At 41.0% G+C, this 240,307-nt stretch overlaps 5 protein-coding genes across 5 annotated transcripts; 2 read left to right on the forward strand and 3 right to left on the reverse strand.

Moving 5' to 3' along the window:
- Positions 1-12,957: 12,957 nt before the first annotated feature.
- On the reverse strand, positions 12,958-31,002 carry SERPINI2 (serpin family I member 2). The gene is made up of 8 exons (XM_045031278.1): positions 30,703-31,002; positions 27,559-27,786; positions 25,808-26,002; positions 25,511-25,703; positions 24,490-24,587; positions 23,725-23,811; positions 20,583-20,672; positions 12,958-13,091 (listed from the first exon to the last, which is right to left on the reverse strand). The coding sequence occupies exons 1-8, from the start codon at positions 30,965-30,967 to the stop codon at positions 13,015-13,017; spliced, it is 1,233 nt and encodes a 410-aa protein (XP_044887213.1). The 5' UTR covers positions 30,968-31,002; the 3' UTR covers positions 12,958-13,014.
- A 5,110-nt stretch (positions 31,003-36,112) lies between these two features.
- On the reverse strand, positions 36,113-101,496 carry WDR49 (WD repeat domain 49). The gene is made up of 20 exons (XM_045030956.1): positions 101,348-101,496; positions 100,818-101,034; positions 87,569-88,009; positions 85,344-85,520; positions 83,846-84,020; positions 75,486-75,653; positions 74,850-74,998; positions 71,878-72,111; positions 63,756-63,920; positions 59,884-59,999; positions 53,814-53,944; positions 51,721-51,819; positions 50,058-50,216; positions 48,946-49,133; positions 48,329-48,526; positions 45,757-45,953; positions 42,620-42,729; positions 41,101-41,247; positions 36,996-37,164; positions 36,113-36,357 (listed from the first exon to the last, which is right to left on the reverse strand). Exons 2-19 carry the CDS (start codon positions 100,974-100,976, stop codon positions 37,019-37,021), a joined length of 3,159 nt encoding a protein of 1,052 aa, XP_044886891.1. The 5' UTR covers positions 100,977-101,034; positions 101,348-101,496; the 3' UTR covers positions 36,113-36,357; positions 36,996-37,018.
- A 3,344-nt stretch (positions 101,497-104,840) lies between these two features.
- Positions 104,841-130,478, reverse strand: PDCD10 (programmed cell death 10). Its single transcript, XM_045029943.1, has 8 exons — positions 130,313-130,478; positions 123,854-124,067; positions 119,315-119,368; positions 112,482-112,599; positions 111,530-111,656; positions 108,997-109,075; positions 108,410-108,492; positions 104,841-106,428 (listed from the first exon to the last, which is right to left on the reverse strand). Exons 2-8 carry the CDS (start codon positions 123,947-123,949, stop codon positions 106,347-106,349), a joined length of 639 nt encoding a protein of 212 aa, XP_044885878.1. The 5' UTR covers positions 123,950-124,067; positions 130,313-130,478; the 3' UTR covers positions 104,841-106,346.
- A 134-nt stretch (positions 130,479-130,612) lies between these two features.
- Positions 130,613-201,336, forward strand: SERPINI1 (serpin family I member 1). Its single transcript, XM_045029942.1, has 9 exons — positions 130,613-130,762; positions 170,311-170,578; positions 172,847-173,077; positions 176,541-176,735; positions 178,212-178,416; positions 189,880-189,977; positions 197,616-197,702; positions 199,108-199,197; positions 201,019-201,336. Exons 2-9 carry the CDS (start codon positions 170,329-170,331, stop codon positions 201,093-201,095), a joined length of 1,233 nt encoding a protein of 410 aa, XP_044885877.1. The 5' UTR covers positions 130,613-130,762; positions 170,311-170,328; the 3' UTR covers positions 201,096-201,336.
- A 25,062-nt stretch (positions 201,337-226,398) lies between these two features.
- Positions 226,399-239,430, forward strand: LOC123378016. The gene is made up of 7 exons (XM_045031469.1): positions 226,399-226,532; positions 232,354-232,504; positions 233,861-233,954; positions 234,786-234,904; positions 235,880-236,022; positions 237,463-237,660; positions 238,950-239,430. The coding sequence occupies exons 1-7, from the start codon at positions 226,507-226,509 to the stop codon at positions 239,059-239,061; spliced, it is 843 nt and encodes a 280-aa protein (XP_044887404.1). The 5' UTR covers positions 226,399-226,506; the 3' UTR covers positions 239,062-239,430.
- The last annotated feature ends 877 nt before the right edge of the window (positions 239,431-240,307 follow it).

The following is a 240,307-nucleotide window of genomic DNA, read 5'->3' on the forward strand; positions in this document are numbered from 1 at the left end:
GGGATCTGTTTAACCTTCTGCACAAGAGTTTAAGGGACCTCCAGATCATTCAGTCTCACTTCATCTATATCACAGGCCAGGAACACCATCACCCAGCACTTGCACGCTAAACTCAGCACCAAAATGAGACCAAAGTATCACAGCCCACAAAAGACTAGACTTTTCTGTGCCACAAGCAGACAATTAGAGGGACAGGAAAATGATTAAGTGAAATATACTCAGATAATCCTGTCAAGTGACCCACATCCACACACTGGAGATGAAGGCAAAATAAATTAATAAACCCACAAGGACACTGCTAATGTGACCTGGGGAAAAATTCCTTCCCAATCCCACATATGGCGAGCAAAGCCCAGCCAGCCAAGTCCCTGAAAGAGAGAGAATGATTGGAGCCACCTCACAGCAGGGGGTCCACCCCACCCAATGTCACAGCAGATTGGTTTTATGAAGGGATCCCCCTCCACTTCCGCGGCTGCAGAGCTATTTGCCCCACGGCATTCTAGTCCAAGCAGCAGGGCCTGGGGCAAAGCGGGGGAGCTGTGGCGCTTGTACTCACGTGGCGGCAGTCCGGGTCTTCGGCAGCATTTTGGCGGCAGGGGGCGCTTCAGTTGCTCCGTGTCTTCAGCAGCACTGAAGGGCCCCCACCACCACCAAAATGCAGACAATGACCTGGAGTGACTGAAGGGGCCCCCCGCCGCCGAAATGCTGCCAAAGACCCCGACTGCCGCCAGGCCAGGGCTCGCGGGGCCCCGGGAAAATTGCCCGACTTGTCCCCTCCCCTCTGGGTGGCCCTGCCAAGCAGCAGTGGCAGTTGTCCCCCACCACAAACCTACCAATGGTGATGGCAGCACTGGATTTATCTTTCTCCAGACTTTGTAACCGATGCAGTTCTGTGTTCTGCTTGGTTCACATTGGGAAGGTTTTCAAGTGCTATTTTATTTTAAAATGAAAGTTTAAATTCGTCAGCAGTTGATGGACTTACCTGGGTGAATTCCTACAGTCAAGGAAATGGATTTAGGCCCTGGAGAAAAGTATGTATTGAGCTGTGCTGCTCACCAGGGTGATTAAGAAATTCTCTAGCCTGGGTCAGGCAGTAGATTGGCAGTTTCCAGTTGTGTCTCTGTCAGCCCTGTTAACAATTGATGGGATGACCCAGATGGGAACTGAGAGGCATTCTGTATGTCATTCTCTCTAGTTCACGACGACTTCTGGGATATGCTTGTGTCATTTGTGTGATTCAGTTAAGTCAAAGAAGATCCTCCTTGGCTGACAAATCCTATATTGAATAATTGTGTTTCTTCCATTTGAGCCAAGGTTAGCCTAGCCCACCTCCTACTTTCCCTGACTTCCCTAAGGAGCCTGGTTGGGTCCATGGCAGCATGATGCATCCAGTAGCTGCTGTAGCCCCCAATCTGTATAGGAAAATACTGGAAATACCCTCCTTCCAACCACCCTTTCTCCCCATCCATGTTCTCTACTCTATTTGTTCTCTCACCCCCCTTGAGCCCAGACCTAACACCGGGACTCACTGCAAAGGTTTGTCTCTCTTTCTCACCCATGCCTCTTAGGTCTTTTAAAAAAAATCTATTTAGAAGAAGCATCTCTGGGTGCACTGTGTCTAGAGAAGCCGATAAATAGTTGATGGCTGAGTGACTCAATCTGCACCTGCATGCCCCTTACAAAACCTAACTCCAAACCTACCTGGCTGAGGACATAGAAGCATCGAAGTGCTTTTCAAAGTCTCAAATGAGCTGTCAGCCCCTTAACTGCTCACAGCACCATGCTTTTGGAGTGTTCAGCCCTCACTGGGCTCAGGGAACTTGATCATGCTAAGCAAGCTTTTCTGGAAATCCCCTGATGCGGTGAGCCCCATTTGGGTTGTGCAGCAAGCCACTTGTGCCAGCACAAGCTTTTAAAAACTCCAGCAATAGAATTTATATGCCTGCCAATGAATAATGACCCCCAAACCATTTCCTCAAATGATGGCTAAAATGCATGGCAACACACTCATTTTTAAATCAATCGTATTTCCCAGTTTATTTGCTTCAAGCCTAGCCCTGCCTATTTTGCTAGCAGACCATTATTTATAATTGATGTTCCTTTAGGGAAAAGCCAGTCTTTACAGAAAAACTGGCATTTCAGGAAAAAAGTGCTTCATTTATGATCCAAGCCAAACGTTAATAAGTGCAAACTACTGTCTGTTTGAGATTTATGCACTGTGAGCTGTACTTCATTTGGAAAATTTGCATTTGTCCCTTATGTATTCAAGCTGGGAGGCACAAAATAAGTTACACAGTTTTTCTTGACTTCATAATCTGTCTGGCAGTATTTTTCCTTCATCAGCTTGGTTTCAGTACAATTTTAAAAATTTTGCACCAACAGGCAATTTTGTGATGAGAGTCTATGGAAACCCATGTGATTACTTAATCTTAAGAAGGGACCCTGTTATGCATAATATGTGTGAAGTTAAAACTATTAATACTCTCTTCTCTCAAACTCATATTGGATTGTTTTCTGTTTTGCAATAAGTATGGGTGAAAAAGCACAATAGATCATTACTTTTAACTTCTTTTACACCGAAAAAATGTTTCCAAGAGTAATAGAAACACACTGACTACACCTAAGAAATTAGTGCTCTATTACTTGTATAAGAAGGTGATCAGTGTGTGTCACTGGTATTAAAAAATATTTGTTTTGGAGATGCTGTGCCCAAAACAAACATCTTTTAAAAAAGTGTAAATACATACATAGTGAAATATTAGCTGTGGAAAACAATAGCCTCCTAATCCTTCTGTTTCTATCCCCTGTAGCACTGTTTACATTATAGTTGGACAAGGGGTATATTCTGAAAACTATGCTAGCCAAATTGTATTCCAGACCATACCTCAGGCATGGCATAATTGTCTAACACAGTTATAAATAAAAAAGTCTTTGTCCATACACATTATGGAAACCATGTTACCAATAATTAGGTAAATACAATTGTTAACTCGTTTTCAGGTGTCTTGTGAAATTGATTTTCAATGACATGTATTGCTAACCTGTTTCTTATTGCTAATGCATGTGAAAGACATACTTGACATTTCAATATAATTGAGAGAATGCTCAAGAATACCTTTATTTCAAAAACTGGGAAGGCTGTGAAACCTTTCTTTCAAATTATATTCTAAGAGAGGAACCCCCACAACACTCCTCTCTGGATAAAGTTGAAATCAGTCCCCGTAAATTGTAAAGATTCCCATTGACTTCAATGGGCTTTGGATCAGGACCCATAGCTGGAAGATCATCCAGAGCACCTCACTCCTTTATATAGAGGATTCGGACCACTAGATCTGAATACATGGGGCAGTCGGTGTAGTAAATTTAGAGCTGATATTTTGAACTTCAGCAAATTTCACCATAAATATGGTTAGATCATTTATGATCCATTCACAATATTTTGCACCTTTCCTCTGCTGCTCAATTCTCATTTTTGTTTTGTTTGTTTAAATCTGATTTTTACAATCAAATGTTATTTTTCATTTTTGGCAAGTTTCAAAAATGCAGATTACATAAAATAGATAAATGCATTATTTCCTCCAGGTTTACTTTTCTTGAAAGTAAATATACAGTCCAAGTTCAGAAGGACAAAACTGAAATTCAGCTAAAATCCATCTGGTGGAGTTGTGCTATAAGTTATAAACCCTTCTTGTTTTTCTAGGCTCTTAAAATACCATTATCTACCTTTGTTTCTAATCTGTTTGTGATAGGTAAAACCAGGTTTGTTATCCTGGTGCTTTTCTATACTCAATCTATACTGAAAATATTTTGGAATAGTCTTTTTAAAAGTAACCTGTAGTTAGAAAGGACTCAGGAGAACACTGTTACAGTTTGGGGCAACTGCACCTGTATTACTCCTCCATGGTCCCTCACAAGGAGGCACTCTATGGTCCTCATGCCTCAGCTGTCACCTCTCTTGGGCAGAGACCTGCATCCTTCTCCCTCTTGACCAGGGTGATAAGGCTGCACAGTTCCCTACCTACACTATGATATTCCCAGCAAGACACACTGCCAAAACAGGCAAGCGTCTGGACTTTGCTTTCTCTTCAAAGGCTGTGAACAGCAGTAATTGCCCACACTTATGTTACCGTACAGCTCTTTGTAAGTAAGCACATTTATTCTTTAGGTGAAAGCATTACAGAGAAATTTCAAGCACGAGTAGATGTCAGTCCTTCAAAACCCACAACTGTTGTTTCCCCCTGGTTACAAGTTGATAACTGTCTCAGATTCAGAACCAGAACCCAGACCGGGCGGATCAGCTGTTTCTTTTTACAGCTTGGGTCTTTGATCTCCAACTTCTGGGAACAGGTATTCAGCAGACAAGCACTCTGTCCTCAGGACATAGCTTCAAAAGGCCGAGTTTTTGTATAACTGTAGATAGGGAATTTGTATTAACCTTTCCCTAGATATTTACCAGGAAATCCATTTCACACTTATTGTCCCAAAAATCCATTCTCATTTGGCACAATTTCAATATAATCCTTTGAACTCCCAGGCCTCCCCCTTACATACAATCCCAGCCCATAATGATACATAAAGTTTGCATTTAATACCATAAAATTTTGCAAGCATATTGCAGGAATTTGCCATATCTATCACATATAGCTCATTGATCCTTAGCAGGATTGGTTTGCAAGGGTTTGTGCCAACTTTTGTTCTAGTTCTATTCTGAAATAACTGAGTTTTTCTTAGCATTTTAGTTTCAAATTACATAAAAACCCAAATTCAGCTGTGGAATAAGTGGGTGCAGATCCCACTGGCCTATGAGGAACTCTCAAGTTCTAATCAAATTTTGAAATTGACCCCTTTTGTACCTTTGGGTAAGTTACTTAGGATTTGACCCAATATTGTACAGACAGGAAGCATTAAGAGAACCACAGGGAAGTGAGGAGATCTGTTCAGTTCAGTTAGGTGACTCACCATCCTTCACCAAGATCAGTGATGGAATGGTTTTGCCTTCTTAGTCATTTTCCTGGTTAGTGTACATTTCATAGAATAGAATATTAGGGTTGGAAGATACCTCAGGAGGTCATCTAGTCCTGCTCACAGCAGGACCAACACCATTTCCATACTATGTACGAGGTCTCAGAGCTGGGTTAATACCTCAGAGTAAGTAAATAAATATGCAAATATTATTTCAGCCATTCTCATGCCTCTTTTGTTTACTTTCTGCAAAACATTCATGCAATTGAATTCTACTGGCATAACTATTCACAGAAAGGAAATTTCAAAATCGCCTATGCAATTTGTGGGAAATGAACTTTAAATTTGCTCTGGAAAACCTTGTGTAATTATCCAGTCAGGGATCAGAAACAATACCACTCTTCTTATCTGAGTACCCACAACTAATCAACACAGTTTGAGCAGAGACACAGAGAATTTTTGCAATCAATCTCCTGTAACCCGCCAGGTACCAATATTCTGAGCACATTGCACTTTTAATCACACCACTACAGTTCAAGAAAGTCTGAGGCCTTGCAAACCCCTAAACAGAGTAAAATTAAAATTATGCAGTGTTGTTGTAGCCATGTTGGTCCCAGGATATTAAAGAGACAAGGTGGGTGAAGTAATATCTTTTATTGGACCAACTTCTGTTGGTGAGAGAGAAAGCTTGTCTCTCTCTCCAACAGAAGTTGGTCCAATAGAAGATATTACCTCACCCACCTTCTCTCTCTAAAATTAAATGTGCAATTTGATTTTGTTCCAGCCTCCTTTACGTGCTAGGAGAGGGGTGTTCAAGGACACAGGGAAAGTGTCCTGAAGCTTTATGTTTAATGAAGGTGTTCGAGGAACATTAGACAGAGGTCTCTTCTTAGCTAGGAGGAGGTGAGAACTTGCAAAGAGCCCCAGCCAGGGTTGTGATAAACCATTGTGCTTGCCTATGGGGCTGAAGTTACCATCATGGTTAATAGGCAGCTGCTCACACTCCATACCATAGGCACTAAAATACCACACAAATTTGTCACTGAAGGGAACCCCCCATCATCCATGCCCCATCTACTGGTTTAGCAGCATTGTAAAAACGGTCCTTTAAACACACCATCCAGTAGCTTCCTGCACATCTCAAAGCTAAATCCTGATATTCATAAGTTTCAATAGCCTGTACTCTGGGGAAACTCCCATTGGAAGTCCTTGGGCTCGACTTGTTCTCTGCTAAGCAATATGCATGCAGCTCAGCATGTGTGCACATCCCTTGATATCTGATGCAGCAATGAGTGCTTCACTTCTGTGACTCAGTTTCTCTGGAAAATATAGAGACAAACTTGTGTCCTGGAGGGATGTTGTGAGGACTATGTTATTAATTATTGATTGCAAATGGCTTAGAACAGGGTTTCTCAAACTGGGGTCACCACTTGTGTAGGGAAAGCCCCTGGCGTGCCGGGCCAGTGTGTTTACCTGCCCCATCCGCAGGTCCAGCCGATCGCGGCTCCCACTGGCCGCGGATCGCTGCTCCGGGCCAATGGGAGCTGCTGGAAGCGGAGGCCAGTACGTCCCTCGGCCCACGCCACTTCCAGCAGCTCCCATTGGCCTGGAGCAGCGATCCGCGGCCAGTGGGAGCCATGATCGGCCGGACCTGCAGACAAGGCAGGTAAACACACCGGCCCAGCCTGCCAGGGGCTTTCCCTACACAAGCGGTGACCCCTGTTTGAGAAACCCTGTCTTAGAAGATAAAATGTTACTATTACTCTCATTCACACCAAAGGATCACAAATCTGAGTCAAGCTTTGGCTTTGTGGTAAAACCAGGTGAGTTTCAGATTTCATTACCAAGTGTTGCTCAGCTTTCTAATCTGTGGCCTACACGGCTGCCAGTAAAGCAGGGTGATACTTACAAAGGAAAGCACTTTCCAATAACAAATGGAAGGGATTATCTTTAGTGCTTCTAGTGAATACAGCTGCTGGGATAGTGTTTAATTTGTTCATTTTGTAAGGATAAGAAAAAAAACAACTTGTCTTAATCCATTGAGGCTTGTGATGGGCTTGCATTGTCTTGGTTGGAAGACAAGGGGGTTTTTTTCCTACCACTTATTAGGACCCAATCTTAATCATATCCATTTATGAATGTCTTGAAACTGTCTGAAATATTTAAATGTGATGAAATGAAAAGACTGAAGACAACTGAAGCCTTAAGGAAAAAATACCACAAACCGAAAGCTTTATCTACAAAGATTAAGAGAGCTTTAGTGACAAGGTCTTAAGAAAATAAAAGATCTGAAGACTAAAAACAACAGTAGATTTTTTAAAAAGACAAATTAAGATATAAATATAACAAAATGACTCAAGAAATATTTGTTTTAACCACTTAATTGCTGCTTGATTGTGAAATCCAAACAGAATGCAGCTGCTGTCTTCTGCCTGTCTATCCATCAATTTGTCTAAGCCCTCATCACTGGTCAAAGAGATGAATGCTGAACACACAATAAGACCCCATAGTCATTCTTATTTCTTGCTGGAGAGACTTCCATAGTCAAGATCCAGCTCCTGTGAAAGTTCTGTCTCCTCCTCCTGGTTGACATGTTTATGGTTCTAGTGGAACATAGCTATCATTGACAGTCATGGTCGCAGAAGGAAAGGCACTCTCTCAGTCCCAAATCTTGGTAGGCCTTTGAATATGAGGAGATGCACCTTGAATTGAACTCTCTTGAGTGGAGAACCAGTGCAAAGAGCAGAGCTGCAAGACGTGTCCATGGTGACCTATACTGTTAAGCAGAGGGCCTGCTATGTTTTGTACCATTTGGAGCTTTTTTCTGGGCATATGGATTAATTCCTAGATACAATGAGATATAATAGTCACGCCTCAGGGTCACAAATGTATGCCTCACCATAGTCTGCACTGTATTCAGTAAGATGGGGCACAGTCTTCTGGCCAGTTGAATATGGTATGATTTGTTTGTTTGTTGGCTGGTTGTGTCCACACCAGACTTTTTTTTTTCCTGACACAGCTATTTAAGCATCTTGTGGCACTGAGGAGTCTAAAAATGCTATGGATCAATTCAATCTCAGGACAGATGTCTACAATAGCATGTGCCAGACTGAGAAGTATGGCAAGTTTCTTCAAGGCATTTTCTTCTTCCAATCAGCATCTCAGTGTTGCTTGTGTTCAACTTTCACTTGCTGCTCTTTACTGAGACATTGAGGAAGCTGGGAGATGTTGTTATCTATGATTGACATAAAGGAGATGTAGAGCTGGATGTCATCCATATCTTGGTGGCATCTCAGTCCTTGCTCTTTCATCAGCTTTTTCCAATAGCTTCATATCCATGTTGAATAATATAGGGGAGAGGATTGGTTCTGGTGGACTCTCAGCTGAGGGGCTTTGGAGACAGAGGGACAACTACATATAACTATCTTCTGGATTCAGCCTGAAAGAAAGAATCTGAGTCATTTTAGGACCCTGAGTTTACTGCTGCAGACTTTACCTAAATTGAGTTGAGCTCTTCTGAGGTCTGAAATGGTTAATATTTTTCTTTAATTTTCAGTGCTCTTAAACCTCAGCCTCTCCAGGTTTTAGCTTGAATCAGAAGTGCCAGATATAATAATAAAGCTAGTTTGCATGAATCCAGTTTTGGAGACCAAACAGACTTTTTGGGGCCTCGGTCATGAACTATAGGACTCCACTGTGATAGGCGTGGTACAAAGACAGAACTAAAAGACGGTCCATGTCCCAGTGATCTTACAATCTAAGTAGTGTGGACAAACTTCCTGTAAGGATCCAGACTTTCAGATGCTTATCTGTAGATTTTTTGATGTCTGGTCATCATTGAGTGCCAGAGTTATGGCTTAATTTTTGCAAATTATTTCTAAAATTAGAGTGTCTCTTTAAAATCCTTATCAGCAGATTTCTACCTCTACTGAAACAGTTCCTTCAAAAACTAGGACATGCCAACAAGTAAAATGGATAGTTCACAATTATGAACAATACTGACTTGCCTTAACAGCAGGACCAAATCAACTCCCTTAGCATAACAGAATACTATACATTATATATAGTATATATAATGTATATATAGAGAGAGAGAAGAAAGCATCTTTAAAGTATCAAAAGGAATTTAGACAACAATCAAACTTTTGTGGCTGGGAAAAACAAGTAATCTTTCAGATGAACTTTCACTGAAAGTACCTGCAGCAATCAAAAACGTTATTGCTGATTCAGCAGATCTAGAGGCAAGAGGGACAGATGAGGAACTCTGCTTCTCCAGAGTTATATATATAAAATCAACAGAAAAATACACAGTCACATATTTTTGCCAGACTCAGACTGTCCACCTACTGCTACAGCTGTGTCTTTAGCAGCTTATGTGCAAAATGCGGATAAGGATGGTTCAACTCACCTGCACAAAATCCTTTCATTGTTCAGCCACTGCCATCACCAGTGGCGGCTCCAGGCACCAGCGCAGCAAGCGCGTGCCTGGGGCAGCAAGCCGCGGGGGGCAGCTTGCTGGTCCCTGCGAGGGCAGCAGTCAGGCAGCCTTCGGCGGCAGGTACGCTGAAACCACGGGACTGGCGGACCTCCCGCAGGCAAGCCACCAAAGGCGGCCTGCCTGCCATGCTTGGGGCAGCAAAAAAGCTAGAGCCACCCCTGGCCATCACATACCTAAATGAAGAGGAGCAGGTGAAAATTGACAGAAAATAGATAACATTTGTCTGGGCTTGTATAGAGCTGAGCTACAAGGAAATCGACTTATTTCATATAATTTCCATTTCTTAACTTGCTAAATAATTTACCAGTTGCAAGGGAAGCATTGTGGAAAATGGACAAATGTTACTGAATTCATTGAGTAGCTACTGGTATCAGCTGGGTCAGGGAAGGTGATGGAATATAAACTTTTTTAGGAGAAACTGATCTGTGCATTTTCAAAGTCTTTATATTGCTATAGGCAGAGCTCGTATTGACCCCTGTTTAGGTTGCTTAACGCTTTCCATTTTAAACATCTTTTTGAGAAGCTGTCATTACCATTGCATGGTGTGCAGCAGGATTTTGAAATTCAGCAGGGAGAGAGCCCTTGGATCGAAAAGTGCCTTTTGTTTATCCCATGAAATTCCATTCAGGTTTAGTGAACTCTAAACTTTTGAAAATTGCTTTTTGCCCTTCTGCTTCTTGAGTTCCTCAGGAAACTGTTGATAATGTGGAAGCAGGGAAAGAATTAATAAGGATTTGAAGGGGATTTTAATGCATGTCAGTCAGTTAGCAAGAGTTAGCCTAGCTGTAACCCTAATGACGTGAGACTTCTAGAAGCAAGAAAGAACTGTGTAAAAAGTTATTACGACCTTGCAAATATGCAGGCTGGCGTCTTTTAGGAGTGAGACAAATAAGATAGCAGAAAGGCTTATGTATAAACAAAATGTATTTGTTGCTTTTTACTGTCTGTATTATTGCTAGAAATTGTCTGTAACAAAGGTATAAAGGCTTGCTGTAATTGTTTACCAGTTGAGAGACCTGTCCAGGACTGGGGCGACCCTGTGTCCTATGGCACTCTCTCCCTCCATTGTAATTACTGGAGAAATAATAAAGTATTTGATTTTGCTGCACCCAAACAAAAAGCGAGAACTGAGTTTTTCTCCGACAATAACATTCCAAAATAATAACTGAATATAACTATCTTAAGGTCTAGGACCATACCACTGCCAAAGCAACAGCAGCGTACACTATATTAGGAACATCTGGAAGCTGCTGTAGCATTGAAGTGGAGTAAGGAGAACCAGACCACATAACTCGATACTTGACCATTCAGACAGGACTGTTTAGAAAAGGGCTGCTCAAATCTTAATAGAAAGAGTATCTCATGGACCAACCCCTCCTTCCCTTTCATGATCTCTCAGTCTGCCTCTCCTTCCATTTTTGCTAGCAAAGGTTTCCTAGTATTACTTTTCCATATATGGAACTTGGATTGATGTAGTTTTAGTTCTCTTTAGTGGTAATTATTTTGTCCTTTTTTAAAAGAAATTCTCACACTGTCTTCTTTTGTTCTTCATTCCACCCACCCCACCCATGTGTTCTGTGTCTGTCAACCAGAAACAAAGTGAACAAGCAAACTGTGACCAGCTTACCTATCTGCAGACCACCAGCAAGTGCTCCGGACACTATGAATTGTTCACAGTTTGGGAATTATGGCTGTGTCTTAACTGCCAAAAATGGTGGATATTTTTACAGCAAGATAACTAACAAGTTAGCATTCTCACTGTAAAATCTTAGTGGAGACAAAGCACAGGTAGTTATTACCTCACTCACTGTATCTACATGAGATCAACATTCTACTATCCCTCACCTTCTTATATCTAAGTAAAAACTAGAGTCGCCACTAGCATTTTATAGCAAGATAGCTAATTCACATTAATTATCTCACAGTAAAACACACACCTTTTTGGCAGTGAAGACATAGTAGTCTAAGTAAAAACAACAAGGAGTCCGGTGTCACCTTAAAGACTTACAGATTTATTTGGGCATAAGCTTTTGTGGGTAAAAAAACCTCACTTCTTCAGATGCATGGAGTGAAAGTTACAGATGCAGGTATTATATAATGACACATGAAGAGAATGGAGTTACTTCACAAGTGGAAAACCAATGTTGACAGGGCCAATTCGATCAGGGTGGATGTAGTCCACTCCCAATAACAGACAAGGAGGTGTCAATTCCAAGAGAGGCAAAGTTGCTTTTGTAATGAGCCAGCCACGCCCAGTCCCTATACAAGCCCAAATTAATGGTGTTAAATTTGAAAATGAATTTTAGTTCTGCGGTTTCTCTTTGAAGTCTGTTTCTGAAGTTTTTTGTTCAAGAATAGTTACTTTTAAATCTGTTATAGAATGTCCAGGGACAGGGCCGGCTCCAGGCACCAGCACAGGAAGCAGGTGCTTGAGGCGGCCAATGGGAAGGGGTGGCACGTCCGGGTCTTCAGTGGCAATTCGGTGGTGGGTCCCCTCAGTCCCTCTCGGAGGGAAGGACCAGCCACCAAATTGCCGCCAAAGAATAAAACGGCTTGGTAGAGCTGCCATCAAAGTGCCAATGTTTGCGGCTTTTTTCTTTCTTTCTTTCTTTTCTTTTTTCTTTGCCGCTTGGGGTGGCAAAAAAGCTGGAGCTGGCCCTGCCAGGGAGGTTGACGTGTTCACCTACTGGCTTTTGTATGTTACCATTCCTGATGTCCGATTTGTGTCCATTTATTCTTTTACATAGGGACTGTCCGGCTTGGCCAACGTACATGGCAGAGGGGCATTGCTGGCACATGATGGCATATATCACATTAGTAGATGTGCAGGTGAATGAGCCCTTGATGGTGTGGCTGATGTGGTTGGGTCCTCCGATGGTGTTGCTAGAGTAGATATGGGGACAGAGTCTAAGTGTTATTATATCATTAGTGTAATATCATTACCTGGAAGGGACAAGATAGAGTCCCCAGCAGCAAATTGCTGACAAGAGAGCATATCAGAGATTAAAATGAGAGAAATTGTAAGATTGCCTGTAAAAAAAAAATCTATTGTATCACTAACACCACTGGAGTCCTCTTTTGTCCCATAATGCAATTAAAATGTTCTTCTCTGCTGGCATGCTAGAGTAACAATAACGCTAAAGCATTAGCTCTCAAAGTACAACAAAAGTGGACAGAGTACTGTCTGAAAATTAATGTAAGATCTTTCCATCAGCGGATAAGATCAGACTACCTCTTCGCATTCCAAGAAGCTGAGAACAGAGAGAATTAGTGACATGTTGAGAAGTGACTAGATTAAGTGTTTTGATATACACACATTACAAAGAAATCTTGTTGTTAGTCATCTTAGTATAGACTCTGCAATGAACACAAAATCATTCTGTCTTTGTGAAGACAGAAAATCAGCTACTAAGCAAATAACATTTTTATTCTGAAATTTCAAACTCCTTCATGCTCTAGCATTGAAAGAATGAAAAGGAAAAATAGCAAGTTTGGCTGTAATAATGATCAGACTTTAATTTTAGAACATTACATTTTTTCTGTCTTTGTTATGATTATAGTGACTCCATATCTCTTCTCCTTGTGTTTTGAATGTCAGGGTTTGCCAGCCTTCCCATAAACACAATTGAACCTAGAAATTGAAAGAGCATTACATATGTTTACTGGTAAACATTTCTGTGGATTTCAGTAACAATTATTAAGAATAAGAACATTTTTTCCATCTATTCCTACTTTTCCTTGTCAATAGAAAATATGTCAGAGTTAAATGTAATGACACAAACAACATTAAATTCTATTCCCCTATCTGGCCAAACTGACCCTGCCAGCCCTTATTATTTGTATGAAGAAAAAATCCTATGCTAAATATATAAAATTTCATTATATCTAAGCTACAATTGTATAGCTTGGAGTACTTAAGATACAGTATTTTGTATCATACACCATACTGTACATGCAAAGAAAATATGTGTAGTTCTGTAACAGTGATTGCTTTTTTTTCCTGTGTACCAGAGATTTGTATTATGGACGCTTGTAGTAGAGACTCCATATTTAAGGTTACATTCTAAAAGGGCCTAACATACAGCAGAAGTTCCTATTTTTTCTCTAAAAGTAGGTGACCAATCAGTATGAAATTTCACTGTTTTATTTTTTGTGCCTTTTGAGTTCTCTGCAAAGTTTTTGGTTTGTTTTTCTTCAGAAGTTTTTAATAGGAAATCTTTGTATCTGAGCTCTGACAGAAGTTTATCCACAGTAGTCTTAGCTTTTATTGTTGAACAATCTCTCTTTTAAAAAAGATCATCATTGCAAAACTCGATAGAAAGGTGGATCCTGACTAGATCTGGGGCAGCAGGTAGGTTTTGCATGAGTAGATATACTGTTTAGGGTAGTCTTAACTATTGTTCTTCTTCTAACTGAAAGTTTATGCACTGCGAACACAAATCTTAACAATACTTCAGTACATGTCAAGTTCTTGGTATCAATAAGTCACTGTAGTTTTGCATTTTGGAAAGATTCATGAGATCAACACAGTAAGTTACTTTAGGCAGTTAGAACAACTTTGATGTAAAGAGTTTCTTCTGGGCTAACCCATGGGCAAGGTTAAGATTTTGTCATGGTTATTTTTAGTAAAAGTCACGGACAGGTGGCGAGCATTAAACAAAAATTCACAGAAGCCCGTGGCCTGTCCGTGACTTTTACTAAAAATAAGGGGGCGGGGGGAGGAGCTAATTGCCAGGAGCTCCAGGCCCCTGCCCCCCACAGCAGCTCGGGGTTGGCGACTCAGAGCTTCAGGGTTCCCGCCACCTGTGACAACTCAGAGCTCTGGGGCCGACAGCTGGGAGCTGTGAGGCCCCTGCTGCCCCAGGGCATGAGGCTGAAGCCTAAAATGTCATGGAGGCCTCAGAAAGTCACGGAAGCCATGATTTTCATAACCCCTCTGATAAAATCTTATCCTTACCCATGGGTTAGACATTTTACAATGATGAGAGGGGTAGCCATGTTAGTCTGCTCCAATAGGTCTGTTAGTCTATAAGGTGCCACAGGACTCTCTGTCGCATTTTACAATGTATGCCCTATTGTGCCTCAAGTCTCTCCCTGTTACTTGCTGATAGCTCCAGTAACTCAGACTACCAACGCTAGGGAATTTTAGTCCTATCTCTCCACCGCCCGGAATAGTTTACCATTATTAAAGACTTTTTACTTTGCCTCAGGAACTAATCCCTTTACGGTATGACCTCCTTGTGACTTCCTGCTGTTGCCAAAGGCCATTTCAGTTTGACTCTAGTATTATACATAGTAAAATCCCATTTTTGTTCCCTATTGAAAGTCTCTTTTTGCAGTGAATTCACTACTCAGGAATAGTGTAAGATTTGAAATGGAAGTCTGGCTCTGGGAGAGGAAGTCTTCATTAGAATCATTTCACAGAGCTGCCTCTACATCTCCTCCTCAGAGGCTACTCAAAAGGCATTGGTTCTCATCCATGGCAGACCCTGCTTCCTTGACATTTATAGAGCATTATTAAGTTATTATGCAGTGTGCTCAGACTTTTTAAAAACCTAGATCAGGGGTCGGCAACCTTTCAGAAGCAGTGTGCCGAGTCTTCATTCATTCACTCTAATTTAAGGTTTCGCGTGCCAGTAATACGTTTTAATGTTTTTAGAAAGTCTCTTTTTATAAGTCTATAATATATAACTAAACTATTGTTGTATGTAAAGTAAATAAGGTTTTTAAAATGTTTAAAAAGCTTCATTTAAAATTAAATTAAAATGCAGAGCCCCTCCGCATGGTGGCCAGGACCCGGGCAGTGTGAGTGCCACTGAAAAATCAGCTCACGTGCCGCCTTCGGCATCTGTGCCATAGGTTGCCTAACCCCGACCTAGATAGTAGTCCATTAGTAAGAGGTCATCTTTCCCATTTAATTAGAAGAGATTTTTGCCCACCATGGTCCTGGAGGCTATCAAAAATCTCATGTAGTTTCACTGGTTCTTCTGCATGTGAATTCACTGAAGATTTCCAACTTGGATAACTTATCTTGGATGACAGCATTCATATAAGGCCAGAAAAGGACATCTCTTCACATTGCCCAGTTAGGCAGTGTGGGTATTTAGCATTTTTGTCCCCATGCTATGCAGTATTGTGACACAATGTTCCTTATCCAGAATCTTATCTCACACAGCAATTTATTCTCCTGGTCCCAATAGGTTTTTTTATCTTCATTATAGCCATGGCTCTTCCTGTTGGCCATCCATCTAGAATTACTCTCTCAAGTTGATATGAGGTTGGGTCTTTTATTTAATTAATTTATTTATTTATTTAGCATATTTGAGCTTATCTAATTTTGTTTTTAAATGGAAATATCTGAGAGAGTTATTTATATATTCAGATTCCTCTCCCAGCAGTCCCTGGTTTTCACTCTTTATTGGAGTCCTGGAAGCTTTTTTACCAGTGCAGTGTGTACTGGCAAAAGATTGAACCTAATCTGCTGACATCTGACATGGTTCAGAATTACAGAAGGTTGATACTCCTGTTACATGACTGGGACTGGTGTCCACTAACTGTGATGGCTACTGTTATACTCCTATCACTCGACGGCACTGTAACATCTGAACACCTTTCTTCAGAGCATTAAGTGACATAATTAACCTCTGTCATGTGAGATTTATTCTCGATCTCATCCTCTCTCCAGGATGAGCATTCAGACAAGTCGTATGCGGGAGGGGCAGTATAGCAGCCTCCAGGAAAGGGGGTGATTTCGTCAGAAGACCAGGAATTGATCCAAATATTCCAAAATAATCACACTGTTTTATAGAATTTGGCCCATTCATGCCTGACCTAAATAGGATGTATCAGGCCTATACTGGTCTTCAAATGCCTATCATTATGACAGATTTCCTGAAACTCCTTTCCAAAGTTGCTATAACAAAAAGTACTGATTGTGTAATTGTTAAAAATAACAGTAATTCTTCCTCTTTTATGGCAGCCATTACCATCTTCTATAAATGAGTTGTCACTCCTCTTAATCCCTAATTTAAAGGAGTATCTTAGTTTTGACATTTTAATTTCGGCACAGATCATAAAACAGTAGAGATTTTCATTAAACACTGGTTGTTAAAAGTTATAGCTTAAAAAAAAAAAGAGGAATTTTCCCCTGGTATCTCCCCCCCACACACACACATTCTTTTGTGTGCTGATTACCATCATATGGCTCTGTAATACAAAATAACCAATAACTGCTGCCATGTGTAATGAAATAAAGGAATCAAACGTGTTTATTTTGAATGGTATGATTTCCCATTGCATCAATGCCACATGCTTCTTTAGTTCCTTTGGTTTATGTAGTTTATGAAATGTATTTGTGCTAAGGAATTTGCACTACCTAAAAGTAAAAATAAAAATTGGTATCTCTCAATCAAATCCTATGTGTGGGAGGGATGGATACGTGGTCTTAGCTTTGAATATTTGTGGAAAATATGTGTTCTATTTCTGGTTTTATATTTGTTTATTTGGAAGGGGTTTAAAGGATCTCACTTTAGCAGAATAATTTATGATGAGCAAGAAAAATAATTTGAGAAGAGCTAAAGCTAAAATATTAATGCAAGAAGCTGACCTCAAATTTCTGCTGGGACCTAATGCCTATAGGATTATGGAGTCTATTACTATTTAAAAATAAAACATTCTTAAAAGAAAACTGATTTCACATAACTTCAAAACAACAGTTTAGACATAAAGCTTATCTAAAAGATTCTTATGGATTCTGTCATGCCCAACTTTTAAATAACTGTATTAGCCTCAATGAACAAACTTTCCTCCAAAATCATTAGAATAGGGGTTCCAAACTCATTCTCTGGAAATGGCTGAATTACATTTTTTTTTAATTAATTCGCTTAGGTAAGGGCTACAAAGCTAGGGCAATATACTGCTCTCAAGCCACACAGTAGGTGTCCCAATGGTATGTCACTAGAAGTTTTGCAAAATGACTGAGGGAAAAATATGGTACTTAGGTAGTAACTAATATTTTAGTTAGCAAAGTTAAATGTTGCATTCAGCACCACTTGATTTGGGGAAGAGATGGAGAATGAAAACCATGTTTAGGACTACCATAAATTCAGCTCTTTATTCTTTTCTGCGCACAGAACCCAACAGTATCCGTTCTCTGAGCCCCTTCTCTTGGAGGTACAGAGCTCAGAGGACAAGCATTAAGAGACAGGAAAAGAAATGAAAGCACTTCATGCTCTACTGCTAATAGCAGTGTACTTTTAAAAATGATGTGGATGAAGTGGAAGGCCACCCACCTTTGTCCAGTCCTCCTATATTGCTCCCTGCCTACATCCAATCACAATATCTATACATGCTAAGTGAATATTTCTGCTGAAGTGATCAGCAGTTAAATAGTTAATGTTGATATTTATTCGTCATCAGACTTGAGAGGTGATATCCTACTGAATGGGATACCTTTTGGCCATACGAGGCCAAATTCTGTTCTCAGTTATGCTGCTAATTGACATCAGCAGTATTGTCAGCTCTCATGTGATGGGATTTATAAACCCCTCACTAAGGTGGAGGCAGGGGAAAGGCTGGAGTAGTACTGGACCAGGAAAGTGCTGACCCTCATGCACTGCTGAGTATTTGTCTGGGGAAATGAGCAGTATAAAAAGAGCTCCAGCAACCCAGGCAGAGGGGAGGAGAGAAATCATTTCCAGGAGGAGGAGGGGCTCTTACTGAGGTGGTCTTGTAATGAGTCTTTCTCCCACTTCCTTGGGACATCACCCAAGAGGCAGGGAGAACCATGTACAGGGCACAAAAGGGTTGCCTGTATGCGTCAGCCCTGACACTCGGGGTTTGGAGCAAAGGACTGTAATCAAAGAGCAGCCTTGCCCCAAACTAAGACATCAGGTGGGGTAAGAAGTGGCCCACAGGAAGATGAACAGGAGGTGGGCCAAGCATAGGTCAGCCTGTGCTGTCACATGTGGCTAGAACCTGGAGGAGTGAGAGAGCCTGGGATGCCCTACCCACCTGAGATTCATCTATGCCTAGCCCTGGGACAGGCAGGACTAGGAGGTTACTGATAAGAAAGCTGAGCCATCTGAACCCTGTCCCTGACACATTGAACTGAAAGAGACTAAAGCAATAGGCCCTGACTAGTAGATCTACTCGCTGAATAGACAACCGTGCTACATCTCGCAATTTTATTGTGACATTGGATGTTTTTCTATCTATCTGTCAATGGAGCTGAAGCTAGCAAGATGGCTGCCATTTCCCTACAGCCTATCTGCATGTGGAAGGGAAGTTGGGGAAGTGTTGCTTCTGGGAAAAGGCTAAACCGATTCCATATTGTTTTTACTCTGCCATTATCACTTATATCAATGATTGCTAAAAGTTCTTTCTGTATATCTGTAACTCATCAATCCTAGGAAGTAATGTGTGTTCTATGTGTGAGTGTGAACCATGGTGCATGAATTAGGTCAGTGGTTCCCAAACTACATACCATCCTCCTCTTCCTTTATTGAAAGGAAACAAGCTGGGGGGAGAGAGTCGAGACAATTATAGAAAAGGGATGGCAGTTTCCTGTCTTACGGTTGAGGTGAGGATAAGCAAGCAGCCAGGAGAGTCATGCAGTTTTGTGTGCATTAAAAGTTGACTTTTCAACCTGAAATTATCCCACAGTGGCAGAAGATTAGAGGTGGCAGAAGATTAGAGGTGAGTTAATAAGTCAAAAGACAAACTAGAAAACATGATTTGATTTTTTTTTAATCTCATGATTTTGGGAGAACTGACATGATTTTTGATTTCTTGAGGTTGGCAATACTACATCAGTGAAATTATTCCAGATATACAGTAATGTAATTTAGGAGCGAATCTGACCTATTTCTTTTGTCTGTCAATGCAGGAAGACAGCACTGCCTTCATTCACATTAGGAAGGTTCTCTTTACAACCAAATGGTTAGAATTATTGATTCTTATGTGGGAGAGGGAGCAGGGCAGAGAACAGGACAAGAAAGCTGAAATTCTGTAGAATTTTCAACTGGAGTGGGGTCTGGATTAATAGATTAAACAAGCCACATCAGGCTGACGGGCCTGAGTTTGAAACACATATGTGAGAAGATAAAATGAAGACAGAGAATGGTCTGTATGTGAATATATGTGAAATTTACATACCTTGTTAAAGAGACACAAATTCAAACCAACAGCTTTCCTAATTTCCTTATTAATAGTACTTTAGATTGTTAAAATCAAAACAACTTTACAAAGATAGTTTTATTTTTACTGTTTATGTTTTTCTTTTTGCATTTCACTTATCTTAGCTAATGGTCAGACTATGCAGTAAGAAGAACAGGAGTACTTGTGGCACGTTAGAGACTAAGACATTTATTTCAGCATAAGCTTTTGTGGGCTACAGCTCACTTCTTCGGAGAACATGAAAAGGTGGAAGTACCCATACCAACTGTAAGAGTCCAATCAATTGGGTATGGGTACTTCCACCTTTTCATGTTCTCTGTATGTATAAATATCTCCTGTCTGTGTGTTCCATTCTATGCATCCGAAGAAGTGGGCTGTAGCCCACAAAAGCTTATGCTGAAATAAATTTGTTAGTTTCTAAGGTGCCACAAGTACTCCTGTTCTTTTTGCGGATACAGATTAACACGGCTGCTACTCTGAAAAAAGACTATGCAGTGTTGTAGCTGTGCTGGTCCTAGGATATTAGAAATACAATATAGGTGAGGTAATATCTTTTATTGAATCAACTTCTGTTGGTAAGAGAGAGAATCTTTCGAGCTTACACAAAAAGCTTGTCCCTCTCACCAGCAGAAGTTGGTCCAATAAAAGATATTACCTCACCCACCTTGTCTCTCTAATAGTCAGACTAATCAGTTTCACTCTTATTTGTAATTTGAAGTTTCATAGTCCATTTCACTTCCTTGTTCCCCTGAGTTAGTACAATGTGCTGTCCTGTTTGGGTTGCAGACACTGCACAGGAATGTTTAAATACAAACAAGAACATTTTTTTCTTAATTTTATTATCTTCCATATTTTCCCCATAAAAGCCACATTTGGGGTTAGTGCTATCTGACACGTACCCCTCTGAAAAATCTTAGGAGCAGGAGTGTAAATGCAATAACCTTACCTGTTGGGTTATGTTTCAGGATAAATAGGAATGGGCGGTTAGCCACAAACTGGTTATGTGACATACTCATGATTGCTGCCATATGTGTACCTACAAACACAAAGCAATAGACTTTCTGTTAGGGAACAATCCTTAGCCCAGCACAAAGTCTAAGCAGAAGGTTCAGGTGCTGGAGGAGTGCCTTTGGGGTAAAGAAGGCATCTTCCGTCCCCAAGCCAAGGAAGCTGTTAAGAAGCCACCCTGTGTGCGGCGGTGGGAGCGGGGGGACAGAGCTACCTGAAGCCAGTGACTGAAACAGCTCTGTTATTTTCTAATGTCCAGGAGACTGGATGATCCACTATAGAGAGCATAAGCAAAGCTAGGCTCTGCACCATATAGCCAGTCATCTCCTCCTAGGATAAAGGAAGGAACCACACCCATTCTGGTACCAGAGGACTTCAGTGGCCATGGAGGATGGGCTGGATTTCTACATCACAGATTAGAAGTATCAGTCAGTCATTCTCACAAAAGAGAATTTGCTATAACAGATCAGACTATTGTCCCATTATGTCAGGTGTCTAGTATATGGTGCAGTAAGGAGAAGTGATGCATCTATGTAAAATGCCTTTCACTCAGAGTCACTCACACTGGATGAACTGCTGTTCTTGATTACCAAATGACAAATGTATTTTAACTGGCTTTTTTCTTTAGTTACAAATCATAAAGTCAACTGCGCAATTACAAGAACAAATCACTCGTCTATTATACAGCTGCTTTGTAATATGACATTTTCTTTGAGGACTTAGCACAAACTATTAAGATAATAACCTGCTGGAGATATCTTGAGACTTTAACTTCTTCAGCTCAAGATGTGGCATTTCATTTTAAAATTCATCTGAATGGAATATTGTAACTATATTCTGTTTTAACTATAGTTATTACCTTCCTAGCATGCATCTGTCAAACTGAAAGCTTAAAATGGCCCATTTAAGCAGTGCTCAAGAACAATAGTTTACAACTGAAAATGGGCTGGTTAAGAATTAAGATATGATACTGCAAGACTCTGTCATTAAAATAAAATCAGGGTATCTTCTGTTTCATATTAACATCCTTGCTAGATACAGTAAATCATCTCCATTACAAAGGGCTTCAGGAGCAGCCCCTGGACAATATGGAATCTTGGAAAGCAGACATTATCATAAAGACAAGATGAACTTTTTCACGCAATGTAATACAAATACAGTGCCAACAGGCTGGGCCCAGCAGTCTAGGGCTTACTTGTTACTATGTGAGGGAGCAGAATTCAAATCCTTTGCTCCTGGGTCAGCAGCAGCTGGGAAAACTGAGAAGACAGAGCACTCAGCCTTTGCAGAACTGGGCCTTTTATCACTCCTTAGCCACTTTGAGAGTGACATTGATGAGCTCAAAAAGAACCATCTTCAACAGGCCTTAATAAGAGGGATGGTTGTCACAACACTGGGCATTTTGGTGGGGGTAGTTAATGGTTTTGAGGTGCTTTGATACTAAGATGCCCCATCACTGTAATATCTGACCATATCCCAGTCAATAACTTGCCATCAAAATACCTAATATTACAACAATCATCCCTCTGATACAGAAAGAAGTAAATGCAAAAACTGAGAGGGGATATTTAGGCTTTAAGAAACACTTGGGAGGAACACTATGAGGAAAGAAAATGCAGACAGGAACCAAAAAATCTAATAGATGGTATACTTGGTGTGGGAGCAACCTCTGACTTCCTGCAGATAGTGTTATAAATATCATATGCACTATGTAATTCAATTAGTGTTGTTCGATCCAGGGACGGATTATTTATTAAATACTTAATATAGAGAACACTTTCAAGTAGCGTGTCTGGGAGCTATGAATTCATTTAATAGCTACTAGCAAGCAGATTGCTTTCAATATTTTTCTTCACTATGTGCTGAGTTGAGAAACAATGCACCTAATTCGCCTCTCTCATACACTCACAAACAGCAAGAGTAATTGCATTACAGTCCATGAAGGTACACAATGCAGAATTTGCTATTACCACCTAACTTTGTTAGCCGTGTTTTTAGTATGTTAAAAATTCAAATCAAACATATATTAAATTAAAAACCCCTAAAAAGAAAGAGTCCAAGGTATGTTTTTTCTAGGACCTAAATGACACTTAGAAAACAATTCCTGCAGAGGAAACCAAATATGAAAATACAGGCTTTGACAGTGGCTTTAGCAGTAGTCACTGCTCCACCCAACACGAGGGACTAGAGGGGTGCAGCAGTGATAATGGCCAGAGGCATTGTGCCTATGAAGGAGACTCAATTAAAATGCTGCCGGGGCATTTGGTGGGGTGCAGAGCAGAGCACCATACGACACACAGAATGGAATGTATATAACTACCCAAAAGCTGGCCTTGGAAATTCTCTGCTGGTGTAGAAGGAGGGTGGGGAGATGGCAACATAGCCAGGCTCCAACCTCACATCCATTTTATGGGATCAGGGGCCCTGGCAGTGCTGTGATTCCCTAGGCCTTGCATTAAAGAAGAGCAAACATGAGATTCTGACTTCTCACTACACAAGTTGCACTGCACTAGATCCTTTTGTCCTTCCTCTATCCCCATTGCACTCATGCATAGACATGCATATTTTAAAAGTGTGCTTACTTTGAGGGGTAGGGACAAGGAAAACATACTGAAATTCGGAATAGGTACAGTGTCAAAAAGCTGTTTAAAAGCAAACAAAAACAACAATAGAAATCAGCACTGTGATTTGCATGACCTGCATTGATACCTGCTGAGCCTTTCATTTTGTAAAAGTTGCCTTAAAAATCATTTATTTTGGATCCCCGCTGAAGTAGAAGTCACCAAGGGAGAACAGGTGCCTTTGATTGTAAGCATACTGAAGAAAAAAATATCAAGTTATAGCCAAATATGTGGGTAAAGGCTGGATTTTTTTATGTCTGATTATGGGTTGAGGAATGAAGTCCAGACACACGTAAGCCTCTTGCGTGCATTTTAATAATTTAATTTGAAATGGAAGAACCATGGGTGAAAAGTGCACCCAATGATTTGCATCCAACATTTACTAAAGATCCACTTGCATCAAGTTCAGAATACATCAGAGTCATAAGTATTTATCCTGATAAGCAAAGCAAATCTTACTTGAGGATGCTGCAGCTTCACTGCCATCTTCATTGACCTCAATACAAACTTTTTGGATGGCTTTAGAAATGTGTATGTCAGATGATTCTGAAGGGGAAATATATAAGTTAACACATTTTACGTTGAGAGATGAAGGCTCATGCACAATGCTTAACTGTTGAAATCAGAAGACCCTTTACATGTTCATTTCCTAGTTCCCACCCTCAAAAAATACATCCAAGATTTCCACCACCACCCACTCTCCCATTAATGTTTGATGAGTTAAAGGGTGAAGAAAAAAGAAGCAAAGTCTAGGCTGAGGGAGAAAATATAACATATACACTTGTCTGTAGATACACACATATATTATTCATGTAATATAAGGAAAATGGTCTTGTCGGAACACTGGGATCTGAGAAATCTAGGTCTTAAACAATTTTGGGTCCATTCTGTGTGTGTGTGTAATATTTTCCATAAATTAGGAGTCCATGAACTTCAAACCTTAGATCTTCTATACATTCAAAATTACAATTCAGTTGCTCCCCATATTTTAACATCAATCTAAGAATAAGCCACCCTGGTTCTCTGATGTAGAGTGAGGAAAAAATTTGCTTCTGTGTTCGTGTGTGCACATGGATGTGTGCTCGCATGGAAATGCAGTTTTGCCTTGAGTATATATACACTGAAAAGTACATGGTTAAAGTACATTATTTTAAAAGGTGATGACAACTGAAAACAGAGATAAAAGTTTCATAATTGTAATATCAGAATTATTAATCACTGCACCTGTTATTCCAGAAAGGTCACAGCCGCCACTAAATATCTCTGTTACATTGAGGGAGCGCAGCGTTTCTTGTAAGTTCACTGTCTGTTCTATTTTAAACCTGTAGAGCATATAGAAAAGAGACTCATTATATAACTATCAATATTCTTCCAGTCCATAAATGATTATCAATGGAAATAGCAAGCCTAATGGTTAAATCAGGAGGCAGGAAGATAGAAAATCTAGGTTATATCCCCTGTTCTGCCACTGATTTGCTGTGTGCTCTTGGGCAAATCATTTAACCTCTCCATATCTCAGTTTCCCAATCTACAAAGTGAGTAAGTAGTTAAAGGCTACTTGCCCACTGATTGTAAAGTGCTCTGAGCTATATGGATGAAAAGCACTATTTAAGGCTTTGATAGTACTACTATTACGATTTTGAACAAGGGAGACAACGCTTAAAATTATGAAGAAACCAGACATAGAGGCATTACATAGTCGAAAACTCAAGATGTAAAGTGTCACTGAGTGCAGCTGAACTTACCAGTGGATATTAAGTAGTGCAAATCTTTAATTGAACTTTAATTTGTCCATGTAGTGTTACTAAATAAAGCACCTTTTTAGATCAGTGGTGGCTAAAATAACCATATGAGGGCTCACTTCCAAGCCAATGCTCACGCTCTGCTCTGCCCTCCAGGAAACCTGGGTTCTCATTTTGCCAGGGTCATTTACAAAGGGAGTGTGAAGTGCGTATAAAAAGCCACCACTTGTGCAAGTGAATGAAGAGTTTTCATCTGGTAACATTTCGCACTTACTGGGAACCGATGTAAAGGTCTACACAAGGTATAAGGTAGTGGAAAATCAAGTCCAATTTGATCCTGTGTTCACTGACACCAATGACAAAATTCCCATTGACTTAAGTGGGAGCAGAATCAGGGCCTGATGTCAGTAGGCTTTCTTGACTATTTTTGTATCTAATCCCTAATGCTTCCATAAACAGGAGATTAGAAGGGATAATGAAAAAAAAACAATATTGAGAAGTACCTAGGGAGGCTTATTTCTACGTCTTCCTCTTGTGTTTCAGCAAACCAGTCTTTTATCAGCTGAGCTGTAATTAGTTTTTCTACTTCTTCTATAGTTACACCTTCTGAAGGAAGTGTTAAAACTAAGCTGAACTCCTTCCCTTTGTAAGGTAATTCCAAAACCTGGTAGCTCACATTATTGTCAGAAAAATGACCTAGAATAAAGACAAAATCATGGGCTGCAGTAAGCAAACTGCAACCACTAAGACAATATATATGATTTTATGGTCTCCACGCAGACATGCATATTTTACATTACCAAACTTTGTTCTCAGCTCAAGATGCATCATTGGTATCTTAGTTACAGAACCATCTCTCTTAGTAAAATCCATCTCATGGGTAGCTTCTGGTCTGAACTTCTGCTTCCAGTCTCCTTTGAAGTAAATAGCATTCACCAGAATAAGCCTAGTGAGAGGACCAAATTCTTCACTTGAAATGATATTTTTTATTTTGCCTATCGGGGGGAAAAAGGACATGAGCAAAATTTTCACACACTATAAATACCAGCTAGTCTATTTTAAATGCAATAAAATGAGCGTGCATGTAATATACAGGCTGTGATTTTAAAGATTCCCTGTTACGATAACACTCAAAAAAAGGCTATTGCACGCTGACATCAGAGAATAAATAGTTTGTCATTACACTTTTGTACCAGTGAAGTGAATGGGATTTTGCCATTGATATAAATGGGAGCCAGAGCATGTTCATTATGTTAGGAGGGTTGTGTGTATAATATGGAATATAATACTTTCCTGCAGAGTTCCAGGTTATATTGATATTGTCACAGTGCCCTGCACCTGAATGGAGGGTTTATTTTTCAATGAACGTTCATCTTCCCCTTATAAAGAAACACTTGATTCATAACATGAAGGATAAGTGATGTAAGGGTGTCTATCGGAGTCTGCAGACAACATTATCTAAAAGGAGGTGTTAATGACGTGAGGACAATTTAAATGCCAACATTAACCATTTCATTGCTTGTTATTTTAGCAGAAACATCAAGCTAATGGGCTTCTCCATTGTTGTTGAATGTAGCAGCAGATATTAGGATGAGTACAGGGAGGCACATAGTTGGTGTCAATAGTTGCTTTGGTAAGGAATGAGCAATTCAAATGCCTTTTGCCTCCAAATTTAAAGTCAACTCTCCACCTGTCCGAAAGGGAAAGGGGAAGGACTCTCTCCTCTCCCTGGTACCAAACCCCTAAGTGACTCCAGAATAACAGCAGCCTCCCCATCACTTACCACTCCTGGATACCAAAATCCCCTTTTATCCCATAACCAGCTTCCAAAACCTCCAACTTTCCCCTGGCAACTTCTTTGGTTCAGTTATTCAATGTCAATACAAAATGTGCAGTACATCAGAGTTAAAATATAGGAGCAGCATGAAATAAATGGAACGTTATCAAACTGAACAACACACAAAATACCATATTAATTGGAAAAGGAAGGTCAGAGAGGGCTTAGAGGCAGAATTACATAATTCTGTGGACGCTGTTGTAAAATTAAGGCTGACTCTGTTTCACATTGGATACGGGGCTTTGGCTGCTAGCTTCTATATTTACACGGAGTATCAGAGTTTATTTAGCAGCTGTATAGTGTTCTGAAAAATACTAGATTTTACTAACATGTATTAATGATTTACAGTAAATGTGAGAAATGGAACACTTGTTATTAACAAAATAAATAATCATCTACTTGGCAAGGAGTAATGTGTAAAAATGCCGTACTAAATAATTGTATTAAGAAATGCTTCACATGGCTATGAATCAAAAGATTATTAGAGTTAGCAAACAGCCTGGTATTTTTCTCTTTTTAAGGGCTAGTTGCTGTTCTTAATAACAGGCTATAATGGAAACAAGGTAATAACTTCCAGATTCCTTCTTGCGAAGTCTCATATCTACCACAGATCAATGATACAACCACCAACCCGTTCTATATATTTTAGGGCATTAAAGGGGAGGAACTTAACTAGCAAACAGTGATTTTATGAAAGCTGTAGAGAGAGTTTACCATCTGTTTTGTTTTCTACCCAGGTACTTATGGCCTCTGTGCAAGCTTTTGTGTCTTGGAAATTCACCAGTTTTATAGCAGTCTGAAAAAATTCCTTGTTGCTATGGAGATACTGTTCTTTTACAATGAATCCTTCTTGAAGGTAGAGGGCATTTGCAAGATTAAATGTAAATTCTTTCTTTTCTGAGGTGACAGAGAATAGTGTCTGGAGCAGAGAGAATTCTTCACCTAAGGAAAATAAATGTTAATAGTAGCATCTTCATTTGAAGAACATAAAACAGCTGTGTAATAGCGTCGTTCTCCATATACAAAATGCATTCCCTAATCCCCTGAAGGCTCAGGTGCAGTACAACTAAGGCTGCTTTTGTAAATGAGCTGCAATATTCTGATTGTTTTCTTTATGCTACATGTACATTTTGAAAAAAATAGGAGATTCAGAGACCCACCACCACTACCACCACCACCACCCTGTCCCCAGAATACAGGTCCTTTCTACCCAAGCGATCTTGTAAAGGTAACTGGTAAGGTGACTAGATATTCCTGAAAACTGGCAGTGGTTTTAAGACTTCTTCCAACATCCCTGTCAATGTCATAAAAAATTATTTTTGTGGCACAAGCCACCTGCAGATGCAGGGAAGTAAGCTACAGCAAAAGGGTTCAAGACTGGAAAACTCTAAGGAGGCCAATACTACCCCCCTCCAAAGTTTGATTCTGAAAGTGATGAGCATTGCTTGTTGGGGAGGTGGGGGTAGAGAGAGAGAGAAGTAGGAACTCTTTTTGTTCTCTCCCCCACCCAAAACTCTCCTACGCATACTCCTATACCCTCCACTGAAACCATTCTCTCTCCTGCTCCTCTTGAGTGAAAGGCATAAACATATTCTATATAAGGAACAACGTGCATTAGCCTACACATACAAGGTTAATTCACGTCACCATCTTTAGTACAGAGACAAATTATGCCCCTCCTTACTCTCACTGGGTGTACCTTACTCCACAAGCAGGGCCAGTGAAATCAGTGGGATTATACCTAGAATAAGGTACTACTCAGCATGAGTAAGGATGGCAAAGTCTGGCTCTTTTAACCTACATGCTCCTTCAAAGGATAGTATTGAATGAGCAAAGCATGAACTAAATCTATTTAAAGACAGGGCGAATGAATCTCATTGGTACACTAATTAAATAGATACTATGAGTTGAGTATTCTAAGTGTTTGACTCTGCATGCTTTTCAGTATTGGTAACATGTCTGATAGAGAAGATTTTTGAAGCCACTTTCACATGCTCAGGCTAACCTTATCTTTCTTGAAAGACACTGCAGGGGGCAGATAATGAGGGCACCCCTACCGAGTGTAGTTACACTTTAAAATCCACAATGTATTGATTATATATTTGATTTTTTAAAGTTCCCAGGCCAAATGCATTCCTGAAGTAACTCCACTGAAGTCACTCATTACATCAGGGCTGAATTCTGGCCTCCAGGAGTCATTTAACTCTATAATTTAATACATGTAAAAAATGCAGCTTGCAGTGTATCTTCCCTCTTATCTTATGTCCCAGGCTCAGCTCATTCTATTCCTCTCCTGTTGTGTCACATCTTTATAACAACACGGAGATATGAAATCCATTCGTGTTGTAAACACCCACTCTAACTAGTTTCCGTTAGTGCCCTATTGCATTGCATAGGCATTTTGGAAACATCCCTTTCTGCCAGTGACTAGCAGCATGACACGTGGCAGAGGTCAGAGACTTGATTTTCTAAGTAACTTGTCTGTTTAAATATTTTCTAAAAAAATAAAAATGGTTAATATTCATCTGCTTAAATGAATGGATTTATTTCATGCACTTAAGATCTATGAATGTGCTATAAATGCCCAGCTGTCCCTTGACAAGTCATTATCCTTGGGAGTCCATGGAAAAAGACCATTGTACCAAACAAAGTGCTGCAATGTTAAAAAATGTACTTTCCACATAGGATTTGATCTGTAGCTCAATGATCTCTATTAGGACAGATTGGATTAAAACTATTCAAAGCAATTAAAACTGACTTACTACATTTCCTGGAACCTGTAATTGAACATGGGCTTCAATTATTTCTACTTCTAGCTGATAAGAATGCAGTGGTTTTTGCAGAAAATGTACAAATTTTAAAATCATTTAGCCAACAAATTTTTGAAAGTCTTTTTCATTGTAGAATTACCTACTGTAGGGTTATTTTTGAAACTTATAATGACTTTCCTATTACTCTTCATTAAGATGATATTAAATATAAATAAGGAAGTGGAGGCCAGGGGTAAGTGGCTGGAGTTGACTTCTTATACCCCCTTAGGCCAGATTCTGATACTCTTAACTCATGTTTGGGAGCACTGCACTCCATAAGTAGTCTCGAGACTTCAATGGGATGATTTATGGATCAAGGTGCTATGCAAGTTGTATATATAATGTATTAGGCCCTACCAAATTCACGGTCCATTTTGGTCAATTTCACGGTGATAGGATTTTGAAAATCACAAATTTCATGATTTCAGATATTTAAATCTGAAATTTCACGGTGTTGTAACTGTAGACGTCCTGACGCAAAAGGCAGTTGTGGGAGGGGGAGTTGCAAGGCTATTGTAGGGGGTCATGGTATTGCCTGTCTTACTTCTGTGCTACAGCTGGCGGCGGCGCTACCTTCAGAGCTGGGCAGCCAAATAGCGGTGGCTGCTGGCCGGGAGCCACGCTCTGAAGGCAGCACCGCTGCCAGCAGAAGCGCAGAAGTAAGGATGGCCTGGTATGGTATCCATGTCAGTGACTGAGCTGGCTGCTATGGAAGAACCTGTCTGAGAACAAGAAATGTCAGAAAGCAACTGTGGATCAGAGATGGTAGCTACTGGCCAATGTCCTCTATTTACCCTGTTCTGCATCTTAGATATGTCCATTTCTGTTTCATTAGTTTGAGATTGACATTTGATTTGTATTTTAAGATAAGAGAATGAGATCTAGCAAAAGGAGCTAGTGCCATGTGACAGTGATATAATCATTCAAAACCCTGACCATCATGTCATGTGACATGAGCTAGGTACTAAATGCCAGTCACTAACCAGCACTCCTGTGTGTTTCACCATCATTACACAGCATAAATTACAGTAGATCAAGTGATACTCACCATCTTTATTTCCTTGCAGTTTCAAAGCTTGTGTTATCTCATTAAGTGCTTTCCCCTTTGCCCCCAACTGCACCGTTCCAAGAAGTAAAGCAACACCAAGCGGCGAGTGTATGATGTTCTCCTCTTTAGAAGAGCAATGAAGAACTTGGTAGAGATCCACTGCAAGTTGTGTAGTGCTATCAGCCATAGGAGTAGAGATGGGGCTGCAAGTTGAGGACATTCCAGCTGTAATTAAGAGAAGGCTTTGAAATAAAGCACTTCTCATTGTAGCACAGTTTATTGCAGCGTTTTCCCCTCTGAATTATTGGAACTGAAATCACATTATAAAAACCAGAATAGTGATTTAACTTCTCATTACCACACTTGTCTGAGAAGTTATGATAAACAGCATCTAGCTCCTTCCCATAGTTCTACTGGTCAAGTTCTTTATCTCACCCATAAATTACACACCTAGTATAAAAGAAACTTAACAACACTAGGAAATGTTACCTTTGATCTCTAATAGAATCTTATGTAAATTATCCCTTAAAGTAAACTCCTATACCTGAAAAGAGGTTTAATCTTGATAAACAAATACCTATATAAGAGTAGGTTAATGTGAATATTTAAAGATTGTTTGCAAGGATCATTCTGTGCAACTTTGGCATAACGTATGAAGTGTTCCCCTGTTAAGTTCACTATTTACCAAAGTTAGAAGTTATCCTTTAACAAGTCATAGGAGGGGAAAAGGAATGTCCTTTACAGTAACTCCTCACTTAAAGTCATCTCGCTTAACATTGTTTCGTTGTTAGGTTGCTGATCAGTTAGGGAACATACCTATTTAAAGTTGTGCAATGCTCCACTCTTACATTGTGTGGCTGCCTGCTTTCTCCACAGCTGGCAGCCTCCCTATGCCCCCCGCCTCGGTGTCTCCCGCCCGCCAGCAGACCCCCAGATTAGCACCTTCCCCCTCCTCCCCCTGCCTCCTGCCCGCAGCAATCAGCTGGCTTGCAGCATTTTGGAGGCAGGAGAGAGGGGGGAGGAGCAAGGACTCGGCGCACAGGCTCCCCCTCCCTCCCCTGTCTCCTGCCGGCAGCAGTCAGCTGGCTTGCGGTGTTTAGAAGGGAGGGGAGGGAGGGGGAAGGAGCCAGGATGCACCATGCGAAGTAAAGGGGGAGGAGGTGTTGGGGAGAAGAGCCGGGTTAAGGGTGGAGGCTTGGGGGAAGGGGTGGAGTGGGCAGGCTGAGGGTTGAGCCCCCTGCCCCTTGTGCTTGCAGAGTAGAAGAAGCTGTCCTGGAACCTAACTCCCCCTCCCCCATTTACATTAATTCTTATGGGGAAATTGGATTTGCTTAACATCGTTTCACTTAAAGTCGCATTTTTCAGGAACATAACTACAACGTTAAGTGAGGAGTTACTGTATTCTGTGCTCTCAGTTAAGTAACTCATCCATTTAATTGATGTTAGCAACAATTATATACACACACAGCTATATTACCACAATTGTACATAGTAAAAAATACCAAGCTGTGCTTGATTTTATCTGGAGTGGAATATAGAATCCAAACGGAGATGGTCTGTGGCTGCAAAATATTAATCTGAATCTATACTTCTAACACCTTTAATTTTAGGGTGTTTGGATCTGGGATTTTGAATCAGTGTATTAAGATAACAGGGGGCCATTTGTACAATTCAGAACAGAGATGAACTTTCAGACTCAAAAGTATGTTTGAATCCAGGATTTTGGTGTGGGTCACTCTTGAATTCCAGGTCAAATATTGCTTTAGAAATGTAGCCTTATAATACAAATGTAAATTTGAATAGATCTGGTTTTATAAAGCACCCTTCAAGTCTATCACAAAAACCATTTTACTAAATAATGAATTAAATTCTGGCACAGTAATACAGCAGATATTATAAAACTTAAAATTAACTCACATGAAGCCCGGAATTCAATGGACTCTTTCCTGCTCAAGAGTTACATTGGAATTGTTAAATTCCAGCTGTGCAAGCACCAAGGGCAGACAAGAGGGAGGACACCTCTAACGACGTCAGCACTGAGTATAAGCCTGAATCATGTTAAGAAACTAGAGGCTGGAATTTTCAAAGGAGTCTAAGGAATCTCCCTTAGGCTGCTTTGAGCAATCTCAGCCTAAACCCCTAACTATCCATTTCAACGGGGCTACACTAAATTCATAATCCAAAGTCCACTGAAAATCACTGGATGTTTTCCATTGACTTTAATGGCTTTAAAGCCTAACACGTTAAGTTGCAGAATTATATTTTGGATTCAGTTACAATTCCCCACTCCCATTCCTGCTGAAGTCACCGAAAGCACTTCCATTGATTTCAATGGAAATAAGAATCAGGCCCATACTTACTGCTCTGTCCTACCTTAAGAAAGCTATAGCTAAAAGGAATTTGGATTAGGCAATAATAAAAAAACACACATAATTAAAAATATTTAGTTGTTTTATGCTAACAGCAACCAGTAACGTGTTTCCTGTTTGCAAAAGCAATTTAAAGAATTAATGCATATGCTTACCTGGAAAAACAGTTTCACCTCTCTCTCCACCCTTCACAGCAACACTATACTTAAAAACTGGTTTGCCTTGAAACGAAAAATAAAGGGCAACAAAGACAAGGACACGATTCTATGTTTATCATGAAAAGCAGCATGATTAATGTACCAAAACCCGTAACAGGTGGCCACAAAGTTTATGATGAAAATTTGTCTTTCTAAAATGTGTCAATATTAATTGGGATGTCTTGCCTTGCGTAAGAAATTAATGGAGAGAACTGTGTTTCAGCTGAATGGGATGACAGCATAACTCTGGGATGACAGAAACGTGACCACCGTTCTAATGTGCCCTTCTGATCCTTTTAGTTTACCTTGAGAGAGTCTGCATTTGAAGCAGAACTATGGACTATGCTCCTAACTTGACCCATAGAAATAATGGTTATTTTTTCCACCTGGTTTCACCTGCAAATTGCAAATACATCAGACATTGTGGGTGTATGTATTTTAAGCATAGCTGGGAGGGGAAAGGGGACAAAGGATTACATGTGTTTAGCCGCAGTCTGTGGTAGAATAGTGCAGAGCATTGGGAGGCTCTTGCCTCCACAAGGCGCAGTTCTGCGTGGAGCTCCCCATTGTGCTGGGGCAATGATTGGGGGTAGGCTCCTTATTCCATCCTCACACACACAGTTCATAAGGGCTGGTACAATTTTAGCCTAGACAGTTTAGTGCAACAAGCAGTGATAAAATACTGTGACATTATATAATAGATATAAGGACTACGTGACAGTGTGGTGTAGAGGTTTTAGGGTGTGTCTACATTGCAATTAAAAGCCCACAGCTGGCCCATGCCAACTGACGTAAGCTCCTGGGGTTCAGACTAAGGGGCTGTTTAATTGCAGTGTAGACATTCAGGCTCGGGCTGGCGCCCAGGCTCTAGGACTTTGCAAGTGTGGAGGGTCCCAGACCTAGGGCTGCAGCCTGAGCCCAAATGTCTACAATTAAACAGCCCCTTAGCCCAAGTCTGCTGGTGTGGGCTAGCCACGGGTGTCTAATTGCAGTGTAGATGTACCCTTAGTCATCCTGAGTATGGAATGGGCTCATCACAAGTTACGCAAGTCATCCAAAACAAATGCCAATAAAAAAATGATAAAATACTACCCCAATCAGACATTTGACATAGCCTGTATGTATTACAGAAATAGTATTTTAAGACGTTTGAGAAACCATTTAGCGACAATATTTATTATTTCTATAAAGCCAGGCTTCCTTAGTACAGAACCACAACTGCACAAGCTTTAGAGGAAGAATTTTATATATAAATATTGCCCAGCTTGCACCTCAGAGCCGCATGACTTTGAGACAAGGGTGGGAGGGGGTTGCCTTCCATTTCTAGAAGGCAAGAAGGATCATTTCTATGGCAGATTGCTTTTTTTTTTAAATGGCTTCTGCTTGAAGCTAGTCAGTTCTGAAATTTAAGTGGAACTGAGATCAGAATAAAGTTAATTCATGTTACTCAGCACCACACAGTTGACAGGGACAGTATCCTCTGCTCTACCAATGCTCTCAGCCTTGTTCGCTTTTCCTTCAGCTTTTCATGAAACCACCTCCATGCCTTCATCCACATGGACCTCCATGCATGGTACAGCTCAAGCTCTTCTGCAGTGCCCTTGCCCTGCCACAACCAAATTCCTCTTGAAGACGCCTGCCATGGTGCTGACAGTGAATTAAGATGACCTGTATGTGAGGAGCATGTTGTGCCTGTTGCCTATATTCCTCCTCCATGGTCCACTAAGGGCGCTCACTCAAGGGTCCTCAGAGACCCATGTCCCTCTCCCTCCTGATTGTGGTTTTCCAAGGCTGCACAGTTCCCTACCTAAACTGTGCTATTCTCAGCAAGCCAGACTGCCTAAACAAACTAGCGTCTGCACTTTGCTTTCTCCCCAGAGGCTAAAAACAGTATAATTGCCACAGTAATAGGTTACCAGATCTTTCTAAGCAAGCACATTTATTCTTAAGGTGTGAGCATTATAAAGAAAACATATGAAAACAATAAAAGAACCTACACACATACAAAAAGTTTACCAGAGATTACCCCCCAACTCCAATCTAGTTCTCTGATAGGTATCAGTGCTTCAAAACCCACAACTGGATTTCCCCCATGGTTACAAGTTCATAACTGTCTCAGATTCAAAGCTACAATGAATAGCTCAGTCTTTCCTTTATACAGCTTGGGTCTTTGATCTTGATCTCTTGTAACAAGTAATCAGCATATAATGGCCCACCCTTGAAGGCACAGCTTCTAAGGGCTGAGTTTCGGCATAATCGCAGGTGGGGAATTTGCATTCACCACCCCCTATAGATTCCCCAGGGAAATCACTTAACATACTTTGTTCCAAAAGTGCATTCTTGTGTGGCACATTGTTCAATATAGTCCTTTGAACACTCAGGTCTCACATTGCATCCCCTCTCCCCCGAGGGGTTAAATATAATCCCAGCCCACAATAAAACAAACCATTCATACATTCATTAATACAATGGACCCTAAAGATATTTAAAGTTAATCTAATAAGGTCTCTCAAGGATATTGCAGAAAAAGGCCTATCTTTCACATGTGTTTCCTTTCCCCTAAAATCCGTGCACTTGTCTCTCTTTACACTGTAAGCTCCTCAGAGCAGAGATCATGTTTCAGTGTTTGGAAAGCACCAAGCACATAGTGAGCACGACCATAAAAACACAGTAAGCCATGATAATAACGTGGAATATGTGAAATGGCTGCGGGTAATTTTTTCATATTTTATAAAATGCCATACAAATTTATGATGCTGTATAAATAAGATGCAGGCAATGTTATAGTACAGTTAAATTGATCTTAGGCACTACTTGCTACAGTAAGTAAATAATTGTCAGACAGAAAAGTTGGATTTTTTAATACACTGCTTCTCTTTAGAAATAAATTTATACTCAGGAACAAAATAAAGTTTACAAACATTCAAAAAACAGGAGTACCAGTTCTTCTAGCTATAAAAGTGTTCTGGAAATTTATTCTTCACATTCAGGGTCTGTAGTTTAATTGTTTTGTATGCCTGTGCTTGACTTATTGGTGCAATTGTTCATTGACATTTATTTCCATATTGCCAAGGTGATCAGAAACAGCTCTGAAAGGAAGATGTTGAGTTAATTATACATATGCTGTATTTATAAGTCTTTTTAGTTTTTACATTATAATATGACTATTTATTAATGTCACTGCAGTGTTCTTATAGAGCACATTTTGTTTGCTTTAAATCACTCTTACTGTGAGTTTTTCTAACATGTTTTGAAATTCGTAAGGAAAAAAAAACTGGAGTTCCTCCTACCAGTCAAAACTAGCGTTCTACCCCTTTAAATACTTATGCACACGAGTTTATTTACACACATGAATAGTCCTATTGAACTCAGTGGGGAAATCACATGTTTAACAGTTTGCAGGATTAGGCCTGCAAAATGATCCAAATTAGCAACCCTCTGCATGTGGAATGGCCAGTAACTTCAGGCAGATTTTTTCTGAAAGGCTAATCCTGCAGACAAACATGCATGTAGTGCTCTGATTGACTCCTGTTACTTCAGTGAGACTTACATGAGTAAAGTTATTCACACTGAGTACCTGGTTGCAGAAAAAAGCCCTGTAAATCCTGTGTAAGGAGCAGCTCCCAAGCAAATACTGAAAGATTTGACCCTAAAGGTGGGGCTTACTCTGTTAAACTGTTTGTGGCAAAGTCAGCTTCATTCTATATATGGTATTCTTTGCACTTACCTTCTTTGTAACAACAGGAAGGTTTATTTTTCTTTCATCTTTGCTTGCTTCTTATTTCTTATCATCTTGCCTTCGTTGCACATTTGCTCACACAGTTGCCTTGTTTTTTGTTCACGATCCAGAATTTCTTTTGGGAACAGGCTCTTCTCATCAAATATAGCTTTCAAGGCTATAAAACAGGAAAGACATTCGCATAAAAAATCAGTCATGTTTGGTAAGATGCACTGTTAAAAAAAAACCACTGGGGGGGGGGGAAACAGAAACAAAACCAGAATAAATCTGAGAGAACAATACTGACTTTTTGCTTCCAGATCTGCTAAGAGAAGTTTGTGGCTCTTTAGAAATTACTTTTCATTTTGCTCTTCCTTTCTGGCTTAGTCTGTACATTAAGCATTTAGGCCCAGATTCTGCAGAGAATGCCCTGTGGATGGAGTCCTGTGCCTACATAGTCTACTCATATGAAGCGCTCATTCTAGGATCTGCACCTTAAAATTCCAGTCTGCCTCTGAAGATGTGAAGCTATGAACCCTCTAACTGAGAGGGAGAAAGAACAGAGGTTGTTGTGGTTTTTAAAAACAAAAAAACAAAACACTATTCTTTTAATTTATTTTAATCTCTTTACTGCTGCTAAAGGATCATAAAAAGCTGAAATCAAATTATCCTGTATTGAAACAAAAGAATTTAAACTGCTAGTTGACTGTCTGCATGACTGAGCAAGTGTATTCTACAGTCATGTATTTGGGCGCACAGCTGTCTGGTCTCCAGGGATCTCTAGTCCAAGATCAAGGACCAAATTCTGCCCTCTGGTGTGTATATGTCCCTTCCATTAAAATCAACCCAAACGAAGCATTAAACAATATTTACTGAGTTGCTACCCTGATGAGTAGCTCAGAGATGGAAGGCATACCTGGACCATTCCCATGGAAGGACGGCCCAAATAATTCATTAACTTAATAAGGCTTTTATATATTCCTATGTTGTTACCCAGGTGATGCCTTGATCATTTTAAACTAATCAGAACACGTACCTGAGCTATTAAGATTGTGGATATGGCTTAATCACTACACTTAGATGTATGTTTACTTGCATTTTAACAAGCTTTATACATAGGGATTGAGCAATATTCCCAAATGACCATTAACAGTGCAGAGACCATAAAAATAATCATAAGTGCACTAAAACTAACTGTGCAGTGCTCATTACTTCTTAAGCAAGAAGCTGCATCCTTCGTGCAGAGTAGGTGATAAGGAAGCACATGGCTCAAAGAATTAAGAACATCATTTTCACAGGTGTTGAATATCAGCAGCTCACACTGACTTCATCTTGAAGTCAATGGGAATCTCTCTGTTGACTTCAATGGGCTTTGGACAAGATCCTTAATGATTAAAAGGATTAGAATTTTAAATAATTTACCATATCCTGATATTAAACAGAACCAGAAACAAAGGTAAACGGAGAAAAGATTAATTAATCCATTATCTGTGTTTAATACATAACTAACTTGTAACTTACTAATTGGCAAATTTCTGAAGAAATTAGAGAGCAGTTCTAAAAAATCATTTAGAATATATCTGGAGTTTATAGTTTATTATATCTAGGTATGTGTCTGAGCGTGAATAATCTTGACTATGATTTGTTGTTATTAATACTTAGGGAAACAACTGGGCATTTAGGTCCCGATCCAAAGGCCACTGAAGTCAATGGGAGTGTTTCCATTGGCTTCAATGGGTTTTGGAGCAGGACATCAAACAGAATAAGGGTTGCATGTGTGCAAATTCCCTACCTGACAGGGGTTTTGCGAGGATAAATACACTTTCAGGTTGTAAGGTGGTCAGATACGACGGGGGGGGGGGGGCGGCTATATAAGTGCCTTGGACAGGCAGAATTCCCATGACATCAGTGGGACTCTGCACAAGATCAATGGTGCGCTTGTGCACAGGCCTTAATTGAACAAGATAATCAAGCACATGCCTAACCTTCATGGGACTTCAATATGGCTACTAATGTGCTTACAGTAAGTCACTTGCTTAAGTATGTGCAAGATAAGGCCTAACTGCTGACATTTTAAAAAAAATTCTCACCTTTATTTTGGTAACTGATAGCCCATAACTACTAATTGACACAAACTTGACTGACCCAACAAGGATCTATATTAAAGATCCATGTTTGGCTAATAGTTGCTTTCCCAGATTAGTGAGATGCCATCACCACTGTATTATATACTTTGATTTACTAAGTGTTATGTTTGTGACATTTGATCGTTAGTTTTATTACTTTTGTACCTACCAAATTACACCTAATTCAATTCTTATTACACATTGGGTCCCATTCTTTCCTTTTTGTGATTTTAGGTTATTTTGGTTAACAGAATAGAATGTACATATCAAAGTGTAAAATCTGGTTCTTTACTCTACGCATCATGAATTTCAGTTGGATTAATGAATCAGTCATACATAAATATAACCCTACTATTCCACACCTGAATCTTTCACAGGAGCAAGACAGAGACAAAGTGAGAGAGAGAGAGATAACACCAGTAGGTTGGCAAACATACACTGTGAGAAAAAAAGATATTTTTACCAGTTGGGAACAGGCACCTGACTAGTAAATGAAGTTCATGTGGCAATTAATCCAACTTCAAGATATAGATTACAGAAGCAATCTTTAAAATTAAAATGTGGACATGCAATGCCAAAATTTGGCCTTGCTGATTCAGCTGCAAAGGCTTTCATTTAATTGGTTCATCCCCCCCGACACACACACACTCTCAATGCTTTCCTCATACTTGTCAATTGACCCCTGCTATCTGGCTCACACAAACCTGACAGTAACTCACCTATAACCATAAATTATTGACATTAAAATTGCTAAATTTTGTAGATAAGCCTTATCAAATAAATATTACAATGATGTGTTTTACAACAAGCCCTAAATGCTACAGTAGGATGGTTAGCAGTGATGTTTCAACATCAGCATTTCTGAAGGAGCAGCAGAAAGGAGAAGCATTAGGGGGTCATCAGGGAAAGTGCCAGAGAGAGTGTAGTCACAATAAACAATCAGACAAGCCAATTTTCTTTATGGATCAACACTTAAGCAGTTACATAAACCTTGCCAAAAAAGTCAGCTTGGTTTTGTGTGGGAAGGAAAAGTGTAGGTTGTCAAGAGGTACAGACAACCCATATATATTTTAAAGAACAGTCCGATGTCATAATTATTATATTGAGGATCCATTTTGTGATTGTTTTGTAGGAATATGTAAAGCACAGTGTAATGGCCCAAGGGCACTCAGTAATGATAGAGTAGAGCAGTAAATGTTTTCTCCAGTCAGCCTGCATAGAACTGCTCTGCACTTATCTTCTCACCATTTCCCTCCTTGTTTCATTGAATTTTTGGTTTTCATGAGTGCTTTTGCTATTGCCAGCCATCTGAAGATTCAGAAGTTGGGTGCGAAAAGCTGACTGAAGAATTGTCTCTTTCTGCCATTTCTTGAATGGGGCTACATCAGAGATGGCATTGTTCCTCATGCTTACCTAGAGACCCTTCTGCCCCATCTGGCACCTCCTGTCTTTTTTTGATTGTCAGTGGGAAGGAGACCAGTGTGTGCTATGAAATTTTCCTTAAAGGGGGACTCCTCAGCATACTACCAGAAACATCCCACTTTATGGGGACACAAATCAGCTTAGCAGAAATTCACTGGTATTGCCTTCCAAATCTCTCTCTCTCACACTGGGATCGGTTTATCAAAACCTGTTAAAAATAAGATTGTTCTTTTCTGCCAAGAACAGAATCAGAAGTGAATGCTTCAGAGTAATCCTGTCAATGAACATTTAAGGCCTGATTCAAAACCTACTGAAGGAAAGACCTCCCATTGACATAGACTGCGGTAGACTTTGGATCAAGCCCTTACAAAATAAGAAGCTGTTCAAATAGGATTATGTGTCCTGCTGCTGTGTTGAAGCCCCAGATCAGCAACTAAGCAATAAATCTTAGAGTTCTCTATTACCTTCATCTTATTTTTGCACAGATGGCAAAAGCTAGTGACCTTTATTTTTGCTTTTCTGTACTGAAAGCTGGAGTAATGTGAATATAATCAAGGTCTACTTACTTTCTGAAAGAGTAGGGAGCTTCAGATTTTCAGGGCACTTCTTCTCAGTCATTTCCCTGAAGTATTTGTCAGGGTTTAGAACAAAGTCAGGCTTGTTCATTTCAACAACTGCCTCAAGGGCTCCAATATTTAATGACCTAAAAGTTCCTTTAAAATAGCAGGATTATTGAAAAACCAGAATTAATTCCACATAACAGCCCAATTGTATTTCTAAGATATGGTAACTTTTCTTGTCTATCTTCATTCATATTACTCCACTTGTGCTACTATAATACTCAGAGACAAGAAACATTCAGCACTGTAAACACAGCTGTACAGATTAAATCCATGATCATTTTTATTTGAAACAACCAGAGAAAGCTCAGGATTGCTGATTCTTAGCTGAGAATTTAAGGGGGAAAAAACCCACCCAGTTTTCACTTGGAAGTGACACTTTTCACCAGTAAATTTGGATATTCTCCAGTTTCTTCTCTATAATACATAACATCCTCCATAAAATACAGAGTAAAAATAGTTTCGCTTACCTATTTAAATAAAACCAAAGAAAATGGATCAGGTTTCTAAAGATAATTAACAATGTTAAGGGCCACCCACTTATTTTAGTTTTATCACTGACAACAACAATGGGTCTATACTGTGAAATTCCAGATGCTAAAAGATTTTCAATTATTTCTTAAATATGTAATTCAATGTAATTTGAAGCAAACTACATTTGCACTTGATAAAATTATATAATATTTATGTAGCACATCTCAACCAAATCAATGGTGCCCCAACCTCCTTTACGCTGCATTGGCCAAATTTGAAAGTAGAGATGCCTAAAGTACACCTGTAAGAAATGAATGTGCCCCCACCCACAAATCATGTAGCTCATTGAGTTCACTGCAAATTGGACCTATATGTCTGCACCTGGATTCTTTCTGCAGGAGAGCAGGTTGTGTCTTAGTGTAGACATCTATTGTAAGCAGGGTGACCAGACATCCCGATAAAATCGGGACTGTCCCAATTTTGAGGAGTTTGTCCCGCGTCCCGACCAGAATACGGTCAGGACGCCATTTGTCCCGATATTTTGTTTCCTGGTCTTCGGCAGCAATTAGGCAGAGAGTCTTTTAGTCGCGGATGGTCTTCGGCGGTATTTCGGCAGCGGGTGCTTTTGTCTTTGGCGGCAAGGTTTATTACCCCCCGCTGAAATACCGCCGAAGACCGTCCGCAACTGAAGGGCTCTCTGCCGAATTACCACTGAACTCCCGGAGGGGTGAGTGTAAAAAAAAAAAAAAAGTCATCCCCCCACCCCCCGCGTGGCAGTCCCGATATTTTCCCCTTACCATCTGTTCACCCTAATTGTAAGATGGCCCAAGGAAGAGACTAGAATCATTATTAACTCCCTATCAGTAGAAAAATTCCATTACCTTTGGTTCTGGCTCAGGCTTGCTCCCAAGGAAAGACCCCATAAGATTCTGTACTTACAGATATGCAAGATAACAACTGCTGAGGTTGTGAAGTCAAAATGTCTGTTTACCAGTGGAGTTTTGCATGGTTTTCCCATTGAAGAACTTATGTTTCTTTCCTTTCTGGATTTTGCTTTCTTTATATTTTTTACCCAATATCGTGTTTTCCCATGGACTGATCCTAGGAAGATACAAGTGACTCTTTTTGGCCAAAATTTAAATGCAAACACAAAATGATAGGCATCTATTTTATCTCCTCCTGCAGTTTCTATTTTTATCCTTTGCCTGGCATATGTTATCATGCATTCAAAGGGTCACACCTTTCTGTGCCCATATATGCTGATTGTCAGAATATAGCGCATGTTTATAGCTCCATATGGCTTTTGTTTCAGTAACCAGATGCTATATGACTACTTATAATCTTATAGGGCCTGATTAAAAGTCTATTGAAATCAATAGAAAGGGTCCCATTGACTTCAATGGGCGTTGGATTGGGCCCATAGTCATTTTTATCATTCATGTGTAAAATGACTATCTAATGATTGCAAAAATCTCTTTATAGTGAATGAGAGAAGTTTTCTTTCACTAAGATCCCATGACAGAAAGCACTTCTAGGCCATTTACCAAGACTCCGATCCATCCTCCTAGACTCAGAGAGTAAGCTCTTTTCCTTGTGACTATAACTGGGCAGAGAAAGGTAATTCTGTTTCGCAGAGGATTTCAAAATTTGGAACAAAACCCCAACATTTTGAAGTTCTCTGAAAAAGGGAGTGTAGTACCAGCTCTGGGGCCTTGTAGCCTACCCAGAGCTGTAGACCTGGAGCCCCAGACTGCCAAGGAACTGGGCCAATGGGCTAGCAGGAAACTTGGCAGGCAGGTTTTCGTTGGAACTTTGGCAAAAATCGAACCCTCTCTGTGAAACGTTGTTGGAATTTTTATGACCAGCACTACTTTCCATCCAGACTCACTGTCATTCTATTAAAAAATAATAAATATGATTAACCTACTCCCTGAGCTACAGCCTCATGATATTATAGGTCTACAAAGAGAACATGCTGTAAAGGAGTGTCACTGTACCTTTAATGCTTTGGAACCCCATCAACATGTTCTAGTAATAAGTACTAAGAGGCCCCACTTCTGATGCATCTGACTCGACTGAAGATGTAATTGCTCCCAAGACTACATACTAGTGAAATATTTACTAGAGTACACAAACGCCATTCTCCTTTCTCATATGCTTGTAAAGAGGTATTAGAATTGGAACAATTCCACCTCTTTGTCTTCAGGTGCTTCTGAAAAAAATCAGCTCTCTCTCAAGAGAAGTCTATTAAACCACCTGTTCTGCTCCAGGGTAGAAGGGAAATCTCCAAGCACACATTAGGTATGTTTCTGAAAATAGAAGAATCTGCAATCTTACTGAACCCGGAGATTTTGCTGGGGAGCATTTGGAGCATGCTTAAGGCAAGGTATGTTCTCATTGTTATACTGCAGTGGTTCAACTTGGATTATTTTTTAGCAGTTTTTTTCATTTTCTATGAAAATATTAAAACCTGTGGATATTGGGTCTGATTCAGATGTCATTTACCACAGAGTAAATCAGGAGCTACTGTACTGATATCGCTGGAATTGCTCTAAGATTAGAACGATCTCCATTATACTTAAAGATGCAGCTCACCACAATAAATACTTATCACTTGCTTTTTAATCTTTAAGAATGTACCGCTATGCTCTGCACAAACAATCTTATCTGTCACAAAAATGCTGTTAATTTTAATCCATTTTGCTCACACTTTGTTGACATTATGTGACATTTCTAATAATCTCGTGTAAGAATATAACCTTTTAAAATCTTTTATTAATGTAAATGTTTCATGCTATTACATTCAGGAAATTATTTAAGCCAAAGAAAGACTTGTGTACAGTTTAATTTTACTGTGCTTATGCCTTGACACAGTCCATGTTACAAAGAGTCATTAAAGTTTTAAACATTTAGGAGTACACTGTATTTTCTCAGAGATATACACCTAACTACTTGAGCATTAAGAACAAATATAAACCCTTGGAATGGGAGGTAATGAATTGCATGATTATTATGGTTATGATAGAAGGAACAGTGTAGTCTAAAAATATCTCACTAAAGCAGCATAAAATTTGTCAGGAAGTAATCCAGTTATGAAGAGTTTTAAAATGCTTAACAAACTAACACATACAACACTAGGGCTCATTTATAGGAAAGAAGCATGGTCTAGTGCAGTGTTTCCCAAACTGGAGTTGCCACTAGTGTAGGGAAAGCCCCTGGCGGGCCGGGCCGGTTTCTGTACCTGCCGCGTCCACAGGTTAGGCCAATCACGGCTCCCACTGACCAAGGTTCACCGCTCCAGGCCAATGGGGGCTGCAGGAAACGGCGGCCAGCACGTCCCTTGGCCAACACTACTTCCAGCAACTCCCATTGGCCTGGAGAAGCGAACCACGGCCAGTGGGAGCCGCGATCGGCGGGACCTGCAGACGCGGCAGGTAAACAAACCGGCCCAGTCCACCAGGGGCTTTCCCTGCACAAGCAGCATCCCAAATTTGGGAAACACTGGCCTAGTGAATTAAGCATTGACTTGGACTCAGGACACCTGAGCTCTGCTTCCAGGTCTTCCACTGGCCTGCTGTGTCAGTTCACCTCTCTGTCTCAGTTATAAAGTATATAAAACCGTAATATAATGGGGGAAAATAGAAAATATAATCAAACTTAACCTCTTCATAAAGCATTCTGAGATTTACTGATGAACAGGAAGAGCTGGGTGGTATTATAATATAGGAGCACTCCAGGAGGAATTCCGTGCAGAGACGCTGAGGCTCTGTCCCTTCAAAGGGTATGTGATTTTCTGACAGAAAAAACACTTTTGCAAAACTGACATTTTCTGTGGGGAAATTTCGATTTTGCCCCCAAAAAAATTGATTTTCCATCAGGCAACAAACCACAATGAAACATTTGAGTTTTGGGAATGTAGAAACATTTCATTTTGATCAAAAATGAAGAAATAAAACATTTAAAAAATTCCAAATAAAAATGGTTTGGAATTTCTGTTCTACAATAAATAAATAAGTAAACATATACATAACAAAAAGCAACTTTTTGTCTCGATTTGGATGAAAACAAACGTTTAAAAAAATATGCCAAAGCCTGCCATTGCAAAGCCCCTTTTGATAAATTACTTACATGTTTACAGATTCCTCTTTGTCTTCCATACCAAGTATAGCTTGTTCCAAGGGGTTAGGAGATGGCTCTCCTCCAAAAACAGGGGCTTCTTTTTTCTTTAGAACATCATCCTTTTCTTCCCTTTGGCCCACATTTTCATCTTGATTTTGCTCTCCTTTAGGGTGGGAAGGAGCATTTTCAATTCGCCAGTGCTCTTCCTAATTAGCAGAGCAGAAAGCATTTTAAAGCCGCTCAGAATTAGAAATATTTCTGACTACTTTTTTTTTAAAACCCCTTTCATATAGAAGTACCCCCAGATGCAAAGTTTTAAGACAGCTATTGATTTTCATTATTTTCCTGCATACTTATGTGAGCAACTGGTTCCCTGGATCCAGATCCATATTATTTACATTATAGTACCTCATAGAGAAGTTGTGGGCTCGTCAGGGTAATCCACTGGTGGGCTGCCAGTTAGTTTACATTTGCACAGTCGCCCGCAGCTCCCAGTGGCTGCGGTTCATCATTCCAGGCCAATGGGAGCGGTAGGCAGCACATCCCTTTGGCCTGCGCTGCTTCCCGCAGCTCCCATTGGCCGGGAATGGCAACCACGACCACTGGGAGCTGAGAGCAGCCATGCAAATGTAAACAAAGTGTCTGGCGGCCCGCCAGCGGATTACCCTGACAGGCCACGTGTGGCCTATAGGCTGCAGGTTGCCCACCACTGTCAGAGGCTACACCCAAGATGAGAGTCCCCTTTGTGCTAGGCACTGTATAAACACAGAGACTGAGACAAACACAAGACCCTGCCTTGAAAAACTAACCATTTGAGCTAGTTCAACAAATTCCCCCCTCCCTGCACTCGCTGAAAATATAGTTTAGTTTCTTGTGAAAATAATGTATACTTTGATTAAATTGTTCACATTGCTGATCAGAAAAATTGAAGACTCTCATAGCAACGTCAGATAATTTCTATTAAAAATGTCAGTTTTCTGTTTCAGCATTTCTGATTTGAAACTTTTTCAGAATTTTTCATTTCCCAAAACTTTCTGATATTTTGACCCTCTGTTCTTATTTGGAACAAAAACTAATTTCAAAAAGCCAAAATGTCCCCCCAAAGGGATAAATCCATTTTCCTAGCACCTCTGCTAACAAACTTAACAGAAGCTGGCAACATTTTTAATGTTTTAGGCAGTGACGGAATGAGTGACTATGATGGGGTGGATAAACCCCATACTGGAGAGTTAAGGACACAGGAACAACTCTGGGCCCAGAAAGCCCCACCCCCAAAGCCCTGCTCCAGTTGGAGGAGGGACTCAAAAGAGAGTCTCTTCAGCACAGCAGGGTGGCAGGCACAAAGAGGCAGAGCTGCACTCACTGCAGCAGAGGGACTATACCAGGGAGGCCTCCTCATGGGGATATCTACCGAACAGAGCCGGGAATCCCTAGCCTGCTGAGATCCCCAGATTGCCCAGGACAGCCACCAGTCATGACGCACCCTGATGGTGGGAGCAGAGCCACCCAGAGGACAGTGTTCACAGGACCACAGGTAGCAGATTCCTGCTTTATAGTGCTCAAGAGGACCCTGGATGGGAAATCCGGTGGAGTGGGAGGACCCAGGTTCCCCTACCCCCATATCAGTAGGTGGACTCTTACCACTAGGCGGGGAGGCTCATCCCACTCATAGTGACTAAATATGATGCATTAAATTATTATTTATTCTTATTTGCACTATGACGGTTTCACAATGTTACATCTATTCTTAGAAAACATGTCTCCATGATTCAGATATTATCTACTGGAGCTGAAACATGGCTTCAGGAGTAGTGGTAGGTAAGAAAAAGTCAGCGGTGACTAGAGCTGGACAGTAAACGATTTTCCTGCCCTACAAAAGTTTTCCAAATCAGGCAGAGCAGAGACTTGAATCTGGGTCTCCCTAACTACTTTCTCTCTGGCCCATTGGTACAAAGTTGTGCAACTTCAAGAGGAGAGGTTGAGAGAAGCCTAACTTAGAATAGCCAGTAGCCTATGGTTTAAGTCAATCACCTGAGCTGTGCAGACCCATGTTCAAATCCCTGCTCTAAATCAGCTATTGGGAGGAGGGGAGTATCTTGTTTTGATCAGAAGTTCCACCCTGGACTTAAGAAGCATTACATTTCCGTAAAATGTTTTATCATTTTCCAACTAAAAACCATTTTGTGAGGAAATTCTGACCAGCTACAGTAGTGACTCAATATTTGCCCAAAACTTGTGTGGGACTGAAACCAAGCATTTTGAACTTAAATAAAAAGTGTGAATAACTTCCTATCCATGTGTATGTTTTCATTTGCATTCTGTTTTCCCAGACAAGAATTCAGGTAGAAATGCCAAAATCTAAAGAGAAAATCTGTTCAAGATATTTCTGCTATGTCCTGCACAGAAATAGCAAACATGGATAAACTGAATGGCAGACCCCCACAGGACTGCTCTGGCAATACAGAAGCTGATGTGAAGGACCAGCAGTGAAGCAGTTAATTAAAAAGTCATCTCTCTGGAAGTGAAACATTCTGTGTCAGCCAGCATTACCCATACGAGTTCCTAAGAGAAGTGTTTCTACCTGGCCAAATATTCCAATTGTTGTACCATGCACATCACTAAGAACAACACTGCAGTCTGAAGAGGAGGAGAGGATGAGCAGGCAACTGCTTCGCACACAGGTCTCCAGATAAGTAACACAGTCATCGTGTGGCTGAAACGATCTTATCAGGGGAGGTGGCTGGGTTACCTTGTTCTCACTGGAACCAAGGCAGTAGTCCTGGTGAAAAGGAAATGGCAGTTATCTGAGGAAGGGGGATATTTTGGATCTGGAGATCTTCTGAGCAGGCTCCACAGCTTGCTGTGTGTGATAGATGGAGGGGCAAACCCTGCCCTTGAAGGAAAGATGGGAGCAAATCTCTTTAAGATTTTCTTCTCCCTGGGTTTTAAAGAAAAAATGTGACACTTCTGACAGTCAGGCTTTGTATTAGGTGCATGGCTATAGGCACCCCAGGGTCTGATCCAGCACCCACTGAAATCAGTGGAAAGACTCCCACTGACTTTAGGCCCCAAGTTTGAAAATGTTGGTCAATCTTTTTCCTTTGTTAGAAAACAGGTAAAACCCAACTTATTTGCATGTATCCCGACAAACTGGGCACATGAGAAATACAAAAAGAGAGTCAAATATTTTCCTTGTACCTGTATATTCCATATTTTCACCCATCCAGCTAGATCCCCCGTTATGAGGTATTGACTCATTTTATCAATGGTCATGATAATGGATCCAGCTCTACTGTGGGCTTCAAACTCTGCCATGAGCTGGCTTTTCGAGGTATTCCAAAACCTAACATAGCCAGCACCTCCACATGACACTAAATTTGCTCCACCTAAAACACAGAAATGTGGCTGAATAAGCAGAAAGAATCATCAGTTTTCATTATTACAAGCAATTCTCTGTTATACATGAACCTGTATTTTTATTTTTGTCACTGTTTTAATATTGTGCAGAGCACCTTGGCACAGTAAATTCCAGTCACATGAAATATCTTTTACTGAATAGATATTTGAGGTATGCAGTTCAGAGCAATACCAACAAAACAAAGTCTAGTACTAAAAACACTTTTTAGAGACCTGTTGTTAACCTTTTTCCATGAATATTATGATACACTGTAATCCTTATGTAACTAGTTTTCTTTACCTTTCTTTCAAAAGGAACCCTGGTCAATCAATTTATTTTATAGATACAGAAAATAAAAACCCTAAATAGTGCTTTTAATAACAGATTTCCAGATAGTTTCAGATCAGTCTGCAGATGCTTTCCAATGTTGACTTAGAAAATGCCTGATTAAAGCAGCAGACGTTATAATTCATGTTCTTAAAGGCAGAGCTGCATATATCAGTGTGAAACCAAATTCTGCCATGACTTGCATCCCATGCAAGCTCATTGATTTAAGTGGAACTGCAGGGGTTATAAATCAATACACAGTTTGGATCTCTGTATGTAGACAGGCTTCAGATACAGACCAGTTCTGCTGGATTATTTAAATTTACTGTCAATATGAGTTTGGGGCAAATTAATTCAGATGACAATGAGAATGGATGCAAAACAAAAGAACATTGTTTGAAAAATATTCTAACATGCTATAGGAGAAGTATTGTAAGGTCTTTTTTCAGGGGCAAGAAGGAAAGGAAACTGTGAAAGCAATAATCAGTTATCACTATAAATAATGAGCTTTTCCAAGTACTGTTGTTCAGTATGGGCAAAGTAAGCAGAGCCATGATTCAACTGTGTAGAAATTACTTTACGGTACCTGTCACTGAAATATTCTTTCTAGCTTCTAGGAATAGAAGCTTAGTAATAGCATTGTTGCACTCAGTGTCAGTGTCATAGAAGTCAGCTACAGACATTGTATGTCTTCTAGAGGACGTTCTTCGAGCAGATCTAAGTTGCTGCTGTAGTAACAGAGTATCTGTAAGAGATGTTCCCTATTATAGTCAATAAAAGGGATTTATGTGTATAAGTAGACATGTCAAAAACACTTGGCATCTGATTGTTTTCAAGGTTTTTTTATCTGTTACTTTATGAATTCAAGCTAAATCTTTTGGATGTTCATGCTATTAAAACTATTTATGTGAGCCAAATTCTGCCACCCTTACTCTTGGTGAGCAGTATCTTATCCTGCAAGCTGCCCTTTGGATTTCAATAGCACTATTCACAGAATAAGGTTTTTACTCAGCAGTAGAAATGGTGGATTCTGGCTTTATGAGATTTCCAGTCTCCTCTTTAATGAGCACAAACTATATTAACTAGCTCATTTTCTAGTGCCAGCAGCTGGATCAATGAGTTGCGTACATAATTTATACTATGAACAAATACCAATTTGAAGAGAAGCTTTCCCCAATTATGGTGGGGGGCAGGGGGGCAGATCCTCAGAGAGTATAAAATGACATAGCTCTATTCATGTCAGTGCAGATGTGCCAATTTACACTGTCTGAACATCCGACCCATGATCTCTGCGGAATGTTTACTGAACAGCAGGACCATTAAGGGTCACTTAGCTGTAATATGATCTGCACTGCCTGGACCAGATCTTTATCTGATTAAAATCAGCATGGTTCAACGCAGCTATGCCAATTTACAACAGTTTAAGATCTGCTCCTCTGGATTTTAGACCCTTTAAAGATCAGAAAGCTCATAGACTGGTAGTTCCTTTGCCATATCTACTGTATTCACAATATTTTAAGCATTCTCACTCTGAAGTGTCTTGCTCATTATAAAGGGACAGTCCACCAGATATTCCTGCTGAGTAGTATATGTGCAAGTAAGAAATGAATTTCAAGACATGAGATATAGATATAGATATATATCAATCAGTATTTATTCCCCCACAAAACTTGGAGGAAACCTAAGGAAGTCTAAATAAGAACCTCAGAAGGTTTTTTCCAAGCCATTTTCCTTATACTCAGATGTGCGCTGCCATAGAATGTACTACGGATTACAGTGGGGAATAATTATAGATTTCCAACTGGCATGGTGCTTAATATATGTTATGCCACTAGTCTGTGCAGACTATCAACCCAGTGAAGTTTTCAGGTTCTGGGTAGCCTCAAGGGTAGCAGCCTCTGCAAGGTTCAGTTGGTATTATTTATTATCCAACACCGAACAAGGCAAAAATTAAGGGAATGCTCCCTGCTGAAGGTAATAATATAAAAATGCTGATGTAGATCTGTGACAATAAACAGAAGCAATAGCCTTGAGATGTATAGAGAATAAACTAAAGTGTATAAAGCAAGTACACTCTCAAGGCTGCTTTCTGTCACTCTGACAAGACAAAGGTATAAATAAACCCCCTAATCTCCATTCAATTATCAGTAATTTAGTGGCACACTTAATATTATATGCATAAGGCAAACAGTAGGTATGTTTTGCCTAGAGCCTGAAAGCAGTGCTGCTTCAATAAGATGCTCACTCACCTGATTTGGATTTCAGAGATTTTGGGGGATCCAGGTAAATTTTAAGGTAGGCATTTTCTGTACTATTATTCCAGACAACAATTTCACCACCACAGCTCCCTGCATTGGACAAAGAAAAGATAACATATTGTTACACTCACTAGCCAATCTTGATCTTTCAGGCAGCCAGAAGTATTTTATTGCCAACACAGCAATATTTTCACTTTTTACGTGATAGGTCATATGACAAGGATTAGCAGGGCTTGTATTCCCATGCATCTGTAACCTTTCGATGTTTAATCCTCTCCTACAAAGGTTGCTGTAAAGAGGACATTTCTCTGGTTTTACAGAAAAACAGGCCATGGAAAAATTGACAGATTTTCTAAGCAGTCTAGTGGATTCAGATGCATATCTTCCATTAGTTGTAATGTGTCCAAATCCCCTACAATGCTTTGAAAATCTACCAATTCACAAAACAAAAAGTAACAGATCTCAGGCCTCAGCCAAAGCTACCCTTAGACATAAGCAGCACAAATGATTCTCTGGAGCCCTGTGATTTTGGGTAGATTCAGCAACTAATGGCTGGAATCTATCTGCCATCAGCAGGACTAATGAGGATGATGGCTGAAGTTCTAATTCTTGCTTTCAGTTTAACAAAACATAAGGTCAGACTTGCCCTGATTTGACAAACTAAGCTGTTTACCATACATTGGACCTGAAGCTATTCTCATTTCCACTGGGGTAATTCACAAGTGGTCACCAGAGATGCATCTGTATGAGCTCATTGTACAGCTACATTTACATTTGGAGCTGAGCTGGCTGCTCATGGAGCTAGTGCTCTAAAAATAGTCGCGTAGCCACAGTAACGTGGGCAGTGGCTGGTTCAAAGCCAAACTAGAGCTAGGATTCAGTTTGAGACTGGAAGATGCCAAAATCTTGAGAGCTGATATTATATGTCAGGCACCCTGGGCTTAAATATTACACAATTAGCTGCTCTTACAAGATTTCTGCCACATGCAAACCAACCAAATAAATAAATAAATAACTAAAATAAAAATAAATCTCTCCCAGTTTTTTTATCTAACTGATAATCAAACCATTGGTTTGGACTCAGAAGTTTGATTCAGAGCCTTTTCTCAGCTCTTTGCATAAAACCATCTTCCCCCTGGACTTGAGGTTCTGCCTTATATCTAGTAGCAATAAGCATTTTACTATCTGAGGATTATTTAGTGGCTTATGGCCTCAAATTTTACTCTAGTAAGAAATCCACATCACAAAGTTTACACTTTTTAGCCATCTCAGATAGTGCCCATGCTAGGGACAGAGGTCACCAGGGATAACTATTCAGTATCCTTCACAAGCACCAGATTCGAAAGGAGCCAAACCCTGCATCCTTCTCTCCATCCTCCCATGACGATCAGCAACAATCAAACCAGGGATCTTCAGCACAAACCCTAGCCACCTGGGTTGAGGAATAACTCCTTTAGCTGTTTGTAAGTAGCAGGCTGTTCCTGAACCACAAAGTACAATTGATTAAATTTCCACTGAATTCAAGTGAAGAATAAGTCTATATGCCACCGTATTTAAATAAATTTATTATAACTGTGCCCTCTCCTCAAAAAAAGGACCCACAACATTCTAGTGTATGTAATTTTTGGTAAACTGAACCATTTATTCTCAATCTTTTTCTATTATTTAAGTCCTGATAACTCCAATCACCACCTCCATAGAATTCCCATTGAATCCAGGATAATGGGCCTCCTATTATAAATGTTTTCAAGCTTTGGTACGTGAAAAATATCTAGGTTTAATCATTCTGTTCAGATATGAAAAATATGGGGTGGACTTCCCTGTCCTTTTCTCCAATGAGAGTCTGATGTAACCCCATTGAAGCAAATTGAAATTCATTAGCATAAAACAGAAGAGAACCAAAAGTGTGCTTTTCCTGTCTCCGTAAGAAGTTCTAATTTGTTCACATCTTGTAAGTTATGTACCTCAGCCAGCAGCATATTAGCTATGCCAGCCCATGCAGTAACAGAGTCGGCCTTGCATAATAATGATGTCCCTAAATCCCAATTCCTGGATGATATATTAGGCAATAAATATTAGGTTACCTGTAACTAGAGTATGTGGAGGTAAAAATGCAGCACATAGGATGTCATCTTGATGCTGCACTCCTCCTTTCCATTCTGCAGGCAGAACAAAATACTGAGTCAAGTTGCTCAGTCGGAAGACAGTAATTATTCTAATAAAAGAGACATAGAAACAAAAGAAAAGCATAAGTGAACCTAGTCATATTTGACCACTTCAAAAAATGTCATTGGTATCTTTTAAATATAATCATTTACTCTAATAATCTTGAGTGGTAAAATTTAAAAGCTCTGTCCTTTTGCTTTCCTTTGCCACTGAAATTCTTCTGTGTTACAATCCAAGCATGATACTTTTAGCAGCTATTGTTCTATCACTTTGCCAACACAAAATGCTGAATCTGTCCCCATCATAACAAACTGTTCCCTGCAGCATTAGTATTAAGGGGATATATACACTAACCAGAGCTGAGACATTATGAAACATTTTACTGATTCTAGAAAGTGTGGAAAATACAATAAAATAAACCTGCAGATTTTGACATTCCATGTGTCAAAAACTCCAAAACACATGGGATGTCATCTTCTTTCTCAAGACTGTACTCAAAATCTTTCACAGTAAGAATTTCACTTCCACATCTTCCAGTTGGGGATGCAGCAAAAACTAAGCAAAACTGATGTCCATATCAAAAATGAAGGAATCAGCCCTGCTTCCACTGAAGTCAGTGAGAATTTCCCCATTGATTCCATTGTGGTCAGCACCACATGAAGTGTCACTATTTGCAATAATGCAAAATCCAGCATTTCTTGATTTGTGTGTGGTCACTAGTCTTAATGACCAATGTACTTCAGATTAACTGATGTAGAACATCAAAATTATCATTCACTTCTCCTTCCCAGTGACAGAGCAAACACTCTTCTTAATGGCATGTGTTGGCTTTAAATTAGAGACTGTTATTTAATAGAGTGTAAGAAGGCCACCACTAAATCCATTTCACTTAGATCAACAGATCAGGCATCTGACCCACTGATATAAAGATGATGGTTTGTGACAGAGAACTGTACTGGAGTTATGACTTCTAGAGTAAAAAAGTTTTTGATGGTGTCAGTTTCTCTTGGCCGGTTGGCTGTAGCTTAAGATAAATTTAGTACAACATCATACCACCTGTGAGACAATGGCATAAGATTCATACCACCACATCATTTTCACCACCTGCAGCCCCACTCCAAAAGGTTCCACACAGGTAGACCCCTGCACTCACACAGAGCTTAATGAAAACCAATGAGGTTTCCCTGGGGACAAGGCTGCACCCATGCAGAGTTCTTTGAAGCAGGCAGGAGGTGATAAGCATGGTCCAAATCGCCAGCTTCTATTTACCCACAGTCTGGCAGGGAACAAATTGAAGCAGCTAACAAAAGTTCTTCCTCCAACGCATCACAGTTGGATGAAATCCATTGCGTAAACTTAGCACCTCTGCCTTGTCTATGAGAGGGGTGATGGCATATGGATTGTCTTTGAAGATAAGCAATCATTCCCAAAAAGATCGGTGAGAGGAAATGTGATATATATAATTCAGTTAATCTCTACCTACCAGAAGTGGAGTGTGGGGGCAGGAGTAGTAACAAATACCTGATCATCACTTTCTGGAAGGACAATCAGAAAAAAGGCTTGTTTTACGATTGGCAAAATCGGTGCCGCTGTGATCAATGCAGCAGCATCAATTTAACGGGTCTGGTTAAGACACGATAAGTTGATAGGAGAGCACTCTCCCATCAACGTCAGTACTCCTCCTCCCCGACAGGGAGAAGTTATGTTGATGGAGAGCGTCTCCCATCGACACAGCATAGTATAGACACTGCTGTAAATCAATCTAAGCCACATCAATTTAAGTTACATAACTTACATAATTTAACTAACGTAACTTAGATCGACTTACCTTGTTAGTTTCAGGTCAGTGTCTTTGTCTTGGTCTAAAGTGATGGACTTTCAACAGGCTGCTGGGAAAAGGCCATGCAACCTTTGCTGAAGTGCAAGTCTTTTAGTCATGTCTAATTTATAGATTGTAACAACAGGATTTATCCTCACTGAATGAGGCTTTGCATAGCATCCAGTTCCAACTTGTTTTATTCTGCATAAGTTGATTTACACTGATTGTCTATTTTCAATACCAAATAAAATATGGTCTATTTAAGAGTGCTGGTATCATTGGCTACTGTTGAAGAAAATTTGCCACTAGAGGCTGGTTTTCAGTATGGGGAGATTGACGCTGCTGCAATTGATGCAGCAGGGGTCGATTTAGCAGGTCTAGTGAAGACCCGTTAAATTGATGTTAGAGCGCTCTCTGGTCAACCCTAGGACTTCGCCTCTCCGAGAAGAGTAAGGTAAGTCACCAGGGCCTGATGAAATGCATTCTAGAATACTCAAGGAGCTGACTGAGGAGATATGTGAGCCATTAGCAATTACCTTTGAAAAATCATGGAAGATGGGAGAGATTCCAGAAGACTGTAAAAGAGCAAATATACTGCCAATCTATAAAAATGGAAATAAGGACAACCCAGGGAATTACAGACCAATCAGCTTAATTTCTGTACCCGGAAAGATAATGGAGCAAATAATTAAGCAATCAGTTTGCAAACATCTAGAAGATAAGGTGATAAGCAACATGGATTTGTCAAAAACAAATCATATCAAACCGACCTGATAGCTTTCTTTGACAGTGTAACAAGCTTTGTGGATGGGGGGAAGCAGTAGATGTGGTATATTTTGACTTTAGTAGAGCTTTTGATACTGTCTTGCATCACCTCCTCATAAACAAACTAGGGAAATGCAACCTAGATGGAGCTACTATAAGGTGGGTGCAAAACTGGTTGGAAAACCATTCCAAAGAAAGTGGTTCAGTCATGCTGGAAAAGCATAACAAGTGGGGTCCTGCAGGGATCAGTTCTGGGTCTGGTTCTGTTCAATATCTTCATCAATGATTTAGATAATGGCATAGAGAGTACACTTAAAAAGTTGTGGACAATACCAAGGTGGGAGGGGTTGAAAGTGCTTTGGCGGATAGGATTAAAATTCAAAATGATCTGGACAAACGGTCTGAAGTAAATAGGATGAAATTCAATAAGGATGAAAGCAAAGTGCTCCATTTAGGAAGGAACAATCAGTTGCACACATACAAAATGGGAAATGACTGCCTAGGAAGGGAGTTTATCTGGGAGGCATAGTGGACCACTAGCTAAATATGAGTCAACACTAACACTGTTGAAAAAAAAATGAACATAATTCTGGGATGTATTAGCGGGAGTGTTATAAGTAAGATACAAGAAGTAATTCTGCTCTACTCTGCACTGGTTAGGCAGTCCAATTCTAGGTGCCACATTTCAGGAAAGAGGTGGACAAATTGGAGAACGTCCAGAGAAAAGCAACAAAAATGATTAAAGGTCTAGAAAACATGACCTATGAGGGAAGATTGAAAAAATTGGGTTTGCTTAGGCTGGAAAAGAGAAGACAGAGGGAATATGATAACAGTTTCCAAGTACATAAGAGGTTGTTACAAGGAGGAGGGAGAAGAATTGTTCTTCTTAACCTCTGAGGATAGGACAAGAAGCAATATGCTTAAATTGCAGCAAGGGAGGTTTAGGTTGGACATTAGGAAAACTTCCTAACTGTCCAGGAGGTTAAGCACTGGAATAAATTGCCTAGGGAGGTTGTGGAATCTCCATCACCGGAGATTTTTAAGAGCAGGTTAGACAAACACCTGTCAGGAATAGCCTAGATAATACTTAGTCCTGCATAAGTGCAGGGGACAGGACTAGATGACCTCTCGATGTCCTTTCCAGTCCTATGACTCTATGAAGTTGACAGGAGAGCGTCTCCTGTCAACACAGCACAGTGAAGACACCGGGGTAAGTTGACCTAAGCTATGTTGACTCCAGCTACATTATTCACATAGCTGGAGTAGCGTAACTTAGGTCGACTTACCCTGGTACTGAAGACAAGCCCTTAGATGAGTGGTCTCCAACCAGTTGATCGCAATCTCCGGCCGCTAAAAGTCCAGCAGTGCAGTGGGGCTAAGGAAGACTCCCTGCCTGCCCTGGCTCCGCACCGCTCCCAGAAGCGGCCATCATACCCCTGAGGCCCCAGGGGTGGGAGCAGAGGTCTCCACGCACCACTCCTGCCTGCAAGCACTGGGGAACTGTGGCCAATGGAAGCTTCAGGGGCAGTGCCTGCACAGAGAGTCAATTCACAGAGCCATGTGCCCCCTCCCAAGGGCTGCAGGGGCGGGTTGGCTGCTTCCAGGAGCAACATGGGGCCAGGGCAGGCAGGGAGCCTGCCTTATCCCTGCTGTGCCGCCGGCTGGGAGCCACCGGAGGTAAATAGCGGCCGGCAGGATTCCACACCCCTCTCACACCCCAACCCCCAGCACTGAGCCCCCTCCCAGAGCCAGCACCCCGTAAACCCTCCTGCTTCCCAACACTCTGCCCCGGTCCAGAGCCCCCTCCTGCACCCAAATGCCCTTTCAGGGCCCACACCCTGCACCCCGTCCTGCACCCCAACACTCAGCCCCAGCCTGGAGCCCCCTCCTGCACCCAAACTCCCTCCCAGAGCTTGCACCCCTCACTCCCTCCTGCACCCCAACCCCCTGCTCCTCCCACACTCCAAACCCCTCAGCCTCAGCCCAGAGCCCCTCCCACACCCCAACCCCCTGCCTCAGCCAGGTGAAAGTGACTGAGGGTGGGGGAGAGTGAGCGATGGAGGGAGTGGGGATGGAGTGAGCGGGGTGGGGCCTCAGGGAAGGGGCAGGGCCTCAGGGAAGGGGCGGGGTAGATCCTGGGTTGCACTTAAATTCAAAAAGTGATCTTGTCTGTAAAAAGGTTAGAGACCACTGCCTTAGACATTCCTGAGAGAAGGAAACCAACACTCTGTCCCTAGCAGTACCTGCTTATGCTCCCGTTGCCTCAGAAGCATGGGCACAGGACAGCCCATTCTGAAAGAGATGCTGAAAGGATGCTGCTCATTTAGAGCAAGGGGAAAGCCTAATAACCAGGAGAAGCATTAGGCTCTGGAGATCTCAGGTAACAAGGCTGAATATTTGCCTGCTTGCCATGAACCAAGTGGGGACAGCTAGTCATCAAATGAAAATGATGCAATACCACCAGTGCACTCAACTCATTTACTTCTCTGTAGTTCGCTATGAATATCACTGCAATTCAGAGTAATGAAGTGAATTTGAGTCACTAATGAGCAATGATTGCTTTGCTAGCATATGTAAGCAGCAGCCATCTTTATACGGTAAATTTATGTTTCTAGACAGAGCCTCAGAACACATGCAGTGAGCAGTCTTGATATTAAGAGACACTTTTTCTCCTTTTTTTCAGAACATTGCTTCTGTCTATGACATGTTCATGGTCATTAGTGGGGGTTTTCTTTCTGATTCTATAGCTGTTAAAAGTCAGAAAAATATATTTGGTTCTCAGAGTTTCAAAGGGATTGACACAAAGATACAAAAGCAATTTATCCCATCCTATTCCCACCCCATTAGCATAATTTTACAGTGAACAACTGCTCTATAAATGTATAATGTAGCATCTGTATACTGTCTGGATGCAGAAAAAAGAATGTCTTTGATTTACTTTTTATTCCTCCAGAAGCTCAAGCAACATTAAAGAATATTTTTCCATTAGCAAAAAGCAAAGGGAATAATGCTTTATAAGGCCAAGCAAGGCTAAACCTGTGGTAATTACGTGCTTTAGGCACTAATTTTACAATGGTTTCAATGTGGACTTAGATTCCAAATGGGATTCAGCTTGGCTTCTAGAGATCCATCATTGCAATGCCACTGCAGGATTGGGACCCTAGTTTGCAGGAGAGAGCAAGTAATTTCTCCAGCTGTGCTGTATCTTTTAAGCAACACACTTTTTCTCCACTGATGTGCAGCCAGATCTAAATCTTTTCCTGAACTGAGTTGCCAATTACTCAGTGAGTTACTGTGCTTGGAAAAAAATTAGACTTTGATAGATTTTATCTCCAGAAACTGAGGCAAAGAGTACATTTTAAGAATGTATTTCTTCCTGCATTTTTTAATAATATATACAGTACCTGTCCCAGCCTGTAACTAAGATAGTCCTCTTTATTACCATGATCTGGGAGATGTCAACTGCTCGGTCTCTTCCAACATTGAGTTTATGGTAACAGTGTCCATTGAAATCCCAAATCTTCAATTAAAAATAAATAAGTTATCCATAACCTCTCGGTATACGCAAAGCAGAAAATCATCTGGCAATTTAAGGATCAATGAAGAAATAAATCTGTTGGATAGGATTTGCCTCATACCCTGACGTAACTCAGAGGTAACTGTATTGAAGACAATTCAGTGTTCATCAGAATCAGGCTCATAGGATTGAATAGTAAACAAATAATAATAATGCCTCTCCATAGCTTTTGTATAGCACTTTTCATCTACAGATATCAAGATACTGTAAAAAAGGAGGCAAATATTTTCCCCCTTCTATAGATGGAAAAATTGAGAGACAGATGAAATGACTTGTCCAAGCACAAACAACACGGCAGGAATAGAATGCTGTGGCAGAGCCAGGAATGGAATCCAAGTCTGATTGTCCATTCAGTGCCTGCCTTCCCCGACCCTGCCCGCCGCCTCTCTCACATGCACATAAACACACTCTGTGATGACCTACATGTGACAGCTTCTTTATCCAGGGAACCCCTTGAAACCATATGCAAAAGTGCATTTATTTTGCACCTTTGACTGCCTCACCTGTTCACTGCTAAGCAATCTTTGCTGGGACTCTACTAATATGCCAGCAATTTGAATATCTTTCTGACAGTTTCTTCTTTAAAATAAGAATCATTTACCTACCATAAAAGACTTTTCCCTACCCCACAGTGAAGAATTCGTAAAAAACAAAACAAAACAAAAAACCGTTATGCTGGTCCAAGATCTTGAATTGACATGTTTGTGTCTTGGACCAGTGACGTTTTGCAGGTCTGACCTTTTAAACGTAGCCAGTTGCAAGACTGAACCTTATAATCATGACAGTCTCATTTAGAGAAAAGCTATTTTGGATACATTTTAAGCCATCTAAAAATTAATTTTATTTATATTATATTAGGACCTAGAGATCCTAGGCCCCATTGTGCTAGGTGCTGTACAAAGACAGACAAAGAGCTCACAACCTGCCTAGAAGAGACAAAGGGCAAGCGAGTTTCCAAATGGGAAACCAAGACACAGAGTCATTGAATAACTTACCCAAGGAATTAAATGGAGATTTCTCAAGTCCAGTATCTTAAGCACTAGACCATGAGTCCTACTTTTCCTGTCACATTGAAATTTGCTCAGTTGGACTCCCAGTAGTGAGGAAACATCTTTACAGGTGAAGGGAGACAAATAGTTCTAATTTCTAATAAATTCTCTGGAGTGGTGTTAAGGGCTTTCTTGCACCCATTTGAGTTGACCTCCATAATTCACTCACGTTTTCACCAATTTATAGTCATCCTATACACAAGGCAATAAGCTCTGTTTATGCCACTCACCCAGGTATGTGCTTCAGCTTGTTATTAATTAATTTACAGTTCATGGGCTCCTGTAAATTAAAATAACATTTAAAAAGACATATGATTTGGGAAAATATTGCTCAAACGGCTCATTTTACGTATAAATCTACTGGATACAGCAATAATGTATGTATGTAGTGATTTGAAATAAAATGTATTTGCCCTTTAAACACAATACATTCATTTCACAAGTTGGTATTCCACCTTCTTACATAGATGTGTGTTTTATATTCGTAAGAGTCCATTGCAAAGGCACTGAAGTAATTTTTTCATAAGAATGAGGTTTGGGAAGCTTCCTCTTCAAATTGTACTGACAGTATGAAATACTGAAATAAGACATTGCCATCCTGTAGTATTACTGCTGGACAGACTTACCCTGCGCTTCCTGACACTAGCTCAAGACTCTGTCTACATCCTAATTGCAGATTTTCTTCAGTTTGTTCTTTGACTAAGGCCTGAGCTACACACTGTTTAGAATGTGGGTTTTTTTACTGAAATAGTTACACTGGTAAAACAAGTGGGGACACAATTATACTGGTATAAAAGTGCCTGTACTGGTATAGCTTATTCTGCCTACCATATAGGAATAAACTATACTGGTATAAACCCCCTTTATGCTGGTATAAGTCCCACACACATGCATTGGGCTGGTTGTGTTACTTTAACTATGCTAGTATACATAACACGGTACAGCTTTTGTATTCAGACAAGCCCTTAGGATGGGTATTTTGACATGAATTGAAGCCATCACTTTTCCCTCCCACCTCCTGGATATTGAATGTTTTGTCCTTAGGATTTCCACTGCTTGGAAATAGCAGAGTGCTCCTTGGGCAGCATTTAAGGCAGGCCACTTCTAATCAGCCAATGCCAACAGTATAACTCAGTACAGTCCCAAATTTCAGCACAGACTCTGGTGTTTAAGAATGTGTTTATTAATCTTGATCTTCTCACATTAGAACCCGGGCAGTCAAGGAAGTAACAAGACGAAGCAATAGAGGACATTTTGTCTTGTTATCCAGAAAGGTTTTTTTGGGAGATGCTCAACTGCCAAAAATACCTTGAATGATATCTGAGATGGGCAAAAACTCGAATAATGGATGCAAATTCCGCACCCCTCTCCCCAACTGCCAGATTTTGGCAGAGTTTGGTCCAGATTCCAGAATTGGTGGCTTTGTCTTATCTCTATAATGGGACAGAAATCTAAACATTGGATTTGGATCTGAACTTTATGACTCAGGCCCATCTCTACCACAGACACAAATTAAGAAGCATGGCACAGAGGATAGGGCACTGGCCTGAGACTCAGGAGACCTGAATTCTATTGCCAACTCTCCCACTGAACTTCTGTGCTATCTTTGTTACGTCACTTTTCTGTTTTCCCTCCCACACTCTTTGTCTTCTCTGTTTAGACTGTAAGCTCTCCAGAGCAGGGTCCTTTCATAGTTATGTTTGCCCAGTGCCTAGCACAACAAGGCCCTAATCTCAGTTGAGACCTCTAGGAGCTACCATAATATAATAAATAGCTACGTCTGACTAGTTATGTCAAAATTAGCCAAGTCTGGGGAAATGGTCTCTCAGGTTGGTGATTTTCAGCAACTTCAGCCAATAAAATAGGAAGAGACAGAAATCTGATTGGCAAACCTATTAAGATTTTTAAATGGCGTGAATTTAGTGTGCATTAAAGTGAAAGACTAACAGCACTGGCTTAAAACCTGTCATAATGTTGGCCAGTGTTCTGTCAATACACCTATATCCTGATCTTAACAGCATACGCCCTTGGTATTAAGCACAAGAATCTCTCTTTAGTAGAAACTAAAGCACAAGTTATTAAATTTTATGGTGGTTTTGTGATGTGGTCAAATTCTCACTGAGATGATTAAGAAGATTTAACATTCATTTTACCTTTCAATAAACCAAGATTTGAATTGATTTGCCCAGGGGTGAAAGGCTAGTGTTTTAACTAACCTAGCCACCATTTCAAAATAGTTGTTTTACAGTCACGCATTGGCTACCATGATAATATGCCCTTGTGTAATGGCAAGTGAGTGCTCCAAGAAAAGCAACGGAAATGATTGTCTGGTGATTAAGGCAATAAGGGCCATGTGCTGTATAGAGTCATAGACTGTAATGAAACTACTTGGAAGGAAGGAAGGGAGGTAACAAAGAAGGAAGTGTTCCGTAAAGCACTGTGTGTCTCCAAAGTGTTAGACAGGCAATTAAATTTAACTGCGTTTTCCCAGCAGTGTTAGGATTTCAGCCTCTAGTTGCTGAGTTGATCCCATCTCCTTTTTAACAAGGCCAATGGAAAAACCAGCCATTGTTTAGTAACTGAGTGTTTTGGCACATTGTGGAAAAGACTGCAATGGAAGCAAATAGTTTGAAATGTTTTCCCCTCACACCTTTACTGTTCCATCTGTGCTCCCAGTTAAAAGCCTTGTCTCAGTTGCATCCAGTGTCATAGTGCTGATCTCAGCATTGCCATGGCAACCAGTAAACTGGTTGATTTTCTGCCCAGTGTCTATCAGCCAGAAGGTAACAGTAGATCCTGTATCTGAGCTGATTACCTGGAGGGAAAAGCAGAAATTGAGATGGAATTTAAAATCTGTATATAAAACAATAATCTCATACATATGTCCACTGCACTTACATAATTAGCAACATCTGAAATGCAAATCAGATAATTTTTGCATTGATTTTCCCCATCTTTTCCCTTTCATCTCATTACAAGCTTTATCATTCCCCACAATCAAAGTTTATGGGCAGGTCTGTTCCTTGTAAAACCTGTATCCACAGCTAATTCCAATTAGCCAAAGAGCAATAATTTACTCCCTATTATCCTTCAGCACAGAAGACAGGTGACCAGCTCCCTCAAGAGACAATATCCCAAGTTACATGCGGGAACTAGAAATGTTCTCAGCAGGGATGAAACATGTCCACAGCCCTTCAGCTTGGAATCTTGCAGGCATGCTCAACCGAATGCTTTGTACTAAGTGGTCAGATAAATCTTCCCTGCTTATTTCAGAGAACTGATCCATAGAGTAATGGATCTTTAAAACTACATTTCTGGAAAGGGAAATAGTTTAGGGAAGCTCTCAGCATACATTAGCCTCAATTTAGAATTCAGTAGTGAGACCAGACATTATAAATTAGGAAAAAGTCCATTTGAACAGATTATGGTTATTTCTTTTTTGGCATGTGGTGTGTTAAATTGCTCAAAAGAGATGCACTCACTCTTACTTCCATTTGCTGTATATTTACTACTGGGTGAAATCTTCAGTCCTTACCTCAGTCCTAATTCAAGCAAGATTCCCACTGAAGTCAATGGGAGTTTTGCCTGAAAAAAAAGCATTCTGGGATTTACTTTTTTTAATTATTATTATTTTCCTTTGATGGTCATCATTAAAGAGGTTAAGGTTCATCAACAGTCACCACACTGGTATCACTGTTATATCTCTATTCTTACCATAGGAAATAACAGTGATATCTCAGTCAAGCATGGCAACTGTTGCCAAGTGGTGAATTTTTAAATGGCACCCACTCACTATACACATGCTTTTATTTAATCCCTTCCACGTGTCAATTAATACACAATAATTGCTGAGATTTAGTCGTTCTTCACTCTTTTCAAAATACTTTTCCTCCTAGTTAAAATCAGATGCTCAAAAAGATAGTTGGCTATTTCTGCTAGGAAGGAATCCAATTCCTCCCCCAGAAAATGCTAATCAATGAGTTCTCAGCAATCTTAACAAAATCAAATTTTGTTGATGATGCAATTCACATTTCAAGAAGTTCAAAGACATGTGCCCAATATGTATGTGGAAATTTTATATACAATAGAATATTAGCTTGGAAGAGACCTCAGGAGGTCATCTAGTCCAATTCCCTGCTCAAAGCAGGACCAACACCAAGTAAATCATCCCAACCACTTATCTTTATTCATAATACCTCTGACCACAAACACAATGAAGTACAGCTTCTGCACAGCTCATGTTCTCTGACCTTAAACCATTATGGAATTATTCCAATGACAGGTTTTTTTTATTAGTTCCTGGAAAAATAAACAAACAATGGACTCCCTTGATTGTTTAAAAAAAGAAAAGGACTATAAAGCCACTGAAATAAGGAGGCTTCCCTTCAAATTTTAGTAATTAAATGAGGCTTTCTCGTTGAGAAGCAATATACTGCAAACGTATTGTGTTAAATTAGCTATGTTGCTCATGTCCTTAAAAGCACCACCCAAAGGAAACCCAAATTGAACTCTAATTATAACCAAGTCTGCTTTGAATATAAATTCTGCAATTTGCCTATGTTATTCTAAACTCTTACTCTATTATCTAAGGAGTCCTAGATCATTTAAATAAGGAGTGTGAGACAAGACAGCGTTGTCTAGCCGTTAAGACAGGCGTGGGAGTCAAGAAATGTAAATTCTGTTGCTGACTGCCTCTGCCTTACTGTATGATTTTGGGGGAGTCCCGCAACTTCTGTGTGTCAGTTTTCCCCATCTGTAGGATGGAGTTAATAATACCTACTTACCTCATGAGGCCTCCTTAGTGCACTGAGTTTATCTGATGAAGGACACCGTACACACTGAAAATATTATATTAATATTAGAGATGACCAAAGGAAGTGAGACTCTGGATGAGTGCTAAGCAGTCATAGTTCAAGACAGAATCAAGGCCAGGGATCAGAGGTCAAACTCTCATGAGATGTTCTTGTGAGATTTCATCCCTAAATTAGAGAAAACTAACAGAATCACTTGATCTCAGAAGAGTTTCATCTCATCCTTGGGAGAATGACTACCGCCAATTTCTCACAGCAAAGGTCAATCAGAACCTTCAAGCAGGGCCATCCTGTTTACGATCTCACCAAGAACCAGAATGGTATAGATGGGTTTCAATCCAGTGATTTGAATTTGACGCCCCCATTTCCTAGCTCTTCCAAAAGCACAAGGTGCTTTGGACTAAAGTCTTTGGTTTTAGTCCATCTCCAATTAGTTTTATTTATTTTAAGTAATTAGCAAACTATAAATACCTAGCCAAATACCGATGCACAGGCTGGCCACTTGAACTTGATCTCAGGGAAATGTTATGGATTGTGCTACCAACATTAGCACTGACAGGTTTTGCTAGTATGCTAGTAACTACTAAGCACAGTGAACTTTTTTGGCTACTTCTCTGTATATAGGTGTTAAAATAATACAGAACATAAGACTATGAAACCATAGCATGAATGCAGGCCTCAGATGTGTTCTCAGCCAAAAGGTGTTTATTTCTATATCAGTTTGACCGTGAATCCATGAGTGTTGTTAGACCTATTGAGTTGCATCCGACAAAGTGGGTATTCACCCACGAAAGCTCATGCTCCAAAACATCTGTTAGTCTATAAGGTACCACAGGATTCTTTGCTGCTTTTACAGATCCAGACTAACACGGCTACCCCTCTGATACTTGAGTTTAAGGAGTTCATTAGAAACTACTTGAGGACTAAGGCACTGTGACAAGGTTACAGAGCCAGGCAATAGCAGAGCTAGGGTTAAAACTGAGGAATCCCAAGTTTCCCAATCTCGTGCTCTATCTAAGGTACTTTATATGGCCCCCATTACTATAATATCCAGGCATCTCGCAATCTGTAACATTTATCCTTCCAACACTCCTAGGAGGTGGGGCTGTGATATTATCCCCATTTTACAGATGAGGAACTGAGACACAGAAAGACTAAAACCTGAATGCACAAAAGGAGTTAGATGTTGTGACACTGAGCCCCTGGAAAATCACTGCAATCCACAAAGACTGTGTTAGATGCCTAAGCTCCTGTACAATGAAGGGGGAGACATAGGTGCCATAGTCTTCAATGAACTAAAGCCGGCCTGCGAAGCAGAGAGCTGCCTAAGCTAGTCAATGGAAGATGCCAACCAGAGTGGTGCATGCTAAGTGCCACCCCTCTCATGGAGACAGGTACGTAAGTCCAGGCTGCAGGGATGTGCCTAGCTGTGCTTGTGATTCACAGCTGGCAACCCTCTTTGGAGTTAGGTGCCTAAGCCATTTTAGCAAGATGTGAGGAGCAGGAGGAAGAATTCCATCATAATTTTAGCCTAGTCGTTAGGGTACTCCCCTGGGATGTAGGGCAACCCTGGCTCAAGTCTCGCTTCCACCAAGGGAGCAAAGAGATTTGAATTAGGATCTAACACAGGGTGGGCAAACTACAGCCCATGAGCCGCATCTGGCCCTCCAGATGTTTTAATCTGGCCCTTGAGCTCCCACTGGGGAGCAAGGTCTGGGGCTTGCCCCACTCCACGTTGCTCTCGGAAGCAGTGGCATGTTCTCCCTCCGACTCTTACACATAGAAGCATCCAGAGGGCTCCGCACACTGCCCCAGCCCCAAGTGCCGCCCCCGCAGCTCCCATTGGTTGGGAACTGCAGCCAATGGGAGCTGCAGGGGCGGCACCCGCGGACAGGGCAGTGCGCAAAGCTGCCTGTCCGCACCTCTGCTTAGGAGTCATAGGGGAGACATGCCACTGCTTCTGGGAGCTGCTTGAAGTAAGCACTGCCCGGAGCCTGCACTCCCGACCCCATCCCATGCCCCAACACCCTGCCCCAGCCCTGATCCCCCTCCCACCCTCCGAACCCCTCATCCCCAGACCCGAGCACCCTCAACCCCTCATCCCCAGATCCTGCACCCTCGTCTGGACCCCTCACCCCCCACACACCCCAACCCATAGGGGGGGAGGGATAGCTCAGTGGTTTGAGCATTGGCCTGCTAAACCCAGGGTTGTGAGTTCAATCCTTGAGGAGGCCACTTAGGGATCTGGGGCAAAAAATTGGTCCTGCTAGTGAAGGCAGGGGGCTGGACTCAATGACCTTTCAAGGTCCCTTCCAGTTCTAGGAGATTGGTATATCTCCTTTTATTACCCCCACCCCTCTCCAGAACCTTGAACTCCTCATTTCTGGCCTCACTCCGGAGCCTGCACCCCCAGCAGGAGCCCTCACCTCCTCCTGCACCCCAACAGACAATTTCATGAGCATTCATGGCCCATCATACAATTTCCATACCCAGATGTCGCCCTCAGGCCAAAACATTTGCCCACCCCTGATCTACCAGGCAGCACTCTACCCACTGGGATATGGTATAGTTTGATGTGGAGCTCCCTTAGTCTCTCCCATTGAACTTGTTGGACTCTGGTTAAATAATTAAAGAGTCATTGGAGCAGGGAGACTGGATCCTGGGTGAGAGCTCTAACCCCCAGGAGTCATTCTCATGCTTGTGTTGTCTCCCTCACTGTCCCAAATGACTCTTTACTACCACTTTTTGAAAGCATAGTAATCCAAGACCTCCTCTGGGACTGTCACTGCATTATAGCAGCATCCAGACAGGATGTCACTGCAGGACAATCTGGTGCACTGTAGATTCACACCCTGGCTTACTGCACAGTAACTTGTTGTGTAGACAAGCTTTACAACAAAAACACAAAGTTGCCCAAGATCTCTCAGCAGGTCCATGGCAGAACTAGGAGTAGAACCTAGGTCTGCCTGAGTTCCAGACTGGTGACCCAGCCATTTAAACCACACTGCTACCCCTTTCTGGTTGGCATATACCATTTTGCATCACTCTGTCTATGCCATTGGTATTTCATTTGTAATAATTATTTTGGAATTAGATACACTTAGAGGGAAAGTAGATTACCTACCTCAGAGGGTTGTTATGAGGATTAAGGGTGGTTCTGTGCTCCAAAACTATGATGTATCAAGTATTATTACCAGTGCCAAAGTGATCGTACATATGAGCCACACTTTTATCCCTTAGACATAAGCTCCCCAGAATGCCTGCAACTTTAAGGAATGCATCTCCCTTTTCTTCTGTCTCCCTTTCTCATGGCTCACAGAAGCCTTTAAAATCAATAATTTAACTGAAAACATGTGCTGCTCATTAGCACAGCCTCCGGCACTTCATAATGCTTCTTTCAAAAACATGCACCCTAAGGATGGGTGGTGGATTCATATACTGTGACTTGGTTAGCAGCTGGGCCCGGGAACTGTGATCTTCAACAGGGAAATACAAAGACTCCTGAAGTCCTTTACCAAGCCCTTTGTTAGAACAGGGATTTCTCTCTTCCTCCACCTGCCTTTTCTCATGGAACCTCACCTCACATTATTTCATTCCTCCCACCTTTTCTGGCCTTGCCTTTCTCTTCTTGAATCCTTCTACCAGTTTCTATCTATCCTTTTCTAATGCCTCCTTTCTCTCTCTCTCTGAGACCCACTCACCCACCTCTGATTCCCTGGCTTGTCCAATGCTTAGTACAGAGAATTCCAAGACACTCCCTTTCACCAGAGCCAGTGCAGCTGGTATGCAGATCAGCCACTCTAGCGATGTCATGGGACACAAGCTCTGCTAGGGCCCTGGCTAATCAGTATTTTTATTAATAATAAAAATCTATATTATAATATTTTACCATGTCCTAAATGGTTTTGGAAACTTAAACACAAAAGGTACAAGCATCCTATCATTCCTCAATGAAATGCAGCTACCTCAAGGGTGAAAACATGACCCCTCTTTAACAACACACAGTCACAATGCACAACTGTTTAATGAATGAAATGAAGACTATGTCAGCCAAGTGGAAATGCAAGAGGGATTTAGGTAGGTAGAATGCAATGAGCAGAGTTGGAATCTGGCCAGGACACCCAGCCTAAAAACCCTACCCTTTCAAAAAGCACCACAAGCTCTCCAGTGATTACAAGAGGTCAGGACATCAGTTTCACATCTTAAAGCAAAGCACCTTTAGCAGCACATTTCATCCTAACTCCAAGCTGAGGCATTGCTTCAGTACTGGTTCAAGGACCAGCCACTGAGACTATTCCTTCCTGGCCCAGCCAAATTCTGCTGACCCAGTCCAGTCATGTTTGGCTTGTGAGATCTGAATGGATTACAGCACAAGAAGATGTGACAGGGGCTTCCACTACCTTAAAATCTCAATCCTGCAATTCACAGTGCCTAGAAGGCTGCCTCATCCACATGAAGCCCCACTGACTTCAGCGGGGCTTCACATCTGTACCACAGTCCACTTCCATACTACAGATCGCAGAGTCAGGCCATAATTGGTTATCCTGCTTCCCTTTAACTCCTAGTGCCTGGAAGGAATGCTTCAGTACCCATCTCACAAACTAGTCTTGCTGATCTAAACACACACCATATTTTGCAATGAAAAAATTAAAGTGCTCCATAAGTTATCCAATGCAGCTAAATTAGACTGGTCACCTGCATAAACTACAATGATTTTGCAACCAAATTTGGCCCCATGAGTGGCATTTTTAAAAGTAATTCTATGTAAAGGGGCTTTTCCTAAACATGCAAGCTTCTAGCAGAAGAGGAATACAGCAATACTTCCCTAGTGATAATATAATAAACTACATTCCCTTAGACTGGGTGGGTTTCTAAAGCTTGAACAAATGCAAACATTTATTTTTAATGTAAATTCAGTGTCTGTTCCACCAAAGTGGGCTTTTTTTATTGTTCAATTTACAGCATGGGTTGTTTCTTTGACCGCATGCAGGAAAGCTGCTTTTTTTTTCCTTTTTCTTTTAATCACTCAGGCTACTGCTACCATGCTTTAAATGCTCATTTGTACCAAACAAATCACCACCAAAAACCATGATGATCTGTTGATACCCCATATCATACCACTCTGTGCTCTGAGGTTTGCTTTAGCTGAATCTCAATCTGTAGATAAAAGAGGCTGGTTGGGCAGAGCTCAGGAAAATCTATCACAGAGACATCTCCCTGTATAGTAACTGTGGCTCTTCATTGAGATGCAGGTAGTGCTCTGATACCAAAGACTGCAGTGCATCATTAAAGTACTGTGAAGACAAACAACACTCTCACTGCATACCAAGTGGTATTACATTTAACTGAATCATTTTATTATGAATACATCCAGGTCTGCCACAGTATGCCACTTGTGTAAAATGTTCTAGCGAAAATGAATCTTCACTAATTACATTTCATGCATATTTCAGAACTATCCTCGGGGATACTGTAAGGTGGCTATAAAGAGGAATTTTATAATCAAGTTCATTTGCAATTAGCAGTCATACCAGGACTAACCTACACCAGAGATAACCCTAGATCATCTCACAATAGCGGTTTTATTTTTATCATCTGTGTTTCTTAGAAATGTTGGTAACACTGATCTCTTATATCACTTTTTTAACACTGAACCTTTATTGGAAACCAAACCACTTTTCAAAGATGATAGAAGGTTTAAAGAAAGCAGGTAGTTTACTAGTTAAATTAAACTGTTGGGTTACTAGAATACCCGCAGTCCTTTGCAGTAAAGTCATACAGAGACTGTAATTAGCATGCTTTAGTATGAGATAATTTTCTTTCCAAAAGTAAATGGTCTCTCCCTCTGAAATTTAACTTTCTGAAATCAGATTAAGAAAATCACCTTGTAGTAATGCACATTTTCAAGTTCCTTATCAGGAAAATGCAGAAAGGTTCTTTATTTCCTCCCCCCCCCTTTACCTGCTTAAAGACTGAATTGTAAAGAACACAAGTAACTGCTTTCCCATGACTTGTGACCTTTCTGCTGGTTTCCTGCTTCATTTCCAGTAACATCAGCTGGTTATTAAATGAGATAAAAAGCCGTCCGTGAGCTTCATTAAAATAAAGGGTGGATTGGAAGTCCAGACTCTTTGGAAATGAGCCCGCAATCCTCTGGATGCACAGCTGATGCTGAATATCCCAGAGCCTTAACACCTGTGCACATAATGATGAAGAAATCACACATTATCTCCATTTTTTTTTGCTTCAGAATACATTGCAATCATTAGTTATTGCAGTGATAGCTCTGGCTTGCTTCATTTGCCTTATTAACATCTACCACCAAATACAAGATGAAAGAAACCATCTTTGTTCAGTTTATTTTACAAAGGGTTGTCCGTGCATATTTTGTTTTATTGTTATTTGTATTATAACCAAGGTCAGGGCCCTGTTGTGCCAGCCATTGTACAAACGCATGAGGCAACCTCTGTGCTGAGGAGTTTTCAGGTTAGCAGACAAGACAGAGAAAGGGTGGAGTGGAAACAGTGACTTGTCCAAGGTTTTACATCACTGTAACGCCATTGGTTTCCTGGTTTATACTGGTGCAGTTGAGAGAAGAATCAGAGCCACTGTTGTCTAAAAGCCTCTGGCAGTTACCCTTAGAAAAACAATTAGTGAGTCAGAATAGTCAGAACAAGGTTGAAACATCAACCTTGTTGTGCCTATATTTTGCTAGTGTTCCCAGGGGGTTGGAAGTGTTATATATGAGCTTTGCATCCACTAAGGCAGGGTAGGAACAGTTAAAATAAAAATCTCTCTCATAGAACGGTATGAGTGTTGACACAGGAGACTAACAGCTTAATGGCAAATGGTCTGTTGTGTATATAAATAAAAAGGTAACTTTTATGCCATTATTTACTTGGTAGACTGTAAAGGCTCATTATAAATATACAACAGCTATAGCTAATAAGCAATGGCCCGTTCTAGAGGAGAATAAAAGGGAGCTATTTTTTAGCTTTTTTGAAAGCATAATGCAGAAATATATCAGCAAGTGGATGCGGAGAAGTAGTTGCTATGCAAGCTTCTTCAAACAGCATTGCCAATGCACTTGCCCTGGTGTGCCTCACTAACCTGGCTCTCTTTTTTGCACTGGGTTTCTCACCAGAAGCAAAGACTAACAAATGTGCTAATGTGCTAAGTTAAAGCCCCTCTCCAGAGCGATGGTCATTAGACGTACATCCAAACTCATTGAGCCTACAGGTCTTCGCATACAGCAGGTCTCATCTATTTCAAAAACCCAAGCATTGGGTGACTCAGTTATTTAAATGTGGTCACAGCAGTGTGGCAAATCCCGGAACACTACCAGAGAGTGGGTTGGGTAGCCAAAAGCATCACGTAGATAATACTGAGACAAGCAAGAAACAAGCTCACTGGGGAGAGAATGAGTAGCCATGGAGCGATAGGGCCTGGAAGGCTGCCATCTTGACCCAGTCCTAGTTGGAATCCTGAGTATTCCCATACTGAATCTGTTCTATGGATATGGAGCTTCTGTCTCCAGGTCTGTGAACACATCTCAATTCACAAGCAATACATTGATTCAAGTGTTAACACATGTGACTTTTGTGCTGGTTTAAAACAAGCCCACTATCTCCATGAATTATCCATTACAAAACATGGGTGCAATCAGTGACTCAGAATTTCTCTTGTGCTGTCAAAATTCTGCCTTTTAAAATGGTGAATGTTATCTCTCATGCCACATAACATCGGATGGCAGAAGTTTGTTGTGGTTTCTGCTGGCAGTAAATCAGAAAGTGCTCTTGGTAGCAGAGCGGGCTTGTTGTTTATTATATAGACATAGAGACTCAGATTACCATGCATTCGTCAGAGTGAAATAGATTCATACTAATGCCAAGAACAACACGCACTGCTCTGTGTATAGCATAATGGTTTAGCAATTAAAAAGAAAACACAATTTTAATACGGCAATTGAAAGAGATACCGTGGTGTTTAATATTGGTGCTGGCCTCACTTGTTCCAGGAGCGGCTCCAAGCACCAGCACTCCAAGCGTGTGCCAGTGGCGGCAAGCCATGGGGGGCGCCCTGGCGGTCCCTGCGAGGGCAGCAGTCAGGCAGCCTTCAGCGGCTTGCCTGCAGGAGGTCCGCCGGTCCCACTGATTCGGCAGCAATTCGGCGGTGGGTACGCCGAAGCCGCGGGATCGGGGACCTCCCGCGGGCAAGCTGCCGAAGGCAGCCTGCCTGCCATGCTTGGGGCGGCAAAATACATAGAGCAGCCCCTGCTTGTTCTGCTTAGGTTTTGATCCTTTCTTGCCTTTATAATGACAAACCTGGATCACAATCTCAAATTAGCATTAGAGAAATGTTGAGTGTGAAAATGAACTAAGGCCTGTCTAAATTTAAAACACTACAGTGTCACAGCTGCAGCTCTGCTGCTGTAGTGCTTTAGCATAGACACGACTTACACAGATGGGCTAGGCAATCCACCTTCCTGAGAGCACAGACACTACGTCCCATTGGCATAGGTAATCCGCCTCCCTCAGAGACGGTAGCTAGGTTGACATAAGAATTCATCCTTTGACCCAGCGCTGTCTACATGGGGGTTTAGATCAGCTTAACTACCTCACTCAGGAGTGTGGGTTTTTTGCACCCTTAAATGACATAGCTGGTTCGACCTAATTTTCTAGTGGAGACCAGCACTGAGACACACCATGGACCATATTTTCAAGAAAGTTTAGCGTCCACAACTGGGGTCATATTTTCAGAAGAGCTCAGCTCTCAACTAGGCACCAAAACAAATGGCCAGATTCTCACATGTTGGTTTTTTCGAAAATTTAATCATGTCACAATGGGAGCTGCTGGTGCATTTTGCGGATCCAATTCTGTTTGCCAATGCAGGGACTGCGGGATCGGGCCTGGTAGGCAGTTTCTATATTTACCTTGTCCTTTGAGAAGCTGAAAAGCTGTTTTCGTTCAGTAATGAACTGAACAGCTATTACACTGGCTGAATGGCCTTGAAGAACTCCAGCAGGTTTCGAGGTGACGTAGGGGTTCCAGAGGCAAACTCGGTGATTGATGCCAGCAGTAGCTGTTCACAAGCACAAAGCAAAATAGATTAAAACTAAAAGTACTCTTGAAAGGGGATTTTATTTTAATTAATAATAAAGAAACAGCCATCTCTCTGAAACACACAGCAATAATTGCTTTGATAAATGAGAATGTGTTTATGTTACAAGTGAATATGTGAGAGCGGTAGTGACTGCAATAATTAATAATGCAGAACAATTTCCATTGTAATCGCACCTGCAGTTTCTCAGAACTTCCCTAAACTTGCACTTTTTGAGCAGAAATTTCTCTATGCCTTCCCCCCAGCTAATTTGTCTTCCACTTCATAAGCTGGAAATATAAAACATCATCACATACATATAAAACACTAGGACTCGGTCATTCACTTTTGCAGGCAGAATGCATACAAAGGAAGAAAATGCCTATATATGTACACATACAGAATACAGTTTTCTTGGCCCCTAAGGCTTTACTGTAGACCATAAATTAGTCAGTTTTTTAAAACGTACCAATTAAGTTGAGTCGAGAGTGGAAGTCAAAAGCATTAATTCCCCGGGCAATGTCGAAGGATGTAGTTTTAAGACGAGGCTTTAATTTTTCTCTCCAAGCCAGCACCAATGTATTAACATTACTGGTTGTACTGGAAATAAAGGCATCAAAAGAAGAGCTGTATGCAACTAATTGGTGAGAAAAAAAAAAGAAAACCTTTGAATTGATTTCTTTTAATATAATCCAATCAGAGCTAGTTTAATAAAGAACAATGTATATTAACTCTAAGCCTAATTAAAAAAAACTATTAATATCAGGGAGAAAACTAACCTTGACTTCAAAAGGGTTTGGATCAGGCCTGCAGGACTCAATCCTGCAAGGTGCTGAGAACTCTGGATCTGATCCAGGACTGCTCACACACTTAAGTGCTTTGCTGGATTGTGGCCAGAGTTCTCAGCACATTTCAGCGATGAGTCCATAGATGACAAGGACATACAATATACGGTGTGGGTCTAATAAGGTGCTCAATGGCTTCAGCTCTCATGAAGTTCAGTGGTATTAGAGGGCATTCAATACTTTGTAATTGGACAAGAAAGAAATCTAACAGAAACGTGGTAAAAATACATCACACTGCTTTGCTAATACAATGAAGTCTCATTTACATTTTTGGTATAGAGACTTAATGAACCATACAGAACACTATATACTGGTAACAGCTAACTCTCCTTGCAGTGATCCCTTCTGAACTACAGAGCTTTGCCACTGGTTTCTAATCCCTGAGCAGCTTGGATATAAAACTGGTGACACAATATGGCCCCAAGTTACGAGGCTAGTGATTCTTAATTCAGTAAAGCGATACTGAAATCTAAAGTCTGCATTATACAATAATTATTCCTACACAAATACATGGTAATGCTACAGTATAATTACTGGGTAATCAAAAAGTGCAAATATCTGGGAAATTACTTTGTTATATTTCCACTTAAAATTCAAATGCTGTTACAATTCTTGCTCTGCAGTCCATCGGGAAAGACAAATTGGAAATCTTAAACTCAGAGTGTTGCTTTAGGATTTGATTCTGGAGGTTATAAGTGACTTTTGTGGGAACAAGATGTATGTTTCAGGAGCTCGGAGATTTGCACAGTTTGTTACAAAGATATAAACTCGTTTCTGACTAAACTGTATTGTAAGTCAAGCTCCTTGAAGAATGTCTGACTAAAAGGTAAGGTTAAAGGAATTTCCATAACATCAAAGTATGTGGCAAATTAAAATGCTCGTGTGCATGGAGAAGGAGAAAAGGGGACAGATTGAGATAGAAAAGGCTTCTTAATGACAAACAGAAGTTAGGGAAACAACCAAAATATGGCCATGAAAATATCTGAATCTGCATTGAAAAAAAGTAATTTTATTTCCAAATGTTTTGCAATGAATAGCTTTGTCCTTGGAAAGTGCTCTATAAAATATTCTCTATGTCCAGATCCTCAGCTGCTGTAAATTAGCATAGCTCTATTGGTTTCATTTGCAGTTACACTATTTTACACCAGGTAAGGATCTGAACCAAAATGTTCTTCCAATAAGCATGATCAACAATTTTATTCCATTCACAAACATGGAAAATCCTAACATTACCCTCCGATATTATCAGGAAAATTAGTGACCTATTAGAGGACCAAATTAGATCAGCAAGTCCTTGCAAATGCAGAATACAGCCCCACAATAGAGGCAGTATCACAAATTAAAACTGATGGAAAGTGAACCCACAGCTACCTCTACTTTCCATTCTCATTGATGCACCTTTGACTAAGGAATCCCTTTTGTTGTAGGAAGTGTTCATCTTTGCAAATGGAGTCACATGGCTCTCCATGGTTCAATAGCTTTTGTAGAACAGCCAGCAAGGTGCATGATCCCATGGGACCAGCAAGTTTAAAAGGAGTCAAAGATCCTCTGGAATAGTCACTTAAGACCTTGTGGATCTCAGATCATATGCAGATTCCTATGTGGGTCTGAGTCCCTCTGTTTTGTCCTTTCAGCAATGGCAACAAGCCACACTATGATTGGCTGTCCTGCTCCCCCAGGTAACTACAGTTCATGTGTGTTCCACAAAAGCCAGGAAGAGGGAGTTAGTGCTTGTTCAGATGGATTTTTTTAGGGTAAGGATCACTGTTCTGAAAGGGGAAGGTGCCATGCTGAGCAAGCATTTCCCAACTCCTATCCCAGGCCGCACTCTGTGGCCACACACGATGCTATGCTCCATGTTACACCCGCAAAGGGTCTTTGTGGCAAGATGGAGCCTTCCTTGGAGCAGCTTTCCCCTTTGTCCAGCTCCCATGACTCAGTTTATGCTTATTCCTGCCATTTGCTCCCCCGTTGGGGAAGCAGGGAAAGGCACACCCACCCCTTTCCTGGATCTACCACTACCTCCTTTCTCACTAAAATATTTCCTAACATTTCTGCAGTTCAGCCATGTCCCTTCTCACCATTGTATTGACCACCAGATTTTGAATCCTCTTTGAGTAAATTTTCTTTATATTTTGTTCAACAGGAACTTCAACAAGCCCCACATATACTTTCCCATCAAGAAAGCATGTAACATCTTTCACCTTTCCTCCCTCACACATGTTTTTGAGACCAAAGAGGAGATTTTTCAGGGCACAAATGGCAGTTGGGCACCTACATCACAGTGAAAGTCCTTGGGAGTTAGGTGCCTAATTTGTTACTTGTGCTTTTGAAAATCTACCTCCTTGTGCGCAATTTGCTGTCAAAAATTCCATGGATTTCAATGAGGGTTTACCATAGACTTTGTTTTCCTCTGTCTATAACACCTCCTGTTCCATAGTAAGACTGTTTGTATTACCACAAAATTACTCCCAGTTATTTTGGGAAAGTTTAATTTTGCTGCACTATTTGCATCCTTCTCAGTGAACTATAACCCTTATCTATGAATGACAGTAGACAAGAAAACATCACTTTTCTTTCAACTCTTCATGTAAGTTGATCAAATCCCATCTTTAAAAAAAAAAAAAAGTACTATATATATTTGCCTTTTATCTGGCATTCCCACACGTTGAATAAACCTTTACCCTGTACTGTGAGTTTACCAAAGTCTGTAACCTTAATCTTAGTAGACAAATAAAGGACAGAGTCAGGGCCGGTGCAAGGATGTTTCGCGCCCTAGGCGAAACTTCCACCTTGAGCGCCCCCCCATGCCCCCGCCCTGAGGCACCCCTCTACCCCAGCTCACCCCTGCTCCGCGCACAAGCACGAGCACCCCGAGCACACCGTGGCTGCTTCACTTCTCCTGCCTCCCAGGCTTGCAGCGCCAATCAGCTTAGGCGCTGCAAGCCTGGGAGGCGGGAGAAGTGAAGCAGGCACGGCGTTCTCTGGAAGGAGGCGGGGCAGGGGTGAGCTGGGGCGGGGAGTTCCCCTGCGTGCCGCCCCCCCCCTTACTTGCTGCAGGCGGCCCTCCCTGCGCTTCCCTGCCCCAGCTCCCTCCGCCTAAATGCCGGTGGCGACTGGGGTGGCTGAAGATCCGGCCACCACGGTTGCTGCCAAAGAAAATGGCGCCCCCCCAAATCCCAGCGCCCTAGGCGACCGCCTAGGTCACCTAAATGGTTGCACCGGCCCTGGACAGAGTACAGGACATCGAAATGACATTGACTATCTATAAAGTATTTTATCAAGGTCTCAGGTTCTATCTCTGCCTTTACAAGCTATCCTGTTTCTTCTGTTACTTTCCCCTCAACTTTAACACATGCATGTTCTCAAGAATCCAACATAATTTGGAAATGTTGAGTTTGTATTTATTCCCTCTATTTATGCTTCTCTCTTTTTCCCTCCTTAACTTCTTTTGTCCTTGTGGTAACTCAGGTATGTCTGGAATCTATCCATATTGCACTGCTTTGAGGCTTCTTGTGTTCTATCATCTCCCCTTCTATATATGAACCACTTGTTAGCAACAATGGCCTCCTCACTTATTTAAAGCCCCTTGAGTATGTGTAATTCCCTCCTCCAGCTACCTCCCCTTGATCAGTATTTCAAGATAATTTAATACTACATCTGAAATGTTCTCCATTCAAAATGAAAAATTATACATCTTCAATCCGAGAAGAGAGAAAAAATCCTTTCTGTAAAGATGGATGTACTTCTATTACAGTGCTCCATGAGTGGTTCTGTGAGAAGGGTTTAGGTGTTTTTTTGTTTTTTTGTTTGTTTGTTTGTTTGTTAAAGAAAAAGTAGAAATGAAAAATTCTGATGCTTGGAGAGAATTATATGGACAATTCAGAATCCAGGGGAAAGTACCTGTAGATTGGGAGCAGTTAAGAAGTGGGTGAACTTTGAACTGAAATTGTTTAGCCGGGGATTGTATGGTAACTAACAAATAGAGTAAAATTCACTCCTAAGCAAGGCCCATGGCAAGGCCTACACACCACTTAAATCCTCAAAATAGGGATTAAGTAGTGCATTGACCTTGAGCTAGCCCTCTGCACAAGAGTGAATTTCACTCATCAGCCTTAGTAAGGGCTTGATCCAAAGACCACGAAGTCAACAAGAGCCTTTCCATTGACTTCAATAGGCCTAAGTAGCAAAACTAAAACCAACAAATTATGTGATTTTGAATGCCAAAATACTGAAGGGGTCTCAGTAAAAAAAAAAAAAAAAAAAGGCAGTTCCAGGAAGGGCTACAGAAAGAATTCCAAGATGCAAACTTAAAGAGAGGCTGAACTCATCAGATATGAGAAGCTTTGAAGACGTGTTGCAAAGAGTCTTTCTGATGGTGGTTTGTATGTCCTTCAGGGGTTGTAACAAAGAAAAAGGGGAGACATTATTTGGAGTTTGTCAGTGAGGACAAGACCAAGCATACTGGCCTGAAAACAGAAAAAGGAAAATACAAGTTTATTACAAAGAGACCTAAGAAGTGGTCAGCCAGGTGATGGAACAGTAAACACTAGTATTACTTATTGCATTGATATAATACAGCTGATCCAGAAGAATCGTGAAATGCTTTTGCAGGCTAGTCACCTTAAAATGGGAGATGTTGGAGCTCAGGCACTCAAGATTTAGGTCTGCGTGTACATTGCGTTCAACGCAGCACTACATAATAGTTCAGCCGAGAAAATGAAGAAGAGATGAGAAAGAGGAACCCAAGAATTACCTGGAGGTGTCATTCAGACGCCATCACAGGTCATACTGAAGAGTAATATGGATTTAACACTCAGTAGGACAGGATAGAGGAGCTCTTTACTTGTGCTGGGAGTTGCACCAGTTGACACAGGCTAGTAATAAGAAGCCTGAGCTGGTTTGAGAGACTCTTTTGGAAGGTACTTTTTGGCACTACCAGCTGCGTAGTATCCCCAAGTATGGCGCAGTTGAGCACATCAGGAAATCCATGCCATGCATCCATTTGGATAAATAGGTTGCCTTAATGGAGTGCCAGGATCTGTGCCCTAGCATGATGCATTTCTGTGTGTGGATAGAGCGAAAAGTCCTTCTAGACTCCACTAGGTGTTCTAAGTCTCAAACTGCATAACTGCTTACTTTTTCAATGTAAGAAAATGAGATATTACAGCTCAGAATGCCATAAACTCACTTTAATGGGATCCATTTACAACTAGATCAGAATGTTGCATTACTTTACTGCCTTTGTCCTAAATGCTGAATGTGTGCAGTACTCTAGATGGGTATTCATTATAATACCCCGCTGATTTATCTTTCATGCTTCCTGCCTCCCATGTCAATAAAAGCAGACCTAAATGCCTGATTTGCAGTTACTTAGATAGGTGTACAAGAACATTTCACATTTCTCTCAGAATTTATGAAGTTAAACACAAAAAGCACTCGCTCTCCCTGTGGGCCCGATTGTGGCAGTTAGGCACTGGCCTGAGTAGGAAGCAGGAGAGAGCCACACCTGCCCAGGGGATGCTCAGGAAGGCATTGCACCTGGGAGAGGTACAGTTCCTATCTGTCTGCCTTACAGAGGGGCAGAGTGAACATTGCAAAGCCTGCTTCCCCCCCACCTCAGCCCACTCTCCCCACACACCTCAGCCCACCCCATATGGCTAGTTGTAGGAGTGGTGGGGCCATAGGCTGTGCCTGCTCCCTGCTCCATTAGAGTGATGTCCAACCCTGGGGTGCCTGGAGTAAGCAGTGTACCTGCTCAGTGCAGAGACTGCAACTGTTCCCCACCCTTGAATTCAGGGGAAGCAAAGGGAAAGCTCACAAGAGAGCATGTGTTCCTATCAGCACTGAGCTGTAGTAAAACACAGAGAACATGGCATGCCCCTACTAGTCCCAGCAGCTAACAGGCTCATCTGGGGTAAACAGTGTTTTGGGCTACTAGATTTTTAAAGACACACTTTGAAATGCTTGCATGTTAACCTGAAATGACTGAGCTGATTTGAAGTTATGAAAATGCTGGCTTTTCTTAGGGTAGGTACTAGAGCCAGACACCATGACCGGGCTTTATACTCACAGACAGATTCTGACTGATCCAGGGGAGAGTCCTTGGGGGGAAGTGCAAAGGAGCTGCCCACTCCCTCCATCCTTTCAGTTCCTGCACAGGCACACAGACAGCTGCAGCCCCCATGCACCTCCCTGGGTTTGCACAGTCTGGTCCATATAGCTGCTCAGGAATGAACACCAGTGTCCAGAGGCCTGGTGTGCATGAATACAAACAAACATTCAGCTGTTTAATTTACAGAAAAGGGCGGGGAATCCTTGTAACCAAAATCTCACAAGGAGAAGGAGAAGTGAACAGGTATATTTGCAAGGATCTTTGGCCTGATTTTTATTATTTCTAGGAGTTGAAACCCCAGCTAATCTGCCCTGGTTCCACACACCAAAAATAAATTACTGAGTCAGATGCCCTTTCACCCCATGGTCTGATCCCCTAGAGAAACCATAGCCAGCGATTCCTTGGGAGTATCTAGGTGAAGATTCCAGCCACCCAACTGGAGACCTCTGTTGGAGTCCATGCCCCTGACAACTCCAGAGATTCCTCAGATTACCAGGTGCTTGGCCTCTTCTTGTGGGATTGGTGTCAAACCTGAGAAGGGGCCTGTTAAGCCAACTGGCAGGGACATAGTGTTCTATTATACAAGCTACTTCTTCCATAGAACCAGAGTTATGCCAGTGAACCCAGATTTGCACATTCACTCTCTGAATGTCCATCTTGTTGTTCCAGTGGAGTGGAGTCCAATAGGTGACCAACTGGGTGAAGCTTGATCTGGAACTACTAAGAGGCCCAATCCATCCTTCAGGCTCCCAACTCCGGTAGGGAATCGGGAGGAACAGGTCTGACCAGAATTGTACCAGTGAGTCGCAGAGGATACCCCGATTCAGCCCAATACTGTCACCTACAGACCCCACTGGCCAAGTAATCTTCCAGAGCCCTATTGGGGCATGGTGATGAACCTCTAAAGCAGCAACTCCTAGTGCTGTTGCACTATTTGCTGCGATTGTACTAGTTATTTGATGATACCTCTCTCTTGTCCAGAGGGTGTCCAATATCCTACTCCTAGCACCAAGTTGTAATAGGACTATGGCAGAATTTTAAAAGAAGAAATTCACAGGTTTGAGCACACATCATGTTCCCTGAGTTGGGGTGTTCTAGTTTATCCCCAACTGACAACAAACATGATATGCTAGCTCCATTAAAGTCAATGGGAGCATTGACACAGACTTCAGTGGGACCAGGATCACTCTGCACCCCAAGTTGACAAAAGTCTTTAATCAAACAATACAGGTAGTTTTCCACATAAACTCAAAATATGCAAAATGCATAAACCATACAAGGCAGCTCCTATGTTTCCCACAGAACTCCTTATCCTGGCTTTTGGTCCCCTGTATGTCATTATCTCCTGTCTTTTAAGGTGCTTAGCCAAAATGCCTCAGCTGTACCTAATTAGCTGCTGATACCTCCCTGAGCTGTCTCTGAACCTGCCCAGAAATTAACCCCCAGTGCCCCAGGCTGTTTACTGTTTTGCAGGGTCTGGTCAGAGTGACTACTGGGGCCGGGCTTCAGGACCCTTTCCAAGGGGCACCAAAAGGCCTGTGTACACCATCACAAACCTCCTGACATGAAAAGAATAGTTATTATGAAGAGAACTGGGCTGCAGTTACACAGATCCTGGCAACCACAACCGCTTCCCTCTGCTCAGCATGAGAGTTCAGGTGCAAAGATGAACTGTGTACAGCAGAAAGCCTTCAAAGGAAAAATAATTCTCCCAGCATTAGTGATACTCATTACTATAGATACAGTACCAGTTTCCCTCGACATGCAATTAGCAATAGCTTCTCAACACAAGCGGACCATCAGCTTTTAGTAATGAATATAACTACGGCATACAGCAAGGGATTTTTTTTAAGCTTTCAGATTCAGTACCTTGCTTGACCCAGTCTTTATAATGAAGTTTGTGCTTTAACGTATAACAGCATTTGTGATACCCAGAGACCAGCTCCTGCCAACTAATGGTCACTGTTGCTTCTTCACCTTCAGCAGAGCTAGCAGGTCGTTCAAACAAAGAGATCAGAGCAGTGGTAAAGGAAATGGCTTGAACCTGAGAAAGAAATAACTTTTATTTAACAAAAAAATAAGGGGGGGTGGTGACCTACAGACCCCATACCAAATGCAGGCAGGAAGAGATTAAGAACATTCTCTGCCTGCAGATAGCAAATACTGCCCCAGGCCAGCTCATCTGGGAGAAATGTCAATTATGGAGAAACATGCCCTCACCGGCTGTAGTTAATAAGGACAAACCCAAGTATATACGCCGGGCGAGGGGTAGGGAGGGTGGTAGATGAACTTGTGACTTCACAGGATAACAACTTTCTGCCAGAACAGTAGCATTAGCCTGCCTCTGAAGGACTTAAAAACCTTTGGAAGTACAAGGGAGAAAGATAGAAGGAGAAGCCCTACCAATAAAGTGCTTTTTGACTTGTTTATATTATGTTTATGGACTGTGCCTTTCTTCCCCCCAGTTGATTTGATTTAAGCCACTGATGACTTTAGTCAAGGACTGACTGAGGCTGCTCAAACTGGGGTTTTGTACAAGGTGGTGTCCATCACTGCTGACAGCGAGGTAGCTAAATTGAATACAGCACAAACTCTCTACTTTATTACAAATTCATAACGTGCAGATATTTGAGTTTCAGTATTATTGCTATGGCTATCTTCTTTAACGAGGCTGCAGGGATTTGCTTGTGAGCAGAGATTAAAAGAGCTAAATGTGTATAGTTTGGCTATATGACAAATAAGGGGGTGACAAATCTAAAAGTAATTGACAGGAGTAAGCACATAGTCTGGAAACAGACTGTTTTAGTGCAGTATAAGGTGTATGACTGAGTAATGGGATGCAATTGAGACAATTTATTTTGAATAGTAGGAGACGCTCCTTAGTAGTGAAGCTGTGACTTCAATCTTTCAAGCTAGGAGGTAGGAATCACATTGCTGGACAAAATAGTAGAAAATGCACTGTAGGGAATAATTCTACACTGGCAGGAGGTGGCCTAAATGCCCTGAGAGCCAAGGTCCTTTCTGTCTGTGACCACTAAGATTTTATAACATAGCAATAATCTGTATTCTGCCCTTTCATATGTAATACTGTGCATAGTATCAGTGTGCGCTACTTGGATTTTTTTTTTTAATATCGTCATTCACTTTAGCGTTTTATTCAAGAATGGGCCGGCTTTCTGACTTTATCAGTCGCTACATTGTTAGATTGCTGTTACTACTCAAACAAATCCAGGGTGAAAATTCCATAACTATCTGGCAAAGTATAATGATGATACAATTATATGATTCAGCCACTAATAAACATTATCTGCTGAGAAATAGGGAACTCTCTGTGCCAACCTTTTTGTCTTCTTTATACCATACTTGCCTGTCCACAGACATCCCCCAATGTTAGAATAGCTTCATTTCCATCATGAGGGTTATACCAATAGTTCATACATATCACTGTTCCCTGAAGGCCATGCAGCCTGTACTGACAAGACAACCCTTGCTTGGAATTCAGATCATAGAAGCAGATCTCTTTACTCGTAAAAGCAACAGCTATCTGGAGGAAGGAGATGGGGAGGGGAGAACCACATTGCTAGATTAAGCATTTAAAATATTCTTTAACATAGAACAGATTACATATCATCTTTAATGAACTGGTCAAAATTATAGCAAGACAAATTTGCAACAAAAAATCTCCAATTATTTTCTGGAATAACACAGCCTACATTTAAAACTCCTTTAGGTTCCCTTTCTGTATTCTAACAATCAAATTGGCTGGCAGGAATGTCCATTCCAAAAGTGAACTTTAAATTCAAAATTGCAAGTATTAAGATTATGCAAACCTGATCTCTCATCCAGCCAGAGCAGGCAGCAAAAACATACTAGGGAAGATTCAAAAGGCTGGAAACTTCCTCTCAGTAAAACTGTGTGTTCAGCCTATTCCCAGCCAGCATAAGGTCACTATATCCCTGCGCTAACCTGTGCTTGGACCAAGGCAGAGAATCAGGGAGCCATAACTGGTTCCCTGAGGGAGTTCCACATTATGCTGTACCACTGGGAGCCGAATGTAGCAGGGGATCCGCCCCAACCCAGTGACCTGTGTGTCCAGTCAAAACAGCTTCAGTTTTTTTAATATCAAATACTTGCAACAAACTGATCAAATGAACTATGAACCAAGGTTTATTTGCAAATATGATCTAATGTATCATTTTGACTAAAGATTAAAAGTGAGAAAGTTGCAATGTGTTCTGACAATTTAGGCACTGAACAAAAGGTTACAATTTCCCTGAAGAGTGTAAATTGTTCATCCAGCCCTAGTCAAGATATGGTAACTAGTTAAAACATATCTGAATGTACCACATGCAAATCCAGTGACTGACTTTCAAACTTGTACAGATCCTACCTGTATCTGGGCATTGGAACTGCTATCCCCTTTACACCTGACGTCATAAATGTCGCTTAGCTTTATTAGGGGATATCATTCTGAGACAAGGTAACCATATGGGGCTTCATTTAATATAGAGTATGTGGCTAGTCCATTGTTAGTGTTATGGGATATAGGTCTTGTCTACACTTACAGCGCTGCAGCAACATAATTCAGCTGCGCCACCATAGCACTTAGCCAAGCTGCTATCCATGCCGACGGGAGAGCTTCTCCCATTAGCATAGGTACTCCACCTCCCCGAGAGGCAGTTGCTGTGTTGAGGGGAGAAGTCCTCCCATCGACAAAGCTCTGTCTACACCAGGAGTTTAGTTACTGTCACTGCTCAGGAGTGTGGATTTTCCAAACCCTTGAACGACGTAGTTACACCAACATAAGTCTGTAGTGTAGACCAGGGCTCAGTTATGGTGTCTCAGTTTTTGGGATAACATGGGTTGAAAGCAATAAGGAAGCACGTTCAACTCTCAGCAAGGTGTAGACAGGGGGAGAGAATACTAGTGTTTTTGAACAGTGCCCCTTCTGGCTGATCTAAGGTCTATAAAGGGAGTCCTTTCAAACTGTCCTTGACCTAAAGGATGGCAGTTTTGGGATGGGCCATAAGCGTGAATGGGACTGGAATAAGATTTAAAAGAGTGGATGTCTGGTTCTCTGAAGGTCACAGAAGATACCCCAGGACCTAATGACATGAGTGGAACTTCCTTATTTAACTGTGTAAGCTGGGTGGCAAGGGAGTTACCCAGAGTTACTGCCAAAGCTACTGGAAGGGGTGGGTATTTTACTCCTTATCTACATAGCTATTTTGTTGCTATGTTTTCCCAAGCTTATGACTGTTGCCTTTCCCTTAATAAAGATTTCCTTGTTTCTGCACAGTCTAAAGTGTTTGAGTGTGTGGAAGTTCTTCCTGTTAAGGGCACCCAGGGAGGTGAATTTAGTTTCCCCAGGTTTCTGGGTGCTGGCTTGAGCAGGTTTACTTATTTGCCAAGAAGCATTCTACAGACTTTGAACCCAGCACTTTTGGCTTACATTCTCCATCTGGCAAAAGTGTAATACTCATCATCATTCCTCATGCTGTACTGGCCTGGTGAATAACCAGAGAACTTCAGTGGTTATCAATCTGATATTTTACAAGTTCTAACAGACTTTTTTAAAAAGGGGGTTTATACCTTGTTTACATTTCCTAGCGAGATCAGCGTGGTCACCCACAGATCTTTCAGTTTGACAGCTTCTGTAGTAATCTGCAGAGTTCTCTGTAGCTTTGTGTTTTCTCCCCAGACTCCCAGCAATCCATTTCTACTTACAGTCAGGTAACAGCTGGCGCCTTTCAAAAAAGTTACATTTTGAATAATATCTTTGTGGATGGGTGAAAGAAGTCGGAGATTCTTCCACTGGGGGATAACTGATGATCTCGTTCGTTCATCCTTCTCATTAAGGTCTAAGAGCATGAAAGAGGTCACTTTGTCCCAGTCAATGATACCATCTCGGGTCACATCTATCTTATCAAACATCTCACCAAATTCTTCTTTAGTACTTGGTCTGATCACTGCACACATCTGCTCTGTGAACTCTTCTCTCGTCATGACCACTCTTCCGTTTAAACCTGGAGACTTCAGAAAGGACAGAGTGAGACAACAGTAGTTGCACTGGTGTGCCCCTGCTAGTAAACATAAACATGGATTTGCCACACAGCAAGTAGTAATCTTATGCGTGGTGTCTAAAAGCACATTCAGTCTGTAATAATGAACTATTTTACAAAACCTGATCAAAGGAGTCTGTCTCTTCACAAGAGGGCCATGTAGATATTTTAACAATGAAATATTTGTATAACACACCAGATTGACAGCCCTGGAGTCAAAGTTCTCTAGACAGCCAGGATAAAATTTTCCTTTGTGCAGAGGACCAAACACAAGGCCCCATGCACCACTTAAACTCTTGTGGCTCTCTGCACAGGGGTGAATATTACCCATTGCCTCCCACCCCCCAAAAATTTCTGCTGAGACTGCTAACAAAGTTGCAATGGTGCATTCTAAACTGTGGACACCTGTGACCAAAAACTCTTCTCATATGGACTATTGAATAGCTGTCAGATGGTAGTGATTTTTAGTCACTGGGCTGGATTTGACCTGGTGAACTTGGCTGGAAGACTCTGCATCTTATTACTAATCTCCTGAGCCATTCAGTCAACTCTGCATATTTTTTCTGATTCCATTAATTTTCTCATGCCATTAAATTAAGTGTACTTACATTTTTTTTAAAAAAGGCTATGAACGCAATGCCTCATGCAAGCTCACTATTGCAATTAGTTATTGAAAAATCTAGCAGAGGCTGACATGACAGTTTTTATAGTAAGTAAAAAAATGAAAAAAAAGTAAATTCACGATAACTTTGTGGAAAACCAGGTTTAATTATTTCTCCTATTTGCATCCCATTAACATTTCTTTGTTATCTATCTTGTCTTTCCATGTCTCACAGTAATGACACACTATACTAGAATGCAAATTATCTTGTATTTACACAGGAACTTTTATTTCACTTTTGTGTAGGAGTACAGAGATCTCCTCTTTTGTAGACTGATATTCAAAAGTGCTGCACAGTGCCCACAGTGAGATCAGTGGGAGTTGCAGATGACCAGCACCTAAAACTCGGGCCAAGTGCCAAATTGCAAAATGAAAGAGTTGGAGTCTGCAGTCCTATATCCCCAGAAGGTGTGAGCTACAGGGAATGAGGTACCAACCTTTATCCTGCAAATGCCCTGCCAACTTGCCTGAAACCTGACCTTGAGGACAGGCTCTCGGATAAGCAAATATATCTGTCTCCATACCCATCCACTTGGCTAGAGCCTTTGCTGACACCGACCACAAAGATGTAGATTTGCAATGGTGATGTGGTGAACAGTTGTGCATCAAAAACAGAGCTGAGCCCACCCCCCTCCCCCCAATGCGTGCACACACCTTGAGAATCTCATTGGGATACCTAACATCCCTCAGATGGTTACACTTTCAGGCTGGGGAGGATTGATAGCAGCAACTTAGAAATGAAAAGTTGTATACCCATTCCCAATCTTGCATTTACCAGCATTATATATTTACATCTTAATGTAATATTAATACAGGAGCTAACTTAACATTTTCCCACTGTGATGTGTTTAGCATCAAGACATTGCCATGTAAATGAGACAGCCATCTCCAGGGATATGTTTTGCATTTACCCAATTTGGTCTCAATTCACTGAGATGTTAAAATGTGACATGAGAAAGAGTTTGCTCCTTTTTTAGCATGGGACTCTCAGAATACCAGCCATCCCCGCAGAGAATCACATAGCTTAGAAGTTTAAAGGTGCAGTACAGAGAGAGAGCTACACACACTTCATTTAAAGAGTATTGAATATAAAGATTTTTTTGAAAAAAAGATTCACTGGAGTCTTTTATTTCAAGATTTTAATTTTTAATAGGCACACCTCTTAGGCCCTGATCCTGCAAACTCATAGGCACGTGCTCAATTTTAAGCACATGAATAGTTACATGAGCTTAAGTATTTCCAGAATCAGGATAAATTGTCTACTGAGGTACCCCAGTGAGAAGGATTCTACTGTACTCCCTCTATTGCTATACCTTCCCTTTATTTTCCCCATCTTTTGATTCTGTGCTTCTCTGGTCAATTTTACTCAATTACTAAATATATTTTTTAATGAATATGTACAGCAGAATCACTGCCAGCTACTGTGAACAGCCTCTCAAGTAGATTGATATGTTGTTCCAGCACAGATGCACCAGTTTATCTTACTCCTCCGCTATTTCCACCATCCACTGAACATGGTATGCTAATGAAAGATTGTAAGGAGGCAGACAGCATGTAACTAGACTGCAGGTTGATGGAAGGTTGGAGGGGCTTGTTTTTTTCCTTCCCACATCAGTGGTTTTACTAGTTATTAAAGTTTCAATTATATCATTTTCTGGATGGTTTTCTGCCTAAGAGTCTAGAGTAACACAGGCTTTGAAGCACGGGCATCGCGTGAACCGCCGGCTGGGGGAGGCTAGCCCCCAGCCCCAGCCCTTCCACCCGAAGTCCCGCTGGAGCCAAGCCCCTCCCCACCGGAGCCCAGAACCACCGCCACCCCCCCTCCCCACCCACACACACTGTGGCCACCAGCCCACTCCCGCAGCTAGCCCGCAAGCCCCAAAGGAGCACCAGAAAGGCAGGCGGCGCGTGGCCCCAGCCTCTCCAGCTCCAGAGTGCAGGTAGGCAGGTGGCCCCAGTGCACTGGGGGACTGGACTCAGAGCCGGGAGGAGGACTGGAGCCACAGCCACACACAGGAAGCGTCAGAGCAGGGTCACGCCTGGCTGTTTGGGGAGGCAATTCCTCCCCCTGTCTGTGCGACCCACTGCCCATGCTTTGAAGTATTAATGGAATCAAATGGTGTATTTTTTTTCTTAAAGAGAAGCAGGTTGGCCTAGTAAGAGGTGGGATAGTCTAGTAGATTGAGCCTAGGTTTCTTGAGGCTCAATCCAGTGTTCTCTTTCCCTCTCTGCCAGTGTCCTTAGACAAGTCCTTTTGCCCTTTCCCCACCCACCCTCTATCTATCTTGTCTATTTACATTGTAAACTGTCTGAAACAAGGATTGTCTCACTGTATTTGCATACCACTTAGCATAATGGGACCACAATCTTCGTTGGGACCTCGAGGTGTTACTTTAATATAAAAATAATAATTTTCTATGTATTTATCAATTAACAGAGCACAGAAACAGATACAGATTTTCTTTTCATTTAAACATTGAGCGCTCACATCATATTCTTAAAGAATATGAACAGTTAGAAAAAGAGAGAGGAAAAAATGGTTACTAACTTTTCCGTAACTGTTGTTCTTCAAGATGTGTTTCTCATGTCCACTCCACATTAGGTGAGCGTGCACCATGGCCAGAGATTTTTCCCTCAGTGGTATCCATCAAGCCAGCTCTAGTGCCATGGTGCTTTGAACGGATGCACCGGTATAAGGGTCCCAGCTAGCCCTGCACCCTCTCAGTTCCTTCTTGCTGGCTAACTCTGACAGAGGGGTAGGAGGGTAGGTCGTGGAATAGACATGAGCAACACATCTCGAAGAACAACAGTTACAGAAAAGATAGTAACCATTTTTTCTTCGAGTGCTTGCTCATGTCTATTCCATGACTCCCAAGAGGTACCCAAGAAGGTGGGCTCAGAGTTCGTGAACATGTGGATTGAAACACTGCTCTACCAACCTTGGCATCATCACCAGCCTGCTGGGTAATAGCATAGTAGGATGAGACGGTATGTACCGATGACCAGGTCACTGCTCTGCAGGTGTCTTGGATAGGGACCTGGGCCAGAAACACCACTGATGAAGCCTGAGCTCTCATTGAGTGGTTCTTTCAAGATGGCAGGAGATGGGACACCGCCTTCTCATAGCACATACTAATGCAGAAAGTGACCCAATTGCATTTTTAATACAGTGGACCCTAAAGGTATTAAAACTAATTCAATAAGGTTTAACTTAACTCAGTAAAGTTCAGTCAGGCTATTTCAGGGAAGTGTCAGTCGGTGTCACTCTCCCATACTGAACTTGCCAAAGGAAGACGACTTGCGAGGGACTGTTCGAGATTAAAGTCCATTCTTCAGGCCACCATGGCTAAATCATAGACCTATACATTTGCTGCTGCCAGCTGTGTGGGGATTCCCCTGGTGCAAGCACAGTGAACGCCAGCTATAAGGCTGCCTCTAGAAGACCCCTTCAGAAACCAGTCTGAGAGCTACACAGGCGTACCAGGGGTGGGGATAGAGATGGAACAGTTGTGTCCAGGTATGCAGCACACAGCACTGAGGACATTACAGGTAGCCTTGCAGTCCATTGAACAGGCTGCCATCACTTAGTCCTCTAGGGCAGTGGTTCTCAAACTAGGGCCACCACTTGTTCAGGGAAAGCCCCTGATGGGTCAGGCCGGTTTGTTTACCTGCCGTGTCCACAGGTTTGGCTGATCGCAGCTCCCAGTGACCGTGGTTCACCACTCCAGGCCAGTGGGAGCTGCAGGAAGCAGCGCGGGCAGAGGGACCACACCCAGATCAGGAAGGGAGGGAGCACACCCAGATCAGGAAGATTTAAAGCCACCTTAGCCTCCTCCTTCCCCTGGACTACAGTTCTGTGCTGCCCCCCTTAGAGAGACAACACAGAATCTCACCCTTCAGATGTAACATTTCTGCAGATTTGGGCCTATATCCTCTTCTCAGTAGTTGCTTCATTGACTTCTTCTGGCAGCATAGTCCATACAGGAGCCTGTTTCAGCTCTCTAGATGAAAAAAGTTCTTTGTCATATTGCTAACTGCTGTATAGTTAGATGACACCACATAGTTTTTGAATGTTTCCCCTGCTGTAAATTATTTACCTTTATGGAAGTTACCAATGATATTGATCCTGTTAAAGACTTTTATTCAGCGCTATTTAAAAGTGTAGCAGGCTCATTGGCCCTCAAAGTCTTGTCTTTATGGCACCTATAAAAGCCTGCCTATGTGCATTCCTGGGAAAGGAAGTTTTATTAATATATTTTATAGTGGCAGTGCCTACAAACCCTGACTGACATCAGGGCCATGTCGTGCTGGGCATTGTACAAAATACACAATAGGAGGTAGCCCTTGCACAAAAGAACTTACAGTTTGGGAACCACTGCTGTGGGTTGCAACCCCAAATGGGTTCATGCCATCGGCAGATGGGGTCGTGGCAATATCTAGTGTGTGGAGGACACCATTTTGCGCCTCATAGCATGACCTCACATGTATGATGCATGCAAGGTCACACTGTGGAGCATGCCATTTTGCTATTCAAAATGGCATCCTCCACACTGTCTGGGGTCCCAGGAGGAAATAATTCATCACAATATGGTCATGGCAGCAAAAAGCTTGGGTGTCACTGCCTTACAGTCTAAAGAGAGGGAGGAAGGAATCATTGTTAGCTCCTATTTTGTAGATGGGGAACTGAGGCACACAGAGATTGTTATTTATCCAAGGTTATGCAGGACTTTTATGGCAAAAAACCCAGATTTTATGAGTCCCAGTTCAGTGCCTTAACCACAAGGTTATCTATTCTTCCTCTCTGCAAGCATTTCAGCACCTATTGATGTTAATGTTCAGACTGTGGCTAATGTGCTGGGAAACCTTAGGAACTGCCAGGGACAGTCATTCTTTGATACAGATATGTCTTTTTTTAAAAAAAATAATAATAATCTAGGAGGGAACATTGGCACAAACTTTATGGCGCACATTCCTAGAAGTATGGCAGTGCAGAGCATACATGAATATTTAATAAAAAAGCATATAACTTGTGTTCTTAAAGATCTCTATTAAATGCATGCTCTCTCCTAAGTATCCATCCCAGCAATTACATTTTTATGTTAACATCAGTTATAAACAGCCCACTATATTAAAAAAAATACTTGGTAATCTACAACTGTCATTTCCAATTGTCTCACACATGATAGTATCTGATTTGACTTCACTGAACTCCTTTAAAACAGGAAATAAATCCTGTGATACTACACTGATTTGCTGACACGGTCAAGAACAGAGCTGTAATTTTTCTCACTAGGAGGGGGTGGGGGGCGGGGAACGAACCACTTGTGCTAGGCATTCAGCAGGTGATCTTAGTGTTTTTATATCAAAGTATCTGCGGTTTGGCATTTATTAAAAAATGCCACGACAATGCCCGTCCTGATCTGCGTATCATGTATTGACACATGTAGGATGGGATTTTCATTGGCTGCAATGAGACTATTCATTTAGGGACTGATCCTACTTCCAACAAAGTCAATAGCAAAATTCCCATTGACTTCAGTAGTAAAGGATCTGGCCAAAATGGAGCCGGCCAACATTTTTTTCAAATTTGCAAAATTACCTAATTTTTTTTTCAAAAATGAAAAAGTTTGCAAAAAATTGTCAACTCTTCCAAAATGTTTTGCTCGACCTTTTTAATGCACATTTTTATTGAAAACATTATCAAACCCATTACTGCAATGGTTGACATTTTTCATTTATCAAAACCATTAGTTAATAATTTCCATATTGGTTTTAATTAAACAATTATTTAAATGTTTCACAAAACATCCAGGAAAAAAATCAAAATCTGGGTCCTGTTTGATCCAGCATAGTTGTTGAGCATAAACAACTTTGAAATTTAGAATATTTTTTCCCAAAATATGGGGGTGGTGAGAGGGCAAGTTTAGCAGTTCTACTAGTTGAGTGAAGTATTACTCAGTGTGAGCAAGGGTATATTACTCTAAGACATGAACATGAGAGCAATGTGCCCGAGTGGTCCAGGTATGGAACTCTGAGTCTGGAAACCGGTGTTCTTAAACTAACACGGCCAATCAAACTGGCTGCTCTTTTACTAAGAAAAAGCACTGACACTCAGTTTTACAGTATTTCTAAGGTAAATTTTTAAAATATTTTGGTTAATTATAGCATTTAAAACAACATTCCAACTTTCTCATTTCCTGGGCCTATTAATGGTAAAGGTTTTTTTGGGGGTGGGGTGGGGGAGTCCTACTTTACATTGGCAAATGGGTTAACTTATATGATTAAATTGGCAGCCCTAACTGAATGGGAATAGTGGAAATCAGTGAAACGTTTCTAGGCATGTCATCTATGACAGATGTAAATAGCGCTGGGTTTCCAAACTCCCTTCTAACAGCTCAAAGATACATATAGAACCAAAGTCGTCATCCTTTTGCTACTGTTACTGTTGCCTGAAGTTGGGTTTCCTCTACTGAAAAATTCTGAGACTTGTACAGACTTTTGCTGTGGGCAACGGGGTCACTTCAACAATGTGGTAATATTTTACAATTGATACCAAAAATCATTTTAAGTTCCATCTGCATTAAACTATAATGCCAAGCCCGTCAAAAGAGCACTTAGCAAGTAGAGGTCTTCCCATCCACATTCCAGGTAGTACCATCAAAGTCCACTGTTTTTAGATTTATATATGTATTACACACACACACAAAGGAGTTAGAAGAACATTATTAGGGATGCAAAGTCAAGCATTCAAAAATTATGAAAAGTCAGAGTTAAGGTTGCCTGTACATGGGAAATTTTAGCTTCAACAGTTAAAGTTTGGGAAAAAAAGTTATAAACAACTGAAAACAGGGTCTTATAATGGAAAGTGTCTTGCAATCTTAACAATTGGTGAATCTACTAGCACCACCTATTTGTGCACATACTGGAATATGAATTAGAAACCTGGGGTCTTATCCTGTTTCCACAGTAGCAATATTCCAATAGATTTTAGTGGAAACTAGGTTTGAATCCTATATTTTTTGTATAAAAATGAATTGATGTACAATACAAACCTATGTAATACTGGAAACGGGCAATAAGGCAAGATTGTAGATAACCTAGAGCAGAGGTTCTCAAACTTCATTGCGCCGTGATCCCCTGATGCCCTAGGTCAGGGGAGAGAGGGTTGCAGCCCAAGCCCCACTGCCCTGGGTGGGGGTGGAGCTTGGGCTTCAGCCCTGGGTCCCAGCAAGTCTAATGCTGGCTGTATGACCCCATTAAAATGGGGTTGCGATTCATTTTGGGGTCCCCACCGTTTGAGAACCACTGACCTAGAGAGTCAAACAAGAGACTATTTTGGGGGATTCAGATGGGAGGAGAATATAAATGTAAAGGCTAATGTGTTCATCTTCATTTTATGTAATTGTTTCCTACAAGTTATGTTGATGAATATGAGTGGCCAGTAGTACTAATAATTGAGTGAATGCATTTGAGAGTATAATTTATCAAACAAAATTTAATTTGGTTGAAATTTGCTTCCATATCACTCACAAGACTCTCAGAAAAGACTTATCTAAAGCCTGTTTTTAGATAGATATAAAATTACACAATTAGACTTACTAAAGGCGACTCAGCAAATTGCAACCCTCTACAAATTGTGTTCCGGAAATGTGATTCAAAGTGACAGATAGCTTGGAGGTAAACAAGCGATGGTTGGTTGCAGCTGGACCATACCCATAGTAAAGTCCAGGTATCTTAAGCATGTTAGGTGACGCACCATTCCATTTGTTCCCAAAATTAGGCTCAAAGGACAGTGACTGATAGTCTGGAGAGAAATAGAAATTGCGGTTCTTAGGCTGAACGCACACAAAAGGAAACCCAGTGACTGCAGCTATGAAAATAAATGGTAGTTTGCAGGTGTATGTTGCACAAAATGAACTCCATCCATTTTAAGCAGTCTCGAAGGCCACAAAAGCAGGGCAACTGGAAACAAATATGAAGCCTGCACTAAAAATTATACCCCTGAGGTAAAGCTATTGCCTAGCACAGCATGGCTACAGACAGGAAGGGGATCCAAATGCAGTCTAGTCCATCTGCCTGGAACATTAAGACCCAAAGGCCACTAGTGCTTTTTTGCCTTAAAAGCAAAAACTACACTCAAGGCAACTTTATATCATGTGAAGCTAAAACCAATGATTTTGTGTTGCAATCACTAAATAAAGGCTCTCTGATCTGTCGAGATGTTTGTACTTGATCCTTGTCTGTCTGTCTTGCATTTTGTATGTGCAATTTATTGTCTGCATTGGGGGAAATGGTAGCTATGCACAGTTTAAAGTGTTATCTTATTGTGTGTGTCGATATTGGCAAATGAAGAGCAATATCAGAGAAGTTCTTTTAATCCCTGTAAAGCACCTAGTGTGATCACTGAGCATGTCCTGCTGGGCTCAACGTCCTTGCAGATGAAGCACTAGTGTGAGGTCACCCATAATACTTGACATCTCAATAAGCGATGGTTGGTCAGATAGAGTTTTTGAGATCTAATTATTCCATTGTGTCAGGCAGGTGGTTTAATTTGGGTCTAATGAAGTACGTGATTACAATAGCTTCCTCTGTCTCAGCTGTATCTTCCCTGGGTGTTATTCTGCTAATGCCTGCTGCTTCCGTATTTATTGTACTGTATCTTGGCAGGAAATTACAGCAGTGTTGCTTCCATGTTCATGAGAAGTTCCTCCACACAGAAGAGGGGTCAACAGGTTGATCCTCAGTTTCATCTTCAGGTGATATTATTGCTTGAATTTCATAAAATAAAGTTCTGTTGTGCCAAAATCTACAATCTAATGAAGTAGGCAAAACATATTTCTGCTCTGAAAAGTCAACTCAGATCACCTCTGTATTTCTTAGTTAGATATTGAGTGACAGGAAACATTTCTGTGCAAATGAATTGGGTGCAGGAATAGTTTACCTGAAAACATCCATTACTCACAGCAGTATATAAACTGTAAGTAAGACTCAGTTCAGATTTTTTTTTCCTTCAGCGCTTAGGTTTCACAGAGGCCTATTCAAGTAGGTTTAGAACATTTTGGCTATTCTTATAGAGCTATCAGACCTGAATCTCCTCTCATTTAAACCAGTTTCATTCTGCTATATCCCTGACAACTTCACCAGAGTTACTCCAGATATACACCACTGCAAGTGAAAGGAGAATTATACTGTACCCTCCCACCCCCTCCCCCAAACAAAGAAAAAAAACGGGTATTTTTCCTTTTGCAGTGTCATAGGGCTCTCTTCTTTGGGCTACTGTGTCACTTTATCTATCTGAGCACTTTATCTCCCACTCCACTCCTCATAATTATCGTATCTGAGTACCTTAATAATTAAGTCTCTCAGAACCAAGAATAAACCCCAGATTTTCCAAATCCCAATCCAGTGCTTTAAGGCACAAGACCACCCATTACTAATTCTGTGTCTGCTTGTAACCGGTCAAGCATTCCAATCCCCTAAGCCCACCTTGCCTCAGTGACCCACTACTAGTCCTTATCTAGCCCCTTCCCTCAGGGGCAAACTGTAGTCTGAATTGGCCACTCATCATCAGCAAGGGAGTTTGGATCTGCTGCCTTTCCCTCAACCCCAGTACCTCCCTTAGGCCTTCCTGTCAGGCCTCAGCCTGGGAGGTCACCAGGCCTGAGCTCCCCAGCTCAGCCTGCCCCTTCTCCAGCACTGCTCTGTCCAAGGTACTCTTTGCTCCTTCAGGCAGCTAAGTCCATCTCTCTCAAAAGCTAGAAAGATACTGACTACCCCTTCTGGTCTGCCCTTTTTTATACTGGCTTGGCAAGCCCTGATTGGCTGCCTCCCAGCCTTCTCCGATTGACTCTCAGCCCCGGCCATCTCCCAGGGCTGGCTTTTAACCCTTGCAGAGCTGGAGCAGGGTGACATCCCCGCTTCACTGCTTCATGGATGCAGCCCATGTTTTACGTAAGGACTTGTCTACATGATGCAGTGAAGCACTCTACAGGAGATTGATTTGTAGAGTGCTCTAACTTGCCCATGTAGACCCTGCTGGAGCACGTTAAAAGGTACTGAAAAGAGCATGCCAGCAGGGTCTACATGTGGCAGTTAGAGAGCTCTAAAAATCACACCCCTGTAGAGCACTTTCCCGCACCATGTTGACAAGCCCTAAGACTCTGCTTTATGAATGCAGCTCCTGTGGAGATTATTGATGGCAACTGTTAATAGGGCTGCCCACCTAAGAGAACATATTTACCATCAAGAAAAGCTATTCTGTCTGAGGACAGGAAAACACTGAATCTAAGTTGGAACTCTGAACAACTATTTTTTCCCCCTAAAAAAATCCCTTTTTGTTCCCTCTTCACTCAACCTCCTAAATCCCAGTGTCTTTGTCATAATTTTGCATCTGACCATTGACTGGGACACCCTTAGGCGCATATCAGAGCCCCTTCTTAGTTAGCTCAGGGAAAGGGTTATTGCTGTGTGACGTGGACAGGGGCATCAAGCCCAGGCAACTTGTATAGCAGTGAAGAGTGCTGTCTTGCTGTCTCAAGGCAACTGGGCCCCTGCAAATGTCATTATTTTTCATGGAAATGTTTTGCCCACTGCACTCCAACAACAGATGTCATGATTAGAGATAGACTGAAAAGGAAGTGGGTCAGATTCTGATTTAATTTACACAGGCATAATCTGGAGAAATTGTAAATCCTGAGGCCACTATAGTCAGTGGAGATACGCTGGTGTAACTGACATCAGAATTTACCCCCCGGCCTACAGGTCTCAGATTTAGGAGCAAATCAAGATTCCAATGACATGATTCCCAAAATCACAAGATGTTTTTGTGACATTTCAGCTCCAAATGGGCAGAAATCTCATGAGATTAGCTATTTTCATATGATTTCCACCATTTACTCGTGGTATTTTGGCTGCTTCTCAACCAGACAACAGGCCCCTTTCTCCCCTAGATCCTATACAGCACCAAAACAGATGGGGTGTGTTCTAATCCAGGAATTTAAGTCTGAGCCACAGAATCTGCCTGAAACTGGTAGAGGTTCAAAATCATCTAAGTTTCCGATTTTGGCTCATCTCTAATTGTGGTCAGTATTTGCCTGAGTCATGGCTGCACAGATAAGTAGCATGGCTTCCTGAAAAGCAGTGCTAGGTCAATGGCACCTTGTTTGCCTAAAGCTAGGGTTGTATTGTGTCATGTGGAATACGTACGGGAGTTTTATTTAAAGCCACTCCTGGGAAAGAAAAAAGATAAACCTTTCTTTGGTTGCCTCACTTTTAGGCAGTGAGATTATTCCTGATTACTCTTTTTTTGTTGTTTGTTTTTCATTTGACTAGTATTTCTAATAATAGAATCATAGGACTGGAAGGGACCTTGAGAGGTCATCTAGTCCAGTCTCCTGCACTCGTGGCAGGACTAAGTATTATCTAGACCAGTGGTTCTCAAAGCTGGTCCACCGCTTGTTCAGGGAAAGCCCCTGGCAGGCTGGGCCAGTTTGTTTACCTGCCGCACTGGCAGGTTCGGCTGATTGCGGCTCCCACTGGCTGTGGTTTGCCACTCCAGGCCAATGGGGGCTGCAGAAAGCAGCATGGGCTGAAGGACATGTTGGCCGCATTGGCCCTCATTGGCCTGGAGTGGTGAACCGCAGTCAGTGGGAGCCGCAATTGGCCAAACCTGTGGATGCAGCAGGTAAACAAACCGGCCCAGCCCACCAGGGGCTTTCCCTGAACAAGCGGCAACCCTAGTTTGAGAACTACTGATCTAGACCATTCCTGAGAGGTGTTTGTCTAACCTGCTCTTAAAAATCTCCAATGAGATTCCACAACCTCCCTAGGCAATTTTATCCAGTGTTTAACCACCCTGACAGTTAGGAAACTTTTCCTAATGTCCAACCTAAACCTCCCTTGCTGCATTTTAAGCCCATTGCTTCTTGTCCTAATCTTGGATTCACACCCAACTAAGAGAATTTTGTCTGTTTCTACATCCTATATTTCCTTATGCAGACACAGACCCACTTTTCTTGATACCATATGACAATATAAGCATAATTGATGCTTTCTATATTTCCTTAATAAGCAACTCAAAATCCTTTCAATTAATATTTTAATTAGGAAATTCTCTTACCATAAAAATCTCCTGCATTTTCATAAAATCATAAATACTTAGTCTGTTTTCAAGTTGTTCCATAACATTTTTCATTGCTGCAGTGTCTTCTGTTCTGTCTGAGGTCAGACACGCAGCACTGGGCTGGGAGTCATTAAGTGAAAGATGTGTGTAGTTCATGCTTGATTCACTTTAACATCTTCTGGCACATAGGGTCATATTTGACTCGGTTCTTGTCCTTTAAGAAGAATTTAAAAAAAAAAATTGTTTTTTGTAGAAATCCAATAGTTCAAATTCTGAGACAACATATATCAAGCGGGAAAAGATCAATTTAAATTAAACAATAAAAACATTTTTAACTCTTGACTTTGAATTTTATTTCATAACATACCAAACCATTAAAGATACTCTCCAACATTCTATTTATTAAAGGTATGGGGTACCTGGCTTCCTTTGATTGCAACTAATACAGAAAGCAAGTATAAAAACATTTCTATTTGCTATCTAAATATGCATTAGAAAGTCAGCTATTTAAAATCCATTTTACTTACCTTGTCGTTGTTAATGTGATATTTAATGTTGTGATTGTATGTGATTATAACTCCATTATTTTTGCAGAACACTTTGGTAAGCTCTACAACTATTTTTACTCTCGAATAAAGAGTTTAAATAAAGGAACGTACGGAGTCCTCTGCTTTTCTTGTTCTTGGTGCTTACAAATGTTTCCTGGCAACGTATACAAAGCTGGCTAAGCTTCCCTCCCTTCTCTCCTCTGGTTATTGGTCAAAATGGAGGTGTTTGCACAAGAGGGCTATTTGCAAGCATAACTAGACGTACAGTATAGCTATAAAGGAATGGCAATGGCACCATTTAATCAAATATACTACAAAGCCCTCCTTTAAAAGTGACCTTTTTTGCATACTACAGAATAAGATTTGTTTTAAGTGAACCAGCTTTTACATCACAGTAAACTGCAGATTTGGAGTCTGATGTGCCAATCCTCATTGTACCCATTGCCAGGCACAATCTTATTGATTTCAATGACGTTTCACCAGGTAATAAATGATGCAATTTGGCAAAAAGGGTGGGCAAGATTTGACCTTTTATTGGGTTTAGATCATAATTATATTACGGTAGTGCTCAGAGACCCATATCAGGATCGGATCCCCATGTGCAAGGTGCTGTATAAGCACAAAGGTAGACCAGGTTCCCCTGCCCTAGAGAGTGTGCAGTCTATGGGTATGTCTAGACTGCAAGCCCGCCCCCTTTTCGACCCCCCCCCCCAAAAAGAGGCAGCAAGTCTCAGAACCCAGGTCAGCTGACATCCAGGGCTCACACTATGGGACTAAAAATAACAGTGTCGATATTTGGGCTTGGGCTGGAGCCTAGGGTCTGACTGGGCTTCAGAGCCCAGGTTCCAGCCTGAGCCCAAATGTTTACACTGATATTTTTAGCCCCATCATGTGAGCTCTGCACACCCAAGTCAGTCGAGCTCAGCTCTGAGACTTACTGCCGGAGGTCTACTTTATGAGGCCTCAGCCCTGCCAACACTTGTCCATGAATGGTAAGAAAAGTTTCTTGCATGCATATGTTTTGCAGGATTGGTGATGGAGCAGACAAGCAACATATGCAGGATTGGGAAGAAGGAGAAAATCAAATATACACCATTTAATATTATATATATATATATGTGTGTATGTGTATACACATGCTATGGGTTTGTTTGTTTGTAATTACAGGCAAGTCTTATACGCAGGGGTTACGTTCTGCGGTTATCGCGTAAAGTGAAAACCGCATATACTGAAAATTATATCCCCAAGCCCTTTAAATCCTGCCCGCAGCTCTGACGGCCGGGCCGGGGTGGCATTTAAAGGGCTCCTCCAGGCTCCCGCCGCCGTGGGGAGCCCAGAGGAGCCCTTTAAATGCCGCCCCAGCCTGGCCGTTGGAGCTGCAGGAGGGATTTAAAGGGCTACATCGGGCTTCCCGCCGCCGCGGGGAGCCCGGAGGAGGCCTTTAAATGCTGGCCCGCAGCTTTGGCAGCTGGACTGGGGCTGGCATTTAAAGGGCCCGGAGCGCCACAGTGGCTGGAGCCTCGGGCCCTTCAGTTTGCCCCAGGGGCTACCAGCCACTTCTGCAGCTGGGAGCCCCCTGGGTGATTTAAATAACATGCCCCAATAACAACTATGTTGGTGAAACCTGACCACCACTATGCTCGCAAATGAACTCGCACAGAAAAATGATAAAAGACAAAAACGTGTCACGCATGGGCAAACACTTTTCACAAAACTATCACTCTGTAGCTGACTTCTCAATCCTCGTTCTCAAAGGAAACCTACAAAACATCTTCGAAGACAAGCCCGGGAGCTTAAATTCATTACTTTGCCAGATACTAAAAATTATGGTCTTTATAAAGACACAAGATTTATGGCTTATTACAATAATCTGTACCCAACAGCTCCCCTTTTTTGTCCTATGACTCCAGTGTTGTTAACAAGCCACTTCACCTTAAAATACATGTTAATTATTTATGCTAAACAATTTGTGCCACCTTGTATTCAGCTGACACAAAGTACCTTTCCCAGATCTGAAGAAGTCTATATGGCTCGAAAATGTGTCTCTTTCAGCAACAGGTGGCGGTTTAATAAATATTACCTACTCACCTTGTCCCTTTAAAATTTGGTCATTTATATCCTTTTTCTAAGCCTTAGATTTGTGATCTGTTTCTGTCTAGCTGATTAAAAAAAAAAGAGTCAAAGGTTCATGAAGCTAAAATGGAAAGCCGTGGCCTCATAAATCAAAGCCTTATTTTGACAGTGGTTCTATGTGGAACATACATGTGCGATCATCCCTGTAAAATGAATAACAGACAATTTCTTCCAGATCATTAAATACAAAAGGAATATTTCCCCCGATATGTAGGAAAAGCCTTACCAGATTTGCCCGTTAGTTTGGGGTATGCTCATTTATTAGGGTTACTCTTCTGGGGTGGGGGGGGAATGGGGTTCTGTAATTCTATCAATGTACTGCTTGTGTCACATGTGTTCTCATACGGAGCTCTACTTTTCCCTGCTGCAAGTTCTCTCCCAATGGAGCTATCCTGCAGGACCCTAGGTTCCCCAGGGCTGGGTTCTTCCAGCCCCAGAATCAGACAAACACACACATTAACAGAGCGCGTCTGAGAGGACTGGGTTAATCAGCACTCCCAAGCTGACCTCTTATATGTCCCTGGACTCAGTAGGCTGGGTCGAGCAGGATTTCCAAGCTGTCCCCCTCATATGCCAGGGGCACCACACCAGAATAGAGCACGCCTTAGCAGGCTGGGTCGAACAGCACCTCCAAGCTGCCACCCTCGTATGTCCCAGGTTCACCACGTCTCTATCCCCACTTTTACGTTACAATTATTCTGGTACTAACCCACCTGATGAGCAAACACCACAGGATTTTTGGGCGCTGAAGGGATCTTTTCCTTAGGTACGAGGAGTGTTGCTGCAGAGCGAATGAGGAAACCAAAAAACACCCACAGGGGCGAGGGGGGAGAGAGAGAAGCAACCAACTTAACTATGAAGTTTATTGCCGGGTAACAACCATAGGGGAGCCAAACAAACAAAACAGTTATAATAGTAAATCCAACTTATATTTGATTATAAAAGTCAGGTTTAGAAAACTATAACTGATCACACAAGTCAGGGTCAAAAGGCTATACTGAGAGAGAGAGAGAGAGAGAGAGAGAGAGAGAGAGAGCGAGAGCGTGCTGGGTTCTCACCACTTTGTGAAGCTTGAATCGTTTGGAGGGTCCCAGGTGGTGGTGGTGGTGGTAGCTGAAGGTCCGGAGTGCTAGAGTCAGGCAGATCCCTCAACATGACCAGCCAGCAGATGAAGTCCCACTGGAACTGATGCAGATTTTGGATCCAGGCATCAGAACACTTACTTGAGCATGGGTAGAGGTTGTTGTAGGGAAACAACAATGGTTCAACGGAGAATACTAGATTTGTTTATGGGTAAACTGAGGGCTTAAGGGAGTAGACCAGTTGTTTTGTTCAGGTTAGACAATATGAACTGATCATTCCTGGCTATGGGCGATGTTCCTTAGAGGGAGCTCACAATGCAATTAGGATACCACTATTTTGGATACCAATAAAGAATTTAAAGCATCACCACATTGGACTCAAGCAGTCCAATGTATTGGAACATCTGAAAAATTCACCTCAAAGCCTAACTGATGTAACATTTGGACACCAATTCTAGGGCTCCTGAATCCCTAGGCAAATCAGCTACAATGTGTCCCTCACCACCATTAACAGACCATTAACAGACTTGCAGTTACCGAAACATTGGCTGTCTGCAAGATAGAAACAACTCTTGTCTTTCCTAAAACAGGATAGTTTTAAATACAGTTGTTCTTCACGGGAAAGGGTACAAATAAAGCTAATTGTCATGTAAAATGAATATACATTTCAGAATGTCATTTGCTGAACAAAATCAGCTGTGTGTGTGTGTGTATAGAGACACACACACATATATAAAAATATTGTAATTCAGTGCTCATACTTTAAAAGCTTAAGATAGTAATAAAGAAAATGAAGTGCTATGGATTGGTGTTACGCAAGCTTCCTTCCTGAACCAATATTAGCAGTGTACCTAGTCCTGTTTCTCAACAGCCTCAGCAATTAAAAAATATATGTTAATTAGATGCCACAGTTGGGATGTAAAGAAATGCTCACTAGGATGCCTGTCACATATTTTACCTTTAATTGAGATTTAAACTAGATTTGACCAATTACCTGTGTAATTTGTCAGCAACATGAGTGTTATCCCACTGCAGCACCTTGCCTTTAATATTTATTTTTTATTTTTTTTAAACAAACAGCTACTTTTGGGTCCTTTGTTTTGTCTTTGTGATTTAATAACAGAAGTGTGGCTTAGTATCTTACTCAAAGTTTAACAATGGATCACACATTTCAAAAAAGTTTGCTCTCAGATTGAAATGGAAAACAGGAAAGCGCCCTTTTTTTTTTTTGGTGTGATTTAAAATGCCATTGACCTAAAGCACTCACATAATTTTCTTTTACTTCTTACATCTAGCATATATTCTTTAATTATAGGGAAACAGGTTACACATTTTTTGTTCACATACAAACAGACAAACTAACAGATGTAAACTATTTATTGAATATTTGCCACCAATATTGTTAAATACATAGTCTTGCAGTTTTTCACTTTCAAGTTAAAATGTCAGAAATAGAACACCAAATATTTACAATTCTTATAAGGAATGTTACATAATGACACATTAAGGCGTAAATTCTTTTGGCTTATAATTCTGAAAAGAATGATAATAGCAAAGAGTGATGCAAAATCTTCATCGTGAGATTATGATTAAGCTACAATGTTTTACAAAAATATGGTGTAAGATGGCAATAATCCCATTCGAAATCCTGCATTAGGTCCCTTCAAGAGGGACTGATAATTTATACAGTCAAAACTTTAAAATTTACATATAAAGGTATCCTATCCACCATTGAAAAGTACAACTCTCAACATATACAGTTTTCAGGCCACAGTTTTGAAGGTTTGGAGTATCAAGTTGGTTTGATGAATTAGTCGGTTGGCACTTACGAACACATTTATTGCCCTGTTATAAGAAAAGAAACATATTTCAACACCAAGAACAGTTTCAGACAAATATGGACTGCTTTAAAATACTTTATGCAATAAATTTTAGTACCAAATCTGGATAACTACATGCATCTTGGCTCAGCAAAACATCACAGTGAAGCACATTCAGATGTTTTGCAATATAGCAGCCTCCATTCAATTTACAGCTGGTGACTAGATATCACAGTCTTGCATGCCTTACCCATGCAAAGAACACTAGCAACTGATGGTAGGATCTTCAATACTATTGGCTCCTGAAAATTTAGTTTAAAAACCCAAAGCTAGCTAGAAAAGAGTGGAACAGTGGTCATTAAAAGTCTTATTTTCAGAAGTGGTGAGCACTTACAAGTCCAGCTGAAGTTAACAGGGGGTGGATGTTGACTAATTTGCCATTTTCTCCCTCATCCCCATACAACAGGGGAACTATACTGTGTTGCTTCAGCATTGCTCAGTTATCTTTAACTTAAAAAAGACCAAGAATGAGGCCAACACAGATGGGATTTTTCACCTCCCTAATCCATACTTGTCAGACTGCTGTCATTTTGTTTGCTTTATTGTTGCACTTTTTCTGGTGCCTTTCAAAAAGTCTTGCTTTGGGCCATGGCCAGTTTTATGCAGGTTATATCACTTCTTGCATCCCAACATAGTCAGTAATTCAAGTCTCAGATGGGATTTCATGCAGTATTTTTCAGACTCTCCAAATCCTAGCACTGGCTCTTCCATGCTTTAAGATTATCAGATGAAAGGCACTACGGGAGTGTAAATTATTAGTGTGTATTTGTGTTTGGTCTGATGGCTTTTGTTGATCATCATCATTCCAGGTTTCTAGTTTCCCACGCTAATTTTGCCCTTCTATCAGTTGTGTAAACCTGTTACTTTCAAATGTATTTTACCATGCATATTATGGCATATTCCTGTACTAGAAGATCCTTTCAAAGCTGAATACAATCATTAGCAGATTGCTGCATCTTATTTATAACTCCCGACTGATGTCTGATTATTATAGGAAGCTTGCTATTTATCTAGATTGTTGGGTATTCTTCACATTCCTAGTACAGACTTAATAACCATTCTATTCAGAACTACACTTTTAACCCTCAAACTTCAAGACCCTACACTGCTGTCACCATCTTCAGGCTGATGACAGACATTTTGGGGGAATCCTGTCAGTGCCACTCTTAGCATGTGGTTGAAATACACCTCTACCCCTATATAACGCTGTCCTCTGGAGCCAAAAAAATCTTACCACGTTATTGGTGAAACCGCGTTATATTGAACTTGCTTTGATCCGTCAGAGTGCGCAGCCCCACCCCCTTGGAGAGCTGCTTTACCGCGTTATATCCGAATTCGTGTTATATCGGGTCGCGTTATATTGGGGTAGAGGTGTACAAAGATTCCCTGCAACCACAATGGAATACCAAGAGTGATTCTCCCCTTCCTCCTAAGGTAGTTGAAACACCAAATAAGTTCACCACAGATATTATCTTTCAGCTCTGGCATAAAACATAATGTGGACTCTGCATGAATATTAAAGATTCCATGCACTCATGTGAATGTGTGTTATGAGACAAATATTGGCCAAACGCATCTCGATATCTCCATACGATGTAATCAACTGTAGAAATTTGCTGCTAAGTCCTTGATCACAATTTCTCCTCTTCTCTTATTGGTCTGCTGACTACATCTAACTGGTGCTTATATTATCTGAAAAGTTTTTTGAGATACAGCAGTATGAAGGAAATTTTCTAAATGTAAAGTGAATCACAATATTCAAAATTACACACCTGATTACTTTGTCTTGATGTTTAAGTATTTATGGGTTTATTCTCCCTTTACAGACACACGGAGAAATGAAGATAGACAAATGCCATGGCCATATGAGCCCAAGTAATTTAACACCACATAAAAGGGAACACACACATTTGTTGTTGAGACGCTGCATTCAAAAGCATACTTACTTTCCATCTTTAAAATAGGTTTTCAGAGTATCACTGAAACTTTTGGAGTATTTTACAAACTCTTTCTTTTGGTGCTCAAGTGCCTAAAAATATACAAATCCACAATTAAATAAAAAAAATCTCATTCAATACCTTTACAGAACAACATATTTATAGTAACTAATCAGTAACAAGCTACAAAGGACTAGGGAGCAAAAACAAAAAGAGTGAATTAAAGATATGCAGATCCAGGAATTCAAAACATTTTGAAATGAAAAGGTAAGTGATTTAAGTTTCTTGTCAGACATTTCCAGAAAATGACACATTATACTTTAATATTTTTAAAATGATACAACACTGACACATCTAAACATATTAAAAACCCATGCATACTGGAAGAAATAAATAGAAAAAAGTATATGGCCTTAGTGACAGATTTGAATTGGTTACACTGCTTTATCTTTTCTTTTCATGTACACTTCCTTCTGACTCGCTAAATGACTAGCTAAATTCTACCACTGACCCTTACACTGTAAGAATGAAAGATCTTTCATATTTATATTTAGCAGTAATAATACAATACTACAGGCAAATCTTAATTCACGTACCCTCCGATTCTGGTATTGATATTTCTTGAAGACATTATTTACTGTGTCAAGAAGTTCCTTTATTGCACTGGCGATGTCCCTATTTGATTTAAAAAAAACAAACAAACAACATTTTAAGTTAGCCTAATTTAATGCTGAATTTTAATCACTTCCAGGAAAAAAACATATTTGATACTTATTTCTAAAGTATTTTATAGAAATAGTGTAGATCTGATGCAGGAAGACCAAATGCAAAGAACTAATCAGATTATATAGTACTTAAATCCAAATTAAGTTTAATGTGCTCCTTATACTCTGAAAGCTAGCATCTACCCAATAATATGGAAACCTATGTTAAACAATACTATATACTCATTGTTTTAACAGTAAGAATTAAACTGTGTCTTCAGTATGCACACACAGCTCCTAGCAATTTAAGAGGTAGTTGCATGCATGGATCTAATAGCAGAATTAAATCCTTAATGCTTGTTCCAAATATGAAAAAAATCATCCATTATGTACCTTATACTTAGGATGCCAAGGGGCTCAAAACAGTTTGGGATTCCTTGTAGCTTGCCCAAGCACACCAAAAGAAATTAAACTACCTGGCAGAAAATGTTTACATCCAGTGCCTTTGAAAGCAATTTGATGCCACTAACCCACACATAGGACTAATGTGTACAACAGAATCTAGTTTTGCAGGATTTAAAATGAATTTGAAACAAGAACAGCTAGCATCTCTCTTATTGTACTAAGGGTGGTCAGAAGAGAGTAGTTATTGTGTTGTACTATTTTCTTTATATCAAAACTCTACAATAGTGTGCACAGTTTCATAAACACCATTATATAAAATATCAAAAATTATACTCTATGCAATTTTACTACTATCTTACCAAAATTAAAAATTGCATTTCAGGATGTTTATAATCCCATTTCCTAATCACTGAGCAGAATACAGAGATCTAGGTACTCTTCTGATAGAGTGCTACAGGCTATTTCCTACTTGAGAAATTGCTGACACTTTGTATCACTATATCAGTCCAGAACAGTGAATCCAGAGTTCATTGAAAGTAGCCCAACTAATCAAGATTAAGTTTTTGCATAGATGTGACATTTGTCTGACCCTTTTTGTTTCATGTTTAACATTAGCTGTTTTCAGTTATATAACTGTTCCCCTTAGCTTGTGAATTTCAAGCAAACTCAAGCTTGCTGTATTGTTGGGATATGAACGTGTCTTCCTTCACCCCACCCCCTGTTATAAAAAGCAAAGGCACTGCCTCAACTCTTTTATTGAAATGTCAAGCTCTAAAAGTGAAGACTGCCACACTGTAAGGCAAGCATTTGGGAAAAACAAATGAAACCCACATATGTAATGGAAATAGAAATTGAGAATGGTTAACCAATTTAGTAAGCCAATGCTGTTTATAAAGCCAGGAGTTTTCAGTCAGTACAGGACTTAAAAACAGCAGTACAAACATGGGCATGTATAAGCCAATCAGCATTAAGAAAATGTTACCCCTTCATCCATCAGTATCCAATACATACACATATACTATAATAAGCTGTGTTGGTGTCAGGGAAGATAAAACTATTGATATTTAGATACATGATATTACAACATGTATGGAAAGCCTCAAAACCAATAAAATTCAGTTCTAAGATTTATACATTATGTATTACACAAACCCCTCTAAAATCTTTCACTAGCCAGTATTGCCCCATCTGTGCATTCAAAATCCCCATTAAAAAAACCAAACAAAAGCAAGTAATTGAAATATAAAGTGTACAAATTAAATAGCATTATATCATCCTGTTAGGCGAACCATGTAACTATAGATTCAACCATTCTCAAATAAGCTGCATCTTGTACTAAGTTAACAACTGTTAGTATATAGTATTACTATAATAAATAATAATAATATTTCATGGACATTAACTAACTTATCCACACAACAGATGAGTGACTTGCCTAAGACCACAGAACAAATCAATGTCATGGTAGTAACACTGTTAGTCTCATGCAATTATTGACTACCTACGTAATCAACCCTGTCATATATTTATTAGTACTGTGATTTATATTTTACTACTATGACACACAGCCTCTATGGGTAAGTGGAATATTGTAAAGGTATTTATCACACATTACAACAGAACTATTTTTCAATATATAAGCATTTAATATATAAGCAAGATTGGTTGTAGTTTGACTTTTCATGATCATGTAAACTAAAGTCCTATTTAGCCACAAAACAAGTGCAGCACAAGCATAGTAGTACAAAGTCTCTTAATGCACCAGTACTTCTTCCACATGCTACACACAGGTGCAATGTATGCTCCCCAACTCCTGCTTCCACTTGGCAATAGACAGAGCCAGGCACTGGTCATGCTCTCTGAACAGGATGGTCCATTCCTCTAGAGCAGCACAGTATTGCCAAAAGGTCCAGGAGCACTGAAAGTACCATATCACATCACTAAAACACATATAATATCTTAATATCCAAGTCGAGGCTTCCAGCTTGACCTGCAGATAAATACAGAACGCAGCACTTACTTGATTGTCTGAAGAAATCTCACTCTATCATTGATCTCATCGGGAATCTTACTGAGAATCTGTTTAAGTGCTCGTGCCTTTTCATTTAGGTCTTGGAATTCTGGCTCTGGCCTTTCAATCATATACTCTGATAGGCAAAAAAACAAGAAACTATTACTTACCCTCAAGCATATTTCTGGTGACACTGTGAATATTGCTATTCAAAGTTCCATCAGTACTTCAAAGTTCTATTTTAAAAGAGGTACGCAGACCTCCATTATGCATGTGCAATGGATTTCTATATTGATAGAAGCACAGTCTGTTTGTTATAAATGCCTTTACTTGATTTTTAACCACTCAGTCCAAAAAATCCAGAACATTCATTATTTTAACGTAATTTACAAAAAACATAATCCAGGGAAGATCCACTGAACGGTATGACTGCATTGTGCTAATCCAATACAGTATGAAAAAAGTTTACCAAAAGAAGTGAAACCCTCTTACAGTGAATTCCTGGTTCTATGACAAAAGAACACCACCATATTAGAAAGAACATTTTGTCTCCTAAGTTGTAGAAAAGACAGATTTCATGCTATACTGAGTGAATAACATGCACTGTACATTCTAATAATTTATCATTTTCACTGCAGAGGTGAATTATGCTTTTAGAATTACAGAGTATAATAAATATGAAAGTTAAATTACTATGTTCAATAAAATACCCAAACCACCATAAGTGCTCATTATAATAGGGTTTTTACTATACTGAAACAGAATTTGTAAAAAAAATGCTCACTAAGATGAAACCTGTCTCGAAAAAGAAAACTGACAAATTTTCTATGCTAATTTTCAGATTTAAATGTCACATTTGTCTCTGAAAAACAGTATCAAAAGGTAGGCTTATACCCATCAATATCAGAGAACATGGGTTTAAATGCAATTCCCACCTCCCATTCCTAGAGATGATAAATACCTTCTACATCATCTGCGGCCATACGCAGAAGAGACTCTGTAAAGTTCACTTCTACGCTTTTTTTCTCCAGAATTTTCATAATGATGTCCTGTGTGAGACCTGGATTTTCTTTTTCAGCCTATATTATAAAGAACATTTTGATTAAGAAATATTTAGGACTTCAGAGACATTTTAAAGCATAAAGCTAGATTTCAATGGGACAACAGACTGTACATACGAGATCAAATTATTATGGACTAGAGAAGTTGAATAGGCTCATAACAGCAGACCACTTTGTAAAGCATTTTTCCACGATCGCATCAATGTTTCTTGAACTACTGAAGAGTTTTTGCATCCACAATTTTTCCCACTAAGTCGTTTCACCCATTTCCATAAAAGTATTTATGGGTATCTCACACTCTCCCTTTACCTGGTTTTACCCTCTGAACAAAAATTGAAAACATCAAAATTATATTGACATAGAAGGTGAGAAGACATTTTATATATTTCTATTTAATTCCTCTCAACCATATTTTTTTCAGATTACACAGATATTGTGATTTTCAATTTGTCCTCATAACTCTCACATATCACTAGTATTACTTTTTTCAAAGCTTTTCAAATGCTTCAGTGTTTCTTCTAATGGAGTGTCAGTAACAGAAGATGACACTCTTTGCAGGTGTTACAACAGATCTGCATAATCCAATAACTGGCTTCACACATGGCTATTGCTCCTTTTTGTATTTTCATTATTTTCCACTACTCATGTTTACTTTAGTCCCTACCACCTACAATTACAATATATTCCATTATTAAGAGATTTTGGTATTTAAACTCAATAATCCTTAAATGTAAATATTAATTTAGTTGCACTAAACACAAAAACGTTATTACCCCTTGGGTCTAATACAATATTTCACCCTCCTACATGTCAAACAAAAATATAAATCCAAAATAAATCAACATTTTCAAAATCATTTCCACATAATATTCAAACATCTTACAAGAACACAGTCCTAAGAAATAAAGTACAAAGCAGAACCCCCTAAAAAGATGAAACGAAAAAAATTAGAGATGTTTTACACTAAACTGTTGTAAGCATAAGATGTTAATTGTATTTTTATCCATGTAATCAATAAAAGTTCTCTATATACTGTTAAATTATCAGTTTTATTTTGAACTCAGTTCTCTCACCAGCAGCCTAGACATGTACTATTTTCTTATTATACAAGTCAACTGTCATAATATTTTCCTGTCATACGTTTGGATTTAATTTTTTCATCCATCTACCAATTTTTCCATCCACCTTCACTGATGACTTCTTCCTCTTAGTTTTTGAATTACATGGATAGTATATCTCTACTGTCTGATTTTATTCCAGTCATGTAATGTTTGAGTCTCACAACAGCATGTTGCACTGTACTGCACTGATAGTAAGTGAAAACTTCTTATCCAAAACTCCATTCCAGTATCAGAGTTCATAGTTTTGTACCCATATACCATCTTGGATTTAACTAGAATTCAAGAATGAATAACTGGAAAGCTTTTGGACTGGAACACAGGGGGGAAAAAAAAAGATTATTTAGCTGTAATGCTGTTTCTCTGAATCCATCATCTTGGAAGATTTTCACTGTTACATCTTAAGGGTTTTTTGTTTTTGTTTTTTGGGACCCTTGAGTGCAGTTGTAATGCTCAGGTTTGCTGGTGAGGAGACAGAGCCCTTTGGTATTCAAGCTACCCTAATAGGTTTACAAGATGAAGCCAAGCCTGCATCAACATTGGCAATGCTGGCACTGAATCTCAGTACTCAATAGGGTTGGCTGATGGGCTTTAGCTTTGAAGATTTTACTCTTCAAAGCATTCTGGACCAACCTCAGTACTGGACTCAAACAGTCTCCTGGGGAATGCCTCAAAGAGAGCCTGAAGGTATTCACCCCATTTCTTTAGCATTTTACGTGACATCTACAGACATATGTGGGCCTTCTGTACATCAGGGCGGACTTCGAGGAAGTCAGAGCAAACAAACATGGTCACCACCTTTTTGACATTGGTCTGTCGTGCTCTGACAAGGTTGGAACTCATGATCATCTTCCTTTCTCAGAGGCCTTACTTAAAATAAAGAAAAAAGAAGCACCAGTATGTTGTGCCTTTAAGGGCACTGAGGAAAGCACTGAACCAACATATATAGAACAAGTGCTGAGACAGGTATAGAACAAGGCGTTGAGATGGAAGGTGTTGAGATGCCTAACAAATGTGACGACAGAGCATCTAGACTCAAGTGCTGGTAGATAGAGAACAATGCTGACACTGGAGCATTGTACATTTAGTAGAGAATGATGAAGTAGTGCTGAGGCTCTGATCAAAAGAAAAAATGCATGTTAGAATGCCCCCAAAATGCCAGTTACTCCCAGCACCAACCATTTTTTTTTAAAAAGGTAATAAATCACCTGATGAAAAGGCTTCAAAAATACAACCATCATATCAGACTTGGCTGAAAGTCAGGGTTACTGCAGGCGGACAGCCAATAAGACATTGTTGGGATCCCATGAAAAGATGGAAAAATGACCAGCTCAAGGCCAGTGTCTGATACAGGAGCACCTTCTCCAACCATGGTCAAAAAGAAAACTGATTGGAACATTTGAAGGGCAGCTTTTATACTCCACAGAGTACCTAGTTCATGCTCTACCTTGTTACTGCTACCCACAGGATCAGAGAACTTAAAAAGCTAGTGAACTACTAGTCTCACATTAAAGAGTCAAGATTCTGAAGTGAAAGTCCTGCACAGAATGGACTCTTTAGAGAATATGAATTTGATTTCCCAGGATAGTCAGTATATATAGAGACTTATCGAATGCTATTACTTCCACTGTATATTTTGTAAATGATTGCCAATGACAAGGGATGGCCAACAGCACTCTGTACAGCAGAGCACATTCTAAACCCTATATCAAGTGAAGTATCTCACTACACCGTTATATTTTTTGAGGTAATACTTTCATGATATATTTGCTGCTAACAAGCAATAGCAATGGTATTGTAACAATGTGCTGTGCCTCTAAGGCCTGGTCTACACTAGGGCAGGGGGTCGAACTAAGGTACGCGACTTCAGCTACGCTATTCGCTATTTGCGTAGCTGAAGTCAAACTACCTTAGTTCGAACTTCTTACCTGTCCAGATGCCGCGGGATCGAAGTCCGCGGCTCCCCCGTCGACTCCGCCACCGCCGTTCGCGGTGGTGGAGTTCCGGAGTCGACGGGAGCGCGTTCGGAGTTCGAACTATCGCGTCTAGATTAGTTTAATGCCTCCACTATAATCACTGCAATTTTCCCGCTCCATATACATACTTGTTTAATCAGGAAATTCGAATGTCATTCCAAAATACATCTACAGACCCAGTGAGAGAGCAGGTGAACTTCAATGAAGTCAAACCAAAGCAACAATGAAAACTGTACTGCAATAAAAGTTGTCTCATTGATGAAAATTGGTCTTCAGGCCACTAGATATCAGTGTTTTAGAGCAGAAATCAAGTACTATTTATAATCTACATAGGCACCCTGTGCTTGAGATGCAAGTGATGTGACTCACCAACAGTTCCTCTTATATTTCAGCACGATATGACGACGCCAGAAACTGAATCTTAATCTATGTTCAGAAGGATCTAACACCTAGTTTACAGAAGCCAGCTAAGGAAATGTGCCCCTGATTCTATCAAATGTAAATTATGCTCATGTATTAATAGTTTGATTAATGCATTTAAGACCAAGCCCAACTGCAGAGTTGGAATTTCAAGAAGGTAATGAACTTTAAGAAGCTGAAGTAGATTATAGTACATATTCCTACATTAAACTGTATTTTTATGGAGATGATAATAAATGTTTAATTTAAAATGTTTATTGCAATCTATGATAAAAATTTACACTACAGTTGATTTTTTAAAAATACACCTAGCTTTCATATTACAGAAGCACAATGAAAAAAGTCGAGGACCTTTCTGTATTTCTGTTCAGTGGATCTTTGCCTCCTATATAGTATTTTGTGCAGCTAATGAAAAGAAATCTGAAGAACTTTTTATATTTTGTATCTGAGGAAAGGTAGAAGGGCCAAAGCTACTCTTAAATACATAATTCTTACCTGATCAAGGACAATCCTATTCCCTACTTTTCCCCTCCTAAAGGCAGTTTCCTGTGGTTCTGTCATTATCTTTTATCAATCAGCATGGAACACGGGGTATCAGTTTAAAATGTTAAAAGTCTGTTATTTTTTCGACCAAAAACTAAGTTGCATGGATATTCTCTATTTTTGTGGGAGAAGCATAAAGAGAACATCTCAAGATGTAATTTGCAAAGAAGCACAGAGTCTGAGTGAAAATCTCATCCTTGCTCGAACCCCTTCATGCCATGTAAAAGGATTGGAGTGGTGTAAAAAGGCCCTCAAAGTCACATATACAGCTGAAAGAGGATTATGCCAGCACAGCAACAGCAGAAGAGATTACCTCCAAAGGACATTGCCTCAACTGAATCCTGTCTGTACTAGGAAAACAACGGGATACTTCAAATCAGTAAAATTAGGCTGCATATTTTTACTTCACAAGCTCTAGGGAGGCTTCTGTAACTCAGTCAGAGCTCTCTGCATTCACCAGAACAGTCCAGATTAAGCCACCTCTGTACCCACCTGAAAGTCACTCCCTGGGCCGTGAGTTCTGTGCTAAACCTCTTAAGTTATGTGTACAATGTACACTAAACCTGGATCTGCGGGATACAGGCTTGTGGACTCAGTATTTCCAAGACCATGCTTGAGAGTCCACCTGCACTGTAAACCTGGCTTTACAATTGCTGGACCCAGGTGTCTCAGCCTTGCTAACACATCCATATTGCACTACACAGACCTGTAACCTAAGCCCATACTGTAAAAATTACAAGGCTCGTACCTGAGTCACAGCAGGTGGGAAAACTATGGCCCGCGGGCTGCGTCTGGCCCGTCAGACCTTTTAATCTGGCATTTGAGCTCCCGCCAGGGAGCAGGGTCTGGGGCTTGCCTTGCTCTGCATGTGCCGTGGCTCCATGCAGCACCCGGAGGCAGCAGCATGTTCTCCCCCTCCAGCTCCTATGCCTAGGGGCAGCCAGGGGGCTCCGCACGCTGCCCCCGCCCTAAGCGCCAGCTCTACAGCTCCCATTGTCCGGGAACCACAGCCAATAGGAGCTACAGGGGCAGCACCTGCGGATGGAGAAGTGCGCAGAGCCACCTGGCCGGTGCTGTGCCTCCGCGTAGGAGCCGGAGAGGGGGACATGCCGCTGCTTCTGGGAGCCGCTTCAGGTAAGCACCACCCGGAGCCTGCACACCTAACCTCCTCCCACGCCCCAACCCCTTCCCCACCCCGATCCCCCCTCCCACCCTCAAAACCCGTTGTTCCCTGCCCAGAGCACCCTCCTGCACCCCAAACCTCTCATCCCCAGCCCCACCACAGAGCCCACACCCCCAGAAGGCCTCATCCCCTCCCCCCACACCTCAACCCCTTGTCCCAGCCCGGAGCCCCTTCCTCACTCCAAACCCCTCAGCCCAGAGCCCCCTCCCCTGCATCGCAACCCCCAGTCCAGGTCCGGAGCCCCTCCCTGCATTTCTGGCCCCACCCTGGAACCCATGCCTCCTCCCACACCACAAACCCCTGCCTCAGCCCAGAGCCCCCTCCCATATTCCAAGCCCCTCTGCTCCATCCCCAGTCCCCTCCTGTATCCCAAACCACCCCTCATCCCTGGCCCCACCCCAGAGCCCGCACACTTCCAGATGGAGCCCTCACCCCCTCCTACACACTAACCCTCTGCCCCAGCCTGGAGCCCCCTCCAGCACCCTGAACTCCCCATGTCTGGCCCCACCCCAGAGCCCACATCCCCAGCCGGAGCCCTCACCCCCCAATTTCGTGAGCATTCATGGACCACCATGCAATTTCCATACCCAGATGTGGCCCTCAGGCCAAAAAGTTTGCCCACCCCTGCCCTAGCAGGTTTCTAGGACTCCAGTCCTGAGTGCTTGCTGACTCAAGTAGATTGATTTGGGTGTGGGCAGAAGTGGGGCTTGAGTCAGAGCCCAGGCTTAGTGTGCAGTGCAGACATATCCTTAGAGGCACAGCTCAGAATCTCAGGCCTACCGCACAAGGAATTTGTTTTAAGTTTCAACATTGTTTTTCCATCTTAATTCCAGGCAAGATTTCATCTGTATAATCTATAAAAGCAGTAAAATTAACTAGCCTAGAGCCAGTTTACCTCCTGCCATGGGGGGGGGGTGGGGGAGATTGGGGGCAGAAGAGAACCACATACATAGAAGAAGGAAAACTCAAGAGGCTCCTTGCAGGATTTCCACTGAAATGATTTACTGGAGATAGAGTTTGTCTGTCTTAGGCAATGAGCAGAGCGTTCAGAACCTACAATCCACCCGTCTCCTACTGTACATTTAATGTGAAGTAGCAGTCGACAGTAAGTCTATGCTAATGATGATTTTTACAAGTATCTTCTACTAAGGTTTTTCATATCAGAAGTGCTTAATATCAGTACATTTAGCAATTACACAAAATAATTCCATCTCCCCCATGAGTCCAGTACAGAACAACACAAACTTTTAAAATCAATCATACAAGTTTAAGACAGCCCAATCCATTAGTCTTTCTGAAGAAGTGGAAGCTGGGTAATCTCCTTGTAGGCCACTTGATTCTTACTAAATATTGCTTTTAAAACAAGATGGCACAAAGGGAAAAACAGAGCAATAAAGCTGAAAACACATTTATTTTAAACTGTGTTTCAAACATTTATTTATAGTGTTTCTGAGTGACACACAACTTGTAATAATTCTTTATTAGTTTCTCACCTTAATAAAAGCTGCTCTCAGGGTCTGAGCTGCAGATAGATTTACTCGCTCTAGCTGCAATGAAAGTTCAGAATCATTAGTAACATGAATTTCATCAGAACAAGAAAAGCCAGTAGTTACCTCTGAGCTTTTGTTTGGCCTTTTCTGCCTTAATGGGAAAGGACAGAACAAACAAGAGGCACTCAGTGGGTGGTCTCAACTGCGGGATAGAGGCTTGGAAATCCAACCACTAAAAAGGGAAGATTTTGCTCACAGTTGTCCTAAAATAAGCTTTAAAAACTGTAATACTAATGGATAAGGCAGGAGTGTTGATTCTCCATTGTGTGCTCCTGAAGTCAGAGAATTTGAACCAAAGACAGAAGGAGTTTGACCAAAACCCAGAGCCACATGAACAAGTCTAAACTACTTCCAGTATTTGCAAAAAGGGACATGGCCCAGATTGGGGAAACGATATCACAATTCAGAACTAGCATTAATCTTACAATATAGAAAGTTACATTTTAGATTAAAATTATGATCCAAAATGTTTTAATTGGGCCTTTATAAAAATAAAATATTCACTTTGTATAAAGAAAGTTTCCTGCCAACCTCAAAGACATCACCTCAGCTGAATCCGATCCATACTGGGAAGATAATGGGATACATCAAATCAGTAAAACTGGGTTGCATATTGTTATTTAAAACAAAATTAAGTATTAGCACATATTGCTGTCTTAGGAACTTGCAGAGTGTAAAAAATCATTTTGAATTGTGAACAATTATCACAAAGGATTGACAAAATTCAGAATAGGCATGAAGACTACAAAGTGTATCATGCAGTAGCAGGAATATGCATAATACTTAATCTTCTAGGGTAAACTATGCCAAGGAAAATGTTAGTGCTTTTCATCTTATTCAAACTAGAACTTTAAGAGGCAGCAAAAAAACTAAACTCAAATTACTCATGCAGTAACAAGTTTTTTGTTGTTTGTTTTTTCTAAATTTCAATTTGTGCATGTGTGTTGTCTATATTTATGTCTACCAGTGTTAACGTCCTCCTGGGATCATTATTCCCTCAACGAAATAAGCCTTACCATTAATTGAGACCATAGAGTCACAGGACAAATACATACACTCACCAGTTTTACATTTTAGCCAGTTTAATTGTTGTAACAACATCTGCTTTCACAGATTTTGAGGCCAACAAGGAGCATTATGATAATCTTGTCTGACCTCCTACATAAGATAGGCCCAAAGAACTTCACCCAATAGCTTCTGCATCACACCTGTATCTTCTGTTTGAGCTACAGTATACCTTAAAATGATATCTATCCATCACATTCCCTAGGTAAATTGTTACAAAAAATAATTAGCCTCGAAGTTAAAAATTTGCTTCTTATTTTTAGTTTGAATTTATCTAGCTTCAGAGTCCAACCACTGGATCTCATCATTCCTATTTCTGCTAGATTAAAGGGCTTCTCCTACTACTGGAACTATTCTCCTGTAGGTATTTATAGATCGTGTTCATGTCACTTTTTCATAACTTTGGATAAATTAAAAAGGCTGAACTTATTAAGCCTCATTATAAGGCATGTTTTTGAGCTCTCAAATCTTCCTTGTAGCTTTCTTCTGAACCCTCCCAATTTTTCAACATTCTTTTTCAAGCGTGGACTCCACAATTGGACACAGTGTTCCAGCAAGTCTCACTAATACCATGTCCAGAGGTTATATCACATCCCTATTTCTACTTGCTATGCCCTTCATTAAGCCTTCAAGGATCATGTTCATCCTCTTAGCTACAGTATCACACTGGGAACTCATTCAATTGGCATCTACCATGACCACTACCTTCTTTTCAGTGTAGCTACATTCCAGGATAGTCTCCCATCCTGTAAGACCTATGTTCTTAGATGTATGACCTTGCATTGGGCTGTATTAGAACAAATGTTCAAATGGACCCACCTTTCCAAGTGATCCAGGTCAGTCCATATAACTGATCTGTTTCTATCATTTATCACTCCAATTTTTGTGTCACCTGCAAATTTCACCAGTAATGATTTTATCCTTTCTTCTAGATCGATAAAGATACTAATTAGTAATGATTCAAAACAGATCACCGCAGGACTCCACTAGAAACACCAGACCCCTGAGATGACAATTCCCCATTTAGTTCCTTTTTGCAATCTGTTGAATATGGGCTCCATTAATTTTGAATGGTGCTTCTTTTTCTTTTAAAAAAAAAATCAGAATACCACATGGAACTAAGTCAAAGAAGGGAAAGTACATTATCAACCACATTTGTGATCACATCAATAAATACTAAGTTTATCCAACAAGACCTCTTTTCCATAAACCATGTATGACGAAATGGGAATGTTCTTAATGTTTTCTTTGAATACTGTGTGGGTGCCTCAGTTTCCCCTATGCATTTCTTAGGTATCGAGGAGATCAGGGTGTGTGATTGTTGCAGAGCCCAGGGGGGCCCCTGTGATACGGTCTGCACAGAGAATGGTCGACACTCTGCCTCCTGGCAACTAATTGCCTGGGCCCCTCCTCTACAAAGGTGCCAACTGAAAGTGTTGGAGAACAAAGAGATCAAAGGGAGAGGAGAGGCTGGAGAGTTTCAGTTTGGAGCTGGCTGGGAAAATGGAGGGGAGGCCAGGCAGACCTCCTGGCCTCCCCTGGCCCCCCAAGATGGACCTGACTGAGGGGGTTCTGTTGTCTGTACTGCAAGACCTGTCTTCAACTGTGTTCCTGTCGTCTAAATAAACCTTCTGTTTTACTGACTGGCTGAGAGTCATGGAGAATTGTAGGCAGCCAGAAGTGCAGGGCCTTGTCCTCCCCAAACTCCGTGACACCATGCTGATTGGTATTATTTATGCTACTACCCTTTATTTCTTTACTGATTGTCCCATATCAGCCTATGATTCTGCCTGGGATCAATGTCATTCTAACTGGCCTAGTTACCCAGGAATGCCATATAACCTTTTAAAATATCATTATGACTTTAGGGAAGTTCTAGAGAATTGGAATAAAGTTAATGATCCAAGATTCATTAAAAAATCAACATGAATGATACAAAGAGCTCCTTGGACAATTCTTTTAATACTCTTGAATGGAATTTCTCTGATTCTACAGAAGTTAATGTTTTTTAACTTTAATAGCTACTGTTTAATACCCTGCCTAGTTACTGATGGACTAGAAAGTATGTCTAACTTTGATAATTCAGCACTCATTTTACCACATTTCTGGATTAGCCCTGTAATTCAGAGTTAAATTTCCCACCTATGCATCATTTGCAGATAACCTTTGCTGTCAATACAGTGATCTTAAGGCACGTCTTGAATATGAAACAACTGAAGTGATCCATGAATTACCTGCTGTTTCTATTCTGATCTCACAGGAAAGTGTCTGTTCATCCACCACTTTACACACAGTTTTAAAATTTTACTCTGATTAAAAGATCAGTGATGTATTACAGCAGGGGTGGCCAACCTGCACCCGAGAAGGAGATAGTATTTACCAATGTACATTGCCAAAGAGACACAGTAATATGTCAGCAGCCCCCATTCGCTCCCCCTGACAGCCAGCAGCGCCGCTGATCAGCACCTCCCCTCCCTCCTGGGTCTCCCATGGCCTGCAGGAGGCTGGGGGGGGGGGGGGGGGGGGAGGGAGGGGCGCAGGGGCCGAAGAGAGGAGCGAGGCCATGGCAGGCTTGGGGGAGGGGGTGGGAAGGGACAGGGTGGAGTGGGGGAAGGGCATGTGGGAGAGGCAGTGGTTGAGCAGTGAGCACCTCTCGGCATATTAGAAAATTGGGACCTGTAGGAGCCACATATTAACTTCCGGAGCCACCTGCGACTCTTCAGAGCCACAGGTTGGCCACCCCTGCACTACAGTTTGATCACTGATTACCACTATCTATTTCAGGTTCCCATCACTTAAACATAGCAAAAAATCTAACTTGATAAGCAGTAATCAAACCATTTAGGTGTTCAGCTTTGCTTTGAGTACTACAAAATGCACAGATTTCTAGCACCACAAGATCATTTTCTTTTAATTTAAAATTATATTTTGCTGTTAAATCCCCATCTTTACTTCCCCAGTAAACTGAGGCATTGAAATAACTGTCCCAGTGGAACAGTATTCTCTAAAATAGGCATTACTTTACAGGGACAGGCTGCATCCTACTCTCTTTCCTCACTTCTAAAATTGGAGGGGGAGGGGAAAAAAATCTACTGTTACTTTAAGTTTACATTTTTTATACTTGCAGCCTGATCTCTCTCTCAAGGTCCTGCTTCTCTCTGGAAAACCAGAGTTAAGGAAAAGATCGGGGCAAAAAAGAAAAAAAAACTTAAATTGTTGAAGATTATGTTAAAGGTTGCTGATGGCTTTCATGGATAAGAAGGATGAAGAAATACAAAAAAGAACGTATGGTAGATGTTGGACTTGAGGGCTTGGTAGGACATCCTTGCATATCAGGGCAAACAGCATGTATTAGTGTGCCACTTGCCTCCATGTCAGAACAGAGTATTACACTATGAACAGGAGAACACAGCTTACCTCATTAAAAACAGGATACATAACAGCATAGAGTGGCATGGAAACCATAGAAGTGGTCTCTGCTTCATTCTTCATCTCTTCCATTGTCATCCTCATTCAAAGATCCACTTCTCAAGAAAAATGCTACAAAAGCAAAGACTCCTCATTCACTGAAGGTTTTCTTCTTTTTCCTCGTTGTGCAAGAATATTTAAAGTCCTTGAAAAATAAATTGCCCTGGGAGGGAGGGGAAAATACATATTATAAACACTAAACTACTGCCACAATTTTCAGATGAAAAGTTACTACAAAAGGTTTCAAGTAGCAGATCTAGTACTGCATGATAATTAGAGGAAAACACACATTACATTCACAAGAAAAGAATCCCTCAGTGAGTGGGATTTCTACTTAATGAAGTTCTAAAATTTTAAGTCACTGTAGCCCATCCAAGAATTTGTTTTGATAAGCAAGGCACTATTGGAAAGGCTACAGCTGTATCTCAAGTTCTCATACACAACTTCTCTTGAAAAAAAGTACTGAAAAGGAGAAAGAATTGATTCTTCCCTTAGAGGATTCACATTGGAAGCTCTCACCACCACTAGTGAGCAGAAACATAAGATTTCTAATAATATAATACATATATGTAAAATGCATACTTTTAAAGTGATATGTACTATAGTCCTGAAATGGCAATACATATTTAAAGATGCACAATTACTATAAATAACAGAAATACAAACATACAATCAAATTTTAATCTATACACCTATGTATCTAGTTTCATTTTCAACAGAATCCTAATAATCACTCATTAAAAGATACAATCAATCATCATTACAGGCTGCCTCCGACTAGCTCAGTTCTCGATATCAGATTTTGCCTTTAAATAAACAGAAATCTTATGTCTTGTTCCTACTCAGGGTGTGTCAGCAACTATGTTAGCTCAATGGAAAATAGCTGTTCCAGTAACTGAATCTTAGAAGTTCTCCACCCTACTCAACCCATCTAACTTGGGGATCTGCATACAAGCACTGTATTGAAAGGAAAAAATACTCATACCTCTACTTTATCTGGTTCATGAGAAACCCACAAGATAGAGCTAAATACCTGTACCATATTATCCAACTTCAGGATTTATCACTGAAAGGGTGTTTTATTCAAACATCAAATCTGTAACAAATATTAAGGGATTTTTAAATATAGAATTTAGCAAGGGAATTCATTCTTTAATTGTCTTATTACAGGTCAACGAATCAGTCCATTCTTCTTACTCATCTGTCACTTTGTCTCATATTCTGGTTTCTATCAACCACGATAACCCCATTTCAAAGTTAATTTGGGCTGCATGTTAACAGGGAAATGGCAAGCAGAAGCTGGCAGTTGTACACTGCCTGAGACACAAGGAAGGTTGACAAGCAGTCTGCATTCAAACCAGCTTACCACTGGCTTTTTTGCATGGAGAATGCATGCTCAGGCTTAAGTGTAGTCTGTGTAGCCAATGCATATCGATTGTATGGGGCAAAGGAGGATCTCAATTATATCTAAAGAAAGGGACTCTCAACACATATGTAGAGGATGAACAGGATACATACAGTGCGATTTCCAGATGCTGAATGTGAGAACAGTATAAAGTATCCAGATGTCTGCCTCCTCCAAGCATTAAACCAGTGTGCATTCAAGCCTGTATTCCAGTCCCTCTACTGACTCAATGTGCTTCTGCTGCCAGTTCAAAGACTTGATTCTAACTTTTAAAGTTGTTAATGGATCAGATCTCATCTACAGTAGAGACTATCTCTGTGTTCATGAGCAACCAAGACAGCTGCATTCCTCTGGTACAATGAAGATCACAAAGCACAGAATCAAGCAGATGAATAAGGCACTCCCAGTTGAGGGGATTTAGTTGAGGAACAAACTTCCAGAGGATATTAGACTGACCCAGATAGTGACCATATTCAGGATATGCTACAAGACTTTGATAGAAGCTTTTCCACAATTACATTTAAACCAGTAATCCCAGCCTCCCTAAAATAAAATAAAAACCTACCCCAAGTAGAGCTTCCTATTCCCAAAAAAGAATAGCCAAAGAATCTAAGAAATCACTTAGACACTACCTAAATTCTAGATTTCCAACAGAGTTCAGGTTCTTTTTTGTTTGAATTTACAAAAAACTTAGAACATTGCCTCCACAGTGGACCTTACTATGTGTTATACACACACACACATCTATATCTATACAAACACACCTATTATAATCCGCTGGTGAATTTGCCAAAAATTAAACATAAAAAGTCAGAAGTAAAATCAGCAGATTATCCTTACTACAAAACCAGGAAAATAGCCTACTACAACAAAAATCAAGTCCTAACAATACCATCGGAAACAACTGCCTTTATTGTGCTGCTCCCACCCCAAAATGCTGGATAACTAGAGAGGCATTACAGCATACCTTGAAGATTAACAAAATCAGGTTATTCAGACTGCAGGGCTAAAGGGAAGGGAGAAAAAAAGGCGTGCTCCAAAACTGAGCTCCTCACAAAAAAAATGTCTGTCCCAGCTCCCACTCCTTTATACAGAGGAGTGTCAACAGAAGCACCAAACCAACACCTTAAACTTCACCTGAAAACCAAGAATAATTCAGTGCATATCACAAAGCACTGATGTTACGTGTTCCATACAAGATACACCACTTGAGACTCAGGTTGCAGCATCCTGCTAGTTGACAGTGTTTAGCGCATCTTGAAAGGTAACCCTATGTATAGCAAAACTGTAACCTTAAAATGACAAAGGCATGGATTGCAGTAGCAAAGTCCATATCCAAACAAAATGGTCCAACTCATAGCTAAGCAAAGATGGGTGAGAAATGTCTTCCTAAACATTGTTACCATCAACTCCAGTTTGCAAGATCTACTAACAAACAGAGTATCTCAATCCTCAATAAGAGAGACATGATAATTTTTTAATTGTCTTCTGGTTGCTTCCCTCAAATTACCAGCATTACCTTGGTCTTACCCTGATTGAACTTCAGCAGCTTATTTTCATCCATGCTCCAGACATGAAGCTAAGCAGCGGAAGTTTAGAGCGGTATGTGATCAGCATACTGAAAACACCACATACTGTACACCGCCTCAATAATCTTCCCAAGTGGGAAGATAGGTTAGAACCCTGTGGAATTCTACATGACAGCACCCTGGGGTATGGAAAAGCAGTTGCCTGACATCACTTTTTAGAAAAATTCAGAAAAAATGATGCCATCTCTCATCAATTCCTCATGATTAACTATATCAAAAAGCAGCACACTTTAATCAACATGCAGACAACACCAGCAGAAGTTCTCCCAATATCACCAATGCAGACTCAGGTCAAGATTATCTGAGGCATCTAGATACTCAGAATTGTCTCACCACAACCTTCCCTATAATATTTTCCAAAAATGGAAGATTAGACATCAGACAATAATATAGCAGATTCCCAATGTCAAGTGTTGGTTTCTTGAGCAGACACTGCATAACAAATTTCCTCAGAGATGCCACCATCCTACCTGACTATTGGAAGCACTGCTAATCTGCAGCAAGTTCTTCCTCACTTTCTCTAGACAGAAAAAAGATAAGGGTTCAAAAAAGGTCAGGTTGAGGAACAACGAACCCCCTACATCCCTAGTACATCAGACTGTAACTGGCCTAAACTCAACTAGAAAAAAAAATTAGCATTTGTCCTGACTAGATCCTATCTTGCATTCATGGAATCAGGCAGTTTGGCTCTTACCTATTTTTATCTGCAGAGTAATCAGAAATTTCCTAACATGAGGGGCTTGATTCAGTCACCAAGTGAAGACAAGTGGCAATGTTGGTGATTTGATGAAAAATAGTAAAATGTGGTTTGTTTTAATCATGTTCCAACTTTATGAGTAAAGTACAGTAACTTTATTTAAGTTTCTAAATAATGAACAAGCTCTGAACAAAATATAAACCACTATACTAAACTATTTTTGTTTATTTGTTTTAGGAAAAATTGTGACAAACCCAATGATCAGTTCACTTTTGAAGGATCTTTTCTTTTATTGAATGAAAATTTAGTTTACGAAGAGCAAATGACCACTGAATGACGTTATAAACATGATGAGATCAATAAAAGTTAAACCACTGTAACTTTGACAGTCTAACTGGGCAAAAATAAAATAAAAAAGGAATATGCACTCATTTGTATAGATTCTGGCCTCCCCTGTCTCACACACCAAGCAGTTTCATTTATCAGGGGACTAAAAGAATGTTATCAGAAAGTGAAATAATACCCCATTAAAGTTTCAAAACTGGCTTGCCCCAAAACTTTCCAAAAATAAAGAGCCACCTAAGCAGAGGCTATACTTGAGAAACTGAATGGCAATAAGCTATTCCAAAAAAGCACCATGTGTATGGCAAAACCAATAAAAAAAATCGGGTATTTTATAATCTTTCAGACATTATTATAGCGACATGTTTCCAAAATGTTATATTTATATAGAAAACATATATACAAGTAATTATAATTATAATTAGGCTTCCTTGTGATAAAATGCAACTACATATTGGAAATTAGGTACCCTTCACTGTGGTGAATGTGGCTGAGCGCCACCATTCAAGAAGTTGTGTGAACAATTTACAGGAAACATGGAAGTCTACCAGTCAGCTTCATTAAAACTGTTCTGAATCTCATCCGCTTTGCAATTCACTCCCATCTCCATACATTATTTTGAAATAGTGAACTTCAATGTGAGATTAGCACCTTAGACAGTCAAAAGGCAGATATATTAAAAACGAGTCATGTGTTTATCTCTACCTATCACTTACACAAGAAAGCCCTGTTAAATTGGGCTCCAATTTTTGTACCTAGCCAAATTAAAATGATTATGAAACCTAAAAGAATTAGCAGAGATCACACCACCACAATTTAGTCAAGCAACAAATTATCAGCATGGATGCAATGCAACTACAGCAATGAACGTGGTGAAGGTGACAGTATGCATCAGTTCCTTTATCAAGTTCTCTCTCCCTATGCAGTCTCAGGAATTTGAACATAGAGCTATTGTTACTATCCCTGTGATTTAATCAGATGCTTCTAGAAATTAAAAAGCAGCATATATTTTAGAAACCATAATTAAAACTAACCTCAATGATACCACAACCCACCAAGTAAATTGATACTGTGAGGCTGAGACAAGGTGGTTATCTTTTTTTGAAACAAGGTGTCCGGTGGCACCTTAAAGATTAACAAATGTATTTGGGGATAAGCTTTCGTGGGTAAAAAACCCACTTCTTCAGATACCATGCTTATGCCCAAATAAATTTGTTAAGTCTTTAAGGTGCCACTGGACTCCTCATTTTTGTGGATACAGACTAATACGGCTACCCCTCTGATATCTTTTGTTGGACCAACTTTGGCTGGTGAGAGAAACAAGCTTTTAAGTCACACACAGCTCTTCTTCAGGTGAGCTTATTTAATGGGATACGGAAGCAACACAGAGGCTTCGCCCAGATACTGTTAGGCTGGAGGAGGGAAGTCAACCAGCCTTGACAGTCAGATGTGCTGTTTAAAGGGACAGCCAGGTTACAAACTATTTGTTTTAAGTTTTCCTTAAGTTCCTCTTCAATTATTAAACTGGAAATACACATCAGCATTTATGCTGTTTACTTTTTGCATTTTATTCAACTTGGATAACAAATAGGTCAGTTTCACTTTCGCCTTCTCATGCACACTACTGCAAGACTGGAGTTACAAAGACTAGGAAAGGGAAGTTATGAATGACTCCCATCACTAGATTTAATAAATATTTTATAAAACCTACATTTGTAAATCAAACCAAAGCCCCCTTTTAAAATATTACGTGCCAAGGACACACAAGAGACACACCCAGGCCAAGATTTTCACAAGTGAGGGAAGGTGCACAACTTGCCATTCAGAAACGGCTAAATCCGAAAATCGGGCCCCCTTAAGGAGGTCTCAAAATGTGGGGGGAGGGGAAATAGCCACACGGGATCACTAGCCCCCTTGGAAAGCCGTGGCTTCCGGCACGCGGGGGGGTGGAGGGGGGCAGAGGTGAAGCCTTGCGATAGGGCCGAAGGGCAGCCTCTCAGGGCCCGGCTCTGGCTGTACACCTGCCAGCCGCTGGCTGACCCCCTCAGCCTGCTGCTGTTCGCCGGGGCGGGGAGATGCCCGCCCCCACCCCTGGGATCCCAGACCCCTCCCCCTCCCTGGGGCATTACCAGCCCCTCCCCCACAGCGGCTCCCGAACTGCCAGGCCCCAGATACCGCCCCCGCCCCACCGGAGACCCACAGGCCCTCAGCCGGGGCCCGCATTCTCCAAAGCGTCCTACGCCCCTAACGCAGCGTAGCCGCGAGGGAATCACCAGGCCCTAGGAAAAGACACTAGTGACCCTGCCCGGCCCGTGGGAGCCGAGCACCGCCTCCCCACCCTCCGAAAAGGGGACAGACACAGCCCGGTACCTTACCTCCCCCCCTCCCCTCGGGGACTTTAACGCTCTTGAGTGGGCTCCGCTGCCGCGCCGGAAGTGCCTGCCGAGAAGGAAGCGTCCGCCGCTGTTACCACACACCAGGCGTTGTCCGGAACCAGCCTGCAGCCGCATGGGCCCCTGGGACCTGTAGTGCAGTTCCAAAGAACTACAATTCCCACAAGGCAGTGCGGGGGGGGGGGGCTGAGAGGAGGGAGAGGAGTTGGAGGAGGAGCGGGAGGAGAGCTAGCCCAATCGGAGTGCCGCTCCGGGGGAGGGGGCGGGGCCCCGAAAGGGGCGGGGCAGGCGGGTGAGTATGCAGGCGTCGGCGGACGCCACAGAAACAATTCCTGAGGCGGTCTCTGTACGAGCGGCTGCTCCAGCGCGGGGAGTCACCCCAGTCTAGCGGAGCCGGGGCGGGGGGCGTCTGCTGCAGGAGCGCGCCATCAGGTACTTCGCTGGGCGGGCAGCCCGGGTGGGTGCGCGTGGGGGGCTCCCCGCCCTAAGAAATCACTTGGTAGCTGCCCCCCCGTGTAATGCACGTTCGAGCTTTGCGTGTCAATTGACTTCGCATCCCTTGTTTGGGATCTGTTCGAAAGTCTCCCTCTGGTTATTGCTGAACGTAGATAGACGGCAGCGTGTGTGCGAGTCGTTCACTCCCAGCTCACTTTTCAGTTATTTAGAAACCTCCCGCAGTTTCCCACAGCGTGCGGACCCCAAGCCCCGTGAAATAAATTCCTGGATCTGGGTGTGGGTGTAACCTACTCCAGGGGTATGTTTGTCCCCATCCCAGCCCACCCCCTTTGCATGGTGTGTGTGGTTTTTTAAAATCTTCTATTTCATTAAAATGTTGTTTCTCTTCATGCCCCAGTGGTGGTTTTGACAGAGGCTATTTCCACATCCGTTGTAGATTTGTAAATCTGAGTCCTGGCTTTTGTTGTACTTGCCTTACGACTTTGTCAGTTATCGGGGGGTAGCTGTGTTAGTCTGGATCTGTAAGAGCAGCAAAGAGTCCTGTGGCACCTTATAGACTAACAGACGTTTTGGAGCATGAGCTCATCCAACGAAGTGGGTATTCACCCACGAAAGCTCATGCTCCAATACGTCTGTTAGTCTATAAGGTGCCACAGGACTCTTTGCTGACTTTGTCAATGACTCACTGTAAACTGGGACCAACATCTGGTGTTTGTTGATGCAGTTCAGAGTTCTCAATATTATTTTCTACAGCAAAGCTAACACACTCTGAAGATTTAAGGAGTTCTTAAAACTGAAAAATAATTCAAAACATTTTAATTAGAAGTGTTTCAGTTTCAAGTCACTTCAGAATGAGTGTAGAAGTAATGTATTTAAAACGGGTGGCTATTTTAGAGCATATGTGTGTGTATATATATGTGTGTATATTGTATATATGTGTCTGTGTGTGTGTATTCGTAAGTGTCTCCTATTTGGAGAAAAACTTTTTTTCAATTTGAATATATTTTAAAGTGCCTTTCTCCTTACAACATAAGATTTTTGCCTTGTGTGGCTCACTAAAACATGCAACACACCATATTTGAAATCTCCCTTGTTCAGAGTATCACGCACATCTTGACAGCTCAGTAAAATGAACAGCAACCTCTCGCAGTGTACATTTACCAGCCTACTAATACAATAATTATCCCAAGGTTTAAAAAATTATGCAAAAACTAAGTTTTATTTCTAACCCCTCTTATTATGAATAAAAATGAAGATACTATAATAAAATAATGATGTAAAGCACTTTGAGATCTTTAAATGAACAGTTCTGTAAATATCATACTAATATCACTGTTTTAAGTCCATCCATTTCCCTGTTTAAACAATGGTAACATGTTAGTTGCTAAGAGCAACTGTTACAGGAATGCTGTAGAACTTTAAATAGCATGTGACAATCAAGAAATATGTTTTTTTTTAAATTGGCTTTAAAAATTTAAATTCAGGTCTTTTAAACTTGTTAGCTCATGTAAAGAGAGTTTTTAAGAATACTGTATAGCATGATAAAGAGGTAAACACTTCATATAACAGATGTGTAGGAAGAGTGCCAACACCTGAATGAATAGATAAATGACGATTAAACCTATCAACCATTGGTTATAACTTTTGATAACAAAAAGGGACTGTCTGTGGAGAGCTGTGCATACCTTTTGAGGCGTCTAGCTTTGCAGTGTGGGAACAGAGATCACAAATATTTGGGACAGCAACACAACATGGAACCATCCATCACCTGTTAGGTCCCGATAGCTTAATGCATAAAGAAAGCCAGAATACCCAGGATGAGATCTGAATGTTATGCTCCATTAAAAAAAATACAATATTCCCCTCGTTCTACCCTGCTTTGTATTATTTTTAATCTGTCTTTGTGCAATCCATCGAACACCAAGTAATGCATATCCCTCACTATTGGTGGGGTACATCTAGAATATGTGTAGTGTACAAAAATATTAATATCATTAATAGCTTTTAACTTTGTTTGGCATCCCAAAGACTTCAGTTTTAATAACTGAAGGACTTATTTCTGTAAATCCCAACCAGTAGTTTCATTCTCCATAGGAAAGATTTTTTTGTGCTTTGAAAAGTCCATAAAACAAATCAAGGGGTGGGTGGGGCTGTGAGATACACAGACACTCTCTTGCGCGCACGTGCATGCCTGAGAAAATTAAACTAAGTATGTTTTTTAAATGAAGCTGTGTAGTAATGCACACTCTTGTTTAAAAATTCATAGAACAGAATATTCTGTTAAATATCTGGTTCTCTTCCCGCAAATTATTTAACCACAGATTTGACTTTCCAAGATGACAGTCTATAGTCAGAGATTAATACGTTTTCCATTCTCTTACCCCTTCCTGGTTTTTCAAAAATGCTGTCTGTTGTGGTTTTGTGGAGGGGGAGTTTGGGGCTTTTTAAAAGCAACTATAGATGATTGCCCTGTTATAAAGCAAGTCTTATGATATCTTTAGGTCACTTTTATAATATAGGTCAGCGGTTCTCAAACTGTGGGTCAGGACAGTTTTAATTGGGTCACCAGGGCTGGTTTAGACTTGCCTGGGGCCAATGCTGAAGCCTGAGCCCCACCATCCAGGGCCAAAGCCAAAGAGCTTCAGCCCTGGGCGGCAGAGCTCAGGTTACAGGCCCCCTGCCTGTGGCTGAAGCCCTTGGGCTTCGGCTTTAGCGCCCCCCCCCCCCGCCTGGAACAATAGTGCAAGCCTCTCCACCCGGGATGGTGGGGTTCAGGTGGGCTCAGTCTTCAGTCTACCTTCCTGGGGTGCAGGGGGGGGGGGAGAGTCATGATGCAGTGTTTATTGAGAACCCCTGGTATAGGTCATAGATAGTCCGACATGTATCAGTGCAAAGTGGTTTTGCTTAAGGCACAGCTATTTCCACTATGTTCTTTCCAACATGGGGGGAGGGAATAAAATTATAGATAAATGGTTGAATGAGCTACATTCAGATTGGCCTCAAGTGAGTGAGTGGCAACCATATGATTAAAGCCCTGCAAATCTGCGAATATCTGCTTTATGTCTGCGGAACATTTTTGCGGATTGTGCATGGATGCAGATCAAAATTGTATATCTAGAGCCCCGCAAATCTGCAGATATCAGTCAGCTTTACATCCGTGGATTGCGAATCAGACACAGATACAAATTTTGTATCCACGCAGGGTTCTACGTGTGATTTTCCTCGCTCCATGGGGGGAATATGGAGACAGTGAGAACCGACAAAATATGGTGTCTTTACCTCACCTTGCCAGTGTAGAAAATATTCCTACCAGCTACCTCTGAAGCTTATTTTAGTTATGATGAAAAGTTAAAAAGCTCAGTAAACTGCAAGTGAGAGTTCAGCAAGTATCATTAATGTTAAAACAATAATTTTTTTACTGTTTTAATCTAATGACATTGGCTAAAATAAAAATGATGTGAAGAAAATCAGGCTTACAAAACAATCTCAAGATGCAGTAAAAATATTGCTTTAAAAAAAATCTCACCAAAAACATATACATGAAGATTTGGGTAAAGTCACAAATCTACATGTAAAGTAAGGGTGGTGGGACTGAGGAGATTACTTAAAAACTGATTTTCCTATCACTCTGAATTAAATCAGAAATATTTCCCTTGAAGTCAGTGGAGGTACACTGACAAACGAGAGGAAAATTAGAGTTATTAATGTTGACAGTATCTTTTCTGGTTAATCTAGATATTTAAGGTTTGGCTATTTAAGATCTGCACTTTATCACTAGTAAGTAGCTAAGTATATCAAGAGCACGGTCTTGGAATGTTTTATGTAACTGTGGGAGAAGGACGGGAAACCCCAATTTTTTTATATAAACAATGGTTTAATGGATAAGGCATTGAGTTTATGGTATGTTTCATATCCTACCTTGTACTTTTGAACTTAATTCTAACCTGATGTTCAAAACTGAGTCTTTGATCATCCAAGGGATATCTTTGAGTGTGCATTATCAATTTAAAGAAAAGATGGATATCCAGGCTTTTTAAATATGTTTATGTAAATCATTCTCAGGGATGAAATCAGATCAATTTCATCTAAATTTTTAACTTGAATTATCAGTAAAGGAAAGGCTTGTTTGTGTAATTGTTGAGCCATAATAAAGGAGGGAATGTTTTCCTCCCCAGTGGGAACAGTGTTTAGAGCAGATGTTTTAGTCATAAAATTTTGGCTAATTGTTTCATGCATTCCCATTTATATACGCTTATGGCTATGCTAGTTCTGAATTCTAATCTGGGGGTGTGTTTCAAAGTTCTTTGCAATTTTTGAGTGTCTCCTACACGTAGGTAGGTAGGAAGGTATATACTATCTACAGTACTACACAGGGCAGGTAAGTGACTTGTCTAAGGTGACACAGAAAATCTGGCAGAGGTAGGCCATCCATCCTTTATGTACATGTTATATCTTGAGGTTAAGCCTGTTTCATCCTGTGGTCCATTTTAATATATGTGAGTAAATTGTTCACTGTCCATATATGGGGAATACCTGCTAATGCACAAGTGGTATTCTTCCAGCCCCATTTACTCTCCATAGATCCCGTGTCCCTTATTGGCTATATTTGACTATAGTCAAAATACTACATAGTGAGAGTATTACTTTCCTAGAGCAACCTCTTAGCTGCAGGAATTCTGACTCTGATGTCAGCTCTTGCATGAAAGTGGCTGTCTAGCACCTCCTTTGAGGTGTTGAGCCTCTTCACTTTCTGTTGGAGACCATTGCTTTTCAGGGTTGGGCCCTCTTACTGCATTTCTCAGGTACAACTAAACCTATGGCCACTCATTATAGCATTTTGCTAGTGATGTTGTTATTGTGAAGGCACTTACTATAAGCCTTAATTTACACGTCCTTAATAGCTTTATTGAAAATTACCTAAATGTGCTTATTTTTAGCCAAAGCTGAATTATATTTTGTGGGTTGGAGGTAGCTTGCCAATATTCTATTTAGCCACTTCTGATTGATCCTGATGTGGAAACTGTTACCCTTAGCTTTATTATGGCTCAACAATTACACAAACAAGCCTTTCCTTTACTGATAATACAAGTTAAAAATCTAGATTAAATTGATCTGATTTCATCCCTGAGAATGATTTACATCGAGAGGTGTCGCCGCCGAAATGCCGCTGAATTTTGGCGGATACTTGACCGCTGCCACGGTCCTTTGTCTGGCGCCTGCCAGATGAAAAGGTTGGGGACCACTGATATTCAGCAATGCAAGTGGGTTGAATTACAATACCTGTAGGAAATTTATGTTATGGTTCCTGAGTCAGATAACATTTTTGTTGTGTTTTTTGGGGGGAGGTAGGGGGCAGGGCCAGCTTTAGGCTGATTTCCCTGATTCCCTGGAATTGGGCCCCACGCCTAAGAGGGCCCCGCGCCTTAGGTGCCTTTTTAATTTTTAAATTTTTTTTACTCACCCGGCAGCGGTCTGGGTCTTCGGCGGCATTTCAGGGGTGGGGGGTGGGTTCACGAAAGACCCAGAGCAAGGGAAGCCCCCCCCCCGCTGCCGAAGTGCCGCCGAAGACCCGGATCACCGACGGGTATTAGAATCGGGCCCCGCAGTTCCTAAAGGCAGCCCTGGTACGGTGAAGATATATCAGCCATAAATCCAGATAATAAGACAGCCCATACAACTTGTACTCCAATGACTTTATTCAGCAGTGCTCTAATCAATAAATCTACACTACATTGCAGTGCTTCAAAAACAAAAGTGTGATTCTGCTTTTGGTGGATTGGACTGATTGTGTGTCTCTCTCTCTCACTCACACATTTATATTGTACTCCACATCCTGTCACTCATTTCATCCCAGACAAAATCAAAGCAGAGCCGCTTGTGCCAAAAATTGTCTGGTCATTCAGTGTTGAAAAGTACGCAGTCATGGTAATTGGCAGAGTGGCCATTCCTGTCATCACAGGGCTCTACAATAACCATATACTCTGTTTGTTTTGAAAACGCTCTTGGAATGATTCTTAATATCTTCACTGTCAGACTTATGCAAGTATGTATGATGACCACCTTTGTGAAGTAATTAAAATTTCAAGTGTCATGTCACGTGTCCATAGATCTTTATATCATAAATTTATATGAATAAATGAAGATAGCTGCAGAATATAGCTATATTAATATAATGAAAACTGAATTTATGATTTCCATTTTGATGCTCTTGATCTGTATCAATTGTTGCAAGATTGCAAAGCAGTCAGACAGATTCTCTTTCAAAGGGGTGGAGGAGGACTTTTTTTTTTTTTCCATTTTGTATCTGTGACTCTTGGGAAGCTAATGCATTAAATACAATAAATATTTTTTTTTGTCAAAAGGTTATTGACCTACTAGCACATTATTTTAAAAAGCTAGCTTTTTATAAGAAATATTTTCCGTTTTTAAGACAAATTCTCTCCAAAGGAATGGTCTCCTATGTTGTTGATTAGAATTCAGGCTAGAAGAAAGTTAAACAATATAGCCATATTTTAGTTAGTTTATGCAAATACTAAAATGCTAACTAAAACTAACATGGGGGGAGAGAGAAATACAGATCTGTTGTGGTGCTGTACTTAACTTGTGCAGTTGTTCATTTTAATTTAATAGTTATGCTGGGCATTCACTGAACAAGAACCTAATACTATAAAGTGCTAAGAATTCCCTGTGAGTTGCTGACATCTCTCAACCCTTCATACTTAATAAAGGCAAAGGGCACTCAGTTCCTTTCAGGAAGATCTTGGCACTTAACCAGACTGGACTGCAAATACTCTTACAACGCAGTCCCATATGTGAAATAGAGTTCCTTAGATCTAAAAGTGTGAATTCTCCCTTACTGGATTTAACCTTGACAAGAACGCTTGAGAGAGACTTTAGTTTCCTTAGCCCTTCCACATTATCCCCTTTCCTTCCATGGATTTAATCCATGTACACAACTTTCGTGTTGCCATATCTGATGGGGGGGGGGGGAACTTAAACTCCCACTGACTTGCCATTAAATGGACTTAGAGTTGTTTTGCTTCAGTAACCCTGAGAAAGGGGACTGAATTCTTCATTATGGTGCATTGGCTTGTGCACCAGCACTTCGTAGCAACATAAGAGCAGCCATACTGGGACAGACCAGAGGGCCAATGCCAGGTGCCCCAGAGGGAATGAACAGAGCAGGTAATCAAGTGATACATCACCTGTCGCCCATTCCCAGCTTCTGGCCAACAGAGGCTATGGACGCCATTCCTGCCCATCCTGGCTAGTAGCCAGGATAGTTAATGGACCTTCCTCCATTAACTTATCTAGTTCTTTTTTTAACCCTGTTACAGTCTTGGCCTTCACAACATCCCCTGGCAAAGAGTTCCACTGACTGACTCTGCATTATGTGAAGAAATACTTCCTTTTGTTTGTTTTTACACTTGCTTCCTATTAACTTTATTTGGTGACCTCTAGTTCTTGTATTATGAGAAGGAGTAAATAACACTGCCTTATTTACTTTCTCCACACCAGGCATGATTTTATAGACCTCTATCATATCCCCCCCTTAATCGTCTCTTTTCCAAGCTGAAAAGTCCCAGTCTTATTAATCTCTCCCCATACGGAAGCGGATCCATACCCCTAATCATTTTTGTTGCTCTTTTCTGAATCTTTTCCAATTCCAGTATATCTTTTTTTGAGATGGGGCAACCACATTTGCACACAGTATTCAAGATGTGGGTATATCGTGGATTTATATAGACGCAATATGATATTTTCGGTCTTCTTATCTATCCCTTTCTTAATGATTCCCAACATTCTGTTAGCTTTTTTGACTGCTGCTTCACATTGAATGAATGTTTTCAGAGAACTAGCCACAATGACTCCCAAGATCTTTCTTGAGTGGTAACAGCTAATTTAGACCTCATCATTTTATATGTATAGTCGGGATTATTTTTTCCAATGTGCATTACTTTGCTTTTATTAAAATTGAGCTCTAGCTACAATCTGCTTTTAAAGAGCGTATCTCCCTGTAGTTTATTTCCCTTTATTGTATTGTATTCATCAATGCAAGATAATTTAAGCTGCCTTAGCAGTAATTAACTTGCTCCCCACATTTGCCCATGATGGTCAAATCCTGGCACTTATACTCATGTGATGTAGAACCCAGTTCCATTGTAGTACCATTGGAAGCTAGGAGTGAGGTACTACTCCATGTAAGAAAGGCAGAATTTGGCCCTTCGCCTTTGCACCAGTTCTTTGTTTACTATTTCTTCATTGAACATGGCCTCCTTTAAGTCTAAAGATGCCCTGTATTAATTGCTTGCTGTCTCACAGTTACCAAAGGTGTCTGCACATCTGCCACATTTCTCAACACAACAGCAAAAATTGCATCTTCCAACAACATCTGTTTCCATGTCTGAAGATTTTATGGTGATGCTTCCTACCTCAGTTTATCCAGTGAGGACTTTGGTCATATTTTTATATATCTAACTACAACTTATATATTTTTTATTGGCTCAATAAATCTATTCTAGAGTACTTTTTCCCCCTCTGTCCACATTAAAGCAGTTATTGGAGCATTTAATTGTTGTTGTGTACTTCACGTAGCAATTTAAGATCACTGAAGCAGTTAATATTTTTTTCTTTTCCTCAGACATATTCAGTCTTCCAGATAAAAGCATCCTCTCCAATTCCCTCTACTATTTATAAATATTAATCAATCAAAACCCAAGGCAGGCTGATCAACTTACTATAATAGCAGATCTTCAGCATGAGATCACACTGTTCTAAATGAAAGATTCGTAGTAGTCTACCAAAATGATGAGTTACATATAAAACCAAGATATTCTTTGCTGTCTGCCTGAGAAGTCCTGTGATAGATGATATAGAAAAATCCAAGTTCACTTTACTGTACATATGCTAGTTTATTGTCTTCTTACTTTCTGATTCATTCAAAAGGTAAGAGGGAGGAAAACATCAAAGTTTGCCAAGTGGACATAGAGAAAAAAATCAATGGGAGTAAGAGGCAACTAAGGAGATCTTAAAAACAATAAACAGAAATACAATAAAGGGAAATAAACTACAGGGAGATGTGCCTTTTTAAAAGCAGATTGTAGCTAGAGCTGGATGAAATTTTGTACACACAACTTTCTCTTTTTGCCCAAAATAAAAGGAGATTTGGGTTGACCGAAATATTTTGCAAATTCATGTTGAACTCAACAAATCGTTTTTTAAGTCAAAACGTTTGTTTCAAAAAGTCAAAACAAAACATTTAACTATTGTGATTCAAAATGTCTGTTTCAAAATTTACTTATTTTTTATATAAATGTATAAAAATAAAAGGTCAATAAAGCTCAGAACTAATCATTTCATTTTAGGTTGAATTTAACATTTTTGTTTAACCCAGAGTGATTTGTTTGTTTGTTTGCTGGCCTTGGCTGCCTGCCCCCAAGAAACCCCCCACACACACCCCAAAAAACAATCAGTTGTTCACACAGCTCTAATTGTGTAACTAGCTTATATTGGCTTTCAAAGCCATGAATAGTGTAATAGTCACTGACAGAAAACTTGGTTAACACAGTTAAGGTTGCCTGGTGGTGTCTTGTTTCCTTCTAGATAGTGAGTTCAGTGAAACTCAAACTTCAGAAAACAAGGAAATTCAGAGTCAAAGTACATACTAATGCAACCTTAACTCTACCTTTCTGGAGCTGGCAATAACCAATGGTAATTATCTTCATGCACTTCGGCTATGTTAGGTGTAGCTATACTGAATGGTGCAGAGATCAGTTAGAGCTACTTGGCAGAGTTGAGATCGTGATATCACGTCTAGGGTCCGTGGAGAAGGAGGGCTTGCGCTCCATGGAGGTGTGAGATCAAAGGAAAGAGATGCAGGGATCCCGTATGCCTCATCTCAGTGCTGAGTTCTGTAGGTTTTCAGTAATGTGACATGGGGTGGGGGGAGTCTTTTTGGTATGGGGATTGGAGGAGTGAGATGGGATATGAGAGCGGTCTTTGGCTTTAGTGATGGGTATGTGGAAGTCTAGTGTGTTAGATGGAATCCTGTGGCAAAGGGGTTGTGACTGGGGTAAAAGAATTGTAAAACATATCAGATGTAGTATTTTCTTTTTCCCTGTGAAGGAGGCTGAGGTTTAAATGTAGAACAGGTGCAGATAGCTCCTGTTCAATACAGTACAGTTCACATAAATACAAGTTCTGCCTTAGCAAAGAGAAGGTATTGGAACCTGTGCTACTGTAGGGTTGCCAGGCGTCCAGTTTTTGACCAGAACACCCAGTTGCAAACAGACCTTGATGGCTCCAGTCAGCACAACACAGCGGACCGAACCGTTAAAAGTCCAGTTGGCTCCAGTGGCTGGGTCAGCGCAGCTCCCAGAAGCGGCCACCACATCCCTCCAGCTCCTCGGCGCAAGGGTGGGCAGGAGGGCTCTGCGCGCTGCCCCTGTCCGCGGCACAGGCACCACCCCAAGTGCCAACTCCACAGCTCCCATTGGCTGGGAACCGCGGCCAATGGGAGCTGAGTGGGTAGCACCTGTGGATGGGGGCAGCGTGCAGAACCCCCAGGCTGCCCCTCTGCCTAGGAGTCAGAGGGACATGCCAGCCACTTCCAGAAGCCGCCTGAGGTAAGCGCCGCCTGGCGTCCATGCCTCATGCCCCCTCCCAGAGTCAACACCCTTTCCCACACGCCGAACCCTTCAGCCCCAAGCCCGGAGAACCCTCCTTCACCCTGAACCGCTAATTTCTGGCCGCAAGCCCAGAGCCCACCCCCCGCTGCACCCTAGCCCAGCCTGGAGCCTCCTCCCACACTCCGAACCTCTCATCCCCGGCTCCACCCCAGAGCCTGCACTCCCCAGCCCAGAGCCCTCTCCTGCACCCTGAACCTCTCATTTCTGGCCCCACCCCAGAGCCCAATAAAATCCTGGTGCTATTGACTTCAGTAACACAAAATCTATTGCATGCAATGCGGCCAGGATTTCACCCAGTCATTGGAACTCTGTCACTGACCTGAATATAGAATTTAAGGCTCCAAAAGTCATGGAAGCACTCCTCAGAGAAAGGTAATGAGTGAGGCACAGCAGGTCTCAGTGCTGTAATGTAGCTTCAATTATTTAGAAGAAGGAACGAGCAACATCAGATCCAAATCTGCAAGTAGGAACATAGGAATTGTCCTACTAGAGTGGTTGTAATGTCAATCTAAGTTCTTGTCCTCAATGACTTACTGTGGCCATTAGTTCCACAGTCTGACTAGAAGAAAAAACGTTATCAGTTTTGAATTTGGCACCTTTCAATTTAAATTAATGTCTCCTTTTTTTGAGTGTTAAAAGGCAGGAAGATCTACCTTCTCTAGATTATTGATTATTTTATATAATTTGTATCTCATCCCTTCTTATTCATCTCTTTTCTAAGGTGAATGATCTCAGTTTTTTTAATGACTCTTCATATATGAGTTTTTCCATGTCCTTGGTCATTCTGAGTTCCCTTAGTTCTGGAATATCTTTTCAAGATGGGGTAACCATCACAGCTCACAATATTCCCAGTGGGGCTGCACTATCCTATTCTATAGAAGGACTTTTATAATATTCTCTACCCCATTCTTTATGCAACCTAATATTTTTGCATTTATCAACATAGAACTTCATTGAGCACCATGTTATACATTCATTTAGCATGTTTAGGTCTTTCTGAAGTTCCTTAGAATCCTTTGTGGTCCCAAATAACTTGGATAGCTTTGTGTCATCTGCTAATTTTGCTACTTGCCTACTCACCTCTCCTCATTCCATAATTAATAAATATATTAATATATATGTTTGTGTGCATAACAACACCGGACCTACTACGAACTTTGAGGCACCCCACTTTTACCTTCTGCCATGTAGAAAATTGACTATTTAATCCTACTCTTAGTTGTTTGTCTCCTAGATGACACCAAGGGACTGTTTGCACATGTTGGGGATGGAGGGTGAGGGGGGGGTCATATTACATGGCAGACCCTTTTCTCATAGCATAGTTTGGTCTTGGTTGTAATGTTACCCACTGTTGATCAGCCTGCGAGGATAGGCCCTGAGACAGGAGGGTCTACTAGCAAACTATTCTGCAGGAAATTAGGCTAAGTCTACACTATAAACTTGCCTCGATATAAGTGTGTTGCTTAGGGTTGCCACCCTAACCCTCGGTGTAGGCAGTGCTGCGTCAACAGGAGAGCTTCTCCTGTCGACATAGCCACCGCCTCTCGTGGAAGTGGACTAACTACACCGCCAGTGGATTAACTACACCGCTGCAGCGTTTCAAGCGTAGACTTGCCCTTTACAGAAAGCTAGCACGTAGATTTCCAGTGTTAGGAAACATATGGTGATGCACCTAGTGAAAATTAATAAGAAAATAAATTGAACCGTAGCTGGTACCTTATTCAAGAAAACAAAGACAGCAGGAGACTTTGGGGTAGTTATGAATATAATAACTTCAACAAGAGGTGAGGGCCCAAAGAGTGGCTTCAGTGTTTGGTACTTATGTGTGGCAGGGGGAAAGCAAGCAAGTAACTAGGCATCTTGGTTTCTGGGATCATTTCAGGTTCCAGGATTGCATCCTAGGAGCAGGGCCGGCTCCAGGTACCAGCACAGCAAGCGGGTGCTTGGGGCAGCCCATGGAAGAGGGCGGCACGTCCAGGTCTTTGGCGGGAATTCGGCATGGGTCCCTCTCGGAGGGAAGGACTGGCCGCCGAATTGCCACCGAAAAATGAAGCAGCGCGGTACAGCAGCTGCCGAAGTGTCGCCCATCGCGGATTTTTTTTTTTCTTCGCTGCTTGGGGAGGCAAAAAAGCTGGAGCCAGCTCTGCCTATGAGCACAAGGAAGAATAGTCAGATGCTAGGGCCCTGAACTGGGACCCAGAAGACTTGAGTTCAGTTCCTAGCTTAGCTACACACTTTCTTTGTGACTTTGGGAAAGTCATGTAATCTACTCTGTTCCTGAGTTTCCCCACCTATAAAATGAGGAGAATATTTACTTACCTCATAAGGGTGTTGTGAGGATAAAACTCCTAAATCATAATTTATTAAATGGCCACAATACTCATCAAATGTGGTGACTTTTTTTTTTCACTCTCCTGGAGCAGGGTAATATGATTCCCAGTGGGAGTCTACTAGAAATGCTATTCATATTAGGTTCTCTCATAAACTGTAATCAATTAGTTTTGTAAAACTTTTAGGAACTTTGAGTGTAATGGCTTGAAATAACATTGTTGTACCCAAAATGAAGTAGCTATTACTGAACAGCCTAGATTTGTGTCAGTACAAACAACACTTGCCACAATTCTGATCAAAATGATACACAAAGTAAATATCTTTCACGACACCTGTAAATGTAGCAGGGAATGGAGATGCTATAGGAGAACATCAGAACTCCAGAAGGAAAGAAACTGTTCTTTTTATTTTTATTTAGAAAATAAGCTCAGGAGACTGAAATGTTGGTTGGTTGTTTCGCCCATACAGAAATTCATGGTGTTGAGTGGAATTGAAATAACTCTATGCAAATTAGCTTGATGTGCTCTGGAAGCAAGAAATTGTTCCATCATTTACGTTTTTTGTGAAGTTATAGAAACAACATAAGACAGGCACGCTCACATGAAAGTTAAATCAGTTTTTCACGCTTGAGTAGAGTAGGTGTGATGAAATGGGTTTTAGCCCATGAAAGCTTATACCCAAATAAATTTGTTAGTCTCTAAGGTGCCACAAGTACTCCTTGTTGTTTTTGCTGATACAGACTAACACGGCTACCACTCTGAAACCTGCCAACAAAATGTATATTTCTAAAATAGCAATTTAGGACTGTTTTAGGGAGATGACTTGAGGCAATGTGCTCTTGTTGTAAGAGGATGTTTCACTTATGTGGGATTATGGAGACCAATGAAGACTTTTTACTCTTAAATTATTAATCCTATTTTTTAAATTTTGTCCAGGTTGAAACACTTTTTATTATTGAAGTTTGACTGTCTCTGAGCTTGCACAAAGCATAATTAAGACCTGTTGCACTTTTCCCCCCTAGAGTCAAAGTATAATGTTCAGCTGGCTGGCATGTATGAATAATCCATCACTGTGAATCATTAACTTGCAAGACCAGCTACAGTAATTGATGTCTTCTTGCAAGCTATGAAAATGTTCAGGGAAATCATTTATTTCTCTTGCTGGTGCATTTTATAATTAATTTATTTATTTTAGAATGCTTTATGTATTGGGTAGCATTGGGCTGTAACCTGTGAACCAGATTTGCTTGAGGTTAAACACCTGAAAGGGATCAATTTTATTTAAACTTCTCCTGACTCTTCCTTTGAATAAAAGAAATAGGTGTTGGAGGGAATAAATACATGTTCTGTGACACTATGTATTTCAAGTTAATTTAAGCTCTTCCTCTTGGTACATATAATGGATGATGATGCACTTCGTTAGCTCTGGTTAGAAATAAAATTAGTAATCATGAATAAGTTTATTAAAAGGCAAAGGTTAATTTGCATATGATTAATATTAAATATTGTATTTGGAAAACGGATAGCTTTAACATAGTATGGTAATAAGCAGTGATACTCACTGTGTAAAAATTAAACTGATACGGTATTTAGCCTTTTTTATGTTTTGTTCTAATATAGTACCGTATATTCCGGCGTATAAGACGACTTTCTATATTAAAAAACAACCCCCCAAAATCGGAAGTCGTCTTATACGCCGGGTATAACAGCGGGCGGCTGGGCTTTAAAAGGCTCTGAGCTCCCCGCCGCAGCGGGCAGCCCGGAGCCTTCTGATTCCCGGCCGCGGCTGGGATTTAAAAGACTCTGTGCTGCCCGCCGCGGCGGGCAGCCCGGAGCCTTCTGATTCCCGGCCGCGGCTGGGATTTAAAAGACTCTGTGCTGCCCGCCGCGGCGGGCAGCCCGGAGCCTTCTGATTCCCGGCCGCGGCTGGGATTTAAAAGGCTCTAGGCTGCCCGCTGCGGCGGGCAGCCCGGAGCCTTCTGATTCCCGGCCGCGGCTGGGATTTAAAAGGCTCTGGGCTCCCCCCCTCGGAAGGGGGGGTCGTCTTATAGGGCGAGTATAGGCCAAAACCTATATTGTAACTGTAAAATTAGGGGGTCGTCTTATATGCCCCGTCGCCCTATACGCCGGAAAATACGGTATGTGATTACTTAATGATATAGGCTACACATTTTTGAGAATCTGCTGAACTCGCATATCAAACAGTTATATTTTTCTGAAGGGCATACACCGTGAGGCAGTATAGTTTACCACATAACATTTGAAGGGCTTCATAAATCAGGTTATAATCTCCATGGTAGTCACCTGGCTGGAAAAATGACATAGTAACATTGGCCTTTTTTGTGAAGGATTTTCACCATTGTCAGTGGGTTTTAAACTACTAGGGTCTACTTAATCTGCAGCCATTCCACCATGGGTTGTGACCTCCTCAACTGTCCTAAAATAAGCAAAGTAAGGCTGGGTTAGTATTTGGATGGGAGCTCTCAAAACAACCCTCAGGGAATTATGGCGGGAGTCTTGCTTCTGAATTGGTATTGAATCAGTATCCTAGAATAAAGGCACAGTGCTGCTTTTGTGGTGTGGTGGCAGCGTTCTTTATTTTGGGTGAACTGTAAACCCAAGGACCTGTTAGTTGTCATTAAAGACCCCATGGTACTCAAGTAGATATGAGGTCATTTTAATCCCCATGTCTTGGATGTTATGCTCTGTCAGTATTTACTTCTATATCTAAATTTCCCTTGCATTTTCAAGTGGAGAAGTTATTCATAAAAAACCCCAACAAAAAACGTGTGTAGTGTGGTGGTATAAAATGACTGCCAAGTTCACTCTCAAAGATAGTTTTATTTCAGTAGCACGTGAGAAATTCTTGTGTGTATATGGCAAAATCTTCAAAAACAAGCATTCACTTTTGCATGCCTGTTTATGTGTGCGCTTGGGTAGCCAGTTCCAAGGCCAACTGAAGTCAGTAGGAGCCTTTCTATTGACTTTAATAGGCTTGGTATGAAGACCTACAGGAATAAGTGGTTCTGCCATGTTATCTATTCTAGAAGGGAGAAACATTAAAAACACAACCAGTTATCAGCTGAATGGCAAGGAAGGAAAGGGAGCGAAGTGGCTCATTGGGATACCATGACTGACTTTCCACTTGAATTTCTGAAAAATTGATTGTGTAAATGAGTACGTGTTAACACATGAATGTAACCAACACTCAAATTATACAGTGACATGCACTTTTGAAGTAATTATAGGTATCCAGATGTCTGAAAGCAAAAAAAAAAGTTAAATCTGAACATAATGAACTCCTCCAGACCAGCACAGAAAGTCTGGTGAAAATAAATCTGTATGGACTTTAGGGTTATGTGTATCAGGGTGTTTTTTATTTTTTGTTTATGATGTATTACTTGTTTTTGTTGTTGTTTTAAAGCAACCCTACATACTAGTATGTGTGAATAAATTTGGAATGATGGAAGCTCAAGAGTTTAGTAAAATGTCCATACTGTGGTAACTACCCCAACCAGATTAAACGTGTGAAACAGTGAGTTCCTAAAATGACTGACAGAGAAAAGGTCTACATTGTTGAGAGGATTCTCATCCATCATATTGCCAAATAAATAATTAATAGATGGTATCTGGGCTTGGCAAATTTGACTGCTACTAATGTGAAGATTAAGCCCAGGGGTCAGGATGGAAAATCTCTGCATGGTTCCCCATACAGGTGCATCAGTTTCTGGTACGCTTACTTGTACTGAATGCCTTAATACATAGATGGTCTTATTAATTTAAGTGGGACATCTTTCTACTTGATATAGATAAAGTTATTGGTACCTGGCCCTAAAACAATAAAACCAGCTTTTTGTAGTAAACTTAAATGTAACATGATAGATCAGTCAACTTTTTACTTAATTTATTTTGAAAGTAATTTACTATTAAGGCTGATCAAATAGCAGAAAAAAAAATACTTTTTTTTTTTTTTACTTTATTTTTACCACTATATGATAACTAACATCCAGCCAGCTAGAGACCTTGTCTATCATTGCATCCAGGGGCGGATTAGGATTTTGTGGGGCCCCTGGACCACAGCAAGTGGTGCCCCCCTGGTGCCGCTGCCGGGGAGCGGGGTTGGGATGCAGGGGCAAGCCCTCATGCCCCGAGCGGAGCGTGGGTGGGCGGAGTGGGGCAAGCTCCCGCACCCCGATCCTGCTCCTCAGCAGGAACACTGGGCGGAGCAGGTCAGGGTGTGGGGGCACCCATTTTTCCAGGGGCCCCCAATTGGCCAGTGGGCATTGGTCCCATTGGCCCAGCAGCTATTCCGCCAGTGATTGCATCATAATATTTGTCAAATTATCTGAAACATCTCTAAAACTCATCAAATAAAATACTGACCAACCGTACTTGCTATAGGCTTACATTCCTTCACTTCCGGCCTCCCCTCTCTTTCCTACAATAGTCTTATGCTGTATCTCTTTTAAGTCCTTTTTGGGGCCTATTTCTCCCCCTCTCCCCCACCAATATTACACTGTGTTCCCTTCCTCCTTCCGTATATTTTGTCTCCTTTCTGCATACGGTATCTTTCCTTAGCTTATCCTTTTAAGGATTAAATTTTTTCAGAAGCAGCTGAGTAATTTAGGAGCCCAAGTCCCCTTAACTGTCAATTATCCTTAGGTACTGTTGAAAATCCTAGCCATAATCTTTCTCTATGCTCACACCCATATCCATCCATACACCTTCACGTGGGGCTTGGAAATTCTTCCAGACACCTAAAGGTCTACATCTATTAGACAGACAGTTACAAAGGAAGAGGAAAGGAAGATCTAGTTTTTCAGGTGTAACCTCCGTGTCAGAAACATTGTTGCTAATTCTCATGACTCCCTCACAAGTCTTGTCATATTTTGTATTTTTTAAAGCCCCAGTTCTTGGAGTCAGGTGACTATATTAGAATCCCAGCTTTTTTTTTTTTTTTTAAAAAAGAAAATAGTTTCTAGCCCCCATGGTTGTAAAGAAAAGCTTGAAAATGCAAACCCAGAAGACTTAAAAATCAGAAGGCAAATAAAAAGAAGCGCAGATTTATTACTTCACTATTTTTAACCAAATTTCATAACTTTTGGGCACCTGACTCGTGAATTTGGAATACTTGAAGTTTGCAATATTGGAGAGGGCAGTCCTTCTTCCACCCCAAACTACTGGGAAAGAGACTCCTTACAATGATTATTCGCATATCAGCTTCTGGCTAATAGAAGTCAGGAAACTCGAACCTTTCCCAAAGGTGCCCTCATCACTGGAAAGAAAAGGAGCATGTTCGTTCTCTCTCTCTCTCACTCTTTTCAGGGGTGGATGAGAGAGAATGTAATGTTTAAAAACTTAATTCTTATTTAGTGAAATGCTCTTTCAGCATTTCCAGTTAGCTAAAGATATTCCAGAATTTAACTCTGCAAATACCAGAAGTCCCCAGGCAGTCCATATGTGACTGATAGTTGTATCTGGATGCATGGGTTGTATGTTAACGAGTTTATATGATCAGATATGCTGGATACCTTTTCATATGAAGAAAACTTATTACTGTTCCGCCTACATTGCCTGTCGGCTTGCCCAATTATCCCTTCAGGTTGAATTAATCTCAATGGAACATATTTGATTTTCAGTAGATTTTCTTCAACATGGAATACTGAATGGAGTCATGTTTATAGAACGATTAAGTTGAACAAAAGAAAATGGGCCATGTCCTTATCTCGAGTAAATTGGCATAGCTCCCTTGAAATTCAATGGTACTATATCCGTGTAGACCAGCTGAAGATCTGGCCCAGTGTAGTGACTGTGTATGCAATATTAGAAATAGGTATGCTACTTAAAAGCCAGATTTTCAAATGTGCTCAGCCCCCACAATTAGGGCCAAGCATTTCTGAAGTGTCCGACTCCTAGGTACCAAAATAAGTAGCTAGTTCTTTAAATGCTTAGTAGCTCCCATTGTTCTCACAAGATCCTGGGTACTGAGCTCTCTCAGTAGTCTAGCCCTAAATGTTGATATGTATATGGGAACACAAAGAGGCCTTGTTTATAATCTAGTTCAAATGCCAATGTATTCAGACAAGATTTACCATTCTGGTTTGACTTCAGAAAAGTGAATCAATATTTGGCCTATTGTTTCAGTGGTGAAGAAATGGTAAAAGCATTTACCACTAAAGGAAAATGGGCCCTGGTTATTTATATATATTCTTGCTTTTGGCATATGACAGACTTGTCTTTCAGGATCCAATTTCCTCTGTGGTTTATTGCTCTATGAAGAGTGACAGAGGGTCATGTGGGAGGAAAAGTGCATGTGAGCAAATCAGCCACCACTTTATGAATTGGCCAGAACAGCTCCAAAAGTGACAAGATCGATGAAAAGGGGGGATTATATTATCTGTATTACTGCCTAGTGGCTGCATCCAGCATGGGAGGCCCCATTATGCTAGGCAAGTAACTACAACAAGGAGTCCTTGTGGCACCTTAGAGACTAACAAATTTATTTGGGCATAAGCTTTCATGGGTTAAAACCCACTTCATCAAATGCATGGAGTGAAAGATACAGTAAGTAGCTATAAATATACAGCACATGAAAAGATGGGAGTTGCCTTACCAAGTGGAGGGTCAGTGCTAATGAGGCCAGTTCAGTCAGGGTGGATGTGGCCCATTCCCAACAGTTGACAAGAAGGTGAAAGTATCAACAGAGGGAAAATTACTTTTTGTAGTGACCCAGCCACTCTCAATCTTTATTCAGGCCTAATTTGATGGTGTCAGGTTTGCAAATGAATTCCAGCTCTGCAGTTTCTCATTGAAGTTTGTTTTTGAAGTTTTTTTGTTGAAGAATGGCCACTTTTAAGTCTGTTATTGAGTGTCCAGGGAGACTGAAGTGCTCTCCTACTGGTTTTTTAATGTTACAATTCTTGACGTCTGATTTGTGTCCATTTATTCTTTTGCGTAGAGACTGTCCAGTTTGGCCAATGTACATGGCAGAGGGGCATTGCTGGCAGATATCACATTGGTAGATGTGCAGGTGAATGTGCCCGTGATGGTGTGGCTGAGGTGGTTAGGTCCTATGATGGTTTCCCTTGAATTAATAGAGTTGGCAACGGGATTTGTTACAGGGATTGGTTCCTGGGGTACTGTTTCTATTGTGTGGTGTGTAGTTGCTGGTAAGTATTTACTTCAGGTTGTGGGGTGTCTGTAAGCAAGGACTGGCCTGTCTCCTAAGGTCTGTGAGTGGGGGATGGTCCTCCAAGATAGGTTGTAGATCCTTAAAGGTGTGCTGGAGATGTTTTAGTTGGGGGCTGTAGGTGATGACTAGTGGCGTTCTGTTACTTTCTTTGTTGGGCCTGTCCTGTAGAGGTGACTTCTGGGTACCCTTCTGGCTCTGTCAATCACGTAGGTTGAGAGAGATTCTGTAGGTATTTGTCTCTGTTTGAGGGATTGGAGCAAATGCGGTTGTATCTTAGGGTTTTTCTGTAGACAATGGATCGTGTGATGTGGTCTGGATGAAAGCTTGAGACATGTAGGTAAGTACAGCAGTCAGTAGGTTTCTGGTATAGGGTGGTGGTTATGTGACCATCACTTATTTGCACTGTAGTGTCCAGGAAGTGGATCTCTTGTGTGGACTGGTCCAGGCTGAGGTTGATGGTGGGATGGAAATTGTTGAAATCCTGGTGGAATTCCGCAAGGGCCTCCTTCCCATGGGTCCAGATGATGAAGATGCTATCAGTGTAGCGCAAGTAGAGTAGGAGTGCTAGGGGACGAGAGCTGAGGAAGTGTTGTTCTAAGTCAGCCATAAAAATGTTGGCATACTGTGGGGCCATGCGGGTACCCATAGCAGTGTCGCTGACTTGAAAGTATAAATTGTCCCCAAATCTGAAACAGTTGTGGTTGAGGATAAAGTCACAAAGCTCAGCCACCAGTCTGCCATGACATTATCGGGGATACTGTTCCTGACAGCTTGTTGTCCATCTTTGTGTGGAATGTTGGTGTAGAGAGCTTCTACATCCATAGTGGCTAGGATGGTGTTTTCTGGAAGATCACAAATGGATTGTAGTTTCCTCAGGAAGTCAGTGGTCTCTTGAAGATAGTTGGGAGTGCTGGTAGTGTAGGGCCTGAGAAGAGAGTCCACATAGCCAGACAATCCTGTTGTTAGGGTGCCAATGCCTGAGATGATGGGGCGTCCAGGATTCCCAGGTTTATGGCTCTTGGGTAGCACATAGAATGCCCCTGGTTGGGGCTCTAGGGGTGTGTCTGTGTAAATTTGTTGCTGTGCTTCTTCAGGGAGTTTCTTGAGCAGATGGTGCTGTTCCTTTTGGTACCCCTCAGTGGGATCAGAGGCCTGTAGAATGTGGTGTCAGAGAGTTGCCTAGCAGCCTCTCATTCATACTCCGACCTATTCATGATGACGACAGCACTTCCTTTGTCAGCCTTTTTTATTATGTCAGAGTTGTTTCTGAGGTTGTGGATGACGTTGTGTTCTGCTCGGCTGAGGTTATGGGGCAAGTGATGCTGCTTTTCCACAATTTCAGCCCATGCACATTGGCGGAAGCACTCTATGTAGAAGTCCAGTCTGTTTCGACCATCAGGAGGAGTCCATGCAGAATCCTTCTTGTAGCGTTGGTAGGAAGGTTTCTGTGGGTTAGTGTGCTGTTCAGTGGCGTGGACTGTCAATGTAAAAGGGATAGCTAAAGTGGCCAGGCTTCAGATGATCTACTTTGATACAGGTAATATTCTGTACTGTATTCTGAAAGGCATCATTTGGGGGGCAGAAATCTTATATTAACTAAATCTCTCTTTCCTGTTATCTTTTGTCATACTTTTTCTCTCTTGACAATTTACCAATAAAATCTATTTTTTTGAAACTACTACAATTGGATATGGGATATTAAGTGGAGGGACTTGCTGATGAGCACCCCAGAGGGAAACTGAGTTTAGAGATTAACAGAGGGAGGGAGGAACGAATGGTTTAAGCACAGAGTCATGGGCAAAGTGAGTTGCAATCCCCCTCCCCGTAGCGTTCAGTAAATGGCAATGATGTGGGACATTGTGGATACAGGGAGAGACAAATAACCCATGGTTCACAAGCTGTAGTTACATTCTAGCATTTGTAATGTCATGGGCTGATTGTTGTGGAAAAAAGGTCAGATTTTTAGTTTCTTTCAAATAGATACAAGGAAAACATCTGCTGTATAAGTGCAGAATAAAGATTGTCTAACACAAGCAAATTAAAAGCAATACTTAGTATTAGAAGCATGTGAGTTTAGAGATCCGCTATGACCCTTCATGCATGTAATTGCAGCTGTGATAAAAAGTGAGTTTTCAAGCCTCATTGTATTAGTAATTCCTCTTTTGTAGTTAAGTTTTTTTTAATCCTTTTTTTTTCTGTAGTCATTGCAATGTCACTCCTGATACATAGAAATCATTCCTGAAATTCAGCTGATTATTGGAAAAAGACAACCTCAGGTTGCTGCAGCATAAATTTAATCTTGCCTAGTCTAGCAAAAGAATGAAATATATTAGTGGTTGCTATAACAGTAGTAGTATTTGTTTTTGTTAACGCCTATAAGCGTGTCTGGGGGCATGTAAAATAAACTACGTCACTCTCACAAAGTACAACTGCATATGCTATTAACCAAGCAGTGCCTGCATTTTTATCCTCATTACGTGTATGGATATGTCCTTTCTAAGAAGCCCTCAATAACATATATCCCACTTGAGGCTTGGATCTTGTACCTAATCAACTAATTTGTTACCATATTAAACAAAAATGGAAGTGAAACATCAAATGTTTGGTGGCATATAATTGTGTACTTAAACAGGACGGGACACTTGCAAGTCAGATCAGCCTTTAACCTTTTTCCTTAGGGCTCCTGTAAGTTAAGTTGACTCGTAATGACCCACTCTGGGTCTCTGTGCTGGCACAGAATAGCTGGAGCACACTGCACTCTGGCTATACTCTCTCCCAACGAGCCCTGTATGCTAGGGGCTGTGAGGGTAGGGCTGAGCAAATAATGGAATTATTTCGTTTGAAGGACTGAACTGAAAAAGCCAAAAAATACCTGGTTTGATTAGAAGACATCTTTTTTTCTTTTCTGAAGTTTTCATCCAAACAACCTCCCTCCCTCCAAAAGTTCCTTTTTGAGGAGTAATTAATAATATTTTTCTTTAAACAAGGCCACAATTACTCAACTCCATGGATGTAAACTGGGTTCAATTTCTGCCTGTCAGGAAAGCTTGTAGCCAAAATTGTAAAAATGATGTAGTGCATAGGATCTCTTTTTAATGAGATGATTTGGTTATTTGCTATAAATTATTGTAACATTCAGATTTTAAAAGAACCGTGGATGCCCTTTCTAACAAAACATTTTAACTAGTGTCTGTTTAAACAACAAACCTGGGACCTCAACTATATCCATCCAGTCACAAATGAGATTGCATGGCAATAAGTGAGGGTGGAAATTGGCTCATTGTGAGAACTATTCTAGCAGTTACAAGTTGTAGAATCTACGTAGGTATATTCATTACAGATCTGAACTGTCTGGAGATAAAGGAACTATCATGAGCAGTTAACCACATTTCTCAAGTATTTCTCTCTCTCTCTCCGATGGGATATCCCGTTATAACATGTTTGACATAAAATACGTTAATGAAGCGTTCCTACTTAGGACTGTACAGACTTCTTTGTCTGAATTGTGCTAGTTGTCTCACATAAATAAAATGTGGTGGGAAATTTCACTTAGAGAATAGAGAGAACTCCTGGAACAGCAGCAATTGTGCTGAACCTTTTATCAGGGAGATTTGAATAGAGATGTATGTCAAAGCCAAGACGACCCTCCCAATGCACAGCTTGGGTACCGGACTCTGCACTAGCCTGCTGACTCCACTGGGGAGCCAAGTGGGAGGAATCTGCCCCAGCAGCGCTCCCAAGCCAGGATCAACAAACCCTTCAGAACAAAGACAGAATTGTTCCCATAATATGGGATTAGAATTATTCAATTCTATGGAGTGTTTTCTCCCGAAGGGCTTCAATGGAAACAGGATCAGGCCCCTCGTAGCTGTTTGGAGACCTAGGTCAGATGAGTAAGTCCACAGCCAGGAACTGCAAAACAAGAGGGAAAAATTAACTGAAAAATTTCAAACTTCAAGGGGAAAAAAAGTATTACTTTGGGTACTGGATGAAAATCTGTCTCTCAAACAATTTGCCTATTCTTGTGAAGCCCTATTTGAATCAAAGACTTAAAACCAGATTCTGACTGCATTCACACCAGTATAACTCCACTGAAGTCAATGGAGTTACTCTTGGTTTAAGCTGGTGTAATTCAGACCTTTAAATTCCACAAAAATAAAATAAGGAATCAGTAGATTCTGTTTGTTTAAGGATGGCATCAAAAAGAGCATTAGCATTAAAAGGAGATGTCACACAATGTGTGAGGAATGCCAATTTATTATTACAAAGTATTTGTTATAAAATAACTAGCAGACCTTGCTTCTCCAACGTTTTTCAGCTTTATAGGCAATTACTGTATACAGGATGAAAGACTGCAGCAGCCACAGCCATTGGTGAGCTCCCAGACAGACTGCAATTATCCTTGGAAGTGATTTCATGAATCAACAAACAGTCACGATAGCCACAATGCTGACAGCCGACCAACAGACGTGTTTTAAAAACGGGACTACAAGGCACATCAGTAGGCCAACAAAGCTTCCGAAGGGACCGAGCTAGTCCTGGCAGCTTCTGTACTGGCAGATGTTGTGAAGCCAGACAGCTATGGGACTTGTACTGGCAGAGTGCTGAATCTATCACCATCCGGTTAATAGAACTGTACTGGCAATGATTCTGAACCTGGCCAAGAGCTATAAATGACTGCTACCAAAGCCTGCTGAAAGAGCTGTTTTGGCAGAGATGCTAAGCCCAACCAACTGACCAGCAGAGCTGCAATGGCTGCAAGTTTGAAACAAGCTTTCCCATAAAACTGGACTTGTACAAACATTTCCAAAAACCATCTAACAGAAAAATGGAAGGAAAAAAAGTAACTGAATAGATACTTCTTTCTAAAAGGAGATTGCAGAAAAGGGAGAGTCATTCAATCTACGTAGGTATATTCATTACAGATCTGAACTGTATGGAGATAAAGGAACTATCATGAGCAATTAACCACATTTCTCAAGTATTTCTCTCTCTCCGATGGGATATCCCGTTATAACATGTTTGACATAAAATACGTTAATGAAGCGTTCCTTCTTAGGACTGCTGAACAACAGACTTGCTGTGAAACATGTAGCAAGGCTGAAGTGTCATATACTGTAACTTCATATAGTGAAAGAGTCCAAAGACGACAAAAAAAATTAAGACTTTGTACCATTTTTGATGCAGAGGATGTTGATTACTCAACATTGATATAGCTGTAACTAAATAGTAAGAAATCAGAAAATATCACGTACAGAAGAAGAGGTTTCATTTTAAATCAGCTCCACCTCAGACTTTACTTGGCATCGCATCCTTCCTGCCCTGCCAATAATATCAGCCTTCTTTATTTCCATCTGCTACTTCCATCTCTAGGCATCATTTCCCTTGCTATCCCTGTTTGCCAAGCCACCAGATTCTCCTCATTCAGATCCCTCCTGAGAAACACTTCTTCCCGGCCGGAGAGGCTCCCATGACAGCAGAGCTAGTGCTGTTCTGCCTTTTGGCCCCCTAGCTCAGCACATATCCCCTGCACAGCGTACCACGCTGCCCCTTTGCATTCCAGTGTGCAATGGGGATGGGCAAAGAGGGAAATGATCCACTGCTATGCAGCTCCTTTGCCCACAGTGGAGAACCTGTGCAACAGCTGTGGGGGACTTCTTCAGTCACAGAGGAAGGTGCGGGATTTGTAATCTATTGCAGATCCAATTCTCTGTTCTCTGGCATGGTTTAAGGATATCATTCTCTATTATATTATACAGGGTTTTAGAATGATTCCAATAGAACCCTAGAAGACTTTTCCACAAGGAAATCAATAGCATTCGTAACAGTGACTTCATTCCCCAGATAGTAACAACTTTAGCGTACTATCAGCCTAGCGCACATTCACATGACCCATCTAAAGGTGAAGGGATCCCTATTCTATTCCCAGTCTTCTTGAGCCTTCAGTTAGTTGAGCTCTTTAGTCTTCCAATTCTTGATACTCAAAATCAGCTATCAGCTCCTGTAACACATAATAGCTGATGTGTGCCCAGGAATTTCCCACTATGCTACTAGCATGTAGTTCAGCACTGTGAAGTACTTTGGGACACTCAATATAAGTACGAATGGAGTTTTAAGTCTCTTGTTGTTCAGTTTGTGTATGCGCTTTGATCTTTGTTTTCAAAGTTTATCAGCTGTAAATGCCTTCACAAAATAAGAGAGACCAGGTGGATGAGGTAATATCTTTTATTGGACCAGCTTCTGTTGGTGAGAGAGACAAGCTTTCAAGCTTACACAGAGCTCTTCTTCAGGTCTTATTTGATACTTTTATATTCTGCTGATACTGTAATATCAGAAGGCATTACAGCAATTTCTATAGCATAAGTGACAGCTTTCATTACTTATAAAAGCATGCTTCAGTACATGTGATAACGTCGCCTTTAGACTTAAACTGCAATGATTCCATCTGGCAGCTGCGTATGGTGAAACTTAGCTACTGCCCTTTTAATTAAATGACAATTGAGAGTTAGCTTCTGGTCTGATCTACCAAATTTCACAGTCGAATACAAAATGTGTGACTTGTTTAAATGATGGAATCTGTGATATGTCTGAGAGCAGAGGAGAAGATATTCTTAACGTGTGGAGTTTCTCTAACAATAAAAATTGAGAACTCATTGCTGCTTCTGATGGAAAATTATTTGACGCAGTGTTGTTCAACCCCTCACATCTTCATGCCTCCTTTGAGGAGTCTTCCCCAGGTCAGCCCATTGTGGGGAGGGTACTGCACTCACCTACCCATAGAAAAAAGCCAGGGGTTGTCTCTTGCAGATCTGTCATGTTTGTGGGTATCTTGGGGGACTCACTGGGGCTGCCATCTCTGAGATACAAAAAAGAATATCTGGGATGATCCTGAGCCATAAAGCTAGACAGCTGGCAGTGTGTACTGAGCACCTTTATAGATTTCCCAGGACAGCTACATCAAAGAATGGCCTATCCTGGGGAAATCTGGACAAGTGGCAATCTTAGGACCCTCTGGAGGCTACTCTGGTTTACAGTTTATCCTTTGGGGGACAAATGATAGTTGAAACAAGTAGATCTAGACTTTGCAGAAGGATTTCTAAAACAATCAGTCTTTCTTCAGGTGGAGGTAGGAGCTGAGTATTTTAGGGAGTTCAGGATCTTGTCCCCCTTCTCCTCCTGCATACATCTGCCTTCTTTTTCTGGTCATTTTTCTAAAAATGGCCAGTGACAGAACCTACCTTCTAGAGACTTCCAGTACCTCATCAGATGATTGCTCTGATTAGCCTCAAGCCCCATCTGGTGATCCAAGTCAGTTGTCAGGTGGTCTGTAACTTGGGCATCATCGACCTGGAGTCTAAACTTGAAAAACTGGTTTACAGTGGGCAGTAGCCACCTCTTTATCCAAGGGGGGGGGTCTTCATTTTAATAGACAATCATCAGGGTTTAACAGCCTCCATTGTTAGCCCTCTTCTCGGTGCAAGAATTTCTCCTGATGCCTCCTGTGCATTTCAGCTCAATATGGAAGGTACAGAGCCCAGGTGAAGGATCTGTATGGTCTTACAATCAAAATGGTGTTCAGGAGGCAAAATGGAGGTTGTCGTTTCAAATAGATACAGCATTCATAAGCTGTATATAAACAGGTTCACTTAACCAACACAACCCACAGAAGTTGGCAGCTGTGAAAATGAGGCCACTTCTCTTTAAGTGCCTGAATATCAATTTAGGTGTCTACTGTAACTGTAGGCTATCCAGGCTTGTGTCTTTTGGCCACAGCCTCACAACACTCTTATGGAGGAGGAAGTATTATTGTTGGATTAATTGTTAGAGTTGAGGGAATATGAAGTTCGAATAAGCTGTCTGATTTGGTTAGCTGCTTTTGGGGGACCAAGTGCAAACTACCCTGCAGGATTGAGCCCCATTTTGGAAGATGATTTAAAAAAAAAAAAAAAGCTTTACATTTTTTTCTTTAAATGGAACTTTCCATTCATCCCTAGCAGGTTTATGGCCGAGGCAATCACACATCCTGAAATAGCGTGCCCGACACCAAAAAAAAATCTCAAACCTTGTGATATCTCTACAATGTTATCTTTAGGAGGACTTTTTTTTCTTTTTGATTTAGTTCCATGTGCATTGGCTCTAATGGCTAATGTCCCATCGTCTTTGAAATAACTTTGCTGTCACTTTTTTAATACTTCTATGAGGTGTACAGAACAGCAGACAAAATGAAATTGACCTCAGGGTTTCCTGCTTCAGAAGGCAGTGACTCTGTGAATCAACAACTGGTGTTAAAATGTCATAACTTTATTATTAATGTTCATGGAGATTAAAATATAAATGTAATTGCACATTGGTAAGGCAAACATACTCAGACAAGTTTGATGCTTGACATCTATCCACAGCAACTCCGTGACAAGATAATAAGCTTATATAAGATCCAGACTAACACGGCTACCCCTCTGAAGCTTATATAACTATATTAAACTCTCCTTGATACTCAGTTCTTGCAAATGTGCAAGTCAAACAAATGTGTATATCATGAACCAGCTGAGTCACTGGCTATGTGCAACCAGAGTATAACAGGCACTAAAATGCTACTGATGGAACACAGTAATAGGGGCTACATGGGTGAACAATTTTGTAGGGTTGTCGTGATAAATTTGGGGGGAAGCCATGGTAACAATATCACAAGTTATGGAATCCTTTGAGCAGGAGGGGATTGGAATCACAGCGTCCATCACTTTTGTAGCAACCAAGCTATCTTACAGACTTCTTAATGCAACTCTTGCAGTGTTAAGAATAGGGGTATCTAGCAACTTTATTGACAACTGGTTACTGTCCCTCTCCCTCAGACATAGTTCTCCTGGATGCCCCAGGCTTCTAATTTTTTTTTTTTTTAAATCTGGCCTTTAAAGCAATGGCTCTCAACCTTTCCAGGCTACTATATCCTTTTCAAGAGTCTGATTTGTCTTGTGTACCCCCAAGTTTCACCTAATTTAAAATCTACTTGCTTACAATATCAGACATAAACATACGAAAGTGTCACAACACACTATTACTGAAAAATTGCTTACTTTCTCATTTTTACCATATAATTATAAAATAAATCAATTGATGTATAAATATTATACTTGCATTTCAGTGTGTGTGTATGTGAGATATATATATATACACACACACACACACACACACACACACACACACACACACAGTATATAGAGTAGTATAAACATGTCATAGTCTGTATGAAATTTTAGTTCGTACTTACTTCACTACTGCTTTTTATGTAGCCTGTTGTAAAACTAGGCAAATACCTAGATGATTTGATGTACCCCCGACAGACCTCTGCATAGCCCCAGGGGTATGCATACCCCCTGGTTGAAAATCACTACTTTTAAAGGTTTGCTTTAGCACTACCTCCTTTTCCCACCCCCACCCCACTTTTTGCCTGGTTGCTTTGACCTGCCATAGTATATGATTGATTATTTATTACAGTAAGCCTATAGACCAACTGAAATGAAGGCCCTATTCTAGGTGCTGTAGAAACACAGACGTAGACAGTCCTTACTCTGAAGATATTACATCTGAGTAGACAGGACAGGCAAAGAGCAGGGGAAAGGAGTATCACAGAGTGAACAAAATGACCAGGGCTAATGCTAATGTCATGTTAAATCCATGATATGTTGCTAGGGGCAGGGGTGGGGGGTGGGGAGGTTGTTGGGTTTTTGGGTGTGTATGTGGAATTTAGTTGAGAGGGGATTACTTAAACAAAAAGACAAGAGAAAGGGAAGGGGGCACTGCAGGAAGGGAGGCTGGGGGCAGACAGGGCAGTGCAGGAGGGAGGGTATGTTCATGGTGAAGTATAGGAAAACTTGACTGTCCAGAGGACAAAGAAAATTGGTCTGTGGGATTGTGGTATATTTTTGGCAAACTCAGTGGGGCTGCTTCTACACTGCAAAGCAAGAGGGCTTGAATCTTGGGTCCTGGCATGATCCAAGCTTTCACCCTCCACCCTGCTGGGGTTCTGGGACACTGGATCCAAGCCGTAGGTTAGCATGATTTGTGTGTCGACAGAAGAGAGGTTAGGCTTGAGCCTGAGTTGGAACCCTGGATTGACACTGCTCTACATAGCAAACAAAAAACCTCACCACCGCAAGGGCAGCTCCACCAGAATCCCCTCTAACAGTCTTTTTGTCAGTCAGTCTCCCTATGTTTGGACAGCAAGTTAATTGAGAATATCTTGTAGCACAAAAGCAATTCTGTCAAACTTCTGCATCTATCCCTTATTTATTCCTCTCTGAACAAGCGATCACAGTCAGTTCTGTCTCCTGCACCCACACACTTCCCCTAGCTGGTGTCTGAAGTTCTGTTCTGCAGATCAGAAATGAAAAGCTGCTGATGCTTCCTGCTCCCCACTCCCCAAGTGTTGTTTTGCTTGCAAGTAGCTAGGTGTGATCTATAAAATGGCAATTCTTAGTCTAATCCCTGTGTGCCAGGGAATTGAGGGAAAGGATCATGGGTTTATTCTGGGAAGTTACTTTCTTTGAAAAGTCATAAGGATAATTTGTTTATGAAATTAATAAGTGTATTCAATGTGTGACCCAGGCAAACAAAGAACTGCATTTTTTTTGAACCTGTCTGGGCATGCAGAAGATTAGAGTTTGACACTTTGTATACACTTTTGTTCTTGTTTTGGAGTCTGATTTTTCTTGATGCTTCGGAAAGCAATTTATATTTCACCACCCTGGTGGGAGCTGCAGGAGGCATAATTCCTTTCAGAAAAATCTTGGCTTGCAGGCGGTGCTAGGTCACTTGAGTGTCTCTCTAATGGTGTATACAATGAGCTGTGTAGAGTAGGCGCTTTGATTCTGCCTCTCAGGCCCTGTTTGGGTGGTTACTAGTGCCAGCCTTGTGTTCAGGGAGTGCAATCCTCTGTCCCATCCCCTGACCCAGTCACAGCTCTGTTTACACCATTTAGACTAGAAGTTACACCCCCCCCCTGTTGCCATACAGGAACAAAACTGAAGCTGCTCCAGCCAAGGGGCAGGGTAAGGGAAAGCCACTCCTAAATACCCACTACCCTCATCTGCTGTGAGGGTTTGCAGGGAATACTTTGAAGCAGTAGGATCTTTCTATTCACAGAAGTTTTCTAAAAATTGTCCAGAAGAAACATTGGGGGAAACTGAGTTTCCCATTGGCTGCACTAAGGCTGAGTTCAGTGTGATCCTCTTTTGACATGATCCACTGTGGGGATGAGCTTTCTCGAGTAACTCAAGACATATTGGAGGAAATTAGATGAACAAGAATATATGGAGGTAAATTTCAGAGGGGAAAATAATATGCCGTTGGGGGAGACCAGGATTGCATTTTACGGTGAACTAGTCCAACTTCCCAGACTGATTTAACAAGCCGCAGTTAGCGATTCCATAACATCTCTACTGGAGTGGTCCCTTGGGAATAAAATACAATAAAATTATGTGGCTCACAGTTTGTGTTGCAAGCCAACTCTACTAAAGATGTGGTCTTGTATTGTGTTCAGTTCTGGGCACCACCTTCAGGAAAGATGTGGATAAATTGGAGAAAATCCAGAGAAGAGCAACAAAAATGATTAAACTTCAGAAAACATGACCTATGAGGGAAGATTGAAAAAAATTGATTTGTCTAGAGAAGATGGGGGTGGGGTATAATAAGTTTTCAAGTATATAAAAGGTTGTAACAAGGAGGAGAGTGAAAAAATGTTCTCATTAGCCTTTAAAGATAGGACAAGAAGTAATGAGCTTAAGTTACAGCAAGGGAGGTTTAAGTTGGACATTAGGCAAAACTTCCTGTCAGGGTGGTTAAGCTCTGGAACAAATTGCCTAGGGAGGGATGATCTAGTTATTACTTAGTCCTGCTTTGACTAAGATGCAGATGGCCTACTGAGGTCCCTTCCAGTCTCACACTTCTATGATTTAGTGTGTTTTGGGAAGGGATGGGGACCTTAATATGCTGGTCTGTGTAGAGAGAATTTTGTGCTAGGATACAGCGCAGACAGGATATGTTTCCCTCTAAGGGAAGCCCCTTTGCTGTCACTCTGCAGATCGTTACACTTTTACAGTATTTTGGGAACTAAGGGCTTGATACTACATAGAAAGTATATGACAGCCACTATCCTGTTCAGTGTATTAGGGATTGAACCTGGGACCTCTAAAAAGTGTGAGCGCTACAGCTTGAGCTATGGAGCCAAGCCTGTTTAGCTGGAGCTGTTGCAAACCCGTATCTTCTAGATCAGAGGTTTTCAAACTGTGGTCCATGGACCACCAGTGGTCCGTGAGCTCCATTCAGGTGGTCCGCGGATAGTTCCCTCTAAGGTGCGCGCCTTGGGCAGTTGCACGTGAAAGAATGAAAGGCCACCCACCTAATTAGTGGAGCCACACAGGTGAGGTGGTGGCCTTGGGGGGAATAAGGTGTAGGTGGGAGGGGGCAGTGGGGTGAGAAGAAGGGGTGGGGGAATTTGGGATGTGCAGGGCTGTGGTGACCAGAGAAAGAGGCGACTTTCCCCAGCGCCAGGGCTGCGGATGCTGGGGAGAAATGGCCCTCCTTCCCAGCCTCAGCTCTGTGGCTGCTGCGGTGGGGGTGAGAGGGCGCATCCATCGCATTAGAAAGGTAAGGCTACTGATATTAAAATATGAGTTGTGTGCTTTTATTTGTAGAACAAAAAAAGTTAATTATTATTAAGGTTTTTTTTAATATAGCGCTTTTATCCAAAGCGCTTTACAATAGTTAGCTAACAGTACAAACAGCATTTGGAAAGATCATTAAGTAGTCCGCCGAGACCCTCAGCAATTTTCAAGTGGTCCGTGGGGGAAAAAAAAGTTTGAGAACCACTGCTCTAGATTATGCACAGAGGGGTACTGTAACACACACTCACCAGTGGACTGCACTTGCATAGCATTTTCCATCTTCAGACAAAGTCTAAGTGATAGTTATGGCTTAAAACCTCCTAGTGAGGCATATAAATACTTCTCATTCCCATTTCACAGGTTTTGGGAGAGAGAGGGGGAAGACTTGGAATGTGGAGACCTAGAGATGAAAGATTAAGTGCTTCGTTCTTAGTACTGAATCTTCTAGTCTATTGAATCATCTTGTGCAATAGGCTATGTCCACGGTGCTTAGCAGGAACAGCAGTGGGTACATTAGAGACACCTAATATAGATGCAAAAATGGTATTGTAATGGCTTAATAGGAAAAAATATTAAATGAAACCCTGAACTGAAAGAGATGGTATCAAAAATGTTTAATTGAAGAAGTTTTCTGCAAGATTACACTTTTTTTTTTTAACTTTAAGACTTTTTTTAAAATCCTTTTTTCCCAAACCTCAGACCCTTCTAACTCCTCTGCTCTGGTGTTTTACTAAAATTCATGAAAACCAGACCATCCTAGACAATTGGCATCAGGTTTTCCAAATAGACCTGGTACAGTGGTTTGACAGTGGTAAAGCTAGGATTTAATTTTTGTAGAGCACTGGAAATTCCCAGTGAAGGAGGGAAAGAAACACATGGGTGGGGTTAAGAAGAATTTACAGAAGGGGCTGAGTGTTTGACATGTCCAGCGGCAGCATAGCCCTGTGGATAGGGCACTGGACAGGAACTCAGGAGACATGAGGTCTATTTCCAGCTCTGCCACTGATCTGTTCTGAGACCTTGGGCAACTCACATCACCTTTCTGTACCTGTTTCCACTCCCATCCTTGTCTGTTTAGATTATAAGCTTTGTGGGGGAAAGACTCTTACCACATTAATACAGTGCCTAACACAATGTGGTGCTGATGAAATACAAATAATAATCTGTTAATCCAAGTATGTGCTAACATTTTTTGGTCACTGTGAGTACTCAAAGTTGAGCTACCCTATGGTAATTAACAGAAGAATGTCACTAGAGCAGAATGTTGCCACAGGTAATTGTTAGGTAAATGTCAAGCTGTAGTCAAGTCATTTATCAAAAATAAACATGAAGGAGAAAGAGACATATTTTATTTTTAGGTGACACGGTGTGGTGATTTTTCTAGTGTAGTGTCTTAATTTCTGGTACAACAAGAGACATGAGTTTGCATCATCGGGATCTGATGTAACATGTTTTGTGAGGAAGCTGAGGGTGGCCATTCCACCTGGCAACATCTGAATTATTGGAGGTAAAAGGATTTCAGAATCTGAAGTCCTCTTTCCAGCCTCAAGAAGAATTCTGTGGAGCTCAGAAGTTTCTCCTTCATCAACAGAAGTTGATCCAATGAAAGATATTGCCTTACCCATTTTGTGTGTCTCATATCCTGGGCCCAACAAAACTACAAAATCACTGCAAACTTCATAGACTACATTACTTGGAACACTGAGGCTACCCCATGAGCTACCCACCTTCTGTGCTTCCTGGCTCATCTGGTAAAGAAATCTCTCTGGCTTCCTCCACTGAAGGCAGGTTCCAACTCCAATCCTTTAGAAAAGTAGGTGATGGCACCTGCTTTGGAACTGAAATAATAAATGGAGTGTGCTGGATTCTTGTGTGTTGTTTGATTTAAAATAATTATTTGGGGAAAAAATAAACACCTCCTTTCTGTAATGTTCATAAGGAGAAGAGACAGCTGTCTCAAATAACAGATTCATTATGATGGAAAGGCTTATTGTTTTTTAACAGTGATGAAGGCCACCACGGTTCTACAGAAACTACTCTTACATTCAGTAGGCTTTTAGAGCGATACACTTTCTAGAATCTTGAACCATTCTATATAATTCTGTAGCAGGGATAAAATTCTCTGTTAAATTTTATTGGATTGCCCAAAATTACTTACAGAAAGGTGATAATTTTCTATTAAATACTATAGGTCTTTTAAAAAGTTCTTCTGCAAAAGAAAAAAGTATATTTGGGGTGAAAAAGAACAAGATACTGTTTCCCTGGCTAGAACACTGACTATATTAATAAACTAAGAAAATACTAGGGCTGGTTGAGCATGTTTAAAAAATTCAATTTGCAAATATATGCATGTTTAAAAGGAGCGAGGTTTTTTTTCACCATGGTTCATGGGATCCTATTCATTTTTTGCATAGTCATGTAACTGCTGGGTATTTGAGACTATTTGCTGCTCCCGAAATTTCACACGTAATTATTCCTCTGTAAAGGCACTGTTCTCCAGTGTGGATTACTGAAATATTTTTAGGAGGGAGATGAGAATTATACTGTATGAATTAGGCATCTACAATGTGAGTTATAAACAGGAAGTAGTGGACGCAAATAGATAACCAGCAAATCATCGTATAAAAACAATTGCCCCAAATATTTGGGGATAGGAATGTATTAAAGGAAAGAAGAACTTGATTATAAATTATTTGCCAAGTTGCAAAGAGACTAAAGCCCAGTCTTGTACTGAGAACTTCTCAGACCCTTGTACCTGCCTGATGCTCTATTGACCTTGCTGATGGAGGAGTCTGGGTTTTGTTGTTATAGTTATCTGTATTATCATAGCTTAATTTTAAGCATCGATGTCAATGGGCCATAAGCACAAGCTTAAAGTTAAGCATGTACATGAGTGTTTCGCTGAATAGGGATGCTTACCTGAATTGAGGCCTGAATCAGTTTTCAATCTTTGTTATCTTTCTTCAGGTTTAAACTTCATTATTTCTCAAAACTTTGCCAGGATGTGGTTAAAAAAGCAAATCTCCGTATCCAAATTGTGGAGGGGAAAAAACTATCAGGTAAAAGATTCCTGTCTGTCCACTAAAAGGAAAGGTAGCATTAAACAAGTATAAAACTGACTAGAACTAGAGAAGTTCATGGAGGATAGGTCCATCAATGGTTATTAGCCATATGCAAGGATAGTGTCCCTAGCCTCTGGGAATGGCCGACAGGATGGATCACTTGATGGTTACCTGTCTGTTCATTCTCTCTGAAGCATCTGGCATTGGCCACTGTCAGAAGACCGGATACTGGGCTAGATGGACCTTTGGTCTGATCCAGTATGGCTGTTCTTATGATATCCTTTTAACTTATTACATTAAATATAGTCATCCAGTTTTTGCTTTTATATATTGATACTGCTTGACTCTAAATATACAAATAAGGAAGCATTTTATCTACCAGAGAACTAAATGAAACAGCACTATTCTCTTTTCAGGTAACTTAATGGCCATGAATCTGCTGTTCTTCATTTACAAAAATAAAAATAAAAAATATGCTCTGATTAGCAAAACAACTAATATATATTTTAAAAGTTTAAGATCTGGGATTTTTGTAAAAGGAAAAGGGGTGGTGTTGGGCATGTGTGTGTTGCATAAACCTGATTAAAAATATTAGCATTTAAATGGTCCAAACTAGCCATTGAAGTTTTCTCTCTATAAGATGTGTGCATCTCCCTTTCTGCTATTGTTATAGCCTATCTGGCTGTAGCACATATGGCAGGCTGTTGATCAGAGTGTTGAATAGCTATCTTCACAACCAGAAGTAATTGGAAAGCTTTTTTGAAATGACAGATAAGATGATGCAATGTGCATCAAACTAATTACCCCTTTCAGTTTTCAAAGCAAGCTGGCATGAGTTAAAACTACAGCCTTAATGTGGCAAAGCACTTAAATATGTGCTTAAGTCCACCTCCATACAGCAGAGCATATGAAGTTTTTATTTTAATCATTATATGATCTTTCCCAAATTTGGGGGAAAGCTCAGAAAGGCAGGGGGTTGCTTTGGACCCATCTTTGGAGAAGGGTGATGGACATCTGTTTTAAGGCTTTGGACTGGGATTCAGGAGATCTGGGTTAAATTCCTGTCTCTGCAGACTTTGTGTGACTTTGGACAAGTCACTTAATCTCTTTGTGCATCAGTTCCCCAGCTGTAAAATGAAGATCATACTGCCTTCCTCCCATTCTTTGTCTGTCCTGGCTGTTTAGCTTATACATTCTTCACGGTGGAGGAGTGTCTCTTACTAAACGTTTGTACAATGCTTTGCAAAAGGGGCCCTGCTGTTTGGAGTTTCTAGGTGCTCTTGTAATAATATAAAATAGCCTACACACACGTCCGTTGAGAAGGAACCCTTAAATGTTCCAACAAGCAAAGGCAGTCATGTTCAACCTATTAGATTTATATAGTATGAAAAAGATTAAATTCCTAAAATTGCTGGGTTAGCCAGCAGGCAGGTAAGAAATCCTTAGTGTCATTAAGGAAGATAAGTGGGAAGCTAGTGACAGATAAAGTTGTTGTTAGTTTGGAACAGAATGAATTCATTGCGTCAGTGTTCTTGAAAGAAATAGTGAAGGTCATGCCTCAAAGACTGGGAGACATTTTCCTAAGGGAGACCAAGAAATCTTAGATGGTCTTATGATTATGCTAAAGTAGGTAGTCAAGCCATAAGCAACAGTCAAAGCTGACAGGGCTCCAGACCCAGATGATTTGTTTTACATAAAGCAAAAATGAATGAAATAAAAATCTCCACTGCAGGCTTTCTTGATAAGAAGGAATAAGAGACACACAGTTAAATTCCATTTTAGGGGGTCTTTATTGGAAGCTAGGGGATGGGACAAGGTCCATACAAATATATAAGCAAAAAAGAATATGGATCCATAAAACAATGCCTGGCTCCTTTAGTTCACCAGTAAGGCCTCATTTTTGTGAATGTCGTGTGGATGCCACAGCAGTTAACAAGTTAAAGTGTTTTGGTTTCTGACTGAAAAAGCAAAGCAAAAATCTTATCTGTGATGTATGTGGCTAAGGGTGAAGGGAGATCCCTAAATAATGGCTACATCAGAGTTGTAGCCAAAACACATGCACGTCTGATTAATTCTTGTTTCCTCATCTGTGAAAAGGGGGTGATAATGCGTAATTGCTTATCACTCTGGGGTGTTGTGAGTTTTAATTGGATAACACTTGTTTAGTGCTTTGAAGATAAAATGCACTATATAAATATTAAGTAATATTACGTTAAGGTCACTGACTTCAAGAGCCCTAGTGTCCTGAAATAGTTAAGCAATCAACTAATCAGCATTGCCAGCCCCAAGCATTCAGAAATCATGAGTCAGGCCCTACAAGAATCATGAGATTTAATCCAAAAAAAAAGTGTTTATTTGCCTTCTGGCTTTGGAGCCTTTTTGAGTCATGTTTCCAAGCTTTTCTCTGCAATCATGAGGATTAGAAACTTAAACTTTGTCAGTTTTTATTTAAAAAATAAATTCTCACATAGAGTTATGTGATTAAGAGCTGGGGATTTAAGAAAAACATGAGACTCGTGATAAAATTGTGAAAGCTGGCAGCGCTGTTCTTTGCTGAAGCATTTTCAGCTGGGCCTGCAGTGCATTGACGGAGAGATCTGAGTACCAGAGCTTGTTCTATTGAGTTCTCCTTCCCTCCTTTTGTGACACTCTCAACAAAGAATACTCCAGCCAAACACTGTATTAACTGACCCCACTCCTAAAGATTCCCAGGTGGATGTTTACTCTGGCTGGAAAAACTAACCCCTTCTTATTTGCTTTGCTACCAACAAGGGTCTTATTTCACTCAGATGCCCTTTTTTCCCCCACTAACCTTTTAAATTATTTTCCTTTCAAAGTTCACTCTAGCTAGTTGGCACATGCTTTGTGACCAAGCAGCCTCCATGGTATGTTTCCGTTGGTCTGGGTATCAGTGGGCTCTGTCAAAGCAGTGTCAGTAGGAGACGACATATCTTCATCTGATTTGGACATTGATTTCAGTGTAACTGGAGGGCAAAGAGAGAGCTCAGCAATGCCATGGATGTTCTGCCTTTTTTGATCTCCCAACTAAAGAACAAGTTTCTTTGTTGCAGAACTGCAAAAACTCATTAACACCACCGCCACTGCCTGACGTGCCACAATTTTAGCGAAGTAAATGGGACCTTGACAAGGTGGACAAAGACAACTTGTAACTTCATTTTTAATACACATACTATTGATAAAACCCGTTTGTAAGGAAAGTTGTTGCTACACCTTTTTTTCTTTTTTTTCTTTTTTTTTTTTTTTAAGAACAGGGATGGACAATCAAAATAGTTTTTGAACTGCAGGTGACTTTTGAAAGTAAAAGGGCACAAAATAGAATAAATAAATATTATATCTATCTTAATAACCTGCTACAGAAATCTCTTTGGAACACACACATACTAGCTTTACCCCTTTCCCAATAAATAAGTTGCATGTTAAAATTCTCTAATTTATATTTTTTTTTCAACCATGGTACAAAACAATATAATTAGCTTTACTGTGCTGTGCCCTCTCTCCCTCCAACCTCTTGAATGGAGCCTGTTATTTCTTAAATGCAGTTTACTCATCCTCTCTAAAATTTTATCTTGCAGACGTGAAACTCGCAAGACATGTACTTCCTTGGGCTGTTGTCTTTGCTGGTTTTGCAAAGTAAGGCCTTGAGCACAAATTTTCCTAATGAAGCTATTGCAGAGTTTTCAGTGAACATTTATAATCAGCTGCGGGCCACCGGGGAAGATGAGAATATTCTGTTCTCTCCTCTGAGCATTGCAATTGCCCTGGGGATGGTGGAACTTGGAGCTCATGGATCCACTTTAAAAGAAATTCGACATTCCCTGGGATATGACAGCTTGAAAAATGGTAAGGTCTTCTAATTGTGTTTCTCTGTGTATTTTTGTTGTAAAGGAAGAGATGGGGCCTATTGAACAACCATGGAAAGGTCAAGGTTTTGTTCATGGATTTCTTAAGGAGAAAGTATGAACACCTGTTAGGTGTTGCACTTGAAAAGTAGTAGAATTTCTTGAAACTGTAATTTTATGCAATTTGTGTAATGTCTAATGTAAATATTTTTAGTATAACTATTTTGTGATTCCTTGATGGTACTAGGTGATAAGATTTCTTCTATTCTAAATTTGAACAGCTGGTGTACTGGGGTAAATATTTAGCATCATTAGATAAACTCCTGTTTAAAATTGATAACAGATGGGCAGATAATGCCTATTGTATGAACTAGTGAGTTGAAATAGAGACAAGAAAATATAAACCTAGAAAAATTTCCTATATTCTATGTTATCCTTTTGTGTGTAAATACCTGTTCTTAATAATATAGGATCAAATTCTACCCTCAGTTACATCTACGTACCTTCAATATCATTGTGTGGACATACTTGAGGGCAAATTTTGTTCACAGGTATTAGTGGTGGTTGTTTGTAGTGAATCTGCTGGGCATTTCCACTTCACTGCATGTCTCTGAGTAAATGTAACTACCCCATAATGTGACTGTAACTAGAGACCGCCACGTCAAAGGATCATAATGATTCTGAGAGGTACTGTATGTAGGTGTTTGCTTGGAAACCCGTGAGTGAAATTTCAGGCCTTTATTAAAACCCATTGGACCTGGGGGCCTCTGAGGAGCAGCAGTTTGAGGCAGCCTAGGAAATAAGGTGGTGCTCTGGAGGTATATGCATGTAATTCCACTGGCCCTGCAATAGCCGTTTTGCATAGTCTCCTACACAGACGATGCCTGCAGATTATATTTGCTGCCTAGTTCTACAATTTTGCCTCAAAGGCTAGGTCTACACTGCGGGGGGGTCGACCTAAGATACGCAACTTCAGCTACGCAAATAGCGTAGCTGAAGTCAGCGTATCTTAGGTCTATTTACCTGGCCATGAGGACGGTGGCGAGTTGACTACTGCTGCTCCTCCGTTGACTCCACTTCCGCCTCTCGCTGCGGTGGAGTTCCGGAGTCGACAGCAGAGCGATCGGGGATCGATTTTATCGCGTCTACACTAGATGTGATAAATTGATCCCTGATAGATCGATCAGTACACGCCGATACGGCGGGTAGGGTAGATATACCCTAAGGGATTAAAAACAGACAATTACACTCTGATATTTGAAAGTGTAGTCCAGTTAATGCAAACCAGGCCATGCTCGGATCTCAGACACATACTTTGTGTACACAGCTATCAACTCCTATTTCAGCTGTTGCAGTGCACTCTACATGAAGCTATCTCCAAAGACCAGCCGGAAGCTTCAGCTATTGTAGAAAGCAGCAGGTTGCTTGAATCTTTGTTCAGTACACATTAAACTCACTACGCTTGTTCTCCATATGCTTTATTGGCTTCTGACTTGACTCCAGGAGCAATTCTGGTTGCTGGGATTTTTAATCTGTGAAACCTGTTACTGTCAGAGTTCCTGGTTATCTAAGAGACTGCTTTTCTCCTTCCCTGGGCAGTGTCCTGACAACTGAAATTAACTGAAGTAATTTTAAAGTCCCTAGACCTAAGTTCCGCTGATGAAGAGTTCTCAGTGGAGGGCTTTAGCATTGAAACTCATTGCTTTTTTTTTTTTTTTTTCCCTCCCCAGGGCCCCAAACTGTTAACATTTAGGACACAATACAAGACCCATTGAGCATTTGGGAGGGAAACATGCTAGAATAATTTTTTCTTCTCGGGATAGGTCAGAATGATTCATTTTGATGTTGGGACAAATGAAAGCACTACAGTTGGCAGGGTTGTGTGTGGGGTTGAGGGAATGGCTCGCTAATGCTGCTTATTGTGGACAGTAGAAACCCAAACTAGTCATTGCACAGTGGCCTGCCATGCAGATTAATTCACATCTTCAGTATCTGAAATGGAACAGTCTACAACGTGCACATTCAAGTCAGTGTAATGTAGTATATTATCTTGGTCACTGTGTGTGCTTTTTTATTATTATTTTTGACCTCTGATTTGTTTACATTTTCTGTCTGAGTCTTTTAAAAAAAAATAAAAAATAAACAACTCTAGAATGTTAATGGATTTTCTGTACTTGAGGCTAAAATATCATTATGAATTGGTAGTGGGGAGCCTTAAGGAAAACAAACTACTTGTAATGTTTTTCTTTTTCTTTTATTTTCTTTTCAGGTGAAGAATTTTCATTCTTGAAGGACCTTTCTGATATGGCAAGTACTGAGGAAAGCCAGTACGTGATGACAATTGCCAACTCCCTCTATGTTCAGAATGGATTTCACATCAGTGACAAATTTTTGCAATTAGTGAAAAAATACTTTAAAGCTGAAGTAGAAAATGTAGACTTTAGTCAAAGTGCAGCTGTAGCTAACCACATCAATAAGTGGGTTGAGAATCATACAAATAGTAAGTCCCTGTAGTTCTTTTATTTCTCTCTGACTGTAAATGTTTGGTTGTGTCGTGCTGAAGTAGGTCAGTACTGGTTGACCTTTGTCTTGTCTGTTACCTTAATCTTAAGTGAGAGAGAAGATATCTTCTCTCTCAGACAATTCTAGCATCAGTTCTTAATACAATTATATTTTTTCCTGTACTATGATAGTCCTTTCAAAAATCAGCTTTTGCCATCGCTAACCACACCGTGGTATCTGAGAGAGACTCATTTCCTCTTCTACATATAAGAAAATAACTGCGGTATCTACTGGTAAAATAATGACACTTTACTAGCAATCACTCTGTGATTTGAGTCTCTATTTTCTATTTAATATAAATGTATTTTATTAATGAAAATTTAATTTTTTTCATGCTTTCTTTCTAAAACTGTTGGTTACTAAATATAAAATATGTTTAAAGACGTTACTGGCCTGAGCTTAGTAATGACTTAAAATGAGAATTGTGAGTGCTCATTACCTCTCAGGATCAGGCCCAAATATATTAAGGAATATAAAGTCAGTTTTGGTAGACATGTGCAGATCCACTGACAAAATCTGGACACATGCAGCCCCTGTTGACTTCAGTGGAAGCCATATCAGTGTTGCCAAAGACAGAATTTGACCATTGATAACACTATCACTACTAAGGTGAACAGAGATCTCTAGTAGGAGAAAACAGTAAATGCAAAACTAAAAAAGCAAATGTATTTGTCAGATTTGCTGTTGAATTCTGATCATTGCCTGTGTGGTGCTCCCATTGATTGCTTGGTTCCATACATACTTGGAGAGCAAATAGAAGCAGAGCGTGTTCCAACTTGTGGATCAGAGAAAATAATTATGCTCTAATTCCTTTTCCACTACGTCTCTTAAATTAGTTTGTGGTGATACTATTTTAACAATAGAGGCCAGATTCTGTCCTTAGTTGCAACACTGTAAGTCTAAAGGTAAGGTCAGAATTTTTCTAGGAATTTCTACCACACACACATCCCCATGATATCTGAGAATCTAGCTGTAGAGCTGTTATGGGAAGAAATGCGTTATTTAATATGTACATTTGTGGCATAAATGGGAAAAGTACTGGCTCTTGCTCCAGTTTGAATTCATCCTGTTTTGCCAAAGTATTTGGGAGTGTGTTGCACCTCAGAGTTAAAATCCTGCCTTGCTTTTTGGAAACACAGAAATGGAGGGAACAAAGTAGCACTAGCCATGCAATAGGTCACATCATGCTGGCATAGGTGAATGTACAGTTGTGTGAACCTTTGTGTTTTTAGAAGGCACAGTATAAGCACCTGTCTAATGCCTGCTGCACAAGCATCCTTGGTGCTGACCAAGCTGGCAATCCACAGTCCACTGGGGCCATGATGCACTTACAGGCAGTCGTAGTCCCTCAGCTTAATGTCCCTGTAGCACCAGAGCTCATTCTTGCCTGGTTGCTATCAAGGGAAGAGGAGACCCTCTCCCTCACAACAGTGCCACAGAGGGGTAGTCGGGATTTCATCCATGGCTTGTTAAACACACTCCTCTCAAAGCTTTGAGTAATAAGTGCTCAACAAGGTTCAAAATAAATGAGACATACCTGTCTTAAGAAAATATTCCACACCATATAGAAACCTAATATACAGTAATGTGTGTTACCAAGAACTGTTTGGAAAATGTCACTGAAAATGAAATTTCGAACAAGGAAAGGAAAGACTTCAGATTCTCTCCCCCCCCCACCCCCCCATTCAAACAAGCTTTTAGTGTGTGTGTGTGTGTGTGTGTGTGTGTGTGTGTTCTCTTGACTGTGGTAATCTTTCTGCCTCAAGGGACATTGCTCTGAATAAACTGAAGTATAAACAAAAACAGTTACTCCCAGGACAGCATGAACCAGATTCTGCCCTCAGATGCACAAATGTGATACCAATTGGCTGCTCTGTGGAGTTCTGCAAATGCATCTAGAGGCAGAATTTGACTCTAAACACACTCACGAACAAATCATAAATTGAGAAGTAATAACCAGATAGAGTGCCTTTTTTTTTTTAACCCATTATATAACATGTTGGTCATAAATAGGAGTAAGGAATCCATCTGGGATGAATTATTAAATTCAGTGACTAGATTTGTCACTATTCTTACAGAGTTATAAACTCAGAATTATTTTACTGAAAACAAGTTGTATCCAATCAGTAACAGACAATGCACTCTGATTGGAATAATTTATTTAGGAGTGTAAGCATAGCAGCTGCTATGCTCGGCTAACAAGCCTCTCATGACTACAGTAGATGTAAGATGTGGGGCTTTGCCTGTGTGAAAACCAAGTACCTGGCTCACTCTCAGGGCCGTAAGCAAGGCCAGGCAACTGCCCAGGACGCAAAGTGGTGGGGGCAAAAAAATGATGGGGGCAGGGGTGAAAGTAACTACAGACACTTACCGGTATGGGGCTGGGGCTGGCCCCCAGAAGGGGCGGAGCCTCAGGCGGAAAGGGCAAGGCTGGGGGGGGTCAGCATCCCCCAGCCAGCCCTTCCATGCCACCTGGCCTGTGCTGCTTGGGGCTCCAGTGGTGATTTAAAGGGCCAGCCCCGGGGCAGCTGCTCTCTTTGCCCCCTACCTGCCCATTGGCAGCTGAGAGGGGGGTCAAAAGGGGCAGGGATGTTAAAGCGCTGCAGGGTCCTTTGCCATGGGAGCACTTTAACATTGCTGCCTCCCCTCCCCCTCCCCCGGTCAGTGGCCTTGCTGGTAGGGCTGCCAAGGTGGGGAGGGGGGGCAGCAATGTTAAAGCGCTGCTGCGGCAAAGGACCCTCCTTAAAGCACTGCCGTGGCAGCACTTTAACATCCCTGCCCCTTTTGCCTCCCCTGTCAGCAGCCCTGCCGGCACAGACCCGACCTACGCGGTACCAGCCCGTGTCGGCTCACTTTCACCCCTGGATGGGGGTGAAAGAAAGAGTAGGGGGTGCAAATATGCTTGCTCACTCCAGACACTAAAATGTCTAGTGACGGTGCTGCCCGCTCTTGATGTCATTGCTATTAAAGGCCCCACTCAATGGGACTCTTTACGTTCTTAAAGTTAAGCACATCTTCAGGTGTTTCTTTAGATTACAGCCCAAGTCCATAAAAGTTGATCCCCTGGGAGGGAAATAGTGAACTGTACTGTAACACCAGGAGAAACTTTCTTTATTTGACCTACATTTCCTCAAGGTTTCAGTGTGGGTTATATTTTAAAAGTGATGCTTAGAAACAAGTGACTGATATACACTTGAAGGAAGGATTTACATACCGACACTGTGATTTATGTTTTGAAAATGCTGGAAAATTAATTTGGGATTTACTGAGGAAATCTGAAATGGAAATTTTATGTTAGTGCTATTTTTTATTTTCTTGCCTTTTGCAAGCTGGATGAGTTTTGATTGAATATTCAATTTTACGTGCGGTTTGAAGCATTCCTTTTCCTTTCTATCTGACAGACATGATCAAAGATTTTGCCTCATCAAGGGATTTCAGTGCTCTAACTCATTTGGCCCTCGTCAATGCAGTCTACTTCAAGGGAAACTGGAAGTCGCAATTCAGACCTGAAAACACAAGGACTTTCTCTTTCACTAAAGATGATGAAAGTGAAGTGCAGATTCCAATGATGTACCAACAGGGAGAATTTTATTATGGTAAGCTGGGACCTGGACAGCTGACTTAATTAGTGCAGATAACTCGAACTCATTGTAGCAATAATATGACACTACTTATTCAGTCGTGCACAATTCTGCACACGTTTGTATATGGTTGCCCAACTATATGCAGTTACCTGATTGGCATTCCCTTGTTGGGTATTTCTTCACACACACGGTCAGTTAAATGTTGCCTTGACAGAATTCATCTTTTATTTTGTTTTATAACTTCAACGGGTAATATTGAAGCTTATTTTTAAGCATTTTTTTTCTTTTTTATCAATTTAAATTTTCAGTTGCAGGAAATTATGATGGGGTAAATAATAATTAATGACGGTAGACATTGAGCGTCAATAAGTTTAAGCTTTATAATGGTTAAAACACAAATTGTCAAAGTCACTTGTCAAATATACAAAGTAAAGTTCCTTAAATTATGAAATGTTTGATTTTGAAGTTTGATTTCATCATGTTCTGATGTGTAAGGTGTCATCTCTTATCCTATTCAAAAGCAGTTCTGAAAGTTACTAGGCTTTAGGGAAACTGAATTTTTTGGTCTACTTATTTATTGCTTTAGATTTCTAAAATATAACGAAGTGCCTGTCTTGTGCTCTGTATACCTATTTCATAAATTATAATGAGTAAAGGATTGCTTATAAACATATCTACCTCAGACTGTGAGAGAAAAGGGGTGCCCAGAAGGGTAACAAATCTGGGTTCTGGCAGACCAAGCAGGGAGCAAGTTAAGTAAGTTATTTTTCTCCACATGAGGATGTAACTACACTTGGAGAGAGAAAATGCTAGACAAGTAAATGTAAGCAGTGTATAGCTGAATTGTTTTGATGATGACACTAAAGTAATAGAGGAGGATTGGTCAAGTGATAAGTGGTATCAAAAGCTGAGATCCATGTTCAGTCTAACTGGCATGGTTTTTTTCTGAATTGTATTCTAACACTTGAGGGATCTACTTTTTTAAATACTATATATTATCTTAGAAACACTTTACAAACTTTAATTGACCATCACAAGGAATCAAGTATTGAGAGACTATAGACTAAAATTTTCAAAAGCGCCTTTAAGTTACATCTACACTACAGATGTCTGCTAGTATAATTATGTTAGTTAGGGATCCCACCGTTTCACGTCCTGACCCAGATAACTATGCCAGCACAAATTTGTAGTGTAGGCCTGGCTTAAGCCTCATTTTAAAATATAATTTAGGCATTTGGGAGCTTAAGTTTCATTGAGAGTCAGTGAGTCAGTTTACTTAGGCTCTTTGGAAAGCTTAAAATGAGGTTAGTAATTTAAGGTTCGTTGTTTTGCTGCCTTCTGAATACAGTGTACGTATTTGTTATGTTTAATTTAATTTACATCTGATAGATTACTAGTGTTGCATAGCGTGCATCTTCCCTCAGTTCGTTTAGTAAAGACAAAGTTTAAAGGAAATGCTTATTATGGAATTATATTCCTTTTTTGTAGGGGAGTTCAGCGATGGCTCCAATGAAGCAGGAGGTATCTATCAAGTTCTGGAAATACCATACGAAGGCGATGAGATAAGTATGATGATAGTTCTTTCCAGACAGGAAGTTCCACTAGTCACACTGGAGCCATTGGTCAAAGCCCAGTTGATTGAGGAATGGGCTAACTCTGTGAAAAAACAAAAAGTGGAGGTATATCTACCAAGGTGAGGATATATTTCCAAGTACACATTTTAAACGAGGGTGCATTTGTATGTGCTTTTCCTGCTGTGTCTTTATATGACTGTACAGGGTAGTAGAGAAGGATGGGCGCAGTAGCAAATGCTGTTAATCATCACAACAGTGTTTTCTGTTTTCAGGATGGCTTGAGATTTGTCATGTGCTTTGCAGGGGGGTGGATTTTAGAACACAGATGTAAAATTTCTAGGCAGTGAGAGAACAGGGTGGGAATCCTTGGAGATTTCCCATTAAAATTACCTCCAAGAGGCCATTTTATTTTGATGTAAGTTGATCCAAATTGAAAACTTTCTTACTGTCAGCACTGATTTTAAGGATTAAGGATTGATTTACACTGGTTACTTGGAGCAATGATAGATCCGTTCCATCAGATACAAACCTCTCATCGGGCTTTTCTGTAGCCATCTGTTGCAGTGGTGACCCTTGCCAGTTACCTTTTGGATAAGGAAGTATTTGCAGTTACATAACCTTAGTGTTTGTAGTATGCAAGGTTATTCTGTAATAAGCGCAGGAACATACAGGAATCCCTCCACATTTGTTTTCCCTTTGGGCCTGATGCAAAGTCCGCTGATGTCAATGGCAAGACTTCTATTGACTTCAGAGGACTTTATATCAAGCTATTGCATCTGTTATCCTTAGGTGACATTGACAGTTTTTCAGTGTATAACAAGAACTTCCCTCAGCGATGTATGCAGTTTTTGAAAAGATGCTCTTTAATCATCTTAATTTCTCAATTTAGACTAGCTGAACTTTCATTATATCTATATATCTAAGACTATAATTGTGCTTCTCATTTATTGTTTTGTGTAAGGCTTCTGTAGGCCACTCTACAAACTGAACAACTGGAGGGAAAAAAAAAGTGGCAAAGGAATGGTTTGAAAACAGGGAACAGATGGTGGCAGAGGACATCTGAAGTGTATTATGGTCCAGTGGTTTTAAGGAACTGTTATCTTTGCCACCATTCTGTTGTTGCTGAACAAAGACATAAAATGGTAGTTACTGCTCTTTATTTCAGTAACATTTAATTGAAATGGTGTACGTATGACCCGAGGGATAATTTATAACTGTTTTATTTTAAACAAATAAAACTTTCTTAGCCAAACCCTTGTTACCCATGTGAAGGTCCTTTTCATGAAGATACCTGCAGCCATGGGAGCATGCTATGGATTGTGGAGCAAATCCAGAATTATAGGGCTAGATGAAGGCAAGCCAGGGCCCTGGGCACATCACACCACCCCATTCTGGTCCTGTCTCAAGCCATGCCCCATCCCACCACCACTTGAAGTGGCAGAGGCTGGGAAATCCCTCCCAGAAAGGCAAGAGCATTATCTTGGGGTCTCCATCTCCCCCAGACAGGAGGGTAACTCCTCCCTTCACCTCGAGAGCAGCACAGGTAACCACTTCTTCCACCACCACCCTCGTCCCCTGCACTCTGAAGAAGCACTGGGGAGTGGGAGGGGGCTTGCACAGCAGGCAGGGTGTATCTACTTGGGCTGGGCCCATTACACTGTTCTTCAGTTGGGGTGGTGTTGGCAGGGCCCTCCAGAGCAATGCCCCCATTGAGATCATCCCTCTCAGAACTACTGTTCCAGGCTCTCTGCAGACTCAGGCAGGTGTCGTTACATCTGTTACAGTTCTATCACGTTTTTTTCAAGTTTTTTTCTTTGCAACCATAAGTGCTAGAAATTTAAAAAAAAAAAAAAAGCATAGACTATCAATGTTCCTCTAATTTTTTTTCCATCAATGTGTGGAATAAATTTTGTTATGTGCACTGAGGTATGTGTGTCACAAGTAGAAACAAAAAAATTAGATATAATTATATATTTTTTTAAAAGTTAAATAAGGATAATTACTCCAGCCAGGCCGGGTTAGGCATTTTAGAACTCACTACTCAAAGAATTAAATTTTAAGTGTAAGAGAAATAAAAATTATGAAATGCATAGACCAGTCAAAACACTAAAATAACACACTTTGAAAGAATAAAATGACAGCGAATATATGTGTGCATTGCAGGAAGTACCAAGAAGTAACAACAATAATACAACAAGTATGTGTTGGGAGGCGAGTGTGACAGAGACTGTGTGTGTGTGTGTGTGCTGGCTGCTGGGGAAGTGTCTGAGAGAAACCCTGTGCTGTCTCTTTAAGGCACTCACTGAAAGCTCTCCTGCTCTGATCTGAGCCCTGTTGTCTCCCCTCCCCTGCTCTGCGGAGATGGGGTGCACGGGCAGGGGAGAATGACGGGGCAATCTCAGAAATAATGCACTGTCTCTTTAAGAAAGTCCGGCGCACCCAGTGGGAGGGTCCCAGGGGTAGCTGCAGGATGGAGCAATGTTGTGAGGGGAGGGGCACCTGAACACATGGCTGCCGGCTGTCCGCAGCACTTAAATCTCTCTGTCTCTGCTGCTCAAGCGTGCAGCTTACAGGGAACACATGACTCTATAATGTCACATGATTCCAGGAGTCAGGATCCTAGGCATGCGCCTATAGTGCATAGACTTTAATCCAGTCCTGCTGGGTTATGTGCATTTCCCCACTCCTATTGTTCCTCCTCCTCTAACCAACAGTTGATAATCAAACTGGATAAAATTGGGTGCCATTAATCTCCTTCTGTATTTTTCAGATTATTAAAAAAACTAATGTGGCCTTGAAATTCAACATAGAGATACAGTAATTCCCTTACTAAATTGCAGAGATTAACTGTGCACTCCCAGCATGCTAGATTTCCATTAGGATTCAGAGGTGATCTGCAGGATTTTATCAGTGCACTAAATAAACACTTCATAAATATTTTATCCTCTGACTGAAAAGGCACATTATGAAATATGGCCTGCAGACTCTGTCCACTGAGAATCGAAAGCAGCAGTGGAATAAAATTAAATTTTCATGCCCCCGAAAGATGGTATCCAATTATAAAGTGAACATTTTTTAAACTTATACATTTGTAATCGGGCCTGAATGACTAGCCACAGCAGAGTTAATCACAACTTTTCCAATTTCTATCTGTGTGCAAATGAAACTCTGTATTACTTCTCTTAATAGCAAAGGGGAGAATTGTACAGGATTGTTTAAATTATACTTTCTCATTTTCCATTTTCAAATCATTGTTTCCAGCTTAACCAGGGCTAAAGTGATCAACATTTTAATCCACTTCTGCGTAGAAGTGAAACAGACCATGAAACTAATTTACAAAAATGTCTCCCAAACATAATTTATTTGAAGAGAACCAAAGGGAGAACTACTGGCTAATAAGAGCGCAGTCTGAGCAGCTCTTCTTATGGAGTGTCTAACTATGCCCGGACTTTAAAATTACTGTCCTTCATTTATTTTTATTTACTTGCCATCCTTTTTAAAATATGTCTCAAACTGGTCAAAGAGTTTCACATGCCACAGTTGGTATGCCTTAAAAACAGGAGTGGGGGGGAGAGCTTTGCCTCCCTGCTCATTCTCTCCTTGTCCCTTCTGCTATTTCTGGCATTTGTTAGCTCCGGTTCTTCTTGTGATATGATCATAGAGATGTACAGAATTCGTGGTAGAGCAGCTCTTACCGCTGTGAATGATGGCTGTGGTAGAGTATGCTTATGGCCTGGTCCTGATGGACAAAGATGGGGAGGAAGGAGACTGTTTCAGTCATGTTCGCTCAGATGAGTTAGCTTTGACACCGTTGAAAAGCCCTGTTAAGATGCAGGCTAATATGTCTGAAGCCATTTTAACTGACCATATAGAAGCCTAGGCTCCCTAGGAGACTAAAACACTGCTTCAGATGCTGAGGGCTTATATTGGCCATCTGGGCAGGTGTGAATTTTACCTGTGATGTGAACTAATGCACCTGTTCCTCTTTTTTTTGCATTTGCTTTACTTTTATGCAGAGCAAAAAGCAATGTGCTATGGACTAGTTTGAGAACCTAGATTTTCAACTTCTTCTCACAAACTAAGTAACTTTGAAATGATAACCTGTGGCTGAATTACATTTTTGCTCCAACTCCTTTTGCTGTATGAGCAAAAAGTAGATCCATTCCTGATTGATTCTAAGTACTCTTAACTCCCATTTGGTTCAGTAGGAATTCAGCACCTCACAGGAGGCACTCAGCATCTTGTGGGACTGGGCCCTCTCTCCTTTCTCTTCTGTCCTTTCTGAACCATAGAGGTTTTGGATGAATCGTATTAATTAATTCTCTATATAAACTCTAAACTAAGGACTCTGTTCTGCAAAGGACATAAATGACTCCTCTAAATCTCACTGCTGTATAACTTTAATCCTTGATGCAGGGCTCATCTTCCATAATTCTTTGAAAACTGGCATTTATTGGAAAGCTTGATCATATCAGAGAAGTTTAGATATTGTGTTTTGCTATTGCTAGATGATACGGTGCCTGCTCTAAAGAGAAACATGGTCATCTACTTTAGTGATCTCTGGATCAGGCCCACAGTTCTAGGTAGGAAGTGAAGAGACAGACCAGGTAAACCTATTAAAAATATGACTGCCACACTAAGGCCTTGGCTACACTTGCGAGTTATAGTGCAATGAAGCAGGCCCGGGTGCCCTAGCTCACTCCCCGTCCACACTGGCAAGGCACGTAGAGTGCTCTGACTCCGCAGTGCTGCTGGTACTCCACCTCGGCAAGTGGAATAACGTTTGCTGCGCACCCGCTGGAATGCCATGGCGCTAGTGTGAACAAGGTGTTGCGTTACTGCGCTGTGATCAGCCTCCAGAAACGTCCTATAATCCCCTTAAGTCAAGTGGCCATTCTTGTCATTGTTGTGAAATTGGCTGCAGGAATGCGGAAATGCCCTTTCAAAGCTCGGTTTCGAAAAAGCCGGCTGCTTATCAGTTCAGAGAAAAGCAAACATTTACTGTTTGCTTTGAGTGAGAGAGAGAGAGAGAGAGAGGTGGGGAGAGAGAGCGGGGTCTGAATTTACAAGACAGCATGCTGACACACTCTCAGCACCCCAAAAACCCCCACTCTCTCCTCCCACATGCACACACACTCCCTGTCACACTCCACCCCACCCCCCCCATTTGAAAAGCACGTTGCAGTCACTTGCATGCGGGATAGCTGCCCATAATGCACCACTCCTAATGCCGCTGCAAGTGCCACAAATGTGGCCACACCAATGCGCTTGAAGCTGTCAGTGTGGACAGACTGCAGCGCTTTCCCTACAGCACTCTACGAAGGCGGGTTTAACTCTCAGCGCCCTACATCTGCAAGTGTAGTCATGCCCTAATGCTCACCCCGACTCTTTCTCGTACTTGGCTATCTCCTCAGCCTTGTTGTGCTGCTTCTTTGCCTCTTGCCAACATCTGCTCTCTTTATAAAAGTCTCCAAAGAGATATTAACATGGGAATACATATATATCAAAGCTACTATAATGGAGGAAATAATCCCCAGTGTGTAGCAGGCGTAGATGTTCCCCTTTGGATGAATGTACTACTATACAGTCAGACCAGTTGTCTCGCCTCTTAACCTATGGTGTTATGGCAATAAACATTATTGGGTTCTTTGAAAGTGGATCAGGTTCACAGGTTAATGCTTTCTCAGGGAATAGATCACTGACATTTTTCATCCTCATGGAAGCATGAGGTCATGTAACAGTTTTTCCAATGTATTATATACAAACAAGCTTTTATTCAAGCTCAGATATTCCTGTCTCTTCTATCTCTTGTCTGTTTTTTGGGGGTTTTTTTGTATTTGGGTTTGTTTGTTTTTGGTCATTGCAGAAGAGTACAGTTTTTCACTTGCTGTTTGCATTACTCTCTGTTGATAGAATAGATTTAGATTTAACATGTAGGTTTTCTTTTTGTCAGATTCCACTTAAGTTTCAAGTGCTGTCAAATAACTGCAGTTCTTCAGTGACTATGACTTCTGTCTGATGGGTATGAAAATTTGATTTGCCCTGTTTATAGCATTTGAAGCTCCAAAGTACATCTCCTTTTGTCCAGTTTCCAGTATAAGACTGGAAGATAGATACTTTTAGATCTCCTGGAAATATGCAGTTCTTCTGCTCTGCATGATGCACCCACATACTGCCTGCACATTATGGAGGAAATTACTTCTTTATGGTTGAATATCATGTAATGCAGCATTCCCAAAGTGTGGGGTGCCCCAAAGGACTAGGCTGGGGCTGAACAGACTGCTCAGTTGTTCTCTGGACTGTCAACTTTAGTTATAATAATAAATAATAATAATAGTCATCATCGTCGTCAGAATTGATTTAAATTTCTAGCTGTTACAGCTGCAAAGAAATCCTTGAAAATGTGACGTGAGTGTAACTGATACTATGATGTCTCCCTGAGTTTGCCAAGACCCTGAGGTGTGAATAGACCCATTATTTTCAAGGGGAGCTCATTCAGATGCCAATTGTGATATTTTAATTGTAAATTCACCGCTTAACAAAGCATGTAAAGAAGGAAAGAAGGTATCATATTAGAAAGATCTACAGAATCTAAATTGAGTCAGCTGATTCTGAATAAGTTTTCAACAACATATGGCAGAGTTGAACGGGGTGTGATTAGTGTCACTTTTCTTAAAGGGCCAGCTTGGTTTTCAGAAGTTCAAGAAATACTTGTAACGTTTCTCAGTCCATATCTAGGAGTGTACATTTTTTCTGATGATCAAATCTGATCATCTGATGAGATCTCTCTTGCAGGCCTTCTGGTGAACTTCACTCACCCAACATTTGGCCTGTCCGAGGTCTGAATGAGAATACAGCCTATCTCATATATAGTGTCAATATAATATTTTATATAGTTCTTTAGTAATATCACAGATAAACTCTCCTTTTTTTCCACCCTCCTTCCCATCCTCCCAGACCCTGCTTCTGCAGCATAGTCAGTTTCGGGGTTTAGGGATTTTTCAAAAATAACTCCCAAATCTCTTCCAAGCTTAGTATGCAAAAGTATTTTTTGATGTATCTGTTTGCGTTCTCTATTTTTTTTCTAGTTTATTATTTGTCATTTATCTGCTAAGCCTGTTATTTGCGGTCTAGTGGTCCAGAGACTTAAATCCACTTAAATCCCATTTATATCTCCTAGGAATCTCTCCACAGTTGGAAGTTTCCCTTTGCAGTTGTGGGGGGGGGGGGGGGTTGTTTTTTGTTTGCAACCTCTAGGTTGTTTTTCAAACCCATTATCCTCACTACCATCTTACCTCCTCACTTAATGGTTAACCAACAGTATTGAGGTTCATCAGATGTGTATAGTTATGTTTATTCTCTGTCAGAGCCTGTTGCTGGTGGGAACCATCTAGCTGATTTGACACTGGCAGTATGAGATATTAGTAGGCACCTTTATTGTAATGCTTACTCATTTTTTTTTTAAATTGCCAATTGCTTTATATAATGCATATATAACCAACTAACCTAATACCAAATAATGTCATCCCCTGTGCATGTAGATGAGGGGGCATGCTTGGGCCCTAAATTTTGAAATGTATCTGAATTGTAACATGGCAATAAATATTCCTCAGCACGTTCACCTTTATATAAGGTGCCCATGCAAGTCCGTCTGCTCCACTTAAACCCCAGTTAATCCCTGTATTGAAGGCCAAGCACTATTCAGTTCTTCCTAAAAGTTTGCATTGAAGTCAGTGGAGTAACTCTAGATTTACACTGGCATAACTGAGAGCAGAATCTGGCCCACCATTTCAGAGCCGTGAAGTCAGTGGGGGCTTTGAATGAATAAAGACTTGAGGATTTGGTCCATAGTGTAGGGCTAAAGTTGTTCGAAGGGCCTTGCATTGGCTGACTGCATGGGGCTTTATTCCACTCTGTGTGAACTCCCAGTTCATTGTCGTGGGCAAAGTGGGTGCTGCAGCCTTTCAAAGAACAAAACTAGTTAAGGACACTTTCCCCTTCCTGAAGTCATGTTGGCTGCCTTTGGTTCATCTGTACACTATGCCTTTACATTTTATTCATTAAGAGTGTGCAGTGTTCTGACAAAAGATGTCAAGCTGACTGCAGTGAAATTTGCTAGAGCACTAGAGGGGACTTTCCCAACTAATGACATTGTATTAGTCACTTGCTGGTCCTCTGGTATCCTGCCAAAGCAATGAACTCTTAAGGGGGAATGCGTCTCCTCTTTTCCTCCCAAGCACCATGAACCTCCTGTAGGTTGTTTGGGCATGGTGCTTTAATTCTTTTGCTGTCACCAATAAGCTGTAGCTGCTCCTGTACTCTCCCCCATAAATCATCTTTTCATTTAGACAAATTCTGCCTTAGTAAAGAACATTAGTGTCTGTTTAGCTGAAGTTTTGTTGATTCTCTTTGGCTTATGTTGTCACTTTTTACTGCCTACATTTTTGTTGCATGAATGAGTCATGTTTTCCATTTTCTTCTGTTAGATTTTTCTTGACAATGGGAAAATCCAGCTGACCTTTTTCATTTCATTCTTCATTATCTCTAGATTTTATTTTTTTTATTTTATTTTATTTTTTGTTCAGCTTCCAGTTTTTGCATATGCCCTGACATTCCATGAGATCATCTCCACACTTCATCAATTGCTTTATGCTGGGTCAGGATTCTGTGCAGCCCCTCTCATTTCTCACAATGCTGCTGGATGATTGACATATGTTGTATTATACATGGTTTGTTAATATGAAATAAGACTGACTGTTAGTTATTTTTATTACAAGAAATGGCACACTGGCACAATAGTTTTTTCCACTGGGTCAAGAGTATATGAGAGAGATTTTAATAAGAACTGCAGTCTGAATGCACAGTACTGGATTTACCATGGTGCCACTGGCACCATGGAACTGGGCCCACAGTCCAAAGGGGCCCTGGCCCACTCTTCTCCTCTTCCCACTCCCGCCCCCGCTCTTTCCTGTGGGGACAGAAGCTTGATGCTTCCGGCTCCTGCTGCAGCAGGGCATGCTCTGCCGGCAGCCAAGGTCCTCCCCTGCCTCTTCCCCGGAGGGTGCTACGTTCCCTCCCCTCCCACTCTCCCTGTCACTGAACAACTGTTTGCCGGCAGGAGGGAGGGGGAAGAGCGGAACCTCAGCACACTCACCGCTTCGGGGAGGAGGAGAAGAGGCAGGGGCAGGCCTTGGGGAAGGGGCTGGAATCGGGGCATACCCCCTCCAGCCCTCTGCCATGAGCACCCCCACGACCCCAGCCCACCTCCCCAGCCCCCTGCACCTCCTCACACCTCCCCTGCCATAAGCACCCCCACGACCCCAGCCCCCTGCACCTCCTCACACCTCCCCAGCCCCCTGCCATGAGCACTCCCATGACCCCATCCCACCCCCCCATCCCTCTGCACCACCTCACATTTCCCCAGTCCCCTGCCATGAGCACCCCCACGACCCCAGCCCACACCCCCATCCCCAGTCTCCAACCTTCCTGGGCAGTACAGCAAACATGGCCCTGTCCACTAGCTCTCTCCACTCCCTCCCCCCCCCCAAGTGTTCGGTTAGCAGTGCTGACTGGAAACTAAAAGTCCGGTTATAGGAGTAACCACATTAGCCTCCGCTCTTCCCACTCCCAACACCCACCCCAGAGGCCTGGAAGAGAACCTGTCCTGCTGCTGCAGGAGGAGGGGCAGCTCAGTGCAGAGAGAGACGAAGAGAATGGGCTAGGACAGAGGTGGGCAAACTACGGCCCACGGGCACATCCAGCCTGTGGGACCCTCCTGCCTGGCCTCCAAGCTCCTGGCCTGGGAGGCTCGCCCCCAGCCCCTCCCCTGCTGTCCCCCCTACCCGCAGCCTCAGCTTGCTCGGCCGCCGGCGCAATGCTCTGGGTGGCGGGGCTGTGAGCTCCTGGGGCAGTGCAGCTGCAGAGCCCGACCTGACCTGGTGCTCTGTGCTGTATGGTGGCGGCAGTGGCATGGCCCGGCTCCAGCCAGGCAGCGTGGCTGTAGCACCGCCAGCCACTGGTGCTCCAGGCAGCGCAGTAAGGGGGCATGGAGCAGGGGGAGTTGGATAGAGGGCAGGGGAGTTAGGGTTGGTGGTCGGGGGAGGGGGGACGGGGTTGAATGGGGGCAGTCAGGAAGGAGTGGGGATTGGATGGAGTGGCAGGGGGAAGTCGGAGACAGAGAGAAGGGGCGGTTGGATGGGGCAAGGGTCCCGGGGGGGACGTGTCAGGAATGAGAGGAGGAGTCGGATGGGGTGACAGGGCTCTGGGGCGGTCAGGGGACAGAGAGCAGGGGTGTGTGGATGGGGCAAGGGTCCCAGGGGAGGGGGGCCATAAGGGAACAGGGGGGGTTGGATGGGGCAGGAGTCTTGGGGGAGGCAGATAGGAAGTGGGGACTGGCCCACGACCCCCTTTCCTAACCAGCCCTCCTTACAATTTATGAAACCCGATGTGGCCCTCAGGCCAAAAAGTTTGCCTGCCCCTGGGCTAGAACCAGGTAGGTACCCCAGCCCTGCCGAGCTTGCAGTTTACCCCTGGCCCCTCCCTTGCTCCAGGGAACAACCCTAGCTCCTGCCTCACTGTGCTTTTGCCCCCGGCCCCTTTTACAATCATTCCCCCGGGGGGGGCCACAAATATGTTTGGCGCTGGACCCACAAAATGTTAATCTGGCCCTGTGAATGCATCATAGTCTCTAGCCATATGGCTTGCTGAAGAAATGGTGTAATGAAACCCATCTATACTCTGTGCTTTCTCTTTGTGACCCTACAGTTGTTGACCGCATAATTGAAATTCTTTATAATTAATGTTCTGGTCATTTTACAGAGAGCCTTTATTACATGAACATTTCCTATTATGCTTTCTCATCTATCAATAGACCTCTGTGACATTTCTAATCTAGCTAAGGATAGCCCTTTCTCGTTATTACTTTGATAAACTCCTTCACTACAGGACTTCCTAGTCTAGGACCCAATGCTGCACCATTGAAACCAATGAGAGTTTGGCCACTGACTTCATTGGAAGCAGGCCCAGAATGAATTGCTATAGCCTTCTTGGTATTCTGTGGTTTTTATTTATTTTTTTTTAAATAAAAGCTGAGCATCTTTATTTTCCTAATCTTTCTTTTTGCCAACAGCTGTCTGTAAAGTTTCTGCACTCTTTTGCATCGCTCATTGTTCCTATTATCTAGATTAAACTCAATTAGATTCGGTTTGATATTAGCTAGCTTTTTTTCTCCTATCTGTTTAATCTAACTACCTTACTAAGTTTTTACAGGCAGGGATTTTGTGTATACCTCTTGTATGTAATATTGTTAGCATATTTGGGGAGCTACTGCAATACAAATAGTAGTTAATGGACATTCGTGGCTAGAATATTCTATATAAATAAATATATGTATTTATAATGTATTTATTGGCATTTCTATAGCATGTATCACCAAACTATAGTATCTGAGTACTAAATTTGCTACTTTTTAAATTTAACTTGGTGTTTCAACCTCCATTAACTACAATTTACAAACATGCTAATAAAAATAAATACTACTAATAAATCCTTTGATTTTGCAATTCTCTGTTATGCCCCCCCAGGTTCACAGCAGAACAGGAAGTTGATCTGAAAGATGTTTTGAAGGGTCTTGGAATCACAGAAATATTCAGCAGAAATGCTGATCTCACTGCAATGTCAGGTAAGAGGCTCTTGTTTCCAGGCTTTCAACATTGAGAGAGAACCGAAAAGGACTGCAAAATTTGTTTTTGCCAATAATAATACAGTAGGTTTTTGTGACCCTGCAGAATTCTTGCAATATCCGACAGCGTGCATTTATCACAGGATTGCGAACTTTCCAAGAACAGTTTTAAGAGAGATTATTTTACAGGCTTTACCAATCTGTGTGGGTTTTACCTTTGCTTAAGAACCCCCTACTCTTAGTGTTTTATAACTAGCAATGCTTCTGTTGCATGAGTAAAGAGAAAAAGGAACATTATGCAAAAGGTGGATCCCTCTGGCATGATGAACAATATTGAGGCCTCTTATAAAACAATACTCATGGCCTCAGTGGTTCAATGGATTTGTTTTTTATCTCGTAGCCTGAATTCAAACAGCAAGTGACTTGTCATCTCTTACCCAAGGGGGCATTTGTCCACAGCATTAAGCTATCGTGCGGTTAATCATCTTCTGTGTAGAAGAAGCACTGGAAAGGAAAAGTTTTTAAGATTAAGGCACATGAGCACAAATAACTATATCTGCTGCATGTCAGTTCAAGCCAGTTGTCAGCATTTCACTTTCATACCTACCAAAATCCTTTATATTTAAAAATTCATTTAAAATAGAATCAGTTAATCCTGGAATGTTAAGTCCAGGAAAGGTGTTGAGCAGACAGTCACAGGAAGTGACAGAGTGCCGTCCTTCTCTGAGGAAATTACTCCCTTATCCACAATAACAGCAGGCTCTTCTGTAGCACAAGCTCCCCCGTATTCAGTCCTGACCTGAAGGATGAGAAACTGGTTCAATCTCCAGGCTCATTTGGTCCTTACTTTCTAGCTGCCAGCTATTGTGGTTTGAGCATTGGCCTGCTAAGCCCAGGGTTGTGAGTTCAATCCTTGAGGGGGCCATTTAGGGAAGTGGGGTAAAAATCTGTTTGGGGATTGGTCCTGCTTTGAGCAGAGGGGTGGACTAGATGATCTCCTGAGGGCTCTTCCAACCCTGATATTCTATGATTCTATTGCCAATTAGCTCACTATGGTAGGTTAATAGATTCTAAGGCCAGAAGGGACCACTATGATCATCTAGTCTGACCTCCTGTATAGCACAGGCCATAGAACTTCCCCCAAAATAACTTCTAGAGCAGATTTCTTGGCACAGTGTCCAATATTGATTTTAAAATTGCATTGATGGTGAAACCATTGGAACAATTTACCAGTTACTCTCACCATTAAAAGTGTATGCCTTCTTTTCAGTCTAAATTAGTCTAGCTTCAACTTCAGCAACTCGTTCATGTCATACCATTCTCTGCTAGATTGGAACACTCATTAAATTTTTGTTCCATATAGGTATTTAAAGACTAATCAAGTCACCCCTTCTCTTTGTTAAGCTTAATTGAGGCCATAGCTGAAGGATGTGGGAGGCTATATCCTGGGAACTAGTGACTCTGAAAAAGATTTGGGGATCACGGTGGATAATCTGCTAAACATGAACTCCTAGTGTGATGCTGTGGCCAAAAGGGCTAATGCAATCCTTGGATGCATAATCAGGGGCTCCACGAGTAGGAGTACAGAGGTTATTTTACCTCCGTATTTAGCACTGCTGCAACTGCTGCTGGAACACTGTGTCCAATTCTGGTGCCTGCAATTCAAGAAGGATGTGGAAAAGTTGGAGAGGGTTCAGAGAAGAGTCCCAAGAATGAACAACGGATTAGAAAAGATTCCTTATAGTGAGACTCAGGGTGTACTTTTTGTTCCTAGATGTATATACATTTATGTTTAGCCTTATTAAAATGCATATTATACCTCTACCCTGCTATAACGCGACCCGATATAACACTGGTTCGCATATAGCACGGTAGTAGCAGGGCTCTGGCGGCACTTTAAAGGGTCCGAGGCTCCGGCTGCTGCGGGGAGCCCAGGGCCTTTTAAATCACCTCTGGAGCCCTGCCTCCGCTACCCCGGGGCTGCAGCAGCGGGGCTCGGCTGGTGATGTCTGACGAAGTGAGTATTCACCCACGAAAGCTTATGCTCCAATACTTCTGTTAGTCTATAAGGTGCCACAGGACTCTGTCACTTTTTACAGATCCAGACTAAGACGGCTACCCCTCTGATACTTGACGCTATTATCTTTATCAACCAAACTTGTAATCGCATCAGAAAAAGATATCAAGTTAGTTTGACAGAATCTGTTTTCCTGAAATCCATGTTCATTTGCACTAATTACATCACCTTTCTTTTGTTCTTTATTCGTTAAGTCCTATAGCAGCTGCTCCATTATTTTCCCCGGGATCGATGTCAGGCTGACAGCCCTATAATTACCCAGGTCATCTCATTTACCCTTTTTTAAAAATTGGCACAACATTAGCTTTCTTCCAGTTTTCTTGAACTTCCCCAGTGCTCCAAGTCTTATTGAAAATCAACATTAATGATCCAGTGAGCTGCTTGTTGTTGTAATTTACATTTATATAGCTCTGTCTCCCTTGTCCCAGAACACTTCACTAGTCTTAACAAACTGATACACAATCTATATCAAACTTCAGTGTGGTGTGGACATTAGAAATTGGACTGTGGGAAGAAAACAGCCATAATTACTTTGTCACTGCCGTGCTGGGCTGGATTTGAGCTGTTAAGCCATGTCCAGCACCCAAACTCCAGAGTAACCCAGTTCCCGCAGAAGTACTGGTTGAATTGTTCATGCTGTGGCCTTCTGCTTGCAATACTTATTCTGCATTAGCTCTGCAGTTGTGGGATTTTTTTTTTTTATTTTTATATCTTGGTTGTCCTCAGGGGATCCTACAGTCTTTCTTTCATTCTCAAGGCCCTACATTGCAGCCACTGTCCTTCCACCCAGGAAGCTGTAGACCAGGGGATGTCAAACTGGGGGTCGCAAGGTTATTATGTGGGGGTTACGAGCTGTCAGCCTCCACCCCCAAACCCCACTTCACCTCCAGCATTTATAATAGTGTTTAAATATTTTTTTTTAAATAATAATTTATAAAGGGGATCGCACTCAGGTTTGCTGTGTGAAAGGGGGTCACCAATTCAAAAGTTTGAGTACCACTTCTGTAGCCCTTTTGGGTTGCTGCTTAATCACCCAGATGGATACCTGAGTCATGAGAAGTCTCCTTTCTCTATCACCTTCTACTGAAAATCAGAGCCAAGTGAAGGTTTTCAAACAGCAAAATATTTTTTAATCTGAAACTCACCAGAAATTTTAAGGTTTTGTTTTCCAAATGTTCCCTTTTTCCTTCACCACCGTTCTTTCTCCCCCACCCCCGTAAACCCACCCCATCTCTCTCTTTTTTTTTTCTTTTTCTTTTTCCATTACATAAAATGGAAAAGGGAGAGAGCAGGACAAATAAAAATGAAAAAAAAATAATATACAAAAAATTGTGCCCTTTTTAAACCTGTGGAATGAATTTTCCACATTTTTCATGAAGAATGTCTTCCATTGTTTTGACGACCTGTAGTGGAAATGCTGATCCCACAGTAATCTGTAGCTCTAACCCAAGAAAAATCTTAAAATGAATGTATTGAAGATAATTTTGGAAGTTGGGTGGTGGTGGGACCATCTCTCCCTCCCAATCTGTCTTTGATGTAGTATCCAATAGGGCAGTGGAGTATATCCCTTTATTTCACTCGATATACAACCCAAAGAGAGGCATAAACATCAGTGAGCAGCCCTGTGCACAGGAGTGCAACAGATGGATTGAATTTGATAGTGTTTAATCCATAAGATTAATGATTTGTTCAAAGATTGTATATTTTGTACAATTATGTCTTGCAAAAGAGCGTTTAAGACCACATATATATCTTGCTTGGACAATTTAACTTGTCTTTTTAAAGACACAGAGGCACTGGATTTATGGCTTATTACAACAATCTGTAACCAACAATAACCCCCCTTTTGTATCCTGTGACTAGAGAAGTGTTAGTGGGCAACTTCACCTTCACTGGTCTCTTAGCATATGTGTTAACTGCTTATGATAAACAGTCTTTTCCACCTTGTATTTAGTTCTGCGGCTCTGAGGGCTTGCCCATGCTTACAATGCTATGGCTTACACACTAGCTACACCAATGGGAGGGGTTCTCCCAATGGCTAGATAATCCACCTCCCAGAGAGGCAATAGGTAGGTTGACAGAAGATTTCTTCCATCCACCTAGCACCATCAATGGCTATTAGCCAGGATGGTCAGGGATGCAACACCATCTTCTGAGGGTCTTTAGCCACTGTTTGCCAGAAGCTGGGAATGGACGACTCATTTGATTGCCTGATCTGTTCATTCCCTCTGAAGAACCTGGCATTGGCCACTATCGGAAGACAGGATACTGGGCTAGATGGACCATTGGCCTGACCCAGTATGGTCATGCTTATGTTCTTAGGACTAGTTGGCTTAACTATGCTGCTCATAGTGGGATTTTTCACAACTCTCACCAACGTAGTTAAAACGACCTATTTTCTAGTGTTGACCAGGTGTGAGAATCTTTCCCAGACCTTAAGAGCTCTGTGTAGCTCAAAAGTCAGCGTTGGTCTGCACTGGGAACTTATAGCTACGTCTCTCAGGGGGTGTAAAAAATCAGCACCTTTGAGATGTAACTAAGCCGACCTAACCACCAGTGTAGACAGCACTTGGTTGACAAAAGAATACTTCAATTGGCCTGGCTATTGCCTCTCAGAGAGCTGGATCACCTATGCTGATAGGAGAAACCCTCCTGTAAGCATAGTTGGTGTCTACACTGAAGCGCTACAGCAGCTAAGTTGCAGTGATGCAACTTTGCCAGTGTAGCATTTTAAGTGTAGACATAGCCTTGTCTCTTTCATTACAGAAGTTTGTCCAATAAAAGCTATTACCTCACCCACCTCATCTATTTAAAGATTAAGTTCTTTATAGTGTAATGTAAAGCATTAAGTACAGCGATGATTAATGTTGCTGCACTCTAATTTTTCCCACTGAATGTCTGAGGCAATGTCTAAGGACATTCATATTTTGCCTGTTTCTTAATTTAATAAAGTAATATTTTTAAATTACTTGGAACTTTGTCTTGACAAAGTTAACACCAGTGCTGCGGTTAACTTCAGGATTTCAATTTCATGGAAATTTCTGAAATTTGAAAAAAGTTTTCATTCCAAATATGAACACAAACTAGAAACTTTAAAATCTCCTGCAGAAAGGAAATTCTGAAAAAAGTTTTCAGAATAATCTAAACTCTCAAAAAAAAAAAAATAGAGCCACCAGTTGACTCTTAAGGACTGCCTGGGGCTCCTCCTGGGGGGGTCTAGTCCTTTGTTCATGGTGCAACATAAGAAAACTTGACTGTCCATCAAACTTGACTGTCCAGAGGATGAAGAAAGTTGGCCTGTAGGATTGTGGGATACTTTTGATGGACTCCTAGAGCATGAGTTCTGTGGGGCTGCACGTAAACTGCAGAGCAGTAGAGCTTGAAGTCTGGCCCCTGATTTGATTTAGGCTTGGAACTTCCATTCCTGGGACCTGAGGTGCTGGAACATTTTTTTTTTAATGGGGGTGGTGCTGATGGAAACCGTGTATTTGGTGTTTAATACTACTTCAAGCCAGGTGGTGTGGCAGCATCAGTGCCGGGTCCCACGTCCCAGGCCCTGGGTTAGTGCAATTTTCTGTATATGGAAGGGTTTACACAATGAGTTCAATCCCTGGGCTTACATTGTAGTGTTGACGTACCCTGAGAGCCCCTGCTTGAGCCAGACTTCCTAGGTCTCATCTCTCTGAGATTCTTTACTTTTCTCTCCCTACTCCCTCACCCCCCATCTAAGGGCTATGCTGGAGCTTTGGAAAAGCCATATGGTGATATTGTAAATAAAATGTGAGCGTGTGTGGAGACTGCTTACGAAGAGAAATTCAGAGTGAGGGAGCACACCCCGTGATGTGCCAAAACGCTGCAGTTCATTCTTCAGAAAGTTCATTTTATTTAAGTCTGAATACTTTCCTATGAGTGGTAGCTTTACAGGAAGACTAGATTAAACACTTGGCCTCTGGATTAGCAGTGCAAATAAACCATTTAGACAAACAGTAAAGTGCAAAAAGTAATGATCACATGTGAACACTTCACATATTATATTTGAGATCTTTCTATTAATAGCTGTTATGTCAATACCTAAATGAGTGAGATTTGTGCTTAGTCCGTAAACAGATGCTTTGTGACAGATGTGCTAAAAATAATACAGTGGAGGCTCTTTCTCCCTGCTTTCAAGACAACAGCAGCATTTCTGAAAGCTTAGAACTGAAGCCTAAAACTTGTACAGTACTTAGCAATCTCCTGTACGTTTTACCACATATGGTCCCATAGGAAATCAGTTGGGGCTTTTGTTGAAGAGATGCTGAGCAGCTGAACTGTGAGAGCTAGTTCACTTCAGAGCCAACTTAGCTTATCTTGAGTTAATGAGACCTACTGGAGTCATGTGATAGGCAGGGCTGTCTTTCCTCTCAGTTGTTTACATTAGCACCAGAACCATTATCTTTTGTTATGAGAGAGAGCTGACATAAATGTAGATCAACTACAAGAATATTCCCACAGGCTTTTCTTATGGTGATGATTCAGTGTGTTCAGCTAATGATTTGATAGCAGGTATTGTGTACTAAGGGTTATGTCATGGAAGGCTTCAGAAATAGAGACAGTTATTGATTTGCTTCTTAGTTTAGATTTTGCATGTTGATTTATTTCCCTGTTATGAACACTCTATTTCTTTCCTAGCTCTCAATTTTATTCTCTCTTGTCTATGTGAATATGAGCTATTTCATAGTGCATGCACTTGTGTGGGTATATGTACAGCGTAGATCTAATCCACTGTGTATCTACTACTTCTGTAATATATTATGTTGCTAGGGTAGGGTGGAAAATTGTTAATAATAGTACTAACTAGGAGTGTAAGGGCCTATTCCCAGGACCTGATACAGTCTGATCCTACTGCTATTGAAGTTGATAGCAACCTCCCAATGACTTAATAGGAGCAGGATCAGTTCCATATTGGATTGCTGGGATGGGAAAGAGAGCACACAAGAGGGAGAAAGCAAAAGCCCAGTCCCTCTCCCAGTGAACTCAGAGTCCATGACAAAATTTCCATTGGCCTCACTAGGTATGAAGGTGAATCCTTGGTGACCACTGACGGTGATTCTATTGCAATACCATCTGACGTTTAATGTATAAAGTCAGGATGGAAAGAAAATATGCATGAAAAATTTGGGCCTGTGTGTGCAAGCTCCTCCCAGAAGTTTATATAGCATCTTTCAGCACTGGTCCCAAATGGAGAAACAAATAACTACTCTCCGCTTGTAATGTTACATCCTTTCCTCTCCAGCTCTTGGTCTGCCTTGTCTGTTTAGAGTTTAAGCTCTTCAGGGTATGGACTGTCTTTTATTCTGTGCTTATATGGCACCTAGCAATGAGGGCTCTGTCTCAGTTGGTTTTTCTAGGTGCTACTGTGATACAAATAATAGTTTAAATAAAAATATAAACAAGGAAAAGGCTGTTTAAAACCAAGATGGGGGAGGAAGCCATCGCAGTTGAATCCGCCTTTTAAAAGCTTCACTTTTTACTAACCCACTTTAAAATGTCTCCTTTTTTTTCTTTCTTTCCTCTCCCCCCAGATAGCGAAGAGCTTTACCTTGCTAAAGCAATTCACAAGTCGTTCCTAGAAGTTAATGAGGAAGGTGCGGAAGCTGCTGCTGCCTCAGGTATCTGACTCTGAAAACCTGAACTAAATTATAGGTCTGGCTGCCCTGTATTAATTAGTATTTTTAAACTGCCTTGGCGCAGAGCCAAAAAGCTGAGCACAATACAGCATGAGGACACAGTCTGGCAAGTGTCCCTCCTTCCCAGAGAGGATGCTGGAAATTGAAAATGCCAACATTTTCTTAATATGAGTGTGTCATAAAGTGTCTCAAGTGCTCAGTGGAAAATATTGCTCCTTTCTCCCATTTCCTTTCTAATGAGAGGTGGGAGGCTACATGCTGCATTTTTGAAGATAGATTTTCTTTCTAGAACTTGAATCTTGGCAATTTGGAATGGTTGTGGTGGTTTTATTTTCCCCCATCATGTGTGATTTGCTAATTGAGACGGTCTGTGTGTTTTCTCCAAAATGGTTAGAAGTACCTCAGAGAGATTGTTTTGTTTTAATAAGCACTTAAACAGGCATGTGAGCAGGCATGCAATAACTGGAAAAACCTAGCTTGCCAGCAGTGATGTTTCAGGGGCCAGATGGTGAAAATGCTTGGTTGTCACAGGCAAATCTTGACTCTCCCTCTTCCAAATGAGTTACTTCATTTGCCAACTTGCTTGCATTATTATGTGATTTCTCTCCATAAGCACTTGTACTATTCTTCGAGCAAGAGAAAAGCAGCACCCTTTGTAGTCAATCCTGGTGATTCTTTTGAGCTTGGCATTTAACAGTCATGTTGGCAGAGATTATTGGCATGCATAGGTTTTTTATTGCCAGTGCAGTCAAAATGAAAAAGTTAATAAAACTCTTGTAAATAATAAAGCCCTAGTGAAAACCTTAGAAGATTTCCAAATATAAGAAAATACCAAAGGGCCAAAATCTACCTGTCTCCTCATATATTTTGCCTTTGACTTTATTCTTTAAAATACAGTAAACAACAAAAAGCTAAATTAAAAATTTCAAGGTCAGCCCACACCCTTAACTCTTCTATCTAATAAGGAGTTAATGTGAGTACCAGGATCAGGCTTAGAGATCTGTCGAGCACAATAAGAGTGGTTAGTGATACTGTCTACTGTAATACATTTTCCTTTGAAAGGGAATGGCCTTCATTACCCAGAGGTTCTGCCTTTTTGTAAGTTATAAGCTGTTCCATCATCACTGGAAATAAATTGTGCCATTTCCCATTGTTAATCATTCTCGGCGCATACACAGACATGTAATTACTTTGGAAGTCTGCTTCCTTTTAGATTAGATTGTTCATGCTATTTGTTGGTGACAGTGCAATCATGTAGGCTTTAATTCCCATTCATGGGCTTTACAAGTATCACGTGTGAAGAAGTTAATATGCTGTATCTAGGGAGCGTATTGGGAAGATAAAGTAATACCTGACATGCTGCTTGTGTGTGTTTTCTCCCCTTTAGGAATGATTGCCATTAGTAGAATGGCTGTGCTGTACCCCCAGGTTATAGTCGATCATCCATTTTTCTTTCTGGTCAGGAACAGGAGAACAGGTAAGTGTATGCGGTTTCCAAGCTGCTTTCTCATTGTTTACAGTGAATCCCCATCAGACCCATGCAGCAGAGGCTGTTTTGGATCAATAAACTGGTCTCAGAGTGTAATTTTTTCTCTACTTTCTGCTCTGCGGTGCTTTGTGTTGAGGGATTTTAACTAATCTCTCATAACACACATTCCTTTAACACTCTTCCCAACCCCAACCTCACACAGGAATAGCCTGGAAAATATTATTGCTCTTTTTTTGGTAAGTGATTGTAGGAAAAATTCACCAATGAACTTCCTGAGGGTTGAGGCAAAATTGTCATTGTAATCTTAAACCATAGCTCTACGTTTGACTTCATCAGGGGATGCAGTCGTGACTCCCCTTGTGCAGTCAGCATTCTTGGAACACACCCTCTGACTTCCGTAAGAGCTTCGCTTTAGAAAGTCCAGCAGAATTTGCCCCAATACCAAGTGATTTCCAGAAAGGACAGCTATTGCAGTTACGAATAATTCTCTGGTGCCATTGGTATATATTCTGTGGCGGGCAAGGATGAGAACAGTATTCACTGGCAATATGGCCTCTGATGAAGCAATGTATTGGTTTGATTTTTGTAATTTGTTCTTGGTAATGTTGTGGAGGTGACTGGATAACAAATAGCATGTTACTATGTGGCCACCCAGGAGCTGGAGCTGTCTGTTATGACGTCTCACCTAGGCTGGAGCAAAATTCAGTAGCTTCAGTTCACAAGGGTTTTAGTGCATCTGAGATCAGTCTGGCCCAGCATGTGCAAGATATGCTTTCTTATTATTAAACATTCATATTGCAGTACTGCCTAGCGTTGGGGCCCTGTTGTGCTAGGTGCTGTACAAACATTAACAGCCTTTGTCTCAAACCTTGCACCTGGTGAGCTAGGTGCATCAGAGACACCCTACCAATATACTGTCCAAGAGGATTAAGCTACAGTGAACTAGACTCTTATTACTTCTGAATGAGGGCATCCACACAGGGCTTAATACACGATAACTTATGTCCATTTACTGAGTGTCCCCTTAGGGACCCTACCAGAGAGATGAGGAAGGGGAATCTGATGTGTGTTACAGAAGATTACAAAACCCTCAATCTGATAGTGTCTAGTGAGCAATTTATACACTGAAGATGTGCTATGTATGGGAACTGAATGACTGAGGACAGTAGTGCTGGTATATAGAACTTTTTGCCTCTTGGTATCCATTCAAATGAGGAACAAGTCCAGTAGAAGACCAAATTTTCATTCTTTTTGGAGTCATTGGGAGCCTTGCCAGTGAATTCAATAGTAGCAGGAACATGAAATTATCATGCAAGTTGCCTGTGGGCAGATGTCCACATTTCAGTTGATACTAGCTGGCAGCCTCTGTCTAGAAGCCAAGGACTGAAAGGATGTGGAGACTGAACTACCCATTGACATCAGTGATGGTCCCTCTAAAGCCCAATGAAGTGCATCTTTCTATTGATTTCAGGGGCTTTGGAGCAAGCCTCTGAAGTGTGTTGAGGTGCATTGTCAGAGCAGTGGAGAAATTTTCATTGCTTCTGTCTGTGCTGTATCTATTCTGAGTAAAAACAGAGGAACTCATTCTCCAAGTCTATCAATCCGTCACCTCTCATGGATACTAAATTCAGATGCATATGTATGTACATGCGCGTACGCTTACACAAAATTTATAACCGTTGTGCCCTATAAAATTTGTATCTTTATCAGATGATGAATAAATCACCAATAACTTCAAACAATGGAGTGTGGTTTAGAAGTGTGTCCTTCTGTGTGGTTCTGATTTGTGTGTTCTCTCATTTGGTTCAGGTACTATCTTGTTCATGGGAAGAGTCATGCACCCAGAAGCAATGAATGCAAGTGGCCATGACTTTGAAGAACTTTAACTGATAACGCCACACACTAAAAAGGAAAGAAATAAGCACACTGAGTTTATAATTGATATATTTAAGGTTTGCCGTGTTTTACAATGTACCTTAAGACACCGTTTAAATACTTCCATATTTAACGCGGTTTAAGTTACAAGCCAAGCTTATGGAGGAAAGCTTTCAGTATTAAAATAATGGTTCTGTTGCTGTCATTGTGATTGCTGTGTCAGTCCTTAAAATAAAATTGTATACATGTCAACAGCTGTTTTTCTTATTTTAGTGAATTGTAATGCAAAAGTTTGTTAATTCGTAAGTACTGTATTTGTTACACCTCAAAGCTAACATGGATCAGTAAGACCGGACTAGAATGTCTACAGTTTGAAATAGTACCAGTGGCAAAACTTGACAAATTATTCACCCAGTTCTATTAATTATTTGAAAAATGTAGTCTCTCTCGAAATATTTGCAAGCAGATTGTAATATCGTGTAATTCAGTCATTATTTGAACGCTCTTATGCAAATCTTTTTAACTCTCTGGATTGATTATGAACTGTTCTGAAAGTAAGTATTTGGTATTCACTGTGCTGGTTCATTGTGATCGTTCAGATAAGACTTGTGGGATGAAATCCTGACCTCCTTGATGTTCGTGAAAGACACCCACTGACTTCAATGGGGCCCAGGAGTTCATGCATGGTGACATTTAATCTGTTGGATAACTGTGGTAGCCCTTCTTCTGTGAAGACTCTCACATGTGAATCTAAAATGCTGTTTTTGTGAATACTCCTGCATGTGACTTTGAAATTCACTTTCCGTGAATGCTGATGCCAGTAAAACTCAATCGCATGAATGTTTGTGAATAGTGAGCACAGAACAGGTGTGAGCATGACTGAACTGAAATCATGTACATAGGCGCATAAATATTTGTGGATATTTTTCCACCTCGCTCCTCCCCCACCCCAGTGTTTGCCTGGCTCTACTAAGTAATTCTATCTCCACAGCTCTCTCACAGTAGTGAGCAACAAGGGCATTTCTACAAAAAAAGGCTTTTTCAGATAATCCTAAAATGTGTGAAAATGATGTTCAGTTTGTGAAATAAATGTCTAATGAAATCTAATCCTCTTTCTTCCTAAACTTCTTATTGAGAACAAAGTGCCAGATGGAACAGAATGATACATGCAACAATCTAAATATTAGGTGGGATAATAAATGCCACCCCCGCTCACAGGAAGGAAGAGAAAGTACCCACCAGTGCCAGACACTGACATATAATTATCACTTCCCACTTTGTGTAAAATATAAAATGAACTGTAATTACTACCAAAGGTGAAAGGGAAAAGGAAAGAAGGTGGTAGGGCCAGAATCCAATCTATGGCAAAAAATACAGTCTGCGGATAAGAGGCAATATGGTTCCTTCTTCCAGTCAATAGGAATTTTGCCTTTGAATTCAGTGGGAGCAAGATGAGGCCTAATTTCTGAAAAAGTTATTGGCTGAGCTTTGGGTAGAATCATTCATAGGATTTCCTGGTATGTTTTCAGTTTAAACCAATCCCTCGCAGGCACTGCTTACATGCTGTACAAGGGACAGAACGTCCAAAACTTGACACTGTTGTTCGTGGGACTCTTATATGCTCCCAGGCTCAAAGCTTGAGTCTAGTACTCAGGCCAAAGAGCTTGCTGAGTGCTGGGAAGAAGCGCATTGAGAGCAATGAAAGGAAACTTAACTGAGCACACACCTCCCATGCCAGACTGCAGAATGATGCTCTCCATGGAGGCTAGTTACAAATGCCTCATGGAAACTGGGCAGGAGGATCTGTGGAGTGGCTGATACGCTCCCCACCTCAGGTTGGCCGAGCCATTTGAGCAACGATCTAGCAGCACCTTCTGCAGTGGAACTGCCCCAGTACTGCTACAAATTGGCCTCACAAAATGTCTTTATGTATTGTGTTCTGCACCCTTAGTAAGAATTTACAACCCCAATATCACCTCCACAGAGAATCCTATTTCCTAATGAGCCCCCAAATTAATTCAGATGTTGGAATTTAGATTTTCATAGATTCCAGAAGGCCAGAAGAGACCATGATGATCATTGAGTCTGACTTCCTGTATACTTTGTTTACTTGGTCCTGCCTTTAGCACAGGGGGCTGGACTTTTTGACTTCTCATGGTCCCCGCCACTTTATATTTCTGTGAGTCTATGATAACACAGGCCATAGAACTTCCCAAAATAATTCTTAGAATTTTCCCTTTGGAAAAACATCAAAGCTTGATTTTAAAATTGCCAGTGATGGAGAATCCATCCTGACCATTGGTAAATTGTTCCAATGGTTAATTACCCTCACTGTTAAAAATGTGTGCCTTTGTTTCCAACCTGACTTCCAGCCATTGTATTGTGTTAAACCTTTCTTCGCTAGATTGATGAGCCCATTGTCACATATATGTTTCCCCATGTAGGTACTCATAAACTGTGCTGAAGTCACCCCTTAACCTTCTCTTCGTTAAGCTAAATAGATACTCAAGGAGCTCAATCACTATAAGGCATGCTTTTCTAATCTTGTATTCATTCTTGTGCCTGTTCTCTGAACTCTCCAATTTATCAACATCCTTCTTGAATTGGGAACATCAAAACTGGACACATTGTTCCAGCAGTGATCACACCAGTATCAAATACAGAGGTGAAAATGACCTCCTACTCAATATTCCCATTTATGCATCCAAGGATCGCATTAGCCTCTTTGGCCACAGCATTGCACCGGAAACTTATGTTCAGCTGATGATCCACCATAACCCCCAAATCCTTTTCAGAGTAACTGCTTCTCAGGATAGTCCCCTATTCTGTAAGCATGGCCTACATTCTTTGTTCCTAACTGTATACATTTAAATTTAGCCATACTAAACTGTATATTGTTTGCTTGCATCTATCTTAACAAATGATCCAGAACCTTTTGTATCCGAGACCTGTCCTCCCTATTATTTACCACTCCCCCAATTCTTGTCATTGGCAAACTTTATTAGTGATTTTGTTTTCTTCCAGGTCATTGATAAAAATGATAAATAAGATGGAGCCAAGAACTAGTCCCTGGAGAACCCCACTGGAAACATACCTGCTTGACCATGATTCCCCATTTACAGTTACATTTTGAGACCTATCAGTTAGTGAGCTTTTAATTCATTTAATGTGCACCCTGTTAACTTTATATCATTCTAGTTTTTTAATCAAAATATCATAAGTACCAAGTCAAATGCTTTACAAAAGTCCACATATATTACATCAGCGCTGTTACCTTTATCAACCAAACGTGTAATCGCATCAAAAAAAGATGTTGTTAGTTTTGGCAGGATCTATTTTCCATGAACCTATGTTGATAGGCTCTGATTATATTACCCTCCATGAAAGTTATCTGGACCTGCTGATTTTAAAATGTTTAAATTTACTAGCTACTGTTAGCAGCCTCCTGACATACTAGTGAAATGGAATGTATGCTCATATAACATGACGTCATCATTTTCCCCCTAATACATAACAGAAATATTTATTGAACACTTGTGCATTTTCTGCATTACTATTGATAATTCTACCATTTCCATCTAGTACTAGACCAGGTGTTCTCAAACTGCAGGTTGGGACCCTTCAGGGGGTCGCTAGGTTATTACTTGGGGTTCACAAGCTGTCAGCTTCCATCCCCAAACTCCGCTTTGCCTCCAGCATTTATAAATGTATTAAAAAGTGTTAATTTATAAGAGGGGGGCACACTCCGAGGCCTGCTGTGTGAAAAGGGTCACCAGTACAAAAGTTTGAGAACCACTGTACTAGACCAATACAATTACTAGGATTCTTTCAGTTTCTAATATAGTTAAAATTGTCCTTATTGTCCTTCATTCTGCTGGTCATAGATTTCTTCTCATATCCCTTTGCGTCCCTTATCAATTTTCTACAATTCATAGCTTCTGATTTATAATCATTACTATCAGGTTCTGTTTCTTCCATTTGTTATATATTATTGTTTTCACTGCCTTCATTTTCCTTTTTAACCAGGTTGCTTTTTAACCAATGTGGCTTTCTTCCATGAGCTGTGCTATTGTGGCTTTTTCACTATCTAATAAAGTGGTGTTAAACAGCTTCCAATCATTCACATTTTTCTGATTAATTTCTTCCTTCCAGATAATTTGGCTCATAATTGTTTTCAGCTTTGTGAAATTGGCCCTTTTGAAAAACCAAGTGTATATATTATTGGTCTGGACTTCATTCTGTTTGCACATTATAAATGTGATCAAGTCTCTTGTACCTAAGTTGCCATTAATTTTTAGTTCTGTGATCAGTTCCTCTTTATCTGTCAAGATGAGTTCCAGTGTAGAATTTCCTCATGTTGGATGCAACACTTTTTTTGAGTTAGGAATTCTTCATCTATAAATATTTAGAAATTCCAATGATATTTTAGTATTGGCTCCATGAGACCTCCAGGATGTGTCACTCAAATTGAAGTCCCCCATGATCATACAGCTTTTTTTCCTACACATTATAGATAAGTGCATAAGGAGCCAATCCTCCTTTTTCCCTAGTGTGATTTGGTGGTCTGTAGCAACATCCACTAATATCCCATCTTGTGCTTTATCTGTTAGGACATTGATTCATAAGCATTCGAGATAATTTTCTTCATTTTATGCTTGTTATGCTTTTTTCATATGTCAAAAAATAAGATAATTGTACTTTTGTTGGTGAATAAGAGGAGACTTCTTTAAAAACAAAACTTTTCAAGTTAATGGCCAAATCCAGCTCTGGTGTAAGTAGAAGCAATTCCAGTGACATCAGTGAAGTTGGCCAATGTCTGAGTTTTACCGGAGATGTACAGCCTCTACCATTTGCAGGAAAGTACTTTTCATTGTTTTTAAAATTATTCTAATGCATGTTTAAACACGCTACAGATGTGCTAAGTAATTATGATCTTTTTGTCCATAAACCTGTGGGAGACAAGAAAATGGCTAATAGTTTATATATCAAAGGCTGCGGTTAAAAATATCTTCAAGTGCCAAACATGCTATCACAAAGTCTGAAATACTTTTTTTTATTATTATTCAGTACATACATCCAGTGCAAAGATCTAGGAAAAACTAATAATCAAATATCAATCTAAATGTTTGGATTATGAGCTAATAAGAAAAAAAAACCTTAGCATTTTACATTCTCAAAGCACTTTACAAATACTAATAATTTATTAGATGGTCTTAGTAATATTGCTTTTAGATTGTAATATTGCTGGCTCTTTCACACTGCATTTCTGTATGTTGTATTCAATCTTGTTGACATCACCATAAATTCTGCAGCCTGGTTCAGGGATATTGATGAGAGCTTAATATTCTGAACTTGTTTGCATTATGTGAATGTGCTACTTACGTTGTTATGGTGTTAATAATGGACCAAATGTCGTAGCAAAAGCCCTACCAAAGCTGCTCTCCAGGACTTAGGTTCCAGATCTAAAAGATGCAGCAAGGAGTAGGGCTGGGAGAATGCCTGCTCTCCATGATATTATTTTGACTTCATTTTGGGAAACAAGCCAGTGCATGTTAATGACGACTGTTTCAGCCTTAACTTGCCGAGGGTCCTCCTCTGTAACATGAATCACTCCCATAAGGAAAGGGCACCAGAAGTAGCCCTTTATCACAGCTATGGAGACAAGGCTGCTGGGTACAGCACTCAAGGTGTCTTGTGCTTACAGTAAAGCTCTGAAATGTAGGTCAACCTTAGGTTATCTGCAGGTCTGAGGGACTTGATTCTTGCCCCTAGTGAGAGAATGAGGCAGAAATTAACTTTCCTAGCCATTATATGAGAATAGCCTGAATAGCAGAATGTGGAAGCTTATTCCTGATATGAACAGCAGTACACAGCAAAGAAGAGCAAACATCCTATTCATAAGAATGGCTACACTGCGTCAGACCAATGGTCCATCTAGCCCAGTATCCCATCTTCTGACAGTGGCTAGTGCCAGATGCTTCAGAAGGAATGGCCACGACGGAAATTATCGAGTGATTGATCCCCTGTTGTCCAGTCCCAACTTCTGACAGTCAGAGGCTTATGGACACCAAGAATAGGAGGTGGGTGCTTTGGGACACAGGCTGCTTTGGCAGAAATTAAACAGTTGTTCCAAGTTTCTTGAAAATACAAGAGTTTACTCCTAGTTGTGTTGCTGAAAACCAAATGAATAAAGTTGTTATCCACAAGTGTTAGGCTATAGAACACAAGCTATAGCTCAGCAAAAGCATCTCTTGGATAACATATTGTTTTTAGATAGTGAAAACATGCTGGGTATCATTGTCAAGATATATGACTGAATCCAATGCTATCTGCTTTTGGCAAACTTTCAGCATTTTCTTCTCATTCCTTTCGAGAAAGTATCATTTTTCTTCAACCCCAGGGAGTTGAGGAAATAGCTAGTAACTCAGGGATTGAATATTGCCTGTGAATACAGTAGATGTATCATCCTGTGGAAGTACACTTTCTAGTTTATGCTGATGTGTTGGGGACAGTACTGGGCCATTATATGGTGTAGTGTAGTTACTATGATTCCACTGTGGGGGCATGCTAACAAATGGATGGCGTCTGCAGTGAGACTCACGTGGGGGAGACTTGCTGGCCCTCATGCATGCATATGTGGGGACACAATAGCCCATAGCCACAACTGCTGTTGTACCTTACAACGTGTTAAGCACATGAAGCTGCTGCAGCTTCAGGATAAGGCTTCAGTTTCTCAGGCCTTCTCCCCCTCCCCACCCTCCAAATGTGGCTGTAGCATTTATTTCATAACTTTCACCCTAGCAAATAAGGAAAGTAGCCTATACAATAATGACTCAAAAAACCAATGGTCAGGTTCTGCCTGACTGCATTCACTCTTTGGGTGATCAGCTCATTTACGCATTCCCAGAGCTCACAGTGCGTGAAAGAACCTATTGTGTGTGAAAACATCCTCTGGGGGGGGAAAAATGCTGACAAGTTTTAGAGGACTCCAGCATTTTTTTAAATTAAAATGGGAATAACCAATTTGAAAGAGAGTAAACTTTAAGCTAACCCTCCGCCCCCATTCAGTCAAATCTATGGTCTTCAAAATGTAACAGACTATGAATTTTTAGAATGGTGCTGCATTAACAGAAGAACCACTTGTCCTCAGCAAGGCCAAGAATTCCCCTTGGGATTCCAGTCCTTGGCTCGAACCACCTATGAATGTTCCTTTCCAACAGTAAAGTTGTTACAGCAATCTTAGAAGTGATGGTGGTTGTTAATATTTGCATCAGAAACCCAAAATAGCCACTCAACCTGAATTCTAAGCCATTGTGCATCATGGCAGTCAGCCATTTCCACTTATTTCAATCACTTAAATGTGCTAATCATTTTATAAAAAGAGGGCAACGTTTTATTGCTCTCTTTATTTACAGCTGTGTAAATGAAGAACAGCTCTAACAAGCTTGGTGGAGTTACTCTGGATTTATACTGGTGTAACAGAATTACATCTGGGCCCCAGAGTAACATGTATTCTCTGCACCAGAAAGTTTGCCGTCTAATACCCCAGTCCTATGGTCAACTCCAAGGGGAGGCCAGGGTGTGTCTGTGCAGAATAACATCACAGGATCAGCACCTATGACAGAGCAATCAAACTCAACAGTAGGTGACAGTGGTTGAGGAAAGGAACAGTGTGTGCACTAGTGGTGAGGAGAAGGAAGAATTGCTGAAAGACGTGGAATTTAACAAGAGATGTATCTCTTTGCTTCAGTTTTCTAGGCTGGACATTTAGTTGACTTTTTTTTTCTGTTCTTGTCTCTCTCAAAGGTTTACAGCTCCTTTAGCATCTTTCAGCAGGCTGTAATCAACTATAATAGAAAAGTAACAGCCTATTACCTCGTTCAGGAAAAGTCTCCCCCTTGAGTGAACAAAGTAACACTGATTCAGAGTAAAGATGCACCAATATACAGAGAGTATACAGAAGGATTAGAGGTAGCACATTTATTCCATTTTTCTGTATGAATTGTAGAGAGAGGCATAGTTAGAGCAGAGCACTGGGGAGCCTTTAACATCTGAATCCTAATCCTGGCTTTGATACTGAATTCATGCTTAAGAGAGCGGATTTTGTCACCCTATATGTAAAATGGTGATGATGATACTCAGTAGAATGTAAGTTGAAGATAAAAGTGCTATGTAAGTGCTAGGTACCATTTAACTTCCAACACTAGGAAATGGATCCTCTGTCTCTTTTGATTTTACTCCAGTATAGTATATTTAATTTGCTTTAATGAGTCTGGAATCTCTGTGAAACACCTAAATGAAAACGTATTTGTATTGAAGAAGTTCTGTGAGTTATAATAAAAGCCCAATAGAATGGGTGAAATCCTGATTCCTCTGAAGTCAACACGCAAAACTCCTGTTGGCTTCAATGGAGCCAGGATTTCACCTAATGAATTTACTTACAATGGACCAAATCCCAGTTTTTCAAGTCCCAATTCCAAGTCTTATGGCAGCCAATGGGAACTCTGCCAATGATTTTAATAGAGTAAGATCTATCCCAATATTTCCACTTGGTGTAGTGACACTCTGGTTTTACTGTAGGGAAGCCATTAAAATCAACTGGAGTAGTTTTACAACTACTATGGTATGTAACGTTGTGACCTGTGCTCTCCATAAGGTGTGGCACTCATGGAGCATTCAATAACTGTCTCCCATCAGAGCAAGCAGAAAGTACATGTTTTTTGTCTTCTCTTTACTGCTGAAAACTATGTAAAGGACAATGATCGTGGATGGCATAGTGATGTCCTGGGAGATCTGAGAGGCCCAGCATGGTCACTGGAAAAACCTCTGAACCAGGAAATATTTTCTGTAGCCCTAGCTTGAAAATGAACATGGAAAAACTGCAACAGGCAACAGAAATATATTAGTAAATCTGAGTATGGCTTTTATTTATGTTGGTAGGACTAATGCTTACAGAAGGTGACAGTATTCAAGATTAATTAGAGAAAATCTAGTTCATATACTTTTTGCTACAGTTTTCTCAGATTTTTTTTTCCAGAAAATATTTTTCGAGACAGGCTTATTGAGTCATAGAAGAGCTGCAGTACATCAAACTGCTGCTAATAGATTTCCTCTGGTAGAAGGCTATAGTTTACATTCTGCATCTGCAGGAAGATAGACTACAAGATGAAATAAACTGTTCCCTATTTTACTCTGATCCCAGGACTGTATCAGCTATAACAGCCAACAACAATAACTAAACATATTTTTCACATTTGTATCAAATCAGTGAGCTGTAATGTCATACACAACAGGCTGTTGAAATTCTGAGCACTAATTAAATGTTAATCTACAGAAGGACTGAATTAGAAAAATGCCTGATTAATATTTAAGAAGCAAATGTGGAAATTAGAAATACGGGCTGTTTAAAAGCCATCAGTTTTTCCCTATGACTTCAATGGGGATGGGCTAACACTGAATGCATTTGAAAATCCTACCCTTAAACTACACCAGCAGTAGAAGACAAGTTTTATTCTAGCAAACGCCACTTATTCTAAAACGTTAGTGATATTAACAAACTGTAGTGTTAGGGACAACTACATGTGTATTTCTTTAAGAAGACAGCGTGTCCTGTTCAAATAGTTAATTTGTTATTAAAGGGCCAGTTTTTAAAAGGAATGTAATCATCGAAAGATGGAGATAGGCACCTAATGGGATTTTCAAAAGTGCCTAGGGGCCAGATCCTCCAATATATTTAGGTGCCTAGCTCCCACTAAAACCAGTCACTTAACTTGCATTGAAATCAATGTAAATTAGGCCCTGAGGTGTTTTTGAAAATCCCACTAGGTGCCTATCTGCATCCTGAGGCACCTGGCTACCATTTTAAAAACTGACCCCATGTTTCTATTGGTCATGAAGCATCTTTAAATTGATGTTGATATGGAGACACCAATCCTGTACAGTCTTATGCTGGTGCTTAAATATATGCATTGACAGTAGGCCAGACAGGACTACAATCATAGGATGGGAAGGGAGCTTGAGAGGTCATCTAGTCCAGTCCCCTGCACGCATGGCAGGACTAAGTATTATCTAGAACATCCCTCATAGGTATATCTAACCTGCTCTTTACAATCGCCAGTGATGGAGATTCCACAATCTCCTTAGGAAATTTATTCCAGTGCTTAACTACCCTGACAGGTGGGAAGTTTTTTTTTCTCATGTCCAACTTAAACCATCTTTGCTGCAATTTAAGCCCATTGCTTCTTGTCCTACCCTCAGAGGTTAAGGAGAACAATTTTTCTCACTCCTCCTTGTAACAATCTTTTATGTACTTGAAAATTATGTCCCCTCTCAGCCTTCTCATCTCCCAACTAAACAAATCCATTTTTTTCAATCTTCCCTCATAGGTCATGGTTTCTAGACCGTTGATCATTTTTGTTGCTCTTCTCTGGACTTTCTCCAATTTGTCCACATCTTTCCTGTCATGTGGCACCCAAAACAAGACACAATATTCCAGTTGAGGCCTAATCAGCGCAGAGTAGAATGGAAGAATTATTTCTCGTGTCTTGCTTACAACATTCTTGCTAATACAGCTCAGAATGATGTTTGCTTTTTCTGCAACAGCGTTACACTGACTCATATTTAGCTTGTGGTCCACTATGACCCCCAGCTCCCTTCCCGCAGTACTCCTGCCTCGGCAGTCATTTCCTATTTTGTATGTGTACAACTGATTGATTGTTCCTTCCTGAGTGGGGTATTTTGCATTTGTCCTTATTGAATTTCATCCTATTTACTTCAGACCAGACCATTTCTCCAGTTTGTCCAGATCATTTTGAATTTTAATCCTATCAGCTTCTTGGACCTTATTCACTGCTGGATTTACTCCAGTTTTACAGAAGATACAGGGGTGTAAAACTGGACTAGTGCAGGGATGAATCAAGCTTATGGTATTAAAACCAACCTTCAGAGGTCTTAAAATCAGATTAGGTGTTGAAAACAGAAGTGTTAGACAAAGCTTGTAACTAATTTATACCTTTCAGAGAGAGAGAGAGAGAGGACTACACCACGAGATGTCACTCTATCCTAAGAAGCTGAGAAAGGTCACTGTCTTATGGGCAGTAAGTCTAAGGTGTATCCAAATAATTGATTACCAGAGGTGGGTTTCTGGCTCAAATAAGTAAGTACAGCTCCCAGTGGGAGCTGCTGAGGTATAGTAGAGAACCTAACTGGGCTCATGTTTCTAAGATTAGCTTTTGGGCTAGCTCATTCTATTAGTGATGCTGTGTGGTATAGACCCTCTTCCTTTGATTCCTAACCACAAAGTGCTATGCTAAGCTCATCATGGCTTCTGTGGTCATAGGGGACTTCTTTTCTCCAATCACAGCCTGAGTAACCAGGTTATGTGCTTGGTGGGGTGGGGTGAAAGGAATTTTCTTCTCAAAACAGAGCTGTTCTGTGACTAGTGCTGGAGCCCAGAGCTGCAGTAGCCTGTACAGGACATGTATGCTCTCTCTTAGTTACAGGGGAGAAATGACTGGTGAATCCATGGTGAATGAGGTCATTGACCCATCTGGTAATACCACCTCTTTCTTCCCCCTCCTCCACCACCATCCATGCTTGCAGTATCCCTGCATGAGTGGGGTTGCAGCCCATTGTTTTCCTCATGTGAGGGAGTCATACTCCTCTATGGAGCCAGTGTAGTGCCCTCTGTTCATGGAGAGGAAAACAGAATTTTGTCCCTTAATGATTTGCAATGCAGGACAGTCAACAATTATTCCCAAAGCAGTCCTTCCTAGCGCGTTATGGAGCTGCATTTTCTGTCTGGTTTGAAGGGGCTTCTTTGTCTCTTCTCTTAACATGGCAAGAGAGTGAGGGATTGGGGAAAACACACATCCAGAACTGAAGAGTGAATGAAGTTGTGCTCAGTGCAACTTTCCCAAAGAACACAGCATATCCTAGCCAGAGCAAGGCAACGGGCAGGCTACCATCATAAAGCCATACACAGAACAAAAATGCAACTCAGTAACTGATAATCAGCTAGGCTCAGCCAAGAGCAGGCTGTTGTGTAATTTGCTTTGTAAAACTGTTGTGTGCTGTCTGTAAGCATCCCTGTTCAACCTGCAGCAGCAATAACGGCCAGGACACAAATAAAGAGCGTCTAACCAGTACCTGAGGAGCTCTGCTAATTGGTTCACTGTTCTCTAGTTTCTGGCCACCAGTTAGCATCTGTTAAGAGCTGCAAAGTAAAGAACTGCACCCAAGAATCCATTTGTGGTTCACTACTACAAAAAGTGTTATTGATCCTAGGTTTTGCAGGATCAATGCTACGTATTCTTGAGCACCATCTACTGGCATTTTATTAACTATTTACAAACCTTTTTTACAGGCATGCTCCTGTAACAACATCCCTCGTAACATTATTTATATTGCACTAGTGCCATGGAGCTCCAGTTGTGAACCAGATTGTGCTAGTCACTGTACAACTGTAGAACAAAAATCATAACCTCATCATGAAGTCAGAAAGTGTAGTTGCAGATGATAGTATAACAATATCCATTATCCACTGGATGGAGACTGCTCTCTCCAAAGGTAATGGTATTGTCCAGACCTTAGGACTAATATGTTATTTGAGGGCCATCCATGAGCAGTCCTGGAGAGCACACCAGACAAATGGGTGATAGTAGTGAAGGTAGATACCCTTATTTTACGAGTGAATAAATACATCTCTAAATAACAGATGAATCTCAGCCCTCAGATGCGATTTTAGAACCACTGAGATTTTTTTCAAAATAACATACAAATCAAGTCCTCAAAATCTGTTCAAGGCTACACTAAGAACTCAAAAGATGTGAAATAGTCATGCTTAAGTCAGTAGGAGCCCAGGCTTGCTAATGGGTAGCTCAGCTCAAAATATTGTTAGCAATCTGCAAAAGCATACCCTGTAAAAGTTTCCTCCGGATAGTCTGACTTAAAATGAGGTGAGCTGAGCTGAATTTTTAATCCAATATTATTGTAATGACATTTTTACTCATGATCTCAACCTGAAACTGTCTGAATCAAAATAAGCTCCGCTCCCTTATGAAAATCGAGCAACCAATAGTGGTATTAAAATGCCAGGTTCTCTAATAGTAGCCATTTTAAAAACCAGGGATTGAATTCATTCCTACATGAAACTCGGTGGGATTTAGCCCAAGAGCTAAAGCTATACCTTCCCTTCTTAAAGTTATCCACGTTTTCATCATTTACTGCCAGGTGCAGTCAGAAAGCAAATAGCAAATTCAGACATATCCTGTGCTCTCAAGTGACAAGTCTTCCATCTCCTAACTCCAAGGATAAACAGACATCTGCTTTTGCCTAGGGGAAAGATGTCTCCTGTACAGTCAGACAGATTGTAGGTGAAGAGCTCTTATAGGCCAACAGTCCTATGTCCATGCAGATGTCTTTTTTTAATTAAAAAAAGGGGGGAAGATATGCAAAAAAATGTGATAGACTATAACAGGATTGTTTCTAAACCACATTTGCTAATGGTGCCTGCAAGGGAATAGTAGGTTCTGATTATACAAACTGGCCAAGGATAAAGCTTGCTATACTCCCCACCCAAAATTCATTGTTTTGGTTTTGTTTTGGTTTTTAAATCCTACATATTTGAGACTGGATGTAATGCTACTTACTTCTTAGAGAGGATCTCAATCCAAAACTTAGGGGAAATTCAGATCCAATTCAGATCTGAATATTGTGTTCTGTTCCAATTTTATATCTAACACTCTTCAAGATGCATGTTTTAAAATCAAAATACTCAATGTGATATAATGAATACAAAGATCGATAAGTGTACAGTACTTCAGTGTAGGATCTGATGGCTTGTCTATACAACTAAACATATGTCAAACATGCCAATAAACACAAGTGATCAGAAAAGCTTACCTTCCCCTGATCCTATTAGGAAAATGATCAAGATAGTGCAAAAATAATATCAGGTCAATAAGGATTATCTGCAGAAAGAAAAGCCTATTTACTTGATGCATTTTCCACTGTTGTGCACTCAATGGAAGTGTTATCTTTCAAATAATAACTTACATTTTAGTTTCAATAATTCTGCCTTTGTTCTGGTGTAAATCTGATGGAGTTACTCCAGGTTTACACCAGTCTGGAATAAGAATTTGATCCTAAAATTCATTCCCATGTTCTATCAACAGCTCGCTTTGGGCCATTCTGCCTCCCTCTCCAATGGCACAGCCATCCAGGCTCATCATCCCACCCACCCTGTACCACTAAGGAAATCCAGTCTCCCAGGGGAATCTCCTGGGATTCACTTAAGCCATCTTTGAACAGCAATTAAAGGTCCTCAATGGAGCCTGCAAGTGGGCCAGTGCATCCAATTCAGATTCAAGCTAGACCAGTTTTACAGCAATGTACTTCCACTGACTAATAGCATTACTCCCAATTAGCCATCTAAAGGAGAAGAGAATCAGGGGCAGTGTGATATTGTACATCTTAATCGTTTCCGATTATTTTTAAAGAGAGCCTTTGCAAGTAGCTACAGCATATCAACATGAGTCATGTAGTCACTATTTAATAGGGTGGGACTGGGACTGCCTAATCCTGAATCTCCTTTCTAGCCATTTATTTTCCAGTTCTCCTCCAATTCTAATGTGTATTTATCTACTGAGGAAATAATCTGTTGACTGCTGACCTTTGTAGTCATGAGACAAAAAGGACTCAGAGGCTTGAATCTATGAGCAAAATAGATTACAATTCACCAAGCACTTACAAGAGCCAAGAACATTACTATTGCTCCTCCTTCACTCAGTAGCGTGATGAGTACAAGAAGGCAGGCGTAAATCATCCTAAGGGAGAAAGTGCAATTACAGACGGACACAATTTAGGAATGTCTCCTTCCAAATATTAAATGTTTAGATTAAGCAAATGATCGCACAATGTACAAATAAAAATAAATATCACAATAACAATGTCACTGTTCAGCCTGATGTGTTTTCATTTAGGGCTTGGACCAAAGCTCATTGGAGTCAATGCAATCATTCCCATTGGCTTCAATGAGCTTTGGAAGCCCCTACTGCTCTGCCTTTCTTTCTGAAAGAAATGCTATATCCTGGAGCAATGCATTTCCTTTGCATATGATACCACTAGAGAAAGAATTCGGTTAGTTGATTCTGACTGGTGAAATTAATCCATGTAGAGAGGGGATAATGTGGGACTGAAGTGGTACATAGGATCTGTTTTGGTCTTCTAGACAGGTGAGAATTTCACCCATAGTGACTGCAGCACTATTAAACAGATCAAATAGAAATACACACTCAAGACACACACACAAAACCTTTGGGATTTCCCACCCTGCAACTCAAGACACACAAACACACCCCTCAAATTCCATTGGTTGAAATTCGGTCAAGTATCAAAAATAAACATGCATTATTACTAGCTCAAGTGGGCAAAAGGAATAGTGTGTGTGTGACGTCTTTATAGCCAAAATGTGTAACAACCTCATTTGCACATGCAAATAGTTGTCCACACAAAACTCCATGCACAAATGTAGAGGCAAGGTTCAGGCCCAATTAACATTTTTGCCCAAAATTATGTGTATATTTTTAAAAAGAGACTCTGTCATTCAGCTTCTAGATTAACAATATTTGAAATACCTCCAAAAGTTCCATGTTCTCTATGACTATGAATAGCTGTGATTGTACATCCTGGCTACTGCCATCACATAGGATCATAGGAAATGCCATACTAGCTCGGACCACTAGGCTATCTAGTTCAGTATGCTGTTTCTGAGAGTGGTCAGCACCATGTGGTTTAGCCAGAGTACAAGAAATGGCAGAGTGAGAAATTATGGTATAACCTATATGGAAATTTCTTTCTAGCCCGCATCAGGTAGAGCTTGGCTTGTGCCTTGAAGCATGAGAGCTATAAAAATGAGGATGGAAACCAAGTGGATGTCATAGCTGTAATTTCTGTTTATTAATGAGATCTTTCCTTTCATTCAGTTAGTATAAAATTCGCTTCAAACAAGTCACTTACATGATAATATAAAATGGATCTCCAGGTACAGTGTTTCCAAAGAACTTTTTAGACCCTACGTGTATGAGCCGAGCTGTGGAATCTAGGGGAAAAAAAAGTGAAATAAAAAAGGCACATATATATTACTAAATGTAGAGTTGCTGTCCAAATCAAAAGTGCCATTATTATTGTTGATATGTATTAATAAAGAGAGCAAAGCCTGAAAGTCCCATGCTAGCATGAAACCATGAGCCAAGATAGTGAGAGATGGAAAAGCTTTTAGTACATTATATCATTTAGAAACATAGCTTCTGGCATTGTTAAACAGTCTTTTTAAAAGAAACTAATCTTCCATAAAGTAAAAAAAAATTATAAATCTCAAACATAACTGAACACTCACCTCCATAAAATGGAGAAAGAAAGGCTGCTCCCAGAAGTGTTGTTATTTCACCAGCCACTCTCACCAGGTCTTCAGGGGTCAAATATGTTTCCTAAATATCAGGAAAATTCCCCTGATATCAGCATGTTTGTTACTGTGCATAATTTGTCACTGTGATATGAATTATATATAAGCTATAACCTTTATGGAAAGAAAGGAAGGAAGGCTAGGATCTATTCTTTCTTTCTAACTAAAGCTTTCCTAATTTAGGCTGAGATCTTGAAAGAAGTCTAGGGGATTTACATACACATCTTCCATTAAGATGTGTCTAAATTCCCAAGGCTTGATTTTTTTTTCTGCCCTTCCTCTTTTTTCTTTCAATTTCTGTCCCTCTTCCCTTCCCCTACACACTCCAAACTTGTTTCTCTCTGCCCTATCCTCTCTTTCTCTAGGTGAGCTGCAGCTGCTCTCTTAGGGTTTATCTTGAGGTTGGCCTCCTCCTCCTCCCAAGGCAAACTGTTTTGTTTAGAGCCTACAGGCCTAATCCTCCTAGTCAGACAGAGCATGACCTTGCTAGTGAGAAGCCCTTTCTCTGGCCTAGAACCAAAGCATGGATGGTCCTGTATCAGTCAGTTTTGGTGTGGGCTGCTATGCAATCCCAACAAACGTCCTCACTGATAGTGGATCAGTTTGAACTCTTACATTAATAGTTAATATTTAGATGAGAATGAATGTCAACATTATTTCAAACATTCCTGCACTTCAAAAACAATAGAAATCAAAATGTCTTATACTCAGCATTTTTGTCATCATGATGGTTAAGCACTGTCCAGAAGAGAAAGTATTTGGGACCAAACATTGCCCACTTGTAACGCAACTGTTCCTTCAGTGGCATCAATTCCAAAAGTTCTCACATCTTCAACAATAGAGAAGACATAAATGGTGGAGCTACTTTTTGTTAAACGCATTAATGTTTCCAAAGTAAAATTACATGTTTAAATTGCCACCCTTTGTTCCTAGAGAATCATTCTTAAAATAGCAGCAAAGAGTCTTGTGGCACCTTATAGACTAACAGACGTTTTGGAGCATGAGCTTTCGTGGGTGAATACCCACTTCGTCGGATGCCGAAGGATCAGGGGAGGGCAAATGTGGCATAAATTGGGCACTGGATTTAGCCCACAATCTTTGCTTGTAGCTACATATGTTTGCTAACCTGCATGTGAGGATGAATCTCAGGAGCAGACCCTTGTCTAATTCATAGGACACTAGTGCAGTTGTGGCAGAATTTAGTTCTGCTTTTTTGTTTATGAAGCAGTTAATCCTTATTTCAGAGGAGTTGTTTTCACTATTGTTAGTGTGAGGCTGCTTTGCCTTTGTGATACTGCTGTTCAAGGAGCACCAGTATTAGGATTTCAGTTATAAATGGTCCTGTCATCAAAAAATTTATTGTTAGCAACTCAACAAGCTCACCAGCGTTACACAGTCAGTCATAATATACACCATAGAAATTACTCACTGCTTTATTCCTGCGGGTGCATAGGACATCTAAAATAGATTGTTTATCATCCCAGGTGTCAACCCCTATTAGCTCATATAAGGTGGATGTCACAGGTTTAAGAGCCCAGTGAACTCATTTATTTTTCTCCATTAAGTACTTAGATTTACTCATTATAGATGTTTAAGTTCCTAATTTTGTGTTCTCCAGGATTCCCAATGGAACAGTCTCTGTTTACTGCAGATCAAGAAATTGTTGTGCACAGGGGCCACAAAAAGTCACAAAAACCCAGAAAAATCAGAATCCAGGCAGAATTCTAGCTCAATTCAATGGACTTACACTAACCATATTCTTCTAAGCAGTTCGTTGTTTTGCTGGGATGCAGCCCCAGTATGCGGGAGGAAGTATTTCCTAGTAAAACCAACATGGTTGGTCCCCATGGAGGACATGGAGAAGAGGAAGTATGGCCAGGACATCTCTGTGTCTTGGCAATTCCTAGCTGCGGGAATACCCCTTAGAAGATGTTGGCAGTCAGTGCCAAGTAAAGCAGTGTAAGGTGGCTCTAATTTATGTTTGAGACCACCTCAGTGGATAAGTGGCCCCATGACTGGGGACTGGTTTTTTATCCTAATTTTAATTAATCTTACATATAGACATGAGTCCTTTATCTCCTTGTGGGAAGAACAGGGGTGGATTAAGCCTTCTCTCACTCTGGGTCACAAATCCCAAGGATTTTGCTTTGATTGGTCCCCGACCATCAGGAGAGATGAAACCATGAAACACATCTGCCCTATCTCAGCAGCAGGGGCTGATTGTCAGTGAAGTTATTACTCTGATTATTATTTTTTATTGGTGGTGCTTGGGAGTCCCAGTCATGGTTCAGGACCCAACGGTGCAAGGTGCTGTTCAAACACAGAACAAAAAGAAAATCCCTGCCCCAAACAGCTTACAATCAAAATAAAAAAAGGCAAGAGACAACTGGTACAGCTAGAGAGATGGGGAGAACAAGGAAGCAGTGAGACAGTGATGGTCAACATGATAGGCAGTGGTCAGAGCTCACTAGTGGCCTAATTTTTATCAAGTTGGAGTGCCTAGATGGGAGTCACTAACCTTGTTTAGGGATGCTGGCAGAACTTGTTATCTAGTATGTTAGATAATGTTAGTATCCCCCCAGTCTATCTAGCCCTTCACAAACTTTAGTGTATTTACACTTACAACAGCCCTGTGAGGTAAGGAAGTTGTATTATTCCCATTTCACAGATAGGAAAAGGAGGCACAGAGACTAAGCTGACACAGGAAGCATCTGGCAGAGCAGAGACTGAGCAAATGGCTACTGAGTCCCAGACCAGGGCCCTAACTACTGAACCTTTTGGGGAGCAAAAGGTGGGCAAAAAAATGATGTTATGTGACCTTCCTGCAAACAATCAAAGCATTTAAGAACAAGTTGATAAATATTATGCAGCATTAAGGAACAGTAGCTGAGGTCTCACAAAGAGTCAAGAAGTGACATTTACATCAGACATATGTTTATCTTTGTCTATACAGGAAATAGTTCATGTTTTGAATACTTATCTTTTACCTGGAGCATTAATCATGCGATATCAAACACCATGAACTGTTTTGGCTGACATTCTGCAAGATAATATAGTTATGAATATTCTAAATGTGTTCTCCAACTGTAGAAAGAGGCACCTCATGATTCAAACTAGCTGCACAGCAAACTCACAGTATCTGCTTCATTCCATTTTCTGTAGCTGCACAAAACGGTAGCGGCAGCATGTAAAATGAAGATGAAACATTATTTTGCTTATCTTCTGGTTTTTGATAATTCCACTGCAAAACTAATAGGTCAGAGAGGTGTAAGCATTAGCTCAGAAGCAAAACAAGTGCCATTCGATGGACTTACACTAACCATCTCCTTCTAAGCAGTTCGTTGTTTTGTTGGGATGCAGCCCCAGTATGCGGGAGGAAGTATTTCCTAATAAAACCAACATGGTTGGTCCCCACGGAGGACATGGAGAAGAGGAAGTATGGCCAGGACATCTCTGTGTCTTGGCAATTCCTAGCTGCGGGAATACCCCTTAGAAGATGTTGGCAGTCAGTGCCAAGTAGAGCAGTGTAAGGTGGCTCTAATTTATGTTTGAGACCACCTCAGTGGATAGGTGGCCCCATGACTGGGGACTGTGATGATATAAAAAGTGGCTTATGGGCATCTTGTCTCTTCTTGTTCTATCTGCTGCTTTAGGGCTGAGCTGAGGCCAGCTCAGATGAAGCCCAGGATCTGGGTCTGAATGCTAAGAGCTTGGCTCTAATTCACTTTCCCGTTCTTGAAACACTTTCATAACACCTTTTTTATTACTTCAGTTTTATTACAGTTGAATGCAATGAGAAGGAAGTTAAGCTCTAGTCGGAGAACAGATTTATTTGTGGAGTGGATTTTGGATGAAAGCAGCTAAAGCCATGAAAAATGCTGAATTAAAATTATTGCAATTCAGGCCTATATTGGACCCTATTCAAAATGAATCAGCTGGCCTAAAAAAACAGTGTATGCTACTGGTGCAATCACCTCATCTGTGATTATGAACACATGCTCTGGGACTAACAGGAGAGGTCTTCAGGGGAAAGATAAGGATACAAATGAATAACAGTAGGATATTATCTAGCATACCAAAACTATCATCCTGGAGGCAGAGTCGGGCGAGGGCGGGGGAAAGATGGACTGCACAAACCATGGTGTCGGGAGGCCTTCCTCTCTTTTACACAGGTGCAAATCAGGAGCGCTTCAATGGGCCTGATTCTCCACTGCCTTGTCCCTCACATGGCTATTTACATCTGTGGAAATGTTACCCAGTCAGAATGTTCCATTACTCTGCATATGTATAAATGCTTAGCTGAGGTGTTAATGGAAGCCTCTCCATTGGTTGCAATGGACTTTAGATCAGGCCCTACACATAAGTGTATTTGGTTCACTCTGATGTGAAAATCTAGAAAACCCTAATAGAATCCAACTGTCTTTTGTTTTTAACTATACACATGTAGGGTTTGATCCTGCTCCTATTAAGTCAATGGCACTGCTCCTACATACTTAAAGTTATATATAAGCTTAAGTGTTTTGCTGGATCAGGCCCATGCTGCCCAATATTTTTGATCAAAGACAAAAAATGTGTTGAACTTTAAATACCAAATGTCTTCCTTTCACCCATATCAATAAGAAATACTCTGGGTGTAATCCTGACTCCACTGAAGTCAGTGGGAGTTTTGCCATTGATTCAGTGAGAACAGGATTTCACATTCTATTTTTCATACACAGGCAGACAGTCAAACTAACCTTCGGGCTCTTTACATACATTACACTTTCTTTCAGCAAATACACAATGTTAATCAAACAGAAAAACTTCCTAGAACAATTCCCTAAGCAGCATTTGCACACAGCCTCTCTTCAGAGTGTCAGCAAATGTCTGTTTCACCCACCAAGCGCCGACACAAATTTTATTAGCGTAGTTAAATCTGAGAGTGAACTAAACCTCTTCTGAATGCTATGAAGATGCCATTCATCTTTCCACAAGCACAAACATCCCTCTTCAGGGCCTAATCCAAAGCTCATTAAAGTCAATGGAAAGACTGACTTCAATAGGCTTTGGATCAGGTCTCTGTAGTAGATCTTGGCATTACAAGATGCAGGCAAAGTGTTTTTCCAGCAAAATTACTTAGGCCCTTTTCTTTAGTGGTGCGGCATGCATATAACCCCAATCACATGCTTGGGTGTTTTGCAGGCTCAGGACCTTTGCACATTAGGCTGTAAATAATTTTCAGGTTAATATGTGATTGGTGACTGCTTAACTTTTCTTAATCATTATGAAATGCACTTAACCCTGCATTTTTATTATCTTCTATTTGGCCGTTCACTGCAGATGTTCTCAAAGCTCTGCCATTGGGATTTGAATCGCGTAATAAGATTCTAAATGTGCTGAAGAAAAAAATGCACTGCCTGGGCTCAAAGTGTATCCTCTTCATTTTGCATGTGTGTGTGTGAGAAAGTGCATGAGTGTGAGTGAGGGGGAGAAAGGCAGTGACATTGTGTTCCTTTTCCAAGTGCTTTCCTGCAAGCTGCCAGCATCTATGCAAATTACCCAAATTTGAATTCCCAGAAAATCTCTCTAACTGTGTAATTTGTGGTGCCAACATCAGAGATTGCCGTGTGTTCCCGAATGCACTCAGACCAGGTAACCTCACCATCACTCCCCAGGAATGGACTTTGTTCTTCATAGCCAGTAAGGGCTCAGAGCTGACTTTTACTGTTGCTATCAAACTAATGGCTTTCCACGAGGAAAGTCACATAAAAGTGTGAGCTAGTGGCAGCAAACTGGTTTTTTACTAGCTTCTGTGTTGTGCTGACATCAGATTATTAACCGAAAACTTGTTGATGTTAATTTTGCTTCAGTAGAGAAGTGCTAAGTGGTATCATTTAAGTTTTTGGTGAACATTCTTAACCAATCCTATAAATATCAGAAAAGCTCAGCAGTTTGGTGTAAATTCATAGATTTTAAACCCTAGAATGCTCATCTGATCTGACCTTGGGAAAGTCACTTAAACTCTCTGCATGAAATCCTGGCCCTATTAAAGTCAATGGATTTTATCCGCTTGTAACATTTGAGTAATATTTCCTTCCTTCCGTCCTTTGTCTGTCTTGAATATTTAGACTTTAGGTTCTTCAGGGCAGGGACTGTTTGTCCAGTGCCTACCACAATAGGTCCTGATCTCAACTGCAGCCTCTCGTACTACTGTAATGATGCTAATATCAGAAATTTGAAGATTTTCCATCCCTAATCAGAGGTTTTCTGTACAGTTCAGGCATGTTCAGTGGCGCACCAGCTGAGTTTGCATTACATGCCAAGTAACATGATAAGTCAAATGCACATCTAAGAAGCACCTGAGAAGGGAACATGCCTTATATTTGCTTCACTTGTATATCTCAGAAATAAAAGTAGTGTTCAATAGTTAACAAAATGACAGAAGCTCTTTCTACCTGGCAGACATGTTGCATGTTGCTGAACTTCAAGCCGGAGCAAATTTTTATGGCCAGGTTATAAGCCTCTGAATACTAGTGTTTATAATGGAAATGCTGGCACCACCTGAGAGATGTCATTGTATTGAAATGGCACTTAGATAATTTTTCATACCCTTTGTGAGAAATACTTTTTCCATAAAAGTCTGCAGCCCATTAGCCCATGATGTAGACTAATGCCTTTCATTTTGTTTGGAGGAAAAACATAAAGAGAAAAAGCAACCACCTACTGACTTCTTTCATTTAGAAACACTTTTTTTTGTGTGGGGGGGGAGGGTTGAGGGGGCAGGTATAGCAAAGGTCACTTCCCAGGGTGTGATCAAGGTATAGAACAATTCTGTATACTGCAGCAGCCATAATAACCCCTGCACTGTCTGCTCTGCGGCAATCTCAGTTTTCTTCTGACCCGAGTGCTCATTAGTAGAACTCATCACATAATATTCATGAATTCACATATGCGATTAATTGCACAAGCTTGTAAAAAAAAAAGAGAATTGACAATGGTTATTATTTCCCATTCAGCTTTTAGAACTGAGTGAAGAATTTATGAATATTTGTAAATTCATACGCAGCTGCTGAAATTTTAAGGCCGGCTTTAGGCTCCGATCCTGCACCGGTGCAGACCCCAGTACTTATTTGGAGTTCAAGGGGTCTCTGCACAGATGCAGAAATAGTATGGAAAAACTATCTTCTTATCAGACACTGTGAGGCATACCACCAGGGTCCCAAGGTCTTTAGAATGACTAGGATGAGTAGGGAAAGATAGGATCCAAAGTGCAAGGGAAGGAAGGATTCTCCTGTGGAGGAAGGCAGCATGAGGAGCCTGAAATGTAGTAGTCAGTGGCTGTATCGCATTTCCAGTGGATTTTCCCCTGGACACAGAGGATTATAAATGTGTTTCCCCCAATACTGAGCTTGAACCTCCCATTTCTTTCTCCTCAGCATGAATCCCAGGACCCATGGAGAGTCCAAGAGAAGAGGGATGCTGCTGCTGGAGAGGTGGCTGATGTCTCCTTTCCATGTGTCAAAGGAGGCAATCCACACATAGATCAAAAGGGCATGATCTGCCCGTGTGCTACTATAACACCATTGTGCCCCCTCATAGTCAGGGATGCCTCTGCAGTGCCCTGCCCCTGTTTTCCCCTTCTTCAGGGCTTGGGGTCTGGTTTCTTTACCAACAACAACAGCAACAAAATCTTCCATCCAGCCTTAAACTGGGCACAACTCCTCCTCCCTGAGGTACCGTCTCTTCCTGCTGTCTGGGCAGCTAGAGAAGGTGCAAGGCCTGGCCTGCCTTCTTTGCCTTCTCCCAATGCACAATAAAACTTTCAGCTCGGTATTATTTTCCAGCCCCAACTCCCTTTTACAGGGACCACAGCAGGAGCCCCTCTCTCCCTGCCGTTTCACTCTGCAGTTCCCCTTCTAGCTCTGTCCTCCCTGAACTCCTCTGACCCAGGTGCAGTCCTGCCCCCTTAACTGGCTCAACTGGGAGCATTTTCTTTGGCACAGGGGAGCCGAACCGATTTCAACCACAGGGGGACAGCCACTCTGTGACAGCTTTCATCGTCTGTTTAATCAAACACTCCATTTAATCAAACAATCCCACACCAACTGTTATCAATGGAAAATCCTCCATTGACTTCAATGGACATTGGATCAAGTCCATAGGACATGGCCCTGGATGGCTCATTACAATCCCATCAATTTAAGTGCTTCTTTGGGTCTGTACAAGGATGGGTTTATTGGACTGGCTGTTGAATTTTCTATAAGGGAAATACCATACATAAACAGACACAACACGAGCTGCTATCATTTTCCACCAAAGAATGTCCATTTGCATTCATACTCAGAAACAAGAGGGGCCTGGAAGATTTGAGTATATGATGGTTGACAGTTTTATGTGATGCTAGGATGATAAATAGCATTGAAGAGAGGTGCCTACACCAAACAAAATAAAAATTCTTTGAACAGCAACATAACTTTCCATTCAAAGTATTATTTTTAATTATTATAGTTTTTCAATAACTGGACACCACACACAATGAACTTTTGTATAGGTGACACACTAAGCAAGGCCAAATGAAAATTCAAATTGGCAAAATATGAATGCAATTTAAGAAATTCTAGAAGTGAAGACAAGTGAGCACTTCAGAGATCCATCAGGATCTTGATATGTGTATCACCAACCTATCTTCAGTCAGCTCACTCTCCAGACAACTCTTGGGAAAAGTGCTAATTGCTACCGCTAGAGCAGCACAGGAATTCAATTGATGCGCATAAGAGATTGGTAACAATAGCTCCTGACATGACTGTGTGTTGCGAGGTGACAGCTTGTTTCCTTGGCAACGGTGATTATGGAGTTCCATCCAAGACTCTGATCAGGGCTACAACTTTTCAAAGGATGCAGAATACAGCCCCACTCGGGGGAAGATGGGAAGAAAATATTTTACTGTAGACAAATAGCTTTATGCAAGTCGTGAGAGGTTAATGCAACAGCAAGACATGTCAAAAAGGTAGGAGGAATGAAAGAGGAAAAGTAGCTTTAGTCTTTGTACTGTTGGCTTGACACACTTTGAATAAACAAGATAGTGTTACAAGATTGAATATCTTTTTAAAACATACAGTTACTGTGCCTGAATTGTTGATGGTGTCTGTTATGCAATAGAAGCAATCAAGAAATATGTCTCTTTCTTGTTATTTAATTACTGCAAGACACTCAGTGTTGTAATATAAATGGATTATTTATGATAAGTACAAAAGTCACATTGATTAAGATGCTAAGTTTGCAGTTAAGTTCATGGAAAGCTGCATGGAATTTGAGTAATAAATATACCAGTAATGGCTCGTTATGTCTGTTATAGCTAATTGTGTTAATTAAATTTCTTTTGCAGGGTAGTTTTATTTTACAGAAAGCAAGATAATTTATGTTACAGTTAAGGATAGAGATGCATTGTAACAAAGTACAGGTGTGTATGTTACCAAATTATTTTCAAAAGCATTACATCAAAATATTGCTGAGGGTCTCATGAAACCCGTTCAAGAAAATAAACAGGAAGTATCAGTCAGTCACCCACTGTACCTAGGGTTTAGACAGCTCTCAGAATAATGCTTGATCTTACCTGCATTGCATTCACCTGTTGCAATACCTAGGCACAGTGCAGTGAACTGAGAAAGAAGGGTTAGTCTCAATTCTGAATTTCCTGGCTTTTACACGACATGTTTAAGTTAGATTTGTAGGTTCACTTTACGTTCATTTTTGCATATCTGCTTTGGCAGGTGCAACTGACTGATCCAGCAAAGTGACTGGGTCCCCATTTTGTGCATACAAACTGCTATTTGTGGGAGCAGTTTGGAGAGGGAAATGACCAGATATCTGATATTCACTTGCAAAAAATGGCAACTAGAAACTGGCTAAAATTTTGACCTATGCTGTTTTTCTTTTTGGGTTTAACATCCATATTTTGTTTATTTTTCTCTTAATGTATGATGCTAAAAACTCGATTAAAATGAGTATTTCAATTCATCAGTATTTTCGGAGTGGCCTTGTATCACCATTACAATAACTCTGGAGCACTGAGATGTTGATTGTGGGCTGGATCATGTTCCCAGTGAAGCCAACAGGAGCAGGATGGAAATGTGGAGGGCTCTTGGTGCTCCTTAATGCTGTTCCAGCAGCATGCAAGGACTGTAAAGGGGCCCCAGGGAAATTCTCTTAATATAGGAGTTGCATTGGGGCAATATAAACACCCCCTTCCCACCATGGGCAGCACATCTAATAGGCTGGGGAAGGCTGTGCCCCCCCGAACAGCCCCACATGGCCCTGCCCATGCTTCACCCCGAGGCACCCTCCTGCTGCTAGTTGGCCCCAGCCCAGGCAGGCTGCTCCTCTTCCGGGAAGCCTACTGGGGCTAGGGTGGCTGGGATGGCCCAGTGCTGGGTGGGCCCCAGGCAGAAAGAATGGGCCGGCCCAAGGGCTAGCCTCCCTGAGCCCTTGGTTCACCCACCACTCATGCTTCCCCCTCCCCAGTGTACGGGTGTGCTGGAGACAGGACTTGGGGCATGAGGGAGCATTCTGGAGTGGCGAGGGGAATAACTGTAGTTCAAAGCACTATGACTATTCTGATCTGCAGAGCAGTCCACAGGGTAGTTGGAGTAAGGCTGCTATAAATTAGACCAGACCCCACGGCTACTGTAACTTATAGTCAGAGACATTCCAGCCCCCAAAGCAGCCCAGGATCAAGGCAAGGCAAGGAATGGCCTAAAGGCACCTTTGCTCCCACTCCTTTTGTGGTGCATGTTCTGTGCTGTCTCCCTCATGAAGCAGAACACAGAATCCGGTGCAAATCCTGGAACATTTCCATTTTCATTAGATTTGCAGCAGCGTCAGAGGAAGTGTTTTGAAACACTGCTTTTGACATTGTCAAACATTGCAAATACTGCACAGGAAAAGTTTCCATCCCAAACATCTTCACTGCCATCTTCAGAGATAACACAGGGATAGCTTTTCAAAGCATTGCATTAGCTTTTAATGTTTTCTATCTTTAAAGTCAGTTGGAGTCAGACATATAAAGCCCATGCACTGCACTTGGAAAATGTAGCCCATTCTGTTCCCATTGCCTATGGAAATTTTGCCATTGATTTCAATGGGAGCAGATCCATTTCACCGATATGCCATTGACATTGGGCAAGGTTCTGATTCTGTGAGGTTCTATCAGTGAAGTCCATGGGACTACATCATCTGTTCACTGGCATGACTCGGTACTTCATTAAATCATACCCATTGTTTGGAGCATAGGTAAAATACTATGAAAGGTGCAGTAGCTGTGTTATGTGCACAGCTTCCAGTTTGCAATGTCAAATATTTCAGTTTTATTCCCTACTACTACCACTAAAAAATAAAATCCACAATTCTTCAATCAAGGCTACACAAGCTAAATCTTAGGATCATTCTGCTCTCACTTATATCAGGGTAGATAACACCAGTCAAACCATGGAGTCACTCTGGATTTACAATGGTGTAACAAAGAGCAGGATTTGTCAGCATGTTTTTTATTTAAATTAAGCAGCTATTTTATCTGTATAGCATAAGAAAAATAAAACATAGGGAAACCACCCACAGCACCAAAGCTCTAACTGATTCAAACCATATTTAACCCTTTAAAATCAACATCTAAGCCACTTTTTTTGCTTATTGGGTCAGATTCTGAAATTGTGTTCATGGATTTAATATCAGGTGCACAACTACACTCATGCTATTAGAGACTCAGTTGATGCCAGCTAAAAGAATCGGAGCCTACACGTGCAAAAGATATGTGCAATATGTGTTTTTCACTTGACAATTTTGAGTTTCTCCCTCAACCTCTTTTCATACGATTTCTAAAATACAGGCAACGCTGCTTGCTTTAAAGACATTATAGATCATCACTGAGAAGAGAGAGAATGCAGTGGGGTTATAGCCACAGTGGGTTTCCATTAGCGCATTAGTGAAATTAATTCCTCTCTCATAAGGATTTAGATCTGTGATTTATGATAACCAGTTTTTCACTGCTGGCAAAGTGAGGGGAAATGACTCAGCCTGGACAGACAGCATACATCTCATTTTTTCACTTAATAGTTGACATAATCTAGAGTGCTGCTCCCAAAGGTGTCACTGGAGATTCATATCCAGCCAAAGGGCCTCGCAATCAAGGCAAAGAATTTTGGTAGTTTCATACATTGTAAGCGGTAATTGTTTTGAATTGTATCCTTCCTGAGTCATTGTAATTTCCTTTAGATCAACTTTAAAAGGCAGTAGTTGAAAACGAGAGAGAGAGAACACTGGGCATGACAAGAGACAATGGGTTCAAACTACAGCACAGCAGATTTAGATTAAATCTCTGGAAAAAAAAACTTCCTAACTATAAGAACAGGCAGACAATGGAACAGATGCCTAGGGAGGTTGTGGAAGTTCCTTCACTGGAGGTTTTCAAAAGGAGGCTGAACAGCCACCTGTCTTGGACGGTTTAGACACAACAAATCCTGCATCTTGGCAGGGGTTTAGACTAGGTGACCCTGGTGGTCCCTTCTAATCCTATGATTCTATTTCCTGAGCAAAATCTGTTACAATAATGCTTGATGTCTAGCTGAAACGTACTGAAATCAAACAGTGCAGAGTCCAAAGCTCCATCCTCTGTCGCTCCTGTTGCAGCCCACCTGACATTCTGAATTGCTCCTTCCAGCTATCATTTCTAGAATTCTGAGTGCTAATTCAATACCCATTTATGCAGTAGGCAAAGACTTTTATAGTAAATTGGAGAGGATTCTGCTGCAGCAATCATGCTGACTGCAGAAAGTCCAAAGTTAGAGGTGGATCTTCAGCATGGGCAGTGCATGAACCGCAGGCTGGGGGAGGCTAGCCCCCAGCCCCACCCCTTCTGCCCAAGGCCCTGCCACTTCCACGTCACCCACACTGGAGCCCAGAGCCTCCCTCCCACCCCACCCCACCCCACCAGTCCCCACCCCAGGCTAGTGCTCCTAGACCCAGAGTGCCAGCGACGCAGCCCCAGCCGCAGAGTGTGGTCACAGCACAGGGACCAGGGAACTGGCAGGAGGGAGTCTGGGGGCGGACCATGGGGGGGCATTACATTTACTACAGCACCTTTCACAAGCACTAAATTTATGTAAAAAACAAACAAAACCAAAATAAAAACATAAGAGCAAAGACTTATTTCAAGTCACATTTTGTGTGTGAGCACATACATGAACAGAAAAATATAATCGTTTACATTATTTAGAAGTTTATCCTTAACATTTACGACAAAATCACATTTTCACAGAAGTATGGAGAAGATGCTATCCATAACTATGAAACCATTTCTATATATCTCACCTACTAATACCACTTTATTCAACCTGCAATGAATCAAGAGGGCCTCAGACCTCTACGTAGCAGCAATGTAAACACCATTTCAGATGGTCTAGCCACACGTTGTCCAAATGTAAATAATCACTCCATCCTTTCTTCATGGGGCTACTCCATGGTTCATCTGCTTATTTTTAACACTGTACCTGTATAAAAACTAGGCCAACATTTTCATATCTGCTTGCCTAAAGACAGAGAGTGTATTAAAGGATCTAAAAAAAATAGGCTTGTTTTCAGAAATGCAACACACCACACAGCTCCCAATCAAGTCACCTGTGACTGGATATTATTTATTATTGTTCTTTCAATCCCAAAAATAAGACAAAACAAAAAAGATAAGAGGCGCAGTTACAAATGATATTTCTACTTTGTCATTTATGAGTTAACATTATGAGCTTCCAGATAAAAATCAGACAAGATGTTGTGGGTGTGTTTGATGATACTTGAAAAAGGCAAAACAGAATCTTAGTTAGGCAAGTAGTAAATCTATTCATGATTATTTTCAAATAGGTATGTAACCTTGATTTTATTCCTTGTTTTACTTAATTTGTCTTTTACACTCTTGCTCACCATGAAACTTTCATTACCATCCCCACTAGAGTCTTTTAAAGCTGCTTTTTATTTTCCACTTCTGATCCCTTGTGTAATTGTTTTAATGATATTTCTTGACCGTTCGAAGAGCTTGTAGAGTAACAAGCAAATTATTATGCTGTATCCACTCAGTTACTAAGTTGAAGTGATTTTTCTAAAGTGTTCCACGGTAGATTTCTAAATTGCAGCCCCGGGCTAGAGATGTTCACTTTCTTTGAAGCACAATTGGAGCAATTATGCCACTTTTGTTAAATAAAATGTACCTTTCAAAATTCTCTTGGGCCCTAGTCTAGCAAAGCACATAAGTATGGGAATTCATTTGGACTATACATGTGCTTGAAGTTGCACACAAAGTTAAATTCTTCCCTGGAACCTTAAGGCATTGTTAAAAATTACTGCTAGGAGAAAAAAGGAAAAGATTCAGAACGCAACAGTAGGGTGTATTTCATACAAACTGTATAGTGTATCCCCAGATACAGCTAATCTCTGCAGGCCATATCATGCCATTGATTAACAGGCACAAGATGAGGTCCCATTGATTTCAATTGTGAGTTTGGCTTTCAAAGTGCTGCTACGACAAGGCCTGTCCTTACAATGTTAGGGCCCCATCCTGCAAACATCTATGCATGAGTAACTGTATTCAGGTGAGCAGCCCTCTGCATATCCCAGAGGGTCATGTTGGCACAATCTTGTCACATATGAGGTTTTATTTACATTTTGTGATTTAGTTAACATGCATTAAAGAGGAGCCTTGCTGCTTTGTTTTCCTTGTCCATGAAACAGCCTGCATCACATTCACCAAATCAAGAGCATATTAATGGTTTAAAGTGTTATCTCTTTAGCTCCTCAGGTCTGAATACAAGCAGCCATAGATTCTGTAAATCCTATTCCTCTCACTGTTCTGCTCTAAGTGATACAGATACTACTTTGCCAGTTTTATCAAGACACAGAGGAATACTCCAGCAGAGCACTGACTCAGGGATATCTTCACCAGTAAGTGTTCTGTGTATCAGTCTGGTTATGAGTTTATAGAAAAAAACACAGATGGAAAGTAACTTTATGGATGGACTCTCTTTCTACAAGATGCTAATGGATGTGTTCTGCCCACATTTAGCCTCCAGATAGGATTTGGTGGGCCAAATTTTGGCTAATCTAGGGAAAGTACTATAAGCAACCTGCAAATGGGTACACATACACGCTAAAAAAGCATACTCCATATGCTACCAAAGATCTTATTACAGGTAGTTGTGTGTCTAGCCAGCATACAGGCATCATCCGTGTGTGGGGCTGTGCATAGGTGCAATTGCTGGGCCAGGAATGGACTGGCATAGCTATGAAGACCAGATTTTGACTCTGAGGCTTGCCCTGAAATTCCTCTCTGCGACTGCTGGTCGGGAAGAGAAAATGTGTCAGACAGCTTCTGCTCCAGACTCCATTTCTGACTCTGGCTGCAGGTTTTCCGTGCTTCCATCTAGTGTCCTAAACTGGATTTTGTTTTATATATAGATAGATAGATAGATAGATACTCTCTTCTCATTCATGTGCTATTTCATAACTGACTTTTGTGAAGCATTTAACAAGTCATTGTTAAGGTAACACAACTCACCTGTAAACATTCACCTAGAATATATTAGAAAGATATATTAGAACTGCAAAAAGTACAGAGAGGGCAACCAAAATGATTATGGGTATGGAGGAGAGATTAAAAAGACTGGGACTTTTCAGTTTAGAAAAGAGACAACTAAGAAGGGGTATGACAGAGGTCTATAAAATCTTGAATGGTATGAAGAACATGAATAAGGAAGTGTTATTTACCTCTTCACATAACACAAGAACTAGAGGCCCCCTGAAGAAATTAATAGGCAGCAGGTTTAAAACAACAAAAGGACATGCATTTTCACACCGTGCACAATCAACCTGTGGAACTCATTACCGTGGGATGTTGTGAAGGCCAAATCTATAAAAAGATAATTAGATAAGTCCATCGAGAATAGGTCCATCAATGACTGTTAGCCAAGACTGTCAGAGATGCAACCCCAGGCTCCAGGTGTCCCTAAACCTCTAAGTGCCAGGAGTTGAGACTGGACGACAAGGGATAGATCACTAGAAAGTGTCCTGTTCTGTTCATTCACTCTGAAACATCTGGCGGTGGCCACTGTTAGAAGACAGATTACTGGGCTAGATGAACCATTGGTCTGATCCAGAATGGCTGTTCTTACATAAGATTGTGTGTATATTTTTTCTCCTGGAATAATGCCACAGGTTTTTGTATAAATCTGAAGATATTGTCCAGTGTTTAAGACCATTAATTAATTCTTTGTTTCTTTTCTTTTACATCCTTCCATTAAGCTTCCCTCAGATTCCTTCAAGTATCTCACTTGGCATGAGTTAAAAGAACATGATGTTCGCGGAAATGAGATTCGTTGCCCCCGGGTGAGAGAAGGTAAAGATGAAAATTTGTTCCTTTGAAAAAAAGACACATTCATTTTAAATCCTAAGTATTTTATCCTGTACAGAATTAAATACCAGGATGAAATCCTGGCCATTCTGAAGTTAATGGGAATTTTGCCATTGACTTCACCTCTACATTGCAGAAGTTTCATTTTTTTTAATCATTCAGACAACAGCTGTTTAAAATTTAGAGTTAAAAAACAGGAACAAATGTCAAAACTGTAGTTTCTATATTTTTAAATTAATGCTTGGAGATAACAGATGACAGAGTAAAACCCCAATCCTGAGAATGGTAACACACATGCTTAATTTTAAGCATGAGTGGCCTCGCTGAAATAAATGAGACTATTCCAGAGTATGAAATTAGGCATTTGTTTAAAATTAGGTAAGTGTTTACAGGATTGGGACCTAAATGGAGAAACAATTCAGTAGTACATTATCTTACTTATATTTATATTATATGAATATATACACACACACATGTATGCCAGCATTTTCAAATCGGGGGAGGGGGGTTGTAAAGTGAGGCACCTAAATAAAAGCTTTTATTCAGCATTGAGAGGAACAGGAAATCTCATTTAATAACAAGCCACCAATTCACAGTGACTGTAAATTGAATGTAAAGAGTTGAATTAGCACCCACAATATATGAAAATCTCCAAACTAATTTACTGCTCAGGAGTCTGGGAACCTACTTTGGTATAATACCGTGTATATTATTGCAACTCAAATATTTTCCCAACTACATATATTCTCTTAAAAAGTAACTAACTGCAGACACCGTATCACATCAGCTATTGAAAATATCTGTTTTTCTGAACAGGGCCTTCAGCAGAAGAGTTGTTTTTCAGAGGAGAAGAAGATGCCTTGCAAGCAAGAAAACAAGTAATGGAAAAAGAGGAATGGCAACAGAGGCTGCAAGAAAACTGGGAAAACTGTGCAGTAAGATCTTACTATTAATTATTGTTATTGATATAGCTCCATGTTGCACTGTATAATCAATGAACCAAACAAATAACTGGGCCAACAATTTAAGGGCTCTGACTGGGACAGAATAGTACATTACATTATATGTAAAAAGCAACAAAGAGTCCTGACGAAGTGGGTATTCACCCACAAAAGCTCATGCTCCAATACGTCTGTTAGTCTATAAGGTGCCACAGGACTCTTTGTCACTTCTTGCCTGCTCAGACACTTTTTGGAACAGATGGGTGAAAAGTGGATCCAAATTCCCCCCCTCCCCTCCATGCATGCTGGGCAGAATAGTTGAGCCGGCACAGATCGGGGGCTTAGGGTACTAATTTACTGCTGGTCTGGATCAACAGTCAATTGTGACCTCTCTAATAACGATGAGGTAGCAGAGCAGGAATTGTGACACTGTGTCACAGTGCCTCATAGGGCTGTTTTTGCGGTGGTACAGCTTACACACCTCTCCCTGCCTAAAGGCGCAGTCTAGCACATTGAAAAGAGAGGCCTTTATAAATGGAAAGTCCAGAGAATAGATGGATTTGGGGAGGGAGCTTTACATGTAATAATTGGGAGATTGTTTCAGGCATACCAGGGAGTGAGGAAGTAGATACAAATGTGAAAGTAGGTGAAAGAGAACAAAAGGACTCAGGAGAAACTCTTTGGTGGAGAGCATAGGGAAAGGAGGGGGTTGTCAGAGAGGATGAGGGTACAGATGTATGCAGAGTAACATTTCTGGCTACCGCTACCCTCCAGTAATTTGTTATTCATATAACAAAACATCAGTGCATGGTAGGTGGAGCGAACAAATTTAGCAACATATTTCTATTGTTCTAGGCCAAATTTGGCATCATAGTTTGTTTTAAATTAGGTATAACTCTTTTTAATAACTAAACATAAAAAGAAAAAAATAAGCTAAAGAATTTTCTTCGCATTTTTTCCCATCCCCAGAATTTGAACCTTTCATTTCAGGACTTGGGAGATCTTTACCAGCTAGAAAACTTTAACAGGATTCTCCGGAGATTAATTCGAGTGGAAAGGCTTTGGTTGGTGGACAATTCTTTGACAGACCTAAGTGCCATAAGGTTGCCAAGGTAGATGAAAAATCCTGTTGCCAGGTCCTATCCAGTATCATAGAAGTCAAAGGGAGTTTTGCCAGTGACTTCAATGGGAGCAGAATCAGGCCTTTAGTGATTAACAGAGCATAATATGTGCATGTAATTCTATTGAAAAATCCAGTTAATCTAAGTTCATGATATCCAAGAGAATTGAAAGCTATTCTGGGTCAGATTCTGCCACCTTGTTCATACTGAGAAGACCATAGCTCCATGAGAAGTTTCATCAAAGTCAATGATATCTTCTGCTAGGAGGAAAAGTTGTATCAGGTCAGTAGGAGGAAATGTACATAGAGATGATGGTACCTGACTCAAGGAGAGAAGCCAGGAGTTTCCATTGCAGTTATTTCCTAATGTGGAAATATATAGATATAGGGAAAGCTGAGGTTGTGTTAATAGTTGGAGTGGGAAATAATGGTCCCGCCATCCTAAAATGTAAAAGAAAGCTGTAAAGCTAAATTTTCAGCCCCGATTTGCAGCCATTGTTGAGGCAAAAAATAGCATTGCCCAATAGAGTTACATCAGTGTAAAATTGCGTGAGATCAGAATCAGGCCCCTGAAAGATGAACTCCTTTATCCACAGAACAGGTAAAAGCAGAGGCTGTAAACTTTCCCACACTTTGTTTGATGTTCCTCAGCCCTAACAGAGAATGGCACAGTCAAAGGGTGAGAAGTTAGCTCAGTCTGCATATCTGTCTCTTTACTAACAAAGTAAGAGCTGAGGTTGCATTCAGAGAGGATGTGTACAATGGTGTAAATTAGACCTTATGCTAACTCTGTCATGTTCCCTTAGTTAGTCCTACTTACAACCTTTGTCCCTACTTGTAAGGTTGTCTAAGTTGGTGTGATTTACACACTGAATTGTCAGAAGAAGGTATCAAAAGGTCTATGTTAAAGAAGCCCACATTCTGCTTTTCCTTTCTGACTGTAAGGGAGTCTAAATTAGCATACTGAGGTCTAGATCACACCCCCTTACACATCTCTACTGAATAGGACCCAGCAAGTGCCAGCTGTAGCTCCTGTGGTTTTTATAACGTGAACAGCTGTCCTCTGGAAACTGATTTGAGGTTACCAAAGTGAGTTCATGTTGGCCAGTGACCCTCCATCGGATGGTAATACCTTTTGGTCACTGACCTAGACTGGATTTAAACTGTTAACATTGAAAGGGGCATTATCACAACCCTGCTACAATCTGTTCAGATCCTCCTAAAATTAATTGTATTGAGTTAACAAGAATGTACTAGATCTTCAGCCAGTATAAAATGGCCTATTTCTCTTTAAATCAATAAAGCTACTTGATTTACACCAGCTGAGGATCTGGCCCTATGTGTGTGCACTGTATATGTTTTCACAATAATTAAGGATGTATATTCTTCTGTATATGTGATAAATGATGGCATACATTTTTGTACTTTACAGATGCAAAGAATTAAATGTCAGTAAAAATCATTTTACATCCTTCAAACAGCTGCCAAAGATACCTCAGATTCGTCACTTGTCACTGGCTGATAACAACATTGAGACACTAAGTGGGATATCAAACTTGAGATCTACTCCACTAGAATCCCTTATACTCAAGAGGAACCCCTGTGAGTTTAAAGAAAACTACAGGCAGCTGTAAGTCCTACATTATTGTCAGTAAAAACATGTACAGTGAGAAAATATCTGTTCCTATGAAAGCATAAATGTAATACACTATTGACACACGATAGTCTGAATTCTTCTTTGGGAGATGATGTTGATTGTGTTTTTTAAAGCTAATTTTTTCAAAAATATATCAAATATATATATATATATTTTTGAAAAAATTAGCTTTAAAAAACACAATCAACATCATCTCCCAAAGAAGAATTCAGAGGGAAAAAGCCTACTGGAAATTCATCCAGGTTCATATCAAGGAGTCTCCTTTCCTTTCTCCCTTCGAGGGAGAGGGGTTTTTGTACTCATGCTGGAGGGATTGGTTGCAGGCGAACAGGAAACCTCATGGAGGCTTCGTTCCAGAGAGGAAGCTAATAGATCCTGTGTCTGTATATATATATATATTCTACTGTACCCTGAAATCTGAGATCTAACAATGAGACAGTGGGAATCTCGTGAAACTTTATTTCATTTTCACAAGATTTATCCAAAAGGACCAAAAGAGAGGAAAAGTCAATACTTAACTTTAATTAATAATGCTGCCTTATTACATTGATATAGACTAGAGTGTCTCATGCCAAGGGGTTTAAAAGCACGTTCCAAAATAGATACATGCCAGGATTGCTTCTCCTCCCACTGGAATACAGTCACCTCTGGCACAGAGGGCAGTAGACATTAATGGCAGAAATTAAAGGTATTAGGAAGAAACACCATTTGTATGAAATAGTATACCGGGAGCTTTAATGTCCACAGAAGGCCTGATGCATTGATATCAGAAGATTTGAGATCAGGTCCATAGAGCAGACAGGACACAAGTGTTTACTGTCTTATAATGAAAGAAGCTCACAAGCATAAAATGCGTAAAACTGATTTTATCACAGCAGGATGAAAGTTGAGTCAAACACTTTGCAATTTGAACTCTTAGTTTCTAGGTGCCTGGGAATTTTAAACCTAATGCTTAGACTAAGCTACAAAGCCCTCCCCTTTGTGCTATGTTATACAATGGGCCTGATTCTCTATTCTGCTACAGGTGTTTTGCGCTTGTATAACTCCACTGACTTTGATGGCTTAAAACCAGTATAACACAGTAAACATTCAGATCCTTTGTCAGAGCTGGTCTCAAGTGGCAAACCCAGTTTGGGGTCTGAATCCAGATTTCTAGTATGTTCAGATACAATGTTTGCTTCTGGCCCATCTCTACTTTTGATCTTAAAAATTATCCAAGTAGATGCCTCAAAATACTATTTTTTCTCTGATTTCTCCTGTAGAGTGTTCTCCAATTTGCCAAACTTGAGAACGCTGGATGGGGTCCCAAAGCTGCCAGAGGATTGTCCACCTCCAGAGATCGGTTTTCTTTCAAAAATGTGCACCATACTGTAGCACTGTATTTTGTATCATAATGGAGCTAATGGAATTGCCATACTTAACAGAACTAATAAATCCAGTACATACACTTTTTTTTCTGATCAAACAGCTGTAGAGTCCTTCTTGAAAATGTGATCCAGTTGAATGTGCAAGAGAGATAAAACTGAGGAATGGATTTTAAAAGTTAGGCACACCTAAGTATATATACATCTGTGTACACATAATTAAGCTAGTGCACGCAAATGTATGTATGCTATTGTAAACTTCTAAGCTTGAAAGTCTGATCCTGAATGCTAGAAATATATCATGTTCCTAGTTCTCATTTCAGTGATTTACATTTAAATTAGAAATTATTATTAAATTAGAATAAATTGGGTTTATTGAGCCTTGTCTTCTCTTCTTACTGACACCAGCATAACACCATTGACTTCAGCTGAGTCCTGGGCCAAGATTTTAAAAAATAGGAGCTTAAAGTTAGGCTCCTAAATTCATATTTGGGAGCTGCTGGAAACTCAGCATTTTTGAATGCAGTGATAGTTGCCAGACTAGATGGAACAGATGGGTCAAAATCAGATATAATATAGACTCCTCATACTAACTTAAAGTTCCTTATGGTCAGTGAGACTTTTCAGGAATTCTGTTAAAAATACACAGGGAGGGGGACCTGCTGTCTCTAATATAAAGCTCTGCTCCACTCTGACATAGGGGCATATTTATGGCAGCATATATATATATATATATATATATATATATATATAGGTTTGTGAGGTTGCATATTATGTTGCCTTGTTTGATAAATTGGGGGGTAATTTTCCTCCCAACAATTTTTTTATGTGAAAGTGGGTTGTGTGGCCCACTTGTACCCTAAGAAGGGGCGTCCTTAGCTAAGAGGACTACATTACATTTAGAAGCTCAGATCTGCTCTATGTTTATGTTTCTAGCAGTTAGATAATATAGAAACAGGAAGGGAGACACACCAAAATGGAAGAATAGCTGTAGGGAACACCATCCATCACTGACCACATACATATTATCGAAACATGACTTGGGATAGAATTTTTGTAAATATCACAAAATGCCACAATAAACACCTATAAGAGGGACCCTATGTGTGTCAGGCATTTACTGGCTTAGAGAGCTGAGAAGAATACAAAGCTCCTTGTGATAAAGGCGCTGGCGTAGGGCTGAGATCTGGGTTCAACAGCCAGCTGTGTGTGACTTCCATGGGCAGGCATGTCACTCACGTCTCTCTCAGCTGTCA

The sequence above is a fragment of the Mauremys mutica genome, chromosome 9 (assembly GCF_020497125.1).
Source record: "Mauremys mutica isolate MM-2020 ecotype Southern chromosome 9, ASM2049712v1, whole genome shotgun sequence".
NCBI lineage: Eukaryota > Metazoa > Chordata > Testudines > Geoemydidae > Mauremys > Mauremys mutica.

What these genes read in the sequence shown, in the direction of transcription:
- SERPINI2 (XM_045031278.1), bottom strand. Translation starts at nt 30,967, where the DNA reads ATGAGAAGTGCTTTATTTCAAAGCCTTCTCTTAATTACAGCTGGAATG. An exon ending in GTAGAAATAAGCCTCCCTAG is followed by an intron (nt 24,588 to 25,510) that starts GTACTTCTCAAT and finishes TATGCTCTACAG; the next exon opens with GTTTAAAATAGAACAGACAG. An exon ending in TGAAGCTGCAGCATCCTCAA is followed by an intron (nt 20,673 to 23,724) that starts GTAAGATTTGCT and finishes TTGTGTTTGTAG; the next exon opens with GTACACATATGGCAGCAATC.
- WDR49 (XM_045030956.1), bottom strand. Translation starts at nt 100,976, where the DNA reads ATGAACTACACACATCTTTCACTTAATGACTCCCAGCCCAGTGCTGCG. An exon ending in CGCTAGGAAATGTAAACAAG is followed by an intron (nt 85,521 to 87,568) that starts GTATAAACCCCC and finishes TCCTTCCTCCAG; the next exon opens with ATAGCTGTTGCTTTTACGAG. An exon ending in TCAGCTTCTCAAAGGACAAG is followed by an intron (nt 72,112 to 74,849) that starts GTAAATATAGAA and finishes TTATGTGCACAG; the next exon opens with GTGTTAAGGCTCTGGGATAT.
- PDCD10 (XM_045029943.1), bottom strand. Translation starts at nt 123,949, where the DNA reads ATGAGGATGACAATGGAAGAGATGAAGAATGAAGCAGAGACCACTTCT. An exon ending in GGCCGCAGATGATGTAGAAG is followed by an intron (nt 111,657 to 112,481) that starts GTATTTATCATC and finishes TTTGCCTATCAG; the next exon opens with AGTATATGATTGAAAGGCCA. An exon ending in ACCTATTTTAAAGATGGAAA is followed by an intron (nt 106,429 to 108,409) that starts GTAAGTATGCTT and finishes TTCTTATAACAG; the next exon opens with GGCAATAAATGTGTTCGTAA.
- SERPINI1 (XM_045029942.1), top strand. Translation starts at nt 170,329, where the DNA reads ATGTACTTCCTTGGGCTGTTGTCTTTGCTGGTTTTGCAAAGTAAGGCC. An exon ending in ATATGACAGCTTGAAAAATG is followed by an intron (nt 170,579 to 172,846) that starts GTAAGGTCTTCT and finishes TTTTCTTTTCAG; the next exon opens with GTGAAGAATTTTCATTCTTG. An exon ending in GGTCAGGAACAGGAGAACAG is followed by an intron (nt 199,198 to 201,018) that starts GTAAGTGTATGC and finishes CATTTGGTTCAG; the next exon opens with GTACTATCTTGTTCATGGGA.
- LOC123378016 (XM_045031469.1), top strand. Translation starts at nt 226,507, where the DNA reads ATGCAACAGCAAGACATGTCAAAAAG. An exon ending in CAGCAAGACATGTCAAAAAG is followed by an intron (nt 226,533 to 232,353) that starts GTAGGAGGAATG and finishes TTATCTCTTTAG; the next exon opens with CTCCTCAGGTCTGAATACAA. An exon ending in TTGCCCCCGGGTGAGAGAAG is followed by an intron (nt 233,955 to 234,785) that starts GTAAAGATGAAA and finishes TTTTCTGAACAG; the next exon opens with GGCCTTCAGCAGAAGAGTTG.